General features: G+C 38.2%; 2 protein-coding genes across 4 annotated transcripts; one reads left to right on the forward strand and one right to left on the reverse strand.

Annotated features, from left to right (window-relative positions):
- Positions 1-27,778: 27,778 nt before the first annotated feature.
- ERMP1 (endoplasmic reticulum metallopeptidase 1) lies at positions 27,779-77,589 on the forward strand. Of its 2 annotated transcripts, XM_065879488.1 has the most exons (15): positions 27,779-28,122; positions 29,470-29,771; positions 33,596-33,723; positions 34,372-34,477; positions 45,917-46,063; positions 46,679-46,771; positions 49,195-49,407; positions 50,270-50,490; positions 53,469-53,643; positions 54,047-54,237; positions 57,997-58,149; positions 60,235-60,437; positions 61,011-61,126; positions 77,139-77,302; positions 77,425-77,589. In XM_065879488.1, the coding sequence occupies exons 1-15, from the start codon at positions 27,779-27,781 to the stop codon at positions 77,587-77,589; spliced, it is 2,721 nt and encodes a 906-aa protein (XP_065735560.1). The 2 variants fall into 2 exon arrangements, with proteins under 2 accessions (XP_065735560.1, XP_065735562.1); XM_065879490.1 differs by lacking the exons at positions 53,469-53,643; positions 54,047-54,237.
- Positions 77,590-85,864: 8,275 nt separating this feature from the next.
- RIC1 (RIC1 homolog, RAB6A GEF complex partner 1) lies at positions 85,865-223,274 on the reverse strand. Of its 2 annotated transcripts, XM_065879195.1 has the most exons (26): positions 223,131-223,274; positions 185,442-185,549; positions 162,426-162,505; positions 141,624-141,731; positions 136,863-137,005; positions 136,421-136,557; positions 131,294-131,385; positions 126,438-126,526; positions 121,156-121,300; positions 120,425-120,473; positions 118,647-118,799; positions 116,769-116,972; positions 111,839-111,877; positions 111,408-111,518; positions 110,453-110,542; positions 109,682-109,842; positions 108,583-108,718; positions 103,846-103,962; positions 102,626-103,354; positions 93,324-93,482; positions 93,105-93,241; positions 90,969-91,255; positions 89,916-90,107; positions 87,330-87,507; positions 86,987-87,175; positions 85,865-86,153 (listed from the first exon to the last, which is right to left on the reverse strand). In XM_065879195.1, the coding sequence occupies exons 1-26, from the start codon at positions 223,272-223,274 to the stop codon at positions 85,865-85,867; spliced, it is 4,266 nt and encodes a 1,421-aa protein (XP_065735267.1). The 2 variants fall into 2 exon arrangements, with proteins under 2 accessions (XP_065735267.1, XP_065735268.1); XM_065879196.1 differs by lacking the exon at positions 111,408-111,518.
- Positions 223,275-241,063: the final 17,789 nt, after the last annotated feature.

Consider the following 241,063-nt stretch of genomic DNA (forward strand, 5'->3'; position numbering starts at 1 on the left):
GACATGTCTTGCTTCCTGAGTCTGGGCTGACACACCCTGCACCACTCTATCTAGTGTTCTCCCAGGAAAGCAGGTTGTCCCAGTGTCACAGACAGGGAGCTGAAGAAAGAATGGAATGGGATGGAGAACAAGTTCAGGGTTGTCCAGGTTTCTCACAAGCACGATTTGGGGACGTCCTCCTCCTGTTGCTCTTAGCAAGCAAGACTCGTGCTTTGGAATCACTATCTCAGGGAGGATGGTCTTCTCTTGCCCTCACTTAACACCTTAGAGTGCCAGACTTAGAATGCCAGACTTAGAGCCCCGCATTCTCTCTCCCTCCCCGGGGCCAGAGGCTGTTGTTCCTGTATAATAATTGGGGGTCTGAACACTGGAAGACACCTTGACTTTTGGGCCTTGCTTGTGGCTATTGGCTCCTTGGTATTTGTAACCACATTTGCATGCGTCCACATCCACACATAAGTACAGAAAGCAATCACCAGTGACATCATCTTAGATGTCCAAAGTGTCCATATTGAGAGAATTTTGAAAGAACATGTGGATCAAAGGTGTAGGAATTGTCCTGGCAACCTTTCATGGCCACTAGAGGGAGGACATGTGACTTGTCACTAGTTAAAATCAGCCAATGGCTCTCAGCTTCACTGGCTCACTCATTTATTCTGTTTGTGCCCAGAGTTGGCCAGACATTGGAGACATAAAAATGAATAGAACACTCCCTGTGCTCACTGGCAGTAAACTTCACACCTAAAATACTGACAGTCGCATTTATGACATGTATAAGTGCTGTCTTTATAAACTTAATGTAAGCTTATTTGGTGCCTAAGAAAGTTTTATTAGGGTTGTTTTAATCATGGTATTGACATCGGGGTACAAAAGAGATGTGTTTTTCCAAGTTATGTCTAAGGCCATGTGTGACAAATACGTATTTGGTCTTTTTTCCCTGGTTCCTGGCACATCCCTCCTAAAAACCCTTGGAATCTCCAGACCAATAAGAGTCTTTTGTATGCTAATGAGATGGTTGGTGGCTGGGGGCCCCTAAATAGCTTCAGGATGGAGACTGGTCTCCAGAAAGACCAAGGCATGATTAGAGTTTTGGAACTTTCACCCTACCCCCAACTACTGGCATGGGGAGAGGGGCTGGAGAATGAGTTAACCACCAATGGGCAATAATTTAATCAATCATGACTATGTAATGAAAGCTCTGTAAAACCCATCAATGATGGGGTTTGGAGAGCTTCTGTGTTGGTAAACACACCAAGGTGCTGGGAGGGGGACGCTCTTAGAGAGGGCATGGATGCTCCACCCCCTTTCCCCATAGCTTGCCCCATGCATCTTTTCCATTTGTCTGTTCCTGAGTTGTATCCTTTTATTTTTTTATGATTTTCTTTTTTTATTTCTTTTATTTTTTATTGTTTTATTTTTGGCTGTGTTGCGTCTTCGTTGCTGAGTGCGGGCTTTCTCTAGTGCGGCAAGCAGAGGCTACTCTTCGTTGTGGTGCGCGGGCTTCTCATTTTGGTGGCTTCTCTTGTGGAGTATGGGCCATAGGCCCGCAGGCTTCAGTAGTTGCAGCACGTGTGCTCAGTAGTTGTGGCACGCATGCTCAGTAGTTGTGGCTCGCCAGCTTTAGAACGCAGGCTCAGTAGTCGTGGCGCACAGGCTTAGTTGCTCCACGGCATGTGGGATCTTCCTGCCAGGGCTTGAACCCGTGTCCCCTGCATTGGCAGGTGGATTCTTAACCACTGCGCCACTAGGGAAGTTCCTGTATCCTTTATTTTAAAAATCAGTAATGTACGTAAAGTGTTTTCCTGACTTGTATAAGCCATTCTAGTGAATTACCAAACCTGAAGAGGGGGTCATGAGAATCTCAATTTTTTTTTTTAAGGTTTATTATTTATTTATTTATGGCTGTGTTGAGTCTTAGTTGTGGCAGGTGGGATCTTTGTTGAGGCATGCAGGAACTTTCATTGTGGTGCACGGGCTTCTCTCATGGTGCGCAGGCTGCAGGGTGCGTGGGCTCTGTAGTTTGCGGCACCCCGGCTCTAGTCGAGGCACGCAAGCTCAGTAGTTTTGGCTCACAGGCTTAGTTCCCCCACTGCGTGTGGGATCTTAGTTCCCTGACCAGGGATTGAACCCGTGTCCCCTGCATTGTAAGGTGGATTCTTTACCACTGAACCACCATGGAAGTCCCCAGAATCTCAGTTTAGAGCCAGTTGGTCAGAAGTACAGGTGGTAACCTGTGGCTTGTGACTAGTATCTGAAGTGGAGGCAGTGTTGTGGGGCTGAGCCCTTAACCTGTGGGGTCTCTGCTAATTCTGGGTAGTGTCAGAGTTGAACTGAATTGTTGGACACCCATTTGGTGTTCAGGGAACTGCATAATTGGTCACTCTTGGGAAAAACACCACACCTTTGGTTAGAAGTATTGGGAGTAAAAATAGCTCACCATGTTTAAATTTAGCTGAGTCAGAATGTTTATGATCAACTTGAATGGCTATAAATGTAGCTATGTAGCCTGGCTCAGTGCCTGATAACCAGTAGTCACTCAATAAATTATAGTACCTCTCTGTACTGAGCATCAACTTTGTGTCAGGCTAAGAGAATTAACAAAATTCTTCATTAAATAAGAAACAACAGGGCTTCCCTGGTGGTGCAGTGGTTAGGAATCCGCCTGCCAATGCAGGGCACACGGGTTCGAGCCCTGGCCCGGGAAGATCCCACATGCCACGGAGCAACAAAGCCCATGCGATACAACTACTGAGCCTGCACTCCGGAGCCCACGAGCTACAGCTACTGAGCCCACGTGCCACAATTACTGAAGCCCGCGCACCTAGAGCCCGTGCTCTGCAACAAGAGAAGACATCACAATGAGAAGCCTGTGCACCGCAATGAAGAGTAGCCCCCACTCGCCGCAACTAGAGAAAGCCCGTGCACAGCAACAAAGACACAACACAGCCAAAAATAAAAACAAATAAATTAATTAATTAAAAAAAAAGAACATAAGGCTTAGAAATAGTTATGGTAAGTTGGGATAGCAAATACTAAGCACGTGTGCCTCCATTTACCTCATTCTCCCTCCCATGGCAGACATTGCTAATCGATTATAGGTCTCTTTCCCATTGAGTCTGAAGATGGCCTCAGAATCCTTCTCTCAAAGATATAACCCATTTGCCACTCCCATTCCTAGGCTAGGAGAAAGAGACTAGGAGCCTAGAGGTTCTTCCTTATTTTGTCTCAAGGTAAGGATGCATGACATTTTTATATATATATATAAGTTTATATATATATATAAATTTTTTATATATATATAAATTTATTGTATTATTTTATTTTACTTTTTTTTGGCTGCATTGGGTCTTTGTTGCTGCCCGCAGGCTTTTCTCTGGTTGCGGCGAGTGGGGGGCTCCTCTTCCTTGCTTTGTGTAGGCTTCTCATTGTGGTGGTTTCTCTTGCTGCAGAGCATGGGCTCTAGGCACGCGGGCTTCAGTAGTTGTGGCATGTGGGCTCAGTAGTTGTGGCTCGTGGGCTCTGGAGCACAGGCTCAGTAGTTGTGGCAGACGGGCTTAGTTGCTCTGCGGCATGTGGGATCTTCCCGGACCAGGGCTGAAACCTGTGTCCCCTGCATTGGCAGGCGGATTCTTAACCACTGCACCACCAGGGAAACCCCAGGATGCATGACTTTGAGATAAGTCATTAAATTCCTCTGAGCATGTGTTTACTCATCTGTAGAATGGAGACCATAGCTTCCCCTAACTACCCTATACAGCACTTAGGAGATTTAAATGGTAAGAGGGGTGGGAAAGTGCCTGAAAGGTTAAAAGAGCAAGGCACTCCCAAGGGGACAGCAAGAGCTCCCAGAATTCACAAAAACAAAAAATAGCATCTTTGCCAGGTGACAAAGCTCCATTAAGAGCTCTGTTCTATTTAGAACAGAGAAGATACTGTTTCAAAGGACTTCCTTCTTACTAACACAGAGAAGGAAAGGAGAAGAGGAAGCAAAATAGAAAAGGAACAAGGAAAAAGGACACAACTTGGAGGCAGAGGCTTAGATTCAGGTTTCCGTTCTGTCTCTTTCAGGGCCTGGAGTTGGAATACGTTACTAAGCTTCCCTGGGCCTCACATTCCTCACTCATTAAATGGGGAAAGTTACCTTCCAATAACCCTGAGCTCCCTCTCAGGGTTATTGGAAGTATGAAGTGAGTCCATGTCTGTGAGAGGGCCTAGCTCAGAGCCAGGCACACAGGAGGGACTTGGTGAACTCCCTGCCTTGGTGAGTAGAAGGAACCACAGCTTGGAGCCAGCCGAGTTCCACAAGGGTAGAAAATGTTAGGTTTTACTTTGTTCCCATTCATCTATCCATTCATCTTCCCTCCCTCCCTCCCTCCCTCCCTCCCTCCCTCCCTCCCTCCCTTCCTCCCTTCCTCCCTTCCTCCCTTCCTCCCTTCCTCCCTTCCTCCCTTCCTTCCTTCCTTCCTACTTCTACTGAGTGCACCCACTGGAAGCTGAGCAGAGCAAATCCGTGTAATGTTGTTGAATGTTTCTCTGATCTCAGGGCCACCATAGGGGTGAAGAAGGCCCTTTTGCATGATGTGATTTGAACATTTCCCCAGTATCCCAACTGCCCCACAATTTTACCCCTTTTAAGTTTTTGAGTCTCCCTTTAGGGAACTTTGCTTATGACTCTGACTTTTGAGCTCCAGAGAGGCGATGGGCCTCCCTGGGCAATTCAAGGAGCCTCGGGCTAGAAGAATGAGCGCCGTCAAGTGCTGCCATGTGGGCACCGTGTGTGGCCAGCACAGAGGACGAGTCCGTGCTTTTAGGAAGTTATCACGGTGAGCCAGGAGCTCTAGAATAACTTGCTTGGTTCTTCCCTACGGGCCTGAGTCCGCCTCATCCTTTCAGGGCCAGTGCAGTGTGACCTTGCCTTGCTGTGAGCTCCTGCAGTGCTTTATCTCTTCCTCTCATCGGCACTTCTCAGCATTTGGAGACACAATGTAATCACATTTGTGCACAGACATGGCTTCACCTCTCGCCTTTCTTAACTTCCCCTGCTCTGGGCTCCTGGCGCTGACTCAAAGTCCTTCAAGCCACTCTTTCCTGCCTTTAGAAATCTCTCCCTGACTATTCCACAGTCATTCTTTCTTCCCTAATTGGATCTGCCCTAATTCCCCTGACGAATAGAGGCTCCTCTATTCCACTTAGCATCCCAGAGCAGGGTCCTTCACTCAGTTGTCTTTCCTCCTCTCTGGTCTATAAGTTCTGCCAGGGCAGGGATGTTTCTTGGGTCCTGCTATATCCTGGGCACCTAAAACAGGGTTTAGAATGTAGGGGGTGCTCAAATAGCTCAATGGGAACTGTATCTTTTATTTATTTACTTACCTATTTATAGTTGATTTACAATATTGTGTTAGTTCCAGGTGGAAAACTGTATCTTCTAACTTTTTCAATCTTCTATACAGATGAGAGCGCATAGCCTAGTGCTAGGTGCTCAATAAATGCTTGGTGAATGAATGAATGAGTGAGTGAATGAATGAATGAATGGCTTGTAAAATAGGCATAACCCCTAGGGTCTCAGTCAAGTCTATAAATAATAAGGGGTGATGCACTGAATATTTTCTAGATCCTTCCCAGATCTACTCTCTACCTTGTCCCATCCTCTTCAGTATCCTTGAAAGTTGACCTTTATAAGACTGTATCAACGGGTCCTTGTGCCCTCTGGTTGGGTTCAGTCAGTTGGAGGTACCAATAGATTAGAGGGAGGGAGAAGAGTGAAGTGTAGGTAGAGTTGATCCTCCTATTCTGCAGATTCTGCAGCTGCAAATTTGCCTACTTGCTAAAATCTATTTGGAACCCCCAAATCAACGCTCGTGCTGCTTTTGTGGTCGGTCATAGACACGCACAGAGAGGTAAATTTCTGTTGCCCGATGTGCACATTCCCACCTGAGGTCAGACAAGGTAACTGCTCTGCCTTCTTATTTCAGCTCTCATACTGTGAACAATCGTCCCTTTTACCGTCCATTTAGCACCATGTTTTTGCACGTTTGTGTTTTTTGCTGGTGATTTCACTGTTTAAAACGGCCCCAAGCTTAGAGCTGAAGTGCTATGTAGTGTTCCTTATGGAAAAAATATGTGTGTTACATAAGCTGAGTTCAGGTGCTCTTGACTATGAGTCCAAAGTTAATGAATCAACAATATGTATTAAATTAAATATGTATGTATTTAAATTAAATACATTAAATATGTATAAATATGTAAATTAAATTAAATATGTGTTTCTTTAAAAGAAACACACGTGAAGCAAGGATATGTATGGATCGGTTGATGAAAATGTTGTGGCCAGAGATTGCAGGACCCTAACTCTGGATCGCCTCAGGAGCAATGGGTCAGCACTCACTAATTCAGAGTCAGCTGCAGCTTCATAGAGCATAACTGCCTTGAATAATGAGAATCAACTGTATTTATTCCGCAGGAAGCTTCCTACCTGCTGGGTTGACATGAGGTTGATTCCATCCATCTGTCAAAAGCCACAGCTCCCATCAGGGCAGCTTCTTTGGAGTTATAGTTATTGTCTTAGAATTCTGGTAGCAGCTCTCTCTCCTTGTCCCTTTAGGTGCCTGGGGTGGAAACAGGTCCCCACTGAAGCTAGCCCTGGGGTGCTTCACTGACCGTTGCTGATTTCCCTGCATCCTGCCCACACCTTTGTAAATAATCCCGGTAGTAAACTCCCTTCATCTCCCATTTAAGTGTGCTATCAGTTTCCTGCCAGAATCCTAACCAGTACTGACAGTTTATGGAAAATCCCAGCTGTTTTCTTTTTGGAACCTAGATACCCACGTGACCGTGGCCCCCTCTCCTCCCTCCAGTTCAGAGTGGATCTTCACCCACAGCAGTTCCTCTTTCTCCATGTCCGCCCGACTGGAGAGTCCTAACTCTGGGGCAGTGCTATCCAGTGTGGTCCCCTGACCAGCATCCCTTGGGAGCTTGTTAGAAATGCAAATTGCTGGGCCTCCTAGACCTACTGGATAGAATTGGGGCAGGGGCCTGGAATCTGCAATTTAATAAGGCCTCCAGATGATTCTGACGCACACTCAAGTTTGAGAACGTGGCTTTCCAAGGCTTCCCAACCCTTGTTTCTCAAGGCTGAAGCACATTTAAGAACACACACAAGCTGGGGTGCAGAATCATTTGAACCCCATGTGGTGGCTGTTTCTTAATGGGCAGAGCATGATTCCTAACAGGACATGTATAACAATCCTGGGAGCTCAGCCCTGAAACCTCAGGCATCTCTGAGTGCAGCCACAGGGCAAGAGGGAAGACAAGTGCTGTGGTGAAGGGGCCCAGGATGGGCTATGCCAAGGATGCCGTTTTGGCGTATTGATTATTTTGAGCTGAAGGCAACTGAGAAACAGCAAATGCAAGAAGAGCTCTGTCCTCCCCACTTCATAAAGCAGGGTATAAATTTCCCTCTTGAAGGTGGCAGTAATTTACCTCACCTCTTGTCCTAGGATGGGGAGAGTGACCCTTATCATTGTAGATGGAGGGCTGGCACCAAGTTGCGTCTGCATAAACAGACCTTACTAATATAACCCTTATCTTCTACCTTCTAGTAGTTTCCCCCATGCATTTCCTAGTCCCTTTCACATAGTTTATTGCCCCTAGAAGCCCGAACCCCCTTTCCTTTGTCTAGTCACTTCTCCACTACTTATCACTTTGTTAAAATGGTATATAACTCTAACTGCTTCTTTGAGTTTTCTTTTCTGTGAAGCCCCTGTGCACATAAAATTTGTTTGCCTTTTCTCCTGTCAGTTTAATTCGCAGGTCTCAGTGACTAAACTGAGAATAGTGAAGAAGGTCCCCCCCTCCCCACCTGCTACAGTGGAAAGAACTGACATGTGGCATGTCATTGAAAAAGGAAAAGTTTTCATCCCACTTATAAAAACATGTCTCTGTGGTGAATGGAATCTCTTCTGTTGCTATTATTAACTTTTCTATAATCTCCCTTATTTCAAAATGCAGATTTGAGGCAACTTATTAAGATATACATAATACAAATCTAAAAAAAAATAGATATCATTGGAGTTCGTCAATTGTTCATTTAAAACGTTCTTAAAATGGTTGGCTTCTTTGCTGGTATGATAGCAACAAAATGTTCCAGTGTTTGAGCATACGAAAGACTCTGATAGTCACCTCTGCTAGAAGTAACAGCATCTAAAGTAAAGACTTAAGAAAAACTTGGTGACATCAAAATTATCCTTCAGGTGCTGCATTCTCTCTATTGTTCTTGGTTATTAAAAAAGAAAGCATACTTGTCACCGAAATTTAGTTAACATCTTACAACTGATTATGTCACTTAGATAAATGCAATTGTTGTAAATGTCAATATGATCTGGGATTTAGTTTTTATTTGAAATGGGAGCTTTTTTTGTATACAAGGTCATTAAAAACCAAACAGTGTTTCTGTAAAGAAATGAGTGTTTTTTTTAGACAATAACAAAAATGCCTTGCTGACTCACTATGAAATCAAAATATCCCTAATTTGTTACTAGACTACTTCAAGCCTTTTGTAAAGGAAATATTCCTTTGCAAATTATTTTAGATGTAGTGTTATAACTTTTTCTCAATTTTTTGTTTTAAAATAAATTTTGGTGTGTGTGTGTGTGTGTGTGTGTGTGTGTGAAGGTGAAAGGCATTCTTTCATTTTCTTTCTTTTTTTCACATTCTTTTTTAAATGACTCATAGACATAATACCTAGTATCCCAACTGCCTGGCCTTCATATCGTAACTCCTGCTGCCACTGATGTAACAAGTGGCCTGATTATGAATAAGAATGAAAGTGTTAAAAGGTTTGACCACAAAAGAAAGTTTTAAAAAAACCTTGTGAATTGGCTCTGAGCAGATTGACTCTCACCCTTGGAGAGTATCACTGTGTGCAAGGTTCTCACCTGAGCCTCTCTCCCCACCCACATCTGTAAGTTACCTGTGCAGGTGCTTCCTTTCTCAGTCGTATTTGCATGCTCTTTTATTTTTCTCTCTCTGACCTAAGAGGAAGAAAAATGTATTGATGATAACTCTTTAAATAGTGTAATTTATTCACTTATAGCATGTCAAAATAAATTGAGAACATTTGTCCAAAAAAAAAAAGGGAAACGCAGAAACAAGTGATGAAAAAACCAAGGAAGGAAAATAAGAAGTGGCCCAGGGCTGAGAGTATACACAATGTATGCCACGCCACATGTGCTGTATAATTGCTGAAAGTGAGCTTCCAATTTGGCTCTGAGGTTCAGAGTGGAAAGAACAAATCAATTATAAGATTCACAGTATCCCCAAAATGGAAACACTCCAGAGGCTTTGCTTGATACCAGCAAAAAGGGAACACTGGGGGAATCTTTGGGGAAAAGCCATTAGGGGAAGACCTCAGGGTTCGGGCAGTTCCTTCCTCACTGATTTGGGGATGAGGTTGCTGATCCAAAACCCCGGTGTTCTCAGGGGATTCCACCTTGTTCCTCATTCCTTGTCTAGTCTCTCTAAGCCGTGTACTTCCTTCTAGGACCCTGCAAGCTAGGACACAGCCAGAAGGATAGGGTTGATTTACCTGAGGAGTTACCCTGACTTTGGGGTGAAGCATTTGTTATCACTGCTCACAGGGCTGTGGGTTTCAAACTCTGCACATTAGAATAATTTGGGCAACTTTCCAAAATTAGGTAATTGCCTGGGCACCACTTAGATGAACTGAATATAGATCTCTAGGATTGGGCCCAGGAATTCATATAGATTTTAAATGTTCCAGCTCATTTTTATGTACAACCAGCTGAGTAGAGACCCGCTGACAACTGGGTCTACTTAGAGGTCTACAAACCTGAGTATCAGTCACCTAGGGAGGTTGTTAAACATTAAAATTCCCCAGCCACATTCTGTCTCCTAATCCACCCAGCTTCCGACGCAGAAGGCCAGGGAATTCTGTATTTTTAACAAGAACCCTAGGTAATTCTGAGGCAGCCCATCCACAGATTCACACCAGTCCATGAAGTTTAAAGGGGGAAAGACTTAGGGTCTAGTCTGCTCTGACAACAGCAGGCTATGTGACCTTGGGCCTATTATTAAGCACTCTAGTTTTGCTCCTCATTGGTAAAATGTTTATAGAAATAATCTGCTATACCTGCATCTCCCAAGCTCCACCAAGTCAGGGACTGAGACCTACTAATTTTTGTGTCCCCCCAACCTAGATCAATGCCTGGCACAGAGTAGACACTCAACTAAATTGAAGATGTGCTCCTATTTGGAAAAGCAGATTTTAAAAGGATTAAGTATGTCTGTGGTCACCAGGTATGCATTTTTACTGGGTGTGTGTGTGTGTATGGGGGGCGGGGTATGTGTACAGAGGGTTAGATTGAAATCCACAAGCCCACGATGGAAATCTGGGTCTCTGGGTTCATTCATTTAAGCCTGTGTGTGTGAGTTTGGGACATGGGTGGAGGGGTGCCCTTTGGCCTGGTTTCGTCTATCTTATGTCAGAATTTGGGTGGATTTAGATGTAATACAACAGGCAGATGGAAGTTTGCCACTGCTGACATAGGCACTTCTGCAAGAACTGAGCTTGCCAAAGATATGCTATAATTGAATGATTTATTTTTGTGACACATGGAGGTCTGAAATAAACCTGTTATAACAGCATGGGTTTTATTGGCCAAGTATAACAGGACAATTTTTTGAAGTATGAACATTTCTTGGTGATTTAAGAGAGTGTCTACAGGGCTTCCCTGGTGGCGCAGTGGTTGGGAGTCTGCCTGCCGATGCAGGGACACGGGTTCGTGCCCCGGTACGGGAAGATCCCACATGTCGCGGAGTGGCTAGGCCTGTGAGCCATGACCGCTGGGCCTGTGCGTCAGGAGCCTGTGCTCCGCAGCAGGAGAGGCCGCGACAGTGAGAGGCCTGTGTACCGCAAAAAAAAAAAAAAAAAAAAGAGAGTGTCTACAAATACCATCCTCTGAACAGTGCCCAAATTTTGATCTTATTTATGTGAAATACCCAATTAGTGTACCAAAACTGCACCAAGCGCCAAGTCAGGGGAGTGGGCAGAGCAAAAGACTGGGGCCAGGGACCAGTCTGGGCTCTAGTCCTGACCCAGGACTCACCGTGTACCTTGGGCAAGTTGGCTCTCATCCCTGGGACTAACTTCCTCATCTGTACAATGAAGAGGTTGGGTGATTATCTTGAGGGCCCCTTTTGTCCCCCACAGGCGGTGACTATCTGATTGCAAGACCGCAGCTCGGAAAGGCTTCCCCGTTCATTCTCTCTACTCAGTCAGAGTCACCCCTTCTGATCAGAGTAAACCAAGTGGGTCTCTCCTTCCCTTTTCTGGCATTCAACCCGCACTCAGACTGACACTCCTGTAACCCAGTCCACACTACTCACCCTTTTGGAAAGGTGATACTCAAGAAGTCTACCAATAATTTCCAATGCAAATAAACTTTAGAGTCGTTATTTCTTTAATAATCCCTATTAAACCAGAATTCTATCTACAAACAACCACCTTCAAACAATAAAGGGCTTATTTGGGGGTGGAGATGGGGAGAGGCCATCTCATTCTGTGGTTAAGAGTTAAGGCTCTGAGCATTAAAAAATAATTACAGTTCCCTAAATCCGCATGGAAAACCAGAAATGTCTAATAGCAACGTATATATGACTCATTGACAAAACCAGACTTTTCTTTCCACTATTCCTCCTATCGGTACAAAGCAGACGTTTGTTTTCAGATATTGTTTTATTGCGCTTCACTTTATTGTACTTCACAGAGTTCATTTTTTCACAAATTGAAGCTTGCGGCAACCCTGTGTCGAGCAAGTCTTTTGGTGCCATTTTCCCAAAGCATTTGCTTATTTTGTGTCTCTGTGTCACATTTGGTAATTCTTGGAGTATTTTAAACTTTTTCATCATTATTATATTTGTTATGGTGATCTGTGATTGGTGACCTGTGATGTTACTGTTGCAAAAAGATGACCACTCGCTGAAGGCTCAGATGATTTTTAGTAATAAAGTATTTTTAAGCTAATGTATATACATTGTTCTTTCATACATAATGCTATTGTACACTTAATGGATGACAGTATAGTGTAAACCTAACTTCTTTACGCACTGGCAAACAAAAGAATTCGTGTGACTCACTTTATTGCAATAGTTGTTTTATAAATATTTATTTATTTGGCTGCACCGGTTCTTAGCTGTGGCATGCGGGATCTTTGTTGCGGCATGTGGGATCTTGTAGTTGCGGCATACGGACTCTTAGTTGCGGCATGTGGGATCTACTTCCCTGACCAGGGATCAAACCCGGGCCCCCGGCATTGAGAGCGGGGAGTCTTAGCCACTGGACCACCAGGGAAGTCCTGAAATATTTGTTTTATTGTGGTGGTTTGGAACTGAACCTGCAATATCTCCAAGATATGCCTGCATGTGTATTAGTTTCCTATTGCTGCTATAAGAAATTACTCCAAGTTTCGTGGCTTAAAACAACCCAGATATGTTACCTTACAGTTCTGGAGGTCAAAAGTCCAAAATGGCTCAGCTGAGCTGTGTTCCTTCTGGAGGTTCTAGGGGAGAATCCACATCCTTGCCTTTTCTAGCTCCAAGAGGCTGTCTGCATTCCTTGGCTTGTGGCTCTGTATCACTCCAACCTGTGCTCTGTCTTCACTTCTTCTCTGACTCTCTCACCTCCCACTTTTCCTTATAAGAACCCTTGTGTTTATACTGGGCCCATCCAGATAATCTCCCATCTCAAGGTCCTTAATTTAAGCAATCTGCAAAGTCTCTTTTGCCAAATAAGGCAATATAGTCACAGGTTCTGTGATTACGGTGTGGACATAGTTGGGGCTGGGGGAGGGTGGGCTCTTATTTTGCCTAACCTGCAGATTTACCTTCAGATCCCACCGTGGCCACTTACTGTTCATGTGACTTTTGTTTTTTGTTTTATAAATTTATTTTTGGCTGCGTTGGATCTTCATTGCTGTGCGCGGGCTTTCTCTAGTTGTGGCGAGCGGGCGCTACTCTTTGTTGCAGGGTGCGGGCTTCTCGTTGTGGTGGCTTCTCTTGTTGCGGAGCACGGGCTGTAGGCATGCGGGCTTCAGTAGTTGTGGCACGTGGGCTCAGTCGTTGTGACTCACGGGCTCTAGCGCACAGGCTCAGTAGTTGTGGCACACGGGCTTAGTTGCTCCGCGGCATGTGGGATCTTCCCAGACCAGGGCTTGAACCCGTGTCCCCTGCATTGGCAGGCGGATTCTTAACCACTGCGCCACCAAGGAAGCCCCGTGACTTTTGTTAAATTGTATCCTTTCTCTGAGCTTCAGTTTCCTCATCAATAAAAGTGGGTTAATAACAAGTCTACTTCATAGGGTTTTTGTTTTGTTTTAATTGGTTGGTTTTTTGAGGATTAAATAAGGTAAAGCTTGTTAAGCACATGGCATACTGCCTGCCTGCTACGTGTTATTCATAAGAGGAGGAGAAAAATTAGGGCTTTAGTTTAAAAATCAATCTGGAGCCTGTCTACCGTCATCTACATCTTGGTATCATGTGTAATTAGCGATGATATTCAGGATGATGACTCAGATGCTGAAAAATCCTAATCTTCAAAAACTTTAAGTAATTGTTTGGGATATTCTGCTAATTAAGGTAGTGAATTGGAGAGTACTGTTTTAGAGAAATTTTTAATTGTAAGAATTGGGAGGGAAACTCCATATTTCCTAGATATAATGGTAAGTTAAACAGAAAATTCCATTTGCCAGTCTCTTCCCCTCTCTCCTGGATATTCATGGTCCCTGAGGCCTGCCTGGGGGTACCTTGCCTTGGTGCTGAGGGAATGCAGTAGGAAATGTACTGAGTCTGCTGTGAGGGGCACCATCACACTGTCTGGAAAAATGGAAGGAAAATGAGCTCTGTTTTCAGGAGAAGGCATCTGTAATGTATCTTTGTAGCCTATCCATTTGGAGTTTCCTAAAGAAAGGGCCTCTAGTTCCACGTCCAACAGGAAAATCAACTATTCTGCCCACGAGTGTAAATGTGAGACAGCCCCAACTAGAAAAGAAGAGTTTCGGTCAACACAAACACTTCCTTCATCTTTTCAGATGGGAATAATCATCCAGTGAAACAAGTGAGGTGAGTGATGTTGAACCAGAGGGATAGCAAACGCCCAGGACACAGACCAATTAACATCTAGTCGCAAAGGCTTTGAAGGATGATGAAACAGAAAGAAGTTCCTCCTTTCCACCCAGGGCTCTGAGAAATGCAGTTAGATTTGGCTATTAATCATATCTGGGTGAAACTTTGCAATGGTGTCAGCATAATCACAGATTACATTTGCAAAGTACTTTGGCCTCTATAAAGAGTTTCCTCATATTTATTTCATGTAATCCTCAGGGCAACCCTGGGAATTGGCCAACGTAGGTTTTATTATCCCTGCTTTTACAGATGTGGAAGCTGAGGCACCAAGGGATGAAATGACTTCTCTAAGGGCAAACAGCAGAGTAGTGCCAGAGCCAGAATTTGAACCCAGATTGATCAGCCACTGGTAGTCTTGTTTTCCTCTTGGCGGCCTCACTGTAGGACTGTCCATCTGTTGCCTTCATGGTGAAGTGATCGCAGACTGCTTTGTCTGCTCTCTCCTGCCTCTGCCCCTCACCTCACCTTTATGCTGTCCCTAGTTCCCAAAATCCTCTACCATTTTGCTTCTAAAAGTGTGGTAAAGTAGCAGCACTGGGCAGTATCAGGGAGCCTGCTAGAAACACGGAATCTTGGCCACCCTAGACCTCCAGACTCAGATCCTAGGTGTCTCCTAGGCACAGTCAAGTTCAAGAAGCCCTACTGTGCCGCATCTGCACCCAGGCCTACCTGGTATTCCAGAATGGCTCCTCCTTTTCCCTTTTTCCTGAGCCAAGCACCACGAGGGTTTTAACAGTGTAATTTCACTGATTTCCTCTTTCCTTCTGGAACTTTCCCCGTACCAGTTGATGGCTTTATGGCCTCAAAAGAACTCCTTAGGCCCGTTCATTCCTCATATTTTTTTCTGTTAAGCCCTTCCACCTTGGAGTCCTGGCTCACTCTAGCAAGAAGTTCACTCAAGAAAGTTTTCTCATAAAATTCCCAAAGAGCCCTCAGCATGGTGTGCTCTCCTGAGAGGCCAGCGCTGACCCCATTGTTTGCTTAAAGAGAGACCAAGATAAGGCCTGGACCCCACCAACCTCTCTTGGGTAATCAAAGAGAACTAATCTGAGTTTTTTCTTCCCTCTTCTGTAGCAGAAACAACAGACACTTGGCAGCAAAGGAAGGGGAAAGATATGAGGGGGGCGTGTAATTAAGCCACAGGCCGGGAAGAGCACAGATAATCAGTCAATTGGGAATTGGTTTTGTGAGACAGAAAACAGAGAAGATAAATAACTTGAACAAACTGTTCTCTCACTCTAATGCTTTCTCTCTCCTCCCCACTCCTCCACAGTTTAAGAAACTTTTTTTTTTTTAAAAGAGCACAGATAATTGTCAAATCCCCTCAGGGTCACAGGTCAGGGGCATTACAGGTTTAAAAATAAACAATGATTTTTTTTTTTTAAGCCAACACAGAAGGAGCGCTGAAGGTTGCCTGATGAAAACAGAAACAAGTAAAATACCAAGATATAGGTTTTAGGCTCAGCAAGTGAAGTTCTAGAAGATTCAAAGGCCTGCTGCTGTTCCCAGGGAGGGGCCTGGACAGCGCGGAGGGGGCCATTTTTTCCTGTTCGTGTCAGCAGGAAACCCAGCTAAGCCACCAGTGAGGCCAGGGCACATCTTACACTCTGGAGAAAACCAGAAGGCTGACATGCTCAAACCAATTGTAATTTATGGGTAAACCAGTTGGAAAGAATGTGGTATTTGTTGATTTTTCTCTCTACAACCAGGACGGTATCTCTGGAAGGAAGAATTGGGGTTGACGTAACCAGAAAGCATGAGTGTCAACTGGAAATCTATGGTTTCCTGCAGGGCTGATAAACCTGAAAAACCCAGGGGAAAGGAGGGGTGCAGGTAGTTTGCCTAGGTTTCTTCGAGAGGAACGCCTTTCCGTCTGACCCAAGTAGATTTTTGTCAGATTTCGGCAAGGTGGACTGCAGAGGTTTCTCTTTAGTTCTTACAAAAGTTGAATTTAATCTCTCCTGCTGGGTCACTGTGGCTCCTTGGCCACTTATGTCTGAGCCTGGGAGGAAAGAGCTCAAAGGTACAGGAAGGAAGTCCCGGGATTTAGGATGCCAGTGTTTTCCAGGACAGGGTATCTAATTTTAAGACGAAAGTGTTTTTCTTAACATCAGAACCGATTTGTAGGTTTGACTGAGTCTCAACTCCTGGAAATGCCCTCCTAGTTCACAGAGGATTACACTTCAAATTAAGAGTCGGTGCTCCTGGTATTGGCCCCCGTGTGGAGGAACACTCCTTGTTCCCCACAGTCGTGGGCTTTATCCTAGGCCCACTCGCTCTCTGCTTTTCCCTTCCTTCCTCCCCACGGGACACACAGGGAGGGTAAATAACAGCTGCATAGTCCCAGCTTGGTCCAGAATCTAAGAGGGCTGTAACTACATATCAGTTTCATGCTCCAGTATGTTCAAAGCAAAATAAAGATGGGGTGTCGGAGGAAGAGGAATAGAAGGGGGATGCATTTGACAAGACTCACCTGTCACCTAAAAAGAAAAGACAGAGGCCTGGCTATACTGGCTATATCTGACCCACTCTAGCCCTGTAAACTTTACCTTAAATCGAGAGCTAAGAATTCTGTTTATAATCTGATTGTCACTCAGGGAAACATTTTATCTTTAGCAAGTGTGTCCTTGAAGGTGAGGGCTCAGAAGTTCCATACTGGCAGCTGGAGGGCAGGATCCAGTTTGCAGACCTGTTTTGTTTGGCATGTACAATGATCTCTTTTTAAAATTAGTTCTCAACCTTAACAGAGCAGAAGGTTTCACATAAATACCTGAATTTCTGTCATTTCTTGAAAAACTAGAAGACCTGGCTATGCTAAGCCCCAAATTCCACAGAGCAATAGTTACAGATTCAGGTGGGGCTTGAGGTCACAGTTCACCCCAGTTCCTACCACCCCCTACAACTGTAATCTGAACTGTTTTATTCTTACCTTATCTGCCCATATCAGAAAATGGTAGGTGAATGCTCTTTTCTGTCACCCCAAATAAGTCAAAGCCACCTTGTGGACACAATAGCACAGTTCTCTTGGATTTTTATCTCTGAATCTCTCAACTTGGGCTCCCTATCTTGCAGGAGTCCCTTAAAGATTAGCCTTACCTCTGGCTAGCCCTTTCTGTTAAGTGAAATTAGAACCATGGAGGAATCTGGGAGGAAATGATTTTAAAAACTTGAGGCCATGAATTAAGCTCCTTCCTTTGCCTTCTCTAAAGAATCAGCGTTTCTGCCACAGATCTGTTCATTGATTTTCTCAGGGAAAAAAACCCAAAACACCTTGGAGCAGAAATCCTAATTTGAGTTGCTCGGAAATAAGAAGCTATTGAAACCCACGGACTTCATTATTATCATCACAATTTATACAATAGATCTGGAGTCACAAATCATTTTACTGTAACTGAACTTGGGCTGTAACTGAACTCTGTCTCTGGAGCTAAGAATTCTTTTTAAATTCCACTTACTATCTAGTCAGCAGTGTATAATTTATAGTGAATAAAACTTTAAATTATTGTTATTGAGGTAAAATTCACATAATATAAAGTGTACAATTTAGTGGCACTTAGTACATTCACAATATTGTACAAGATGCCACCTCTATCAAGTTCCAAAACATTTTCATCAGCCCCAAAGGAAATCTTGTACCCATAAAGCAGTTGATTCCATTCCCCCTCTTCCGTTATCCCTGGTAATCACCAACCTGTGTTCTGTCTGTATGAGTTCACCTATTCTGGATATTTTATATGAACAGAATCAGACAATGCAATCTTTTGTGTCTGGCTTCTTTCATGTAGCATAATGTTTTCTCTGTTCATCAACATTGTAGCGTGTATCAGCACTTCATTTCTTTTTGTGACTGAATAATATTGTGGATAAGTTTTTATTATTTAAAAAAATTAAGTACCTATTCTTTGTTTTTGTTTTGTTTTTTTTTGCGGTACGCGGGCCTCTCACCGCTGTGGCCTCTCCCGTTGCGGAGCACAGGCTCCGGATGCACAGGCTCAGCGGCCATGGCTCACGGGCCCAGCCGCTCCGTGGCATGTGGGATCCTCCCGGACCAGGGCATGAACCCGTGTCCCCTGCATCGGCAGGCAGACTCTCAACCACTGCGCCACCAGGGAAGCCCCAGTACCTATTCTTGATACTTCTGGTTTTTTGCTCATTAACCTCTTATGTACCAAGGGAGACCAAGACTTGAGATAAGAGAAGAAAACAGGTTTTTCACAAACCCTCTCACCAAGAAGGTAGGAATAAAGAGGAATGTACTTGTAAGGATGTGAATGCGTGTATTTCAAGGGGTTGGAGAGAGCAGAGCAGTTGCCCTTCCAGTAAAGATAGAAGCCAAGTTTCCCTCAGGCTAAGGTTGCAAACGGCCTTTCACAATTTTAAGTTGCTGTAAAGGGGTCTGTCCGAGTTCTCTGATTTCCTTTCACTCACATAGCCACCTGCAAAAGAGTGATTGGAGAATTTGGAAACTGAGTCAGAGACGCAGAGATGTCATCTCTTCATCTTCCGAATGTCCTACAGATAAGGTTCAAACCACAGAATAGGAGCAACAGCTGTCACACCTTGAGCTCTTGCCAGGTCTTCCGGTCTAGGTCCTCAAAACAGCCCTATTAGCCCTACTTCTCAGTTGGAGAAGCTGAGGCACTGCAAGGTTAAGTAATTCACTGGAGGTCACACAGCATGTTGGTGGTAGAGAGCCCAGATGGAAGCAGTTTGAGTGCAGAACTCATGCTCTTAACCAGTGCACCTTCCGCCTCTGGCATCCCTATTTTCTAACGAGATGTGGCAAAGTGCTTCACTGTTCTTCTGGCCATTGGGGGTGGGGTGGGCACGGCAGGTTGGAAGAAGGTGGCAGCAGCAATGCTGACTCAATCTTCCTAAAGGTGAGGGAGGGACCATCTGGCCCAGGCTCCACTCACAGTCGGCCCGTGTGCCATCTTGGGCTTGTGGACCACAGACAGAAGACCCTTGACTGCATCGTGGTTTACCATTTTGGTGTACATAGGAATCACAATTTCCAGGGCCTTGCCTGCAGAGAGTCAGATGCAGTAGGTGCGTAGGACACAGGAAAACTATTTTTTAGCAGGTCTCCAAGTGATTCTCATGCCACGTGGTCCTCAGACCACACTGTGAGAGATATTTGTTACTCTCATCCAAGATCCATTGTTGTCCCTTTTCTCCTTTGGGTGTCTTGGAGAAGCACAGTTGCAGAGGCTATTTTCAACCAGTAAGGTCCAGATGAAGGTCACAGGCTCACAGGGCAAGTGAACTAGGCCCAGCACAGAGCCCGCGAGAGGGGTTCAGGCAGCGGCAGGAGGAGGTAGCTGCTTAGAGATGGGGTCTCTGGGTGTGCTCTCTCAGATGCGCTGAGCCCTGGCAACACTCATGCTCATTATTATTTTTTAATTAATTTATTTATTTTTGGCCGTGTTGGGTCTTCTTTGCTGTGCCTGGGCTTTCTCTAGGTGTGGCGAGCGGGGGCTACTCTTCGATGTGGTGCGTGGGCTTCTCATTGTGGTGGCTTCTCTTGCTGTGGAGCACAGGCTCTAGGTGCACGGGCTTCAGTAGTTGTGGCATGAGGGCTCAGTAGTTGTGGTACGTGGGCTCAGTAGTTATGGCTCACGGGCTCTAGAGCTCAGGCTCAGTAGTTGTGGCACATGGGCTTAGTTGCTCCGTGGCATGTGGGATCTTCCCGGACCAGGGCTCGAACCCGTGTCCCCTGCATTGGCAGGTGGGTTCTTAACCACTGCACCACCAGGGAAGTCCATCCTCATTCATGTTTTGGTTGTCTAAAACAACTGAGCTTCAGTATGGAGTCAGCTTCTCCCACCCCCAAACTGCTGAGTCACCCACCTCTGTCCCTGCTCGCCTGCCCCTGCAGCCCTGGAAGGAAGGCAAATAAAGCCCTGGGCACGTGGCCCTCAAGTACCAATAAATCCCTGGAGACTTCTGGCCTCCTGGGTTCTTTTCCTCTAATACAAAGAATGTACTATGGATGGAGGGAAGAGAAAGTGCAAAATCCAAAGCCATTTAAAAGTCTAAGCACCAGTTCTTCTCTAGTGTCACAGACTGAATTTAAAGGATGAGAATTAAGTGAAAATTCTCTCCAAAAAATTTTTTTATTGGTTCAGTTATTCATTAATTGTTGAATCTTTACCCTAAAACTTTTAGTCTAGAAATGTACTTCAGCTCAGGTCAGAGATGAGGTTTTGACATTGCATTCCCCTGTTGGATCACATCCATGCTGGAATCAATTTAAAAACTGCCTTCCTAAGGATTAAAATGTGGCAGATATTAAGCGTCTTCCTAGACACAGGGTTGAGGAGCCTGACCTCACAGCCTGAGGCTCCTTAAGGAGAACACTGAGATCATGGTAGGAAAGGTGGGAGAGAAACGAATAAAGAAGAGAAAAATCACCCACAGAGAACCACTGTCATCTCATCAATGTATTTCCTTCCACATATTTAATATTCAGAAGTATATGCTTTGCTCAATTTTGTATATTTTTTCCTTCCTCTTAATATTTACAACATGAGCACTTCTCCCACATTATTGAATAGACTTTGGTAATGTTGTATTTAATATTACATGGTGTCCCATACTCCGGATATACTGTAATTTATTTGACCTTGATTTTTATATGCTGAAGTTATTTCCACATGTTTGATTTTTATAGATGAACATTCTTTTGCATTTTTCTTTTTTTTTTTAATTTTATCACATCAACATATTCTGACATGTGAAAATACTACATCAAAAATTGTAGATTCTTTTAAGGCCCCTGGTACATCTTGCCAAATTGCTTTCCAGAAAGGCATTCAGATATGTATTCTGTCTGCATCATGTAAGTGCTTATCAATTAAACTTTTGCCAGCGTGCATATTATAATTAAAAACAGAACACAGAAACCTTTTTCAATGTGATAAGTTTAAAATGGCCTACATTTTCACATGTATTCCTTTGATACAAAGGGTGAATGGTTTACATATTTTTCTAATGAGGCATTGATATTTTTCTTGCTGATGTTAATATATATATTAAGTTAAATATAACTATAATAAATTATATGATATAAAATAATATAATAAAATATAAATATGTACATTAAATTTATCTATCAAGACAGAATGAGAGACAGAGTATAATTAGTCTCCTGCTTTAAAAGTTTGTTGAAAATAATGTTTCAAATTTGTCATTTGACTTTTCATTTTTTTGGTGATTGTTCTTGACATATAGAAGTTTTAAATTTTGTGTGTTCAACATGTGATTTTCCACTTTATGATTTCCTCTACTTCTTTTTTGACTAATGTCCTTGGCCATTTCGAATCTTAATTATTATAATTATTTAATTATGTTTACCTTGTTTTTTAATCAGTTAAAAATTATTGATATTTAATTCTGATTTCTACTTGATTGGGGGGGTGTAATATGGCATAAGTTTCCAATTTTATTTTTTCTCTCAAAAGAGCCAATTTTTTCACCCCATTTGTTTCCAAAAGGCCTTTTATAAAATTTATTTTTTATTGAATTATAGTTGAATTATAACGTTGTGTTAATTACTGCTGTACAGCAAAGTGACTCAGTTATACATATATACATTCTTTTTCCCATTCTTTTCCATTATGGTTTATCACAGGATATTGAATGTACTTCCCTGTGTTATACAGTAGGACCTTGGTGTTTATCCATTCTCATATATGCCAGTTTGCATATTCTAATCCCAAACTCCCACTCCTACCCCCTACTACCCCCCTCCCCCTTGGCAACCACCAGCCTATTCTCTATGTCCCTGGTTTTGTTTCTGTTTGATAGATAGGTTCATTGTGTCATATATTAGATTCCACATATAAGTGATATCATATGGTACTTGTCTTGCTCTTTCTGACTTACTTTGCTTAATATGATAATCTCTAGTTGCATCCATGTTGCTGCAAATGGCATTATTTCATTATTTTTTATGACTGAGTAGTATTCCATTGTATATATGTACCACATCTTCTTTATCCATTCACCTGTTGATGGACATCTAGGTTGTTTCCATGTATTGGCTCTTGTGAGTGGTGCTGCTATGAACACAGGGGCACATATATCTTTTTGAGTTATAGTTTTGTCCAGATATATGCCCAGGAGTGGGATTGCTTGATCATATGGTAATTCTAGTTTTAGTTTTCTGAGGAACCTCCATACTGTTTTCCATAGTGACTGCACCAATTCACATTCCCACCAACAGCATAGGAAGGTTCCCTTTTCTCCACACCCTCTCTAGCATTTGTTATTTGTAGACTTTTTTAATGATGACCATTCTGACCAGTGTGAGGTGGTACCTCATTGTAGTTTTGATTTGCATTTCTCTAATAGTTAGTGATGTTAAACATTTTTTCGTGTGCCTACTGTCCATCTGTATTTCTTCTTTGGAGAAACATCTCTTTAGGTTTTCTGCCCATTCAGAAGGCCTTTTTAGCCAGATATGGGTTCTTCCAAAATCAGAGAATCTCCTTTCCAATTGGACATGGAAAAGGGTTATCGGACATGGTAACTTCAGCTGGTAATGAAACTGGACTGGTTTTCTACCTCCTATGTGGCCACCAGCAACAGGATACTAAAGGAGCAGGAGGGACCAGCCTGGAGTTGGAAGGGGCGGTAAGAGTGGTGCACCGTCGCCCTCTCCCTAGGCTCCAAGGACAGCTCAGCTCATGGGCGTAGAAAAGCTCTGAACAAAAGGGGGATGTACAGATCTGGCCTCTGTGCCCTTTATTTATTTAGAAAGCACTGTCTCTTTTATTTTTTATTTTTTAAGATTTATTTATTATTTACTTATTTTAGGCTGCATCGGGTCTTAGTTGCGGCACGTGGGATCTTCGTTGACGCACGTGGGATCTTTTATCGTTGTGGTGCGCGGGCTTCTCTCTAGTTGTGGCCTGCGGGTTTTCTCTTGTCTAGGTGTGGCATGTAGGCTCCAGGGTGCGTGGGCTCTGTCGTTGTGGCGCGCGGGTTCCAGAGCATGAGGGCTCTGTAGTTTGCGGCACATGGGCTCTAGTTGAGGCACGCGAGCTCAGTAGTTGTGGCATGCAGGCTTTAGTTACCCTGCGGCATGTGGGACTTAGTTCCCCAACAAGGGATCGAACTCTCATCCCCTGCATTGTAAGGCAGACTCTTTACCACTGGACCACCAGGGAAGTCCCTCTGTTTCCTTTAGAAAGCCCTTTTCCACCGGCACTGTCAGCTCCCAGACTGCCTGGCTTATTGCAGGTGCTTACTGTAGCTGACCATTGTTACCAGCTCCCAAATATTCCATTACATTTACAGAGCTCCATAATTAGGAAGACCAGTTGTCTACCGGCAACCTGAGGCCCTTGCTTAACACTGAAGGGACCTAAACCTGCCCTCTGCCCCCTGAAAAAACAAAACCCAAAACCAAAAAACTAATGGTGTCCCCTGAACCTGAGCATGAGCTCCATCCCTGGCCCTTTAAACAGAGTCGGCCCATCCTCATACCACCTCAGTGAGTACATTAAACCCTGTTGCTGTAGGCAACAGGACCTGTCTACAATATTTATCCAAGATCTTTTTTGCCTTTGGAATCATTGTTCTTGATTTCTCGATCTTTGATTCACTCTGCCTGTCAAGTTTTGACATCTTCTCTGTCTTTTGCAACCGGTTTGCATTCTCTCTCTCTCTCTCTCTCTTTTTTTTTTTTGGCCATGCCACACGCGGCCTGGAGGATCTTAGTTACCTGACCAGGGATCAAACCTGGGCCCTTGGCAGTGAGAGCGAGGATCCCTAATGACCGGACCACCAGGGAATTCCCTGGATTCTCTTCTCACCTCTTGGCTTGGCACCTCCCTTGATTTTAACGTCAGTCTCAGAGAACTTTCACCAAGTGCGCCAGTAGCCCCTCTTCCAAGGAAGGAGGCACGTAGGCCGTGGGATGACCTTTGTGGAAGACAGAGTCTGGCAATTTACCTGAATCCTGACAGCTTGCATGCCTTTCCATTCACCTTGGCCAGGTTACTAGGAAATACTGGAGAGATGGCAAAACAGGGACTTGGGACTCTCAATGCCTGTCAAGTTGGTTTAACTCTCACTTTGTCATAAAGGGACACATAAGAAAAACATAATTATCTGCCAAGCCAGATGAATTGAGTCAACCCCAGTGATCAATAGCTCACCAGATGGGGCAGCCGAAGACTCTCACATCCCATTCCATCCTCATCAGCAATTTGATATGTGGGAACTAGAATGTGTGTTTCAATTGACTGTGGTCTACTTCCCACGCAATTAAAACTACAGATAAATGACCTCAAGTACTTCAAAGGCCAGAAATCAGCAAAGTCTTTTATTAGCCTCTGTCATCTAGGTGTGGTCATTGTGCTGCTCTGCCTGGCACTGAGACACTGAGTGATCTCATAAAACATAACCTAGAGCATAACATTTTCCTGCTCAAAACCACTCCAGAGTCCTTTCTGTGACCCAGGAGGCACTCATTGCCCTGGCCCCTGCCCACTTCCCTGATCATCTCTATCACTACTCCCTACCCCCATGCTCAGTCTGCTTTAGCCACATGCCCTGCTCAGTGTTGCTTCAGAACACCCCAGTTCATTTCCCTCTGCTGGGAACATTCTTTCCCCAGGCTTTCATGGCCCTATTCCTGACTTCATGCAGAGAGAGAGAGATCAAATGTCATCTCCTCAGAGAGGTCTTCTTTGATCACCTTACTTAAAAGAGCAGCCTCGGTCACTCTCAATTCCCTGCTTTATTTTTCTCCATAACAGTTTATCTGACATTTTATCCACACAGAAACACACACACACACACACACACACACACACACACACACGCACTTTCGTTTATTGTCTCCCCACTAGAATGTAAGCTCTGTGAAGGCAGAAACACTGATTTGTTCATCTAGATGTTTACCCACCTTGATCAGCATCTGACACAGAGTAGACAGCCAACAACTGGTAGCTTAAAAATATTCAAATGTGAATAGCATAGCTTATATAAGTCTAGAGAAAGACTGCCTTCCAAGACCCCAACTATAATAGCTCAACTTTCACCACCTAGGACTCTATGATTGTATCATGATAGGAAACTGGCTTTTAACCCATTCTGCCAAGGATTGTATAAGAAGGAAAATTCTGGAAAATAGTATTTAATGAGATTTATGTATGAGGATCTTTCACATAGATTAGCTGATTAATCCTCACTGAAGTTCTTTAAGGCAGCCGTTATCTCCATTATCACAGATAAGGACATTTACACTGAAACTTTACCTTGCATAATGCCATGTGTATTAAAGGTACCTGATTCAGGAACTCAGATCTATTTGACTCCAACGATCAGGCTTTTTTTCTTTTTCTTTTTTCCAGTCTTTTTTCTACTATGGTACACTGCCTCCCATGGAATATTGTCAGAGATGCTTAACATACATTATCTATTCAGAAAAAGAGAGCCCAGATGACTTAACTAGTAACACAGCTCCTGAGAAGTGTAACTCATCCCTAGGTTTTCTGACACCCACCCAGCCTAGCAAGTCACAGCATAAAATAAGTGTAAAAGACCATGAGACATTTGTGCCCTACTCCTAGGAACTAGAGACCTCCACAACTTGTTATGCTGCAGTGGACAGAGTCATTTCTGAGGTTTTACCTTCCAAAGATGGTGGAGGTGCTGAATTTTTGGAAAGAGACAAGACAGTAAGACAGCTGGTTCTTATAAAAAGACAATATATATTCATTTGCTCATTTAATAAATATGTATTGAGTGGTGACCATGGGCTAAGCACAGAACTAAGCACTGAGGACATAGTAATGAATAAATAAAATAGACATTGTCGTTGGTCTCATGGATCTTAACGACTAAAAAGGATCTTACTGAGATAAAATTATGCTGCTGCCATAAAACTGTTATTATTTCATTCACTCACACAATCAAGAATTATTTATTGATTACATACTACATGTTGTGGTAAGAGAAGGAAATAAAATGGTGAGCAAAACCAGACATGATTCCTGCCTTCATGGAGCTTACAGTCTAATGAGGAAGATGTTAAATAATTACACACATACAAGGTGCTATGAGATCCTACAATTAGGGGAAACTGACTTCATCAGATTAGGAGATTCTTGCTTGAGGAAGTTCCACTTAAGCTGAGACTTGAATGATAAACAGGAGTTAAAACTAGGCAATGAGGGGAGGGAAGAACATTCCAGACAACTCAGTGTGTAAGATCCTGCTGTAGAAGGAAGGATGGTGAGCAGGAAGGACTTTGAAAGAGGTCACTGTGACTAGAGAGTTGGAAATAAGGAGTGCCCTGGTCTCAGGTGGGCCTGAGCAGTAGGCAGGGGCAGACCGATCAGGTAGTGCACATTCCCAGTTGGTCTCTAGGTTAATAGACAGGGTACCGCAGCAATTCCATGCTGGAGACACAGAGATTTGAGGCAGAGAGGCTTCCTGCATCAGCAGGAAGAAGACTAGATGCTCACTAGGGTCTACACTAAAACCAAGGCTCTGCTTCTTCCCACCCAGGGCGACATGGAGGGAGGAATGTCTTTTCTGAATCTTCCTTTCCAGAGTGTCATATTCAGTGTGCTCTTTTGGGAGCCCACTGAATTAGATTTAAGTTCTTCACCTGTTACCTGTAAGTTCTTCAGCTATTAAGAGGACATAAAAATACTTTCTTTTCAGGATTCTTATGAGAATCAAATGAGTGTATTAAAGCACTTAGCAGTGTGTGGCTTATGGAGGGTATTCAAGAAATAACAACTATTATTTTTCTTAGTCTGTTAAATGGAGACAATGGTTACCTCACATGGTTATGAACACCTGTGATTAGATCACTGTACGTGGAAGCATGAGGCTAGGCCTCCTCTGCGCAGTCCTGTTTCTAATATGAAGAGCCAGGTGCCTACTTCTTCCAGAGCGTATTCTAACGCTCCTTGCGAAAGCTGGGCCATTGCCTTCTTCATGATGCGTAAATGATGAACCTCGTGCATTCTTTTTTTAAAAATTAATTTATTTATTCATTTATTTTTGGCTGCTTTGGGTCTTCATTGCTGCGCGCTGGCTTTCTATAGTTGCATCGAGCCAGGAGCTACTCGTTGCTCTGCAGCATGTGGGATCTTCCCGGACCAGGGCTCGAACCCGTGTCCCCTGCATTGGCAGGCAGATTCTCAACCACCGCGCCACCAGGGAAGCCCCTCCTTCAGGGAAGCCCCGCCCTTCGGGGAAGCCCCCCCTTCAGGGAAGCCCCCTCGTGCATTCTTTTAAAAACAATCTCTCTTTTCTCACGTTTCTAGGTTTATGCTTATCTTTCCATTTATTAATCTCTGTCCCCACACCAGGCAGGGAAGCCCTGAATAAGAAGGTACATCTATCACGCCCAGCCAGGTGTTGGCCCTGCCGCGGAGCCCGCCAGCAATCTGTCCGAAGAACCTGGGTCGCGGCGCGGCGGGACCGGCCAATCAGAAGAAGTTTGGCCCTCTGCAGTTTCCGTCCGCTCACTAGGAGGCGCTGCGGCCGCCGCGGCGGCTCCCGGGGCTATCGCGGGCCGGGGCGGTTGGACTGGCGGCTGACGCTCGTGGCCATGGAGTGGGGTTCGGAGTCGGGAGCTGTGAGGCGGTACCGCATCGGAGGGGAGCGCCGGGACGGCCCGGCGGCCGCGCCGCAACTGGAGAGGGAGGCGCTGGCGCATGAGCCCCTGGCGGATGCGTGCGGCGGCGGCGGCGCGAGGATGCGGAAGCGGAGCGGGGAGGGGAGCGGTGGCGCGAGCCGGGGCGCGGGGACCGGACTGTCTGAGGCGCGCGCTACGCTGGGGCTGGCGCTTTACCTGCTCGCGCTGCGGGCGCTCGTGCAGCTCTCGCTGCAGCAGCTCGTGGTGCGTCGGGCCGCTGTTGGGCACCGCGGAGAGTTCGACGCACGCCAAGCCAGGTACCGCCGCCTCCGCCGGGCCCGGGCGTCCCTTTTCGGTGCGGGATCCCGCACCTGTGTGCACCTGACCCCGCGGAGCCTCCTGGGCTCGCCGCCCCCGCCCGGCTGCACGTGGGGTGGGGTGGCCTGGCGCGTCCCCCTTCTGGAGCCCCAATTTGCGGAACGCGGGGGTCGCGCGGCCCCCTTTTAAGCTCGTGGTACAGGTGCGGGTGGCCAGGGTGATTGCGCCGGCTTTTCCATCCCTTTTTTGCCTCACCTGCAGATGGTTTGGTTATTAGTAATCGCCCATCTTTCGGAGCAACTTACGCTTTTTACTAGCTCTCCTACTTTGCAAGTGAGATGGAAGGCTGTGAGGTTTGTGGACCCAGTTCGGTTTTCTGGGAAGGGTCCGAAGGGGCTAATGCAGTGGTCTAAATCTTTGGGGGTCACAGGTCTCAAACCCGAGAGCTATGGAGGCTCTCCCTGGAAGACGGCACATTCAAAATTTTACTATTTCAGAACTTCTCAGTTTCCTGGAGTTTGTCCTTGGGTCTTTGGTGTGTAAGGTTTGGCTTTTTCTTTAAAAAAAAAACACAAGAGACCTTTAAGTATACTAGGAAACGTGAATTAAGTCAAAGGTATTGTGACCTAAGTGTGTAAAAGCTCATAAAATCATAAGCTAGCAGACTTTTCAACAGCCTTGGTGTTTTAGAAAACTTTTTCTTTTAAGTACAAAGTGCTGGAAGCTTATTTTCTTAAAGGCTTTCTGAAACACGCCTCCCCACCCCCTGTTTTCCTCACTTGGAATGCAGTGAAAAGACAAAAAAATTTTTTGTTTGTTTTAGGGGTAGAGTTGGTTTTGGCCTGAATTGAAGTTACTTGGCCTTGTGTGCACAATGGGAGGGCTGAGTCCATTCTTCAAAAGTTTTTCTTTGCTTATTTAACCTCTTGACTTAATTGTCTTTGCTCTTGGTTTCTGCTACTTAGAATCAGTAACCCAGCATCAGTAACCCTCCAGAGTGTGACACAATGAAATTGTATTCTGTTCTGTCTAGCCATCAGCAGTTATACGTTTTGAATAAAATCCCTTCTCTTTGTATTGATTCGATATGGGGGTTGGGAGAAGTTGGGAGTGGAGTGAGTGTAGAAAACTGAAGGGATGAACTCATGGAAGGCCAAATAAAATGATGGAACTTTGCAAGTGATTTTCACATGTTACCTGAAATACTAAAGGCAGCCTCTTTTATGTGAGAAGTCAGAGAATTTGTTCGTTGGAAAGGGGAAGTGTGGAGGAAAAGTTGCTCTGTGCGAAGTGTTAGTCTTAAGCCTAGGACGCCTTGTCATCATGATTCTTCTGGTTGCTTCCAGGGATTATCTTGAACACATAACATCCATTGGCCCCAGGACTACAGGAAGTCCAGAAAATGAAATTCTGACAGTGCGTTACCTTTTGGAACAGATTAAACTGATTGAAGTTCAGAGCAACAGCCTTCACAGAATTTCAGTAGATGTACAACGGCCCACAGGCTCCTTTAGCATTGACTTTTTGGGAGGGTTTACAAGCTACTATGACAACATCACCAACGTTGTGGTAAAGCTGGAACCCAGCGATGGAGCCCAGCATGCTGTCCTGGCCAACTGTCATTTTGACTCAGTGGCAAACTCACCAGGTTTGTGCCTGTTTTTTAGTCATTTTGAAATCCTCACAACAAGAAAGCTTAACTCCAAGCTGGTTGAGCAACTGTGGGCACTATTTTCTTAGACAAATCTTCTTTTCATTGCTATGGAGGATAGGATAATTAAAATAATTATCATTTAGTTTAAGGTCTGCCTTTCAGTATTCTCTCAAGTGCTTTGTTTACTTAATTTTTAAACATTAGTGCCAGCAGCCCAGTGACAGGGCATCGAGTATTTCTGGTAGACTGAAATAGCCTTATCAGTGTTACCAGTGTGTGTTCTTCAGTCATGGAGTTAGGTCCTGCCACTTCAAGTGTTTACTCAGCTAGGTGTTGTGCTAGGCTTTGGGGTTGTGGGATAAAGGAACAGTAGTGGCTTTCAAGGGACACATGGTTTGGAGGCTCACTCTCCTAGCAGTTTCTGTCGACCTATAATGTGAGAATGTTGGTCCATTGGGGATGCCATACTGGTAGAGTACCTCATTAATCCACAAATCTTGCCCTGAAAATACTTCGGCAGAATAGGGTACTTGATGTTTAGGACCACGCCTGACCAGTGAATATTTGTTGAATTCAATATCTCCTAAATTGAACTTCAATTTTTTAGAGTAAGATTCCTCAGAAAAAGGTTTTCAGTAGCTAGAAATTGTAAATAGGGAAGAACAGAAAATAATAGCATTTTGCAATGAGATGGCATCTGGTTCAATCCCCTCATTTGACACAGGAATACGCTTAGCTGATCACCACTGATCTGAGACAGGGCCAGGACCTGGGTTTCCTGGCTAGTCAGTTCTTTTAGCTATATTTGAAAGGAAGGAGAGTATTAGGATGTAGTTAATGTTCCTTTTGGCAAACTACTTAACTTCTTTCCTCAGTTTCTAATCTGAAAAATGGCGATATAACAGTACTTTCCTAATGGCATTGCTTAGAGGATTAAATGCGGATTAAATACGAGTAAAATAGAATAGCAACTGGCATGAAAAATCCTTTTTTTGCAATTAGTAGTTATTTAATATTAAGTACTTGTGGATTGCTTAAACTTAAACCAGCCCCAATATGAACATCTAGAGTTATACAAACTATAAATTAAAGTTTATGTGCTTGGTAAAATTATTCATACTAGGATGTCTTTAATTAGGAATCTTGCCAATTGCATTTAGAATGTAACATGCTTTTTCAAAAATTAGCATATACTCATCTGTTTTATAAAGTCAGAAATACCTTTGTGTGTGCTGGGGAAATTAGTGGTCTTGTATGTCCATTTCAAAGCGGTAATAAAATAAGCATCACCCTGTGCCCACTATTTTGATGCTTAAAATCTAGGAAGGGACAAATTAACATCATGGTTATTTAAGAGCATTATATAAGAAAGACATGTATACAAGTATCAGAAACAAACAGTACCAAATGTTAGAAATCACATATATGGAGTCCAGTAATGAAAGGATGGCATTTTGTGGGTTACTGGAGCTCTTTTTTTTTTTTTTTTTTTTTTTTCCGGTACGCGGGCCTCTCACTGTTGTGACCTCTCCTGTTGCGGAGCACAGGTTCCGGACGTGCAGGCTCAGCGGCCATGGCTCACAGGCCCAGCCGCTCCGCGGCATGTGGGATCTTCCTGGACCAGGGCACGAACCCGTGTCCCCTGCATCGGCAGGTGGACTCTCAACCACTGTGCCACCAGGGAAGCCCCTGGAACCCATTTTTAACTAAAATTTTGTAAGGATACCTATGCCAACAATCTCAGGGAAATTTCTGTCATTAATGAATTGTTAAAAATAGTTTTAAAAATGTTCATAAAATAGACTGTCACCTAAATTACTTTAGTGGATGAACAAACTGAAACATGGTTATTTTTTAAGGGTACTTCTCAGCAAGGTATCTGGAACTTAGGAACTGATACCAATTAGGAGTAATGTTACCCACAGAAAAAGGCCTTAAATATCTTCTTGGGTTTGCTGCATGGTTCCAGGTTGTTACTGTGGGGCTGGCTTCAGTTTCAGGGTTAATTCTAAATGGAAAGGGATGTTGGTTAAGCATCCAGCCCTTATAGATACTGTCCTCTAACTTTCCTTCACTTTCTTAAAGATATCTGACCCTTCTCTAGGTTTATTCTCAGACACCAGAACCATTAAAATAAAGGAAGATAAAAAGACAGTTTAACTTTTAATCGACGCTATAGAGATATATATCTTTAAATTTCCATTTCTCTTCCTTTGAATAAAGAAAAATTTTACTGCTTTTTATTTTAAAGTAAGTCACAGTCTCAAAGTTAAAAATCATTTGTTTCCTTTGGTTTTTGAAAGGTGGCACTTTTTACTGATAGCTACATTATACTTCCTGCTTGATAGTACTTAGGTAATTATTACTTTGTTTCACTTCAATTAAAATACAATCCAGTAATCACTACTGAGACAAGTATAGCTTATAAGTAGTTTCCTCTCAAGTAGGAATGGGGTCTGGAATTTAACAGCACCAAAACAAGCATTTTAGCTGGCTGCAGAGCCTTCCTTAAGTTTGCAAAGAGAAGGAAAAGCTAACACTGAATGCCTACCACATGCTAGGCACTGTGCATTACCTTGTAATCCTCACAACACAACTGTGAAATATAGATGTCATTAATCTGCTCTCTAGACCAGGAAATAGTAAAGGGGCAGAGCTAGAATTTACATCGAAGTCTTTTCTTACTCTAAAACCCACACTATTCTCTGTAGCACCCTGCCTCCCACTTGTAAACCCAGAAATGCTGTTGCCTGGGTTGTTACTGTGCCTATTTACTTTGATTATTCTTTGAACTTTTTATTATGGAAAATTTCAAATATATACAGAAAGAGAATTGTTTAATGAACCTGAGTGTACCAGTCACCCAGCTTCAACAGTTCAATCTTGCTTCTTCTCTACTGCCCTACCCCCCACCCCGACCTTGACTATTTTAAAGCAGATCTCAGCTATATCAGTTCCTCTGTAAGTATTTTGGGCTGTATTGTTGAAAGATAAGGACTCTTTTTTTTTTTTTTTTGACATGCTCATAACACCATGAATTACCTCACTGAAAAACTTAACAATAATTCCTTAATATCATCAAATATCCAGTTAGTTCCTTAATGACCTCTTATGGTACTTTAAAAAAAAGTCTTGGCCCTAAAGTCATCTTTATAATCACCTTTAATTAATATATAAAGTTTCTGAATTAAGAGGTTAAGTGATTTGATGAGGTTCTCTGCTTTATCAGTGCTGGGACCAAAGATTACTCAGGTCATTAGTCTCCTTTCCTATATCTTATTAGATTGGGTTTCTTCTTTGTACTTTTTCATCACATGATCCCCTTGGAGAAACTTCAAAAAATGCTACACTATCCATACTGACCCCTCTTATGATTTTAGCAGGAAAACTAGCGGGAACGGAGTGGGTGGCAGTTGGAGGTGACATAGGAAACCGTGAACACCAGAAGTGAGGATACTACAGAGGACATGGAATAAGGATAAAGAATTTTAAAAATTGCTTTGGGCGATGAGAATGCCAGTTTTCAATATTGCCTTAGGTCCCTTCTGGTTGATTATTCAACAGGTATTAATTGAGCAACTATTGCGGGGCCAGGCACAGTTCCAGATACTGAGAGTAAATCAGCAAGCAAACCAAAGATTCCCATTCTCCTGGAGTTTACTGCTGGTGGGTGTAGTTATCACCAGATGATGACAGAGCTATGCTACTTGCAGCTATTGTGATGCTTCCTTGATGAGAAAACTCTGTTTCTTGCCATAATGGTTCATACTGTAAAGGTTTTAAAATCTGAGAAGCAAATCTGTTTTTCTGATTTAAAGGTGCCAGTGATGATGCAGTTAGCTGTTCAGTGATGCTGGAAGTCCTTCGTGTCTTGTCAACATCTTCAGAAGCCTTACATCATGCTGTCATATTTCTCTTTAATGGTGCTGAGGAAAATGTCTTGCAAGTGAGATTTTACTGTTTTAAAACTAGGCTTGAGTAATAATGGTAATGAGAATAATAATAATAACAATAGCTAACCTTTATGCATTTTAATTATTCATTCGAGTAGTATCATAAAATGACCTGCAAAAGAGATACTGTACTGGGCAGTACTTAAAAAAAATCTACAGCCACTTATGTATACATGTTTAATATTTGAAAACTCAACTTAGAACAGATCGTCTTGTCAGTGTTTTTTTCATAAAAGGGCTCTGTGAAGGCATAGTTTTTCGCCTCAGGTTTTCTAGAGTTTCAGAGATGTTTTGAGGCAGGCACACGGCATGAATGCCCAACCGCAGGGATAGCGCCTTCCCTTCTATTGTTTTGCACTTTCTTTTGCACAGGCTCACATTTACTAAAGATGTTGTTTGGCTCCATTCATGGAAATCAGGCTGCCTTCTGTGAAGAGTGACTTTCTGCTGAGCAAACTGCACATGGCCATTAGGCAGAGAGAGACACACAGATAGATGTCTTTAGATCCTGCCTTTGAAAAAAATGATTTTTTTTTTATTCTTCCCCTCATCAACATAGACGTTCTTAAAAAAAGCAAAATAAAGACTTTAATAGTATAAGATTGTTTAACTGATATCTGTTTTCTTTCCTTCTCATTCAGGCCAGTCATGGTTTTATTACCCAGCACCCGTGGGCCAGCTTGATTCGTGCATTTATTAACCTGGAGGCCGCGGGTGTAGGAGGGAAAGAACTTGTATTCCAAACAGGTGTGTGAGGCTGTACGTTGTATATTTTAATGCTATTTTTGTTTTTATAAAAGTGGAAGTTTTTTGAATGTAAATAATCTAATGAAATGAACATTCTTTTAAAATCATGAGACAGTTTTAGCTTGTCTTTTTGAAGTTTTTAACAAAATAATATTAATGTTAATGTCATAAAAATCCAGTAATATGAATCAGAGTTCGAAGCTCAGATTTGTTTAGTTAGGGCATACTAAAATCTGATGTTGGTCGTTTCATGCCATTTTCCTGCTCTATTAGAAATTTGGGTAATGTATTTTAGCCAGAGATGTAGCATTTGTTAGAAGCTTAATAATGAGGAGTATTTTGAGGTATTAGGTGGGCTAGGGGAAGTGAGGAAGGTGATATGGGAACTTGTTTTTTATTTTTTAGCACCCTTCACAGACATGATATTGTTTAAGTTATAGAGATATGCTAAGTGCTAAGTATGTCTTCATAACCTAAACAGTACCACATTTTAATATTCTCCATCCAACTTACTTTAGACTTTTACCACTCAAAATGAATGTATATCTTAACTTCAGCCAAACCTATGAGCATCTCAAGGTTATGAGGTCAGAAGCAAGGTTCTCCCTTCTTTTCACCTCAAACCTTTCTGTTTACTCTTCATCTGAATAATAAGAAGCTGGTACCTAATATCTATAGGGGTCAGTGGATGCAACACTATTATCCATTTTCCTCTAATTCTTGGATGTCCGTCAGGATAAGAGGAACACTTGATATAACAACCACCAGATCAAAACGCAGCAAGAGAACATTCTGTAAGCAAAGAGGACACTGTGTCTTTCTTTTCTCTGGTGAAAATACTAGGGCTGCACATGGGCAGGAATGTGTCTTTGTATATTTTCCCTCCTGGAAGTGTACTATAATTTAAGTACCTTCACATCCATACTTTTTAATTTGTTATCACTGGACCCTGCCCCTGTACTTCTAGGACCCAAAGAAGAACCAGTCTGAAGGTTTAGTGTGTGCCTTTCCTGAATTTTGCTGTGCATATTTATTAATGCATACATATTCTGTGTGTATATATTAATATATCTTTCATACATATAATCCAGAGAGGTTAAAACACATTTACCTAACTCCTGGGTATACATTCAAAAACAAAAAGACAGAGACATTAATTTGAATAGTTACGTGCACTGCAATGTTCCTAGCAGCATTATTTTCAATTGCCAAGATATGGAAGCAACCTAAGTGTCCATCAACAGGTGAATGGATAGTGTGTGTGTGTACAAAATGGAACACTACTCAGCCATGAAAAAGAATGAAATTTTGCCATTTGCAGCAATGTGAATGGACTTGGAGGGCATTATGCTAAGTGAAATCAGTCAGAGAAAGACAAATGCTGTATGATATCACTTATATGTGGAATCTAAAAAATACAACAGACTAGTAAATATAACAAAAAAGAGGCAGACTCACAGATATAGAGCACAAACTAGTGGTTACCAGGGAGGAGGGGAGGGGCACTATAGGGGTAGGGAAGTAGGAGTTACAAACTGTTGGGTGTAAGGCAGGCTCAAGGATGTGTTGTGCAACATGGGGAATATAGCCAATATTTAGTAATAACTTTAAATGGAAAGTAACCTTTAAAAATTGCGTTTAAAAAAAAAATACTTACCTAGGGTTAGCAAGGGCTAGACCCAAGTCATTTCATTTATTTATTTACATTTATTGAGTACTCATTTATGCTAGGTCTAATTTACAGTCCGTGCTCTTTTTACTAAATGAGGACAGTTAGACATAAAAATTCTACAGTTTACATTTTAGATATAATTGCATTATTTGGAAGGATATAAACAAACTGTTAATAACAGTCACTACTGGATTGTGGGCATTGCTGTCAGAGCTGTGGTGGGTGTGACTAGAATGGAGGATGGGGCAAAATGTGAAAAGCCAATTTGAACTCTCCACTGCTTCATAAACTTACAACCAGAATTGCCATTATAGCTTTACTGATACTCTTTATAGTTTTCTGTATTGTTTAAATTTTTTGCATTTCATATGATTACTTTAATAATAAAAACAGACTTGTTACTAGTTAGCATATATATACAATTTAAATGTTTTATTCTAAAATCCTCATATTTCAAAATTAAGTTTTTTCTAGAGGGGCATCCTACAGATATTTGTAAAGAATGTTTCGCCCCTTTCTTTGAGTCTTTGTATGCTGTTTTCCCTCTAGGTTTTGGTAGCTTATTCTTGTGGCTAAACTGTATACCTGAAAGCTTTCTGGGCACTTTCTGACAGTCTAATACCTTTCCCAGTATTTCTCTCACTTCCAGATGCCCTTCCTACAAAAAACTAGCTTTCTTGTGGGTACTGCTTTCAGAAAGCTAGTTAGTGTTGCTTCCATGTCTGAAGAGGGAGGATGAGGCCTCCTGGGTCTGGAGTCCTGGGGAGCTCTGCCAGACCACCCTGTCTTCAGCTTCTGCAACAGGCGCTTTTATCCTACACAGTAGCGCTTGTCCTGCCCTGGGAACGTTTCTGTTAAAACAGTTTGTCCTCTCTAGTGCTCCATTGTCACTTCAGAGAGACATTCGTTTGGGGAGTTTTTAGTGACTAGAATAATCATTTCTACCTAATTTTTTTAAAAATTTATTTTATTTATTTATTTTTGGCTGCATTGGGTTTTCGTTGCTGCGCGTGGGCTTTCTCTAGGTGCCGCGACTGGGGGCTACTCTTCATTGTGGTGCACGGGCTTCTCATCGCGGTGGCTTCTCTTGTTGCGGAGCGTGGGTTCTAGGCACGCGGGTTTCAGTAGTTGTGGCACACGGGCTCAGTAGTTGTGGCTCGCGGGCTCTAGAGCACGGGCTCAGTAGTTGTGGCTCGCGGGCTCTAGAGCACAGGCTCAGTAGCTGTGGCGCACGGGCTTAGTTGCTCCACGGCATGTGGGATCTTCCTGGACTTGGGCTCGAACCCGTGTCCCCTGCATTGGCAGGAGGATTCTCAGCCACTGTGCCACTAGGGAAGCCCCTTAGAGTATTTTTTGAGGTTCATCCATGTTGTAGCATGTATCGGTACTTCATTCTTTTTCTTTTCCTTTTTTTTTTTTTTTTTCACCACACGCCTTGCGGGATCTTAGTTCCCCCCAGGAATTGAACCCGAGCCCTTGGCAGTGGAAGCGCAGAGTCCTGATCACTGAACCGCCAGGGATTCCCAAGTACTTCATTCTTTTTTATGGCTAGATTATATTACATTGTATGGATATCCTGCATTTCATTGATCGATTCATCAACTGATGGACATCTGGATTGTTTCCACTTTTAGCCTATTATGAATAACGCCACTATGAGCATTTGTGTGTAAGTCTTTGTGTGGACATACAGTTTAATTTCTTTTGGGTGGATTCCTAAGAATGGAATTCCCAGGTCATATGGTAAATTTATGTTTTAACTTTTTAAGAAACTGCTAAACCAAATAAGTTTTATTTTAGAAGAAATGTAAATTCAAATACCAGTAAGAATTTTTTTAATACTAGATTTTCAAAAAGTAAGTAGAACGATAATGCCCAGTTCTGATGAATACAGAGGAACAGGCATTTTCAAACACTATTGGTGGAAGTATAGATTGGTGCAGTTTTGGGGCAGTTTTGCCATATGTATCACTTTAAAACATGTACAGACCCTTCTGTCCAGAGGTCCACTTGCAGGAATTTATCCTGTAGAAATAGTTGCACATAGACGCATAGGTCTAAGTACTGCATAATCTTCTCAGCTTTTTAAAATAAGAATGAAAAACTGAAACACCTTCCACGTCCATGCATAAGGGACTGGTTATATTAGTGTTGAGTTAAACATCTTACTTGGCTTCCGTAATAATATTCTCTGCTCTCAGTCTCTTTTTTTAGTTCCTCCTTTTTTTGTTTATTCTGGGCATTGATGCTACCAACTAAAGTTAGAAGAAAGCAGAGCAGAGGGAATGATGCTGTGTGTGAGTTGGTTCTGGACTTCCAGGGAACTTGACTTTTCATTGTTGGCATTGCGATCTGCCTCCCCTCAGTATCACACATGCTCATGCCCTTTGCTTTAAGAAAGATGGGATGCATTCTTGAAGAAGAAATGGGTACACAAGAAACTGGAAGCATCATGGCATTTAGATGATGGCAGGAGAAAGACTATACGGTGAAAATATTTCTGTGTGTGCCTCCCACCTTCCTCTGTGAGATAATTAAGATAAGAGCTTTCTGGGGGAGGCAGGATAGGTGGTGATTAAGAGCACAGCCTCTGTGTTCTGCTGACCCAAGTTCCAATCTCAGCTGTAGCACTGCAACCTTGGAGCTCCATGCTTCAGCTCCTCATGAGTAAAACTGGGATAATAGAGGATTAATAACCAGTGCATAGAATCCTCAAGTCTGTAATTTCTTGTTTAAGAGCTGCCTTTGCCCTGTTTATATCACAGAGAGTATCTTACTCAGTAGTTCATCTACCTTCCCCATCCCAGTCTCCCCAGTCTTCCCTTTTTCACCAACACTTCACCTGTCTGTGACCTGTAGGCCTCAGTGGACAATCAGTGAGAGGATGGAGTAGGGCTGGAGCACTACTGTGCAGCAGTGTGATCTGAAAGGGGTCAAAGGCCAGGTAGTGGCTATTCAAAACCCTTTCCTACAGATGGATCTTACATTTTTCTCAAATATTTTTTATGGTACAGTGCATAAAGTGAACTTAAACTTGATGATATCCTTAGGTGTCTTTATTTCATCTTTTATTATAAACTAAGAAAAGTACACAGCTCTGAGAGTGCTCAGCTTAATGAATTTTTACAGACTAAGTCATGTAACTAGAACCCAGCTCAAGACTGAGAGTATTGTGAGTACTCCAGGAGCCTGAAGCCTCCTCTGTGTCCCTTCTCGGTCTTCCTTCCCCAAGATTACCCCATTCTAACTTATGCCTTGATAGATTTAATCTTGCTTGTGTTTGAACTTTCTGTAAATTGACTCATATGCTTTTGTGTATGGCTTTTTTTCACTCAGTATTATGTCTGTAAGATTCCTCTATGTTGTGTTTAGTTCATTCTTTTTCTTTGCTGAATAATATTCCATTGACAAGGATATCCATTCTACTAGTGACGTTAGGTTGCTTCTAGGCTTTGGCTCTTATGATTGGTTTTAGGAACATTCTTATGAGTGTCTTTAGCACACATGTTTGTGTATGCATGTTTCTGAGTGGAACTACTGAGTTATAAGGTGTGTGTAATTTCAGCTTTGGTAGATAACTTTTGGTAGATATATGCCATACTTGGATGCAAAAATCCTAAATAAAATATTATTAACACTGGTCCTGAATCCAGCAATATATGTGTATTTATGTGTATGTGTATATGTGTACATATATGTATATGTACATACAAAAAAGATAATGCTTTCCAACCAAGTTGAGCTTATTTCAGGAATACAAGATTTTTTAAGTTTCAGGTGTACAACATAGTGACTCAATATTTGTATATATTGCAAAATGATCATCAGTAAGTCTAGTTAACACTCATCACCATAAAGTTGCAAGTTTTTTTTCTTACGCTGAGAACTTTTAAGACCTGTTCTCTTAGCAACTTTCAAGTATACAAGACAGTATTATTAACTTAATCACCATGCTGTACATACACTACATCCCCATGACTTATTTATTTTATAACTGGAAGTTTGTACTTTTTGACCACCTTCACCCATTTCACCCATCTCCCAACCCCCCCATCTCTGGCAACCACCAACCTGTTCTCTATATCTATGAAGTCCTCTTTTTTTTTTTTTGGTCAAGATTCCACATATAAGTGAGATTGTATGGTATTTTTCTTTCTCTTTCTGGCTTATTTCACTTAGGATAGGCTGAATAATATTCCATTGTGTGCGTGTGTGTATACACACACACACACACACGTTTTCTTTTTCTTTTTTTTTTTTTTTTAATTTTTTTTTATTATTATTATTTTTTTGCGGTATGCGGGCCTCTCACTGTTGTGTCCTCTCCCGTTGCGGAGCACAGGCTCCGGACGGGCAGGCTCAGCGGCCATGGCTCACCGGCCTAGCCGCTCCTCGGCATGTGGGATCTTCCGGGACCGGGGCATGAACCCGCGTACCCTTCGTCGGCAGGCGGACTCCCAACCACTGCGCCACCAGGGAAGCCCGTCACACACGTTTTCTTTATCCGTTCATCCATTGATGACACGGTTGCTTCCATGTCTTGGCTATTGTAAATAATGCTGCAGTGAACATGGGGGTGCAGATATCTTTCTGAGTTAGATTTTGTTTTTTTGGATAAATACCTACAAGTGGAATCATACAGTAGGTCTATTTTTAAATTTTTTGAGGAACATCCATACTGTTTTTCATAGTGGCTGCACCAATTTACTTTCCCACCAAATTCACAAGGGTTGCCTTTTTTCCACATCCTCACCAACACTTACTTCTTGTCTTTTTGGTAATAGCCATTCTGACAGGTATGAGATGATATCTCACTGTGGTTTTGATTTGCATATCCCTGATGATTAGTGATGTTGAGCACCTTTCAGGGACCTCTTGGCCATCTGTTTGTCGTCTTTGGAAAAAATGTCTATTCAGGTCGTCTGTCCATGTTTCAATCAGATTGTTTGGGGGGTTTTTTGCTCTTGCTTTGTATGAATTCTTTATATTTTAGATATTAACCCCTTATCAGAAATGTGATTTGAAAATATTTTCTCTCATTCAGTACACTGCCTTTTTTATTCTGTTGATGGTTTCCTTTGCTGCTCAGAGGCTTTTTAGTTTGAAGTAGTCCCATTTGTTTGTTTTTTGCTTTTGTTGCCTTTGCTTTTGGTGTCAAAACCAAAAAATCATCACCAGGACCAGTGTCAAGGAGCTTACTGCCTATGGTTTCTCCTTGGAATTATATGATTTCAGTCTTTTAAAGTTTATTTATTTATTTATTCCGGCCACACGGCTTGTGGGATCTTAGTTCCCCAACCAGGGATCGAACCCGCCACCCCTGCATTGGAAGCTCGGAGTCTTAACTACTGGACCGCCAGGGAAGTCCCTGATTTCAGTCTTATATGTTCAAATCTTCAACCCATTTTGAGTTAATTTTTGTGTATGGTGTAAGATAGTGGTCCCTTTCCATTATTTTGCTTGTGGCGGTTCAGTTTTCCCAATATCATTTATTTGAAAAGACTGTCCCTCACCAATTGTGTATTCTTGGCTCTTTTGTTGTAAATTAATTGACCATATATATGTGAGTTTACTTCTGAACTCTATTCTGTTCCATTGATCTATGTTTCTGTTTTTATGCCAGTATTATACTGTATTCATTACTAGCGCTTTGTAATATAGTTTGCGGTCAGGAAGTGTGATGTCTCTAGCTTTGTTCTTCTTGCTTAAAGTCGCTTTGGCTATTTGGGGTCTTTTGTGGTTTCATACAAATTTTAGGATTGTTTGTTCTATTTCTGTGAAAAATGCCGTTGGAATTTTGGTAGGGATTGCATTGAATCTCTAGATGCTTTGTGTGGCACAGACATTTTAACAATATTAATTTTTCCAGACTGTGAGCACACAGTTTCTTCCATTTATTTGTGTCATCTTCAATTTCTTTCATCAGTGTCTTAAAGTTTTCAGTGTACATTTCTTTCACCTCCTTGGTTAAATTTATTCCTTGGTATTTTATGCTTTTTGATGCAATTGGATATGGGATTATTTTCTTAATTTCTCTTTCTGATAGTTCATTATTAGTGTATAGAAATGCAAATGATTTTGTGGAATGATTTTACATCCTGCAGTTTTACTAATGGTAAATGAAGACGGCTTAATATTTGAGTCACTCCATGTAGTTCACCACATTATCAGAGTAAGGGAGAAAAACCATCTCATTTGATAATCTCAGCGTAATCATCTCAGTAGATAAAGAACAAGGGTATGTTCCTTCAATAACAGTACATTTATCACACTCAAAAAGTGTGACATTAATATAAAACTGTTACGGCTTCCCTGGTGGCGCAGTGGTTGAGAGTCCGCCTGCTGATGCAGGGGACACAGGTTCGTGCCCTGGTCCGGGAAGATCCCACATGCCGTGCAGTGGCTGGGCCCGTGAGCCATGGCCGCTGGGCCTGCGTGTCCGGAGCCTGTGCTCCGCAATGGGAGAGGCCACAACAGTGAGAGGCCCGCGTACCGCAAAAGAAAACCACTAAAAAACCAGTAAAACAAACTGTTAGTGAATAAACAGTACATATTCAGATTTCTATTGTTCTGATAACATCCTTTGTTTTGCTTTTTTTAGTCTGAGTTCCAATCCAGGATCAAATGTCAGATGTATTTCGATACATCACAGTCATTATATAACACGCACATAAAAAATATCAGTGTGAACTTAATTATTATAAAGTGAATACCCTTCTAACCCCCACGTGTGAAAGAGGATAGACTCTTGCTACACCCTCCCAGAAGTTTTCCACCTGCCCCTTCTCAAATACAACTCCCTCCCTCTCATCTAAGGTTAGCCATTATTCTAATTTTTATGATCATTATTTTCTTTCCTTTATAGTTTAGCTTTACCTGTTTTTCAATGTGGTTTTAATATTTTAATCATAAAACTTTATTAATATCTAATTGTAATAGTAATAATATTTTAATATTTCAACATGATATGGTTTGATAATCTGCTTCTGCACCATCATTTTTCTTTTTCCTTTTACATTTGTGTTCTTCTCAGTGCATCACATCAGAAGCATGTAATGTCTGTCTAATTACTGATGGTGTTAACCTTCTATCACTTGATTATATTTGCCAGATTTTTGTACTTTGTAAAGTTACACCTTTGTAATAAATAGTTTGAGGCTGCGTAGATATCCTGTTTCTTGTGAAACTTTGATCCTAGTTTTAGCAATCATTGATGATTCTTGCCCCAAAGCATTTTTACTATAATGTTAGCCAGATGCTGTTTTCTGGGTCCGTCATTCCGTCTGTAGTTAATAGTTGGAGTTCGCTAGAAGGAAGGCTTTCTCTTCTCTCTTGTGTGTATTTATTTCAGTGTTTCATGTATGTTTTATTTTATGGATTTTATATTCTGTTATAATCGTTTTGATGCATGAATTGTTCCAGTTTAGGCCAGTGGCAGCCCCTTCAGCTGGTGCCTGTCCCTTTGACATGTGTCTGACATGTTTGTTTGAGCACCTTCTTACTTTCTGGTGCAAGATGATCCCACTTATCAGTATTTTCCTAGGCTCAGATCTGGAATTGGGCATATCTCTAGGGAGAACTGGTTCTTTTAGTGGATAATTGTATTCAAAAGCAAAGATCTTGGTGCTGAGTAGGTTTTTTTAAAATATTTTTCCTATTTGGGGTTTGTAGGGCTTTTTGAATTCATAGCTTGGTATTTAAGTTTTGGGAAATTATTGGCCTTTACCTCTTTAAACATTGCTTCTACTCCATTCTTTCTCCTCTTCCTCTGAGAGTCCAGTTACTCATGTTAGACCTTTTCACTGTATCCCATATGTATTATAAGCATTTCTATGTTTTCCATCCCTGTTTCCTTATGTGCTTTAATTCTCTGGATCTATAATTTTTTCTTCTGTTGTGTTTAACTTTGTATTAAACTATATATGTATTAAAATTCTTAACATCAATTATTACGCTTTTCGGTTCTAGGGTTTCCATTTGACTATGTCTCTCACTCTCTCTTTGTTAATAGGTTGTACTTGTCTAGTGAAATTCTTGCTATCATCTGTGTTTTTGAATAATTAATAGTATTTATTTTAAAATCCATGCCTGGTAACTGCAGTCTCTGGGTCACTTGGGTGTCTGGTTCTGTAGTGTTTCTCCACCCCTTCCCTCCCGCACCATTTATGGTTATTTTTTTCTGTTATTATAACAGAAAACAATAATTTTATAATATAAAATAACCATTTATGGTTATTTTTTTCTGTAGGTTATTTTTTTCTGTAGGAAAGCAAATTGATTATCTGTTTATAAAGTTATAAAAATGTTAATCTTAGATTTCCTGAAATACAGTTACTTGATCTGTCTACAGCAGACAACTTTTTGGTAAATTTAGTTGTAATACACAACCCTTGAATCTCAGTGGATTACAATAGCAAAGGCTTATTTGTTGCTTGCATTACATTCTGGTTCCTGAGTAACTGCAGCTACATCCCATGGTTATTATGTTCCATGTGTCTTATTCATTCTGAGACCTAGGCTGAAGGAGAAGCCCTCATCAGGGATGTTTTAATCTCAGGGCCAAAGTTAATGGGAGAGATGGACCATGTGATGGCTCTTCAGAGTCTTCTCAGTTGAAGTTCATTTCTCTCCCATTCACAATCAATTGACGGAAGCCATTTATGTATGTGCTACTTCCCCAGGGAGGCATTATAAGTTATATGGGAGGGAGGAGTGAATAATTAGGAACAGTAATACAATTTATCTTGCTATCCTAAAGAAAAAACTCCCACATTTGAAAAAAGCTGTATGTACATGAAGATGTTAATGCAGAATTATTAATAATTGCAGGGCTTCCCTGGTGGCGCAGTGGTTGGGAGTCCGCCTGCCGATGCAGGGGACGCGGGTTCGTGCCCCGGTCTGGGAGGGTCCCGCGTGCCGCGGAGCGGCTGGGCCCGTGAGCCATGGCCGCTGGGCCTGCGCGTCCGGAGCCTGTCCTCCGCAGCGGGAGAGGCCACAACGGTGAGAGGCCCGCATAACGCATAAAAAAAAAAAAAAAAAAAAAAAATTGCAAAAATTTATAGTAGTAAGGAACTTTATGATATATTCCGTGATTATGCAGTTCTTAAAATGATCATTGTAATACCTAGCAACATAGGAAAGTGCATTTAGTACACTGTTAAGTGAAAGAGCAATGTAGAGAGTATATGTACCCTATCAGTACAGCTATGTACACACAGTCATACATTTGTAAGAAAACTGAAGATAGAAAAATGATATTTATCTTAGTGGTTTTTCATTTTTAAACTTAAAGTTTTTATAGTGCTGTTATTTATTATCATTATTTTTTTTTTTGTGGTATGCGGGCCTCTCACTGTTGTGGCCTCTCCCGTTGCGGAGCACAGGCTCCGGACGCGCAGGCTCAGCGGCCATGGCTCATGGGCCCAGCCGCTCCGCGGCATGTGGGATCTTCCCGGACCGGGGCACGAACCCGTGTCCCCTGCATCGGCAGGTGGACTCTCAACCACTGCGCCACCAGGGAAGCCCTAGTGCTATTATTTTATAATTAAAAGCAATTTTGTTTTCTTAAAGGTTATTTTTCATTCTAAAAAGTCATATACATTTATCAAAGAAATGTTGGAAAATGCAGAAAATAGGATTAAAAAAACAAACTCTTGACCTATCTCCCCAAATCACCACAGTAACTATTTTAGGTGTGTTTAAAAAATTACTATATTAAAAGTATTTACCAGATTAACCTTGTATTGTGTTGTCATGTTTCATTTCAGGTCCTGAAAATCCTTGGTTGGTCCAAGCTTATGTTTCAGCAGCTAAACACCCTTTTGCTTCCGTGGTGGCTCAGGAGGTTTTCCAGAGTGGAATCATTCCTTCAGATACAGACTTTCGTATCTACAGGGATTTTGGGAACATTCCAGGTATTCTGTCAGTCGTTACGGGCTTTTTTGTGACAATGATTAATCAAAAACAAGTTTTACATTTTGGAAGTTTGTGAGTGAGCAGCATTTTCTGAGAGCAAATTCTCTATGTGAAAACTGCATATTTTGACTTACTGAAAGAGACACCCTGATAGTTTCTTTTTCTTTTAAACTCCAGTCTAAGTTAAATGCTTCCCTTTTCTAGAACATGTCATCTTGGCCCACAGTGTGACAGAACAGGGGAGAACTGGTTAGCACTTCATTCCCAAAAGATGGTAATAGATCCTTCAGGGGTCTTTTTCATTGTTATCTTGCTGTGCCAACTGCCCTGGCAAGGATGTCAATGGCAAAGTTTTGATGACCTCCCGTGCTCAATATTCCTACGCCTTGCTGTGTGAATTGTAATGCCCCAGTCATTATGTATTGAATTATGTACCATAACTATTGGTTTTGTGAGAATTTGGAAGAAAATTTACATCATGCATTCATGAATGTGACAAAGCAATCATGTCACTGCTTTGATGTTTTGTCTTTCAGGAATTTAATACATTAAACAAATAGGCCTAAAGTAAGGTTGATCTTTAAAATGACTTTTTTTTTTTCTGTATGTCTTAGGAATAGACTTAGCTTTTATTGAGAATGGATACATTTATCACACCAAGTATGACACAGCGGACAGAATTCTAACAGATTCCATTCAGCGAGCAGGTTGGTATTCTAATTTAGACTTTTTTTTTTTGTGGTACGCAGACCTCTCACTGTTGTGGTGTCTCCCGGTGCGGAGCACAGGCTCCAGACACGCAGGCTCAGCGGCCGTGGCTCATGGGCCCAGCCGCTCTGCGGCATATGGGATCTTCCCGGACTGAGGCACGAACCCGCGTCCCCTGCATCGGCAGGCGGACTCTCAACCACTGCGCCACTAGGGAAGCCCCTAATTTAGACTTTTGATATTAAGATGGAATACTATGGATGACCTGTAAACCTATAAATATTCTGTGTCCTGTGCATTAGGGAGGCAGTGTATGGTGTAAATGAGGTGGGGCTTTGGAGTTAGATGAGGCTTTGAATTTTAGCCTTGAAATCTAGTTTAGCAGTTAAGAACATAAGACTATTCATTATGAGGAATTTGAAAGGGTGTTGACCCAGGGTTATGGTCGGATTGCTGAGTGATGAGACTGTAGCCAAAATGGAAGCTATACATTGGAGGTGGTACAAGCACATGTTTGGGCAACTTGCCCAGGTCTGGAAAAGTTACATTGATCCAAGGTTGAGTGGTGAGGGCCAGTGAGTGGGTTATAGGACAGGTGTCAGGACAAGGGGTAAGGGAGTTAAAGTGTTTTCCAGAGAGATCCATAGTAGTCAGGGGAGGTGAGTCTGTTGCTGAGCCTTAAAAAGAGTTGGTGGGATTTGGCACAGTGGAAAAGAGAGGATGTCCCAAGTAAGAGCACAGCACGAGTAGGGTGTGTTTGTGTATGAGGGGCTGTTGGTGAGTAGATTGTCAGAGAATGGAGGTTGCATTTTCAGAAATAGAGGGAAATGAGGTATAAGTGTATAGGGTAGATAAAATTGTAGAAAGCTTTAAAAATCAGCAAGAGGATGCTGTAGGAATAAGGAATCATTAAAGGCCTGAGTACATGAATGAATGATGGTTTAAAATGCTGTCAGTCTGGTGATGCAGTGTGGAGTGGATGGTGAAGACGGGGAGAGAGCCAGGAGTCAGGGCTGTTCGAACAGTAATTTTCGTGTAGAATAGTAAAGGACCTAGACTGGGGTGTTGACCAAAGATAGAAATGAAAGCAAGGGGATAGAAAATTAGGTATATTTTGAATGTGAATTCAACAGAGCTTGACAGATTAGGTAGAAGGGGCAGCAGGGGGCAGCGTCAGGCCTAGCTGGCTGGGGGAGAGATGATGCCATTGACCATTATGGGAACACGGGAAGGAGGCCCCCATCCAGAGCAGGCATGAAGAGGGGAAGGAGACTGAAGTCTGTCAGATGTAAGACGGAGGGTGTCTGAACTGACCAGATGAAAATATAGATACACTGTTAGAGCTCATGACAGAACTGGATTTCTGGGTTTGGAAATTAAAGGCATAGAGAAAACCACAGAAGTATGGAGAATGGAAATGGTATTTGGAAGAGGGAAGCAAAGGTAGAGGACTAAACTTGAGCTTTGAGGAAGACACATTCTAAGGTGTGAAAGAGGAGCCAATGAAAGAAATCCCGCAGTAAGACAGAGGTGGTGTCTTCAGTGGAAAGAGAAAGTCAATGGGACGAGCAGCAGGAAGAAATGCCAGTCATTCATGTCTTCTTGTAATTCTTCATTATTAAGTTCAAACTCGTTTAGTCATTGATTGATATAACAGATATTTGTGACAGCATCTGATGTGCCAGATTCTGCCTGATAATGACTCTCCCAGCTCTCCAGCTTCATTGCTGAATACTCTCTCTACTCATTCCGGACTTTTTTTCCACCCTGTATTTGGAACTTGCCCTCCTCAGGGCCTTCATCTACACAGATGAACAGTCTCAGTCTGGACAATCTGTCCCCCAATGTAGCTCCTGTCCATCCTTTAGCTGTAAATTTCACTTCCTCGAGTGCTTCCCTGACTTCTCAAATTCCATTAGTCTACCGTGATATGTTTTTAGGGGACTCTCTCCTTCTTATTTCTCTTTTTAATTGGGATATCATTGAAATTCCTTATTAATTCTTAACACACGTGTAATAACTTGTTTGGTGTTTGTGAGCTTCATGAGCTGCTTGGTTCCCCACTGAATTTCTGGTATCTAGAGTGGTGTCTGCTACATTAAATATATATTAAATGAAGAAGGACTAAGAAACAGTCACTTGATTTGTCAACAGTGAGGGTAGAATTGATCAGGGAGTAGCTGTAATAAATAGAAGAGTAAGGATGAAGACCAGGTCGCTGAGCTTTGAAGTGGAGAGGAAACAAGAGTAGGAGGCATGGACCTTATCTGAGATATTTAGTAAGAAAAGTGGGGGAGAGCAGTAGGATGGTAGAAAGCTATTTCTGTTCACAGTCTTTCTAGGTATTTCTTTACTCCAACAGTGGATGGTTTATTCAACTTTGTTACTTTTTTTTTTTTTTTTTTTTTTTTTTTACTAATAGGTGACAATATTTTAGCAGTTCTTAAATATCTAGCTACATCTGATATGTTGGCTTCTTCTTCTAAGTATCAACATGGAAACATGGTGTTCTTTGATGTGCTTGGCCTGTTTGTCATTGCCTACCCCTCTCGTGTTGGCTTGATAATTAACTACATGGTGGTAATGGCTGTTGCCTTATACCTGGGAAAGAAATTATTGCAGCCCCAAAATAAGAGTAAGTATTTTCCTTTATAACTACTGTACTGGCACGGGTATGGAATTTGCCTGAAGTTTTTTAGTCACTTTGCTTATATCTTTCCAAGAAGTTAAAAATCTTAAGAAAACTAACATTTGATTTATACTGTTGTAAGAAATTTGTAAATGCATATCAGGTTGATATGCTCATTATACTTTTAGTCATGGTGAAGCAGGCAATTTTTACGTACTTATGCACTTCATAGAAGTACCACAAAAGCTTGTGGAAAATGGTTTGTAAAGATTGACTTTTAGTGAAGAGTCCCATTAAAAAGTCTTGTCCACACTACAGACCAATAGCACACTGTTCTGGAGTATAAATGAGCGTCTTCTGGTTAAATTGGTCTCCTTCTACTATGTTTGTACTCTAAGTTGGTGTGTGCTGTTATCAGATAAAATATTTAGCAGCAATTTAAATACTCATTTATCACTGGTTATTTTCTCATGCTACTTCTATTCCTGTGTTAGCTTCTTTTAGTAAGATTTTATATGGAACTTTGCCCTCCATTTCTGCTGTTATTTCAATACACAAAGCATCCTAAAGGTGATGAAGATTAAGACGACCCACTTTTCTAGCCAGGAATATATCTGAACTACTCCTGAAGACTTACCTCTTTGAGTCTTTTGTACGCAGGGACTCTGAGTAGATGTCAATACTTGAATCTTATTCACTGATACTTTCCCTGTGTAGTGTTTAACAAACCTTACCCCTAGGAAATGTCAGTATTTTCAATTACAATGGTGAATTTTGTTTTAACGTTTGCTTCTTTAATTCTACTGACTGGTTATGAAATTGATTTGATAAAGACGGTGATCTCTACTTTTTGTTTTCTCTCAATTAGCTGCTACCTACACAAAGGACTTCTTCTGTGGACTTGGCATCACTCTGATAAGCTGGTTTACTAGCTTGGTTACAGTTCTCATCATAGCAGTGTTCATCTCTCTTATTGGACAGTCTCTCTCATGGTATAACCACTTCTACGTCTCCGTTTGTCTGTATGGAACTGCAGCTGTTGCCAAAATAATATTCATACATACCCTCGCAAAAAGATTTCATTATGTGGTAAGTGTTGGGCATATTTATTGATTTCTTTTTGCTGCCTTCTAGGATTGAAGACAAACTCAGGTGGGTGTTCCTTGTGATTGGCCTTTTGAGCAATCAAAGATTGTTTGGCATGGCTATAGATAATTGACTCCGAGATCTGTGTTGACTTTCTGGAAGGCTTCTCATTCTGAGGGTAGTAGACTTCAAATGAGGTTATAAAGCTGCAAACAGTTTGGGGTGTTGGTGACAGCAAGGTGTGTTAGCATAGCCTTTTGCCTCTCCTGACTCTGCGGTTTTTGTAACCATGCTCTTTAATCTACCAGCCTTTCTTGGGATCACCCAATTATTTATATTTGAATAGCTCTGTTTTCCACTGGACTGTAAGCTCCTTGAGGGCATGGATTGTTTTGTTCATTGTCCCCTGTGCTTAGGCAGTGTCGGAAACAGCACTAACACACAGTAAGTGTTTGCTGCGGGAATGAACGTTGCACTTAAAACTGCGCTTAAAGTTTTCAGTTTCCTTCACTTTTTTTTTAACTTTTATGTTGTTGATGCATATTCTGTCAGCATGCCTTTGTGGTCTGGGGGTTATACTGACACACTGCTAAGGAGAATAAGGGGAGGTAGACAGGGTTCCAAAATGATTTATGCTGACTTAGAGAATATAGCCATATTGTTGTGGTTTCAACTGTATACCATTGTATTTTGTTTGGTAAAAACAAAATTAGGTATTAGGGTTATGAGGTAATAGGACTAAAAATAAATTACAGTGAGAGAGCAAGCAGTGGTTTCTGATTTTCTAAGAGAGTTAAAGGGAAAATCTTTCTTAGTTCCGTCATTTTCAAGACGGCCAGTGTACACCTGTTTTTTCGGTTTGTACTGCTGGGGATTAGAATGCAGACATGGAAGACTATAATACAGCATCCTTTCACAAGGATGTCTTTGGTACCTGAACCTTGGTCTCAGTTTCAGTTCATGTTGGGATATGATCTGAGGAGCCCTTCTGTGTTTCAGGCCCTATTGAAGAAAGGCTCTTTGAGGTTAGCCATCTGTTTATGGTTGAGCCAATGCTTGTATCTTAGTGGCTTCTGTCTCCAAAAGAATTATACCATGGGGCTCAATTTCACATGCTTATTCTTAGTGCAATGGTATGTAATCAGTCAGAGCGTGGCTGACTGTCATTGATATGGCATTGGGGTGCAATAGAGGGTAAGACAGAAATGCTTAGTAAAGTTCTACTTTGACTGATTTCAGTTGTCTGATTACAAAACTTTGGGCTGAAGGCACAATGTAAAGAATAGTGTGTTTTATTTTCATTTCACAAATGGTCTTTGAGTATCCAGTGGGCTTCCATGCTAAGGTCTGGTCCAGAGATTCAGGACATAGTCTTTTTCTTTGAGGAGCTCACAGTTTCATTTGGGGATGAAATGATGGAGAAACCACAGGGGTTCCAGTACATTGGGACGAAGTGAACTAGAGTGATATATTAACAGTGCTGTAGGAATATAGGGCCAGGAGAGATGAATTTTGTTTGTGGAAGTCAGGAAGGCTTCATGAAGGAGGTGGTGACATTTGAACTGGGTTTCTGAAGCCTGAGTAGAAGTGTGCCAGATAGAGAACAGGTTGATGGGCAAAGGTGGGAATGTACAAGATGCATTTGGCTCACAGTCAGTAAAAAGTTCAGTGTGGTGAAGATGAGGTTGATAGGATAATAACTGGGAAAGTAGGCCAGGGTGAAGTTGGAGCATGACCCTAAAAATCCGTGGGGCCACAATTTAAAATTTCTAAGCAGGATATTGAGTGTGAGAATTTGTAATTTAGTAGGAACACAGTGGTAACAGTGTACAGAATGGATTGGAAGGGGTAGAGGGATAATAGAGACGGGGAGAGGGGAACTAGATTTGAGGGATGTTTGGACTTGGGTACAATGTGGGAACAATGTAAAACATTTTCAGTTATTACAGTCTTCATTGTTGAGATCTTTGTTTTTAAATATCTGAGTATAATTTGGCTTCAAATTGAATCCTAAGAATTATTTTATTCTTTTTAAAGACCATGACTCTTGATTAACAGTGTTGAACATCTAATTATTTAACGATGATAGCCTGTCTTTCATTGTCCAAAGGAGGTTTGTCAAGTGAACTTTAACTTGTTTTGAAAACATGTGACAAACTCTTTTGAGCTCTTGAATTAGGGACCCTTATAACAAACATGCCCTGGACTATACAGAAATGAGAAGGCAGAGGAGAAAGAAAAGCTTAAATATATCTATTTCCATTTTGGTATTTCTGCACTAAAATTATAACTTTCATGTTTACATTAATAGAATCGCTGGTGCAGACGTTAAAATGTATTAAGTTCATATGGCAACTTTCTTCTGAAGAACTCAAGGTGCTGCACAGGAATCCTCAGACTTCAGAGCTCAAAAAATGTAGACCAAATTTTATAACGTGAAACCACCAGGAATCCAGGATGGGGGCAAAGTTGTGCTACAAGACCAGTTGGAGATAGAAAAGACTCAGGAATCAAGCCAAAACCCCCCATGGCTGTGTGCTCTAGAGGTCCTGCAGTTCTCAAGCTGTGCTGTTGGTGGCGCTGCAGCCGCCTTCACATAGGTCATTTCTGCAGTTTGCTTGACATTCCTTGTAAGTTGCATGAATAAAAGAGCTTACAGAGGTGAATGTTTTTAGAGAGTCCTTTCTTCTATTTTAGAACATTTCCAAAGGTCTTTCAGCCCGGTGGAGGGAGAGCACAGATTATATACAAGTGATGATGTTTTTCCCCCCATCTTGTTAAATTCCCCTTTCCTGTGCAGTAATTTGAATTTATTACTTTATGATAGGAGGTAGCTTTGTCAGTGTTTACTTTAAAGTTTAAAGGATAGACCCTGCTCCAAACAAAATATAGCTTTTTGGAGCAGTGGAAGTTACACTACAATAGAAGATCTTTATGAATGGCCCATGAATGAGACGACTTGTATATTTTCTTTCTTTCAGAATGCCAGTGACCAGTATCTGGGAGAAGTATTTTTTGACGTCTCTCTGTTTGTGCACTGTGGGTTCCTTACAGCTCTCACTTACCAAGGGCTCTGCTCGGCATTTATTAGCGCTGTCTGGGTGGCATTCCCGTTGCTCACAAAGCTTTGCGTGCACAAGGACTTTAAGCGGCATGGTAGGGTATTTTTGGTTGTGATACAAATGGGAAATACCTTAAAATACATAAGATAAGGCTTCCAGAAACTATTTCCATATTTGATCTTTTTGGGTAGGCTTTCTAAATTGTTGCTGTTTTTTTTTTTTAACTTTCAGATCACACAGGTTTTTATCTTACACCTTATACCTACCCCATCATTCTCACGTAAATGAGCACATGCTAATATATTACATACTTTGTTTTCTTATTTGTATTCTACCCTAAGTCAAAGTATTTTCTCTCACTAAGATAACATGTACCAAAAGGGCAAGAGTCAGAGCTAACCTAATTTCTGTTAGGTGCGAAGGTATACCAGGACTATGAAAAGCTGTTATCTCACTGGAGAATTTCAGAGATGTGTTTTCTTTCTCTTTTTCTGTAGGTGCCGGAGGAAAATTTATTGCCTTTTACCTTTTGGGGATGTTTATTCCTTATCTTTATGCATTGTACCTCATCTGGGCCGTATTTGAGATGTTTACCCCTATCCTTGGGAGGAGTGGTTCGGAAATTCCACCTGATGTCGTGCTGGCTTCTATTTTGGCTGGTTGTACAATGATTCTCTCATCCTATTTTGTAAGGAAAAAAAATTTTTTTTTAATTTCCTTCTTCATTTTATATATAAATACATGATGAGTTTTGCCATGCTATATCCTATGAAACAGTGTTGATTCTACTATTAAGCAAAAGAAATGGTGAATGACTCTGCATATTGTGGGTTCGGTATGGGCATAAAATGTAGAAGGGGGGTTGTTGTTATTTTTGCTTCCTCATCCTCCCAAATCCTCTGATTATACTTCTTTTCAAATAGCTTTCAAACTACCTGAATTTGAATGTGTGGAATGAATACCAAGTGAGAAGTGGTAGAGATTGCTTGGTGGTGAATTTTTAGAGTGTGTTTTGAACTTACTAATTAGAGGCAAATGTTAATAAATACATGGTAGTTTCATTGGTGCTGTTAGAGCTAGTGAAGGCAGACTAATTCTGATGAGGAGTTTTCCCTTGTCGTTCACCTGCCTTGGTGCTGGTGCAGCCAAGGTCACTGATCGAGTCTGTGTCCTTGAGTGACATACACTTAAAACACCCAAACATGCCTTCCTTTACCAAGTAATGAATACATGTTACAGGCCTTGTCATTTTACTGTATCAGTGTTCTGCCCTCGCAGGGCGAGTCCTACCTGTGCCATCCCTGCTTCTCCTCTCTGGGACTCTCCGGAGGGAAGAAAAGACATGATGTAGAGTTGACAACCAGACTGTCCTCTGTTAGAGCAAGCTCCAGGCAGAGTTCTGCCCTTGGCGTGGTGTCGGCACTCTCCAGGACTCAGGCCTGGCTGCTCTGTTTCGTGGCTCTTTTCATTGCAGTCCCTAAGAGTAAGAAGTATTTATTGAATACCTGTAGGTACACTCTGAGATTTGAGGCTAGGGTACCAAATAGAAAAAGTAGCTATTATAGCTCTTTCCTTCATGGAGAGAATAGTGAGCTTTTTCACACTGATATAGTAAAGGGCATCTCATGTGGGGACTAGGGTCTAGGGACAGCAGATATAAGTACCACGTGCATGGTCAGTGCTGTCCATGCAAGTCCCTTAAATGGCAAATAAATAGCTGCATGTGTGACTGCGTATACAGCCCTGTAGAGTAATTCTTCTGCACGCTATTGTTTGAGATCAGCTGTACTAGCTCTGAAAGAAATTGAGCATTGCAGCCATTTTACTTTTAATATTACGATTTAGTCCTTACTGGTATTTGCAGGGATAGATGGAAAATTCTAAAATGTTCTTTGTTGCCTTCAGGGTTTACTTCTTTTGGTTTTAATATTAAGCCTTTAAATCCTCTGTATATCTTAACAGATGGTTTGCTGTTGTGAGGACTAAAGGAGATGTAGTTTCATCACATGTAGATTAGGTTGTAATCTAGAGTCAGCTAAGTTATGAACTGGACCCCCCCCCCTCCGCCCCTGCAGTGTATTTAAATCACAGTCAATGAATGAAAGTTACTGATGCTCATAAAAGGTGATCAGAGTGTGGGGCATTTCAGTTCTGTTCCATAGGGAAGGGGACAAAATGAACCCTGAAAACTTCACTGTGGAAATTGAAAAGACCCCAAAAGCATGGAAATCTTGGAAACCATAAGCAATCAGATTAAAGTCTATTACCTTCTAAATTACTTTTGGAGAGTGGCTCTTGGAATACTTTAATGTTCATTATAATGTGAAATAACTCTGCTGCCCTTTGATGCTGTGGGTTATCATTCTCTTCGCTATTTTCTTACTTATGTGTAGCTGTGTTACAGATAGTGGCTTTTTACTAGAGTGAGACTTTTCTTCTTGGGTAATGGAGAATTGAACCACAATGCACACTTCAGAGAGCCTTTTAGTCCTTGGGGACTTATTAAATATATTTGCTAGGAAGCAATTAAATTGCTGTCAAATGATCGGTTAACAGGTTTCCTGGGGTTCCCCTGTGCTGGGGCCATCATGGTTGTACTGATTAAATGAGACTGCTGGTAGGAGTGGGATCAGGAGGAGATTCTCAGAGAGAAACAGAGAAAGAGCCAGCGCACATGGGACACTTCATAGTCCCTTTTCATGCTTCTCCTCATTTTATTTCACACCCATTTCGGAACCTAGAGTGATATCAGATGTAACATTTAAGACGAAAGACAGTCAAATGTGATACAGTGGGATCCAAACACACTGTCACTAGGCCGTTCTCTTCTTCCTTCTCTCCCACTCTCTGATCACCTTCTCATTTACCACCATTACCAAAGCTCTTCCAGAAGGTGGGTGGAAGAGGCAGAAGATGAGCCTCATGACCTGGAGAAGAGAAAAATATGGATGTGGAAACTAGCTTAACCTGAAGTTGTAGGACAACTTTGGGTAGCAACAGGGTTGAGAATGGCAGGAACCACAGCATTATGACAGGGACGTTTTATTTGGACCCAGATGACTCTGTATACCTAAACTTAACCAGTCTCCCAGTGGAGGCGAAACTTATTACTTGGCAGGATATTTGACCCTGTTCTAAGGAGCCACATTTTAAATATTGTGACTGTCAGGAGAAAGAGGGACGGACAGGGTAACAAATTGTGTTTTGCTGACTCACTGCCATAAATCCTTGGGTACTCTGTCTTACTTCTGTCCTTCAGTGTAAAAACATTAAGATCTTCGACTTAAGACCAGTACTGTTTTCCTGGAGATTACCCTGGTTGGCATACCCTGGTTGGCACTGTAGATATAAAGTCTCTTAGTTTCATATAGTAGAGTATATGGTAGGTTATGAATATCTGCTTAATTTTTCATTTTCATCTCAGTAAAAATATTTTCACATTTATGTTCTTCGCTTTTCTACTTATTGACCCTGGAGGGTGGGCAATAAGGGAGAGAAGGCAAAAGGGGGAGCAGGGACTAGGTCATTGTTTCTCAAAGTGGCTCCTTCAGAACCCCTAAGGGATCTGTGGACATATTCTATAATCATGTGTTTTTAATTCAGTGACTTTACTACAATTAAAAACTTAATATAAACATATTTAGGACTTCCTAGATGCCCATCTTGAGACTGAGCCACTTGCTTTTCCCGCCCAAGTTCAGATTTGTTATTTTGATTGTGTTGGCCTTGGTTAACTCTGCAGTGACAAGGGCAGAATTACCTTTTTTGCCCTGGTTTCAATTTTCATAGTTTTGGGTCTTTTCCAAGTGAACTATAAGTTGATTTACAATATTGTGTTAGTCTCAGGTGCAGAATTACTTTTATTGCAGTTTTTCCTTATGTGCAGGTCCACAGGCAGAGTCTTGAAGGTGCATCTAAAAGATGAATCCAGCACATAGGCACATTATGAAAGCATTATTAGAACTTGAGTTTTGTTGAAATAGGCCTGCTTACTTGCTTAAAAGCTTACCTCTGGTTCTTTAATAAAAGCCTGATGTCATGATGTTTGGTACGGTTCAATAGTGTCTGCTGTGCAGTTAACTACAGGGTTTGATAGAATTGGAAATAAAATAAGTTCACGGTTTGACTGATGGTGGATGTACATCCTCTAGTAGTCTCTTGGCTGAGCGGAGACACTGTCTCAGTTGCCTTTTTCCCTCTTACTGTCTGGCTGCCTGTCAGAAAGGCACCATCGTGCAGATGGGGGCATCTCTCATTTATTTAGGCTCTGACTTGTGGTGGAAATCCCTTATAATTAGTGCTTTGTGTACTGGGAGTTGGGAGTATGGTAGCACATGCTGATACATGTCCTTTATTATCTGTCTGACAACACCTGTTACAACGTCAAGTCAGTAAAGCCACCTTTCTGCCAATGGTAATTTTTCTATTTTTGTGTTTTGTGTTTTAGATTAACTTCATCTACCTTGCCAAAAGCACAAAAAGAACTATGCTAACTTTAACTTTGGTATGTACAATTGCATTCCTCCTTGTTTGCAGTGGAACTTTTTTCCCATACAGCTCCAACCCTGCCAGTCCAAAGCCAAAGAGAGTGTTTCTTCAGGTAAGAGCGATTTTGCGTGAGCTATTTGAGATCCTGGAGAGGATCTAGTCAACAGTGAAGCTCGAAACACATAAGTGACTTTTCTACTGTTGACCTGTTAGTTGGTACCTCGAATATTTTGTGTAAGGCAGTGAGGAAAAGACCATCAAGAGGCATTCTTATCAGCTAGAAACACTTCTCCTAAGAGCCTGAATCAGAAATGTCTGCTTGTTGTTCTTATTACTGTTCAAATTACAAAAATATACCTACTTGGAAAAACGAGAGCAAATATGTATCATGGAATAATGAGCTGTCAGAAGTACAGATTGTAAAACTGTGGGCTGAGTAAAAATACGACCTCCTGTCAACTGGCAAAATGAAACAGATTCTTTAAAATGCGGTAAGACTGATCTTAGGTATACGTTCAAGGTAATGTGATAGTGAAAAATATAATAACTTAGATATTAATAAAATGAGATTTAGAACTTTCTTAGATTTCAGGTGTTTCTGCAAACTTTTTAGAGCTGGTGTAAAACAGGAAAAAGAATTTAAGTCCCCTTATTTCCAGTCTTCCTCTCTGTTAGAGGGAATGGAGTGGCCAAACAGAAAAGCCAAGTCATAACCTAGATAATTATTCAAGGACTTGAGTAAGTAGTAATAATATATTTGAACTTAAATATGAGAGAGGAGATTTTGAGAAAGAGCCAACTATTCCTTGTTTTTGTTTCCAGTCCTGTAGGACACAGTGATACATTTTATGTGACAAATTTTACAGTCACATCAGTAGTCATTAGGAAAAGCTAGATTTTTATTTTTAAAAACTCCTGTTCTGATTTGTTTTGGGGTTCTCTTATTCCCCAGTGCCAGCAGGTGACAAACTTTTCCTATAAAGGGCCATAAAATAAATATTTTAGGCTCTGCCAGCCATGTGGTCTCTGTTGCAGCTACTCTGTTTCTACAGAGTGAAAGGAGCCATAGATGACACCTGCAGATGAATGTGGCCATGTTTTAATAAAGCTTTATTTATAAAAATGGCAGCAGGCCATTTGGCCTGTGGGCTGTGGTTTACCCCTGCCCTTTGCAATCCTTTTTCTTTTCCTATTTGATATTCTTCAGGCTGGTTTCCGTTGTTAATAGAGCTATTCCAGATGGAGCATGGTGCCTTTTCAGAGAATTCTGTTAGGCACAGGTCTGTCATCTAGTGGTGAGCTGTGATTCTTATTTTTCTCTGCACATCAATTAGCATGTAACACCCTGAAAGGGAAATGTGTGTGTATTTCTTTTAGAATGTATTTAAGTCCTTTTAGGACTTTTAAGAGTTCTAGTTTTCATGTTTTTTATATCTGAAATAGTAGGTTTTCAGAAAATTTTTATATGAAATTTAAATACAGAATATATTTGTAAGAAATAATAAAGTAATCATGTGAGTATCTATTGAGTTTAAAAGAGCATTAGCTGTATCTTAGAAAACCTCAGTATTCCCTTCTTGATCCCAACTCTTTTGCTCCTCTCTCTCTTACCACCCCCAAAGTACTCACTATCTTAAAGGTTGGAGTTAATCATTATTTTACCACATATGTATTAATCGCTAAACAACAACATATAGTTTTGCCTGTTTTTGAGCTTCTTACAGGTAAGGCCATACCATATACTCTTTGGTGGCTTGCTTCTTATTGCCCAAGAGCATGTCAGAGTCTTCCAGGTTGATCTGTGTCACTGTAGTTCGTTATTTTTCATTGCCGAATAGACTTCTGTCATAGGAGGATGCCCCAATTTATTTGCCCATTCTACTGTTAATGGACATTTGGGTTGTTTCCAGTTTTTGCTAATATGGACAATGCTGAACCAACACTTTTGTACCTTGCAAGAGTTTCTCGAAGGCCCATATTCAGCAGTGGAGTTGCTCACTTGAAGGGTTATGCGCATGTTAACTTTATTAGGTCATCTAAGCAGTCTCCTAAAGTGACTGTGCCGGGGGTGGGTTCCTGTTGCTCAGCAGCCTCATCATTTCTTGGTATTGTCACGTAGTCATTTTGTTAATCTGGGGTGGGGATGTGGGTGAAGGAGTTCAAACAGTAGTTTCCTCATTAGTCGTGTTCTTTTCAGCATATGACTAGAACATTTCATGACTTGGATGGACACGTAGTTAAACGAGACTCTGGAATATGGATCAACGGGTTTGATTATACCGGAATGTCTCACATAACACCTCACATTCCCGAGATCAACGATACCATCCGAGCTCACTGTGAGGAGAACGCACCCCTATGTGGTTTCCCTTGGTATCTTCCAGTGCACTTTCTCATCAGGTTGGTTCATTACTTTTCTTTTAGTTGGGGGTTAGTTTGTTCTCAAGTCCTATCACTGTATCAGTACTTTATTATTTTAACTGGTTAACATAGAAGTTGAGTGCTGTTTATACTATTTTTCTTTTTAATATCACTACAAAAGTTGTATTTCTTTGTGGGATAAAGCACTCAGAAGTTTTTTATTCTCCCCCAAATTTTGCTTTTTCAAATTGGGAAGTCTTTCCTCTAGAAAGCTGAATAGTTAGAAAGCGTAGCCCTCTTAACTGGTCTAACAGATAGCAAGCAGCTAAGCATCAATGTCAAATTGTTTTATTTCTGGGGAGTTTTTATGGTTTGGCTGTGAAGGAATGGATGAGAAGAAATAGGATGGGTAGTGGAATCAAGATCACCTAGGATCCTTGTTCTTAACTTTGGGAAGGTTTTATTACACAATAACCTGGGCTTCAGAGAAACTGACATTGTTTATCATATTCATCAGTTTATGTGTTTATTATATTCTGAGCACTTCCATGAATTATAGTTCAAAATCAACTAATAAAGCAACCTGAATATTGAAGTTACCTTTCCAAATAGGAAAAACTGGTATCTTCCTGCCCCAGAAGTTTCTCCAAAAGAACCTGCTCATTTCAGACTTGTATCCAAAGAACAGACACCCTGGGATTCTGTAAAGCTGACCTTTGAAGCAACAGGTAAGTCATATGGTAGTTTTTTCTTCTCTCTTGTCATTTCTTAAAAATTTTAATATGCACGTATATTTTTTCCTCAAATGTATAATAGTGACCAGCAACTTAGGAAGAACTTGGTGTTTTTAAAAGCAATTGAAGCTGGTTATGATTTTTAAAAGAAAATTTAATAGACTTTATTTTCTAGAGTAGTTTTAAGTTTATAGAAAAATTGACCAGAAAGTACAGAGATTTCCCTATTGTCCTCTCTACCCCCCAGCTTCCCTTATTATTATCCCTTTTGCATTAAGTGTGGTAAATTTCTTTTAACTGATGAGCCTACATTGATACATTATTATTAACTAAAGTCCTTAGTTTACATTAGACTTAGTTCACTCATTGTGTTGTTTAGTTCCATGGGTTTTGACAGATGCATATTGTCATGTATCTACCATTACAGTATCATACAGAGTAGATTCACTGCCCTGAAATCCCGTCTCCACTTATTCACCCCTCTCTCCTCCCTCCCTCTGGCAACCACTGATCTTTTTACTGTCTCCGTTGTTTTGCCTTTTCCAGAATATCATATAGCTGGAATTACACTTTGTAGCCTTTTCGGATTGGCTTCTTTTGTTTAGTAATTTTCACTTAAGGTGCCTTTATGTCTTTTAGTGGCGTGATAGCTCATTTCTTTTTATTGCTGTCAGTGTACCACAGTTTGTTTATCTTCTGAGGAACATCTTGGTTGCTTCCAGTTTTTGGCAGTTATGAATAAAGCTTCTGTACACATCTGTGTGCAGACTTTTGTGTAGAATAGGTTTTCAACTCATTTGGATAAACATCTAGGAGTGCAATTGCTGGACTGTATAGTAAGCTTATGTTTACCTTCGTAAGAAACTGCTGAAGTGTCTTCCAAAGGCAGTATGAATTCCCACCAGCAATGAATGTGAGTTCCTGTTGCTCTACATTCTCACCAGCATTTGGTGCTGTTAGTCTTTTGGATTTTAGCCATTCTTCTTTTTTAAAAAATTTTTAAATTTTATTTATTTTTCTATACAGCAGGTTCTTATTAGTCATCCATTTTATATACATCAGTGTATACATGTCAGTCCCAATCTCCCAATTCATCACACCCCCACCCCGTTGTGGCTTTCCCCCCTTGGTGTCCATACATTTATTCTCTACAGCTGTGTCTCAATTTCTGCCCTGCAAACTGGTTCATCTGTACCATTTTTCTAGGTTCCACATATATGCGTTAATATACGATATTTTTCTCTTTCTGACTTACTTCACTCTGTATGACAGTCTCTAGATCCATCCACATCTCTACAAATGACCCAATTTCGTTCCTTTTTATGGCTGAGTAATATTCCATGGTATATATGTTCCACATCTTCTTTATCTATTCGTCTGTCCATGGGCATTTAGGTTGCTTCCATGCCCTGGCTATTGTAAATAGTGCTGAAATGAACACTGGGGTGCAGGTGTCTTTTTGAATTATGGTTTTATTTGGATATATGCCCAGTAGTGGGATTGCTGGGTCATACGGTAATTCTATTTTTAGTTTTTTAAGGAACCTCCATACTGTTCTCCATAGTGGCTGTATCAAGTTTACATTCCCACCACCAACAGTGCAAGAGGGTTCCTTTTCTCTACACCCTCTCCAGCAATTTTTGTTTGTAGATTTTCTGATGATGTCCATTCTAACTGGTGTGAGGTGATACCTCATTGTAGTTTTGATTTGCATGTCTCTAATAATTAGTGATGTTGAGCAGCTTTTCATGTGCTTCTTGGACATCTGTATGTCGTCTTTGGAGAAATGTCTATTTAGGTCATTTGCCCATTTTTGGATTGGGTTGTTTGTTTTTTTAATATTGAGCTGCATGAGCTGTTTATATATGTTGGAGATTAATCCTTTGTATGTTGATTCGATGGCAAATATTTTCTCCTATTCTGAGGGTTGTCCTTTCCTCTTGTTTATAGTTTCCTTTGCTTTGCAAAAGCTTTGAAGCTTCATTAGGTCCCATTTGTTTATTTTTGTTTTTATTTTCATTACTCTAGGAGGTGGATCAAAAAAGATCTTGCTGTGATTTATGTCAAAGAATGTTCTTCCTACGTTTTCCTCTAAGAGTTTTATAGTGTCTGGTCTCACATTTAGGTCTCTAATCCATTTTAGGTTTATTTTTGTGTATGGTGTTAGGAAGTGTTCTAATTTCATTCTTTTACATGTAGCTGTCCAGTTTTCCCAGCACCACTTGTTGAAGAGACTGTGTTTTCTCCACTGTGTATCCTTGCCTCCTTTGTCATAGAGTAGTTGACCATGGGTGCGTGGGCTTTCTATGCTGTTCCATTGATCTGTATTTGTTTTTGTGCCAGTACCATATTGTCTTCATTACTGTAGCTTTGTAGTATAGTCTGAAGTCATGGAGTCTGATTCCTCCAGCTCCGTTTTATTCCCTCAAGACTGCTTTGGTTTTTTGGGGTCTTTTGTGTCTCCATACAAATTTTAAGATTATTTGTTCTAGTTCTGTAAAAAATGCCATTGGTAATTTGATGGAGGTTGCATAGAATCTAAAAATTACTTTGGGTAGTATAGTCATTTTCATAATATCGATTCTTCCAATCCAAGAACGTGGTATATCTCTCCATCTGTTGGTATCATCTTTAATTTCTTTCATCAGTGTCTTATAGTTTTCTGCATACAGGTCTTTTGTCTCCCTACATAGGTTAATTCCTAGGTATTATATTCTGTTTGTTGCAGTGGTAAATGGGAGTGTTTCCTTAATTTCTCTTTCAGATTTTTCATCATTAGTATGTAGGAATGCAAGAGATTTCTGTGCATTAATTTTGTATCCTGCAGCTTTACCAAATTCATTGATTAGCTCTAGTAGTTTTCTGGTGGCATCTTTAGATTTCTCTATGTATGTATCATGTCATCTGCAAACAATGACAGTTTTACTTCTTCTTTTCCAATTTGCATTCCTTTTATTTCTTTTTCTTCTCTAATTGTTGTGGCTAGGACTTCCAAAACTATGTTGAGTAATAGTGGTGAGAGTGGACATCCTTGTCTTCTTTCTGTTCAGTTTTTCACCATTGAGAATGATGTTTGTTGTGGGTTTGTCATATATGGCCTTTATATTGAGGTAGGTTCCTTTTATGCCTGCTTTCTGGAGAGTTTTTATCATAAATGGGTGTTGAATTTTGTCAAAAGCTTTATCTGCATCTATTGAGATGATCATATGGTTTTTCTTCTTCAATTTGTTAATATGGTGTATCACATTGACTGATTTGCATATACTGAAGAATCCTTGCATCCCTGGGATAAATCCCACTTGATCATGGTGTATGATTCTTTTAATGTGTTGTTGATTCTGTTTGCTAGTATTTTGTTGAGGATTTTTGCATTTATATTCATCAGTGATAGTGGTCTGTAATTATCTTTTTTTGTAGTATCTTTGTCTGATTTTGGCATCAGGGTGATGGTGGCCTCATAGAATGAGTTTGGGAGTGTTCCTTTCTCTGCAGTTTTTTGGAAGAGTTTGAGAAGGATGGGTGTTAGCGCTTCTCTCAATTTTTGATAGAATTCACCTGTGAAGCCATCTGGTCCTGGACTTTTGTTTGGTGGAAGATTTTTAATCACAGTTTCAATTTCATTACTTGTGACTGGTCTGTTCATATTTTCCATTTCTTCCTGGTTCAGTCTTGGAAGGTTATACCTTTCCAAAAATTTGTCCATTTCTTCCAGGTTGTCCATTTTATTGGCATAGAGTTGCTTGTAGTAGTCTCTTAGGATGCTTTGTATTTCTGCGGTGTCTGATGTAACTTCTCCTTTTTCATTACTAATTTTATTGATTTGAGTCCTCTCCCTCTTTTTCTTGATGAGTCTGGCTAATGGTTTATCAATTTTATCTTCTCAAAGAACCAGCTTTTATTTCTATTGATCTTTGCTACTGTTTTGTTTCTATTTCATTTATTTCTGCTCTTTATGATTTCTTTCCTTCTGCTAACTTTGGGTTTTGTTTGTTCTTCTTTCTCTAGTTCCTTTGGGTGTAAGGTTACATTGTTTATTTGAGATTTTTGTTGTTTCTTGAGGTAGGCTTGTATTGCTATAAACTTCCCTCTTTGAACTGCTTTTGCTGCATCCCATAGGTTTTGGATCATTGTGTTTTCATTGTTATTTGTCTCTAGGTATTTTTCGATTTCCTCTTTGATTTCTTCAGTGATATCTTGGTTATTTAGTAACGTATTGTTTAGCCTCCATGTGTTTGTGGTTTTTACGTGTTTTTCCCTGTAATTGATTTCTAATCTCATAGCATTGTTGTCAGAAAAGATGCTTGAAATGATTTCAATTTCCTTAAATTTACTTAGGCTTGATTTGTCACCTAAGATGTGATCTATCCTGGAGAATATTCTGTGCGCACTGGAGAAGAAAGTGTGATCTGCTGCTTTTGGATGGAATGTCCTATAAATACCAATTAAATCTTTCTGGTCTATTCTGTCATTTAAAGCTTGTGCTTCCTTATTCATTTTCTGTTTGGATGATCTGTCCATTGGTGTAAGAGAGGTGTTAAAGTCCCCCACTATTATTGTGTTACTGTTGATTTCCTGTTTTAGAGCTGTTAGCAGTTGCCTTATGTATTGAGGTGCTCCTATGTTGGGTGCATAGATATTTATAATTGTTATATCTTCTTCTTGGATTGTTCCCTTGATCATTTTGTAGTGTCCTTCCTTGCCTCTTATAACATTATTTTAAAGTCTATTTTATCTGATATGAGTATTGCTACTCCAGCTTTCTTTTGATTTCCATTTGCATGGAATATCTTTTTCCATCCCCTCACTTTCAGTCTGTATATGTCCCTAGGTCTGAAGTAGGTCTCTTGTAGACAGCATATATATGGGTCTTGTTTTTGTATCCATTCAGCAAGCCTGTGTCTTTTGGTTGGAGCATTTAATCCATTCATGTTTAAGGTAATTATCGATATGTATGTTCTTATTACCATTTTCTTAATTGTTTTGGGTTTGTTTTTGTAGGTCCTTTCCTTCCCTTGTGTTTCCCACTTAGATAAGTTCCTTTAGCATTTGTTGTAGAGCTGGTTAGGTGGTGCTGAATTCTCTTAGCTTTTGGTTGTCTGTAAAGCTTTTGATTTCTCCATCAAATCTGAATGAGATCCTTGCTAGGTAGAGTAATCTTGGTTGTAGGCTCTCTCCTTTCATCACTTTAAATATGTCATGCCACTCCCTTCTGGCTTGTAGAGCTTCTGCTGAGAAATCAGTTGTTAACGTTATGGGAGTTCCCTTGTATGTTATTTGTTGTTTTTCCCTTGCTGCTTTCAATAATTTTTCTTTGTCTTTAATTTTTGCCAGTCTGATTGCTATGTGTCTTGAGATGTTTCTCCTTGGGTTTATCCTGTATGGGACTCTCTGCACTTCGTGGACTTGGGTGGCTATTTCCTTTCCCATGTTAGGAAAGTTTTCAATTATAATCTCTTCAGATATTTTCTCGGGTCATTTCTCTTTCTGTTCTCCTTCTGGGACCCCTATAATGCAAATATTGTTGTGTTTAATGTTGTCCCAGAGGTTTCTTAGGCTGTCTTCATTTATTTTCATTCTTTATTCTGTTCCGCAGCGGTGAATTCCACCATTCTGTCTTCCAGGTCACTTATCCGTTCTTCTGCCTCAGTTATGCTGCCACTGATTCCTTCTAGTGTAGTTTTCATTTCAGTTATTGTATTGTTCATCTCTGTTTGTTTGTTCTTTAATTCTTCTAGATCTTTGTTAAACATTTCTTGCATCTTCTCGACCTTGCCTCTATTCTTTTCCCGAGGTCCTGGATCATCTTCACTATCATTATTCTGAATTCTTTTTCTGGAAGGTTGCCTAGTTCCCTTCATTTAGTTGTTTTTCTGGGGTTTTATCTTGTTCCTTCATCTGGTACACAGCCCTCTGCCTTTTCATCTTGCGTATCTTTCTGTGAATGTGGTTTTTGTTCCACAGGCTGCAGAATTGTAGTTCTTCTTGCTTCTGCTGCCTGCCCTCTGGTGGATGAAGCTATCTACGAGGCTTGTGCAAGTTTCCTGATGGGAAGGACTGGTGGTGGGTAGAACTGGCTGTTGCTCTGGTGGGCAGAGCTCAGTAAAACTAATCCGCTTGTCTGCTGATGGGTGGGGCTGGGTTCCCTCCCTGTTGGTTGTTTGGCCTGAGGCGACCCAACACTGGAGCCTACCTGGGCTCTTTGGTGGGGCTAATGGTGGACTCTCAGAGGGCTCACACAAAGGAGTACTTCCCAGAACTTCCGCTGCCAGTGTCCTTGTGCTCACAGTGAGACACAGCCACTCCCCGCCTCTGCAGGAGACCCTCCCACACTATCAGGTAGGTCTGGTTCAGTCTCCCGTGGGGGTCACTGCTCCTTCCCCTGGGTCCCAATGCGTATACTGCTTTGTGTGTGCCCTCCAAGAGTGGAGTCTCTGTTTCCCCCAGTCCTGTCGAAGTCCTGCAGTCAAATCTTGCTAGCCTTCAAAGTCTGATTCTCTAGGAATTCCTCCTCCTGTTGCCGGACCCCCAGGTTGGGAAGCCTGACGTGGGACTCAGAACCTTCACTCCAGTGGGTGGACTTCTGTGGTATAACTGTTCTCCAGTTTGTGAGTCACCCACCCAGCAGTTATGGGATTTGATTTTATTGTGATTGCGCCCCTCCTACCGTCTCACTGTGGCTTCTCCTTTGTCTTTGGATGTGGGGTGTCCTTTCTGGTGAGTTCCAGTGTCCTCCTGTCGATGATTGTTCAGCACTTACCGTGACCCCGGTGCTCTCACAAGAGGGAGTGAGAACATGTCCTTCTACTCCGCCATCTTGAACCAATCTCGGATTTTAGCCATTCTTATATTTATGTAGTGGTATCTTCTTACTTTTTCAATTTGCAATTCCCTAATGACATATGATGTTGAACAGCTTTTCATACTTATTTGCCATCTGTATAACTTCTTTGGTGTCTATTTATTAATTTTGTTTTCTTATTGTTGAGATTTAAGGGTTTTTTGTATATATGGGTATAAGTCCTTTATCGTGTAAGTGTTTTGCAAATATTTTCTCCCAGTTTGGCTTGTATTTTCATATCTGAACAGTGTTTTTCGTAGAGCATTAAGTGTTTTAATTTATTGAAGTCCAACTTAATCACTTTTGTTTTATGGAACATGCTTTTGGTGTTGTGTCTAAAAATCATTGCCAAACCCAGGGTGTCTAGATTTTCTCTGATGTTACCTTCTAGAAGTTTTAAAATTCTGCCTTTTACACTTAGGTGTGTGATATATTTTGAATTAATTTTTGTGAAAGGTATAAGTTCTGTGTCTAGACTCATGTTTTTGCATGTGGATTTCCAGTTGTTCCAGTACCATTTGTTGAAGACTGTCCTGTCTCCACTGGGTTGCCTTTCTTTCTTTGTCAAAGATCAGTTGACTATATTTGTGTGGGGCTATTTCTGGACCCTATATTTGTTCTACTCATCTATTTCTCTGTTCTTTTCCCATTACTGCACTGTCTTCATCTCTTTAGCTTTATAGTATTTCTTGAAGTTGGGTATATCAGTCTTCCGACTTTCTCTTCAGTATACTGATTATTGCTTGTCTTTTGTCTTTCTATATATCACTTTGTCAATACCCACAAAATAACTTTTTGGGATTTTGATTGGAATTGCATTGAACCTGTGGATCAAGTTTGGGAAAATGACATCATTATTGACTCTTCCTATCCATGACATGGAATGCCTCTCCATTTATTTGTATCTTATTTGATTTTTTTTGTAGTTTCACAGTTTTGCTCACATAGATCTTGTACATACTTTGTGAGGTTTATACCTAAGTATGTCGTTTTTGAGGTGCTAATGTAAATAGTATTGTTCATTGCTGGTATATAGGAAAGCATTTAACTTTTGTATGTTAATCTTGTATCCTGCAGCCTTGCTATAACTGTTTATTAGTTCCAGGATTTTTTTGGTTGATTCTTCTGGATTTTCTACATAGATGATCATGTCATTTGCAAACAAAGACAGTTTTATTTCTTCCTTCCCCATCTTTATACTTTTTATTTCCTTTTCTTATCTCATGGCATTAGCTAGGACTTCCAGTATGGTCTTAAAAATGAGTGGTAAGAGGGATCATCCTTACCTTGTTCCTGATCTTAATGGGAAAGCTTTCTTACCAACTGAGTATAATGTTAGCTGTAGGTTTTCTGTAGATGTTTGTCAGATCAGGCTGAGGCAGTTCCCATCTATTTTTAGTTTGCTAAGAGTTTTATTCTGAATGAATGTTGGATTATGTCAAATACTTTCCTGTCTTTTGATATGATCATGTGGTTTTTCTTCTTTAGCATGTTGATGTCATGCATTACATTACTTGATTTTCAAATGTTGAACCAATCTCACATACCTGGAATAAATTCTACTTGGTCATAGTGTATAATTCTTCTTATATGTTGTTGGATTTGATTTTCTAATATTATGTTGAGGATTTTTACGTCTGTGTTCATGAAGGAGTCCTAATCTTTAAGTTTTCCTGTAACGTCTTTGTGTGGTTTTGGTGTTAGAGTAATGCTGGCCTCACAGAATTAGTTAGAAAGTATTCCTTCTGCTTCTGTCTTCTGGAGGAGATTGTAGAGAGTTGGTATAATTTCTTCCTTAAATGTTTGGTAGCATGCACGAGTGAACCCATCTGGGCCTGGTTCTTTCTGTTTTGGAAAGTCATTAATTATTGATTCAATTTTGGGGCCTACAGTGTTCATAATATTCTTTTATTATCCTTTTACTGCATGTGGGATCTGTAGTGATGTCACCTCTTTCATTTCTGAGATTAGTAATCTGTGTCTTCTCTCTTTTTTTCTTAGCTTGGCTAGAGGTTTATCAATTTTATGGATCTTTTCAAAGAACCAGTTTTTGGTTCTATTGATTTTCTCTCTTGACTTCCTATTTCAGTTTCATTAATTTCTGCCCTATTTTTAAGTATTTCTTTTTTTCTGCTTAGTTTGGATTTAAATACTCTTCTTTTTCTAGCTTATTGAAGTGGAGGCTTAGATTATTGACTTTAGATCATCTTTTTTAGTGTATGTATTCAATGCTACATCTTTCCCCCTAAGCTCTATTTTGGCTGCATCTCACAAATGTACAATTTTAGTTCAATTTATTTAAAAATTTCTCTTGAGCTTCTTTGACTCATTTGTAATTTAGAAGTATGTTCTTTAATCTTCAAATATTTTGGATTTTCCAGCTGGTTTTCAATATTTATTTCTACAATTTCATTGTGGTCTGAGAGCATACTTTATATGATTTCTATTCTAAATTTGTTGAGGTATGTTTTATGGTGCAGGATATGGTCTCTCTTGGTGAATGTTCCATGTGAGCTTGAAAAGAATGTGTATTCTGGTGTTGGATGAAGTTCTATGAATGTTTTTGATGGTGGTGTTTTAGTTCAGCTGTAGATCCTCACTGATGTTCTGCCTGCTGGATTTGTCAGTTACTGTAAAGGGTTGTTGAAGTCTCCAACTGTGATGGTGAATTTGTCTTTTTCTCTTTCCATTCTGTCAGTTTTTGCCTCACCTATTTTGGTCTGCTTTTTAGGCACATAGCAATTATATTTGTTTGATTAAACTGATATATTAGCATTTTGATTATACTTGTTAAAAATTATTTTAAGTGGTTTAGAGCTTTCAATAAGTTCACTTTCAAGTAACACTATACTGCTTCATGGGTAGTACAGATGCTTTATAATGTAATATTCCCAATTCTTCCCTCCCTGGGATTCTGTAAAGTTGACCTTTGAAGCAATGGGTAAGTCAGACAACATTTTTTTTTTTCTCTTTCTCTTTCACTTCTTAAACTTTATAATATGTTGCATGTGAGCTTTTTTCCCCTCAGATTTATTATCGTGACCAGCAATTTGGGAGCTTATAGTGTTTCTAAAAACAAACTGAGGCAGATAATAATTTTTAAGGAGCCTTACTGAAACTTTTAGTGTCAGATATTAGTTGTCAGGTAGATCCAAAACAGCATTTGGCCCGGCATTAGTAGACAGTGTGACTTTATTTACCTTTCTTGGTATATTTACTATGTTTAAAACTAGTAGTTAGCTCCTTGAGCTACTCAACTGGTGTTCTGGCTTTTAAGTCTTGTCTCTCATATTATTTTTAAAAAATACATTTGATCATGTCACTTCCCTACTTAAAGAACTTTTAACGATTTCCTGTTGCCGCAGAATACATCCAAATTCTTTGGCAAAGCATGTTTGGTCTTCGGGAGTTTGGCCCAGGTACCCATTTAAACTTTTTTCAGCACTTCCCTTGGTGCATTCCTTAGCTACATCCAACTGCTCCTTTCTGTCCAGTCAAACACACACTCACTCCTGGTGAGAGAGAGATTTTCTTGCTACTACCTCCCACCCAAACTCTGTGTTTCTCCCCTAGGCAAAATGCCAAGATTACTCTGACCTATCTCTCCCATCTTCTCCAACAGAGTAAGCAACTGCTACCCTTTTTCTTTCCTTTGTACATATCTTGATTGTAGCGCTGACCTCCTTGTATCATGATTATTTAGTCAAGGGAGGCAGACATGGTGGCTTCTTATCCTTCTTTCACTTGGTGCCCAGTGAAATCACTGACACATAATGGGCACTCAGATGTGTTGAGTTAAATTAAATTTGTCAGCTTTTTTCTTTTTAAAGAAAATATGTGAACAAACACCATACTAGATGTTTCCAGTGAAGGTATTTTGTGGATAGGATTGACATTTAATTTAGATCAGTAAATTCTGAGTACAGATTGTCCTCCATAATGTGGTGGGCTTCATCCAATCAGTTGAAGGCCTTAAAAAAAAGACTCTCCTCCTCCAAGGAGCGGGGGTCTTGCCACCACAGCCTAGGAATTCAAATTCGGCTCTTCCCTGAGTCTCCAGCCTGCCAGCCCCTACTGCAGATTTTGGATTTGCCAGTCTCTACCATTACATGAGCCAGTTCTATAAAATAATTCTCTTTCTCTTTCTCTACACATCCTATTCTGTTTCTCTAGAGAACCCTAATACAGGAAGTTCATTTTTAAAAGTTCCTGCTACTGTTCACTCTGTACTTTAATTACTGAGTTTAAAAAAAAAGGTTGAGGTACTTCCCTGGTGGTGCAGTGGTTAAGAATCCACCTGCCAGTGTAGGGGACATGGGTTTGAGCCCTGGTCCAGGAAGAGCCCACATGCCGTGGAGCAACTAAGCCTGTGAGCCACAAGTACTGAGCCGTGTGCCACAACTACTGAAGCCCGCACACCTAGAGCCCATGCTCTGCAACGAGAAGCCACCACAGTGAGAAGCCCACACACTGCAAACAAAGAATAGCCCCTGCTCACCACAACTAGAGAAAGCCTGTGCTCAACAACGAAGACCTGATGCAGCCAAAAATAAATTGAAAAAAAAAAAAAAAAAAAAGTTGATAGAAAGTTGCCCAGGATTTTATGAGTGAAAGGTATCTTCATACGTAACTTCCCCCTTGTTTATTTTTATTCATTCATATATATATGTACATACATTTTTAAGGCCTAATTTACATACATTGACACGTCCAGATCTTGTACAGTTCCTTTAGTTTTGATAAAAGCATACATATACATATGCCCATGTAACCACTATCAAAACACAAAACATTTCCATCACCCCAGAAAGTTCCCTTACACTAAAGTCTCCCTGCCCTGGAGAAGCAACTTTCTGATTCCTACATTGACAGATTCGATTTGCCTGCTCATTCTCGAACTTCATATACATGGAATCACCCACTGTGTAATATTCTGTGTCTGGTCATTAAGCATAATGTGTTTGAGATTGAGCTGTGTTGTTTTTGAGTATCAGTATTTTGTTCCTGTTCATTGCTGAGTAGTATTCAGTGCATGACTATACCACAGCTTATCATTCTCTTGTTGATGGACACCTGGGCAGTTTCCAGTTTGGGGCTAATATGAATAAAGCTATTATGAACATTCTTGTACAAAGCTTTTTGGGAATATGTTTTCCACTTCTCTTGGATAAATATCTAGGAGTGGAATTGTTTGGTTCATAGGACAGACTTAGGTTTAACTTTTTTTTTCAGTTTTTCACTCCCACCAGTAGTATACGAGAGTTCCAGTTACTCCACATTCTCACCAGAATTTACTGGTCTTTTTCATTTTATCATTTCTTGTGGGTGTTTAGTAGTAGTACCTCTTGCATTTCCTCTGATAATTAAGATGTGGAACACTTCTGTAAGTGCTTACTGGCCATTCACCTGTTTTCTCATGTCTTTTTCCCTTTTAAAAACTGAGCTTGTTGTCTTATAGGAGTTCATACATTCTAGATAAAATCCTTTATCAGATAACTAGTGTTATCAAGATTTCTTGCCCATTCATTTTCTTAGTGATGTCTTCTGATGTGAAGAAGTTTAAAATTTTTATGAAGTCCATTTTATCAGGTTTTTCTTTCAGGATTAATGCTTTATGTGTCTTCCAAAAAAAGCTTGCCTACCCAGAGATCATGAATTTAGACTTTTTCTTTTAGAAACTTTATAGCCTTAAGCTTTTATGTTTAAGCCTAGGATGCACCTTGAGTTAATTTCTGTATATGGTGTGAGGTAGAGGTCAAGGTCCTTTTTCCTTTATAGATATCCAGTTGTTCTAGCACCATCTGTTGAAAAGACTTTGCTCATTGAATTGCTTTGGTGCCGTTGTCAAAAATTATTTGACTGTGTATGGTACTGGCACAAAAACAGAAATATAGATGAATGGTACAGGATAGGAAGCCCAGAGATAAACCCATGCACATATAGGCACCTAATTTATGACAAAGGAGGCAAGAGCATACAATGGAGAAAAGACAGCCTCTTCAATAAGTGGTGCTGGGAAAACTGGACAGCTACATGCAAAAGAATGAAATTAGAACACTACCTAACACCATACACAAAATTATTTGACTGTATATACCTCAGCTTTGCCCACTTTTTACTGAAATTTCTCTTCTACAAGTAGTTTGTTTGGTTTTTGTATTTTCTTTCAGTTTAACACAGCAGGGACTTGAAAATCTTGTAAGCGAGGGAAGCTGGAGGACACAAGATGGTAGTAGTGAAATAATAATATTTGGTAGTTAACCAGTGGGATGAAGCACTTATGGGAAGGAAGTGCCTTAGCTGACACTTCTGTAGGTGAATACTTCGGTTTTCTAGGCTTTAAAATTTTAATTAGAAATAAATTTATTTTGCACTAATTGGTTTTCTTGTTCATGCCAGTAATTTTTTATTTTATTTAAGTGCCAGCCTATAAAAAGGAAGCACAGAAAAATTCAAACCTTTCTCTATCCTTTATGCACCATATGGAGAATTCCAATAAAATTCAGGTTCCTGGCAGGCAGGTTGTACACCTACTGCCCTGTGTTTTGTGATTACAAATGACAAGAAATCATTTTTTAAAAAAATTATTTTTTGACGGTATGTGTGCAGGTCTGTTTGTGCATGTTACCACACTTTTAATTATAGAAGCTTTATAATTTAATGATTGGGAGAGTTAAGATCCTTTGTAGTTTTTTAGTATCTTCCTTGCCATTTTTTGCATGCTTATTTTTCCATTTTAGTATTTAGACTTTTAGTATCATCTAATATAAAACATATTGCTAATTGGTATTTAGGGGAGTATCATAATAAATTTATAAATTAAGGAGACCCTGACATACAATGTTGAATCACCCTATCCATGAACCTGGAAATGTCTTTGCATTTGTTCGATCAGTTCTACTTTCGTGTCTTTCAGGAGTGCTATAAAGGTTTTGTTGCTACTATCATTATGTCCTCAAACTGGCTGTATTTTTTATGTATGAAGGCAGTTGACGTCTGTATGTCAATTTTCTATCTTGCTACCTTTCTGAATCTTCTTGTTTTAGTTAACCACTGATACTAGGGTTCTCCAGGTATACCAGGAATTGCCAAAATTTAAAGGGCCAGATAGTAAATATTTTAGGCTTTGCCATATGTTTCCATGATAGATTCTTGTTTGTTTGTTAACCACTCTTTAAAAACGTAAAATCCATGCTTAGCCTGAGAGCCATACAAATACAGACCTCAGGTGTATAGTTTACTACTTACTGTATATCATCTGCAGATAATTTTTCTTTACCAACTCTTATGCCTCTGATTTCTATCTAAATAGCTAATATTTCTAGCGCTAATAGGATAGAACTGTTGTGGAGATGGTGAGCATCCTTGCCTTGTTCTTGATATTAGAACCAAGGTCTCTAGTGTTTTCCTATTGTATAAGATATTGACGTTAGGACTAAGGTATATATTTTTTAATCATGTTAAACAAGCATTCATCACTTGTCATTCCTTGAATGTTTTTTTTAGGGAATGGATTTTAGATTTTAATTTTGTGAAAAGCTTTTTTAGCATCTACAAAACTAATGATGGGATTTTTCTTCCTTGGGTCTTTTAAATGTGTATCTTACCAGGTCACACATAGGCTATTATTTTCTTAATGTGATGTTGGATTTGTTTGCAAATATATTATTTAGAAATTCCACATCAGTGTTCATTAGTGATATCGGTTTGTGTTGTTTGGGGCTTTTTTTTGCGGGGGGGGGGGGGTGGGTTGGTATTGTCCTTATCAGATTTAGGTATACATCATAAATGTATTGAGTGTTACACATCATGAAAACAGTTGGTAAGTTTTCCTTAATTATCATTTTCATGCAACAGTTTATGGTGCATTTAGAAACGCTTGAATTCCTTTCTAAACTCACCTGGGCCTGGTGCTTTTCCTTAGGGCAGTTTCTTAATAATTTTTCTAGGGAAATTGGTTTGCTTTAGCTTTATTATGTTTATTATCTCTGCTCTAGCTTTATTATCTCTTATCAGTTTTGATAATCTGTATTTTCCTAGCAGAATAGCCATTTCATGTGGGTTTTCAAACTTACAGAAGGCGGCAGAGTGGTTATGTGTGATTTTTTAAACAACTTCTGCTTATTTTTCTTATTTCTCTTTGTGTATATACTTGTTTTCTCTGCTCCACTCTCCTTTCCCTCCGTCTCTTTTCCAATCAGGTTACTTAGTGGTTGTCTTGTTAATTTAAAAAAATAACAGATTGATTATTAGGTCTGTTTCTTCTATTCTCTATTTCATTGATTTCTAGTTTTTCCTTTCTTGTCTTTTTAAAAACTCTGTCCACTTGCCTGAAATAACCTTTGTTTTTTATGCTTTCTGAATCTCTTTAAGTATGTTACAGTATGTGATTAGGTCTAGCTTTTGTAAGCTAAGTTAAACTTTTTTTTCTTTTAGCAGCTGGGTTAGGTCTTTTCACATTTATTTTTACTGTATAATGCTTTTGGTCTCAACTTTCTCAAAATATTTATAATTACGTGTGTTTTATCTGCTATATTCCTTTTTCTATGATGTGCTTGTCTTGCTCTTGAAAAAAGTAGTTTCTGGCATATAATGTTTATATTTTTGGTTTGATTGCCTGTTATTTAACCTTTTACTATCTGTGTGTCAGTGTTTAATTGTATTCTTTAACTCTATTAGCTTATACAACAGTTTATCTGCTTTGCCCTTTCCCTCTGTGTTTGTTACATGCAACATTTGCCCATTAGCCTTCCACCCTCACCTCAATATTTGCCTTAATAATGTATGTGGATATATTAAAATCCTCACTGTCAGTTCTTTTGCTATAGTTTTTGCAGTTATCTCTTGGGTTAGATGAAGCTTATTCTCTAGATTTCTGAAGAAGGGCTCACGAGTGGTAAGGTTCTTGCATGTTTAAATGACCAGACCAAGATGTAAACAGAGGTTTTCTCATTATAAATTCTGTGCCTTTTCTGCCGCACCTCAATACTTACCTTTGTTGATACACACTGAACGTCCAACCTGGCAGACCTTTTTTAGGTTTGTACTGAGTGTCTTAAAAGTGATATAAAGCATTGAACTTCGTAGTCTGCTTTGGGTGGTGGGTTTCTTTTCTTGTTGCTTTTTCAAAGATTGTTTTAACTATTCTTCCTTCCTCTTATCGTACAGGACCAAGCCATATGTCATTCTACGTTCGAACCCACAAAGGGTCTACACTTTCTCAGTGGTCTCTTGGCAATGGCACCCCAGTCACGAGTAAAGGAGGGGACTACTTTGTATTTTATTCCCATGGACTCCAGGCCTCTGCATGGCAGTTCTGGATAGAAGTACAGGTGGGAACTTCCCAGTATTGCTGGTATTACTGATCAGGTTTCCAGGTGGTATTTGGCAAGAACCTTGGGATCAGTGCTCTTGCCTTCCTAGCACTAGAGAAGTAACTAATTTTCTCCTCCAGGTCTTGGAAGAACAGCCTGAAGGAGTGGTCACTGTGGCCATTGCTGCCCACTATCTTTCTGGGGAAGACAAGAGATCCTCCCAGCTGGATGCTCTGAAAGAGAAGTTCCCAGATTGGACATTTCCCTCTGCCTGGGTGTGCACCTACCATCTCTTTGTGTTTTAGTCTTGTGGATGAGCTCTAAGTACATGCCCACGGTTTCTCCTGGTGTTTCATGGATGTTTGTATGTAAGTCAATGAATTAATGAGCATATGTTCAAAGAGCTTTGTGGTCTAACACTCTTCAGGGCCCAGCACTGTCTGTAATGGTTATGCTGTGGGGTAGTGTGCATGGCCCTTCTGACACTTGAAAATACCAGTTTTATGGCACTTAAGCACATGTGGGTACTGCCACTTACCTACATAGGTCATTTTGTATGACCTTAAGGACGAAAGCCAACAAACCACTTTAATAGTTGTCCCCTTAGGATCATGAAAGATGCAGAAGGTACTGTAAGTCCACTGTTAGTGAGACAAATGACATTTCCAGTTAAAGCCCAAGAGCATTTTTTTGTGTCATTGGATGGTAGGTTAAATATCATTCACAGGAGTAATGAGGCCTAACTCTGTAGGTCATTAGAAGGCAACTGCGGTAAAGACTGGGGAAGCACCATTGGGCTTTTGAGGTCCCAGCCTGTGCCGAGAGCTCTGCTTCTGCATCCAGCCTTTAGTGTGCTTTGCATCTCCGAAGCCCCGGTCCTCTGATGTGGAAACCTGTGTGAGTTGGGAACTCCTGTCCTTCTGACAAGTGGTCACTGAGCTCCATCATTGTAATGCTTTTCTGAGGTTGTTTTCAATGCCTGTTTCCCTCTGAAACATATATTTTCCTCCTCTCCACACCTCACCATTGTGAGAAGAGCATTTGTCTAGTCACCTTTCCCTCTGAATTGCACAGGCCCTTTTGGTTAAGAATATTGTTCGTGCAAGTATACGACGTTAACTTCCTTCTTCAGAGCACTAGTTGCCATGGTGGCTATTCTGGGGTGGGAGGAGAGTGGGGTCGGGAGTGGCTGGGCATTTTCTATGTATTCTCACTTTTTAGGAGTCTTCTGTTATCCAAGGTTAATCCTTTAGGGCATAATTTTATCGATGCACTGGGTCCTTATTTTTGTCTGTTTGCCAGCCAGTTGAACAGATGAGTCTCTCACTGACTTACTGTGTTCAGCAGAGCTGGCTTTCCTGATACTTGAGGCTGCGGCTTGTACTGGTCCTTCTGTAACTGTCCTTAGAGTTGTCGGTGTTCACATCCTGCATGATGGCAGCTCCAGGACTTAGAGGTACTTTTCATGTTGAGGAAGATGGCTGTTGGCTTCCTGGCTCCAGCAGTGGAAGAGTTTAGTTAGAGCAGTGGTAAATTCTGCTAGCTTTCTTTTCTCCATTAAAAATGTAAAAAGACAATTTTTGCATTCAGCAAGCCTAGGCCAAAAAAAACATTTTAAAGAAAAGCCAGAGTAAAACAAAAAAAGTGGCACTCGGATCTGCCTGAACAGAAGGAGCATAGTACGTGTGTGCTGTGGAAGAAAATACTTGTTGAAGCTGCTTGTGGGATGTATATACAGTGTGCTTTCTGAATCATGCTCCTCATATACTGCCTGCCTCGTCTGTGACTCCTTAAAAACTGACGGAGCCCACACAGACAGCAGGGTTGCAGCCAGAGCTGAATGGTAACATGCCGTCACATGCGTGGACACTGGAACCACTGCTTTTCCTGGACTGTGTAGGAACCATATAGAGTTGATCCTTGAACAACCTGGGGATGTGGGGTGCTGACCACTGTGCAGTGAAAATTTGCATATTACTTTACAGTCATACCTCTGGATCCAAGGTTCTACAGCCATGGATTCAACCAACCACGGATCGTGTAGTACTGTAATGCCCGTTTATGATCTGCGTGTAAGTGGACCTGCACCGTTCCAACCCATGTTGTTCAAGGGTCAGCTGTATCACTAGTCTTGGGTGCTTCACATTGTCAGGCAGGACACATAAGGTTTGCAGTGTTTACAGCTTTAATAGACTCATCAGTTGTGGAGAAACAAACATATCTAAACAAATTTCAAAATACAGGCCTATTTTCTGTTCCTGTGGTTAATATGAAATAGATTAATGGAAATTATTTATAGGAAAAAGAAAAGCAAAATCACAAGTGTTGAAGAAGGACATTACGTGAGAAACCAATAGTTTCCTGTTGTTACTCCATTTCAGTAAAATAATCATGGTTTTCTTTTTGCCTTTGAGTTCTTTTCCTATGTGAACAATTCTCTCTTGTTTTGGTTTTCTTTGGCATTATAAAGCTCTGATTATCGTACAAATGCTCACTAGTCTCATGGCATGCTTAATATTCTGGGGGACTATTTTAATGCCAAAAGTGGTTAAGTAATTATACACAATATTCATGGCTCTGTTAAGAACACCGTCAGATCAGCAATCTCTGAGATTAAAGAACTTGTTAGTTTCTTGAGTATCTGATTTGAATGACTCATTTCTAAAAGGGTCTTTTCAAATTCTAATGCATTTCCTACAGAATTTAAAATGTACAGTACTGCACATTCAGGGAAAGTGTGAAGGGTTGCGATTTTTGAAGAAATCCTTAAAATTTACATTGTGTCTGACCTAAGATTGTTGCATGAAGTTTTTGTTTCCACACTTTAGCAGATGTAAATAAGCACGATAGATTCCTAAAATGTCACCACTGAGGGTGCCACTACTTACGAAGCCAGACTGCTGACTCAGGAAGCTACAGAAAAAATGATTATGTCTGTCTTTTTCTTTCAACTGGTTTGCTAAGATTAATTATTGCCTTACAAGTGAACTGAAATAAACTTTTTAACATACAAGTTAGTATCTTTAACAGAGAAACGGATCTTTATTTTGTTTTCCTGTATCCCCCATATTTGAAGGGTATAGAGCCTTTATAAAAAGACCTAGATGGCTCATGTGGTATTCATTGATATTTTAATGGGTCATGTGAGCAAAGAACTCAACATGGCTTCAACTGGAATCCATTTTACTGTGGAATGAAATTGTGCATCTGAATTTCACAGAAATCAATGGCCTATCAATCATTTGGTAAATATTGAGCTACAGCATACTTAGCAGTTTTATCATTGCCACTGGCAAAGAAAATCACTGAAGGGCTAATAAATGATATTCTTTCATTAAGTGATTGATAGGGATAGGGAGCGAAGAAAATATGGTCTTTCAGCCAGAGAGTAACCCACTGCACATTCCAATCTTCACACAAGGAAAGGTCACCACCAGTCCCCAAACAGTGTACCACTTGTGAGCTCCCAGAGCTCTGTGCAAGTTACTTCCCTTCCTAAGTGAATTCCCTCCGAATAACTTCTATTCTTAAATACACCTTGCCTTCTTTTAGGGCCAATAAAGCCAAAATCCCTCTATGCCTCTTTTACGTCTGTTTTTGTTCAAAAAAACATCTTGGGCATTTTTGAAGTGCATCAGTACTTTTTTTGATACCACTACTTCCTGATTTGATTGATTGGTAAAAAATATAATAATTTCTTTTCTCCAAGTTTGGCCGTACACCATGACCAAATGGATGTATACCAGGAATGGAATGTTGGTTTGACACCTCAAAAAAACCAATGTCACATACCAGATTATTAGAATAAAGGACTACAGTATAATCTCAACAGATGCAAAATGTTTCTGAAAAGGTCACCTATGAAAAACTCAACAGCTAAAACATCCTAATTTATGAACGACTCAATACTTACCCCCTAACGTCAGAAGGACAAGGATATCTACTATTGCCACTTGAATACTGTATTGGAGGCTCTGGCCAGGGCTCTAATCGCAGACGACATGATCTTCTATACAGAAAATCCTAAAGAGTCCACACAAAAAACTATATTGGGTCAGCCAAAAAGTTCATTTGGGTTTTTCCCTAAGATCATACGAAAAACCTGAACAAACTTTTTGGCCAACCCAATAGTAAATGAATTCAGCAGTGCTGTAGGATCCAATTACAGCATAGTATTTTTATAAAGAACAATCCAAAGATAATTCTATTTGCAACAGCATCAAGAAGAATAAAATACTAATAAGCTTAACAAAAGTACCTTAAAAACACTACTGAAAGAAACTGAAGACATGAATAACTGGAAAAACACCCCATGTTCATGGACTGGAAGGCATATTATCAAGACGGCAATATTCTCCAAATTCATCTGAATACAATCCTTACCCGAATCCTAGCTGCCTTATGTGTGTGTGCGGGTGTGCACGGAAATTGACAAGCTGATTGTAAAATTCAAATGGAAATGCACAGGACCCAGAAGAGCCAAAATGGTCCTGAAAAAAACACTTATGACTTACTTACACATTCAAAATCTCCTCCTAAATAGCAACAGTAATCAAGACAATCTGGTACCAGCATTAAGGAAAGACCCCAGAGATCAATGTAATACAACTGACAGTTTCAGAAATAAACCCATACATTTATAGTCAATTGATTTTCGACAATAGGAAAAAAATCTTTTCTGTGTATGGTGCTGGAACTGAATATTCACACACGAAAGAACAAAGTTATAGACCTCTTCATACCATATATAAAAATTAACTCAATGGGGCTTCCCTAGTGGCGCAGTGGTTGAGAGTCCGCCTGCCGACGCAGGGGACACGGGTTTGTGCCCCGGTCCGGGAAGATCCCACGTGCTGCGGAGCGGCTGGGCCCGTGAGCCATGGCCGCTGAGCCTGCGCATGTGGAGCCTGTGCTCCACAAAGAGAGAGGCCACAACAGTGAGAGGCCCGCGTACCACACACAAAAAAAAACCAAAAACAAAAAATTAACTCAATGGATCAAAGACCTAAATGCAGGTGCTAAAATATAAAACTCTTGTTAGAAAACACAGGCATAAATCTTCATAACCTAGGATTTAGGCAATGGTTTCTTGGATATGACACCCAAAAGCTCAAGCAACCAAAGAAAAAGCTGGACTTCACCAAAATGAAAAACTTCTTTGCCTCAAAAGACAGGACAGTATCATGAAAGTGAAAAGCCCTCAGAATGAGAAAATATTTGCAAATCATCTCTCTGATAAGTCTAGTATCCAGAATATATAAAGACCTCTTGCAAACCAACAATAAAATAAATGACCCATTTGTGAAATGTGCAAAGGATGTGAATACATATTTTTCTCCTGAGATATGTGAATGGCTAATAATCATATGAAAAGACATTAGCCATCAGGGAAATGTAAATCTAAACCATAAAATACCACTTCATACATAACTTAGATGGCTATAACCAAAAATACAGACAATAACATATGCTGATAGTAGAAACCAGAACCCTCCTCCACTGCTAGTGGAAATGTTTTAAAAAAAAAAAAAAAAAAAGGCACAGGCACTTGGTAATACAATTAGGCATTGCCTCAAAAAAATTAACCAGTTATATGACACAGCATTTCCACTGCTAGAGAGAACTGAAAACATATGTCCACACAGAAACTTGTACATCAATGTTCATTATTAATGATGGTCAAAAAGTGGAAACCACCCAAATGTCCCTCAACTGATGAACGGATAAACATGTAGTATATATATATCCATAAAATGGATTATTCAGCCTTAAGAAGGAATGAACTACTAATATACAAAGTTGAAAACCTCATGCTAAGTGAAAGCCAGACGGAAAAAGCCACATATTATGTAAGTCCATTTAGATGAAATGTCCAGAACAGGCAAATTCAGAGACAGAAAGCAGATTTAGGAAAATAGGAAAAAGTCAAAATTCCACCTATTATTTTAGTCACACGTATTAGAAATGACTAGTTTCCTCTGGTATGTGTACTTTTATATCATTTTTTCATTATATTTTGAGTATTTTCTATGTCATCGATATGGACCATCTGTTCCAATTGCCTATTTATTGCCAGGCATCTAGGCTGCCAACTCTTGACGCTCCTATTCTAAATAATTCTGCATACAGATTTTAAATCTAAATTTCTGGTTATTTCATAAGGAAAATTCTAAGAGATAGAATTATATAATGAAAATATTTTTATGACTTTCAATACATATACTTTTTGCTGTTAATTTGAGATGATGAATAAACAAAAGTTCACGTAATGGTTTTATTGCCCTTTACCAAGTAAAAAAATACACATTACAGAAGTAGCAGCAACTTTAATTACAAGCAAAGGTTGACTCTACCCCCAAATGACTTCTTGTTTTGGTATCAGCAAATAATTTAAACTTCAAATAGTTATATTGAATATTTAAATTTACTGGTTAAAATTATGGCTTAAACAGTCGATATGTGATCCAAACAAGGCAAAATTAAAATATGAATTAAAAAAATTAATGTAACACATTACCAAAGAGAAATTTTCTATAAAGTTGCCAATTTTTTTGCCTTGGGGCCACCTATATCTCTTAGTTGAAAAACAAGTAGTTTATACAAGAAAAGTTTCGTTCATGGCGTTAACCACAGGAATACAGTTAACTTATTGGTGCCCTGCTTTTAAGAGTGCAGGATGAACCCAGCAGCATATTAGGATACCTGAAAAAGATCATAGCTGTTTACAATGGCAAGTCATTTTTATTGACTAAATACACCAAACACAAAAGTATTAATGCTAGTTCTTCTCCTAATGGACTAGGACAGAAGAAATTCTTCAGTTTAGTTTCTTGCTGGGCTGCATGTACTCACATGGGAAACATTTTCTATCTTAAAATTCAGGGAAAGGTGGTTTAAAACAAAGGCTTAAATAAACATAGCACCAGAAGGCCCAGGTACCAGTAATCACATATTCCACCCATTCAGGAGTTTTTGTATATGAAATTATTGCACTTGTAATGTGAAAAGTAAGTGATAGTAAATTACCAAACTCAATAATTTAAAACCGTTTGATGAGTTATGAACAGAGCATTTTCAAAATGGTTTTGGGTTTCCCTTCAGAGGAAACCTGGCTAGGACAACTAAAGCTAGCCATTTACTTTAAAAAGCAAGGATAGAGGACCAAGTTTTATTTCTAAACTGTAATTGCACTATGAGAAGAGAGGCTGTTTTACATAGTGGTATGAATTTGGTCCACATCAAATACATTGTTATTATAAAAATAAGTTCATTTTTGTAAAAAATAACATTGCATTCCTTTGTTCAAATTGCACAGTACAAACAAGCTATCTAAATTAATACTGTTATAAGGTAATTGATGTACATACAGTGGATATGTGTTCAGTCTAAAGCAATTGAGTATGCAGTCATGTTTTCATAATGTATGAAAACTAAAGTTATTTCTAGAAATACATAAAATATTTAAAAAGTTACAATGAAGAATGCATTCTTTACATACTAATTTTTAGTAGCTGTGATAATACAGGATTCAGCAGTCTATTTACATAAAAGTCCATTTTTATTCAATTTATAAAAGCAATAAATAAGAAACTACACTAATTTGCACAAAACCTGTTTCATTTCATGATCCGTGTGACCATTTCTGTTACCTTATGACCAAGCCAATAAACCTGTCTTCCTCTATGAAGACTGCTTATATTTGGAAAGAAGAGCAAGCCCTGTCTTTGTTCCAAGAGTGAGTATCTATAGCCATGCAGAATCCAGCATAAAACCTTACAAATTATAGTACAAGCCCTAAAAATATGAACAGTGCCTTTGAGTATACTTACACAAGAGTACTCACAAAAAGATAACAATTCTTTGATACAAAATAGTTTAGTGGTATCTAATAGCATAATTGATAAAAACTCCTCAGACCTCAGCCCACGCTGACCTAGCAGGAACCAAGCTTGCTAAAAAGCAGGCACACTGACTCACAGGTAAATAGCTCCCATCAATTCAGGACCGGGATTTAACAGGCTAGAAGAGGAGCATGTCTCCTTCACACAGGCACCTCTTATGCTAGGGCAGGCATCTATTCAGAGGCCCAGTTAGGGAGGCCAGTGCTCTTGATCCAAGGGGGCATACAGGTAGCTCAAGTACTTGATGAGCTATAGCAAGCACCTTAGCATTTGTTTTTAAAAAGCAGTCTGAACACACGCTGAACCAGAAAACATAGGAAGCTGTAAGTAGTGAAAAGTGTTTTGCTCATCTGGGGCAAAACAATCCCTGTGGTTTAAGAGCTACCAACCTTTAAGAATAAAACCAAAATATTCTCGTGTACATCTGTACAATACTCTTTATTACTTCCACTGCAGCTTAAAAAAATTTTTTTATGAAAGATGATTTTTTTGATATCACATTTTTATGGACTCAAAGAGATTTCTTAGAGGAGAAAGAGTTAGTTAAAATTTAGTAATACCTTACCAGAGTCTCAGAGCTGAGTTCTCTCCCTGGTTAAATCATCCAGCTAGGTCACAGTGTCCTCAGCTGCATGCTGCTGCTAATTAATACTGCCCGTGGTGACGGCACCCAATGTTGTTAGGACACAGAACAGTCGTAAGTCCCATCCTGAAAAGGTTCCTCCTCCTCTGCTCGCATTGTGTCCTCCTCTTTCCGGCTGACCGAACTGCTACCTCCAACCTCGCCCTGGGAGATGCTCCCGTGGCTGGAGGAGCTCCTGTTCTCCTCTGCCCGGGGGGTTGTCTGTTCAGGAGTCTTACCCACAGTTATTGCCTGGAAGGCTTCAGGCTGGACCTGCTCTTCTGTTATCTCACTGAGCTTCTGCAGTTGTGGCTTAATGATGTTTAAAAATGGCTTATATCCAGGACTAAGGAGAAGAAAAAGGAAATTAGCTCTCCTCTGCCACATTCAAAAGGCTCCATAGCATGTTATGGATGAATTCCTACCAAGCACTGATATAGTAAGGTCAATGAGATTGTGGGGGAGCGGAGGAGGCACAGAAGGGTCGGGAGGAAAGGCTTTTTAGGTGCCAAGGCCACCATTGAGGGAGCAGCACATAATGTAAGTGTGAGCACGAAGAGCAAAGACTGATATTCTTTATCCAGTATTACGATTAAAAATCGTATTCTATAATCTAAGCACCGATAGGATTTTAGACTTGAAAAACAGGACCTTCAGAGAACATTTAACATGAATGAATCTACCAATTAAGGAAAACTAGACCCAAGTAAGGGAAATCCCAAATCCACACATAACTGGCGACAAAGGGGTAGAATCCCAAGCTCTTTTAACTTCATTCACGACTCTTTAATTTGGGCTTGTTAGTAATTGCCACAGAATGTTAAATTCACACAGACCTTAAATTTTTATCTTCTCAAGCAGATGTTTTTAGGTTATTACCTTCTACTTGACAGAACTAAAAATCTCAAGTTCCACCCTAGATCTAAGATCATTTGTACTGCATCAGTCTTGAGTCAGTGACATGTATTCACTGACCAACACTATCTCAATGGATATTACTCCTGGTATAAAATGGTAACTAAAGAAACTAGCCTTTAAAATGAATATACAAAAGGAGTTTTCATCTCTAGCAACCTAAAAAATCTCCAAATAAATGAACCAGAACTAAGCCTTAATGTGCAAGGACAGGATTCACCAAAGGACCGTGAAGATAACAAACCTAACGAAACTAGCACTTACCAATCTGTAGAGGCCCATCTGTCCACAGCATGCAGCCCTGTCTTTATGTTCTGTAACATCTCTCCATCTACCTCTGAAGATTGTATAATAACCAAAATCTGGTTGATTATTGAGGATTCTCTGAGAATCAGGCCTATAACAACACACCAGTCCAGACATCCTGCCTCCATGAAGATGTGTAGCAAATACCTACATATATAAGCAGAAACACAAATGACTGATGCTGAAAACGATCTACAGATGTACATAAGGGCAATCATCATCGGGAAAGTAGCCTCTGTACCCAATTTGCCCAAATATCCTGAGTATGCATTCTATGCTTTCAAAATGCTGAGAAACTCACCGAAGCTGAACCTGGGATTTGTGAGGTCCTTTACTTGCCAACTCCATGGAGATGTGCTCTAGGTCTGACTGAGTTAAACTGAGTGTGGAGAAATTTTCATCCACCATTGTCCAGTCTCCATCCACCATGGAGCTACTTTCAGTCAAGTCTGTGGCTGATCCAATACTGCATTCATCACCTGATGAAGAATTGCCAAAAGTTACAAACTAGCTTCATGTAGAAAATATGTTTTCCTTTCATTATAAATATTAGCTGTCTCTCAGATGTTGATTTCTCTTCAGGATTTTGAGACCAAAACATTAAATCTACTACTAAAACTCCCATGTTACATTAATAATAATAGATATAAAAAAAAAATTATTAGAGGTAACCAGGCCTTATGTGCCTTCATACTACCTAAAAAGTAGTCTTGCCCACCTCTGAAAAAAAAAAAACCTAGCAATAATTTGTCTTTTTTTTTTGGGAGGGGGTGGCGGCTGGGGGCATGCTTCGCGGCTTGTGGGATTTTAGTTCCCTGACCAGGGATTAAACCTGGGCCCCCTTCGCAGTGAGAGTAGAGAGTCCTAACCACTGGACCGCCAGGGAATTCTCGATCACGTTTTTAGATTCAATTACCAATTTACAATACAGAGGAAACTGTCTAAACCATGAAAATGCAATAACCTAAAATTCACATCATGAGAAAATCCACAGAAGCAAGTTTATTCAATGAATAAACTGCAAGGGGAAAAAAAAGAGAAATGGGGAGGGGGAACAATCACTAAAAAGAAGATTAAAAAACATAATCACAGTGTGTGAATCTTATTTGGATCTTGATTCAAACCATAAAAAAATTACGACATTATAAAACAGTTGGAATTTGAATATTTACTGGATATTTGATGGTATTAAGGAATTACTATTAAATTTTTAGAGAGATGTTAATGGTGTAATTATCATTATCTTCAAGAAGAGTCTTCAGAAATATATACTGAAATGTTCACAGATAAAATATATCATGTCTTGGATTTAGTTCAATAATACAGGAAGGGGAAAGTGGATAAAACAAATTTGTTCCTGACTTGGTAATAACTGGAGTGGGGGCTGGGGGGAGGGTGTCCATTATACTATTATTTCTCCTTTTTAAATATGTTTGAAGTGACCTCTTTAGAAAGTTTTCTAAAAAAAAAGCAATGATGCCACCTCACGTCCATTAGGATGCTGCTATCAACAAAACCAGCAAGTAAGTGTTGGTGAGGATGTGGCAAACCTGGAATCCTTGCCAGTGTTGGTAGGAATGCAAAATGGTGCAGCTGCTATGGGAAAAAAATTGAAAACAGAATTACCATGTGATCTGCCAATCCTACTTCTGGGTATATACCCAAAAGAACTGGAAGTAGGGTCTCGAAGAGACCTCCCATGTTCACTGTACTCCCACATTCATTACAGCATAACTCACAATCAACCAAAAGGTGGAAGCAATGCAAATGTCCCCTGATGGATGGATAAAATGTGTTATAAACACATAATGGAATATTATTCAGCCTCCTTAAAAAGAAAGGAAATTTCCATGCATGCTACAACAGGGATGAACTTTGAGAACATTATGCTAAGTGAAAGAAGCCAGACACAAAAAGACAAATACACAGAGACAGAAAATAGAATGGTAGTTGCTGGGAGTTGGGGGAGAGAGGGATGGGGAGCTGTTATTCAGAGTACAGAGTTTTGGTTTTGCAAGATGAAAAGAATTAAGAGTTCTGCAGGTTGGTTGCACAACAATAAAAATGTAGTTAATACCACTGAACTGTACACTTAAAAATGGTTAAGATAGTAAATTTTTACATGTATTCTACCAAAATTTAAAAAGAAAGTCATGGCAGCTAAATGCCTCTCCACATAGCAGAAGCTCCGGTAACAGTGATGACACACTGAAAATCAAACATCAGGTGAATGCCTGGCCATTAAAAAACTCCAGAAAAATCAGACCAGTTGCTACTTAAGTTCTTATATAAACCTAAACAACATAAATCACTTTAAAACTTCTTCAACCTGTAATGTAACCATTACTATAATTGCAGAAGCTGACACACATTTTTTGATAAAGGGTCAGACAGTAATATTTTAGGCTTTGAAGGCTAAGAGGCAAAATTAAGGATATCATGCAGGAATTTATAAGAGAAAAAAATTTTTCCATAAACTTGTATCAGTGAAATAAAAAATAGAAGATAACTGGGTACAATTTTTCATGATACGGGTCTACCTATGAGAAGAATGGAATTCTTTACACACGGATAACATTTTGCTTACTTGAGGTTCAAAGTTAGTGTTTCTGTATCATCAAAGTTGATTACAAAGGTTCATTTATTAGTGCTGAGCTGTAATGAGAATTTACCTATTTCATTTATCTAAAATAAACATAGCAAAGTATAGTCAAGGCCAATATGGCCTTGTTCTAGTAACTATCCACCCCTCCAGCAGATACAAATGGCTAATCCTCAAGGACATATCTTGAAAGAAAAGAGTGAAGCTCTCTCTCTGAAGTGCTATAGCATATAAACTTTCCTCCACAGGAACTGAAGAGGAGCTAGGGTTTAAAATGATATCTACCTTTATTAGATAAAGGTGAAAGGAAGGCGTCTTGCATCTGTGGTCCATGGGATGAAGCTGTGTCTATTTCATGATGCGTGGGGCCAATGTTGCCGAGCCAGCTCCGACTTCGTTGGACATTAGAGATGCCAGCGTCTATCTCAAGGTTCAAAAATGGGTCAGCTGACTGGGACGTTAACAGCTGCTCTCCCACTGCAAGGTAGGTCCAAAAACAAAGAAAAAAATGGGAATTAAAGGTGCACACACTGCCATTTCCAATTCAGTTCTTTCAGCTTCTCTTCCCTCACCAACCCCAAATACTAAAAGTTCAGAGCTAATTACTGTCCCTATACTGCATCATCCATCCACTGAACCAGGGATGTGGGACTGTAACAGAATGGACTGACTATATAACGCCACCCAGCAGTCATCTTATATCATCATGTATCTTACTAGAACTAGGCAAAACTTTATTCTGTTCATCTTTAAATGATTTTCCTTGGTTTTAACGTGACATGAAGTTTCCAAATGCCATAATAAAGGTTTGTTTGAATTTTCATAAGTGATAATAATTACAACAGTCTTCTGTAAAAGACCTGAACTAAAAGAACTTTTTTCTTTTATCAAAATACAGTTTCACTTTGTCCTCTCGTAATTTAGAAGATGGCCCAAGCTCTCAAGATGCATTTTTACCATTTCTCTGGAATGAGTCCTGTCAGATAAGTCACAATTTAGCTCATTTTGAGGTCTGTGATTAATAACTCCTTCCTACAAAAAACAAATGTGGGAGCTTCTATGTTCAGTCAATGCTCAACTTGCTGATCATCTGATACAACAATTGGCTGGATTTATAAATTAGACTTAAAGGTCATAAGACCTAGAGACGTATGTTCTACTTTATTTACATCCTTAGTCAAATGGTGGATGTTCCAAGTGATGCACCAAAAGTTAGCTTTTATCTGTTGTGACCTTGGAATGAAAAGACTTCCTTGAATATCAACTAACAGCAAAATGTCTACATATTTGGAGCAAAATACAATCCTCCCTGTACAAGTAACACAAAGCCTACATTACCTGTTCGGTATTTTCCATTTTTGAAAGGAGAACTGAGAGAAGAAGCTGGGATGATGGGAAGTGGCCATAGGAAATCTTTGTGGAGTCTCTTCAGGGCTAACACAAAGTTGTCTACTCGGGCAGCTCGGGTACGTTCCTTGCATAGCCAACTAATTAGTTCAAAGCCCAGCTGCGCTGCAAAGCAGCCGAGATCCTTTAGCCGAACTTCTTCTAAGAGACGCCGGGCATGTCTCCAGAGCATCATATCAATATACATGTTCTCAGCACAGTCACTGTCTTTGCTCCATCTGTAAGTGGGAACACAAGAAAGCTACAGAACAATCTTCACTGGAGGACTTCAAATACTTTTATGAAGTAACACTGAAACCGCTGACACGGAGGTAAGACATCTAAGATCTAATTCTGATTGAAGCTAAAGTATTAGGGCTTCTCCATGTGATACCACAATCTATTAAACAATACCTGGATCATAGTAGCCTCTTAAAACATATTTGTATAATGAAAACATAGAATAGGAAAGAACAGGAGACTGACTAAGTCAAACCAGGAAGAGGATGGTAGCTGGATAAAGGAAAGAAAGGGAGCAAAAAAATGCTGTATTTGGAAAGACCAATGAAAAGAGGGAAGATCAGAGCAAAGGAACTAACGAGAGAGAAGCACACTGAAATGAAGTCTCTTAATGTGAGTTTTACAGACACATCAAAACGGATTTTTAAAAATTAACTGCTAAATATATTCTACTGTCCCTTATTCATGTGAACTGACGTGGTATAACTGGTCTGGTCACTGGGTGACGGGGTGCTTTCAGCAAGAGGCAGTATTGGAGCAGGACTGCCTAGATTCAGATCTTGGCTCTGCCACACATTAGTTGTACAAACATAAAGCAAATTTATTTTTCTGGGCCTCTGTTTTTCACCTGTGTAATGTGGAACAGTATCTACCCATATGGAGCTGTTGTAAGGACTGAAAGACCTACACATGGAAATGCTTAGAACCGTGCCTAGCACATAGTGAGTGCTTAGTATATATTAGCCAGCACTTTTAAATTCAGGGGCATGGCTGAGAAGCGACTGTTTGCCTGGCAATTGTTTACAATCCTCCATGGTTGCATTTAACTTGTTTATAGTCCATGACTGTGTGTGTGTGTGTGTGTGTGTGTGTGTGTGTGTGTGTGTGTGTGTGTGTGTGTGTGTGTGTGTGTATGCTGGGAATGGGGCTGTATTAATGGCTGTGATAAGAAAAAGCAGTAAAACATCACAATAAAAAATGTTCAATAAGCTCTCACTATGTGTCAGGCACTGTAGTAAGAATACACACAGAACCAAATAACACAGGAAGGAATACAAGGACCTCACAAAACGGAGGAAATTCTATTTTACAATGTTCAGTATGAGTTCATAGTTACCTCTCAGGAGAAATAACCCATCTACGTGTAATGTAGGTTTCAGGCTCCAGGATACACTTCTTTTTGGCTTCCACTGTTTAATGACTTCTCCACTCAAGAGTCACAGGAGAGTCAAGTACATGAGAACTAAATTTTACTTTTTGTCAAGAGGTATAGTTGGAAAGAAGGGTAAAACTGCTGACTGTAAGAAGGCTTTTGTTTTGTTTTGTTTTGTTTTTTTTGCGGTACGCGGGCCTCTCACTGCTGTGGCCTCTCCCGTTGTGGAGCACAGGCTCCGGACGTGCAGGCTCAGCGGCCATAGCTCACGGGCCCAGCCGCTCCGCGGCATGTGGGATCTTCCTGGAGCAGGGCACGAACCCATGTCCCCTGCATCGGCAGGCGGACTCTCAACCACTGCGCCACCAGGGAAGCCCTGTAAGAAGGCTTTTGAATTATCTGCAGATTTATCTGTCTTCCTTTTTATTCTGGTCCTCTATTATCAGAGGTAATTTAAAGTTAGTGGCATTCAGCATGGGCACACCAAGATCTACTCCAGTACAAAGGGCAGAAACTGTACAAAGAATAAAGAAGTGAACTTTGGAGAAAGAAAAAAGGGAAGCCTTTTGGGAATGTAAAAAGGAATTGCAATTGGATCAAATAGTTGTTTTTCCAAGATGCAATTTTACAAACACCCTGAAATGCAATGTGTCGCAGAATGCCCTAAAACCAGTAACGGCTCTTCATTCTTTTACCTTTTTCCAGAAGGGCCAGACGGCATACTTAGTGTTTTCTGTAAGCTGAATTTACTAGCAGGTACATTTTCAGCTGACTGGGATAAACTGATGCTTCGATTCCTGAAGAACTCAAATCCACCACTTGAACTGGGTTCCTATGATTACACACCATACAGTTAGAGGAAGATGCCACGTGGGTGTAATGGCCTAGAGAAGCTGTGCAATTCTGCAACTAACCTGAGCTGTAGGTGTGGATGGAGGTGTCTCAGATTCTCCAGAGCCAATGGCTTTAAGAAATCGAATCATGTGTCGACACAGGTCCCACTTGCTTTGTTCCAGGGCTGTGTTGAACAGAAGGGTGGCATGCTGCCTACTTACTGCTGGTACTTCCATGTTCTAGAAAAACAACCAAGGAAGACAAGAATTCCTTTTATACTACAAATGACTTGGGAAGATATAAGCAATCCTTTATCTCCACGGTTCCCTAAACCCAGAGAAGTAATGCAGCTACAACAATGGGAATAGTTTAACAGTAAAATTAAAAGAAGCATTAAAAAGTACCATACAAGGAAAAGTGAGGCAAATACTCTGCTGGTGTAATATAATTTATGATTTCTTGAACTCCCATTATTGCCAGGTATCTTACATAAACCTTACATATTCTTTCATTTCTCCTAGTGACTCTCAAAACATGTATATCATTCCCATTTTACAGATGAGAAAACTGAGTTAAATAACTGTTGAAGATCAACAGAAAAGAATATAAATTTGTCTCCCTGACTCCAAAAAAGCTCAGGTCTATTTCCTGCGACAGACAGTTTTCTGAAAATGTGACTAAAAAAATCTTTGCTTTAGGCAATAGTATGTAGCCCTGCTACACAATGAGCATTCTCTGTAATTTTTTCACAAATTTAAACTTGCTGCTTGCCTTGGCCTTCATGGAAAGGTGCCTAACAGGCAAGTTCAACTGTAATTATTATCTGTCAATCCACAGCAACTTAGGAATTCTGATCAAGTTTCTAATTTCATTGCTTGGGAGATCACTGAAAGTCTAAGGAGTGACCTAAAACAAAACACAGCTGCATTTATTGTTTGTTTTTATGACTGTGTGGCCTTTTAAGAATACCCAAGGAATCACAGAATCTCGGGGCCACTTAGCTTCTGCCTGAATATCCCCTCTGGTTTCAATCAGTTGCCATGAAACAAATAAACTGACAGGAAAACTGCTTCAGGCAGAATTTCAAACAACGTTTATGGTTAGCTTCTTTAATCAATTTCAAGAACTTTTAAATGTAACCTATCAAATTCACATCAGACTAATAGGAAAGCAAACTATCAAGCCCTTTTGTCAAATGTATAATGAAACAAATTTTCAGGAGTCTCAAAGAACCCATTATTTTCAGAAAAACTGTGTAATTACTGCGGCACGTTTGGGTCTTCCCTGCTTGCTATGGGGAGCCTAACGTAAGGTACTCTGTTGTAACCCACATTCTAATCAGAGTCCCCTCAGCAATTCCACACTATAAGGAAAGAGATTATTGTGGAGAGCTTAGACAAACCCACTGATATTCAAAATAATTCTTTATTATTATGTTTCTTACATATTTCAATAATCTTCTGTAATATGTGCATATCATTATATGTACTATGATATATAATATGTATATATGTATACATACACTTCTTCAGTATTATTCAAAATAATACTGTAAACTCATTAATTTGTTTTAGGCCTATTTATGGACAAACAGGATTAAAAAAACACAACCCTGCAATGTTACTTTATGATAGTAAAGAAATTTTCTGCCGTCATATGGTAAGATTGAGTTCTTCAAAAGGAAAGATAAGAACTGAACAGAGGAGGAGAGGGGGAAGATGGCGAAGAATAAGACACAGAGATCACCTTCCTCCCCACAGATACATCAGAAATACATCTACACGTGGAACAACTCCTACAGAACACCTACTGAACTCTGGCAGAAGACCTCAGACCTCCCAAAAGGCAAGAAACTCCCCCACGTACCTGGGTAGGTCAAAAGAAAAAAGAAAAAACAGAGGCAAAAGAATAGGGACGGGACCTGCACCAGTTGGAGGGAGCTGTGAAGGAGGAAAGGTTTCCACACACTAGGAAGCCCCTTCGCGGGTGGAGACTGCGGGTGGCGGAGTGGGAAGCTTCGGAGCCACGGAGGAGAGCACAGCAACAGGGGTGTGGAGGGCAAAGCAGGGAGATTCCTGCACAGAGGATCAGTGCCGACCAGCACTCACCAGCCCGGGAGGATTGTCTGCTCACCCACCGGGGCGGCCGGGGCTGGGAGCTGAGGCTCGGGCTTCGGAGGTCAGATCCCAGGGAGAGGACTGGGGTTGGCAGTGTGAACACAGCCTGAAGGGGGCTAGTGCGCCACGGATAGCCGGGAGGGAGTCCAGGAAAAAGTCTGGATCTGCCGAAGAGGAAAAAGACTTTTTTTCCCCTCTGTTTCCTGGTGTGCGAGGAGAGGGGATTAAGAGTGCTGCTTAAAGGAGCTCCAGAGACGGGCGCGAGCCGCGGCTATCAGCGCAGACCGCAGAGACGGGCATGAGACGCTAAGGCAGCTGCTGCCGCCACCAAGAAGCCCGTGTGTGAGCACAGGTCACTATCCACACCCCCTTCCGTGGAGCCCGTGCAGCCCGCCACTGCCAGGGTCCCGGGATACAGGGACAACTCCCCCGGGAGAATGCACAGCACGCCTCAGGCTGGTGCAACGTCACGCCGACCTCTGCTGCCGCAGGTTCGCCCCGCACTCCGTGCCCCTCCCTCCCCCCCTGCCCCGGCCTGAGTGAGCCAGAGCCCCCAAAGCAGCTGCTCCTTTAACCCCGTCCTGTCTGAGCAAAGAACAGACACCCTCCGGTGACCAACAAGCAGAGGCGGGTCCAAATCCAAAGTTGAGCCCCGGGAGCTGTGCGAACAAAGAAGAGAAAGGGAAATCTCTCCCAGCAGCTTCAGGAGCAGCGGATTATCTCCACAGTCAACGTGATGTACCCTGCATCGGTGGAATACATGAATAGACAACGAATCATCCCAAATTGAGGAGGGGGACTTTGAGAGCAAGATATATTATTTTTTCCCCTTTTCCTCTTTTTGTGAGTGTGTATGTGTATGCTTCTGTGTGAGATTTTGTCTGTATAGCTTTGCTTCCACCATTTGTCCTAGGGTTCTGTCTGCCCGTTTTTTTTGTTTTCTACTTAAAAAAATTTTTTTTCTTACTAATTATTTTTTATTTTAATGACATTTATTTTACCTTACTTTATTTTATCCTCTTTCTTTCTTTCTACTTTTTCTCCCTTTTATTCTGAGCCATGTGGATGAAAGGCTCTTGGTGCTGCAGCCAGGAGTCAGTGCTGTGCCTCGGAGGTGGGAGAGCCAACTTCATGACACTGGTCAACAAGAGACCTCCCAACTCCATGTAATATCAAACGGCGAAAATCTCCCAGAGATCTCCATCTCAACACCAGCACCCAGCTTCATTCAACGACCAGCAAGCTACAGTGCTGGACACCCTATACCAAACAACTAGCAAGACAGGAACACAACCCCACCCATTAGCAGAGAGGCTGCCTAAAATCATAATAAGGCCACAGACACCCCAAAACACACCACCAGACGTGGACCTGCCCACCAGAAAGACAAGATCCAGCCTCATCCACCAGAACACAGGCACTAGTCCCCTCCACCAGGAAATCTACACAACCCACTGAACCAACTTTAGCCACTGGGGACAGACACCAAAAACAACGGGAACTATGAACCTGCAGCCTGCAAAAAGGAGACCCCAAACACAGTAAGATAAGCAAAATGAGAAGACAGAAGAACACATAGCAGATGAAGGAGCAAGATAAAAACCCACCAGACCTAACAAATGAAGAGGAAATAGGCAGTCTACCTGAAAAAGAATTCAGAATAATGATAGTAAAGATGATCCAAAATCTTGGAAAGAGAAGAGAGAAAATGCAAGAAACATTCAACAAGGACCTCGAAGAACTAAAGACGAAACAAGCAACGATGAACAACACAATAAATACAATTAAAAATGCTCTAGAAGGGATCAACAGCAGAATAACTGAGGCACAAGAATGGATAAGTGACATGGAAGATAAAACACTGGAAATAACTACTGCAGAGCAGAATGAAGAAGAAAGAATGAAAAGAACTGAGGACAGTCACAGAGACCTCTGGGACAACATTAAATGAACCAATATTCAAATTATAGGGGTCCCAGAAGAAGAGAAAAAGGGACTGAGAAAATATTCGAAGAGATTATAGTTGAAAACTACCCTAATATGGGAAAGGAAATAGTTAATCAAGTCCAGGAAGCACAGAGAGTCCCATACAGGATAAATCCAAGGAGAAACATGCCAAGACACATATTAATCAAACTGTCAAAAATTAAATACAAAGAAAACATATTAAAAGCAGCAAGGGTAAAACAACAAATAACTCACAAGGGAATCCCCATAAGGTAAACAGCTGATCTTTCAGCAGAAACTCTGCAAGCCAGAAGGGACTGGCAGGACATATTTAAAGTGATGAAGGAGAAAAACCTGCAACCAAGATTACTCTACCCAGCAAGGATCTCATTCAGATTTGATGGAGAAATTAAAACTTTACAGACAAGCAAAAGCTGAGAGAGTTCAGCACCACCAAACCAGCTTTACAAAAAATGCTAAAGGAACTTCTCTAGGCAGGAAACACAGGAGAAGGAAAAGACCTACAATAACAAACCCAAAACAATTAAGAAAATGGGAATAGGAACATACATATCGATAATTACCTTAAATGTAAATGGATTAAATGCTCCCACCAACAGACACAGACTGGCTGAATGCATACAAAAACAAGACCCATATATATGCTGTCTACAAGAGACCAACTTCAGACCTAGGGACACATACAGACTGAAAAGTGAGGGGATGGAAAAAGATATTCCATGCAAGTGGAAACCAAAAGAAAGCTGGAGTAGCAATTCTCATATCAGACAAAATAGACTTGAAAATAAAGACTATTACAAGAGACAAATAAGGACACCACATAATGATTAAGAGATCGATCCAAGAAGATATAACAATTGTAAATATTTATGCACCTAACATAGGGGCACCTCAATACATAAGGCAAATACTAACAGCCATAAAAGGGGAAATCGACAGTAACACATTCATAGTAGGGGACTTTAACACCCCACTTTCACCAACGGACAGATCATCCAAAATGAAAATAAATAAGGAAACACAAGCTTTAAATGATACATTAAACAAGATGGACTTAATAGATATTTATAGGACTCTCCATCCAAAAACAACAGAATACACATTTTTCTCAAGTGCTCATTCTCACTCATTCTCAAGTGAACATTCTCCAGGATAGATCATATCTTGGGGCACAAATCAAGCCTTTGTAAATTTAAGAAAATTGAAATTGTATCGAGTACCTTTTCCGACCACAAAGCCATGAGACTAGATATCAATTATAGGAAAAGATCTGTAAAAAATACAAACACATGGAGGCTAAACAATACACTACTTAAGAACGAAGTGATCACTGAAGAAATCAAAGAGGAAATCAAAAAATACCTAGAAGCAAATGACAATGGAAACACGACGACCCAAAACCTATGGAATGCAGCAAAAGCAGTTCTAAGAGGGAAGTTTATAGCAATACAATCCTACCTTAAGAAACAGGAAACATCTCAAATAAACAACCTAACTTTGCACCTAAAGCAATTAGAGAAAGAAGAACAAAAAAACCCCAAAGTTGGGCTTCCCTCTTGGTGCAGTGGTTGGGAGTCCGCCTGCTGATGCAGGGGACACGGGTTCGTGCCCTGGTCTGGGAAGATCCCACATGCCACGGAGCGTTTGGGCCTGTGAGCCATGGCCGCTGGGCCTGCGTGTCCAGAGCCTGTGCTCTGCAACGGGAGAGGCCACAACAGTGAGAGGCCTGTGTACCGCAAAACAAAAAAAAAACCCCCAAAGTTAGTAGAAGGAAAGAAATCATAAAGATCAGATCACAAATAAATGAAAAAGAAATAAAGGAAACAAGAGCAAAGATTAATAAAACTAAAAGCTGGTTCTTTGAGAAGATAAAAAAAATTGATAAACCATTAGCCAGACTCATCAAGAAAAAAAGGGAGAAGACTCAAATCAATAGGATTAGAAATGAAAAAGGAGAATAACTGACACTGCAGAAATACAAAGGATCATGAGAGATTACTACAAGCAACTCCATGCCAATAAAATGGACAACCTGGAAGAAATGGACAAATTCTTAGAAATGCACAACCTGCCGAGACTGAACCAGGAAGAAATAGAAAATATGAACAGACCAATCACAAGCACTGAAATTGAGACTGTGATTAAAAATCTTCCAACAAACAAAAGCCCAGGACCAGATGGCTTCACAGGCGAATTCTATCAAACATTTAGAGAAGAGCTAACACCTATCCTTCTCAAACTCTTCCAAAATATAGCAGAGGAAGGAATGCTCCCAAACTCATTCTAGGAGGCCACTATCACCCTGATACCAAAACCAGACAAAGATGTCACAAAAAAAGAAAACTACAGGCCAGTATCACTGATGAACATAGATGCAAAAATCCTCAACAAAATACTGGAAAACAGAATGCAACAGCACATTAAAAGGATCACACACCATGATCAAGTGGGATTTATCCCAGGAATGCAAGGATTCTTCAATATACATAATTCAGTCACTGTGATACACCATATTAACAAATTGAAGGATAAAAATCATATGATCATCTCAATAGATGCAGGGAAAGCTTTTGACAAAATTCAACACCAATTTATGATAAAAACCCTGCAGAAAGTAGGCATAGAGGGAACTTTCCTCAACATAATAAAGGCCATATATGACAAACCCACAGCCAACATCGTCCTCAATGGTGAAAAACTGAAACCATTTCCACTAAGATCAGGAACAAGACAAGGCTGCCCACTCTCACCACTCTTATTCAACATAGTTTTCGAAGTTTTAGTCACAGCAATCAGAGAAGAAAAAGAAAGAAAAGGAATCCAAATCAGAAAAGAAGAAGTAAAGCTGTCACTGTTTGCAGATGACATGATACTATACATAGAGAATCCCAAAGATGCTATCAGAAAACTACTAGAGCTAATCAATGAATTTGGTAAAGTAGCAGGATACAAAATTAATGAACAGAAATCTCTGGCATTCCTATACACTAATGATGAAAAATCTGAAAATGAAATTAAGAAAACACTCCCATTTACCACTGCAACAAAAAGAATAAAATATCTAGGAATAAACCTACCTAAGGAGATAAAAGACGTGGATGCATAAAATTATAAGACACTGATGAAAGAAATTAAAGATGATACAAATAAATGGAGAGATATACCATGTTCTTGGATTGGAAGAATCAACACTGTGAAAATGACTCTACTACCCAAAGCAATCTACAGATTCAATGCAATCCCTATCAGACTACCACTGGCATTTTTCACAGAACTAGAACAAAAAATTTCACAATTTGTATGGAAACACAAAAGACCCCAAATAGCCAAAGCAATCTTGAGAACGAGAAACAGAGCTGAAGGAATCAGGCTCCCTGACTTCAGACTATACTACAAAGCTACAGAAATCAAGACAGTATGGTACTGGCACAGAAACAGAAATATAGATCAATGGAACAGGATAGAAAGCCCAGAGATAAACCCATGCACATATGGTCAACTTATCTTTGATAATGGAGGCAAGAATATAAAGTGGAGAAAAGACAGCCTCTTCAATAAGTGGTGCTGGGAAAACTGGACAGGTATCTGTAAAAGTATGAGATTAGAACACTCCCTAACACCATACACAAAAATAAGCTCAAAATGGATTAAAGACCTAAATGTAAGGCCAGAAACTCTCAAACTCTTAGAGGAAAACATAGGCAGAACACTCTATGACATAAATCACAGCAAGATCCTTTCTGACCCACCTCCTAGAGAAATGGAAATAAAAACAAAAATAAACAAATGGGACCTAATAAAACTTCAAAGCTTTTGCACAGCAAAGGAAACCATAAACCAGATGAAAAGACAACCCTCAGAATGGGAGAAAATATTTGCAAATGAAGCAACCGACAAAGGATTAATCTCCAAAATTTACATGCAGTTCATGCAGCTCAATAATAAAAAAAACAAACAACCCAATCCAAAAATGGGCAGAAGACCTAAATAGACATTTCTCTAAAGAAGATATACAGACTGCCAACAAACACATGAAAGATTGCTCAACATCATTAATCATTAGAGAAATGCAAATCAAAACTACAATGAGATATCATCTCACACCAGTCAGAATGGCCATCATCAAAACATCTAGAAACAACAAATGCTGGAGATGATATGGAGAAAAGGGAACACTCTTGCACTGCTGGTGGGAATGTAAACTGATACAGCCACTGTGGAAAACAGTATGGAGGTTCCTTTAAAAACTGCAAATAGAACTACCACATGACCCAGAAATCCCACTACTGGGCATATACCCTGAGAAAACCATAATTCAAAAAGAGTCATGTACCAAAATGTTCATTGCAGCTCTATTTACAATAGCCAGGAGATGGAAGCAACCTAAGTATCCATCATCGGATGAATGGATAAAGAAGATGTGGCACATATATACGATAGAATAACACTCAGCCATAAAAAGAAACGAAATTGAGTTATTTGTAGTGAGGTGGATGGACCTAGAGTCTGTCATACAGAGTGAAGTAAGTCAGAAAGAGAAAAACAAATACTGTATGCTAACACATATATATGGAATCGAAGGGAAAAAAAAAGCTCATGAAGAACCTAGGGGTAAGATGGGAATAAAGACACAGACGTACTAGAGAATGGACTTGAGGATACGTGGAGGGGGAAGGGTAAGCTGTGACAAAGTGAGAGAGTGCCATGGACATATATACACTACCAAACGTAAAACAGATAGCTAGTGGGAAGCAGCCACATGGCACAGGGACATCAGTTCGGTGCTTTGTGACCACCTAGAGGGGTGGGATAGGGAGGCTGGGAGGGAGGGAGATGCAAGAGGGAAGAGATATGGGAACATATGTATATGTTTAACTGATTCACTCTGTTGTAAAGCAGAATCTAACACAGCATTATAAAGCAATTACGCTCCAATAAAGATGTTTAAAAAAAAAAAAAGGGCTTCCCTGGTGGTGCAGTGGTTGAGAGTCCGCCTGCCAATGCAGGGGACACGGGTTCGTGCCCCGGTCCGGGAAGATCCCACACTCCACGGAGTGGCTGGGCCCGTGAGCCATGGCCACTGAGCCTGCACATCCAGAGCCTGTCCTCCGCAGCGGGAGAGGCCACAGCAGTGACAGGCCCGCATACCGGAAAAAAAAAAAAAAAAAAAGAACAGAAAACATGACTGTAATAGTTCTTTAAACACAATCACAGTGCCAACACAGGACATTTGCCTTCCGTTTCCTCTAGGTTTACGCTCAACAATTCTTATACCTTTGTAAGAAGAGAATTGTTACCTGTAAAATAATAAGGTATGAGGCAGCAGTATCCAAATCCTGAGCCATCAAGCATTCCTCAAACAAGTCCTTGGGGTTTCCAACGGCTGCAAAAAGGTAATTCCACAGGGCATATTCAGTCTTCCTGGCACAATGAACAACTGTCTGCAGGAAGAGTGGGAACTCGGTGATAAATTTTGCCACAGTGGGAAGCAGAGGGTCGGGAATGGGCTCCCGTGAGGTAGCTTCTTCTTCCAGCACTTCATGGAGCATGAGCTCCAGCACGTGAGGAAAGTAAGGTAACGCGGCACAGGACTGGGCTAAGAGCAAGGCTTGTTCCCCAAGGTTCCTCACCAGCAGCTGACGTAGAATGTGGTGGAGGTAGATCTGAGAGGTTCTCTCCACAACACAGAAAGGGAAGAGCACCTCCAGCTGTTCCCTAGCACTGTTCCGAGTATACAAGGAATCATACAGTACAGTGTCATTGACAGCACCAAGGACTAATGCATCTTCAAACAGAACAGCCAGGGGGTAGATATTTATGTGGAAAGGCAGCATGATCCGCTGGGACAAGAAGGAATGGGGCTTACGGTGATCCCTAGGGAAGAGAGGGAGCCAGACTTTCATCCCTGAACCTCCACAGCTCAGCCAGAGGGCCTCCAAAAGGTGACGCTTTTGTTTATTTGCTCGACACGTGGTCCAGACATTTTCAACAGACTGGGCTAGTACAACAGGAGGACAGAATGGCAGCTGGAGAAGGAGAGACAGAAATCAGTTTTTCCCCTATTAAATTTGTAGATTCCTAAGTTTTCCTAGGTACTAGTTTCCCAAATCTTTCAAAATGACAGTATAAATTTTGGGGAAAATTAGGGGAATTTATTTAGAGTCAGAGTTAATAATAGTACCCTGCCTTTCAAAGTATGTGTATTTAAATCTAAATAAAACACCAAAAGAACACCCCCCACCCCAAGGAACTTCACCAATTTATCCTGTTTTCCCATTAGAATTTGTAAATAATAATGCCTAAGCAGTAACATCCGGCATACAGAGCATTTTATTATCATTTTAGGATCTCATCTTCCACCCTTCACAAACAGTCTTGTACCCAGAGCCTTAAGACTTATTTTATGTACTTACTCACTTTCCAAATCACAAGATAATACTCTCCTCTTAAATTCTTTTATTCCTTCATCCTCCTCCCATACATTCTTAACGTTTTAAATGACTTGCACTTTACTCACAAGTTTCCTTTGGTTAGTGTTACTGTCCTTCTCCCGGATCTGAGGGCCTGATCTGTCCCTCTGCATCATGATGAGCTGTCCTGCAAGATTCAGCATAATGCTCTCTGCATCACGAGCCTGAAAGAAAAATAAATTGTATTTATAAAAATTAATAGGTATGTTTTCAGCATTTCCCTTGCCAATGCATAAGGTTTACAGTTTAAGCAAACAACAATATTGAGTGTGTACTATGTACAGTCATTCTGCTAGGCTCTGTGGAAGTACAACGAGCTGTCTGGCTAGGGTAGAACAAGCTTAACACCATGTAATTAATGAACAATGCAAGTGAATATAAAATTGAGGGCAGAGCTGAATTATCCTGGAAAAACTAAAAGACCTTCAGAAGTTCATAAAAATGAGACATCACTTCAGTGACCTGGCCGGCACAGCTAGACAGGGCTTAAAGGATGAGGTGGGACTTGAAAGGTGAGGTTAACCTACACGGGTGGGAGAAAAAGCGTTGGTACTTTAGTTGAAGAATGCAATATAAATGACACAGGTAGGATAAAATAGTTCTACTGGGAAAGTGAGAACAATCTGGCTAAATTAGGGATGTTATGAGAAAAAATGCTGATGGTAACAGACCTTCAAAGAGGGCTTGGAAAGTCAGGTAAAAATATAGCAGGAAATAAGCCACCATGTATGGTCCCTGAATAAGGGAGTTATTAAAAATTCTGAGTTATTCAGGATGGATTACTGAGGAGAGGAAGATATCATGGGTGGTGACTTCAAGAATGAAGGAAACAGGGGCTTCCCTGGTGGCGCAGTGGTTGAGAGTTCGCCTGCCGATGCAGGGGACGCGGGTTCGTGCCCCGGTCTGGGAAGATCCCACATGCCGCGGAGCGGCTGGGCCCGTGAGCCATGGCCACTGAGCCTGTGCGTCCGGAGCCTGTGCTCCGCAACGGGAGAGGCCACAACAGTGAGAGGCCCGCGTACCGCAAAAAAAAAAAAAAGAATGAAGGAAACAGTCTGCCTTTTTATTAAGGAAAATTTCAATCAAACCCCAAAGTAGAGAACCTAGTATAATGATTTTCACTGAACCCTATCACCCAGCTTTAAGTTTCAGGAGCACTGTTTTAAAATGAATCTCAGACATCAAGTCATTTTCATTTGTAAAGAGGAAAAAGCATTTTGATTAAAACAAAAACTTACTTATATTCTAGACATGAAGGGTAGGAAAAGAAAGCTGAATCAAAGATGATTTCAGGGAACTGAATCTAGGCGAGGTGCTACAAGTTAGGAGGAGAAAATAGTTTAGGGAAGGGAAACTGAAGAGTTTCCTTCTATTGCCCATTTTAAATTAGAAAGAATCTTAAGACTTTCAAGTAAAAACGTTGTGAGAGATGACTTAACTGGAGATGAATACCAGAATCATAACCATAAAGGCAAACCTGGTAAGCTGAAGGAAACAGATGAGTTTTCTGAGGCAAAGTATATGGGAGGCAAAAGAGCAGAGGGCCACTGTCTAAGCTTTTGAAGGCAAGAAAAGAAATCGAGCATGATGTCACAGACCAGAGAAGGAAAGAGTTTTAAGAAGGAAAGGATGATTATTCAAGGAAAGGATGATTATTCAGAAGACATGGATTATGTCCCAGCTTTGACTCTTGCTGGCTGGATGAATTTAAGCTGCCGATATCATTTAGGGTTTGGTAAAGAAAACAACCATCACCCTATGTATTCTACTTGCAAAAAATATTCAGATATATGAAATGCTCTTTTGCACTGCTCTAAGACACAAGGGATTGTGTATAAAGAAATGGCAAAAGGGTACAGAATACTCACAGGCTCTGTTATTCTTTTTTGCTTTAGATCATATCCAGGTAGGTAGTAAGCATGATATGAACTGCTGTTAATTTACAAAGTAGGAATTTAAAAAATAACCCTACAAAATCTCCAAGCAACTGTCACAAAACTCAAGAATTTTATTTGGAAAGAAATCTTCATTTCCCCACTTAGCACATAATGACATGAAAACTAAAAATTGAACATCTGTCCTAACACACGAGAAAAAGCAAATAACTTGGAGGTAAGAGAAGGAAAAATGGAATTTAAAAGCTATGTGGGAATTATAAGCACTAGAGAGTAGAGGAAAAAGGAAAATGAATATGCAATGCCAAGAATCAAACAATATGACTGCTTGGGGACTGGCATAGGGACAAACTCCTCAAACACTTCAAAAGACCTAAAGAGCATTTACTGAAGTTCACTAAAATCTGATTAATGTTCATAATGACCACTTTTAAGTTTTAAGATGGTAAATTCACCACTACATTTTATACTACTTCATTTTTTAAAAAAGCAAAATTCTTTTTTTTCCTTCAGCTCTACATGCAGTCAACATTTTCTACTGATAATATTACAATACGTACGAACCCGTGACCACAACAGCCCTCTCAGGCAACTTTAATGAACTTTTCAGAAACTGACTGTAACATACAAGCAGGGACTACATGTATCCTCAAAATCCTAAATTTGAAGGAACCCAACATACCATCTCTTACCCTAAAAAATCCCTGGTAGATAATTCTCATTGGAAGCTTCAGAGACAAGGTGCTCACCTCTCTCCTGAGTGAAGGCCACCTTACTGTTGAACAGTTCTTACTGCTAATTTTTTGTTGTTAAATCAAGACTTGCTTTGCTTTAAATCTTGGTCTTCCCTCTGTGCAAGATGTAATTAGTCTATTTCCTATTATATTTCAACTCACTTCTTAATCTGCTCTTTACCAAGTTAAGTATCTCCTCTTTGTGAAGGGCCCTCTTAAAATGGGGCACCCAGTATTACTGATGCCACTGATTGCCTAATAGTATTATCTAGGATATACAAGGAGTCCTTTTTTTTCTAATATGACAACTTCAAACATGATCAAAAGTATGTAAAATGTACAACAAACAGCGCCCCCTTATTCCCATCATCCAGATTCACAACTATCAAGGTTTGCTCCACCTATCCCTCTTTTCTTTTTACTTATTTTGCCAAAGCATTTTAAAAGATACCATGCCATTTTACCCGTATACATTTAATAGGCATCTCTAAAATATACGGATATTTGCTTATATAATCACAACGCCAATATCACATCTAAATGTAATAAAACTTACAACTATTCCTTAGTTCACATTTAAATACTGCAAATTGTTTCAACAGTGTCTTTTTATATATAGCCTATTTGAATCAAGATACAAATGAACTTACGCATGCATTTTGTTCTTATACCTCGAAAGTCTTATTTAGAAGAATCTTTTCTTTTTTCCCCCACATTATTGACCTGCAGCTTTCCTATAAAATATCATTAAACTAAACCTCTTTCCCTGTATTTTCTGTGAATAGAAGATGACTCTATAAGCTTGATTCAGATCAGGCTCAATGTTTTTGCTAGTAATTCTTCACGTGAACTTCAGGTTGCTTCACCCCAGGAAGCATGCCACATCTGGTTCTCCCACTTTTAGTGATGCTAAAATTGATTAATAAGGCTTGGGCATGACAACTTGATACCTTCATTGTAAAGTTCCCATCAACCTTTCATTGGTTTCATCCAATGATCACTGCCTGAATCACTCATTTCTTCACGGGCTGCAAAATGGTGATTCTTAAATTCTTACATTCCTTCCATATCTTTTAGCTAGAGTTCTTCTGTAAAAGATAACTTCCCCTTATCAACTAGGACTATCTTGTTACATGAAATAGAGTTTGCAGAGAAAAATGGGACCTGTATTTCACAGGCACTCAGTGGAAGTGCCTTAATAGGAAGTAAAAGACAGACTGGGCAGACAGGGATGACAAATAAATCCACACAGAACTTTCCTTTGAAAATGGGTTCCACATTGACATGAAGTTTGGAAACCAGTGGTATAATGGAAGGAGGCTTGGAATAGAAAGTTGTAATACCTGGGTCCTGGTGACACTGCTACCTACACAGCTACTTTAACCAGAAGCTATGGGATTATCCCTTCTCTTTGTTCATAATTAACTAATCATGGAGTCCTCTATATGTCATATTCCTTCCACTTCTTTCCATCTTCTTTTCCCTACCCAAGTTCGGGCCACAGACACCATTCACCTAGATCATTACAGTGGCCTTTCAGCTGCTCTCCCTACATCCAGTTCTGTCCCACTGTTTCATTTTCCTCCTTTGTAATGTTTTCTCTAACATTATAAAGCTTAGATCTAGTAACATCCAGCTTAAAACGCTTTAGACTTTAAGACAAACTCCAAAGTCCGTATTATCAATAAGACTCTCATCCTCTCATACTCTATGTTCCAGTCACTGAAATTTCTTCCAATTCCCTGAATGCGTCATGTTCTCTCTTATCTATGGGCCTTTGAATACCATTCCCTCTGCCTGAAATTCCCCTTCTTTACTTAGATAACCGCCACTTGTTCTTCAGGTTTCAATTTAAATGATACAGAAATCTTCTGTGATTGCTTAGACTACTCCAGGTTTTTGTTATACACAGTAAGCTATATTACTTTTTGGTATACACATCACAATTGTAATTAATTATGTATGTAATTATTTCTTTATAGTATGAGCAGAAACCATGTTTGTTTAGTTTGCCACTGTAACCCAGCAGCTTCATGCAAGGCAAATTCTAGACATTTAGTATGTATTTGCTGAACAAATAAATAGTTCCTAAAATCAAATTAAAACACAAAAAACTGAAATGAAAACTCTAAGAGCTCTGATAATAGAATGGTACCTGCTGTGGCATTTTCAAGGTGATTCCATTCTCTGTACTCACTGATGTCAGAGTGACAGATACTACCAGGAAAGGGTGGGGAATGTAGCGTGACATGGAGACTTCCTGAAGAACTTGAATACCAGCAGTATTTGGACTGCAAAAAAAGAGAAAGAAACCCATACACCTCAACAACAATGCTAATGAGGTTTTTTCCTTTTCCACTACTAATAGTATGAGATTTTATGTTTATGGGCCCAAATGCCTTCTACCTATCATTTTCTCCTCCCCAAGTATCCTTTAAACAGCAGACCAACAAGGTTGTGGCATCCAAGAATACATCTGGAAATGAGGGAGGGAAAAAAAGGGAGTAAGATGTAGAAAGGAAGAAATAAACTGGGAAGAAGCTATAGGCATAGCTTAGTCAGTTGAGAAACGGTTGAGAAAGACATGCGTTCTGAGGCTAGTAGATTTGTTAATTTTTATTTTTATATTACTCCTCCATTATAAGCTACTTCAGCAAATATGCACTTCATAGCTGTTTAAAAAAAGAAACAAAAACCATTTGAGAACAAAATAAAACTCAAGAAGAATGGTCTAAACGCCGCAAGCCAGCGAGATGCCAAGAATATAGGCAACACGCAGCTCCAACAGGTCTGACAGTTTTTCCTTTCCCAGACTACAGCCATCTATCTCAGTTAAAATATGAATGAGTCTTCTAAGGTCATGCTTCCTCAGGCCTTAAAGCTGTAAACTCCTACAAATTTCCCCAAGTTTCTAGAACAGCAGGATAGTTAGTAACCACTTGTTTTCAAGATTGTGAAAAAAAAGTTAGTATTTAAAGCTTTACCCCATCCCGAGCTAGATTTTTCTCAAATGAGTCCAGTAAGATTAGCTGAAGAAGTTGGTACAGGCTCTTTAATTATTTTGGTAGCTAAAAAATAACTACTATATGAATATCACTAATTAAAATTCCTTGCTTTTTTAACTCCTAAAACAAAGGAAACTAAATATAAAATTAGAGTAACCGTTTTGAGAAATAAAAACTACAGAGGAAACATGATAAATAGGAGCAAAAAGTGACACAAAACACAAAAAGTGTCACACGTTATATACTTACCCATCAGATTTCCTTTCAATACTGTAAAGGCATATTGAACAGTCTGCTCTAAATACTATTACCATGTCCCGGAAGACACTAAGCAGTAATGTTTCTGCTTGTGTTTTGGTGACATGAGCAAAAGCATTGTCCAGATTTGACGTTCTCAAGTACACTCTGAGCTATAGAAAACAAAAATAAAGAAAACTGTAAAAACAAGATACCTACATTGGATGACTGAATACCTTAGACATGCTGTTTTATTATCTACTGACTTTTTTCAAGTAAGAGGAGTTAAAGACTAATCTGAGCATTAATAACAAATGGATGTTTATATTTTGACAGGGTAGGCTCATTCTACAAATAACTAAAAGATGAAGTGATCAAAACTGTGATGTACTATTATGAGATACTCCTTTTAGACCTGCGCATTTAGACCTGATACAAGGAGATCAGTAGTTTCTCAAAAAATAAATAAGTTAATAAATCTCTAAGGACAGCTATCTTTATAAACTTCTCAACTTTTAACTATTTTTTATTATTTACAAACTTTATAGAGAATGTCTAATGGCTAAACTCCTTAGAAAAAGTTATCACAGAAGTCCTGATTACCCCTTTAAATTTTTAAGTAACCTGAAATGAAAGTCCCATTTGTTAAAAATGCCAAATTCTTGATTAAAAAGTAAAACGTTTTGTTCATTTTCAATAGGTTATTTTTATATAAAAACCAAACTGTGCTTAATATCTTTAAAATGTAAAAATCTTGTTATTTCTGAGAAAGCAAAAACATACCTCCTCTTGATGATCACTTATGTTATAGCATGCAAGGACAATAAAATCATTCCACCAGGCTAAGCCACCTGTCACAATCATATTTTGCTCCTTAAAAGAAAATATAAAAAACATATTTACATTTATTCCTGCCAGTAACAGACTTGTAAAATATTCCTAATCAGACAATGAAAGCTCTAATTATTTCTGCTCTACTCTCTTCCCGCCCCCCTCAACATTAAGTATTACTCTAGGGCCTTTATTAATAATGATTCACATCCTACTTTGAAAGAAATAAATATTTCTGTAAGACATAAAATACATCATTCAAAATAACTGGGTACCATGTAGCATCATTATTCCACATTCAACAGACCTTGGTTTAAATTCTGGGTTTATCATTTATCAGCTGCTTGACTCTGAATCCTAGTTTCTCTTTTATAAAATGGTGAGTAACAATAGTGCTCTCATTGGGTTGTTATGAAGAACAATGAGATAACATATGTGGAAGTGCCCGGTACACAGTAGGCACCTATTAAATGTTAACTTCCTTCTTTTCCTCCTATTTGATTCTTGCAAAATCCAACTGCATATGTTTGTATGCTACCCAAATATTTATGTCATACACAGACAAGCAGGGAATGATCTCAAATTTTGTGGAGATTTATTCCGATCATATCTGATGAACTCTACCTGGAATGTAAGAGTAAATCCTCAAGTTACAGGATTATAGTGTTTGATCTTAACAAGAATTAAAAACAAACCAACTATCTCAATACAAAATCTTTCATCAAATATCAAGTACTTTATCAGAACTGACCCTTAGTATAATCCAGTGTCACTTTTTAATACTTTTACTTTTTAATTTTTTAAATTTTACTTTTTAATAAGTAAACAGTGGTTTACTTTATACTTATTTCATATTGTAGTTCTCTCATACTTTGAGAAATAGGTTTTTAATTTCAAAAAGACTAACCTGGGTAATGTTTCCAAAAAGCTTCCATTTTTTGGTGAGTAAAGAGTAATGTGCAAAACCAAACTTGCCAACCACAGCAATATTCTGTCCAAGCTTATCAATAGCTGAAAACTGATTAAAAAAAAAAATTAAGAGCTCTTCCTTGAGTTTTTAAATTAGGTGTAAAGAGCTGAGGATTATGTCAGGCAAGCAGACTATTAATAAACATTTGCTAAGAGAATTAAATGTACAATGCTAAATTCAAAAATCTTAACATTTATACATGTTACATTTGACCAAATTATAGAGTTACACTAACAATGTACAAGGAAGCAAGTACTGAAATTTTACTTTTATCAGTGCACCCACTGAAAGGCTCAATTCCCAGAATACCTCTTGCAGCAAATGCTATCCAATGAAAGTTAACACCAACAAAGTAACAAATAACTCACCCGTATAGGCCAATTGCTCTCTAGATAGGTGCTGGAAATCTATAGAAAATAACACATCAGTTTGGTAAGACTTCTGAAATATATTTAAAAGTAAAGCACCTAAAAGCATTAACATCATAATATGAGATTAATTTTCTTGTAATGTTTAAAGTGCTCCCAAATAGGGCTTCCCTGGTGGCGCAGTGGTTAAGAATCTGCCTGCCAATGCAGGGGACACAGGTTTGAGCCCTGGTCCGGGAAGATCCCACATGCCGCGGAACAACTAAGCCTGTGTGCCACAACTACTGAACCTGTGCTCTAGAGCCTGCGAGCCACAACTGCTGAGCCCACGTGCTGCAATTACTGAAGACCGCGCACCTAGAGCCCATGCTCCACAACAAGAGAAGTCTGCGTACCTCAACAAAGAGTAGCCCCCACTCACCGCAACTAGAGAAAGCCCGCACGCAGCAACGAAGACCCAACACAGCCAAAAATAAAATAGTTTTTTAAAAAGTGCTCCCAAATAATGAGTATTAACACTAGCAGCCAATTATTTCACAACTCCTGTCTTAACCATTTCATTATATGTTTCTAGACATCAGGCTTTCCTCTTTTTTCTCTACACTGTTTTTATTTGATTTAAATTAAATATTGAACACTCAATAAATACAGAATGACTAAAGATATTTAGAGAAGCATCTACTAAGGCAGCCAAGAATTGTGTAGATGGAACAGTTTGGGTCCACGGATATGAACCATCCCAAAAAACCCTTATCTAATAAAATCAGAGCCTCAGCAAGAGTTTTGTTTATGCTTTTTTAGTAGAAATCTCTTTTATTATTTTTACATTTTTCTAATAAAAAAGCAATGCATGCTTATAAAATTTAAACAGCATAAAAGTACACAAAATACAAAGTGAAATTCTTCTGCTATATCATTGCTATCTCTAAACAAACAGCCATATATATATATAAGTGTGTATAAGCTACTGCTTTTTACTGGGGTGTTCAACTTATTCACCTACAAGTACTTTTAATATATTACAGGTATTAACTCTTTATCTGCAACATAAGCAATAAACATATCCTTCCATGCCGTCTGTCTTACATCTTTGTATACACAGTGTCTTTGTGTCACTCTGAGAATTTTAAACTTGAAAAATCCTCTGTGAGGTATCAATGTAGCTTAAGTCTAGCTTTACTGAGACTGTGATCTATTAGCCTGCTGAGTAAATAGATTTTCATGAGCACATGGTGAATGCAATGCGAAAATTAACAGAACAACAGAATAAAGGAAAAATCTTCTGTTCCTGGAATAAGAGAACCTTCAATTTAATTTAGTTTCCGTTTACTCAAAGAAAAATGATTACATATTTAAAAAGAGAAAGCCAAATTAAAAAGCCAAGTAAATGCAATCAAATCCAATAAGATTCTTTGAGTAATGTGAAGACAAAGCAAAAATCAAGTGAAAACATCTGTATTAACCTTGATAAAATTTATTTATAAAACTATTTTTGTTAGACTTCACTTATTATCCAGTAAGTCAACCTAAAATCTAAGTAAATTAATAGCTTTTAGTACATTAGGAAGTTCTTAACCCCAGTGCTGGTTTGTGGAAGCCTACCTTACAGAATTAAAAATAACTGTGTCAGGATAGATACGCTTGAAGAATGCTTAACTTGTATCTTAACAGGTATGTTGTACTATTCAGGCCAACCAGTAAAATTTACTATGATGGGTGGAATTAGTTCAGAATAATGATAATCTGAGGTAATCATCAGGTGGCGAAGTAAAATTTGAAAATAGTTTTGTAGGATGCTGTAAGTGAAATTCTTTTTTTGGATGAAGAAAATAAAAATAGTCACTTGAAGAAGGATGTTCCTGGAGCACAACTGAGCTAGCTATCCATGACACTAAACACCCCACCCCCCACTTTCCCCAAACCTTAGTGTTTCATAAGTATTTGTGAGATGTGTGGGCAGGTAAAGTGGGAAGTGAGATCTCACTGCCAAAGTGGACTCCAACATGTAGAGTTTCTAATCATGGGAACCAAGGTTAACTTATCATACGATCACATTCTGATGACTATCTCTAGGAGAAAACAAATTCGTTTACCCTCCAAAAGTATATGAGATGCCACAAATAGCAAATGGTTTACTTTCAAAACTTAAAATGAAGCTTTATTTCTCATATGGTTTTGTGTCTTGAAGATGCTATGAAATAAGAACAAAAACTTGTTTTTGCCCCAGGAGATGTATATGTTACCTGAACTTTGAGTTCCACTCCTAATACTGAGAACAGGAAATGGCAGAAGTAAGAAAAGAGGCAGCTAATGAATAATGAAGAAACTCAGGTTGGGAATGCATAGTCAGGGCACAAAAGTCATGTCATACCACTGGGAAACTCAGTGCTAAGGTACAGAATCTCTACTCTGAACATCTTAGGATTTTTCAGTCTCTCGGAGAACCTAAATCTACCTTTTTTCCCTTGAAGTCATTCTGCTAAAACCATGTCTCCTACCTAGCCTACTTTCTTCTGTAACTGGTGAGACTGTGAGGGCCATCACCCTAGGAGATATGATCTGTGCCAAATACCCAGAACATTTGATACACGTTGTAGGAATGAGAGCAAATCATTTATAAATGAAATAGCCTTTACAATCCTCTTTGTTGACCTCCCTAACATAGAGCCTGATACGTTACCCTGCTTCCGACAAGTATGTATTTGTGTTATTTTTGTTAAAGGAGAAAACATGGTTAACACAGAATCTTCTGACCAGGAAACTAACGAGTGTAAGGTAGAAGGCTTAAACAAACAAAAAAAATCCAGTAGTCTAGATGAGGAACAGACAGAGCAGAATTCGTTGGAGCTCATGTGATGAACTCTAAGCTGTACAAGAAGCATACAAAGTATAAACCACGCAAACAAAGCCATTGTGATGGAGGATACGGGCACTTATCCTAGACAAGAGCATATGTTGAAGGGGGAATTAAACAGGCACTCACGTTTCTTCAGGGAATACTTACTAATGGCTAAAATGTCTGGAAGTTAAAAGCATTAACATTATATGGACACTGTAAACCACACTACCAAACGAACACCACCACAATGCTGCACTGACTCTTGTGGCTGGAGGGCCAGCAAACAAAGCATAGGGCACCTCCAAGTAAAAAGAATGTCAAATAGGCACATTCTCAGTTTTATATCAAGGTCAGCAGTATATTATATGCTTCAACATTTAGTACCTAGGTTTTAAAACAGGTTTGATTATTACTTTAATTTATATCATGGTAAGGATAGAGTCTGCCACTATTCTGCTGTGTGACCTTGGGCAAGTCACCTAACTTCCCTGAGCCTCAATTTCCTCATGTATAAAACCTAGTTGGACTACATGATTGCTAAGGTCCTTCCAGCTCTAAAAATTCTATGAGTCCATTATAACTTAATTTGGGGGGAGTACAACTCTAGCATTATTTTTATTAGTTTTAAGGAAACTGAAAAAATTACGTAAAGCTAGACTTAAACAAGTTTATCTTTCTAAATATTTTAGATACCTAAAGAACAGGATGACAGAAGAATCTTGCTAGTATCTACTTTGCCTGAAGTTGTAAAATCAGTGTTATATGCTTCTAATATGGGATACTTTATAGATGGCTACGAATCACAGAATCACTGAATTTTTGAGCTGGAAGGAAATTCAATTTTTGTTATTGCCTGATGGATTTTTGAGTTCCAGACCTACCTTCTTTGATCCTCTGCTCTACTTGGCTCTCTGGCAACACAGACCTGGCTAGGCAGAACTGGCATTGATGCTAGGTCAGTGTAGAATGAATAGTTCAAAGTATGGGGAAATGAAAATAGCAGAGAAATGGCTATAGGAGAGAAGGGAGCAGTGGAAAATTTTAGTCAAGGAAGTAGCTGATGCAGTTTTATTTAATAACTGTTACTAATTATAAAATGGTATGCACATTGTTTTGATTTTATGAATTTCTTAATGTAAGTTAAATACATTTTCTTTTAGTGTATACCACATGTCAATGTAGGAGATATTCCTCCTTCAATTTTTCACGCAATGACCAATCTTATGTCTCTCATTATCTCCACTCAAAGTCAACCGAAAATAACATGGGAGCTGAAGTAAGCTAGTAAGGTAAAAGTACAGAATGTAGAAGTAAGACAAAGAATTGTGGAAATAGAAAAAGACTAAAAGAAACTAATCCAAGAGTAGGCTCTGATGTACCTAAGACACTCTGGCATGAAAAGTGGGAAGAAAACACTCAGGACTTTGAAATGTGTGTGAAAGTTTCTTTAAAGAAACTTCAATTTACTGATTTACCCAAATTAATTTTATTTGGTATCGAAACTCAGAATTAATTTCTATATTAAATGTCAATGTATCAGAATTACTAAAAGAAACTACTAATTTAATAATAATCTGATACAAGATTGAGTAATAATAAAATTATTAACACTGAGGTTCTAGACTAATCAGAAGTCTGCAATTTGGGTCCAAAGTCAGGCAATTAACCTCAATGTGTCCCCATTAGGACTACAAGGTCAGCTGCACAAGGTACGAATCAATATTGTCACTTTTCATTAAATTACTACACTTTAGCCTATGCAAATCCAGAGCTAAATTTATACCAAAAATAGGCTGGAAGTAAAATAAACAGTCTTGCACAATAAGAGGACAAAGCATAAACTTCTAGTTTTTTTTAACTATTCACTTACTAATGGACTTAAAGCAGGTGGGAATACAATCTACATCAGGTGGAAAGAAAGGAGAAGACAAGAGGACAAGAGCACAGAACAGCAGAAGAGAGACATGACAGTCAAAAAGTTTACAAAGTTTCTCAGTTTTCTAAAGCAACAAATGAAATACTTAAGTATCTGCTTCAGGGTGCTGTCTTACCAAGGACTAAGTCCACAGTCAACAGCATCTGAAGACTTACCTGCACTACATGCCAATGCCGATGACCAAGTAAAGTGCTTAAACTCTGAGACTCTGAACTGCCATCTGCAAACGGGCCCTTTTCCTGACTGGGCTTATGATCAGAGTGTGCCGAAGTACTCCTGGGATTCTGGGTTTGTGAGGCCTCTCCACAGTTCAAGTACAATCGATCTTCCCCCTGAAGCAACACTTGCTCTTGGTTACTCTAGATGAGGGAAAAAGGAAGCAGAGGGGAGAGAAGCAAATAAAAACAAGTTAGTATAAGGTAGGGGAAAGTAAGTAATACATCAATTTATTTTTATTGTTGGAAATGTACCACACATCTCAATGCTGATTTTCCTCACAGAGGACAAGACTACCTAATAATCTCACACACTGTTATATTTAACAGACAACATTTTAGTGATTACTTCCCAGTGTAAATAAAATCTTTGTTAAAGTCTGTTTTATCATACAGATTCCAAAACATGCCCAGGGCAATGCTATGAGAGATTTTCCACCTGAAAACTGAATAAGACTACTCAATGTCTACAGTTTACAAACTAGTTTCATATAAGATACCTCATGAATGGTAGTAAGAAAACATGTCTGGTCAAACTGTTTGTGTGTATACGCTCATCCGTGTGCCCACATGGTAAGAAGAGGGAGTGGATTACAAACAGGGATAACTGGATACAGGAGGATCTTTTAAATCATGGGGAGGAAGAAGAGTGGCCAACATCTGTGGTCCTGGTTCAGAACAATTCAATAATTGCTTGGTGAAAGCCTGGTTAGTACCAAGGAGTGTACCAGGTTCTGAGGATATTTAGACAAAAATATAGTTTCAACTCTCTGTGATTATGCCCTGGTTTTTAATTAAAGGCGAGTGTTTTCAAATGTGGGCAGATTATTCACTCACTCTTTAAATTAGATCAGCACCCCAGCCACTCACCTTCCCATGGTAGTCCAAATGTTGTCTTGATATAAAACTCGGAGTGCTTCTAAATTATTTATTTGGGATGTGCGAGCAGAGGAGAAATCCTCTACTCTTGTTTTTCTTATTATTCAGCTATAGTAATGAGGTCTGAGATCCAGGGTATTTTCATTCTTCCTCAATGTGTTATAAATTTTAATTAGAAATTGGTTGCACCAAATATTTAAAAACCCATTGGTGGTAGATACTAAGATATGCACCCCTATCATATAACATATCACTGTTACTATATATCAACAATATATCATATTAATATCTTATTTCAGACTGATAAAACATGAGTTTATGTTATAATTTGGGGCAGTGTTTCCCAAAGCAGAATTCTAGGCTTATTTTCTTCTAGGCATTCCTTAAAAATTCATAGTTAAATAAGCTTGGGAAACAGTGCTTTTTATATACCAACTCCTGGACTTTCATGATGCACATCAGTATATTAAAGACTCGAGTCCTATGTTAAAGAAATCTCTACAGCTTTGTTTAACTCCTTTATTTCACACTTAAAAGACAACAGAAATTCTTCTTGTCCTATGTAATTGCTATTGATATTTCTCACAAGTAGTGCCTCGTGGAACATACTTTGAGAAATGCTATTCAGACAAAGACTAAATTTTATTCAGGTTACTCAAGTGAATCTGTAAACACTGCTTTTCCTCAAATTGCTTGTGATCCTATTAAAAAAAGAAAAAAAAAGCATGGGACTCCCCCGGCGGTCCAGTGGTTAAGACTCCATGCTCCCACTGCAGGGGGCACAGGTTCAATTCCTAGTTGGGGAACTAAGATCCTGCATGCCACAAGGCCAAAAAAAAGCAAAACCTGCTCAGAAATAAAATTGTCATAAGGAAGAGTCATATTCAAATATGAAAGCCACTAAAAAAAACTAACGGAGTTTTAATTAAATAAACTTACCATACAAGGGTTTACGGTGAGTGCACTCTTGAGAAACTGAAATAGTAGAATGCTAGGCTGTTTAACTACGCTCTTGGAGTCAGACTCATTTTCAGTATTTTGAGAACCAAATCCACTGATTACCCATAGGTGATAGCCTTCGGCACCCCAGCTCTTGGAGAGAGGAGGGGGAAAGAAGACGGGAGTCAGGGAAAGAAAATCAAAGCAATAAAAAGTTTGTTATTTTTTCCTGGTTTGAAATATTCAAATTCTGAAATAACCAACAACAGCATTATTAATGACTTCTGAAGGCTGGAGGAACCATGACAAACAACACAGACAAGAATTATACCTACATCTACTACATCTTAGATCTCCAGTAGAAACCATCACTGCTCTCCACTTAGAAGAGTGAAAACACTACATACCAATCTTAGCTCCAAAACCTAAGAAATGCCTACTGCTCTCTGTAACTTCTCCATTAATTTAACTGCCTCTCAAATACAAAGAAATTCCTTACAGAGAGAAGACCCATGTTACATAGCCGAAGCTTTACAAAGAAGCACCCAAACAGATGCAGTTTTGTTCAGAACAAAGAACACTAGATTGGAGGCTATGAGACCAGGGTTTTGCACTCCAGCTTGGCTGCCATTTTGTTGTACAACCTTGGCCAAGCTGTTTGGTTTCTTGGGGTATAAGTTTCTTCCTCTGTAAAATGAGAGGGTTCAAATAAATTCTCCAGGCCCAGTTCATTTTAATATTCTATTAACCAGATTCCATGAGAGTTAAAAAAAAAAAATTTTTTTTAACATCAGTAATTCCCAATCTGCAAGGCCAAGAAAATACTAATGGGGGGAGAAGAGGTCCATGAATTGTTCCAAAATTTCGGAAGTTTAACAGAACTTTTGCTTTCCCATGAAAAGTTTTGGCTGCATAACTAAAATGCTTAGATTCTTAGTTGTGATTAAAATATTAACTTAGTGAGGCAGGTAACACTGGTTGCTGCATGGCATTCATAAGCACTGATCGGCAGTCAGAGAAATGGTGTTTGAAAACTTATTTTAAAATATGGAGGTGAGGAGAGCCATCAAATGGGATCCTTGGTGGTGAAAGGTTGGGAACCCCTACTGAAGGCAACCATGGTGGTCTTAATTCTTCGAGAAACCCATGATCAGAAAATGCCTTCCTCTGTGGAGCAGCAGAGAAAGGTAGTGATAAGCCTCACAGCCACTAATTCCTCAAAGATGGTACACAGAGGGCTATAGAAAGAAAATGTTTGTATGTAAAGACAGAGGTTACACCTCACTGCTTTCTACAGAAACTCTTGAAAATTGATAGTAAAAATATTGTTACAACAGGGACTGCAATTCTTTTGACATACATCTATGGAAAAAATTTTAAATATGCTCAAATAACGTACAAGCACATGTCTTCCAGGAAAAAGACCCAATGAGCATTTCACATTATGTTAAAAGAAAGGAGGCCATGGGAAGTGGGTGCAATTGAGTCACATAAGAAATGCAGGTATGCTTTGGAAAAACAAAGGCCTGATCTGAACAGTTACTATGTTCACAGAGATGACAGGGCTTGCTGGACACATCTAAACAAAACCAAAATCAAATACTGAAAACTGGGCAGCCTCCTGATTTTTAAAGATAATACTTTTATCAAAGCAAGAACTGTGTAAGAGTCTGCTGAGACTAGAATAGCTTTGTAATTTTATCAGATCAACATGAGAGAAGAAGAAGGAAAAAAACAAGTTTTTCACACCATATCAATATTTTATAGAAAGAACTTACCATAGAGTTGATCTTAAGGGGATCTTTTTTGGTACCATCAGACCTATAACTGAAACACAATAGAAACTTAATTAAGAAGAGTCTTCTAATTGCATGTAATATTTAGCTTTAATTTTAAAAAACTGATTTTGTTCCTTAGAAAGAGAAATACACAATACTGTATGAAATATGAGACTCCTGGTTAATACACCTAGGTATATCACTGAGATACAGTCTTCCAGTTACTAAATAACTTCTTAACAGGGTCATGCAGTTTGGGAAAGTGTGTTCATTATGTCAGGACTGAAGTTCAGGGTAGTATATGAAGTGGACAGAGACTTTAACCCAGTTCTATCAACCCACTGAGTTAACCTACATTAACCCAATGAGATAATGTAATTTTTCATTTCCGACTAGTTATTTATGTATATAGCTTACCACTCTTATTAGATAATAAGATACTTGAAGGCAGATTCATGTCTGATTTAGCTTTGAATCTAACATGTTATCATATACACAATAGGGGTTCAATAAATAAATGCATTTTCACTGAATGGTCAGTTTTAAGAGGATGGAAAGAGGATGGATGTATGAGGAAACAATACATTCTGAATACATTAATTCTGAACCTTACAAATTGTTTTGGGTTCAGAGTCAAGGCAAAATGGTAGCTGTATAACAAAGTTTCTGTGTATGTGTATTGTCTTGGAGAAAATGGAGTTATTTCATCTAAAATTTCTTTATTGACTCACGCAAAATCTCCTCCAAGTGTACAAATCAGCTGAGCTCCAAATACACTCCATAAAGAAAGGCCTCCATATTCCCAGGTCACTATTACAACACTATTGTCAGGAGACCATCTGACCAATTTAACAGCTCCTGTTTTGTTCCAAATGTCTGTTAAGAAATTGTGAGAAGAGTTAAAAATAAATGATTGCTTCATAAATACTTAGTATTTTTTACAGCCTATACCTTCAAGTTGAAACAAGCAGAAAGGCATGTCTGCTTCAAATAATGAGATGAATTCTGTTCGTTTAGGGCTATTTAAAATCAGTATGGTCATTAGCCTTGACCTGATCTAAACAGAACAAAGTCAGTACCCAAGTGATTTATATGAACCAAAAACCGTTTCTGGCCACTATTAGCTTAAATAACTGTAACTGTGTAGTCTTAAAAAGGCTTTGGATTTGGGCAAATCAGTTTCTGTAAGATGGGAATAATATTTCCCTTGAATGATTCAACACTGAATGTCAAACTACTCTGCTAAGTATGAGGTGTTTTAAAATGTAAAATAATATTTTACCATGATCTCCATGTTCCATCAGCAATATCAAAGAGATCCAAGTTAAAATAAATTGAAGCTTAACCTTACATTAGGATTAAGTAGGTAAACTCCAGCCTCAGTACCACAGGCACTTATATCTTCTTTTAACTAATAATAGTTCTTCATATATAATTATTAAAGGAGAAAATTTCATTGTGTAGTAAAATCCAAGTTTCTTCACTGCATAGTTAAATGAAACATAGCAGCATTTCCCATCAGCAATTCAAAAGATCTACAGCTTTCACCTCTTTAAAATTAAAATTCTTTACATCTGCAGTATTAATAAATTTTTGTTATAAGTACCTTTGCCACAAAGGGCTTGTATACAGATTTTAGCCTACGGAAGACAGCCTTTGTTAATAGAGTAAGTAAAACTTTTTTCCTCTGCCTATGTTTGAATCCTCACATTAGCATTTCCCACCATAATTCAAGTATATGAATAACTGTATTATTTATGTATATAAAAAATAGTATGGAAACACAAAAGACCCCGAATAGCCAAAGTTATCTTGAGAAAGAAAAACAGAGCTGGAGGAATCAGGTTCTCTGACTTCAAACTATATTACAAAGCTAGAGTAATCAAGACAGTATGGTACTGGCACAAAAAACAGAAATATAGATCAATGGTACAGGATAGAAAGCCCAGAGATAAACCCATGCACATACTGTCACCTAATTTACGAAAAAGGCGGCAAGAACATACAATGGAGAAAAGACAGTCTTTCAATAAGTGGTGCCAGGAAAACTGGACAGCTACATGCAAAAGAACGGGATTAGAACACTACCTTAACACCATACACAAAAATAAACTCAAAATGGATTAAAGACCTAAATGTAAGACCAGACACTATAAAACTCTTAGAGGAAAACACAGGAAAAATACTCTTTGACATAAACCACAACAAGATCTTTTCTGACCCACCTCCTAGGGTAATGAAAATAAAAACAAACAAATGGGACCTAATGAAACTTAAAAGCTTTTGCACACCAAAGGAAACCATAAACCAGATGAAAAGACAACCCTCAGAATGGGGGAAAATATTTGCAAACCAAGCAACTGACAAAGGATTAATCTCCAAAATATACAAGCAGCTCATGCAGATCAATATCAAAAAAAACAAACAACCCAATCCAAAAAAGGGCAGAAGATCTAAATAGACATTTCTCTGAAGAAGATATACAGATGGCCAACAAACACATGAAAGGATGCTCAACATCACTAATCGTTAGAGAAATGCAAATCAAAACTACAGTGAGGTATCACCTCACACCTGTCAGAATGGCCATCATCAAAATATCTACAAACAAATGCTGGAGAGGGTGTGGAGAAAAGGGAACCCTTTCGCACTGTTGGTGGGATGTAAATTGATACAGCCACTATGGAGAACAGTATGGAGGTTCCTTAAAAAACTAAAAACAGAACTACTGTATGACCCAGCAATCCCACTATTGGGCATATACCCTGAGAAAATCATAATTCAAAAGGACACATGCACCCCAATGTTCACTGCAGTACTATTTACAATAGCCAGGATATGGAAACAACCTAAATGTCTAATGACAGATGAATGGATAAAGAAGATGTGGTACATACATACAATGGCATATTACTCAGCCATAAACAGGAACGAAATTGGATCATTTGTAGAGATGTGGATGGACCTAGAGTCTGTCATACAGAGTGAAGTAAACCAGAGAGAGAAAAACAAATATCGTATATTAATGCATATATGTGGAATCTAGAAAAATGGTACAGATGAACCTATTTGCAGGGCAGGAATAGAGACAGAGACGTAGAGAACGTACATGTGGACACAGCAGGGGATAGGGAGGGTGGGACAAATTGGGAGATTAGGTTTGACATAAATACACTACCATGTGTAAAACAGATAGCTAGTGGGAACCTGCTGTATAGCACAGGGAGCTCAGCTCAGTGCTCTGTGATAACCAAGATGGGTGGGATGTGGGGGGGTGGGAGAGAGGACCAAGGTGTGGGGGATGTATGTATACATATAGCTGATTCATTTCATTGTACAGGAGAAACTAACACAACATTGTAAAGCAATTCTACTCCAATAAAAAAAAATTCTTATCAAAATAGAAAAAAAAATGCCCAATAAAGCCATATCAAATGATGAAACTAAAACAAAACAAATAACCAAATAAATAAATGGTAACATGCATAAGAAACCTCGTATCTTATTAGTATACTTTACACATTTAAGAGCGAAATTTAAAACCAAACCAAGAAGAAACATACAAACTCAAATCAAAGCTTACAGAATGGTTATAAACAGTATTCCTATTAATCCCAAGTAAACATATATATACATATGTACATAATATGCATATCTATTTTCCAAGTATTATACACACATTAAAATCTAGTTGTAGAGATATACATTAAAATGTTAATGACAGTTAACCTAATCTTCAAGTGACAGGAATATGGAAAATTTATCTAGCTGGTAACCTACCATAAACATAGATTGTGATAACCTGCATAATGAGAAAAATGTAAAACGTAATCCAAAGACTTTCTGTTACAGAGCTGAACTCTGAAGAAAGAAAGGAGAAAACTGAAAGTGAGTTTGGTTAGTGTTTGAATTAAGGCAGCCCAGGGGGCGGAGGTGTGAAGAGTGGGGAGTGGTGAGGTGAAAAAGGTTAGAAATATAGGGACAGAAGGTTGGAATGGGACCTAGCAATGACTAGGGAGTTGGGGTCTCACATCCTATACAAAGACAAGAAAGGGGTTTCAGGCTGGCGTGAGTCTGGGAATCAGAATGGAAGCCGCTGTATCACGTAAGGACTCCTGCGGTGCTGCCACCTGTAAAAATCAGCCAGTGGAGCCAGAAAAATACACAGAAGCTTGTCTGTGTTCAAGATGCAGGACAGCACAAGTCTCCCGACATTTTAAGCAGTTTTTATAGTCTAAAGTTATGTAACTCAAGAAGGCAGCACTCTCCCATAAGAAAAACTGCAAGAGTGAGAGTTAGCAGATAACCAAAGGGAGAATTGGCATTCCAAGAACATGAGAAAAGGAAACAATCTAAAAAATTCAATACAGTGCTGTCAATCAATCAATAGAAGCAATGAGGAGAACTTCCTGAAATGATGATAAATGTTCTATATTTGCTTGGTCTAATAGACAGTCACTAGCTACATGTGGCTATTCAACATTTAGGTGTGACTATGAAACTGAGAAAAGTTTTAATTTTCTTTAATGTCAGTTAGTTTCATTTAAACAGCCACATGTGGCTGGTAGCTACTGTACTGAACATCACAACATTAGTATGGATAGAAAATTAAACAGATAAAAGGGTTAGAAAACCCAATCAAAATACACAACACCCTATTCTTGCCAGTTGCAGCAAAAAGTGTCCTTAGAAAAAAATATATGCAAACCTTTAAAGGCTATGCAATAAGAATGATAAAAACTTAAGGAGCAAATTTCTGTTTCTGGCAGTATAGCGAAATGACACCTTGAATGACTCTCCACACTGAAACAACTAAAATGTTAAACAGAATACTTAAACACATCAAAATATCCAAAAATACTGGGAGGTAAGTGAGTGTACCAAGTGCTCTTGCCCTGAATTTTTCTGCCAAACCCTAGAGACCTGACTTTTACATCTGATGACTCACAGCATGTGAGGGACAGGAAATAAAGCTCAGAGCTTGGCCAAGGCAGGGAATCTAATAGAAGATACCCACGTAAAGCTGGGACTACAAAGATTCCACGAACAAGGGAGAATGAGAAATAAACTCTACCACATGGAAGGTGAAAAAATAGCAAGGAACACTTCCCTGTTTTTGTCCATGGTATTGAATGGAAAATAAAGAAGTTCCCCTGAAAATCTGCAACCAGAAACCAGTCCTCAGTCTGATCTGTAATTTGTGTAACTTGTATGATTCAAAAAAATCTCAAACAGAGAATATAATGCAAAGGGTTCCACACTGATGTAGTTTTCCCAGGTGATTGGAAGAAACAAACAGTAATCTTCTCTGGAAGAACTCAAATTCAATCTAGCTTTTTTGCTTTCCTGATCAAAAAGCACATAGATGCTTTCTTTCCTCCTTTCCTCTTGACTCAAATGCAGCAGTAATGCTTGGAGCTCAGAAGCTACCCTGTGATCATGACAGAAAGGCCAAATGAATGCCAACAGCAGCTTACCTTTGGATTTCTTGCTATTACAGAAAATAAATCCTATTTGTTTAAGCAATAGTAAGTTGGGTTTTCTGTTAGTTTCATTCAAAAACATTTCCAATAATACAGACTTTAGACTTACACCTGTGGACAGGATTCAATCAACAGTCACTAAGGGGGTTCAGAAAGAGACTTTCTGGTTTGTTTACTGCTGTGTAACCAGCATTTAGAACAGCGTCTGGCCTATAGTATGTACTCAATAATTACTTGTTGAATGAATAAATGGAATTGGAAGGCATAAAATAACAGAGGCGATGAAATCAGGCAAGAGTCTAAAGCAAAACCCAGACAAGGAACATAGGGGCTAAAACTAAGTGAGGATAGAGAAAACTAAATGAAGAGGTAACCCAGGAGCCTCTAGTGACACAGAAATCCTTGGGTCAGAGAGAATGTTGTTACATATTTTAACAATATTTGGCCTTTGGCCTCCATCATTTAATTTAAAACCTCACTACACATATTACCTTTAATTAAGAAGAAAAAAAAAAAAGAAGAGGACTCACCAGGATATTGTTTTGCTGTTAACTCTAGTTTATGAGATAGTAGCATGGCTCCAGTGGTGTTATCTATTGTATAAACCTGTACAGAACCACTGTAAAAATCAAAAAGACTTTCAGTGTAAAAAGACAAATACAAATATAAAAAAACATGACTATGGGAAATATTATGTTCTGCTGATAGGAGTGTAAACTGGAACAAAACCATTTTGTAAATAATTTGCAGTCATCTCTTAAATTTAAACAAATGCATATTCTGTAATCTAGCAATTTCACCTACAGATATACCCCAGAAATATCCTTGTCTTTGAGACATGTATAATGTTCATTATAGTACTGGGAATAAGTGCAAAGAAATGGAAATAATCTGCATGTCCAGCAATAGCAATAAGACAAAGGAAAGAGGAACTGTGGTATATTTATATAGTAGTATACCATATAGCACTGAAAATGAATTTTTGTCATGTGCATTAAAATGGAGAGCATATCTATCTACCCACCCATCTATCTATATATCTATATAAATAGTATAATTCTGTTTCTATACTGTGAAAAACATTCAAAACATAGTTAAATACATTTGTGGTAAAAATACAACAAGGACCTAATGTACACAGATTCCAGATTAGTAACTGCCCTGGTGGAGAAAGGGGAATATTAAAGAGAGACAAATGGGGACTACATCAGTGCAGTGCTGGAAACGTTCAGAAATCTTCATTTTGTTATTTTTTACCTTATATTATCTTTTGTATGTATACACATGATACATACTCTTATGCATATGGTAAGTATCATTATTCCATTAAAAAATCTTTACAAGGGACAAACTTACAAAGGGCCAGAAACCAAAACAAAGAATCTGTATATTACATCTAAGCTATATTTCAAAATTGAATTATAATGATCACAAAAAATATCATTTCTGCTTACAGAGCCATTGTCAGATCGAAAATTTAACATAAATGTTGTTTTAAAAATAATTTAAATCCAAGGCTGCTTTTGCACACATCAGGATGATACTAGCTTATGACTGCCAGAATGTTCTGACCCTTATCTGTACTCCTTCAAGGTAGGAGGTTAGATGATCTCCTCACAGCAGCTTTGATCAGTTTCCAGCCAGGCCCCACTCTTCTCAAGGATCAGGATGGGGACTAAATAAAATACCTGCAATAATAGGCCACTTGAAGTTATCCCACAGCTCACTGATGCTCTGTTTCTAAATGCTTTTTTTCTGTGTTTCATTTTGCATCATTTCTCTTGCTGTGTTCTTCAAGTTTATTAATCTTTTCTTCTGTAATGTTTGATTTGGGTCTTTTGTCTTCCATGTTTCAGTTCAGTACTCAAAAGAAACCCTCTACAGCTCTCTGGAGTTCTCTCTTTGTGCCACTCTCTCCTCTGATGTCTGGCCTGTGAGCCCCAGCTGCTTTGGTCTCCCAGACTCTCATTTCCTTTCCACACACTCAACCCAGGGAATCTGCCAGGCCCTGTCTCTCCATCCTTGTGCTGGAAATTCTCTCAAAGTAATTGAAGCTGGAGCAGTTGAAGAGTTTTCTTATTTAGTTTCTCATCTTTCAGGGATCACTATCCTTTGTTGCCTGGTGTCCTATGTCTTGAATTCAAAACACTTGTTTCATACTTTTGTCCATTTTCTTGGCTATTTTAGGTGGGAGAGAAAATCTGATCTGTTACTCTAACTTAGAAGCCAAATGCCTGGAACAGATATCTATCCAGACTACCTGCCCAATTAGATACCCTGCTGAAAGACAGCACTAAGTGGCTAGCAGGTATTTACTTATTTTTGCTTTGCATCTAACAACTGTCAAGTGCTAACTGGGTTGCTGAACTCTAACAAGTCAGTGAGGAGTCCAGATATTTCTAATATAAAAAGTAGGTGCTATGTCAATAGTTACAAAAGACTGACAACGTTTTAAGTATTTATAGTGCCTATATTACTTAAAATATTTTTCTTTCCATTTTTCATAAGCCCACCATAAAAGAAAAATATATTTCATTAAAAAGACACTACTTACTAATCTCAAAGCAAAAAACATCTCTCTAAAATAGAGATATATATGGCTATTACCACCATAAGTAATCAAATTTAGCATCATCAATACTGAGACCACTCAATGTTATTGCTGCATGATGCCATAGGAAGTACAAAACACCTATGACAAAAATGTTTAACCAGAATCTAATCAAACCTTTAAATATAAGGGGAAGAATTAGGCTGTAAACTGTCATCCTAAAAGAAAGCTGGCTTCTTATAGAACTCTAATAAGGTGTTCAAGTCAATTAATCCTGGTAAATGCTGGCAGATCAGGGCTAGAAGCCACTAGGTCAGTTATGTCACGTAGCTATAATCACAAAACTTTCACTCCAACCCACGATCATGCCATAAGAAGGGCTGATCCTCTCCCAACTCATGAAAACTGAGGTAACTAAAAGGCTGAAGGCCAAGATTCCATCTTCATTATCCTGGAAGAAGGGCTAGAATCCTGGCTTCTAAAATCTGGCCCTGCTAGACCCCTGGGTGCTAGCCCTAAATGTAGGTGATGTAGAACTGCACACCCACCACTGTTCCCATCTCTGTCAGTTTCCTCTAAATGCTGATGTGAGCTTCCTACTCATTTGACTATACTGGCTCAATAAGAACCACCTTCAAGATTCAAACAGGTGTTACAGAAACTAATTAAATGCCAATATGAGAAAACAATGAGACATATTTAGAATGTAGGATATTCTGTAAACAACTGACCTAGACTCAAAAAAAAGTTAATGTCATAAAAATAAGAAAAAAGATACAAGGATTTTTATAGGCAAAAGGTAACTGAAGAGAAATAGTCACCAAATATAATTCATGAATTTTGAATGATTCTGATTAAAACAAAAGAGATGAAGGAAATTTGGTGACAACTGGGTTAGTCTGAATATGAATTCAATATTAGATCTTATTAGGGATTTATCATTAATTTTCCCATGTGTTTGACTAAAGATGATGCATTTATGTAAGAGAATGTCTCCTTTTTTGGAAACCAAGAAATAATGTAAATGTCCTTTAACAGGAAATCAGACAAAGTATGATATATTCATACACCAAAACACTACTTATAAATCAGTCCCAAATAAATGATTTCAGTTACTGGCAAATAAGCTGGATGAATTCACAACGTTGACTAAAAGAATCAAGACACAAAACATAGAATATGATTCTATTCATATAAAGTTCAAACTTAGGTAAAACTAAATTATGCTTTTTAGGAATGCATACATGAGTGGTAAAACTGTAAAAAAAAATGGAAATGATTATCATGAAAGACAAAATTGGTTACCTTTAAGTGTTAAGGAGGGGATGGGAGTCATGATTAGGAAGTGGCAGGAGTTAAAACTTATATAGGCTGGCAATGTTCTATTTCTTGACTGAGTTGTGAAAAGATGGATGTTTGTATTATAATTATTTGTAAAACTGTGAATATTTGGATTATGCACCTTCCTGTTTGTTTTTATTTTACAATATGAAAGTTAAAAAAGGATATTATAAACTCTATGCCAATAAATTTGACAGTGTATATGAAAGAAACCAATTCCTAGAAAAATACAACCTGCCAAAATGACTAAGAGACAAAAAAATCTAAATGTTCTTCAGTCTATTTTAAAACTGAATTGAATTAGTAATCAAGAAAATTCTAGTCTCAGGTGGCTTCACTGACAAATTCAGCCACACACTCAAAGATGAACAAAGAAGGGAAAGAGAGAAATCCTTCCTCAACTTGTCTTATGAGACAAGCACAACCTTGGTTAACCAGGAGAGAGAAAAAAAAAAAAACTATAGCAAACTGTACTCATGAACATAGATTTAAAAATTCTAAACAAAATGTGACCAAATCAAATCCATAATGATGAAGAAAAATACGCTTTCCTTATCTCCTTACACTAAGTTAAATTTACTTTCTACATTTATCTCCTCAGTGAGAAGCAATGTGTTGAGGATAAGGATTTCCTACTTCACAAACAGATTATTGACAGTATAATGAAGGCAGTGATTTATAACACTATCAGTGTATTACTTATACAGATAGAAATACTTTGATCCTTACCTTGATGTAGCTGGAAACAATATTAGATGTTATGTTCTACAGAACCACTAAGTCATATTTTGAGGTCAAAATGGAATTTTATATTTAACAAAGAGTTTTGAAGACTAAAAAGCACTATACACATTTTAAGGCATTACTCTCAGCATCTGATATAATCTTTTTATTTGAGCTAAAACATAAAGCTCAAAAAAGTCAGGTATATTTGTTGTTTTCTAATGTATCCCAAGTGCTTAGAATTGTGCCTGGCACATGGCAGACACAAATATATTGTTGAATGAATAATTTGTATTCAATTTTACTTCTAAAACCTGAATTATTTGAATTAAAGCAAGAAATTGATTTTATGTATAAGCTTTTAATTTGCTTGTTAACTAAGGCACACCCACTAATTCAAAGGCAAGTCAACACTGATGTCTTAAAAAGAAAGGACTGTTTCCAAATACGAAAACATTCTTCCTGATCTTCTTTTAAACAATAAAGAACCTAAATTTTAACTGATTTAATCTTCTTAACTTGTGACTCAATTTCCTACCACTGAAAAAAAGCTCACTTTTACAAACTTAAACACCCAATCTCCAAAATCTGCCCTTTAGATTTGTTTGCTTCAATCTATTAAAATGCTTTTAAATTTTATATTAAGGCTGATTCATAAATTATGAAAGGCACAATAAAGTTTACAAGTGTGTTAAGAATATCTTACGGTTTAAAAAAAAACCCACTATTTTTGGCAGTAAGTCTTAAAATGCAGACATCTGTATCAATTACCTCGCACAACCAAACGCCATCAGTCGATACTTGTTATTTACTGCTACACAAGTTCCATCAACAACATCTTGTGGCCAAACTCCATGAAGCTGCTAAAATTAAGAAAAATAGTTAAGATTTAAAGCATGTTCCCCAAATATACTTTTATCAATACAATTCTCCTTCAATGAACACAGTTTTATAAGGCTTTATATGGTTCTTTATATGGTTTGATCTGGATAGGAAAACATCCCATCAGAACTACCATCTGGATTTTCTCCCTTAAAAACCTCAATTTCATTAACTGGTTCAATAAATATTCCCAAATGAGCTCAGTCCAGTGCTAATCTATTCATAAAACACTAAAAAATGGATATCTGACCTGTAAATTCAAATTAAATGAAGACGACTTTCCTATTAAAATGTAAACCTCTTGATGGTAGAAACTGCATCTAATTTGCTCACTATTATCATTCTTGTCACCTAGCACATAGTGTTGAACTTTCCTGATCAATTGAAAATGGTCGATTTTATTTCATCTATCCTTTAGAAGTGATTAATGATTTGTCAATTGCTGACTATTCTCTATTACTCCTTTGCTTTATAGTACAGTGGTTAGTAGTATGGTATCTGGCAGTCTGACATAACATCTCAGATCTACCCCTGACTTGCTAAAATGATTATTTGACCTTTCCAAGCTTCAGTTTTCTTATCTGTAAATTACCTCTTAGAGTGTTTTGAAAATTAAATGAGAACTTACATACAAGTAACCCACTTAATACAATGCCTGGAATTCAACAAGTTAAGCTTCAATAAATGAATGACATTATTATTAAGCTTTATATGCTACTTAATTCTGAATACAGACACAGAATAGATTCAGCTCCCTTGTCTGTTTTTATTTGTCAAATCAAGGGCATCCTAGATCATAAATTTCTAAGGCAAAGGTCATCATGACTGTTTAGTAAGCACAAAAAATCAGCACACTACAATACAGCACTTTATTTCTGGATTATCACGATAGTAAAATTAGATGATCCAATATAATTAAACTGTTTGAAATATAATAGTATAGATTTTATTAAATTCCTAACTATAGAATCTACTATCTAAATATGGAATATTTGCTTTTTTGTAGGAATTTTATTTATTCAATTTTAATAATAAAACTAGACATTATTTTAGTTAACAAAAATGGCAAAGACAGCATTGAGCATTATTTCTTTGGACTGCTGCCTAGACTGAAATTCGTCTATTCATCCCAATAACAAAAATTTTCCAGGTGCCTACTATTCACCAGGTACTGCTCTAGGTGCCAAGGATACTGCAGATATTCAAACATACCAAAATCCCTAGCTATATCCCTGCTTTACATTTGTTAAGACACTGACAAGTTTAAAAAACTGTACAGTATCACGTGGGAGGTTAGTAAATGTTACAGAAAAAAATAATACAACAATTAAGGAGAAGAGAGTATATGGGGGAAGAGGTAATATTAAAAGGTCTTCCCTATGAAGGTGCCTCTTGAGGAAAGTACTTTCGGAGATACAGCAGTAGAAAGGCCCTGTCACAGTAGCATTTCCGGCATGTTCAAAGAACATCAAAGAGGCCTGTGCAGATGGAGTGGAGTGGAATGGGGGAAGGAGAAGGAATAAATGAGGTAACAGATGAAATAGGGGGCCAGATTTATAGGGCTTTGAAAGTCACCATAAGAACTTTGGCTTTTTCTCCAATTCATATATGGGGAGTCATCTGGAGTGTCTTTAATTTTTTTAACCCTTTCTATTATGAATTATAATACATTAGAGAAAAATACAAAAGCAAAAATGTACATCACAATAATATCACAAAGTAAACACTTGTTTAATTACCACTCAGGCTAGGAATTACCAGTACCCACAAGTCCCCCAACAGTGTCACTCCTGATCAATATTATCCTCACCTCTACCACAAAAGAAACAATATCCAGACTTACATAGTAATCACTTCCTTCTTTTCCTTTAAACCATTAACACTTAAACATGCGTCCACACAGAACTGATTCAGAGCTGCCTATGTTTTTTGTTTTCCTTCAATTTTATATAAAATAGAATCATAGCATGTACTCTTTTTTGTCTAGCCGCTTCCACTAAACATGTTTGTGAGATTCATCCATGTTGTTGCATACAGCCTTGTTTGTTCATGCTCATTGTCATGTCAAACACTGGGCTTTTAGCTCATTGGGCCTCTGGCCTCCCCCAACCAGTCTTGTTAGCTCTTTACAGTCTTTTTAGCTCTCCAAAGCCGTTAAGCACATTCAAAAAATATTTTTTCTCCAGCTCTTTTAGTTGTCCTCAGCAGGTTTTGTCCTAAATATCTTGTCCTACTGAAGGGTTCTGAGCAGAGGAGTGGCATAATCTGACATATTTTAATCCATTTGCTAACTGTATTAAACAGTGCCAAACAGGGGACTTCCCTGGCAGTCCAGTGGTTAAGACTCCACGCTTCCACTGCAGGGGGCGTGGATTCGATCCCTGGTCAGGGAACTAAGATCCTGCATCACCGCTCAGCACAGCCAAAAAAAAAAGGCAATGCCAAACAGGATTTTTATAAAGCACTTAAATAATGTCTGATATAAATATGGCATTAGTGTATTTCCCAATTACCAGTAATAGATATGTATTGTTTTCTTGTAATTTATATTTTCTACTTATAACTTATTTAACAATGTTTCGTCTACTTTTCATTATTTTAAATCCTTAATTTACTAGAAAACTTTCTTTAACCAAATACTAATACAAGCTGATATTCAGAAATGAGTCACTCACTTTCCAGCTCTAATATTTTTGTTTTCAGTAAAAACATTTAAATCCCAAACGTATGTCAACAAAATGAAGAGGCAATCTACTGAATGGGAGAAAATATTTGCAAATCATATATGTGAGAAAAGATTGTATCCAAAATATATTAAAAACTCACACATTTAATAGCAAAAAAATTCTGATTAAAAAATGGGCAGATGATCTGCATAGACATTTCTCCAAAGAACACACAGAGAGAGCCAAAAAGTACCTGACAACATGCTCAGCATCACTAACACCAGGGAAATGCAAATCGAAACCACAATGAGGTATCACCTCGTACCTGTCAGAATGGCTATTATCAAAAAGACAAGAAATAGTAAGTGTTGGGAGGATGTGGAGAAAAGGGAATCCTTGTGCACTGTTGATGGGAATGTAAATTGGTATGCCACTACACAAAACAGTATGGAACTTCCTCAAAAAAAAAAAAAAAAAGTAAAGTTAGAACAACCATATAATCCAGCAATTCCACTTCTGGGTATTTATCCAAAAAAAAAAAAAAAAAAGAAGAAGAAAACACTAACTTAAAAAGACAACTGTACCCCCATGTTCAATGCAGCATTATTTACAATAGCCAAATATGGAAACATCTAAGTGCCTACTGATGGATGAATGGATAAAGAAAATTTGGCACACACACACAGGAATATACAGGTGACCCTTACAACATGGGGGTTAGGGGCACCTACCCCCGGCACATACAACTTTACAGTTGTCCCTCCATATCCTTGGTTCCGCATTTGTGGATTCAATCAATCGCAGGTCATAGAGTACTGTAGTATGTATTTACTGAAAAAAACCCAGGTGCAGATGGACCTGCACAGGTCAAACCTATGTTGTTCAAGGGTCAACTATATTATTTAGCCATAAAGAAGAATGAAATCTTGCCTTTTGCAACAGCATGGATGGACCTTGACGGCATTATGCTGAGTGAAGTAAATCAGACAGAAAGCTGATACCATATAGAAAAATATGCCCTTGAAAACTTAAAATCCTTTCCATTAAACAGACTGAACATGAATACTTAGCTTCTCTGACTCTTAAAACCCCAACTTTTATAACAGAAAAAGATTTTTTTCAAAATGCATATGTTGGCAAGGACAAAGAATGGGAGAGGAGGTGGTATCAGAAAATTCTGGAAGCTGGGAAGCAAGTGGATGAGTAGAATCCTTAACTAGCAGTAATGATGTTGAAAAACAGCCACACTTACATTGTAAGGTACACAAAAGGCCTTGGAATTTAAATGTCTCTCAAAAGCTGAACTAAAAGCAGTAGGATTGGTTTAAAGCCTGTTTAATCAGTAGCTGGGACTGCCTACCTCCCAGTCTGAGCAGCTAAGAAATATCCCACCTCCACTCCAATAGAAAACTGGAGTTTTTCTTTAGAGAAAAACAAAAAAATCTCAGTGGTCTCTAGACCACACCAAAAATAGGGATACATGGCAGTTTACATCCTGAATTTGGACCCTCTAGTCTAACTCTTCCATAACTCAAACCCCAAAATACTGGGCCAGCCAGGTACATATTCTCTGAGAAAGACTGCAGGACTCTTCTCCAACAGACACTGGATACGGAGTGGGGAGGAAAAGAAATAACCCAGTTAGCTCGCCCTATGATGAAGATCACAGTCAACCAAACCCACCAAAGCCCACATAGCCTTCAGTGAATCCAAATTCTTATTTTGGGTCTCTGTCACAGCAACCAAATTCATATATTAATGAATCAAATATTAATTAACCATTAACTCTGAAAGGATCTAAAAATAAAGGAATATAGGAAATCCACAGGATGATAATGATGGACAGCCTAAAAATGCAACTGTGTTAAATAGGTACGAATAGTAAGCAATCGTCCAGAAGGCTCCAAGAGAAATTTATTCAAGAAGATGAAACGGATACTAATATAATCAAAATCACAATAACTATATTGGGAAGATGGGAAGAACTTACAGACAGGGTGGGGGAACAGGGAAGTGGGAAGTACATGGTCATTTTCCACAATGAACACAGCCTAAAAACTAAAAATTACAGGAAATACTCAGAGTAGTGGAGATAAATAGCAAAATCACCAGTGAAGGAATAAGAAGTAGTTGCCTCTGAGAATGAAAACAGCATGAAGAGAACAAGCAGGAGGAAAGGAACTATCATTTTTCATTAACATGTCGATAGAATTGTCTACTTACACTATTTATATGTATAGTTTTTGATTTAAAAAATCTTAAATAAGGAAAATAGGGGAGGGGTTTAATAAAGACTAAAATTAATAAATGCAAAATTAAAAAATAAACATTCCAAGTAAATAAGTCATACCTCTGCAGTAAATCTACTTGACACTGGTGTGATAAATCCAACTTTACCATCATTAAACACAACAGCAAACCCATCAAGTGTGGCACAGTATTCCATGTCTCTAATGTGCACATCTTCAAAGCCCAGGAATGAACCTGCTGATGAAAAAAAAGTACATGAAATATGAATATAAATATAGTAAATTAATTCTCTTGTATTTTTGCTTGCAAACCATATAAGGACAGTTAAAAGGGCAAACATAATGACCTAACAACACTAAACAACTGAACTACTCCTTCCTACTCTCTCTCTCCCTCTCACACACACACACACACACACACCCTCCTCCCTTGCATAATTAATTCCAAAGTAGAAAAACCAATGTTCATCCATAAGAAATATCTAACTAGTTTACATAAAATATTAAACATCTGGTTCTGTCTCATGAAAAAAGTGTAACTACCTCTAGATGACTGGAGATCTACTGAAAAGGGTACTGTACAAAGATTAATAGCTTTCCTCCCATTTGTCATTCCTTCCCAGTGAATAAGATGAAGAAGTCCATCAGAAGTAGCAACCAGGAGATCTTCCAGCACAGACTGCAAACTGTAGAGAAGTAAGCAATTTAGAATCAATTTCCTTTTAAGAAAAGCATATTGGGTAAGCAATGAATATGAGTATAACTGCTCTGGAGAATATTCATGCAAAGATCATAAAACCACTTAACAAAACTGCCATTTATCTACAATTTAGCTATATATCAGCTTTATCTATGTATAATTCAATCTAGAATCAGAAATTCTGAAAAAAATGAAAGACCACGTGTTGCTGTAGTCACAAACCTGATGAGTTATGTTTAAAAACTAGACGTACTGAAACAGCAAATTAGAAGATGGAAGGATAAGTGACAGCTGACAAGAAAGGAAAGAGACAGAGAAACCATGAAAAGAACTAATGACAGAATGACAATCTGGAGACATGGAGTGTAGAGGTAACAATCCTCTAACCCTGCCCAACAGAATTTTCACCAGTAATGGAAATGTTCTGTATCTGTACTATCCAACACAGTAGCCATTAGCCACATGTGGTGATTATACACTTGTAACATGGCTAGTGTGACAGAAGACCTAAATTTTTAATTCTGTTTATTTTATCTGTAATTTACATTTAAATCACTTCATTTGACTAGTGGCTACTGTAGTGGAGAGCACAGTTCTAGACCACAGTATTTCTATGGTATCAAAGAATCTCACATTGTGCGCATCCATTCAACAAACATTTAATTAAGCCTGAGCTCTGTGACAGGCACTATGCTGGGCTGGAGATTCAGAGGTGAATAAAATACAGTTTCTCCCTGCAGAAGACCTCTCAGCTGACTAAGTAGTGAAAAGTAATTATGTAGTATGATCTCAGCACTTATTGATACTTGCAGAGAGATTTAACAATTACAACTGCACGGCAATAAATGCCTGACTTGTTTACTCCTATAATGCCAAGTCCCTAGGGCAATGTTAGTTACATATGGCACCAAATGTTTGTGGGAGGAAGGTCAAGAGGGAAGGGGAAGCCAAAAGTGAGGCTACAAAGATAATGGCAGAGAGAAAGAAAGAGAACCAGTGGAAACTGGTATCAAGAAAGCCAAGGGAATAAGACGGACTTAAGAAAGAGTACTCGAGAGTATCAAATGCTGTAAAAAAAAAAAAATTAAGTATAAGAAAGAATGAAAAATGTAACGTCTATTTATATACTCTATTATGTACTGTTAAATTTCCTTTCATACTTAAGAAGTTAAGAGACTATTTCAGAAATATTTTAATCCATAATGGTGAAAAGAACGCTTTTAATGTTTTCTTTAACTTTTAATTCTTTGGAAAGTTGAGTTCAATGACTTATTACACCATATATTTCAGATGATGAAGAATTTACTGTACTTTCTTCCCAACTATAAAAATATTAAAAAAGATAAGAATAACATGTCCCCTTACTGAGCTCCATCTCTTGAACTTCAGAGCATTTGCAGTCAACTACAATTCCCAGTTTAATGAAATTTCACCTTTTAAAATATTATATATTCTTTTATTTCAAATTTGTATTTTAGTGGTAAAATTTATGTGTAGCATGTGGTGGCTAGAATATAAAAACTTTGTTTTAGACCTGATACAAGAGAGGCAATTTAGTGGAGGAGTCATTGGTTTACCAGTGGTTTTCATTCAGCAGGAGTCAGCCTCGCTTTTTTCAAACCACATTCTCCCCCTCCCCAGCTTGTATCTCCCTGGAAGAATCACTGCATATGACGATTAGGAACAAGATCAAGGTTACCCTCCAGTAATTTAATTGCCTTCTAGGCAAAACTCAACACTTCTCTGACAAAGTTAACAGAATTCAGAATCTCTACATCATCATCATCCACAGTACTGTGATTAAAAATGACCAGATGTCTGAATAAACAGGAAAATGTGACCCAGAGTCAAGAAAAATCCATCAATGTAAATAGACTCACAAACAATCCTGACATTGGAATTAACAAATAACTGTGACAAAAATGATAAACAATCTATAAAAAAGGATAGATCCTCCCCGTTTAATTGAAAGTAAACAAACTTTCAATTAATTGAAAGTAAACAAACTTTCAATTAAACAGTTGAAAGTAAACAAACTTTCAATTAAAGGCTGATATCAGATGTTAAAGTACTGAATATTTCCATGAAGTTTAGTAAATAGGCCTTGTTTCAAGTCACCCAAGGGTCTGTCCCCATGGATTCCCATTCTCACAAAGATTTAAGAACTAAAGGATTAATTCTTGCCACCTGGGGGATGTTATGACCCTGTACCAATAATTTATATCCTACTTCTTCACATACGTTGTACTGACTTTTATTGAAAATCACCCCTACGTGTAAGTACACACAAAATAAACATAAAGATACTCTAAGTTATGCCCTTAGAGAGGCATAACTATGCCTCTAGTTATGGCATAGTTATGCCCTCTACAATCACTGACTTCTATGGGCTTTATTAACAGTTATGTGGTATACCACAGGTGTTTGTTATTGCTGTTGTTGTTTAATTTAGGATCTTAGAAGTAGAATAATAGGATTTGGGGAGGAGAATAATAGGATTTTGGAATCTGATTAATCCAATATTCTTAATATAAAATGAATAATTCATAATTACCGATTCTCAAATATGTAAATATGTTTAATACCTAATTAACATTAAATATTATATATACTACATGGGTCTTTCTAAGTGCCTGGGAAGAAGGAAGATAATAAACTGTAGTATTTATTAGTATTAGTTAGAAATAGACTAAGAGTTTTAATTATAAATTATATCAGTTCTTTTTAAAAAAATTTTATTTAATTAATTTATTTATTTTTGGTTGTGCCGGGTCTTAGTTGCAGCCGGCGGGCTCCTTAGTTGTGGCATGCGAACTCCTAGTTGCGGCATGCACGTGGGATCTAGTTCCTTGACCAGGGATCAAACCGCATCCTCCGCATTGGGAGGCGAATTCTTAACCACTGCACCACCGGGAAGTCCCAGTACTTTTTTAACTTTCTATATATTCTCTATCCTCAATTAATAACAAGGTGTAGATGCTTAACATTAATCCAATTCTTTCTTCAATCAAAAATTAAAAGATGGCAGACTCTTGCAATCTTATGCCTATAAGCAACAGCATAATCATTGTCCCTAACTTTATTTGACTAATTTTTGGTAGTGGGAGGGAAAACAGTTGGTTTAAAGGCCAAGTTTTATGCCCCCTCACTCAATTCAAAAGTATATAGGAATTCTCCAATCAAATTTCCAGGAGGTACATGTTACAGGTGCTAATAATAACACTGCTCTGAAATGCAATCATTTTACTGAAGGTCTGAGAGAAAATGAGAGATTTCCAATCATCTAAATTAGTAGATTAAAAACTAGCATCTGACAAGTTAAACTTGTACAAGACAGCAGGAATTCTTTTTTTAAAGGCTCTTTTTCTATCCTATATCCATGAACCACACAGTTTTTGCCACCAGGTGGAGATAGAAAGCCATGCTTGTACAGTTCCATCCAGCTTGGAACCCAGACATTCAAAATTCCTTACACAAGTTACACACTTGAAAAGGATCTCTATTCTGAAATAAAATCTGAGATAAAGAGTAACCTGAACTCAATCTCCTGTAGCCCTGATCACATTTAAACAAATAAAAACAACAACAAAAAGGCATTCTTCTTCTCTGAGGAGACTTAAAGTAAAAAAAGATAGATTAAACAAGGCAAGACAATAGCCAGCCACTTGTATACAATTCTATTTAACAGGTTCTAGTATCTGTACTGTATTCTAACAAGAGAAATGATGAAGGAAGCCTCTAGTTAGAACTGTGAATCAGAAGAATTTAAGAAACATATGTATTACATTCATATAGTTTACTATATTCACGTATTGTATCCATATAGGTCAACAATAAGACTACATAGTAAAAAGTCTTTTTTCCAAAACTGTCCCCCCTAGCCACTCAGTTCTCATGCCCAGTTTCTTACGTATTCTTCCAGAACAACACATAAATTACCACCACCAGCTCGCTTTAAAATAAAACAGTAGCATTTTTATGTACAGTATACCTCACTTTTTTTAACCCAACAACATATTTGGGAAGTTTTTTCAAGAAAAAGTGACCTCGGGCTTCCCTGTTGGCCCAGTGGTTGAGAGTCCGCCTGCCAATGCAAGGGACGGGTTCGTGCCCGGTCCGGGAAAATCCCACATGGCGCGGAGCGGCTAGGCCCATGAGCCATGGCCGCTGAGCCTGCGCGTCCGGAGCCTGTGCTCCGCAACGGGGGAGGCCACAACAGTGAGAGGCCCACGTACCGCAAAAAAAAAAAAAGAAAAGAGAAAGTGCCCTCAATGTTTTTACAAATGCATGAGTATCTTTTTAAGTAACATGTACTATGTTATACCATTTAAACAATTCTAGATCTTATCAAAAAATATAAATTTCTAAATAAAATTACAGTTGGTATACCCAAATTGTGGGCTTTATTACAGTAATTTAAGTATAATAATGTACCATCTGTAAAATTTTACATTTTTTATAAGGGCTAATCAAGAATTTTTAGGACTAAAAAAAATGATCCTCAATGAAAAGAAAGAAAATCAACTTTCCTACTGCTCATGCGATTAACAAACTACACTGTATATTGTCATCACAAAATGCTAAATTTAACCAAAGTACTGTACCTCATGATGGGTGCTTGCAAATCCAGTATTTTCCTCATCTCTAAATTTAATGCTGGAGCACACTGTTCTTCCTTAAAATGGGGTGTCCCCTTCACTTGTGGACTTCCTCTAAAAAAAAAAGCAAATACATAGGATTAAAGAGAAAGATACTGAATTCTCCTCCACTCTGTGACTAATAGCCAATCAAATAAAGTAACACAATCAAACGTAAAAATCAGGTGTTCATCCTTTAGGTTCTCAAATGAAAAACATACTTAAATTCCACTATAGCAGACATATCTATTTATCAATTAGAAATAAATGTGTCTGACCAGTGTAACTTATATTGGGGGGAGTGGGAATGGAGGGAGAAGAGAGAGAGGAGCAAAGAATCTTAGGGGAAAAAACAGTAAAGATAGAAGTTAAGTCTCAAGGGAACCAACACACATTTAAAATGACTGACAGCCCTTTCTGAGTTGAGCAACTACGAACCTTATATACCATTCTATTATACAGTGCACGTCCGAAGTGATCCAAATCGTCACTTCATCTTCCCTTGCTCCACACCTCATTCTTGATTCCTATCCTTTAGGTATGTATCAGACTTAAGGTCAGATTCAGGGATGCAATTAGGAGATGTTTTACATTAAGTGGCAAAATGGGTAAATTCGAAAACTCCTTGGCACTAAATGGCTGCACTAGAGTGGCTAGGTCAATGCCAACATAATTGAGCTGTCACATACAAGTCCTCAAAAGGACTATAAAGCTGTTTTGGAATCTTTATATCCATATGGCATTGGACCACTCTTTCTCAATGCCTGTGCTAGAATTTAACAGCTATCTGTCTCTTCTCTTACTATCAGCTATCACTTACTCTAGGCAACAATTAGCCTGCCTACATCATCTTTCCTTCTCATCCCCTACAATCCTAGAAACCAATTTGTCAATACTATTAAAACTAAGTGCGAAGAATCTAACAAGTTAAGGTTCCTAGCTTTGTGAAAATTATCTGGATGCTCAGAAAATTATTTAGATGCTTACTTAGTTTTAGATTACTTTCCATACAGAAACCTGGTGGTGCTTTATTACTATCCTGCTCTGCTACTGCCATGACCTGGAATATTTGATTCCTTCTACGTGTCTGAATGGCTAAATTGGCTAATGTTTAACCAAACATGTTCATGTTCAATTAGTATGTTTGATATGACAGCCCTTAAAAGGACATCATGAGTTATTAGTTTACAGGAGTCATATCTGAATTGCTAACCACACAAAACACTGTGATGAATTTTCTGAGATGTTCTCCATGTACATCTAGTTTTAAAGTTATTATTCAAAGTAATACATACACATAAATAGTCAAACAGTGCTAGAAGGCTTATGACAAACAAAAATAACTACTGAAGTAGTCTTCTTTCAGTGAGGAGGCAACCAGCTTGAATTCTCTGAGCTGTTATCTTCTTCTATTTACCTGCGTATTTTTTAAACCATGTGTTTACACTGCTTTAACATTATTAATTTTAGACATTAGCTTTTTATTCTCATTTACCCATTTTTTCCCAACCTCCCAACATAATTATACCAAACTGTTTTCATTATGATGATTACATAAATACTTTTCACTTCTGGGTCAAGTAGTGTTCAGTAATCTTTCCTTAAATAACTTGGTAATTGTCCACATGGTTTCATTTGCTTGGTTTTCTTTTTTTTTTTTCAGTACACGGGCCTCTCACTGTTGTGGCCTCCCCCGTTGCAGAGCACAGGCTCCGGACGCGCAGGCTCAGCGGCCATGGCTCACAGGCCTAGCCACTCCGCGACATGTGGGATCTTCCCGGACCAGGGCACGAACCCGTGTCCCCTGCATCAGCAGGCAGACTCTCAACCACTGCGCCACCAGGGAAGCCCTGCTTGCTTTTCTTTAAACTTATACCTAAGTCATCTCATACTCCTTAATAGGTCTGACAAAACAATTCTCAATACAATCTTCTATGTGGTCAAACCTGCTACATAGCTTATCATTTCCATTTCCCCCCCGCCCTTGGAGGCATCCCTCTTTATGCCCATTGCCCTACTAAGTCTAATGCACAGCTATCAACATGATATTTACTTTGTCATCATCCTTATGATTTCTTTGCTTCTTTCCTATGTTGAACCCTTTATTTTATAGATCCTGTATCTTCCTCGGTTCACATATTCTTGGTGCTTCCTGGAAAGGTGCATGAGAAGTAAACTTAGAACTCTCAATTCTGAAATGTCTCTATTTTATTATGACACTTGAATGAATGTTTGTCCCTTCAAAAAAGACTATGATAAAGTTGTCTGAAGACATTTCTTCTGCCACTGTTCTATATCCTGGGAGGGTCTGTCAAATGTTTCTTTTAATGCTTTTATTGAATTTTTAATTTCTGCTATCATACTTTTCATTCCAGGAACTTTCTCACACCCACCTCCCCTTTTTTCTTATAGCATCAATTTTTTTTTAATTAGGCAATACCTGTTTAAGGTGGTTAATTTTCATTTCCCCAAAGTGTTTCTGTTCCCTGTATTGCCTGTTTCCTCTGAGTTTCCTTTTTTCTGTTGTGTGTCTCTATTTTACGTTAGAAACTTTCCTAAGATGGATAACATCTTTCTTCATGTTCAAGAGGTTAATGAGAAAAAACTAATTATAAGCTCTATGTGTTCAAGTCGGGTTGTCAACTGGTGGACCTCAGGGTAGGCATTTTTGTTTGAGGTCTTCCAATATGAGAGGCTGTTGGGTCATTCATCGGGAGTGATTTAATTTCCCTAGGAAGAATCCCTCAATCAAGTACAGAAGCCAGAAGTCTGGAGCCAAGCAGGGGAAGAAAGCTTGACATCCTACTGTTCAGTACAACAACTTTCACTTAATCCCCATCTTTAGTTTAGCATCTCATCCTTGCCCTACTCTGTGTCTGGAATCCCTCTGGTTTAATCAGACATCCTGTCTCCTGTGAGGTGAGAACATAGAAATCCTATTCCTTATTCAGATTTTTCAAACAATCCCCATTTATGGCCCCTGGCTCACTCCTATATTCTGTGGTACTAGTACCTGAGCCGTTCTAGGGTTTTGCAGATCAAACATTCTAGGGTTCTAGGGTTTTGCTTTTCATCAATATCATATATGTAACGTTAGGCACTCAGGTTTGATATTCTTCCTAAGTCATTTATTTTTTCTCATTCAATTTTTAGGTCATGGGTTAGAGATACCTCCAGCTCTCATTAAAGATGAAAACAGTATTTCAACTTTTTGTCCTGTTGGTGATTTTCAAGAAAAAGGTGGAAACCTCATTACCCATCTTGAAACTGGAAACTATTTTCCTTTATATAAATACTATCATTTATTAGAGCTAAAAGTATTATGATAAGAATTTTATAGCAAATTTAAGTAAATCCTGACTTTTCAATGACTTCCATTATAAAATTAGGAGATAAACTTCACAGTATAATTTCCATCCCTTCCTCCAAACATACTAAAATGCAGTAAACTGTTAAAAATTACACTAACAAAAAAATCTAACTTTCTGATCAAAAATATTATTACTTATAGTTCAACAGTAATTTGAGAGTATTGCATCAGATTTTTGTAAGGGAAAGCCAAACTATGAACAGCACTGAATACCAGGAGGAAAAAAAGCAATAAATTGAGCAGTTACCAAGTTTGAGTGTACAAAACGTTCTGCACACATTATGTCAACTGACTGATTACAATCCTATGAGTCAGGTGTTATTATCTGTATTTTTCCAGAAAAGAAACTGAAGCTTCAGTTTATTATTAAGAATTTTGTTTATGGTCACAGAGCTAGTAAGTGAAGGAGTTAAACTGAAAACTAGTAGAGTTAAAGAGACTAATAATAACCTTTGTGTACACAAAGAAATATTACAATGAATGCTAAAGAATGGATTGGTGATAGAGTGGGGAGGGAGTAGTGTGTAAATTAATTAGGAGACTGTTAAAAGAGTACACAAAGGCATCTACTAGCAGTGGCAGTAGAAATGTCTTTTCAGACAATTTTATCATAATCTTTTCTGAAGGGATATGAGAAACGCATATTGAGAATTATAGTTCCCGGTCATTAATACAGACTTCTCAGAGACAGACACATACAATGACATTGTATGCATACCTGGTTGTCATTCAAGCTATTGAAACATAATATATTCTTCATTCTGGGGTACATAGAGAACTGTGCTTTCCTCACCACTTAAAATTAGGTATGGCCACGTGACTTACTTTGGCCTATAAAACACAAGGGGAAGTGATTTGGGTCATTTCTGGGCGGAGACTTTAAAGAGCCAACACTTGGTACACAATGCTCTGCTTTTATCCTCTACCGCAGGGACTTAGCCTATGCTGACTTACACAGTACAGCTGTCCCTTGGTGTGTGCAGGGGACTGTTTCCAGGACCCACCATGCATACCAAAATCCACTGATGCTCAAGTCCCACAGTCAGTCCTCTTTATCTGTGGTTCTGCGTTCACAGATTCTACCAACCGTGCATCATGTTGTACTATTTGCGTTTACTAAAAAAAAAAAACGTGCATAAGCAGAGCTGCACAGTTCAAACCCATGTTGTTCAAGGGTCAACTGTATACCACATCAAATAACTGAGTTGTTAGACTGTGGTCCAGTAAAACCCAACAAATTAATAGTTTGTGATTATTATTCATGAGTGATTTTATTAGCTATGTAGTCTGAGGAGCAGGAAGAAAAAAGAATGAAGAAAAATGAACATAGCTTAAGAGACTGTGGGATACCACCATACATACCAACATAAATATAATGGGAGCCCCAAAGGCAAGGCAAGAGGAAGAGGTAGGAAGAATATTTGAAGAAATAATGGTTGAAAATGTCCCAAATCTAATAGAAACATGAATCTAACCATCCAAGAAGCTTAGCAAACTCCCAAGAAGGATAAATTCAAAAAGATCCATACAAGATACATCGTATTCAAACTACTGAAAGACAAAGAGAACCTTGAAAGCAACAAGAGAAGTGACGCATCATATACAAGGGATCCTCAATAACATTAGCAGCCAATTTCTCATCAGAAACCACGGAGGACAGGGGCAGTGGGATGACAATGCAAATGCTGGAAGACAAAAAAAAAGTTAACTAAGAATTCTTTAACTAGAAAAACTATCCTTCAAATATAAAGGAGAAATTAAGAGATTTTCAGATAAACAAAATTTGAGGGATTTTGTCACAAGCAGATCTGAACTACAACAAACACTAAAGGGAGTCCTTCAGGCTGAAATGAGAGAACACTAAACAGTAATCCAGAGCCATATGAAAAAAATAAAGAACATCAGTAAAGGTAACTACATAGGTGAACATAAAGCCAGCAATATTGTATTTTTGATTTGGAAATCCACCTTTTTAACTATATGATTTTAAAGACTAATGAATGAAAAGATAATTCTAAATCTACATTATGGGCACAAAATGTATAATGATGTAATGTGTGACAGTAAGAACATAAAAGGGGAAGGATGAAGATGTAGAGGAATATAGTTTCGTTACTGAAACCAAGTTGTTATTAATTCAATCTAGGTTGTTTTAAGTGTAAGACGCTATGTAATCCCAAGATAACCACTAAAGAAACCTGAAATATACAGAGAAAAGGAAATGAAAAAGGAATCAAAATTAAACACAAAAGACAGTAATGAAGGAACCGAGGAACAAAAAAGATATGACACACAGAGAACAAACAGCAAAATGGCAGAAGTTCTTCCTTATCAGCAATTATTTTAAATGTAAATGGATTAAACACTTCAATTAAAAGACACATTGTCAGAATAGATTAAAAAACCACATAATTCCATTTCTAAGTTTTCTATAAGAAACTCAGTTTAGATCAAAAGAAACAAATACGTTGAAAGTGAAAGGATGAAAAATGATACTCCATGCAAATTGTATAACTAAGAGCTTAGTGGTTACAGTAATATTTGACAAAATACTTTAAATCAAAAATTGTTAAAAGAGATAAAGGACATTATATATTGATGAAAGTGTCAAACCAGCAAGAAGATATAACAATTATAAACAGATAACACATGTAACAACAGAGCCCCAAAACACATGAAGCAAATACTGAAGCAACTGAAGGGAGAAAAAGTTCTAAAGTAATGACTAGACAATAGTTCTAAAGTAACAAATGGACAATACCGCACTTTCAATAATGCACAGAACAACTACACAGAAGACTAGTAAGGAAACAGAGAATCTGAACATTACAAACCACTCAGACCTAAGATGTATACCAAACTCTACCCAGTAACAACAGCAGAATACACATTCCTTCGCAAATGTACATGAAACATTCTCTAGGATAGAACATGTTAGGCCACCAAAATGCCTCAATAAATTTTAAAAGATTGAAATTATCTTCTCTGACCACAATGAAATGAAACTAGATAGCAATCACAGAAGGAAAACTAGAAAATTCACAAATATGTGGAAATTAAACAACACCTCTGAGACAGCCGATAGGTCAAAGAAAAGACCAAAAGGAAAATTAGAAAATACTCTGAGACTAATGAAAATGAAAACACAACACCATAGGAGGCAGTGAATGCAGTGATCAGAGGAAAATTTACCGCTAAAATGCTTGCACCAAAAAAGAAGAAAAATCTCAAATCCATAACCTAACTTTACACCTTAAAAGGATCTAGAAAAAGAGCAAACTTAACTCAAAACTAGCAGAAGGAAGGATATAATGAAGACTGGAGCGGATATAACAAAAAATAGAGAATGGGAAAACAATAGAGAAAATCAAGCAAAGCAAAGGTAGTTCTTTGAAAACAACAACAAAATTGAAAAACCTAAGGAAAAAAGAAAGGAAGACTCAACTCACTAAAATCAGAAATGAAAGAGGGGACATTACTACTGACCTTAGAGAAATAAATGGATTATAAGAGAATCCATATATTTAGTGAACTTGAATTTCCTTCTTTCCTGAACACACACAAGTTGTCTTAAATATCCAGTGGAAGCAGATTATGTTTAATAATTCAAAAGGCAACCTAGACAACAACAACTGCAACTTACTAAGAACGTATTAACTCATTGTTCTCATTTACAGATGCACAAAAACATAGAAAGTAACTGAACAAGCAGCTTTTCTAAAGTTATTGCCTATAAAATGTACAGCCCAGACTGAAACCCATGTGGCTCTAATTTCAAGTGCCATTCTCTTCTCCACATCTCTAAACTGCTATATATTTATCAGAGGTAGTAATATTAAGTCCAATATCATAAGAAAGTAGGGAAAATGAAATTAAGCCAGTTTAAGAGTTTTGTTTTACGGATGTATTTTTCATGAATTGAAAGCAGTTTCCAGGCTTCCCTGGTGGTGCCAGTGGTTAAGAATCCACCTGCCAACAGAGGGGGCACAGGTTCAAGCCCTGGTCCAGGAAGATCCCGTATGCCGCAGAGCAACTAAGCCTGTGCGCCACAACTACTGAGCCTGCGCTCTAGAGCCCGAGAGCCACAACTACTGAGCCCGCATGCCACAACTACTGAAGCCCACGCGCCTAGAGCCTATGCTCCACAACGAGAAGACACCACAATGAGAAGCCCGTGCACTGCAACAAAGAGTAGCCCCCGCTCACCATTAACTAGAGAAAGCCACGCACAGCAATGAAGACCCAACACAGCCAAAAATAAAAATAAACTTATTTTTAAAATAAAGTTTCCTAGCTTTCCATTCTAATGAATGCAATGCATTCATATCAATGAACAGCCCCCAAAGGGCAATGAAAAATGAAATGAGGGGTAGGTCAACTACTAGTCAAACTTCCCATAGCCTTGAGGAGGGAGTAGTTTCCCACTAAACAGATAAAAATAAAAAGCAAACTACAGTACTCAAAAACGTATCATAAAAATTACAAAGAAGTCTTAAAAGAGAAAAAATTGGGCTTCCCTGGTGGCGCAGTGGTTTAGAGTCCGCCTGCCGATGCAGGGGACATGGGTTCGCGCCCCAGTCTGGGAAGATCCCACATGCCGCGGAGCGGCTAGGCCCGTGAGCCATGGCCGCTGAGCCTGCACGTCCGGAGCCTGTGCTCCGCAACGGGAGAGGCCACAACAGTGAGAGGCCCGCGTACCGCAAAAAAAAAAAAAAAAAGAAAAAACTGCCTTTAATATATATGTCAAGTATGCTTTGGAGGGCTAAACAAGATGATACAGAAAACTGTCACTATGCAGTTAAATTCAACAGGCATTGATTTCAACAAAGTCTAGTGTGCAGGACATCTCAAATACTTTAAGTGCCAGCTAAAGAAAACAGTAACATAGCAGATAACCTGATGGATCTGGTGGTGCTGGGGGTGGGGCGGGCAGCGCACGACACAGGGACATCGGATAGGAATTTCAGAAGTATAGCTAACTATACAGTGTTTTTCCTAGCAACATAACTTACCCTAAGGCCTATCTTTCCTTCCAAGTATAGCTCAAATCTCCTTATCTACAAACCTTTCCCTGACAACTCAAGTATTTTCCCCTGAAATGCTACTAACACCTTTAGGGATGTTCATTCACTTGGCATTTGCCATTGCATATTGCCATCAATTTTAAATATGTCTCTCAAAAAAAAAAATATGTCTCTCTTCGTTAGCATCTTATACCTTTTCAGCAACAGAATAGCTAGTGCCTTACAAATGATAGTAAAGCATACAATAAGTGTTTGATGATGATGAAAAAAAATCTCATTCCAGATTTTCATTTTTTTTCCAGTTTCTTGAGGTGTAATTGACATAGAACACTGTATGAGTTTAAGGTGCACAACAAAATGATTTGCAATATGTATACGCTGTAAAATGATTACCACAATAAGATTAGTTAACAGCCAACACCTCACAGTTACAATTTTTTTCCCCTTATGATAAGAACTTTCAAGATCTACTCTCTTACAACTCAGGTTATCAGATTTTAAAATGATTCTGGAATGTATTAGGCTTGATCCAGGAAGTTCTGGCAATCCTAGGTGAATTCTGGACCAAAAGGCTTTGGTTCTCCAACCATAGTTCTGGAAAGGCTCAGGATGGTTTCTTTCATCAAACTCCATACCTCCTGTTTCATCATTTTCAGTTAACCTAATTGTTACCAGAATATCAATAATGAAAGTATTTGGGCATGAAATAAAATGATTATATCTTGAATGTGCTAAAACATACTCAGTGAAAAAAGACTGAAAATTGTTCAAGCTGACTGACGGACACATAGGTGGTCATCAGTCACGTTATTATTATACTAACAGCAAACTGGTGCCAAATTAGCCCTCCAGAAACAATTTTTTAAAAAACTGGGCAAAATATATAAAACAACCATATTCAGACACTGCATAACAGGCAGAACAGGACTATAATCCTGAGTGAAGGGAGACAAACAAGGTTTTCTGATAGAAGGCCCTTTCTAGACTACCATGTATGGTGGGAAGACACAAGCATAATATGGCAGTCTTGTTAAGCTGAGGAGAAAAAGATTAAAGTTCAGGGAAGCAGAAGCAGCTATTTGTGGAACAGAGTACAAGAGAGGTGAGAGATACAGAGAAAGAGCTCTAGAAACCTAGAGCTTAAGGGATTGCCCTTAAGTCTTGCTGAATACTAAGCTATGCATATATATGGTGAAACCCCACAAGGTCAGCCAAAGAATAACTACCAGAGTTTTAAGCTGTACCCTTCATATAGGGCTGAGAGACATTCCAGTTCTGACCACATAAAAGAGACCTCATTAAAGACCCAGGACGTTACCAGAGAGCTCAGAAGGGCTAAGCTAATCTACAGTAAAGGTTGAACCTACCCTAAAAATACACAAACAAGCTTCAAAAGGATCAAGAAGCTCTCCAACTTAACTGCCATCCAAAACAAACCTCAACATTCTTTAAAGCAAAAGAATGAAAATCAGACATTTGATACCTAATACAATGCCCATGATCCAACCTAAAATCACTAGACATGTGATATGCCCCAGCAACTCAACTCTTAGGTATTTATTTACTCAAAAGATATAAAGCTAACTGGAGAGTGAAATGAGACTGGAATCTGAAAAAGCAGACAAGGTTCACAATTTCCCTCTTTACTTTTTGTATGTCTCTCATTATCTGTGTGCTTTTTAATACAATTTTTAAAGGTTACACTCTATTTACAGTTGTTACAAAATATTGGATACATCCCGTGTTGTACAATACATCCTTGCAGCCTATCTTACACTCAATAGTTTGTATCTACTACTCTCTCACCCCTGTATTGCCTCTCCCCTCAATGGTAACCACTAGCTTGTTCTCTGTATCTGTGAGTCTACTTCTCTTTTGTTATATTCACTCATTTGTTTTATTTTTTAGATTCCACATAGAAGTGATATACAGTATTTGTCTTTCTCTGTCTGGCTTATTTCACTTAGCATAATGCCCTCCAAGTCCATCCGTGGTGCTGCAAATGGCAATATTTCATTCCTTTTTTATGGCTGAGTAGTATTCCATTGTACATATATACACACCACTTCTTCTTTATCCATTCATCTGTTGATAGACACTTAGGTTGCTTCCATATCTTGACAATTGCAAATAATGCTGCTAGAAATACTGGGGTGCATGTATCTGTTCAAATTAGTGTTTTTAGGGGTTTTTTTGACATATACCCAGGAGTAGAATTGCTAACTCATATATGGTAGTTCTATTTTTAGTCTTTTGACTAAAAATATGGTTTTCCACAGTGACTCCACTGATTTACAGTCACACCAACAGTGCACGAGACTTCCCTTTTCTCCACATCCTTGACAAGACTTGTTATTCATGTTCTTTTTTATGATGGCTATTCTGACAGGCGTGAGGTGACATCTCATTGTGGTTCTGATTTGCATTTCCCTGATAATTAGCAATATTGAGTCTCTTTACATGTGTCCATTGACCATCTGCATTTCCTCTTCAGAAAAATGTCTATTCAGATCTTCTGCCCGTTTTTTAATTGGGTTGTTTGTTTTTTTGATGTTGAGTTATATGAGCTGTTAATGTATGTTGAATATTAATCCCTTATCAGTCATATTGTTTGCAAATATTTTCTCCCATTCAGTAGGTTGTCTTTTTGTTTTGTCAATGGTTTCCCTTGCTGCGCAGAAAGCTTTTATTTTTTTTAACATCCTTATTGGAGTATAACTGCTTTACAATGGTGTGTTAGTTTCTGCTTTATAACAAAGTGAATCAGATATACATATACATATATCCCCATATCTCCTTCCTCTTGCATCTCCCTCCCACCCTCCCTATCCCACCCATCTAGGTGGTCACAAAGTACTGAGCTGATCTCCCTGTGCTATGTGGCTGCTTCCCACTAGCTAGCTATTTTACATTTGGTAGTATATATATGTCCATGCCACTCTCTCACTTCATCCCAGCTTACCCTTCTCCCTCCCCATGTCCTCAAGTCCATTCTTTACCTCTACGTCTTTACTCCTGCACCTTGCTGTGCAGAAGCTTTTAGGTTTAATTAGGTCCCATTTGTTTATTTTTGCTTTTGTTTCCTTTGCTTTAGGAAACGGATCCAAAAAAATACTGCTGTGATTTATGTCAGAGTGTTCTGCCTACGTTTTGCTCTAGGAGTTTTATAGTATACAGTCTTACATTTAGGTCTTTGATCCATTTTGAGTCAAAGTTTATTTTTGAGTTTATTTTTGAGTTTATTTTTATATATGGTGTTGGAGAATGTTCTAATTTCATTCTTTAACATGCAGCTGTCCAGCTTACCCAGCACCACTTACTGAAGAGAATGTCTTTTCTCCATTGTATATTCTTGCCTCCTTTGTCAGATTAATTGAGTGTAAGTGTGTGGATTTATTTCTGGGCTCTCTATCCTGTTCCATTGATCTATGTGTCTGTTTTTGTGCCAGTACCATACCGCTTTGATTACTGTAGCTTTGTAGTATAGTCTGAAGACAGGGAATGTGATTCTTCCAGCTTTGTTCTTCCTTCTCTAGATTGTTTTAGCTATTTGGAGTCTTCTGCATTTCCATACAAATTTTAAAATTATTTGTTCTATTTTTGTGGAAAATGCCATTGGTATTCTGATAGGGATTGAACTGAATCTGTAGATTGCCTTCGGTAGTATGGTCATTTTAACAATATTGATTATTCCAATCCAAGAACATGGTATAGCTTTCCATCTGAGTCATCTTCCATTTCTTTCATCAGTATCTTACAGTTTTCTGACTACAGGTCTTTTGCCTCCTCAGGTAGGTTTATTTCTAGGTATCTTGTTCATTTTGATGTGACGGTGAATCAGATTGTTTCCTTAATTTCTCTGATAGTTCACTGTTAGTGTATAGAAATGCAACAGATTTCTGTATATTACTTTTCTGTCCTGCAACCTTACCGAACTCACTGATGAGCTCTGGTAGTCTTCTGGTGGCATCTTTAGGATTTTCTATGTACAGTATCATATCACCTGCCAACAGTGACAGCTTTACTTCTTTTCCAATTTGGATTCCTTTTATTTCTTTTTCTTCTCTGATTGACGTGGCTAGGACTTCCAATACTATGTTGAATAAAAGTGGCAATTGTGGGCACCCTTGTCTTGTTCCTGGTCTTAGAGGAAATGCTTTCAGCTTTTTCACCGGTGAGGATGATATTAGCTGTTGGTTTGTAATATAGGTCCCAAATCAATAAAATCAGGAATGAAAAAGGAGAAGTTACAACCAACACCACAGAAATACAAAGGATAATAAGAGACTACTACAAACAACTATATGCCAATAAAATGGACAACCTAGAAAAAATGGCCAAATTCTTAGAAAGGTGTAATCACTCAAGACTGAATCAAGAAGAAATAGAAAATATGAACAGACCAATCACCAGTACTGAAACTGAATCGGTAATTTAAAAACTCCCAAAAAATGAAATTCCAGGACCAGGTGGCTTCACAGGTGAATTCTACCAAACATTTAGAGAAGAGTTAACACCTATCCTTCTGAAACTATTTCAAAAAATTGCAGAGGAAGGAACACTTCCAAACTCACTCTATGAGGCCATCATCGCCCTGATACCAAAACTAGACAAAGATATCACACGAAAGGAAAATTACAGGCCAATATCACTGATGAACACAGATGCAAAACTCCTCAACAAAATACTAGCAAACCAAATCCAACAATACATTAAAAGGATCATACAACATGATCAAGTGGGATTTATTCCACAGATGCAAGAATTTTTCAATATCCACAAATCCACAAATCAATCAATGTGATACATTAACAAACTGAAGAATAAAAACCACAGATCATGTCAATAGATGCAGAAAAAGCTTCTGATAAAATTCAACATCCATTTATAATAAAAACTCTCCAGAAAGCAGGCACAGCAGGAACATACCTCAACATAGTACTTGTTTGTTTTTATAAGAATAAATTCATGGACTACCAGTATAAATTTTTTTAAGTGCCATGGGATTATACATGAGGGATCGGCTATTTCTTGGGTACAAGGGAAGATAGGAGAGTTGAGGTCAAAAGCTTTATAACCATTTGACCTGAGCTTGAAAACCAAGTGAGATAGCTTTCTTACATAAAAAAGATAGTGGTGAAGGCATATTAAGTAAAGCAAATAGCAAATGAACAGAATTAAAATACATAGGAAGTGTGGGTTCAGTGTGCTAGAGATAGGGGAAAAGTAGGTTCTAAATGCCAAGCCAGATCTCTTGGACTTTATTTTGTGGGGACTGGAGAGCAACAGAAGTTTATGAGATAAGGAATTAATACCCTGAATATATAGAGAACTCCTAAAACTCAACAGCAAAAAACCAAAACAACCTGATTCAAAAAGGGGCAGAGGACTCAAAACAGACATTTCTCCAATGATACACAATCGGCCAATAAGCACATTAGAAGAGTACCTAACATCACTAATCATTAGGGAAATGTAAATCAAAACTAAAGTGAGATACCACCTCACACCTACAAGTTACTATAAAAATACATATGTAACAGTTAAGTGTTGGCAAAAATGTAGAGAAATTAGAGTCCTTGTGCACGAAGTACAGAAAATGGTACAGCCCCTGAGGATAATAGTATGGCAGTTCCTCAAAAAATTAAAAAGAGAATTACCATAAGATACAGCAATTCTACTTTGGGGTATATACCCAAAGGAACTGAAATCAGGGTCTCAAAGAGACATTTGAATACCCATGTTCATAGCAGCAGTATTCACAATAGAATGTGGTATATACATACAGTGGAATATTATTCAACCTTTAAAAGGAAGGAAAGTCTAACATATGCTACAAAATGAATGAAACTTGAGGACATTAGGCTAAGTGAAATAAGTCAGTCACAAAAGATAAATATCGTATGGTTTCACTTATATGAAGTACAGTTAAACCTTGAACAACCTGTGGGTCAGGGATGCAGACCTCCATGCACTTGAAAATCTGTGCATAACTTTACAGTTGGCCCTCCATATATGTGGCTCTGCATCCTTGGATTCAACCAAGAATCCTGCAGTACATATTTACTGAAAAAATCCATGTATAAGTGGACCTGCACAGTTCAAACCTGTGTTGTTAAAGGGCCAACTATATATACTTTAAAACAGTTATGATGATAAATGTTACATTGTGTATTTTACAATAAAAAAATTAGAAATAAAAAACTTTACTGATATGATCTTTCTGAAATAATATTCCAGGAAGTACTGATGTATAATGCTAGCTTTTTTGTATCTTTAGATCCAGGTGTTAATTATTTAGAACAAAGTTAATCCAGACTTTAAAAAAAAGTTTCTGAGACAAGAATCACATCATCAAGTCTCTGCTTTGAAGAATAAATCTGGTTATCAGTGCAAAGAATGGATTTCAGTATGGAGGAGAAAGAGACTAGAGGACAAGAATGAGTTAGTAAACAAGCTTTTCAATAGGCAACGAGAGGCCATGAACACCCTTAATATGAGAAGTGAGAGTAAAATACATACTAGCAAATTTTAGAGGCACTAGAGAGTTGTAATCAATCAATACAATCTGATTACCAAACAAAGAAGAGAAATGAAGAAATAAAGATTCCAAGGTTTTCAACATCACACACTGTATAAAAGATCATGGTAATGGCAATAAATTTTAGAAAAGCAATAACACGTTTGGCTTGGTAGAGAGGAAATGAGTTAGGTTTACACATGATGAGTTTGAGGCTGCCTAGAGACATCTAAATAGATTTGTTCCAGAAAGGTGGGCCAGAAGCTTAAGAAAGTGGTACTATATTACAGAAACGTCTGAACCTCATCCACATATACTGGATAATTAAAGCCAGTAAGAGCATGTATAATACAAGAGAACGCATAACAAAATCCTAGGCAACAATAAAGCATAATTTTAGGTACTATAGAGTAATTTAAGGTGTTGATTTAAACCTAATGACATCTTCATGAAGTGGATATTAACTCCATTCTTCAGACTTGTAAAATAAAACTCAAAAAAAGTAAGCAACACGATTAATCCTGAAAGCTAAGAAAAACCACTGAAAAACTGTAGAAAAATGGCAAGTTAATTTTATGTTAGAAAAATTCACTTAGGGGAAAACCACAAAAGATTAATTAATAAGATATTACAATAATCCAGGAGAAAAATGACAAAACCCAAACTAAAGCAGTGTTGCTGAGAATTAGGAAGAAGGGAAAGACATGAGGGATACAAGGTAGAATATACTGGACTTGATATAGACTGGCTATTGGAGTTATTAAGTGGTAAGAATAAATAAGCTCAAATGATGGTGCCATTTACAAAAAAAGAGAATAAACTGTAGGCCTTCCCAGGATTAGATTATTTTAAAAGCAGAATGTAATTTTTCTTTTTATACTTAATAAAAAATTTCTCCCTTCTGACTTTTTCACTGTAAGTTATTAGATAAGACCTAAAATTTATTCACAGTAATTTCTTCTTATTAACTTTCTTACCTTCTAAATCTCACCAATCCAGAATGCTCTGGCCATGGGTGTATGTTTTGTTTCCTCATCTCATTGAGAACTTTTAAAACATCATCTTCTCAGTAAAGACCCTGATCACTCTATTTCAAGTTGTTTCCCCACTTCCCATTCCCTTTCCCAGCTTTATTTTTCTGCATAGAATGTATCACCTAATTTGTAATGTATTTTACTTATTTATCACCATCTATTACAAGAATGCAGGCTGTATGAGTAGAGTTTCTTGTTGTTGTTTTTCTTCTTTTTTCTTTTTCCTCTGCTGCATCCCAGTATCTAAAACAGTCCTGGAGCCTGACAAAATTTAATACTTAAATGGACGGATGGATGACAACAATTTTTCAGAAGAGTTTTCTGAAAGAGGTAGTACTCTTTATCACCAGGCATTTTATATCATTTTTCTTAAAAAGAAAAAAAAAGCTTTTTATTTACATTATCACAAAATCAGACAGCTTTGAGTCTGATAAGAACAGTGCATAGGGCTCTATGAATCAGGCAGATCTCTTAACAATTCTGTGATTCTTTGAATTCAGGTGTCAGTCTTAGAAGTGTGGCCAACAGGGAGTGGTTTTCACTGTCCAGAATTTACAGAATAACATTGCTAATTAATCTTATTAGTAAATGCTCATGCAATTATAATGTAAGCTAATGGATACATAAAAGACGCAAAGTTGAACAGCTAAAGGTTACACATGTACTGTTACAGAATACATACATATTGAAATCAAATTACACATGCAACGTTTTGAGAAGATCAAAGGGAATCAAAAATGTTAGGATAACTAAACACACTTTGTCAAGTTCAAAAACTGAACTTAGACCAAGATATATTGTCAGAAATAACTTTCTAAATCTATAGAAGCTTAAGGGGAAAACAGCAGTTAAAGTTTATTCTCCAGAAAACTAACACTCAAAACTTACTAGGCAAAAAGAAAAAAACAAATGTTGAGGGGAATCTTTCACATCTGTAAGTAATTCAAACCTCTTTTATTCTCTTTGATGTAACTGAGTAAATGTTTATATCCCCTTCCTTGCAGGTTTCTCCTGCAAGAAGATTTATTTTATTGAAGTATAATTGACTTACAATGTTATGCTAGTTTCAGGTGTACAGCAAAGTGATTCAGTTGTATATATAATATATATGTGTGTATATATAATATCATATATATGTTATTTTTCAGATTTTTTTCTCTTATAGGTTATTATAACATATTGAGTACAGGTCCCAAGAAGCAGGATTTTTGAAAAAGCAAGTTGTGTTGAAGTTAGAAATTGCTAACTTCAACTAATTATTCTCTTCTTGCTTCCCACCTAGCACTAATTCATAACAGATGGTAAAAATATTGGCCTTGGGGAGGGAGTGGGACGTCTGAATTTTGATAGTTGTTTTGGAGTGATTTTTTTCAGTGAAGAAGATAATATCTTCATCTTTAATAGTTGATAATTAAATATACTGAATTTTAGTACAGTAACTTTCCTTTTTAAAAGAACACTAACCTCAATAAGGCTGGTCTCAATAAGGTGGAAAGATAGAAAGAATAAGGAGAAAAAAATCTCTGCTCTCAAAGTAGTATACATAATGATGAAATGTTTGTTGAAATTATTTTCATTATGAAATTAAATATGATTTGCAGTTTCAAGATCTACCAAACTCATATTTAAACATAAACACATGAACATATCCTAAAGCTTAACACAAATTACTTCTGATTTATCCCTGACAGAGTTTCCTTCATTAATTGCACTGTAAGTTACAAGACATGAAAGAAAAAGCCATCAAGACGACCTTCAATGGATAAGTCCATCTACTGGCCTGTGTAACCAATATGAAGGAATATTTTAATATAGAATGGAATTTATAAAGATGCAAAGGATGAAAGAAATGGAAAATTCATTAATCAAACAATAAATGACCTAAATGACCTTTGAGGCATAAAGAGTCATTTAATATAAGACTGTAACCATTGCTGAAGCCTGACTCCCACCATCAACAGGAAGGATGTTGGAAACAACACTATGTGGAAACTCTGAAAGATTATGGGGGCATCTGACCTGTTCTAAGATGAAGCACTATGGGAAAAGAGGCAGTCTGAGGTTAAGATGCTGTCACATAATACAAGTTGAGATACTATAGAAAAACTCATGGGAGGAACTTATAAGATTTAGAGAAGAGAAGCAAGAGACAAGAGCGTTTCTAAAACTGTGAAGAGGATGACTAACCACTGGCCTCAATTATGCTGTCTCTATTCTTCAGGACTACTATAAACCACTCCAGATCATTTATCCATTTTTGGTTCCCTAACTCCCCAAATAAAACCCAAAGTAGTAGATGGCTAGATGGACACACGGGGTTGAAGTGTAGTATTGGTGGTTAATTTAAATACACAGATTTTGAAGCTACAACACTTATGTTTAGATCCTGACTGTGTCACTTACTAGTGTATGACTATGGGTGAGTTACTTAGCCATCTCTGTGCTGCAGTTTGTATAGTTACTGTACATAACTACCTCATCAGGTTGCTACAGGGATTAAGTTAGTTTGAAAAAGTGCTTAGAACAGTGTCTTGAATTGCATAAGTGTTTACAATGGCACAGATGATGATACACTCTCAAAACTAAATTTTTTTAGTTTTTAAAAATTTTTTATACAATTTTTAAAGGTTACTTTCCATTTACAGTTATTACAAAATATTGGCTACATTCTATGTTGTATAAAACATCCTTCAGCTTATCTTACACCCAATAAAAACTAAATTTTTAAAAAAACTCTCCTCAAATCAGGTTTTAAAAACCTAAACTCACATAACCCTCCAAACAACTGAAGAAAATATTTTTATTCCCATTTTATAAACAGGTTCTACAGAAAAACTAAGAAACTTACTAGACTAAAAAACTGAACTAGAAAGTAGTCAAGCAAACAAATGCATAATAGACTGATTCTAATCTGCTCTGCGAAACTGTTTCCATATAAGAGATTCTGTTTGATTTTATGTAACAGTTACTAGAAGTTAAACTCTGAAAAAAGTATATTATCAAGTTAAAAACAAAAAATATATATAATATATACAATGTATAAAATCACTTTATATATATAATCACTTAAAACATTTGAAATAAAAATTTGATGAGGGAAAAATATATTAATAATAATAGCAGCTGTCCATTATTAATTTTTCCACAAGCTAGGCACTTACCTAAACATTTAATATGCATGGTCTCATTTAATCCTATAAAATAATTACTACTGTTATCTCATTCTACAGATGAGAAAACTCAGGTTTTTAGAGGTATTTTAACTTGATAGGAGACATACAGCTGAAAAGCAGCAGAACTAACATTCAATTCCAGGTCTATCTGACACCAAAGCCTATATCCCCCCTTAATTTCTATTTATGCTGCTCTAAGGCAATACACATTTTATTGAGCCCACATATTGAAACTCAAACTCTTAAACACAGTGGAAGAACATCCAAGTTTAAAAACAAAACAATAATGCTCTTTACTTAGTTCTTTAGCTTAACATATACAAACACAGCATAGCTCATGCATTGTTGGGACTACTACTTAGTTAAGCAGTGTCCCCTGGAGCCTTAGAATTAAAAGGTAAGAAACTTCTTAAAACCTCTGGAAAACAAAAAGTGAGTCTCAAAATACTATTTCAAAACACTCTAAATATATGTAAATCATGTTGGCAAATGGAAGAAAACTGTATTTTTCACTGTTTCAAGAGATGTTATTTCCCTCCCCTGCCCACCTATTAATAGTCCCCTGCCCACCTATAATAGTATAAAAAATAATCAAGTTAAGTACAGGTGATTCTGTTTATTGCTTTTTATTTACAAGAGAGTGTCTAAATTGAGAATTAAAATGGAGATAGTTCCTCTCATGAGAATGTTTTTACCTATTTATCTTTTGAAATCTTTCAGAGTATGTCTAAATTGAGAATTAAAATGGATGATACTTCCTCTTATGAGATTGCTTTTACCTATTTATCTTTTGAAATCTTTGTGTTTCTTAGCAATTTATATGACCCCTTCATATAAAAAATAGTAAGCCTTGGTCTTGTTTACTGCAAAATTTTCCCCCAGTTTGTTATCTGCCCTTTTAATGTTGGTCCTTTTTTTTTTCTGTTAATTTTCAGAAATTTAAACTTTCATATAATGTAATCTATTTTCCCTTTAATTACTTATATAACTAATAACCTCTGTCTTCTATCATCTAGAAATGTGATAAATAATTCATTTATATTTTTATCCAGTTTTAATGGCTTGATCGTTTTTTAAAAAGGTGAAATACTTGAAAATTACATTACATGTTCTTTTATTTCAAAAGGTCTTTCAATAAAATGTTCTCTTGTTTCACAAGTAAGGCAAATAACAAAAAAGGAAAAAAAAACAACGCAAAACATACAGAACAACACAGATTAAAGATCAAAAGTCCAAGTTCCCTCAAATTCTAATCAAGAGGTAACCCACTGTTTGGGGTACATATTTTTTCTATGCATATACTAAAATGTACAGGAAAAAGTACGTATAGCTTACTGACACTTCACCGCTTCCCCTCATGATCTTAGCTCATACATCCCCAATAAAGACTAAAGGATGCTAGATCTGGAGTATTTTAATAGTAATTCTGAATGTCCAAGAAGGGAGATAGTACATCCATCCAAGATTTTCAGACTTACTTAATTATAGAATTCTTTATTCAAGTGACAGCAGTTCAAAGACCTGGTAATCTTTAAAACAGTGTTTTGGAAATGCTGGCTTAGCACTTCAGACAACCCCAAACTGTAATGTTTTGTGAATACAAAGTATGCAAATCAAATATTTAATAAATGAAAGACAACAAACTTACTTGGGATACACTGGTTCATAAAGGTACTTGTCCCCTCTTGTAGATGTTATATGAAAAAACAAGATGTAGCCATTTGCCGTCTGAAAGATAAATTTTATTTACCATGAATTAAAGGGTAAGGCTATGACTGTAATCTTAATTTTATATATTCTTACTTTGAAAACACTTCAAGAACCCCCTTTTGAAGAGCTATAGCTTAATTATGCAAATAAAAAATCACTTTGTTTCAATATAATCCATCTTGTTTAAAGTAACTCATGAAAGGGATTTACAGATTTCAAAATATTTCGTAGGTAATTGAAATCAATAGTTCATAACATGCTGTAGACATTAATATTCTAAAATAACTTTATTATTCAATAATAGATGATTATTTTGCAAAATATACAGAACATTTTAAACTCTGGAATAATACGGCAAATAATTTTTCTGAGTTTTTAAAGCAATTATGTCACCAAATAGTAAGTATGATGAAATTCTTGACTCTACTCAAAGTTTATATAGTGTAACTTCAGAATAACATATTTTATACATTTCAAAATCAATCAATTAGCCTCTGATTTACTACAAAATATATCAAGAAAGAAGTAAAAACAGAGTAAACCTCCAACTTAAAAAATTTGAACATCAGCTAATTTTTCTAATAAAATGTTTTAAAAATATAAACTGTATTAAGTGAAGTAAGTCAGAAAGAGAAAGACAAATACCATATGATATCACTTATATATGTAATCTAAAATATGACACAAATGAACTTATCTACAAAACAGAAACAGACTCACAGACATAGAGAACAGACTTGTGGCTGCCGGGGGATGGGGGGGTGGAGGGGATGGATTGCGAGTTTGGGATTAGCAGATGCAAACATGTTATGCATAGAATGGATGAACAACAAGGTCCTGCCGTACAGCACAGGGAAATATAGTCAATATCTTGTGATAAACCATAATGGAAAAGAATATTAAAAAAAGTATATATATGTATAAGAATCACTTTTCTGTACAGGAGAAATTAACACACATTGTAAATCAACTATATTTCAATTAAAATATATATATAAGTATTAAAACAAACAGTGCCATCATATGATCATGGCACATATCTGACTTGTAAAGCTCAAACACCAATTTTACATTTATATAAATACAGAAAATACAATATTTAGCTTTTTCTAAACAAACACTTTCAGGCATTAACAGAGTGAAGTGGCAATGTTTTACCCAAACGTCTTTATATTCACATTGAATTCTTATCATTTTAGGGGCAGGAGGGCTTTTACCCACAGTAGAACTAAAGAAACTAAAAAAATTATTCAAAGTTTCAAGTTTCTTTCCAGTACTGGTTTTCTGTTTTTCACATAAAGGAATGCCAGAGGAAATACTCAATTTCTTCAGCAAAGCCAGGTGTTTTGTTTCTAAGCTATAAACTTTAATATTTTAATGTATTCCAAAACTCTAATTCAACATATTGGGATACAAAAGAAAAAAGGTTAAAATCCTTCAGAAAAGATCATCATTCTAATTACTCATGTGCAATTTTTTATTCTTCTAATGTGAAAACTATGAGATCAAAAAGAAAATGGATTCAAATCAAACCATATTGAAAGTTTCAGACATCATGACCCCTATATAGATTAGTGACTGTTTAAAATGTGTAAACTCTACTGTTACAGGGGCTAGAAAAGTAAAATAATATGGTCTAGTACTTAGATGAATAACATATAACCACTGTCTGAATATCAGTCACTCGAGGTCAAAAGTTCAACATTTCAGAATATCAAATGCTAATAATGTACTCAGAATTTTAACAAGTACTTAGAAGACTATAATGCCAGGAAAAACACAGCATCACTTTGCACCAGCATTTAGAAATTTTATACAGACAGTATACTAGATCAAATTACAAATAATGGCTTGATTTACTATTTTGGTATTCTGTATCAATGATCTTTACCAAGTTTCTATGGCTTTGCATGTATATTAAATGCTATTTATTTCCAGATCTCAATGACATTCATCAGTGATAATTTCATGAACAGTCCTGCCTTTGAACAACTTTAAAAGTTTTGGTAAAAAAAAAAAAAAAAAAAAGTTTTGGTAGTAAAAACATGATCAGCCTTAAAAAGTAGCATCTTTGTGTATCTATACCAAAACTGTTTTTATGCAGTGTTATGATGGCCCTTCTCTTCCTATCCCCAAAATACTGCAAAGAAGTATATTAACTACTGCTTACTCTGTGGGCAACAATACCAATACCTGCTTCGAGTATACATCCATAAACACACGCACACACCCCAAAACTAACTTTTCTAAGTTAATGAAAAGACAAAATAAAGAACTTCGAAGTTCTCTTTCCTGTTATCATCCCTATCTTAACAATATTTTTTTCTTTCTCCAAAGTATATTACTGAATTATGTGCCTTTAATTACAGAGGCCCAACAATCTGTAGGCAACTTATATGACAAGTCCCTTTCTTTTGTCTATCCATGAATTAGGGCCATAAGGTCATAAGGATAAAGGTATTGAGAGGATAAAAGAAAATCACTACTTAAATAGAGGATGGAAGAGAGAGACTTGTCTCTACTAATGCTACTTAGAAGAAAAAGAACTAGAAACAATAATGTAAAACGATATTAATAATGTAACAAATTATCAGAGAGGTATGAATATTAAAGTTTCACATCATTTATTTCAATTGCAAATCTAGTAACAGAGCTTTTAAAAAACCATGCAAACTACCTCACCTAATTCCACATTTTAAAAAGAAGAGATTGAATTCTACAGGTGGTGGTGGTAGTTGATATGGTTATCATTATTCTTATTATTATTAACTGCCTGTTTCTATTCTGCTTTGTTTGGGCATTTGGGAAGTTTTCACTTGCCACCCCAAATTAAATGTATTTTTAAATTACTTTATGACTGATGCATGACATATATATTACAAATAGTAAATTTCTGTAAACAGGAGTAATTTAAATCTAACCATGTCATGAGACAAATCAACTGCTATATATAACTAATGCTTAACCTGTAGGCAGCATCCCAATACTTTCCTCTACCAACCCAAATACTTTTTTGTACACGAATTCACCAGATACTTTAGAATTCCAAGTCATAGTGCATTTCTTCCTCAGCATATACCATTTTTACCATAAAGAATAGGACAGATTTATGCATCTGGCTCCAATGACTTGAATAATGGCATCACAGAGATTTCTGTTAATAACTTAAGAGAGAAGGATTTGATGATTTAGAGATGTATCTTCTATCCCAACATACTGTCATATCAGGTTTCAAATAAGGCTGATAACAGACTAGCATTTTTTAATTCTTTACACTGGTTTATAAATGATGTTCTGTTTTTAGCTTTATTGTTTTGTTATACATGTTCAAGTATATAAAATTACTCACCCCAAAGCATACTAAGATAATGATCTAACACTTTTGTATACACTTTTAGACTTTGTACATTCATACCTATGAATATATTTAAATGAAAAATAACAAAAATGGTTATAAATAACACATTCTCTCAAAGATAGGTGAAGAATATCTTTTGATACAAATAGTCCTCAAAAATTATTATATTATTACTAGTTCTATCACATTGTTTTATATCAGAATACTTAAAAAAAAAAAAAGACTTCTGCTTCCAACGAAGATGGATTAAGCTGAAGTCAATTTGTGCTCCCATCTGAAACAGACAACCAAAAAGCAAACAAAATATATGAAACAATGGTTTTCAAAACACTGACAAGCAATGAAGGCTAGTGATCCCTGACAGATGGAAAACAACTGAGGTGAGTTCTATGATTGTTCCAGCTTACTCTCTTGAGTTTCCAGGTCACAGCACTGAGAAGGGGAATAGAGACAGAGCCTGGCAGACTCCCTGAGTTGAGAAGATGATGTTGAGAGTCCAGGAAGATCAAGGCACTAACAAAATTTATATGACAGAATACCAGAGACAAGAGAGCTGCATGGAGAAAGAATCAAAGAGCACCAATAAGCACATGCATGTGAGGATACTACCAAGGCAGAACAGAAACCAAAAGCATTAGTAAAGGGAACAGTGCATGGTGCTCCAACTGTCCTGAAAACAGTCCCTGTCCCACCAGCAAGACTGAGGAAACTCATAACACACAGGGCATTGATTAGAATGCTCAGGAAGGTAGTCCTCAGGTATGGCTGTGGTAAACTGACTTGTTTTTTGTTTTTTTTGGGTTTGTGTTTTTTTCTGCGTTACGCGGGCCTCTCACTGTTGTGGCCTGTCCCGTTGTGGAGCACAGGCTCCAGACGTGCAGGCTCAGCGGCCATGGCTCACGGGCCCAACCGCTCCGCGGCATGTGGGATCTTCCCGGACCGGGGCACGAACCCGTGTCCCCTGCATCGGCAGGCGGACTCTCAACCACTGCGCCACCAGGGAAGCCCTAAATTGACTTTTTAAACAAGAATAATAGCAATGTATGCTGGGGTCTTACCATATATAAAAATAAAACATGTATAATATATGTTCCTTCACCCCAACAGAATTAAACTAGAAATTGATAACAGAAGATTTCTGGAGAACTCTCAAATATTTTGAAACTAAATAATATGCTTGTCGGGCTTCCCTGGTGGCGCAGTGGTTGAGAGTCCACCTGCTGATGCAGGGGACACGGGTTCGTGCCCCGGTCCAGGAAGATCCCACATGCCGCGGAGCGGCTGGGCCCGTGAGCCATGGCCACTGAGCCTGCGTGTCCGGAGCCTGTGCTCCGCAACGGGAGAGGCCACAATGGTGAGAGCCCTGCATACCGAAAAAAAAAAATAATAATAATATGCTTGTAAATAATTCATGAATAAAAGAAGAAATCAAGACAGAAATTTAGAAAAATACAGGATACTAAAATTTGTGGGGTGTTATTACAGCAGTACTTAAGGGAAATTTTATAGCTTCAAATACCTGTATTAGAAAAAAAGAAAAATGCCAAATCGGTGACCTTGGGTTCTACTTTAAACAAGAAACAGATGAGCAAATGAAACCCAAAGTAAATAAATTTTAAAAAATAGAGGAAATAATACAGATCAGCATAGAAATCAGTGAAGTAGAAAATAAAAATAAAATCAATGAAATTAAAATCTGTTTTTTTTTTTTTTAAAGATCATTAAAATCGATATACTTCTAGTCATACCGTCCAGGAAAAAAAGAAAGAAAATAACCACTATCAGAAATGAGAGAGGTGACATCACTACATATTCTACAGATATTAAAAGAATAACAAGGGAGTACTGTGAATAACTTTATGACAGTAAATTTCCAGCTTGGATGAAATGGATGGGTTCCTTTAAAGACACAAACTATTAAAACTTACTGAAAAGAAAGAGGTACCCTACATAGGCTTATATCTACTAAAGAAATTGAAATTTCAATTAAAATCCTTTCCACAAAGCAGAACAAAACTCTAGGCCCACATGCTATCACTGGTGAATTCTATCAAATACTTAGAAAAGAGATATCAATTCGACACAAACTCTTCTAGAAAACCAACAAAGAGGGAACGCTTTTGATCACACTTTATGAGGCCAGCATTACCCTCATACTAAAAGAAGACAAAGACATTATGAGGAAAAGAAACTATAAGCCAGTATCGCTTATTAACACAGATGTAAAATTTATAAATAGTTTTAGCAAATTAAATCTAACAATTTATTAATACATCATAAGTAAATGGGGTTTATCCAGGAATGCAGGGTTGGTTTAACATTCAAGAATCTATAAATGTAATTTACCATATTAACAAACTAAAAAAGAAAAATAGTCTGATAGTCTCAATAAATGCAGGAAAGACATTAGAAAAAGTCCAATATAACATTACTAATTAAAAATTTTCAGCAAATTAATGAGAGGGTTAACTTCCACAACTTGATAAAGGGGATTTACAAAATATCTATAACATGATTCTTCTTTTTTTAATATTTATTTATTTATTTATCTTTGGCTGCACTGGGTCTCTGTTGCTGTGCATGGGCTTTCTCTAGTTGCAGCGAGCGGAGGCTACTCTTCGTTGCGGTGTGCAGGCTTCTCCTTGCGGTGGCTTCTCTTGTTGAGGAGCATGGGCTCTCGGCACGCGGGCTTCAGTAGTTGTGGCACACGGGCTCAGTCGCTCTAGCTTGTGGGCTCCAGAGCGCAGGTTCAGTAGTTGTGGCGCATGGGCTCAGTTGCTCTGCAGCATGTGGGATCTTCCCGGGCCAGGGCTTGAACCCGTGCTCCCTGCATTGGCAGGTGGATTCTTAACCACTGTGCCACCAGGAAAGCCCCATAACATGATTCTTAATAGTAAAAGACTAAATGCTTTCCTCCTATTCAAAATTGTACTGGACAGTCTAACCAATAAAATCAGGCAAGAAAAAGAAATAAAAGGATCCAGATTGGAAAGGTAAAAAGTAAAACTGTTTTTTGACGTCTCTGTCTATACAGAAAATCTGGCAGAATCTACAAGAACGGTACTAGAATAACTGAGTTTAGCACGGTTGCAAGATACAAGATCAATAGAAAAATCAACTGCATTTCTATATACTACCAGTGAACAATCAGAAAATTAAAATACTGTTTTCAAAAACATCAAAAAATATAAAATACTTTGGGATAAACCTGGCAAAAGATGTGAAATACGTGTACACTGATAACAAAACATTGACAAAGTTAAAAATATCTAAATAAAGGAAGAGATATATGTTGTTCACAGGTCAGAAGATTCAATACTGCTAAGATGACAACTCCCCCCAAATGGATCCACATATCCAATGCAATGCCAGTCAAAATCTCAGCAGGTATTTTCATAGAAACCGACAAGCTGATGCTAAAATTCATACAGAAACAGAAGGTCCTAAAACACTGAAAACAACTTTGAAAACAAAGAACAAAGTTGAAAAAGTAACACACTGTGATTTCAAAGATTATTACAAAGCTAGAGTAATCAAAAGTAATACTATATTAACACAGACAAATATATCATGGAACTGAATAGAGAACACAGACAAAACCCCACATACATGTGGACAACAGATTTATGACACAGATGCAAAAGAAATGCAGTATAGAAAGGATAACCTTTTCAACAAATGGTGCTGGAACAACTGAATATCAATATGCAAACAATTAACTTAGATCCATATCCTGCACCATATATAAAAATTAATTCAACATATATCAGAGACCTAAATATAAAACCTAAATCATAAAGACTTCTAGAAGAAAGCACAGGAAGAAGATAAGAGCCATTAAAAAATAAACTAATGAACCAGACATCATCAAAATTAAGTACTTCACGCATTCAAAAAAGTGTTAAGAGGATGAAAAGACAAGTAACATACTAGGAGAAATTCTTCGTAAAGCATATGTGTAATAAAGGACTTGAATCCAAAATACACTAAGAACTCTAGAAACTCAACAATAAGAAAGCAAAGAACCCAATAAATAAAATGGGCGAATGATCTGAAAAGACACTTTACCACAGAAAACACACATGGCAAATAAACAAATGAAAAGATGTTCAACATCATTAGTTATTAGAGAAATGTAAATTAAAACTATAATGGGATACCACCACACAGCCATTAGAATAGCTAAAATTAAAAAGGCACACCTTAGGTTGGCAAAGAGGAATGAGAACTCTTGTACCCTGCTGGTAGGAATGTAAAGTGGTACAACTACTTCGTAAAAAGTTTAGCGTGTCCTTAAAAAGTTAAACATAAGGGACCTACCTTACGATCTAGCTGTTCCATTCATGGCTATTTACCCAAGACAAAAGGAAATATATGCCCATATAAAGATTTGTACATGAATGTTCGTAGCACTTTTATTTAAAATAGCCCAAAACTATAAACAACTCAAATGCCCATCAACAGATAAATGGATAAACCAACTGTGTTATATTCAATAAGATACTCAGCATTAACTACTGATCCATGACAACATGCATGAATCTCAAAATAATTATGCTGAGTAAAAGAAATTAGAAAAATGTCATAGCACATATTGTATGATTCCATTTGTTTAAAACTCTAGTAATCTGTAGTGACAGAAAGCAAATCAATAACTGGTTTTAGAGGGAGGTGAATCATGGCAGGATGGAGGAATTACAAAAGGGTACAAGGAAACCTGTAATGGATCTGTTCACTATCTTGACTAGTTATGGTTTCAAAATTTATCTAATTGTACATTTCAAACATGTGCAATTTATTGTATATCAACTGTACTTCAATAAAGCTATTTAGAAAAGAGGAATGGAAGTGATGGTTCGACTTAGAAACTTCTGCTTCTTGAAAAGCTTCTACCATCACAAGAAAGGCCTTATCTAGCCTACTGGAAAATAAGAGGTCACAAAGAAAACCAGAACAGACAGCTACAGTCAACTATCAGATATGTAACTAAGGGGCTATCCAGCATCAGTGGAGCTGTCAAATGACTGTAGCCACATCAGTACTAGAGGTGAGATCAGGAGAACCATCTGACCAAACCCAGAGCAAATCACAGAATGAGAGTAAACAAATGGCTGTTTTGAGCCACCATTTTGAAGATAATGGTTAAGTGTAAAAAATAACAACCCTAACAAAAATAGTATAATTTAAGGAAGTATAAATAGTATAATTTAAAGACACCAAGTTATGGAGACAAGAGCAAAATTCAAAGAGATCCAGGAGAATAGCAGAGTAATCACTTCCAAAACAGTGTCTGGTCACACCAAGATGGGAAAAAAAAAGAAAAAAAAAAAGAGAGATGAATGGGTACTATTTAGAACACTGTACTCCTCTACAATTTGCTGTATTCCACTCTCTTATAATACTTTGCTTTCAGCTGTTATTTGGTGACTCAATACATTAACATGCTGGGAAGGGGAAAAAAATCACAATGAAACAACAGGAATTCTAAATTAAACTGATGTCTTTCCCTTATTCATAAATAAGTTATATTCTAATTCATGTCACAGTAACTCATGTTGTGGCAAAACAATCTACATTTCCATTTAGCTGGGTGTGAAAGAGACTATTAAGAGTAGCAATAAGAAATAGAGTTGGAATGGCAGGTTGAGGCCAGATCACAAGATGCTCTGAATACTAGGCTAAGGAGTTTGGAACACATTTTGAATGCAATGGGAAGCCACCAAAAGGTTTAAAGTAAGAATAATATAAGTGGGACTTCCTTGGTGGTCCAGTGGCTAAGACTCCAAGCTCCCAGTGCAGAGGGCCCGGGTTCGATCCCTGGTCAGGGAACTAGATTCCACATGCCTCAACTAAGAGTTCACATGCCTCAACTAAAGACCCCCGCATTGCTGCAACTAAAGATCCCACATGCTGCAACCAAGATCCCGCGTGCCGCAACTAAGACCCGGCACAGCCAAATAAATAAATAAATATTTTTAAAAAATAAGAGCTGTGATTCAGAAATAGCTATGCATAATTTAGATGCATTTCAAGTAGACAAAAAATGTAACTGAAAGTTCTGAGTTCTAGGCAATCTACAAAAGATACTAAAAGCCTGTGCTAAGGCAATGACAATGAGAATAAAGAGAAGAGGATGGCAGTAAACTAGAGACAGGACTTAGCAAAATACTGGTGATTGGATGGGAACACAGAACCAAGGGACTCCAGGTATTTTCCTATTATAAGCAAAGCCTCAATAAAAATACTTATGCATATGCCTCAATATGCTGGTGCTACTGTTTGCCAGATAGAGTCCTAGAAATGAGACAGTACTTCAAATTCATTTTAATGTTCCTTGCGCATGGATATACATCAATTGTCTAAAACTGAGGAAAACTGTAAGGATATTTATGGTCTGGTAACATGTCTACAAAAATGATATTCTACTTCTGATGCTCAGAGAATACACACTCCCAAAAGCTATGGGCCAATTCTTAAACTGGTAAAGGATTTTCTTTCTCACACCCCATTAAAAAACAGTGTCAGTGAAATTTCTTTCTAAGGTACAAGTTGATAAGGAGGTGACTGTAGTTCTGTTGATGATACAGTACTAGAATTTTTAATATAACTGACATGTCAGAGCATACAATGACTATACCTGGGAATCAGGGGGAAGGCCATAAGAAAATTAAATGGGGATGACTGCTTTGGCTTTGACTTAATGTGCAGAAAGAGAGTGATGCTGTATTGCTCTATATAGGTCATACAACTGTATATCCTTCTCACACAGTCGATCAATGATTTTTTTTGTAGAAGCAAATTTCAAAGCGTCTCCTAGATTCAGCTTTATTCCATAATAGCTAGTAAGATTAAACAACCATGCTAACAGAGAAAGGCAGTAAGGCAAAATTATTAAGACTTTCAAATTCTAGAACCAGCCTTCATGGGTTAGAATCCCATTATCAGTGATGTGATCTTAGGCACATAGTATTTATGTAATCTGGGGCAGGTGCTTTAACCTGTCTACCATAGTTAGCTCTACTATATGGTGGAAGCAATAAAATTACCTACCTTTAGAGGAGTGTTTGTTTTATGTATTCAGGTGTTCCTATATGGGTGCATACATGTTAACATATGATATCCTCTTCTTATATTAATCCTTTTATCATTGTATAGTGTCCTTTTCTGTCTTTCTTTATGGCCTTTGCTTTGAAGTCTATTTTGTCTGATATGAGTATTGCTACCCCCACTTTCCTGTCATGTCCATTTGCATGAAGTATCTTTTTCCATCCCCTCATTTTCAGTCTATGTGTTTCTTTTACCCTAAAGTGGGTCTCTTGTAGGCAGCATGCTATAGGTTCTTGTTTTGTTATCCAGTCTGCCACTCTCTGTCTTTTGATCATTTAGTCCATTGACATTTAAAGTAATTACTGATAAGTAGATATGTTTTTACTGCCATTTTAAACCTTGTTTTCCAGTTGATTTTGTATTTGTCTTTTGTTCCTTTCTTTTTGTTTTTCCTTTTGTGGTTTGACAGTTTTCTTTTGTATTATCCTTGAGTTCTTTTCTTTTTATTTTTTTGTAATCTATTGTGTGTTTTTGATTCGTGGTTACCTTGATTTTCAAATATGTTAACCCATTACTATATCTCCTTGCTTTAGACAGGTAGTCATATAAGTTCAAACACATTCTAAAAGATCTGTATTTTCTTACTCCCCTCCCCTACATTTTGTGACTCTAATGTCCTATTTTACATCTTCATGTTATCCTCTTGCCATTCATTGTAATTATAATCACTTTCACAAAATTTTTTGATTTTTTAAAAAACCTATGTACTGGCTTCCTTAAGTGATCAAACAATCCCTTTATGTACTTGCCTTTCCTATTGTGATTTCTCTTTCTATAGTCTTGCTTCTTTTCTATTTACAAAAGACCTTTCAATATTTCTTTTAGGATAGGTTTAGTATTGCTGTATTCTTTTAGTTTTTGCTTGTCTGGGAAATTCTTTATCTCCCCTTCTACTCTAAATGATAATTTTGCTGGGTACAGTATCCTAGGTTGCAGATTTTTCCCTTTCATGACTTTGAATATATCTTGCCACTCCCTTCTGGCTTGCAAAGTTTCTGTAGAGAAATCAGCTGATAGCCTATGGGGGTTCCCTTGTAACTGATTGACTGTTTTTCTCTTGATGCCTTAAGAATCCTCCCTTTATCTTTAAATTCTGACATTTTAATTATAACATGTCTCAGTGTAGGTCTGTTTTAGTTCATTTTGTTTGCAACCCTCTGTGCTTCCTGTACCTAGATATCTGTTTCCTTCTTTAGATTTGGAAAGTTTTCAGCCATAATTTCTTCAAATATACTTTCAATCCTCTTTTCTCTTTCTTCTCCTGGGATCCCTATTATGCGTAGATTGGAATGCTTAACATTACCCCATAGATCTCGTATGTTGCTTTCAATTTTTTTTTTCATTTGTCTTTCTGTCTGCTGTTCTGATTGGGTGATTTCTGTTATTCTATCATCCAGATCACTTATTCATTCTTCTGCCTTATTTAGTCCACTGTTCATTGCCTTTAACTCAGTTTTTATCTTGGCAATTGAACTGTCTAATTTTGACTGGCTCCTCTTTATAGTTTCTAGTTCCTTGCTACAGTGATCTGCATTTCTATCAATAATCTTTCTTAATTTCTTTCGCATTTTTATTACCTCCTTTTTCAACTCAGTGTTTGGTAGAATGGAGAGGTTTCTTTCATTTTGTGTTCTTTCAGGGGATTTCTCTTGTTCTTTTAATTGGGTGTAGTTCCTCCAATTTTTCATTTTACTCATATTTCTCTCTCTGAATTTAGGAGAAACAGTTATCTACTGTGGTCTTAAAGGGCTGTTTTTTATTTGGGAGCATCCCTGTGTAGCCTGTGTGAGTCCAGTGTTTTTGGTGCAAGGCCTGTATTTGGTATGGATGCCTGCCATGTTCTGGCCATTATCCCCTTGACAGAGGGGTTGTGTTGTGGTGACCAGAGCTTGCACTGGATGTTGGGCGGGGCCTCTTCTTTGCTCTGTGGTTGTCACAGCCCTGTTGGGAGCAGGGTCTGCTCCCCAGTTGTTGGAGTAGAAGCCCCCAGATCCAGTTCTAAGCTACAGTGTGAGGTAGGCAGGACTGGAATGCTCTCACTAGGAAAGGGGTCTCTGTGTATTTTTCTCCAGGAGCTGTCCACCAGGACGTGCAACTCCGTGATGTCACCTGCCACCCGGTGTGTGCGCCCACAAAGTACAATATTGCTGGCACTGTCTTCAAACCAGCCTCCGTTACAGGAGCATCAATAATCAACAGACTCATACATTTCTCAGGGATGTGCATGCTCACAACACCACTGGTGCGAAAACCCACCAAAGTCACGCTCCTGCACCCACTATGGGAGTGCTGGTAATCTGCTCAGATGTCAGCCCTGCCTTTGCACGTGCACACCCACTCTGGTGGCGCTTGCACACTCCCAAAACTTGCTGGTGCACATTTCCAAAGTCCGCAGTGGCTGCAGCCATGCCCCGCTGGGAGCATGCTGACAATGAGGCTGCCATGGTGGGCCCACACCCTTCCCTTCGTGTGTTGACAATGGGGCTCCTATGGCAGACCTGCGCTCCATGCCAGTTGCATCCCAGACCACACTTCAGGCCCTTCAGGCTATCTCTGCATAGCCAAACCAAGTCCCCTCACCAGGTCTGTCCGCTGAAGCCCGAGTTTCAGCTTCCAGCCCCTGCACATACCGGCAGGCCTGCATGTCGGGCTGGAAAGTGCACCAATGTGCAAGGACCATCTATGCTGTCTCCCTCTACCCTACCTGGCTATAAGCTGGCTCCTGTATTCGTCTCTGAAGCTCCCTATCTGTCCCAGTGGACCTCCCAGCTGGTGAAGGAGGTTCCCAGGGTGAGGAAACCTTTCTTCTTTCACAGGTCCCTCCCAGGGGTGCAGGTCCTGTCCTGATTCCTTTTTATTTCCCCTTTCATCCTAACCAGTTACGTGGGCATCTTTCTTGCAGCTTTGGTTGTATTAGATCTTCTGCCAGCTTTCAGTATGTATTCTGTGAGAACTACTCCACTTGTAGATGTATTATTGTATGTATCTGTGGGAGGAGGTGAGCTCCATGTCCTTCTATGCTGCCATCTTGACAGCTTGCCCCTTCTTGATAAAATCATTACTGAAAGGTAAGAGACTTGGAAGACAAATTCAGGAGGTCTGCAAATAATGAATTAAAGAAAGTAAACAGGTATGCTAACACATATATATGGAATTTAAGGGAAAAAAATGTCATGAAGAACGTAGGGTTAAGACAGGAATAAAGACACAGACTTACTAGAGAATGGTCTTGAGGATATGGGGAGGGATAAGGGTAAGCTGTAACAAAGCAAGAGAGAGGCATGGACATATATACACTAACAAACGTAAGGTAGATAGCTAGTGGGAAGCAGCCGCATAACACAGGGAGATCAGCTCGGTGCTTTGTGACCGCCTGGAGGAGTGGGATAGGGAGTGTGGGAGGGAGGGAGACGCAAGAGGGAAGAGATATGGGAACATATGTATATGTATAACTGATTCACTTTGTTGTAAAGCAGAAACTAACACACCATTGTAAAGCAATTATACTCCAATAAAAGAAAAAAAGAAAGAAAACAGGACAAACCTTGTTCTATTTTTCTCTTATTTAGGAAAAAGAGAAAAAAAAATCCCTTGCTGCAGAAACAGACTGAAGTCTTCAGATTGAAATGCCTAAGACTCAGGTTTAATTTGGGTGGATTGGCCCGGGGTGGGAAGGAGGGAGGCAGGCAGAAGGAGACAATTTAATGGAAAAAAAAAAAGATATAATCTTGTAAGTAAAAATAACTTAATTTCAATCACAAAGAGAAAAAACTTTCAGAGAGAAAGAATAGGTTTCCTGAAAAGGGAAAAGACTCAGATTAACACTAGACTTCTCACTAATAACCCTAGAAACCAGAGGGCACTAGAACATTACCTCATAGCTAGGGAAAAAAAAAGAATCTCAATCTAAGGATCCTGTACCTAGACAGGATATCCTTCACCATGCTTAAAGAACAGTACGTTCAGATATTATTTAATATATGAATGCCCACTGTGTGCAGAAAATGCTCTTGGCATTGAAGCTATAGTGAAAATAACAAGCAAAAAGATATGGAACTAATATTCTGGGTTTGAAAAATGGACAGGGACTTCCCTGGTGGTGCAGTGGATAAAACTCCGCACTCCCAAAGCAGGGGGTCTGGGTTCAATCCCTGGTCAGGGAACTAAATCCCACACGCATGCCGCAACTAAGGGTTCACATGCCACAACTAAGGAGCCTGTGTGCCACAACTAAGGAGCCCGCGAGCCACAACTAAGACCCGGTGCAACCAAATAAATTAAAGAAAAACGGACAAACACAGGCAACCTACAGAAGAGGAACTGCAAAGGGCCAATAAATATAGGAAAAGATGCCAAACCTCAGTAGCAACAGAAATTAAATGGAAATTAAAATGACAAGACCATTTTTCACCAATCCAATGCAGGCACAATGTAGGTAAACAGGAATCTTAAGAACACACAGGAGTGACTCTGGAAACTGACAAAATTTTACGAAAAACTGATTTGGCAATATTCATTAAAAAGAATATACATATACACTTTGACCCAGCAATCCTACATAGGGAAAAGTGCCCTAAAGAAATAAATGCGCCAATACAAAAGGGTATATGTATAACGATGTTTACTGTAGCACTGTTTATAGTTGCCAAAGGTCCATTAAGAGAAGAATAGCAAAGAATATAAGAAACTTCCACACTATAGAATATTATACAAATACTAAAACTAATAAGTTGGAACTATATGTATTAATCTAGAAGGGTAGTCATAATATACTAAGTGAAAAAATCAAATTGCCGAGTAATGTGTAAATTAAGATGTTAATTTTGTGTGAAAATAATGAAAATTTCTATATTTATCTATTTAAATATCTACTCATCTGTAAGTTAGAATCCTATGCAAACATTCAAAATCAAGTTACAGAAAAATGTTGAAGTGAGACAATGTTCATGATATAACATGTCAAAAAAGCTGTACAGTAGCTTTCTATAAAGAAAAAATATGTTTTCAATAATCCTCTACCTATGAAAACTCACAGATTTATCAAATGTGCTCCTCATGAACAGGTGGCATTAACAGTCACTTATAGTAATATCACTTTGGATTTAAAAACAAACAGACTTCAATAGCCTTTCAAATTCTGTGTACTATTAAATGTAAGTGTATCTGCAAACAACCGTTAAAAAGGTATAGGAACGTAAGGAAAAATTAATGATTATCTGTGAGTAGTGAAGTTATTTATTTTTTCTTGTTTATCTCTACAATTCTCAGATTTTCTTCATCGAACATTTATCCCCCTTATTAAAAACTAAAACTTTAAAAAATCCAATCCTCAAAACTATAAAACTCCTAAAAGATAACATAACAGAAAATCTACATGACCTCGGTTTGGTGATGACTTTTAGATACAACACCAAAGGCACAATTGATGCAATAAACTGATAAGCTTGACATCATTAAAATTAAAAACTTCTGCTCTGCAAAAAATCTGTCAAAAGAATGAAAAGACAAGCCACAGACTGGCAGAAAATATTTGCAAAAGACATATCTGATAAAGGACTGTTACCCAAAATAACAAAAAACTCTTAAAATTCAAAAATAAGAAAACAAACAACCCAACTAAAAAATGGGCCAAAGACCTTAACAGGTACCTCACCAAAGATATATGGATGGCAAATAAGCATATGAAAAGATATTCCAGAGCATATGTCATGAGAAAAATGCAAACTAAAACAAGGAGATACCACTATACACCTATTAGAATGATCATAATCCAAAACACTGACAATACTGTCAAAGATGTGGAGTAACAGGAACTCTCATTCATTGCTGATGGGAATACAAAATGGTACAGCCACTCTGGAAGACAGTTTGGCAGTTTCTTACAAAACTAAACATAGTTTTACCATACAACCCAGCAAGCGCACCTCAGCGCATGAAAGGAGTTGAAAACATGTCCATACAAAAACCTGCACATAGATGTTTATACCAGCTTTATTCATAACTGCTAAAATTTGGAAGCAACCAAGATGTCCTTCAGTAGGTGAATGTATAAACTGTAATACATCCAATGATTTAATATTCATGCTAAAAAGTAATGAGCTATCAAGTCATGAAAAGACATGGAGGAACGTTAAATGCATACTACTAAGTGAAAGAAGCTAATCTGAAAAGGCTACATACTGTATGATTCCAATTATATGACATTCTAGAAAAGGCAAAACTATGAAGACAATAAAACAGATCAGTGGCTGCCAGGGGTTATGGGGTATGAAGGGATAAATAGGTAAAGCACAGAGGATTTCAGGGGCAGTGAAACTACTCTTTATATACTATAATGGTGGATACATGTCATTTATAAATTCATCCAAACCCACACAATGTACAACACCAAAAGTGCACCATAATGCAAACTATGGGCTCTGGGTGATAATGATGGTGAATGTAGATTCACCAATTGTAACAAATATATCACTCTAGTGGAGGATAATGGGGGGAGGCTATGCATGTGTTCGGGCAGGGAGTAATGCAAGAAATCTCTATACCTTCCTCTCAATTTTGCTGTTAACTTAAAATTGCTCTAAAAAAGTCTATTTTTCATAAAGTCCATTTATGAACTTATAATTCATATAAGCTAAACCATTAATTCATGTTTTAAATTATACAGAGATGAATTAACTTAAATCACTTGAATCAGGTCAGCATTTACTTAGCCTATTTAACATAAACCAGACTACAACAGCTAAATTTATGTTCATCATGACATCTCCAGTTGTATGGAGATGTATCTTCTAGAAAAAGACTATAAGCAATAACCAAGTAAAATAAAAACTGGACTTTCAGTAGCCAAAAAGAGTAAATTGTTATCTTCTCTTACATATGTATTTTACCCACCCCCAACTTGAGAATAGAAATAATTCCTAACTTCTTTGTTTTCTTAATATTTAGTATATGCAAAGGTTAATAAATTATTGTGAAATTGTTTCTGTAGAGGCTGTTTCTAGTTATCTGGTAACTGGCTCTGGGGTAATTAGGAGTGGGGAATAGTGGCACTAGTTAAAGAGCTCCATAAAGGATGTGGTTGAGGGTACAGGCTGTGAAGTGTTTGGTTTGCACATGAAAGGAACATTAGCAGGTAATCCTTTACTATCTCTAGAAATTGGTTAGCCCTGAGAGGGGCAGTCTCTCCAGGGCCAGCGTCAAAGCATCAAAATACAGAAAAACAACAACAAAAGATTACAGAGAGAAAACAATTTCCATAAATTTTACTGTTACAAAATTCTAAATATAATAGTGATGAAAATTTAGTACAATTTTTCTTTGTAATATATATCCACTAAAGAGAATGAAATTCTTTTTGTGGGGATATTTTTTGCTTAATTGAGGTTTAAAGTTAATGTTCCCCAACCAACATAATACTCAATGGGGAAAAGCTGAAAGCCTTCCTGCTAAAATCTAGAACAAGACAAGGATGCCCACTATCACCACTTCTATTCAACATGATATTGGAAGTCCTGGCCAAAGCAATCAGACAAGAAAAGGAAATAAAAGGTATCCAAATTGGAAGGGAAGAGGTAAAATTGTCATAAGACACAGATGACAACATACTATATATCGAAAACCCTAAAAACTCCACACAAAAACTACTAGAACTGCTAAACGAATTCAGCAATGTAGCGGGATACAAGATTAACATACAGAAATCAGTTGCACCTCTTTACCCTACCAATGAAATATAAGAAAGTTAAAAAAAAAAATCCCTTTAAAACTACATCCATAAAACGAAATAAAATACTTAGGAATAAAACTGACCAAGGAGATTTTATGTGCTGAGAATTATAAAACACTGATAAAGGAAACTGAAGATGACTCAAAGAAATTGAAAGACATTTCATGCTTTTGGACTGAAAAAATTAATATTGTTAAAATGGCCATACTACTCAAAGGAATCTACAGATTTAAGGCAATCCCTATCATAAAATTACCCATGACCTTTTTCACAGAACTAGAATAATCCTAAAATTTATATGGAACCATAAAAGACCCAGAAGTGTCAAAGCAATCCTGAGGAAAAACAACATAGCAGGAGGCATAACTCTCCCAGACTTCAGAAAATGCTACAAAGCTACAGTAACCAAAACAGCATGGCATGGTACTGGCACAAAAACAGACACATGGATAAATGGAACAGAGAGCCCAGAAATAAACCCACACTCAGTCAATCTTTGACAAAGGAGGCAAGAAGTCGTCTCTTCTTCTTCTACTTCTTGCTGAAGAAGTCTCTTCAGCAAGTAGTGTTGGGAAAGCTGGACAGCTGCATGTAAATCAGTGAAGTTAGAACACACTCTCACACCACACACAAAAACAAACTCTAAGTGACTTAAAGACTTAAATATAAGACAGGACACCATAAAGCTCCCAGAAGAGAACATAGGCGAAACATTCTCTGACATAAACTGTAGCACTGTTTTCTTAGGTCAGTCTCCTAAGGCAATAGAAATAAAAACAAAAATTAAAAAACGAGACCTATTCAGACTTATAAGCTTTGGCACAGCAAAGGAAACCATGAACAAAATGAAAAGAAAACCTATGGAATGGGAGAAAATATTTGCAAATGATGTGACCAACAAGGGCTTAATTTCCAAAATATACAAACAGCTCATACAACTCAATAACAAAAAATCAAACAACCCAATCAAAAAATGGGCAGAAGACCTAAACAGACATTTCTCCAAAGAAGACATACAGATGGCCAACAGGCACATGAAAAGATGCTCCACATCGCTAATGATCAGAGAAATGCAAATCAAAACTACAGTGAGGGGCTTCCCTGGTGGCGCAGTGGTTGAGAGTCCGCCTGCCAATGAAGGGGACATGGGTTCGTGCCCCAGTCCAGGAAGATCCCACATGCTGTGGAGCGGCTAGGCCCGTGAGCCATGGCCGCTGAGCCTGTGCGTCCGGAGCCTGTGCTCCACAGCGGGAGAGGCCACAACAGTGAGAGGCCCGCGTACAGCAAAAAAAAAAAAAAAAACTACAGTGAGGTATCACCTCACACTGGCAGAATGGGCATTATCAAAAAGTCTACAAATATTAAATGCCGAAGAGGGTGTGGAGAAAAGGGAACTCTCCTATACTGTTGGTGGAAATGTAAACTGGTGCAGCCACTATGGAAAACAGAGTTACCATATGATCCAGCAAGCCCACTCCTGAGCATATGGTCTGGGAAAAAAGGAAAAGTCTAATTTGAAAAGATACATACACCCCAATGTTCAGAGCAGCACTATTTACAATCACCAAGACATGGAAGCAACCTAAGTGTCCATCAACAGATGAATGGATAAAGATGTTGTGTATATATATACGAAATACTACTCAGCCATAAAAAAGAATGAAATAATGCCCATTTGCAGCAACATGGATGGACCTAGAGATAATCATACTAAGTGAAGTAGGCAGACAGAAAGAGACAAATACCACATTATATCACTTACATGTGGAATCTAAAATATGATACAAATGAACTTATGTACAAAACAGAAACACAGACACAGAAAACAAACTTATGGTTACCAAACGGGGATGGGGGTGGAGGAGGGATAAATTAGGAGCTTGGCATTAGCCAATACAAACTACTATATATATATAAAAAAAACCAAGGTCCTACTGCACAGCACAGGAAACTATATTCAATATCTTGTAACAAACCATAATGGAAAATAATATGAAAAATAATAAATATAAATATATATGTATGTATATAACTGAATCACTTTGCTGTACACCAGAAACACAACATTGCAAACCAACTACATTTCAATTAAAAATAAAGTTAGTGTTCCCACGATCAAAATCAATTGCAAAGTTTCCTCTTAATGCTAGTCTGTAATGTGATTTTACGTATTTATATGTGAAAATGTGTTTTCAAACCAGTACTGCCAAATACTGATCAACCCATGAGCATATGATTTTAATTGAATACATTCATCACTTGGTAGGCAATTATGAAGTCTACTAGATTTCTTCTATGTTTGCCTATTAACATGTCATTACACTGTAATCACTTCCAACTGAAGGTTAGGTGGAAGCACTCCTCATTTGCACAATTAATGGATTATGAATATGGAAATTTCTTTTGCAACTGCATCAAGATCCAAAAATTACTACTTGAACTGTGGTTTGACCTTAGAAAAAATATCTATTGCTAATTTTCCTTGGAAATAGACATCTTACTTCTTGTTAACTTTTGACAGCAGTGGAAATATAAAAAGCAGCCTGACTTTACTTGTAATTCAAACATTAGCTGTCATCAAAATGGCTTAACCACATATAAGTTTCACATATAAGCGCTGTTTTGCTTTATAGTTTTAAATTCACTAGGAAACATTATCAAGTCTGCAGCAAAGCTATTTTCCAAAGCCATTCAATGCCCCACAGGCGATTAAGAGTGGTTCCTCAAGTTCAAAAAATTTCAACCTCACACATGAGCTCAAAATATTCACAATAAATGTTTACCACTAACTGCTAAGCCATCAAAAGACTGTGGTCTTGGGCAAGTCAGGATATTCAGCTTCTATTTCTGACAAAAATTTAAAATAACCATCAGTTTTAAATGTTTACATATTCACAAGCTTTGTAAATTTGTCCAACTGAAGCCTTTTTCTGCTCCATGTTTTTACCACCATCAATCAAGACACCTTAGTGGATTCTACTTCAGGTTGTATTGAATTAGTGTTTTCTCAACTTTGAAAATTTTTTTCACCTGAAGTTGTCCCACACATGCTATTCATGGGGAGTAATTCTTAGTCATTTCACATTCTGTCTTGATATTCAAATAAACTGAGCTGTATTAACATTTGTCAATTCATCATAAGAACCAAGCAAACTTACTTTGATTGCACCTTCATTTTAGTTTTTTATTTTTGTGAAAAAATTCTGTGTGATGAGATAATCTATTTTAAATTTTCTGATTTTTCCTGACTACTAATTTCAGTGAGCTGGGAATACTGTGATGAGTACGTAGCTGGGTAATTTCAACTTATACTGTATTCTTCTGGCATCACTATAGTGTCATTCCATAATAAACACAATATTTTGCCATCTAATTCGGTAATAAAATAATACACATGTGCTTTGAAAGCATGAAATTCAAAATCTATTTTTCTCTTTTTATTCCTTTGACGTGATCAGTATACACTAGTAATAAAAATAATATGACATGTCACAATATAGCAATATGCGTGGCACTTGAAACAATGAATTTATAAATGCTTTATTATAATTTATACTGCACTGAGCAGAAGAGTGAAGAGATAAAGCACCATGTATGGTCACTGTCAGGATTACTCAACTCAGCTGTTGTCCCTTGAAAGCGGCCAGACAACATGTAAAGAAATCAGCATTTTCATACTCAAAAACAACATTACTGATGGACAATAAAATTTTAATTTCATATAATTTTCACCTGTCAAAAATACTATTCCTCTTTGATTTTTTCAATAATTTAAATACATAAAACTATTCTTAGTTCATGGTCCACACACCAACAGGAAGCAGAGTAAATTTGGTACATGGTTGGTAGTTTGCAAACCCTTGCTGCAGGAAGTGAGGAACTACTCAATATTTTTTATTTTATGGAGCCACTTTCAGATGATTAACCCAGTCAGCATTATATAGCATGAACAGGAAAAGGACCAAAAGCAGAGAGATAAATCAGTGTAGTACTTGACAGTAAATGGAATCTAAGTACCTAATTCTAAAGTCCTTCTCTCCAATATACACTACCTGTGTAACTTTGGATAAAACTTACTTTCTCAAACCCTCAATACACTAATCTACTACGAAGGACAACTGTATCTACTTCGAAGTATCGAGCTTAGAAGAGATGATACACCTAACACGGTTATAATAGTTACATGGAATAATAGTTACATGCTCTCAAATAATAATAGTTACATGCTCTCAATAAATGTATTATTGCTAATTCAAATTAGGTGATGATGACAGCCCAAGAGCTGACAATGAAAAGGTAAAATTAACCAGACCTAAGCACATTAATGGAATAGAGGAGAAATGCAGAAATAAACCCAAATGGATATGAGAATGTAGTATGACATAAACACAAAGTTTATCATTTTTATGAGACATCCTTGGGAACAGAGGGCAGGATTTATAATATAAATTTGGGAATACCATGTAAATACAGATGAAAGCTTAAAAAATCTAGATTAGACTTCAAGGACAAAACAGCAAAGTGAGAGGAATAAAAAGAAAAGGATATAGGCACCGTTTAGGGATCGGAGGAAGTAGAAGAATCAAGAAAGACAATACAGTAGGAGTAACCGGAATAGAAGAATCGGTACAGCAATTCCTATCACAGATGGTAAATACTAATGGGTGTGAAAAAGTGAAAGGATCTCATCTAAGAGAATTAAATTTAAATGCAATGTAATGATTTCATAAGAAAACAGCATTAAAGCTGAAAAATGTACTTACTGACACAGCTATCATGGTACTATCTGGCCTCCATTCAGCTTGCTTGTAGGATCCAAACTGAGAAGATGATTTCGCAGGTTCCTTGTAGGTTACGATTAATACACTAGGCTGGAAGAAAACAGTTTTATTTTATTAATATCTCATAAAAAGTAAAAAATCTAAGATAACATCATCGAGTACACTCTGACAGTATTTTAATAATTCTAGAAGTATAATAAAAGATAACATAATCCAGTATTAAATGAGTTTAAACAGTCCAAGCAAATCAGCTAAAAAGAACCATAAAGAAAGACAATCTGAATAAGCCTATATCCATTAAAGAAATTGAATTGATAATTAATAATCTTCAAAAACAGAAAGGACCAGGCCCAGATGGGTTCACTGGTGGATTCTACCAAACATTTAAGGAAGCAATCATACAAATTTTCTACAATCTCTTCCACAAGATAAAAGCAGAGAATACTAACTCCTTCTATGAGGCCAGTATTACCCTAATACTAAAACCAGAAAAGACATTAGAAAATAAAATGACAAACCAAGAGCTCTCATGCACATAGATGCAAAAATTCTAAATATTAGCAAATCAAATCCAACAATGTATAAAAAGAATCATATACTATAATCAAGTGGGATTTATTACAGATCTGCAGGATTGGTTCAACATTTGAAAATTAATATAATCCACTATCATATCAACAGACTAAAGGAAAAAAAAAATCACATGATCTTATAAATAGATGCAGAGAAAGAATCTGACAAAATCCAACACCCATTCATGACAAAAACTCTCAGCAAACTAGAAACAGAGGGGAACTTCTTCAACCTGACAAAGAACATCTACAAAAACCTATAGCTAACGACATACTCACTGGAAGAAACTAGCTTTCCTGATAAGATCAGGAACAAAGTAAGGATACTCCCTCTTACCCTTCCTTTCCAAAATCATACTGGGAGAACACAAGAAAAGGAAATGAAAGATATACAGATTGAGAAGAAAGAAATACAACTTATTCTTAGATGACATGACTGCCCATATAGAAAATCAGAAAGAATGAACAATAACAAAAAAACTTGTGGAAATAATAAGTGACTATGGCAAGATTGCAGGATACAATGTTATTATATACAAGTCAACTGCTTTCCTATAAACTAGCAATGAACAAGTGGAATTTTCAACAAAAAATATTTAGATATAAATTCAAAGTATGTGTAGGATCTATGTGAGGAAAACTACAAAGTTTCAATGAACAAAATAAAATAAGAAAAAATAAATGGAGAGATATTCCAAATTCATGGATTAAAAAGCCCAGTATTGTCAAGATGTTCAGTTCTTCCCAATTTGATCTAAAGATTCAACACAATCCCAATCAAAATCACAGCAAGTTATTTTATAGATATTGACAAACTGGTTCTAAGGTTTACACGGAGAGGCAAAAGACCGAGAACGACCAACACAATATTGAAGGAAATGAACTAAGTTGAAAGACTGACACCACCCAACTTCAAGACTTACTATAAAGATACAGTCATGAAGAGAGTGTGGTATTGGCAAAAGAATAGAAAACAGATCAATGAAAGAACAGCTCAGAAACAGACACACATAAATAGTCAACTGACCTTTGACAAAGAAGCAAAGGCAACACAATGGAGAACAGACAGTTTTCAACAAATGATGCTGGAACAACTGGACATCCACTTTCTGGCACTACAAGAAGCTCCACAAGGTCATCTTGTACTCTGTCTGTCCTTGCTCTAAAATCAGCCATTTTTTCAGGGATTCCTGACTCTTTTATTAAAGATAGTATTTAGAAAAGAAGACCTGAAAACAAGATGCTTACTGCTAGTGGGGTGTCATTACTTGTAGGTCCTCTCAGCAAACACAGTAGGAAGTATATGAACCTATACTAACCCACATATACACACGTATCTCTACATATTTCTTTCAATATATGCATATATTTATAAACAAAAATATATGTGACTATAATCAAGCACAATGTGGTTCTTTCTAGCCATCTCCTTTTCTTATTTGGAACTTTCTTCAGACAGTGAGAACCTGGCTATCATTTCATACAACTAATTTAGTTCTTTGTTCAACCTTACCATATGTGTATAGTATTTTGGAATTGCTAACTATACCCCTATAAAAAAACAAATTTACCAAATACAATACAGTTTTTTTGGATAACTTCTTCTACTTTAGCCTTAGAATAACAAGTTACAATGCCATTTTCCAAAGTTACAGAGGTCATCCCCTTAGAAGCTTTTTTTAATCTCTGAAAGTGAAATACAAAAGTTTCTAAGAAGCTAACAAAGCTCCAAACACATTAAAACTGCTAGGCATTAGTTGTCTGTACTTCAAATATCAATTAAAGGTTAAAAACAAATACCCTGGGGGCAGTGACATTAGCAAAATGTCAGAGTAAAAAGTCCTAGATTCTCTTCCCCACCACCCCCCACGACAATTCGCAGACAAATCCCTTTTTGTGAGAAATACAGAAATGGATTGAAAAGCACCTGAATGCTGGATGAATGAGAGATCACACTCATCAAAGCTGGTAGGGAAATTCACGACACCTTCTCACCAGAATTCCTACCACCAACATAGTGCCATACAATCAGGATGAAACCCTCCAACTCCCAGCTAATCCCTACAAAGGAAAAGGGGTGGTCTGTGTGTCAGATGTCCCAACCTTTCCACAGGGATCCTCAGAGGGCAGGCTTCTAACTTGTCAGTCTTGAAGCACTGTCAGAACCGGCATAATCTAGCTACCTGGGGGAGAACAGAGACAACAGCATGGACTGGTAGTCACCAATAGCTCTTCTCCACAGCTTAGCACAGCGTTAGCAGAGAAAATAATTCTAGCTCTCAGCTTTTCCCTGGGAAAAAAAGAGTTGATCCACACGTCCAAAAGCCCGGTTTCTATGGGGCCTATTCAAAGGAATGGGTTCTGACTTACCTGCCTCAGAGTGCTGACAGGATCTGGAAAAATCTAGCTGCCTGGGGGCTAGTGAGCACAGAGACAGAGGTTTGGGCAGGCAGTTGCCATAGCCCCTCTCCCTGGCTAAGTACAGAGCAAGTGGATAAAAAACCCAACCCCAACTTCTCCCTGGGGAGCTAAAGATTAGTCCACAATTCCAATGCCCCAACTTTTCCGGGGGCTGCCCAAAAAAGGGGTGGGGGGGGTGTGTCTTGCCTTCCACTGGGCAATAATGAGACCTGGCATAATTTAGCCACCAGATAGCTAATGAGAATAGAGACCGAGGTTTGGGCTGCCAGTTCCCAAAGCTCCTCCCCACAGCTCAGCACAGAGCAAGTGGATGAAAAAACGCAGCCCTCAGCTTCTCCAAAGGGAGGGAAAGAGTTGGCTAAACCATCAAATGATCTAACTTTTTTAGAGGCTGCCTGAGAAATGGCTTCAGTCTCACTTGTTTTGATGCTGTGAGGGGATGTAGAATAACCTAGACACCAGGCGGCTGCAAAGAATAAAGTAAGCATGCTGAACTAGAATATAGTTTTGAGATGCCACCAGAATCTCTGGCTGGGCTGACTGGTAGGGATCTTCTTCTGTATGAGGCCAATCCATAAAGACTGGAGAGGTGGCTGCTTTGCCTAATGCATAAACACCAAAAAAGAGGGTCAAGGAAGATGAAGAAACAGGCAAATATGTTCCAAAGGACACAAGATAAATCTCTAGAAAGAGATCCTAATGGGGCTTCCCTGGTGGCACAGTGGTTAAGAATCCGCCTGCCAATCCGCCTTCCCGGACCAGGGCTTGGGTTCGAGCCCTGGTCCGGGAAGATCCCACATGCCGCAGAACTGAGCCCGTGCTCCACAACTACTGAGCCCACGTGCCACAACTGCTGAAGCCCACATGCCTAGAGCCTGTGCTCTGCAACAAGAGAAGCCACTGCAATAAGAAGCCTCCGTGCCGCAACAAAGAGTAGCCCCTGCTCACCGCAACTAGAGAAAGCTCGCGCACAGCAACAAAACCCCAATGCAGCCAAAAATAAAATAAATTAATTTTCAAAAAAAAGAAAGAGGCCCTAATGAAATAGATATATGATTTACTAAACAGATAATTCAAAATAACCATCATAAAGATGTTCACTAAGATCAGGAGAACAATGCATGAACAAAGTAAGAATTTCAACAAAGACAAAATACTAAATAAATAATTATTAAATAAACATATATAAATAGGGGCTTCCCTGGTGGTGCAGTGGTTGGGAATCTGCCTGCCAATGCAGGGGACACAGGTTCGAGCCCTGGTCCAGGGGGAGCTCCCATGCCACGGAGCAGCTGGGCCCATGCACTACAGTTGCTGAGCCTGTGCTCTAGAGCCCACAAGCCACAACTACTGAGGCCACATGCCACAACTACTGAGGCCGCATGCCACAACTACTGAGGCCCGCGTGCCTAGAGCCCATGCTCTGCAGTGGGAGAGGTCACCACAGTGAGAGACCTGTGCACCGCAGCAAGGAGTGGCCCCCGCTCGCCACAACTGGAGAGGGCCCATGTGCAGCAGCAAAGACCCAACACAGCCAAAAGTAAAATAAATAAAATAAATTAAAAATATATATATATAAACATATTTTATATACATATTATATATATAATTATAATAAATATAAAACTACCAAACAGAAATCACAAAGCTAAAGAATGTAATAACTGAAATAAAAACTCACTAGAGGGATTCAAGAGAAGACTAGATCAGGCAGAAAGAAAAAAGGTCTAAGAAGTCATCAGGAATCATTCAATCACAAAAACAAAAAGAAAAAAAAATGAAAAAAAGAGTAAAAAAACAACCTGAGGAACTTGTGAGATACCAACAAGCAGATCAATGTATGCTCAGGAGAAAGAGAAATGACCAGAAAACTTTTTCAAAGAAATAATGGCTGAAAACTTCCCAAATCTGGGGAAGGAAATGGATGCCCTGATACAAAAAGCCCAAAGAACCCCAAAGAGGAACTCAAAGAAATCCCCAACGAGACAAATTAAAATTAAATTGTCAAAAGTCAAAGCAAAGAGAGAATTTTGAAAGCAGAAGAAAAAGGCAACTTGCCATGTACAAGGGAACCCCCATAGAACTATAAGCAAATTTCTCAGCAGAAACCTTGCAGGCCAGAAAGGAATGGGATGATATATTCTAAGTGCTAAAAGAAAAAAGCCGCCAACCAAGAATACTATAACTGGCAAGCTATCCTTCAAAAAAGAAGGAAAATTAAAACCTTTCCCAAACAAACAAAAACTGACGGAGTTCATCACCACTAGACCTACTCACCAGAAATGCTAAAGGGAATTCTTCAGGTTAAAATGAAAGGTCACAGAATAGCAACACTGTAGCATAGAAAAAAAGTATAAAACCGACTGGTACAGGTAAATATATAGACAAATACAGAATACTATAATGATAAGTAAATTTCTTTTAATCCTAGTATAAAAGTTAAAAGACGAAAGTATCAAAATAACCTAATATAGTAATAGATGTATAACATCTATTAATTAATTAATTCACCTATTTAGAGACCTATATGTAAAACCTGATCCATCAAAGTTCAGGAATATAGAAAATCTTTTGTGGTCTTGGGTTAGGCAAAGAGTTCTTAGATAAGACACAGTATTTATTTCATGGCTCACAAAATAAATATTATTGAAACTGACAGACTGGTCCTTATAAAAATCAAATATTTCTCTTCAAAAAACACTACTAAAAAGAATAAAAGACATGCTACAAACTGGAAAAAAATATCTGCAAATCACGTATCTGCATCAATGACTTGTATCCAAAACAAATGAAGAATTCTTAAAACGCAGTAAATATATATATATATATAATCCAATTTTTTAAATAGGCAAAAATTTAAATAAAATAATTACAGCATTGTATTTAACATGTAAATACAAAAACATACTGATATAAGTAACTGAATAAATGAAAGCAAAGGGACAGCTCTTTCTTACATAGAATTCCAATTAATAAATAGAGAAGGAAAAACGATGTAGAATCATCATTAGATAAACACCACATAATTAGCTGCAGACAAGATCCAGTGATGGACATAAAATCAGTGAGCAAAAGTTTCGGGAAAAATAGGATATGCACAATATCTTCCCCCAGTTCCTTTTTAACTACAAAAAGAAAGACAGTTTATAGTAGAGAAACCTGGCAGGCACCAAGTGATCAAGGTAAAGGTCACCAATTGTAAGATATATGAACATCATGAACTCCTTGATATAATACTGAGTAGGACATTTTTGTGATAATTTCTGCCAAAAACACATAAGCACATTCCATTCATGAGAAAAATCAATAAACCCAAGCTGGTAGATTCTATAAATGAACTGATCAGTATTCTTCAAAAGGATCAAGGTCATAAAAGACAAGGAAAATTGAACAACTATTACTGAATGGAAAAGACTAAGAAATAACAACTACATCAGTAGAAAAATTAGGGAAAATTTCAATGAGATCTGTACTTTAATAATACTGTACCAATGTTAATTTCCTCTTTATAATTATGCTAAGTGAAAGACACACAAGAACAACCAATAAACAAGTACATACTGTCTGATTTCATTCATATAAGATTCTAGAAAATGAAAACTAATTTACAGTGAGAGAAAGTAAGCAGATGAGTGCCCAGAGATGGAGGGCAGTGGGAAGCCACTACAAAGAGACAGGAGGAAATAACTGGGCATAATGGATATGTTCATTATCATGATTATAGTGATGGTTTAATGGGTACATACACATCAAACTTAATCAAATTTACACTGTAAACATGTACAATTTATGTATATGTCAATTATATTTATATTTATGTCAAGTATATCCTAAAAAAGTTTAAAAAGTTAAAAACAAGTTATCTTAGATGGTCTTTTGAAGAACTAATTAAAGGGAAAAAAAAACATACTTACAGAGGCATACTCAGAATCTGTTGCAAAAACCTAAAAGAGAAACCTGAACTATGACAGAAGGTAGGAGGGACAGAAAGAAGACAAAAACAACAAAAACTGATTGTAATTTGTTTCACAACTACAATACATACATGCAAGATACAAGTTAGAGTAAATTGCATCTTCATTTTTGATGATTTAGGAATCTCTGATCTATTTAAAAGGTTGTTTTTTAATGTTAATGACAAAGGAGACAACGTTAACCCATCAAAAAAGGGGCTTTTAAAAAGGTTTCTATTGTTATAATCAGCAATGATGATAATTTGCCTACTGGATTAATAAAGGTAAAAGAGCCAATCAGAGTGACAATATTTAATCACTAATTTAAAATCATAGTATGTTTTAGTATTTACTTATTTCTATTTCAATATTTATATATCTTATAAACTTTTCATTTCTTGAAATGAATGACTTCCCTAATTTGGGAGTCAGAAAGCATATCAAACCTGATATTGTTATTCTGCTTGTATCCATATCAAAAGAATAATGTACAATAACGTGGGCTTATGAAACTGCTACATTTTTATGTAAAGCAGGCAACCAGCAGTCTTCAGCCCCACCTCTCTTCTAGTGACTTACATTTTGCATAAATGTTAATAAGTACTACTTTGACTCTGTAAATAGCAGAAATCAACGTGTTTAAAGGCCAATTAATTGTTGACGCTATTAAAAAAAAAATACTTTCTACGAGGCAATTTTACTCCTTACAAAACTACCTCTGTGTCTAAATATATGTATAGCTAAAGAAGTCTGTCAGATATTTCCTTGTAACTTGTAACATGGTAACAAAGATTCAAGTAGGCATGAATTTTTCTGCATAAAAAGTACTTTCTGGTACTGGGGGTTAGGACTTCAATATATCTTTTGGCGGGAGACATGATTCAACCCATAACATTCTCTCTGTAATGCTCTATAATAATTGAGAAGTGGGGCACTAAGAATAAATAAAAACATCCTATGACTGTATGTCTTACTGTGTATGTCTACTAAGGCTGTACAAACTTTCTGCAATGAGAGAAATGCATTATCCAATACAGTATATACTAGTCACATGTGACTACTGAGCACTTGAAATGTGGCTAGTTTAAGGAAATGATTTTATTTTACTGAATTCTTAATAAACTAAAATTTTTAATAATATGTGACCGGTGCTTTCCAAGCTGGATATAATGAAGTAGGTTCTGTAGAACTGGTGATTATTCATTTAAAGGGTTGAAGACCAATTCAGTTACAAAAATCCTGTGTTAACACTGAACAGGTTTCTTTACCACAGAGCTTTACCAAATCTTTAGTGGGCTGATGTACACTGTAAATCTTCAATAGATACAGTATGTATATTTCCCAAGTTTATTTGATTAAACAACTCGTCTTTCCCTAGATTACCACACAAAGAGTTCTGTATACCAGCCTCCAGGAAATTCTATTCTACACTTTTCAAGTAAGTTATATGTGCATATTATGTCTGATAAACTAAATGTCATCAACTTTTAAAGTCTACTTTTTACTTTTTATATTGTCTAATTTACTGCGCTTTAGTGTATTCAGAGTTGTGCATTCATCACCCCTATATAATTTCAGAGCATTTTTTAAATCACTCCAATACGACACTCTGTATCTATTAGTAGTCATTCTCCATTCCCCCCCACCCCCACCCCCAGCTCCTAGCAACCAGTAATCTACTTTCTGACTCTATGGATTTGCCTATTCTGGAGATTTCATATAAAGGGAATCATATGACATGTGGCCTTTCATTTAGCATAATCTTTTAAGGTTCATCCATGTTGTAGTATGTATCAATACTTCATTCCTGTTATGACTGAATAATATTCCCTTGTATCGATATACAACATTGTGTTTATCCATTCATCTGTTGATGGATGTTTGGGTTGTTTCCACCTTTTGGCTATTGTGCAAAATGCTGCTATGAATGTTCATGCACAAGTTTCTGTTGGAACACCTGTTATCAATTCTTTTGGCTATATACCTAGGAATGCAATTGCTGGGTCATATGATAACTGTGTTTAACTTTTTGAGGAACTGTCAAACTGTTTTCCACAGTGACTGCACTATTTTATTATACATTCCCACCAGCAGTTCATGAGAGTTCTAATTTTTTCACCTCCTTGCCAACACTTGCTACTGTCTTTTTAATGGTAGCCATTCTAGTGAGTGTGGTAGTATCTTACGGTTTATTTACATTTCCCTAATGAATAAATCACGTTGAGCATCTTTTCAGGTGGCTATCTTACATCATCTCTGGAGAAATACCTATTCAAATCCATTGCCTATTTTTTTAACTGGGATCACCAACTTTCAAAGAGGTACTGTTCCAATATCTGTCTTTTTAAGTTGATTACTGGGGTTCTTTTGTTCATATAGGAAAATTCACTATAAATGGTGATTAGATTCCCTGACCAGCTCAAGAAGGTCTCCTAAGCCCACATATACTAACAGGGAATATAATACAGTGGTTAATAATACAAGCTCTGAAGTCTGAATGCAAGGTTCAAATACTTGCTCTGCCATTTAATAGCTTTGCAAGCTTGAACAAACTAATTTCTCCTATGCTTCAGTTTCTGCATCTTTAAAATAAATCTAACAATAGAACCTACCTCACTGGTAGGTTCTGTAAAAATTGAATAAATAAATAACAGCACTTGGCAGAGTGCTTAGAGCTCAGTAAGCACTGTAGATATTATTTGTTACTGTTTTATTATTTTAATGTCCCAGGATCACATTATTAAAAATACTACAGAACAAAACTCCCAACTGCTTCCTTGAGATAATGTATTTGAAATTCCTACTTAAGACACCAGTAACATTGCTTTCTGCTACAGCTTAAGCAATGACAAGATCAGCCTAACTCTCTGGCAGTATAGGGCTTGGACCACCAGATACCTGAATGGGGAGAAGAACCAGGCTGACCAGAAGTAGACACAGGGAACTTTCTGGAGTGATGATAATATTCTGAATCCTGACTGGAATAGTCATTACATTAGTATATACACCTGTCAATATCCACTTAAGAACAACACATCACTGTACATTAAAAAACACAAGTCTAAAAGTAAATAAATAAATAAGCCATCATTTAAGTATACTGAATACTATTTACAAACACAGGAAACATTACTAATATGTTTAAGATGATTTTCAAAAAAGGTTTTCTGGTTAATTGTTGACAGTCCATTAGGTATTATTTTCAGAGTACACAGGTCACTTCTATCAGTAACATGCAATTTCTTCTACTGATACCATGTCAGTAGTGATAAGTAATTAACTCCATGCTTCAAACATTCCTCGAATTCCAAAGTGCAATTTTCCTTAAGGATAGCAGCTAATGACTGTGACTGATGACTCAAGCTCAACACCAATACTCATGGCATTAAACTGAGATGATCACCTTCATGTACAGGAAAAGGACAGCCAATAAACTTTGGTTATTTTCTTTCTTTCCTTTACGAAATGAGTAATACTTGAGAAATACCTGATTCCCACTTTCAAGCTCCTGAAACCAGACTGTTTACCTCCTACCATGTTACTATTCTTTATCCTGTGCAATATTACCTCAATTAACAAGTACTCTTGAATGGAAACACTTTTAAAATTAATTTCATGAATACAAAAATCACCCATAAAGTATTCACACTAGATATGCTTAACTTTAATCTCATCAAGGCTTTAAACGTAACTTTCAGTTTACAAGAAATATAGCGGATTCAAGGAAAACATTAACAACTAAGCAAATCCAGAGTGTGAGGGTGATCTTTCAAGAAAAGTGACCTAATCTATTAAAAACAAAATAAATCTACATATTGAATAACTGAAAGTAAGAGAAGGAAGGAAGACTATCCTAGGTTAAGCGATAACAATTTCTAAGATATAACAATCCAATGGAATGCGTGATCCTTGAGTAGATCTGTTTTAAAATAAGAAAAAGGCTATGCAAGTAATTTGGGGAATACTGGGGAAATTTTCAAGTCAAACTCCATAATAGATTAGGGAATTATTAATTTTCATATAATGGCTATGTATATTTAAGTCATTTTTAGAAGATGAACACTAAGTAGTTAGGTATTAGTGTAGTGTCTTGATGTCTCCAACTTCACGCACAGACATATACACATATACACCCAAGCAAATAAATGAGAAAGAAAATGTTGACAATTGCTGATTCTAGGTGGTGAGTATCCACGTGTTCTGTATGTTTTAAAACTTTTATAAAACTTTATAAAGAAAATAAGGAGTTGGTTGTATTCTTAAATTGGGAAACAATACTTAAATCTCATGAATTAAGGAAACCACACTAGTCCCTCTAAAGAAGCACCAGTTTAGTCCTATGTGTATACACAATTGGACATAATTAGAGGTGGAAATTTCTAGAAACAAACTGTACAGAGCTGAAGGTATGCAATTTGTATAATTTATCTCCATTTCCTAGCATATAGTTAAGAGCAAACTGTGGGTCACAGACCAACATACCTCAACAGCACAGCATGATATCAACAACAGAGACTCCAGAAGTCTTATGTACTATTTGACTTAAGAGTCTTCACTATTACATACTACTTACATGCCAGATAAAGAAAAAACAAATAATAGAACTTCAAAAAGAGTTTAGAAAAAATAATTAACTAAGATTTATAAGTTGGACTTAAAGAAATAGAATCAGTTATCTGGAAAATAGACTTAGGGAGACTACCTAATTCCCCTATTCCAGAAAAATAGTAAACATTTTAAAATACACTAAACAATACATTTTTCTGGTTTGAAATATACATCCATGTTTTAAGACTTTTCTTCTTCCTATACGCCATCTTTCCAGCTGAGTTTCATAATCTTCCTTTAGTTCAACCTCAGAACTGGTGGAACCCAGGCTTACGAAAAGGCCTAAAATGGAAAGAAATCCATTCTACTTCACAGTATCATTTCATTTAAACAGAATATACCAAAAAACTATTTAGACACCGTGCTTGAAATTTAGTGGGCATTTATTAAACAATCTTTAAGTCTGAACAGAACTATCTGAATATGGTTTTACTTGAGTTGTTGCTAAGATATCTTTCAAACAGATTGTCTCAACTGTTATTGTTCTTACTTTATAGGAGAAGCAGCACGGGACAATCCCCACGAAATCAGCTTTGGCATTAAGCGTGGGTTTGAATCTCAGCTCTGCCATTTATTAAATAATTTCCTCTAGGTCACACAATTACTTTATTTGAGCCTCACTTTCCCTATCTGGAAAACAGAACTAAGACCTATCTCCCAAAATTACTGTAAGGATTTCATGAAATAATATACATAATAAACTTAAATAGAGACTGACATACAATATGCACTCAATACTTGTTAGTTTATATTTGTTCTCTTTTAGGTTTTTAGTTTTAAGGTCAGTGGGATATATATTTCATGTGACTGACAGCGAAAAAAAATTAACAAAAATTCTATCACCCTTCTGCTTCAAAAACAAGTGATACTGACGATAGTGGATCTGGTTTTTAAAGAAAGTGATAACAATAATGGTAATGTAAGACAAATGAGACCCCAAAGCTACTGAATACTATACTGTAAATAACCAAGCTTCAAACATATTCTCTTCCTACCACTTCTCACACACACACACACACACACACACACACACTCAAAACAGCTCAGTCTTTCTTTAAGAAGAAAGCAGAAATTACATCAACAATTACATGTGCTTAAAGAGAAAAATTAAGGAATTATTTCTTCTAATGACTGAGAATTATGACACAAAGAGCCAATTTGCTCAGTTTTACCCCATTAAGACTTAGGGAAACATAAAATTGCCTAGCAAAAGTTAAATCACAAGGACTTCCAACAATGAGAGAGTAAAGAGACTGGCAAATCTTCTCCCCCAAAAACCAACCAAAAAACTGAACAAAACTCAAAACAAACATTGCAAATACAGCTGACCCTTGATCAACCCAGGTCTGAACTGCACAGGTCTACTCATATGCAGATTTTATTCAGTAAATACGTACTATAGTACGTCTCAATCTGTGGTCCGCTGAACCCATGGACACGGAAACGTGGATACAGTGGGCTGACTATAAAGTTATACGCAGATTTTTGACCACACAGAGGGTCAGGGCCCATAACCCCTGTGTTATTCAAGGGTCAACTGTACTGTATTTGAAAAGTGATGGCATACAAATTAAGAACATTTTATGCATGGGAAACTTCTGAACCTCAGATAAGAACAGTGGCAATAAATGATGTTCTTGCCAGGACTGTTCCCATCCCCTCACCAAAGCTTGGTAGGCAGTAGTGCCACCAGGGTAGGGCTGTTGGTGAAAAACCAGCAGCTTTGCTGCTAAAGGGAGGCTGCCTTGACATGGAGCAGAGTGCAATACAGCCTGCAGCACTGTTAAAGTGGCAAATTCTTAGAGAACAAACAGAAAAAGCTAACAGTGTTGCTAGCCAGAGTTTGCAGACCTCCTTTGGGCAAGCAGCACATCCCTCAACCAGCAAGAAATTTAACAGGAAAATCCTGGAAACCAGAGAGTCAAAGAGGGAACAGATAAGCTTGCCACACATCCTTGGTTCAACGGGAGGCAGACTTATAAAAAGGAAAAACGCTGAAGCACCCAAGCTCTCCACTCATCCCTGTCTGTCACGGAGGCTGTGTACATGCAAAGCTAAGGGCACTGAAAGGCCAAGCTCCCCACACATCACTAGCTCACTGGGAAGCTGTTTGCAAGGAAGTTCCAGAAAGGCCTGGCAGGAAGTAAAAGCTGGGGCAGACATTAAAACATCCTGAACTTTGCCTGTACTCCCAAACCCACACATCATCCCACAATCAACAGAGAACAGATGCCTTACTGGCTCAAGATGTTTGAACATCTAAACACTATGCAGACATGGAGGCAACCCCTAGAAAGCCATTGTAAAAATAAAAATAAGAAAAAATAAGCAGAGACATTAGTCAGTAGCTGCACATTGCAGGGAAGATCAATTTTGCAGATTAAGTCCAGGAAACTTACTAAAAAACAATACTAAAACAAGTATCAGCAACAATGACCCTCAGGAAACAAACAAAACAAAAAACAAAAAAAAACAAACTCTAGAGTTATTATAATAAATTATCCAAAATGTCCAATCATCAACAAAAAAAGTTTGAAGATATACAATGAGTGACCCAGACTGAAGGAAAAAGAAACTACCTGTGAGTGGGCCCAGAATGGCAGGCAAATAATTCAAATCAGTCATGAAAAACATATTAAAAGAATAAAGGAAAGTATGTTTAAATAATGAAAAAAAATATGATGACACCTAAACAAGTGGGGAATCTCGAAAAAGAAGTAAAATCAATAAAACAGAACCAATTCTAGAAATTCTATAGTTTAGAAGTATTGGGTCCGCCAAAAAGTTTACGCAGGTTTTTCCATAACATCTTATGGAAAAATCCGAACAAACTTTTTGGCCGACCCAATACAATAATTGAAATGAAAACATTATACAGACTCAGCAGCAGATTTGAGATGGCAGATCAAAAAACATGAAAATACTTCAATAAAATTAAGCAATATAAAAAACAGAAAAGAAAGACTGAAGTGAAGAGAGCCTCAGAGACCCCTAAGACATCAAGTGCACCAACGCACGTATAATAGGAAGTTCCAGGAGATAGTACATGGGATAAAAAAAAATCTGAATAAATAATGACTGCAAATGTCCCAAGTTTTATGATAGACACTAAGCCCCAGATTCAGAATGCTTGACAAAATCCCAGTGGGATAAACACATGCACACATACATCATACACAAAACTACTTAAACTCAACAAAAAGAAAATGTTAAAAGAATATAGGTAAAACAAGTGATCGCACACAAGACAACAAAAATACAGTTAATGGCTCACTTCTTGTCAGAAACAATGGAGACCAAAAGAACACTGAAAGGACATATTTAAATGCTGAAACAGAAAAACTGTCAACCATGAATTCTATATCCAGCAAAACTATCTTTTGGAACTACAGACAAAGACATTCCCAGATAAACAGAGATTAAAATATTTGTTCTTACTGAACCTGCCTTATGAGAAATACTAAAAGAAATCCCTCAGGAAAAAAGGAAAGGACATCAAAAGGTATGCAGAAAAGAGTTAACTGGCTTAAGACTGCTGTACTAAAAAACAAACAAACAAGAAAAACCCGCCTGCCTGCAAGGTTGGTCCTGAGCTGGCATTTAGGAACTTGGATTTTGGGAGGGTTCCCACCATTCCAAAACTAATTAGAGTGCTGACTGTATCTAAACTGTTTATACAAATCAAACAGCTTATGCTGAAACACCTGTTTTCTTTCAGAGAATGTGAAATTCAGTATGTGCTAGGCAGAAAGTCCCCAGTAAAAACCTTGGGGACTAGGGCTATAACAAGCTTCCCTGGTATTCAACATTGTACAAGTGTCGTCACAATTCAATGGAGAAAATAAGCACATCCTATATGACTGCACTCAAAGAGGACTATTTGAAGCTGGCAGCTGGTTCCTCCAGATTTTGCCCACTAAACTTTTTCCCTTTGGCAAATTTGCTTTGTATCCTTTTGTTGTAATAAATCACAGTCATGAATGTGACTATATGCTGTGTACTGTGAGTCTTCCTAGCAAATCACTGAACTGGGGGTAATTTAGGGGACTACTGAGAAAGATGGTAACTCAAATCCAAAGGAAGAAACAAAGAGCACAAGATATGGTAAATGGATAAAGGTAAAAGACTTAATAAATGTATTTTTATCTTTCCTCCTTCTAATTTCTCTAAAATATATCAGCCTTTATAAGACAATAACTTAAAAATAAAATACACTGCACTATTGGGCTTATAACATACAACATACATGACAATAATACCTCAAAGAAAGCACCTGAGAACAGAACCAGACCAAAAAAATCAAAAAGAAAATAGAGAATTTGAACAACACTACAGACTAATTTGACTTAAAAGAAATACACAGATCACTCCATACAACAACAGAAAAACACACATTTTTGTCAAATGCACATGGAATATTCTCCAAGACAGATTATAGGTTAGGCTACAAAACAAGTCTTAATAAACTTTAAAAGACTGAAACAATCCAAAGTATTTTTTCTGATCACAGTGGAATGAAAGTAAAGATCAACAGCAAAAGGAAAAACAAAAAACTCACAAATGTGGAAATTAACCCACTCTTAAACAATCCATGGAAAAGAAAAAATCACAAAGGAAATCAGAAAATATCCTGAGACAAATGAAAATGAAAACACAACACATGGGATGCAACAAAAGCAGTGCAAAGTGGGAAACTTACAACTAATGCTTACATTAAAAGAAAAAGATCTCAAACCAACTTTACTTTACATCTTACGGAAATACACAAAGAATGAATTAACCCAAACCTAGAAGAATGAAATAATAAAGATTAGAGCAGACAGAAATAAAGTGAAAAAGAGCAAAATAGAGAAAAATCAAAGAAACCGGGAGTTGGTTCTTCTAAAAGATCAACAAAACTGAGAAACCTTTAGGTAGACTGACTAAGGAAAAAACGACTCAAATAACTAAACTCAGAAGTGAAAGGGGAAACATTACTACTGATTTTACAAAAATAAAAATGATTATAAGAGAGTACTCTGAACAACTGTATCCTGACCAATCAGAAAACTTAGATAAAACGGACAAATTCCACAACTGAATGTTGAAGAAATAGAAAATCTGAATACATTTATAAGATTAAATCAGTAATCAAAGAAAGAAAAGTCCATACGGTTTCACTAGTGAATTCTATCAAACAATTGAAATAAACACCAATTCTCCTCAAACTCTTAAAAAAAACTGAAACAGGACCACTTAGTAACTCATCCTAAGAGCCCAGCATTACCCTGATACTAAAGCCAGACAAAGACTCACAAGAAAAGAAAACTACAGGCCAATATCCCTGAAGAATACATATGCAAAAATCCTCAACAAGATACTAGCGAACCAAATTTAACAGCAGTATGAAAAGAATTATAAACCAGTGAGATTTATTCCTGGAATGCAAGGATGGTTCAACGCAAGAAAAATCAATGTAGTACACCACATTAACAGAATGAAAGAAAAACACCACATGACCATCTCAGTAAAAAAGCATTTGACAAAACTCAACACCCTTTCATAACAAGAACATTCAACAAATTAGGAATAGAGGGAACTACCTCAATGTAGTAAAACCAATACATAAAAAAAATTAGTCAACATCATACTTGATGGTAAAAAACTGAAAACATTTTCCCTAAGGTCAGGAATAAGACAAGGATGTTCACTTTCACTACTCCCCTTCAAAACAGTACTGTAAGTCCTGGCCAGGGCAATTAGCAAGAATATGAAATAAAAGGCATCTAAACTAGAAGAGAAATAGAATTATCTCTGTTTCTAAAAACATGATCTTTTATGTAGAAAACCCTATAGATTCCACATAAAACTGTTAGAATTGATTAAGCATTTAGCACAGTTGCAGGATGCAATATCAACACACAAAAATCAATTCCATTTTTATGTAATGAACATCTAAAAATAAAATTAAGAAAATCACTCCATTTATAGTGGAAAATAAAAAGAATATGCAGAAAATAAGTAAATATAGAAAAGAATAAAATACTTAGAATTAAGCTTAACCAAGGAAGTGAGAGACATGTATGCTGAAATCTACAAAATGTTGCTGAAATAAAGAAGATGCATATAAATAAAAAGACACCTCATGGGCTTCCCTGGTGGCGCAGTGGCTGAGAGCCCGCCTGCTAGTTCAGGGGACGTGGGTTCGTGCCCCGGTCTGGGAGGATCCCGTATGCTGCGGAGCGGCTGGGCCTGTGAGCCATGGACGCTGGGCCTGCGTGTCCGGAGCCTGTGCTCCGCAACGGGAGAGACCACAGCAGTGAAAGGCCCGCGTACCGCAAAAACAAAACAAAACAAAACAAAGACACCTCATGCTCATGGGGTAAAAACTAATGCTAAGATGTCAGTACTACCCAAACCAACGTACAGATTCAATGCAGGCCCTATCAAAATCACACCACCAATTTTTTGCAAAAACATGAAAATTCATCCTAAAATATGGAATCTCAAGGGACCCCAAATAGCCAAAACTTGAAAAAAAAGAAAAGTTGAAGGTGCCACACTTTCTGATTTCAAAACTTACTACAAAGCTATGGTAATCAAAATAGTACCACACTGGCATAAAGACTGACATACCCAACAACAGAATACAACAGAGCCCAGGAATAAACCCTCATATATATGGCTAAATGATTTTCAACAAGGGTGCCAAAACCATTCAATGGGGGAAAAGGACAGTGTTTAACAAACTGCACCAGGGGGCTTCCCTGGTGGCGCAGTGGTTGAGGGTCCGCCTGCTGGTCCAGAGGACGCAGGTTTGTGCCCCGGTCCGGGAGGATCCCACGTGCCACGGAGCGGCTGGGCCCGTGAGCCATGGCCGCTGGGCCTGCGTGTCTGGAGCCTGTGCTCCACAGCGGGAGAGGCCACAACAGTGAGAGGCCCGCGTACCGCAAAAAAAACCAAACAAACAATAAAAAACAAACAACACCAGGAAACATGAAAACCCACATGGAAAAAAATAAAATTTGATCCTTACACCACATACAAAAATCAACTCAAAATGGATCACGTTCCTACATATAAGCTAAAACTATAAAATTCTTAGAAGAAAAACAAAAGGTGGGGCTTCCCTAGTGGCACAGTGGTTAAGAATCCGTCTGCCAAAGCAGGGGACACGGGTTCGAGCCCTGATCCAGGAAGATCTCACATGCCACGGAACTAAACCCACGTGCCATAATTACTGAAGCCCACACGCCTACAGCCCATGCTCCACAACAAGAGAAGCCACTGCAATGAGAAGCCCGCGCACCACAATGAAGAGTAGCCCCCACTTTCCGCAACTACAGAAAGCCCACGTGTAGCAACGAAGACCCAACACAGCCTAAAATAATATAAATTTATCAAAAAAAAAAGGGCAAAAACTTCATGACTTCGGATTTGCAATGATTTCTTGCATATGACACCAAAAGCACAGCCAACAAAAGAAAAATTAGTTAAGTTGGACTTCATCAAAAGTAAAAGCTTTTGGACATCAAAGGACACTATCAACAGAGTACAATGGCAACCCACATAATGGGAGAAAATATTTGCAAATCATATATATGATAAGAAATTGATATTCAGAATACAGTTGACCCTTGCAATGCAGGAATTGACCATCTGTCAAAAATCTGAGTATAACTTAACAGTTGGCCCTCCATAACTGCAGCTCCACATCTGAGAATTCAAGCAACCACAGAGAATGTAGTACTATAGTATCTACTACCGAAAAACGTTCACATGTAAGTGGATCCATGCAGGTCAAACCCGTGACGTTCAAGGGTCAACTGTATGTACATACAGAACTCCTACAGGTCAACAACAAAAAGAAAAATTACCCTATTTTAAAATGGGCAAAGAATTGGAACAGATGTTTCTACAAAAAAGATACATGAACCGCCAATAAATACATTAAAAGGTATTCAACATCACTTGTCATTAGAGATGCAAATCAAAACCACAATGAAGAGGATAGAGTCAAGACAGCGTTACTAGGAGAATGCAGAATTCGTGTCTCCTTACAACTAGGGCACCTACCAGGCACTGGTGGGGGACCACGGACACCTAAGGGGATGGGAGGAACCCCCAGCGACTGGGTAGGACGTGGGGTGTTGGGGGAGGGAGTGAAGGGGGAGAAGAAGTGGAGGCAAGACAGGACTGGCACCCCTGAGAGGTGGCTGGGGGAGGGGAAGAGTTCCCATGCCCAAAGGGGGAAAAGGGGAACCACTGGGGACAGCGGATCAAAAGGGAGTGTGGCCAGGTTTCCCCTGCTCACATGGGCCCCCAGGAACCTGCTGAGATCCCAGGCCTGATCCTCTGCCCACCTAGGTCCCCTCCAGCTGTGCGGGTCCTGAGGGTGTGGGAGGGAGGGAAGCGGAGCAAAAACAAAGGCCAGACCTCCGGAACCAGCACCTCTGAGGGGTAGCTGGGGGAGGGGAGGGGAGGAGTTCCTACACCCAGAGGGACCCAACCACTGTAAGGGTTCCAGCAGTGATGGGTGAGACCCTGGGGGAGATGGTGGGGGAGGGGCACGAAGGAACAGAAGGGAACACGACCAGGACTTTCCTGTCCACTGTGGCACTGGGGAGCCTGTTGGACTCCCGGGCCTAATCCTCTGCCCTCAGAGCCTCCCTCCTGCTGCGCAAAACACAACCCCGCCACTATACCCCCACCCAGGGCCCTACCTCTACACTCAGAGACCCCCTCCAACGCGATGGGCCTAAACCCCACCCACGCACCCTCACTCAGGGCCCTACTTCTAAACACTGGAACTCCACACTCCAGAGGCCCTTCTTTCGTGGAAGGCTGCCTCTTCCCTTCCACACAGGTCCTAAGCAGAGGCCCCGCCGCACACTCAAACGTCACCCCCCACCCGCCTAGGTCTCACCCCATGCTAAACTCCTCCCCTGCCTAAGTTCCACCCCTGCCTAAACTCTGCTCCTATAGCCAAGGCATTTTTTTTTTCCTTTTTCTTCCTTTAGATTGGGGTTGTTTTACCTTGTTGGTTCACTGTTGTTGATTCTTTTATATTCTTATTTTTCCTAATAAATCTTTCATTTTTCTAATTTCATTTTATTCTTTATACTTTGTTATTATTCTTTCCTTTTGGCTTCTCCCACCCCCCATTTTTTTTCCATTCTTTTTCCTGTTGCAGCTTTATTTTAGCTAATTGCAATTGTTTCAATTATAGTTTAATTTTTCCTAATATATTTTTTATCTAATTTTATTTTCTTTTTTATTCTTTGATATCGTACTGCTCCTTTCTTTTTCTTAACACCATGCCACAAAGCTTGCGGGACCTTGGTTCCAAGGCCAGAGGTTGGGCCCAAGCTCCTGTGGGGGGAGCTCCACGTCCAAAACACTGGACTAACAGAGAACCTCAGACCCCAAGGAATATCAATCGGAGTGAGGCCTCCCAGAGGTACTCATCTCAGCACCAAGGCTCTATACAACTGCCTGCAAACTCAGGCCGAACAACCAATAAGACAGGAATACAGTACCACCCATCAAAAAAAAGAAAAATGAAACGACAAAAAAATATGTTACAGATGAAGGAGCAAAGTAAAAACCTGTAAGACCAAATAAATGAAGACAAGATAGGGAACCTACCTGAAAAAGAATTCAGAGTAATGATAGTAAAGATGACCCAAAATCTCAGAGCAAAATGAAGAAACATTTAACAAGGATCTAGAAGAACTAAAGAGCAAACAAACAGTGATGAACAACACAATTACTGAAATTAAAAATACTCTAGAAAGAATCAATAGCAGAATAACTGAGACAGAAGAACGGTAAGTGACCTAGAAGATAAAATGGTGGAAATAACTGGCAGGGAGAATAAAGAAAAAAGAATGAAAAGAATTGAGGACAGTCTCAGAGACCTCTGGGATATTAAATGCACAAACATTCGAATTATAGGGGTCCCGGAAGAAAAAAGAGAAAAAGAAAGGGTCTGAGAAAATGTATGAAGAAATTATAGTTTAAAACTTCCCTAAGATGGGAAAGGAAAGAGTCAATGAAATCAAGGAAGTGCAGAGAATCCCATAAAGGATAAACCCAAAGACAAACACGCCAAGACATATATCAAACTATCAAAAATTAAATACAAAGAAAAATATTAAAAACTGCAAGGGAAATGCAACAAATAACATACAAGGGAATCCCCATAAGGTCAACAGCTGACCTTTCAGCAGAAACTCTGCAAGCTAGAAGGAAGTGGCAGGACATATTTAAAGTGATAAAAAGAAAACACCTACAACCAAGATTACCCAGCAAGGATCTCATTCACATTGGACAGAGCAATGAAAACCTTTACTCACAAGCAAAAGGTAAGAGAATTCAGCACCACCAAACCAACTTTACAACAAACGCTAAAGAAACTTCTCTAGGCAAAACACACATCAAAAGGAAAAGACCTACAATAACAAACTCAAAACAATTAATGGTAATAGGAACATGCATATCGATAATTTCCTTAAATGTAAATGGATTAATTACTCCAACCAAAAGGCACAGACCAACTGAATGGATACAAAAACAAGACCCATATATATGCTGTCTACAGGAGATCCACTTCAGACCTACAGACACATACAGACTGAAAGTGAGGGGATGGAAAAAGGTATTCCATGCCAATGGAAATCAAAAGAAAGATGGAGTAGCAATTCTCATATCCAACAAAATAGACTTTAAAATATAGACTATCACAAGACACAAAGAATGACACTACAGAATGATTAAGGAATCAATCCAAGAAGAAGATATAACAATTGTAAATATTTATGCACCCAACACAGGAGCTCCTCAATACATAACACAAATACTGACAGCCATAAGAGAGGAAATCAACAGCAACACAATAATAATAGGGGACTTTGGGCTTCCCTGGTGGTGCAGTGGTTGAGAGTCCACCTGCCAATGCAGGGGACATGGGTTCGTGCCCTGGTCTGGGAAGATCCCACATGCCAGGGAGCAGCTGGGCCCATGACGCATGGCCGCGGAGCCTGCGCGTCCGGAGCTTGTGCTCCGCAATGGCAGAGGCCACAACAGTGAGAGGCCCGCATACCACAAAAAAAAAAATAATAATAATAATAGGGGACTTTAACACCTCACTTTCACCAACAGACAGATGATCCAAAATGAAAATAAATAAGGACACAGAAGCTTTAAATGATACATTAGACCACATGGACTCAACTGATATTTATAGGACATTCCATCCCAAAACAACAGTATACACTTCTCAAATACTCATGGGACATTCTCCAGGATAGATCAGATCCTGGGTCACAAATCAAGCTTTTGTAAATTTAAGAAAATTGAAATTGTATCAAGTATCTTTGCCAACCACAATGCTATGAGGCTAGGTATCAATCCCAGGAAAAACAACTATAAAAAATACAAACACATGGAGACTAAACAATACACTACTAAATAACCAAGAGATCACTGAAAAAACAGAAAGAGGAAATCAAAAAATAGCTAGAAATAAATGAAAATGAAAACACGATGACCCAAAGCCTATGGGATGCAGCAAAAGCATTTCTAAGAGGGAAGTTTGTTTTTTGTTTTTTGTTTTGCGGTACACGGGCCTCTCACTGTTGTGGCCTCTCCCGTTGCAGAGCACAGGCTCTGGACGCGCAGGCTCAGCAGCCATGGCTCACGGGCCCAGCCACTCCATGGCATGTGGGATCTTCCCGGACCGGGGCACGAATCCGTGTCCCCTGCATTGGCAGGCAGACTCTCAACCACTGCACCACCAGCAAAGCCCTAAGAGGGAAGTTTATAGCAAAACAATCCTACCTCAAGAAACAAGAAAAATCTCAAATGAACAACCTAACCTTACACCTAAAGCAATTAGAGAAAGAAGAACAAAAAAACCCCCGAAGTTAGCACAAAGAAAGAAATCATGAAGATCAGAAATAAATGAAAAAGAACTGAAGGAAACATCGCAAAGATCAATAAAACCAAAAGCTGGTTCTTTGAGAATATATACAAAATTGACAAACCATTAGCCAGACTCATCAAGAAAAAAAGGGAGAAGACTCAAACCAACAGAATTAGAAATGAAAAAGGAGACGTAACAACTGACACTGCAGTAATACAAAGAATCATGAGATTACTACAAGCAACTATATGCCAATAAAATGGGCAACCTGGTAGAAATGGACAAATTCTTAGAAATGCACAACTTCCTGAGACTGAATGAGGAACAAAGAGCAAATATGAACAGACCAATCACAAGCACTGCAATTGAAACTGTGATTTAAAATCTTCCAACAAACAAAAGCCCAGGACCAGACAGCTTCACAGGCGAATTCTATCAAACATTTAGAGAAGAGCTAACACCTATCCTTCTTAAACTCTTCCAAAATACAGCAGAGGGAAGAACACTCCCAAACTCATTCTACGAGGCCACCATCACCCTGATACCAAAACCAGACAAAGATGTCACAAAAAGAGCAAACTACAGGCCGGTATCACTGATGAACAGAGATGCAAAAACCCTCAACAAAATACTAGCAAACAGAAAGCAACAGCACATTAAAAGGATCATACAGCATGATCAAGTGGGGTTTATCCCAGGAATGCAAGGATTCTTCAATATACACAAATGAATGTGATAAACCATATTAACAAACTGAAGGATAAAAACCATATGATCATCTCAATAGCTTCAGAAAAAGCTTTTGACAAAATTCAACACCCATTTATGATAAAAGCTCTCCAGAAAGTAGGCGTAGAGGGAACCTACCTCAACATAATAAAGGCCATATATGACAGAACCACAGCCAACATCCTTCTCAATAGTGAAAAACTGAAACCATTTCCTGTGAGATCAGGAACAAGACAAGGTTGCCTACTCTCACCACTATTATTCAACATAGTTTTGGAAGTTTTAGCCACAGCAATCAGAGAAGAAAAAGAAATTTTAAAAATCCAATAAAATCAGAAAGGAAGTAAAACAGTCACTGCTTGCAGATTACATGATACTATAGAGAATCCTAAAGATGCTACCAGAAAACTACTAGAGCTAATCAATGAATTTGGTAGAGTAGCAGGATACAAAATTAATGCACAGAAATCTCTTGCATTTCTATACACTAACGATGAAAAATTTGAAAGAGAAATTAAGGAAACACTCCCATTCACCACTACAACAGAAAAAATAAAACACTTAGAAATAAACCTACCTAAGGAAACAAAAAACCTGTATGCAGAAAACTATCACACTGATGAAAGACATTAAAGACAATAAAAACAGATGGATAGATATACCATGTTCTTGGATTGGAAAAATCAACATTGGGTAAATGACTATACTACCCAAAGCAATCTACAGATTCAATGCAATCCCTATCAAACTACCACTGGCATTTTTCACAGAACTAGAACAAAATATTTAACAATTTGTATGAAAACACAAAAGACCCCAAACAGCCAAAGCAGTCTTGAGGGAAGAAAAACGGAGCTGGAGGAATCAGGCTTCCCGACTTCAGACTATACTACAAACCTACAGTAATCAAGACAGTATGGTACTGACACAAAAACGCAAATATAGATCAATTGAACAGGTTAGAAAGCCCCAAAGATAAACCCACACACATATGGTCACCTTTGATAAAGGAGGCAAGAGTATACAATGAAGAAAAGACAGCCTCTTCAATAAGTGGTGCTGGGAAAACTGGACAGCTACATGTAAAAGAATGAAACTAAAACTCTTCCCAACAGCATATACAAAAATAACCTCAAAATGGATTAAAGACCTAAATGTAAGGCCAGACACTCTAAAAGTCTTAGAGGAAAACACAGGCAGAACACTCTATGACATCAATCACAGGAAGATCCTTTTTGACCCACCTCCTAGAGAAATGGAAATAAAAACAAAAATAAACAAATGGAACCTAATGAAACTTAAAAAGCTTTTGCACAGCAAAGGAAACCATAAACAAGACGAAAATACAACCCTCAGAATGGGAGAGAATACTTGCAAACGAAGCAAATGACAAAGGATTAATCTCCAAAATTTACAAGCAGCTCAGTATCAAAAAAACAAACAACCCAATCCAAAAATGGGCAGAAGACCTAAATAGACATTTCTCCAAAGAAGATATACAAATTGCCAAGAAACACATGAAAAGATGCTCAATATCACTAATCATTAGAGAAATGTGAATCAAAACTACAATGAGGTATCACCTCACACAGGTCAGAATGGCCATCATGAAAAAATCTACAAACAATAAATGCTAGAGAGGATGTGGAGAAAAGGGAACCCTCTTGCACTGTTGGTGGGAATGTAAACTGATACAGCCACTATGGAGAACAGTATGGAGGTTCCTTAAAAAACTAAAAATAGAACTACCATACAACCTAGCAATCCCACCACCGGGCATATACCCTGAGAAAACCATAATTCAAAAAGAGGCATGTACCACAATGTTCATAGCAGCACTATTTACAATAACCAGGACTTGGAAGCAACCTAAGTGTCCACTGACAGATGAACGGATAAAGAAGATGTGGCGCATATATACGATGGAATATTACTCAGCCATAAAAAGAAACGAAATTGAGTTATTTGTAGTGAGGTGGATGGACCGAGAGTCTGTCATACAGAGTGAAGTAAATCAGAAAGAGAAAACCAAATACTGTATGCTAACACATATATATGGAATCAAAAAAAAAAAAAAAAAAGGTCCTGATGAACCTAGGCGCAGGACAGGAGTAAAGACAAAGATGTGGAGAATGGACTTGAGTACACGGGGAGGGGGAAGGGTAAGCTGGGACGAAGTGAGAGAGGAACACTGACATATATACACTACCAAATGTAAAACAGATAGCTAGTGGGAAGCAGCTGCTTGGAACAGGGAGATCAGGTGGGTGCCTTGCAACCACTTAGAGGACTGGGATAAGGAGGGTGGGATGGAGATGCAAGAGGGAGGGGATATGGGAATATACATATGTATATAGCTGATTCACTTAGTTATACAGCAGAAACACAACACTGTAAAGCAATTATACTCCAATAAAGATGTTAAAAAAAAAACACCATGAGATACCACTTTGCACGTTTCAGGATGGCTATAATCAAAAAACAAACAAAAAAAAAGAAAGTGTTGGCACAGATGTGGGAAAATCGAAATCCCTGTACATTGCTGATGGGAATGTAAAATGGTACAGCTACTGTGAAAAACAGTACAGCAATCAAAAAAAAAAGCAATTTCTCAAAATATTAAACACAGAACTACCATATGATCCAGCGATTCCACTTTGGGGTATATATGCAAAAGAATCAAAAGTAGGGACACAAACAGGTATTTGCACACTAATGTTCACAGCAGGACCATTCACAGTAAGTGAAAGCAACCCAAAGAGTGGATGCAACCCAAGTGTCCATGAACATATGAATGGATAAACAAACTATAATATACACCTACAATGAAATATTATTCAGCCTTAAAAAGCAAATTTTGGTACATGCTATAACATGGAAGAACCCTGAAGACATTCTAAGTGAATTAAGTCTATCACTTAAGGTCAAATATTGTGTTTCCACACTAGTGAAATTCATAAGGAAAGAAAGTAAAGTAGTGATTGTCAAGGGCTGGGAGGAGGGGGAAATGGGGAGTTACTGTTTACCAGGAAGGGAGTTTCAATATGGGAAGATGAAAAAAGTTCTGAAAATGGACGGTGGTGATGGCTGCACAAATGTGAACGCACTTAACGTCACAAAACTGTATATTTAAAAATTATTAAAATGGTAAATTTTATGTACATTTCATCACTTTAAAAACATAAAAATAAAAAGAAGGGATGAAAAATTTGCTATATTTTACTGGAATTAATTCAGTATTAACTTGAAGTGTACTGTAATAAGATTCATTTTTTAATTGCTAGAGCAACCATTAATAATATAACTCAGAAAATATGATTAAGAAATCAAAGCAAGTAAAGGAATAACAGGTAAACAAAAAACGTGTGAGGTGTAGAAAAGAAATAGCAAAATAGGTAATGTAAATCCAACCACATCAGTAATCACATTATATGTGAACGGACTGAACAGCCCAATCAAAATGCAGGAATTATCAGACTGGATTTTTGAAACAGTAGCAAAAAAACAAGATCTAAGTATATGATACCTATACAAGACACAGTTGAGACAGAAGGACGTAAGCAGTTTGAAAGTAAAAGGGTGGAAAAAGATATGTCACACAAGTGGTAATATTAAGAGAACTGTAGTGGCAATGTTAAGGCAAAACAAAATACACTTCAAGAAAGGGAACATTAGTAGTGAGAAGGAATTTCATAATGATAAATCAGTTAATACAAAGGGAGGATAAAACAATTATAAATGTATACAAATCTAACAACACAGCCCAAAAACACATGAAGCAAAAACTGACAGAACTCAAAGAAGAAACCGGCAATTCAACAACAGAGCTGGAGACTTCAATCTTCACTTTCAATAACTGATAGAACTAGACTTAACATTAGCAAGACTACAGAACACTTAACAACCATGTCAACCAATTTAACCTAATATTTAGAGAACACTCTGCCAATAGCAGAACACATTCTTTACAAGTGCACACTGAACATTCACTCACACAAACCATATGTTAACCCATAAAACAAGTCTTAATAACCTTAAAAGAATAAAATCACCCAAAATATATATTCCCCAACCACAATGGAATTACGCTAGAAATCAATAACAGAAAGAATTTGGGAAATCCTCAAATATTTAGAAATTAAACCACAACACTTCTAAGTAATCCATGATTCACAGAAATTGGTTAAATTTTTAAAACTGAACTAAATGAAAACAAAATTGGAACGTATCAAAGTTATGGTGGGGCAGGCGATGAATGGGCAGAACACAGAATTTTTAGGGAGGGAAAAATACTCTGTATGATATTACAACGATGGATATGTCATCAGACATCTGTCCAACCACAATGAACACACATACCAAGAGTAAACTCTTAGGTAAACTATGAACTTTGGGTAAGCACGATGTGTCATTGTAGGTTTATCCTTGGTTTAAAAAAAAATGTACCATTCTGATGACTGATGTTGATAATGGGGGAGGCTGTGCATGTGTAAAGAGAGGGGATATGGGAAATCTATGTACCTTCCTCTCAATTTTACTGTAAACCTGAAACTGCTCAAAAAAAAGAAAAAAGTTATGGAATACAGCTAATACAGTACTTAGAAGAAAACTTAGAGCTTAAAATGCCTATTTTAAAAAAAGAAATGCCTCTAATTAATAACCTGTTTTCAACCTAGCAAAATTTACTTTACTTTTGTGTGTGTGTGTGTGTGTGTGTGTGTGTGTGTGTGGTACGCGAGCCTCTCACTGTTATGGCCTCTCCCGTTGCGGAGCACAGGCTCCGGACGCGCAGGCTCAGTGGCCATGGCTCACGGGCCTAGCCGCTCTGCGGCATGTGGGATCTTCCCGGTCTGGGGCACGAACCCGTGTCCCCTGCATCGGCAGGCAGACTCTCAACCACTGCGCCACCAGGGAAGCCCTACTTTACTTTTAATTTGCTTTATACAATTAAACCCAAAGCAAGCTGAAGAAAATAATTTTTTAAGAAAATTCAATGCAGAAATCAATAAAACAGAAAACAAAATTAATAGACTAAGATCAGTAAAACCAAACGCTGGTTCTCTGTAAAGATCTAAAAAATTGATAAAATTTTAGCTAGACTGATGTGGGGAGTCCCTTGTGATTCCGTATCAATTTTAGAGTGATTTTCGTATTTCTGCAAAAAAAAACACTGTTGGGATTGCACTGAATCTGTAGACTGCTTTGTGTACTACTGGCATCTTAACAATATTGTTTTCCAACCTGTAAAGATGAGACGTCTTTCCACTTATTTCCATCTCCTTTCTTTCAGCAATGTTTTGTAGTTGTTAGACTATGTCTTTCGCCTCCTTAGTTAAGTTTAATCCTAAGTATTTTACTCTTTTTTTTCCCCAACAACCATTTTTTAAATTAACCATTTTTAGTTAATTGACAATGTTGTGTTAGCTTCAGGTATACAGAAAAGTGACTCAGTTATATCAGATACACACACACACTTTTTTTTCAGATTCTTTTCCATTATAGGTTATTACAAGACATTGAATATAGTTCCCTTTGCTACAGAGTAGAGCCTTGTTTTTTATCTATTTTATACATAGTAGTGTGTATATGTTAACCTCAAACTCCCCCCACAGCCTGTATTTTATTCTTTTTGATGTTACTGTAAATGGAACTTTTTTCTTAATTTCATTTCTGGATGCTCATAGTTTTTGTATAAAAATGCAACCGAATTTTGCGTCTTGATTTTATGTCCTGTAATTTTGCTGAATTTATTAGTTCTAACTACAAAATAACTACTGAAGTAAACAAGTTTTGGCAAGGTTGCAGAACAATATACAAAAATCAATTTTATATCTATATACCAGTAACAATCTGAAAATGAAATTACATTCAAAACAGCATCATAAAAGATAAATAAGATACTTAGAAATAAGTTTAACAAAAGTGAGAGACCTGTACACTGAAAACGAAAAAATACTATCAACAGAAACTTTGGTTTTGTTTATTTTATATTGGAGTATAGCCAATTAACAACAGAAACTTTTTACAGTCTAAATAAATGGAGAAACACTCATGTTTATGTGTGTCTGATTTAGTGTCATTTCCTGAAAATCCCAGCAAGGTTTTTTTTTTTTTCTTTTTTCTTTTTGGTAGAAATTGACAAGATGATCTTAAAAATTGATATAGAAATGCAAAGGATCTAGAATAGCAAAATAATTTTGAAATCAAAAAGTAGGAGTTTCACCACCTTGCCATAAAAGCGATAGTGTGATGTCTGCCTGTTGATAGACATATTGATTAACAGAACAGAATAGAAAATATAGAAATAAACCCTTACATTTATGGTCAACTGATTTTTGACAAAGGTGCCAATGCAATTCAATAGTGAAAAGAGTCTTTCCAACAACAAATAATGCTAAAACGACTGGATCTATATATAAAAAACAAACCGAAAAAAAAAAAAAAAAACCGAACTTAGACCTTTACCTCAAACCATGCATAAAAATCAACTCAAAACATCTGACAGACCTATGTATAAGAGTTCAGATAATAAAACTTAGAAAAGAAAATACAGAACATGTCTGTGACCTTGGACCAGCCAAAGGTTCCTTAGATAAGACCCAAAAAGCATGATTCATAAAAGAAAGAAATGATAATCCAGACTTCATCAAAACTAAACTTTTGTTCTTCAAAAGGTCACATTAAGAAACTGAAAAGACAAATCAAAGACTGATAAAATATATGCAAGTCATATATCTGATAAAGAATTTGTATCTAGAATATATAAAGAACTCTTACAACTCAATGAGACAAACACTCCAATTTAAAAAAAAAGGGGGCAAAGGATTTGAATAGATATTTCACCAAATAAGGTACACAAATGGCTAATAAGCACATGAAAAGATGTTAAACATGTTTAGTCATTAGGAATGTACAAATTAAAGCTACAATGAGATACCACTAAAAACCCACTAAATGGCTATAATAAAGAAGATTGACAGAAGCTTGACAACAAGTGTTAACAGGATGTGGAGAAACAGAAACCTTCATACACTGCTGGTGCGGATGCAAAATGTGACAGCTACTTTGAACATTTTGGCAGTTTCCTAAAAAGCTAAAAACAAACTTACCATACTACCTAGCACTTCCATTCTTAGGTATCTCCCCAAGAGAAATGATAATATATAATCTCACACACAAAAAAGTATACACAGATATCTACAGTAGCATTATTCATAATGGTCCGAAATTAGAAACAATCGAAATACCCATCAACTGGTGAATGGACTAAAAAAATATATGGTATATCCATATAATGGAATAATATTCAGCAATAAAAAGGAGTTACCGCCAAATCCAAAGGGACAAAAAGCCAGCCAATGATTTCCTGGGGCCGGAGTGGGAGCAGAGGTTGACTGCAAATGGGCATAATACTTTTTAAGGTTGCCATCAATGTTCTAACACTAGACTGTAATGATGATTGCACAATGCTATTAGTTTACTAAAAATCACTGTACACCTAAAATAGATGTATTTTATACACCTCAATAAAGCTGTTTGAAAATTAAACCACAGCAAATTCTACTGTATATTTACAATAATATCCAACATTTCGTATGTAAATTTAGGTATGATTTATGATTGAAATAAGGCAATCACTTGGGGAGACAGGTTTGTGATAGCAACTCAAAGCAAAGCAATTATAATGAACTTAAAAGAAAAGTAAGATGCCTTGATTTCAAACAATTGATGTTTGCTGGTCAGTTTTTTAAAAAAAGAAGAAAATTAAGCAATTTTCTCACTCTGTAGCAAGTCAGAATTCTAGAATATTTTTAAATGCTTAAATTGTAAATTTATCTTTTCTAACCTGATAAACTGCATAATAAATGCTTTATTTAGCAGTAAATGGAACGCTTTAAGGCAATATTTTCTATACTATTTTAGGTAACATAAACTCTGTATTAAATATTTAATCATATGTGAGAAAATAATTTTTTTCAATTCTTCAATCCTTTTGATTTAGGTAAGGAGGAAATCTGCATGAGGGGCTAGTTTACTTCTAAATACCTCTCATGTAATCTGCAAACTGCCCTTTTAAAGAAAAAGGTAACAGCCTTTGGCAGGAAACTAGATTTTCATAACATTCTTTTCATTGTATTCCCTCATGCAGTAACCCTCTATTCATACAAGTGGTGATAGTTTTCCATTTGTAATAAAGATGTAAATTAATTTATTTTGAAAGAGAACTTCAAGTCTAAAAGTTAGACTGGAGAGGTACTATGAGGACAGGGCAAAAATCATGAGTGAGGTATGTTAAGAACCTAAATTCAGGAAACTTTGATTCCCATGTTGTAAAGCACACAGTCCGCAGTAAACTCAGAATGAATGTTCACGAGTAAAATGGATCACTTCGATAATTCACAAGCACCTGAAGATAAGCAAAATGTCTTTAATGTTCTAATTCTGCTTCTTTTGTGTGTGTGACTTTCTTTTTCCATAGATCACATCAATATAAACGCATACTAGGAACCAGGATTTCAACTAGCTGTAATACTGCACAGTAGTTTAAGTTTTGGCAAACAGCAGATTATCTAATAATTAAAGAAGGACCCTTTATCACATACCACTTTTTCCCCCAGCTTTAATGAGATATGACTGACATATAACACTGTATAAGTTGTACATGTTGATTTGATACACATATATTGCAAAATGATTACCACCATAGTCTTAGCTAACACTTGCATCATGTCACATAATTACCATTTCTTTTTTGTAGTGAACACATTGAAAATCTACTCTCATCTAAGCAACTTTCAAGTATATAATACAGTCTTATCAACTATAATCACCATGCTGTACATGAATTTACTCATCTTACAGCCGGAAGTCTATGCTCTTGGACCAACATCTCCCTTTTTCCACCCTTCCCAGCCCCTCGTATCCACCATTCTAGAATGTTTCTATGCATTCAGCTTTTTCAGATTCCATATATGTAAATGATATCATACATGAATTGTCTCTGACTTATTCCACTTAGCATAATGCCCTCAAGGTCCTGCCATGTCGCTGCAAATTGTTTAAGATGCCCTTCCTTCTCATGGCTGAATAATATCCCACTGTGTATATGTACCACATCTCCTTTATCCATTCATGCATTGACAGATACTTAGGTTACTTCCACATCTTGGCTATTGTGAATAACATGTAACACTTTTCTAATATAATTTGGACTGTGTGTAATAAAAAAGTATTTAATTCACCTTCACTTATATAACCCTCCCTAGTCAAATTTTTCTCATTTTAAGTTGTAATTTAGTATTACCACATTTTTTAAGTTACATGTCAACATTTAAAAATCTTCCAATTATTAGAACTTGAAAAAATTCTGTGCTATGCATAGGACAGATATCCTAAATTCATTAATTTATTTTAAATACTTATTAAGCATGTGCTTTGTGCAAAGCATTATGAATAATACAAAATAAGATCACTTCTAAAATAACACAATGTTGTAACTCAATTACACTTCAATTAAATAAATAAATAAGACCACTTCTGCACTCCAGAAACTTACAATCTAGTTGGAGAAATAAAGCATGTGGGCAAAACTACAGTACAAACAGTAGTTCATCAAAAAAACGAACACTTCTAATTATAGTAAATAAAGAACGACTCACAGAGCAGGATTTCAACAGTAGCTAAAGTTTGAATAATATTCTGATAGGCAGAGATGGGGCAAGAGAGCATTCCAAGTGGGGAGTGTCTCTGTTATCAAACTAAGGAGTTTGAACTTCATTCTTTAACCAACAGTGAACCCTAAATGACTTCCAACCAGTGAGTTTATAAGGAAGGCTCTTTGGAGGCATTAACAGAATAGGGTTTAAAAGGTGAGAAATGGGAGAGCTGGAAAAATACAGGTACCATACAAATTAAGTTACTTTCCTAAGGTCACACATTTAACCATACACCTGATTCTTTGAACGTCTATCTCATTGTTTTCCATTATCAGTATACAGCAACAAGAGGATAAGTTTCTATTCAGGGTTACTCAAAGACAATTTATTTCATAAGGCCAGTAATTATTTATCTATTTCAGCTTTTTATTAGTAGTGATAACTCACAAAATTTTCATTTATATTAACACACTAATATCTTTGGATAGAATGTTTTTTTCATACAATGTGCCCCTTAATCCCTTTCATATACTGCCTATTTATACTACCTTTTTCACAGGAGGTGTTCATATATTTGAAATAATCAATCACCTGAAAACTGAGATAAGACTAATTTAGAATTAGAGCATTCTAAGGTATCATTTTGTGGTTCACATATGTAGACTTTTTGTACTCACAGTTAAGCAGTATATTAAACGAATAATTCTAGGCTCTCTGATACAATACAAAACACAATTCATCTCACACAACACCCATGTCAATCATAAATCATAATGTGCTTTAAACAGCAGCTTCATCCTCAAAGCTGAAACTAGTCCTTTTACAACACCCTTGGCAGAAATACATCATCAACTGCTCCATCAAGTAAGTCCCACCTCTAGCATCCCAATCTAACATACATACCAAACCTTTTTTGAGTCCCCTTTTTTGGGTTCCAAAATATATGGATGATCCCTGTTGTAAGCTCAAGTAGTTTTTAAAACTCGTAAGTAGAATCACAAAGTAGAGAAAGCAATTTACATCAACATGTTACAATGAAAACAAGTCACATCCTCACACTAAAAATGAAATCAAAAAGCAAAGTAAGTATCTACAGAAACTCTTTTGTTTATTAACACATCTGAAAAGCACTATACTACATTTCTCAAACTTGGAGTCAGGAAAGAATTTTGAAGAGATATGATTCTATAACACTGGGATTCCAAATAGCTACTTAGAGTTTATAATAGTAGCTATAAGAGGTATTGATACATACAAGCTCACTAGAAGACCCATAAAATGTACCCAAGTTATCCTTAGAGATTTTATTTTAATGTTTCCATTGTCTCATGTCTAATCAATATTTTCCAGACAGGAATTCTTTTAGACATTAAAAAACAGCTAGACTATCAAATGCGCAATCCTCCCACAAGGCTGGTTTTTTTCTTTTTAAAAATGCATTCCTCCTAAGTGAGCTTAACTTACTAAGAGAGCCCTAACAAAATTTCAAGTAAGCCAATCGTGTTATATCCTCTCATCTCTTTGAGCATGTTTCTCCCTGTCTCCAAATGCCCTCAAGCTGCTTTTAAGACCTCAAACTCCATAAAACCCTTCTTCAGATCTTCAAAATTCACTTTATTCTGTAAAATTACTTGCATATACAATGTCTCCAAAATCAAAGCTTTCATGTTCTCACGCAAACATTTTAAACCAATTCACTCTAAATTATATAGAAATAACTGATAGCTACTCAATTTAGCTAGAGGTGTTTTCACTTCTAAAAGAAGTCTGTTGACCTAAATTATGTAAGTTAAAATAAATTTAAGTTTAGAAATTTAAAAATCAAAATAGAAACTGGGGTCTGGCACCTGTTCCCCCATTCACCCAGTTATAGACCTTAACTTCACCTGGTCCAATACTTGATCTCTAAAGTGACAGTGATGCCAGAGATCAAAGTTAACCATTCGTAAACCTACAGTACCATGGAGCCTCCTCTAAGGTTTTCCTGCATCTCATTTCACATACTTCTGAGCCCACAGATTCTGTACAAACTAACTTTTTGCACAGTGGATCTTAATGGTAGTGGCCCCAGCACTTCTGTAGGAAGTAGCTATCTGTGTGCACGGTAGGAATCTGAAGGAAAGAAGTATGAGTAGTTTTACATTCCAGGACGGCCTTTGATTTACTTAGTATCTAAGTCCAAAAGCAAAAAAACCTGATATTCTTAATATTCACAATATCCCTGTCAAGGCGCATTTTTGTTTCTTCTACAGAGGAATGGTAGCCTACAGGCTTCCGGTCTCTTCCTCCTACAAATTAAGTTTAGTTCCGCCTAAAATTAAGTCAGGTCTGCCCTTTATAGAGATAAGGAAAGTTAAATTTTAGGCTTTACAAACAATTTGTTAAATTAGAGTGAAATTATGTACTAAATTCAGAAGGCAATTTAAAATTCAAGTTCTAATTATTTTTTTCTTTATATGCTTTAAGTATAATAGTTATATACAACCAAATAAAATATTATTCAATTGGCATACATGCTGTAAATGAATTAGTATCTCATTTAAGAACCAAATGATATGCAATACATATATTCAAAAAATGCAATCAAGCACCAGACAGAAGAGTCACACTGTTGTTTTATAACAGCCTATTTTGTTCTGATACAGAAAAATTAAATCAGCTAAAACTTAATGGCAAATAGTCTGATTTAAACACTAACTATAATAGTCACATAAAAGAGATACCAGAAATATCTAAATCTCATCATCACTTTTACCAGGGCTGTGTGTGAGGGTAGTCAAGGGCCTCACAGGCATTCAAATGATCAGATACACAGATGTGACAGTTTTAGCTAATTTAACTAAAGCCAGTATTTCACAAAGATCTAACAAAGCTAAGGTCACGACCTATTTCCACTTGGTAAAATTAGCTTTGAAAAGAGAACGACTTTACTCTGACATCGATTAGTACTGCCTTCGGGGGGGGGCATTTTTAATACTCTATTTTGTTGCTTTTATAAACAGAACCGTTACGGAAAATAAGGAGTATCCTATCCACCACTTATTTTTGAAGTTATCTACTCAGTAATTAGATACAAGAAATAAAAAAGCGAGATTCACAGAAAGCAAAAACACAACACCGGTTCACGCTCGTCCCAAATCTTATTACTTCCAGGTGTGAATACCAGGAGCAGCGCGAACAGATTTGAGCTCTACTTCCGCTCCTACTAACCCCCTACAATTCTCTACAGAAGAGTCCAAGAGCAGCAGAAAAAAGAACTGGCCTGAGAGTGGAAAGGAGATGTTGGGGTGAAGCGAGGAGTTGGATTCTCAAAACTTTAGTAAAAAATAACTCTGGCTGTGGTTGCTAGAAATAAGTTATCACAGCATGTAAAGTCTGACACTGGGTAAAGCCCAACAGGCTTTCCCTAACTTCAAAACAACGGCCTTTAGGGCAAGGAAGGGCTAGGAACAAAACAGCGGCCAGATTCCTAATTGCAGAAAGTTTAAACAAATTTGTTCCTCAGCGAATGGGGGAAAGGAAAGGAGGGAAAGTCTGGGCTCTGCCGACGGAGCGCTTGGGGTCCGCACTGTGCGCAGCAGTCGGTCCAACGCAGGGAGGCGCTGGGATTTGGGGCACCAGCGACGACATCCACCCTGGAGCCCTGGCCGGAGGACGTGTTAGGACCCGGGGGTTCGTGTGGCCGAGTAGGTGGAACAAGGACGGCGAAGACGAGTGGGTCCGGCGCGAAGGGGCACGGGTCCCAGACTCTGGGTGGAAGTTGGGGGCGAGACGGTGCCGGGACGCCGGGGAGGGAGAGGCGAGAGACGGCGGGCGGCTCTACTTACTCGGCTGTACCAGATGCTGAGGCGGGCCGGGGCCAGCACGGCGAAGAAAGTCCTCTGGGGGTCGGACTGAACGTGGAAAGGCGCCTCGGCCAGGCTCCCCAAAGGGCAGAGCAGCCTCTTGGGCCAGCCGCTCAGGAAATACATGGTCCGCGCGGAGCCGCCGACGCCGCAGCGCCCGGCGGCCCCCGGCCCCGTCCGTCACACTCAGCGGTCCGGGGCCGGACGCCCGTTTCCCACACCGCCACCGGCCGAGTCGGCGGCGGCGGGGGTGGCAGCTCAGGGCATTTGCCCGTTGGCCGGGCCGGGCCGGGCCGACGCGAAGCTAAGCGACTAAGGCACCCCGGCGCAGACGGGGCCCAGTGTGGGGTACGGAGGGGGAGAGCGAGTCGGGGCCGGGAGGGGGCGGGAGGAGCTGGACAAGCTGGAAAAGCTGGGAAGGCCCGCCCCGGCCCCGCCCCTTCCTCGGGCCGCCCTGGCGTCACCACGCCGCGCCGCGTGTGTCTGGCCAGGGAGGGCTGCTGAGCGCGCGCGCGTACTGGAGACTTCTCCCCTCCCCCTCCCTCTGCTTTCTGAAGCTTCGCCTTGGGCTTCACTTCAACACGCATGCGCCTGTGCCCCGCCACCCTTTGCTCCTCTGCACCTCCCACTTGCAATGTAGAGCGTGTAGTCTGGGCTGGAAGGCGGGACTACCGCCTGACACTCGGCGACAAGTGGGCCGAGCCTGCGAGACGCAGCTACAAGGCGACTACGAGCCGGAGCCGCCCGTTGCCTGGCCTAGCCAAATTTGACTTCCCTCGCGGATTGGTGCTGCCTCTGATGGAGGCGGTCCCGGAGCTGCATCGCCGAGCGGGGGTGGGGGAAATTGCGGAGGAGGACGAGTCACGTGACGCTCCGTGCTCCAGTTCCGGTCCTGGCTTCTGGGCCGTGATCTCTGTGACGGGTTGTCGTGTCCTTCACCCAGTGAGCCTTTCTTGTCTGACAAGGTCTGCGGTGAAACCTGCTGGTGAACTTCCTGCCCTCATGGAGTTTACACCCTAGAGGAGCCCTTTATTTCAATTCGTAAATAAACCACCATGGAAGTGCCTGAATCCTGTTCTCTGTCCTTCAGGAATTCTAAATGTAGTGTATGTTTTTGAATTCAGTTTGCATTTTTCTGTCCCTTTACCAACCATAATGTTAAACAAGGCGAGGCTTTCTCTTTTGCACTCTCAGTAGGGTATAAGATTTAATTTTAGAGCTGGAACAGACTTTAGAGATTCTGTAGTTCAATGTTTAACTTTCTGGACCCAGGGATCACCTTAATAATAAGAGGGTTTTCTTAAGTGTTGATTCTACCTCTGAATAGGATGGCAGGAGTGGCGAGGGAATGCGGAGTAGGGGAAGGGGGAGGGTCTGGATTAAAAGACTTGCTTCTCATTATCTACTTTTTTGTACCGTCTGAATTTTTCCACGTGTTTCTATTACTTTTTCAATTAAAGGATTTTTAAGTTAGCCCAGGTTTTAAAAAAAAATGTTAGCTCACATGAAAAAGTAGCAAGATAAACAGCAAAAGAGGAAACAAAGTAACTTAATCCGTATCAGATGTAGTATTGTAGCTGGTATTCATAACAAAATATGTAACTTTACATAATTTTCCTAAACATTCAGTGCATTCCCCAGAAGGCGATCAAAGAACCCAGGATTCCTCAAATCAAAGTTGAAATTGCCTCACCACTCACCAGCCTCTTGTGGTCAGACCATGTCTCCTTCCTGGTGTTTTTTTTCTGACAAACAGCAAAGCAGCCTGGAACGTAGTAAGAATAGTAAACTCAAAGTATTTGTCAAAGGAAACTTTGGATGAAACCGTGATCCAGCTGAACTGTACCATTAGACAAATAAAGAAGCCCAGAGTGGTTTCTTGACTTGCCAATATAAAATTGTAGAAGAATAACAGTGGCATCATACTGTCATCTAACATTCTCAGATTCAGTTATGCACTTGGCAGAAAGAGAGAGGAAATTAAAATAAGTTACAGGGCACCAATTCCACTGGCAAAATTTCCTGAGAGTGTATTCGTCCCAGCTCTCCTTCAGAGGTTCTTTGTTCTCACGTGCTTCCTAAATGTTAGCATTTAACTGCACTCAAGCACATTTTAAGGAACTTCTAAGTAATTTTCATTGCTCTGTTTTAACTTTACTTGCTGGCTTTAGAATCTAATTTCTCTGCCACATTCCTTTGTAGTATTTAAGGTTTGCAGAATATTTTCAAATGTATGACTTGATTTTGTTCCACAGTAAATCTTCAAGGTAGGTAATACTGGTGTGATGTTATTCTCACTTTCTATTTCTCACTTTTCTATTTCACTTTCTTTTTAATGAGGAAACAGGACCAGAGTGGTGAACATGCCCAAAGTCACATGGCCTGAAGAGAACTGGCCTTCCTTCTACAGACCTAGTGATCTTTGGATTGAACTGAACTGTGGTAGCTGCTCCAGGCAGTGACACCCTATAGGCCTTTCGCCCTGTGGGGGGAAAAGTGAAATATCTGACTCTCCACAATCCCTTACTTAAGAGTTCCCCCACTGTGATAGAAATCTTATGAACTGGACTTTCCAGCTTTCAAATATCAGTGTAATGTTACTCTAAATACACTAGCAATTCCTGTGCCCTGAATGTTCCTTCTCTTCCTTTCCCTACACCACCACCGTCACTCTCAAGTCAAACTTAATGAACTCTATTCTAAGACTGAGGTGTAGGTGAACATCAATAGGTATGTGTTTTCATGTATCAAATTAACGGGGTTTTTTATTAGAAGAAATGTTCGTACACAGAAACAGAGGTACATTTATAAATGGTTGGTGGAAGTATAATTTGGTGCAGTTTTTCTAAGGAGTAGTTAGCATTACATTTAAGAAAGAGAGATCTTAAAGATATGCACACCTTTGGCCCCAACTATTTCTTTTCCTATGATTAGTTTCTAAGAAATAAACACCAATATGTACAGAGTTTAGCTTTAAGAATGTACCCCACAAAGGTGTAGCTAAGAGCAAGTAATCCAAATGTCCCCCAAAAGACATTAATTATACTCCTTCCTTACAATGGAATATCTTGCAAAAATAAAAAATTATGTTGGGGAAGAATATGTAATCATATAGAAGTATATTCACTATTATGAAGTAATGAAAGCAGGAAAAAGGCAGTATCCTATGTTCATGAAAAAAAAAGTATAAAAATGCCTAGAGAAAAAAAAAGGAAGAAAATGCACTAAAATTCTGGTATTTACCCTGACTATGGTGCTTTTTATGTTCTTTTGGAGGCTTTTCTGTATTTTCCAAATTGTCTATAACGAACACATGTTACTTCTGTAATGAAAAACAATTAAGTAAAACAAAGTTAAATTGCTCATGACTGATAATGACCCACTTGCCTGCTTTAAGTGGGGCCTGCAGTACTGGCAAATCAGGGTGGAATGTAGTAACGTGGAGCTTCAGGCACTGTCCCAAGACTGGTGAGAGGAGGATTAGGAGGAAAAGCACCCTGAGTCATCAGACTGAAAGTAGGCTCTCTGCCCTTCAGACATTCACAGACTTCTTATAACAGTACACAGTTGGACTGGAATTTGATCCTTCACACACCACTCCCAATATGGGGGGAGCTCTATAATAACCTATCACAGTATTTACCGAAAGTGATACTGCTTTAGTTTTTGACTGTTTAATATGCTTTTTAAAAAAATATTTATTTATTTATTTTTGTCTGCGTTGGGTCTTAGTTGATGGCACGTGGGATCTTTCCTACGGCGCACAGGATTCTCTCTAGTTGTGGCGCAAGGGGGTGGGCACCGGGCTCCAAAGTACGTGGGTTCTCTAGTTATGGCATGCAGGGTCAGTAGTTGCAGCTCTCGGGCTTAGTTGCTCCATGGCATGTGGGATCTTAGTTGCCTAACCAGGGATTGAACCCGCATCTCCTGCATTGGAAGGCGAATTCTTAACCACTGGACCACCAGGGAAGTCCCTAATATGACTTTAACATTCAACTTTATGACACTTCTGTTATGTACAACTGATGTATTTGCTTCTGGGATAGATTCTTGATTATTATTCATCCCCTCCTGAAGATTGATAATATCTCAGCTGAAATGATACAATGTCTGTGTTTTGCTTCAAGGTAATCCGGGGGTGAGTGGAGAAGGTGGAAATATATATGAAACAAGGTTGGCCATGAGTTGATAATCCAGGAAGCTAAATGATGGGAACTTGGGAACTCATCTTGTTATTCCATATGGTTGAAATTTCCACTAAAAAAGTATAAACATCTAAATTTTAAACAAATCAGGAACTCCATCATGTGTGATTAACCAATCTACCTTGTCCACAATCCTCACGGTAAATAGTGTTAAATTTTACTTAGAATCATTTAATTAACCATAAAGGCAGAATGGCTTATTATTAATAAGCCTTAATTGATGCAAATGAGACTCCCTAGGCTGGCACTTGAACACAAACTAGAAAATAAAGTGAGGAAGTCTGCTGTTCCCCATAAAGCAAAATGGGAAAAGAGTCACTATTCTTTCCCTTCACTTTGATCTTTTTAGAAATTTTTTAAAAATCGTTGGAAACAGACCTGATTCCATTCAAATAGCAAACAATAACAATCGTTCTGTTTGACCATGTCTCAACCAGTTTTCCAGTATAAAAAATGCCAACCTGAATTTTCTGTGTGTATTCTTTATTAAAATAGCAAGAGGAGTTCGAATGAGAAATTGTTTAACCCCATAATGTGAGACAACAGAGTTCACCATAATTCTAATAACACCTCCCTTTCTTCATTCCCCCCTTCTTCCTCCATCTCTTCCTCCTTCTTTTCCCTCTATATTCAGAGAAATTTCCCTTCATTAATTTGGAGAAAAATTCATATTCATTGCATTATCTTTTTTATTGCCTGTATTTACCAGTAAGCTTAGGGTCATGTTTAGTGCCCAGGTGTAACAAACCATTCTGGTATATAATAGTTTTGTCTTCTGCACTATTCTCATCCATTAGTCTTAGGTTTTCCACTAGGTTTAATCTGACAACTTTGAGAATTATAAACCCCAAGTGAGTACAATTCTAGAAACTTAGCAGTTTACATGAAAAATTTTTATCAAACCAAACCTTAATATTAACTGTATAACTTATGTTTTGTAACAGTTCAAAATGTTATAAAAGGGCAACACTATTTTTTTATTACCTTTTTTAATGGTTTAGCTGTTGTGTTGTGGTAAACATATAACATAAAATTTACCATCTTAACTATTTTTAAGTGAACAGTTCAGTAGCCTAAGTATATTCACCCTATTGTGAAACAGATCAACAGAAATTTTTCATTTTGCAAAACTGAAACTCTATATCTATTAAACAATAACTTCTCTCTTCCCCTGCCTCCCAGCCCCTGATAACCACCATTCTACTTCCTGTTTCTGTGAGTTTGACTAGTTTAGTTTCCACCTCATGTAAGTGGAATCATACAATGTTTGTCTTTTTTGTGACTGGCTTATTTCACTTAGTGTAATGTCCTCAAGGTTCATCCATGTTGTAGACTGTGATAGTATTTCCTTCCTTTTTAAGGCTGAATAATATCCCATTGTATATATATAACACACTTTGTTTATGCATTCATCCATTGATGGACACTTGGGTTGCTTCCACATTTTGGCTACTGTGAATAAAGCTGCTGAGAATTTTGGTGTACAAACATCTGTTCAAGTCCCTGCTTTCAATTCCTTTGGATATGTACCCAGAAGTGGGATGATTAGATCATATGGCAGTTCTATTTTTAATTTTTTGAGGAACATCCAATACTGTTTTTCATAGAGGTTGCACCATTTTGCAATCCCAGCAACAGTGCACAAGGGTTCCAATTTCTCCACATCCTCACCAACACTTGCTATTTTCTGAGGTTTTTTTAATAGTAGCCAACTTCATGGATGTGAGACGATATCTCACTTTGGGTTTTGATTTGAATTTCTCTGATGATTAGTGATGTTGAACAGCTTTTTATATACTTGTTGGACATTTGTATATCATCTTTGAAGAAATGTTATTATTACCTTTGATACAATGTCACATCAGCAGGTCTGCACAGAAAGACAAAGCTCAAGAGCAAATCTTTGAGCTTAAGTTTTGGAGGATGTCTTTTAGGTTCTCCATCAAGTTTGAATGTGGTTAATCCTTACATTCAGAGAATTGCAGGATTCTTACAAGTATGACATCTTAGTCAGAATGGGCCTTAAATGGTATCCAGTCCAATCTCTAGACCTGATAAGAATATAAATGGATTTCATAGAGTAAGTTTACATATATTTAAAACATAGAAATAATTTATAAAACCACTAAAGAATTAATATAAAACGAACATATCTATGAAACAACACTCAATACACTTGATTGTAAGTACCTGAGAGATACAGAAAAGTGGCTACATATTTAAAAAAAAAAAAAAACTAAAGGGACAGCCATCAAAATATTTGCAGGGGCTTCCCTGGTGGCGCAGTGGTTGGGAGTCCGCCTGCCGATGCAGGGGACACGGGATCGTGCCCCGGTCCGGGAAGATCCCACATGCCACGGAGCGGCTGGGCCCATGAGCCATGGCCACTGAGCCTGTGCGTCCGGAGCCTGTGCTCCGCAACGGGAGAGGCCACAACAGTGAGAGGCCCGCGTACCGCAAAAAAAATAAAAAAATAAAAATAAATTAAAAAAAAAAAAAAAATTTGCAGCAGTCATCTCTAGAAAATATAATTATGAATGGTTTTTCTTTTCTTTTCCATTCTCGGCACTTTCTGGGTATTTTTCTTTTATAATCAGAAAAATAGTAAGTGCTATTTTTTAATATGTTAATTTGTTATTGAGGAGATCAGTTTTCCCAAAATGTGGTCCACTCATCACCTGCATCAGAATTGTCTGGAGATACAATTTAAAATGCAGATATCTACAAACTATCATGTATAAAATAAGCTACAAGGATATATTGTACAACACAGGGAATATAGCTGATATTTTATAATAACTATAAATGGAGTATAACCTTTAAAAATAGTGAATCCCTATATTATACACCTCAACATATTATATTGTATATCAACTATACTTCAGTTAAACAAAGAAAAATTAAAAAGAGAATCTGCCACACACACAAAAATAAAATGTCGATTCCTTGGCCAAGTCCCAGGCTTCCTGAATCAGAATTCCTTGATGGTGTGGCCCAATAATTAGCATTTTAAACAAATACCCTCATGATTCTCATGCATATTAATAAGGTTGATAAAGAGTTGATTAGGAGTTAAAAAGCTAAAGTGCCTCTTGTTTGTACTCTATATGTGGGCTAGAATCTCTGCACTGAATCTCCAATTCTCCTGTCAGCATGCAAACAAGTCAGAATCCAGGTGCACTGGATTCCTAGGAAGTGTGGGCATGAACCCTCTTCCAGCAAATCTGAATTTTCTTGATTTCCTGATGAAAGAGTTATCCAAAGGGTGTAACAACTCTGCTGTAGAGACCAGATGAGACCAAGTTATTGAAGTGACCTTAGGTCATTCAATAGCAATCATCATGAGTGAGCTGAGCCCATGCTTATGGACTAGCTGGCCCGTGCTCATCATATTTGTTTTGCCCTCCTAGCCCTCTGAGCTACACTTAACTGTTCCTCATCTGTAGAGTGGAAATGATAATAACTATCTTATCAGATTCTTTTTTTTTTTTCATAATGCTGGAAACCGAGAGCTCAGAGTAATCTGTGCCCTTAGCAGTATATTTTGGATTAGACACAAAGAACTTCCTAATGATTGATGCTATTACACGAATAATAATAATAATAATAACAGCAACTAGTATTTATTCAGCCCTCATTTTGTGCAAATACTGCTCTAAACACTTAATTTTTATTGTCCTAACAATCATATGAGGTAGCTATTATTATCCTTATTTTACAGGTGAAGAACCTGAGGCTTAGAAAGACTCAAGGTTCACAGAGTTAAGTGGTGGAGTCAAAACTTGAACCCAGAACCCAAACACTTAACAACTTCAGTACTGTCTCTTTCTACAAACTCATCTTCTCACCAACTAAATATACATATTTTATGTCAGACTGACTTATTAACTATTTTTTTAATTCCTAAGAATATTTTTTATTAATCCTCATGCAGAAAAATTGCTAAGAAAATGAATGAAATTGCCATTTTCACATTCACCTAGCAAATAACATCATTTGTATCTTAAGCAAAAATGAAAACGATAATTTATCCAAAAGGTCATGTGAATTCTTAAAAATTAGCAGTGGACAGAAGAGAGGGAAGAAGAAATCACATCACTCAGGTAGGATGTTGAAGGCTATAAAGTGAATCAAGGAATTAGTCTTTTAAAAATTGGATAATAGTTTAACAACATTAACCCACCCACATCGTTCAATACATGATTCACCAAAGGAAGACTCTCCCCTTACCCAAGTAACTTCCTAAAAATGCCCATTGGAATGCTCTGCAGGCTCTTTCCTCTGAAGGTCCTTAGGATTTGATTGTGTTCCTGTCGTGTGCTGCACTGCCTGTGGCTTCCCAATAGAGAGGAATCTTCTGTAGGACCCTGCGAAAGGGAGCATATTGTTCCAATTTCTCCCCTCAACCTACACTTACCCAACCCCAGGCAAGCACATTGTTCTCAGAGGTTGTCTCAGAATTCCTCTGCAGTAAATACAAAAAATTGACAAAGATGGCAACAGCTCTCTCCAGGTTTTTACCTTGACCAGGTGGAAGGAAACACATGGGTTTATATCAGCCAAGTGTGTGGATTAGAAAAGGAACTTGGCCATTGCCTGCATATACTTTGTTATTAAGCCCACATCCTTCCATGATCACAGAAATAAAAAACAGTTTACCTGTTAATGTCTGTTAAAAAATAGAAAGAGTTATCCAGCTCTGTAACCCAGATCTCTGGTGAAAAGTCTGTCTAAAATGGGGTAAGCTCCAAGACTCAAGGAATGGGGAAATGGGTGCTGAGATCCTCTAAAGCTCATCCCTAAATATCCTATTATTGCTCATACAGTTCCCTCTTGTGGCTAAAGTAGTCACTAGAAAAAAAAACTACTCAATTTTGTATCATGCTCTCTTACTCTACAGATTTTATAACAACTATGGGCATTTCTAAGTTTGTTCACCTTGAAAGCACTAATAACAATAACCCCAAGCAAAAGGTCCGAAACAAACTTATTCAGACCATATAACTACCATACAATAAATTTTAAAGATGTCAAAACTCAGTTAATGCAGTCATGAAGTTGAGTATATGAAATCAAAGACAGTCAAGGAATTAAAATGTGTGAACACGATAGTTAACACCTTACAATGCCATTAACCTTAACAAGGCAAGAGTTTCCCAAAGCCCATGTTAGTCCCTGAAAACATATTAGACACCACTGGAAGTCCAGTTAATCAGCAAAAGGCCATAGAGTCACAAGTTGGTGAAAGAGTTTGTCACAATGAAACACAGTACGTAACATTATTATATTCAGGCCATGGGTAAGCTATAAATCGTCCAAAATTATGTATGTACTTTTTATCTTTCATTTACTTATGATTGCTTCCTCAATGTTCTATTGAGAACATGTTTGCATTTATACCTGTTTCACTATTCCACTTATTAATGCATGCATTTCCTGGGTTCTCTTACTTCTTATTAAAACTTTAGACAAATATAAATTTAAAAGGAATGGAGCAAAAGAGACTTCTGAAAAAAGGTCCACCAACAAAGCAGTAAAAGAACCATCTAGGGGGCTTCCCTGGTGGCGCAGTGGTTGAGAGTCCGCCTGCCGCTGCAGGGGACACGGGTTCGTGCCCCAGTCCGGGAAGATCCCACATGCCACGGAGCGGCTGGGCCCGTGAGCCATGGCCGCTGAGCCTGCACGTCCGGAGCCTGTGCTCCGCAAAGGGAGAGGCCACAACAGTGAGAGGCCCGCGTACCGCCAAAAAAAAAAAAAAAAAGAACCATCTTGTGTGTCAATATTCCTTCAAAACATTTCTCTCCTGTCGCCCAAAGACACTGTTACCTTCAAGAACAGGGAACCATCTATGAGGCTGCTTCCTAAAGAAGCAACCCCGTGCTCTCCTTCCAGCAATGCGGCACCTCCTCCACCTGGGTTCTCCTTCTTTTGTAGACCCACCTTTCCTTTACCCTTTGTCTTCGTTTTGTTCCCCCAGAAGCCAACAAGAATACATATGCCAATAGTTTATTTGGGTGTTGGTAACAGGAAATGCCCGCAGGGGAAATAAGCAAGGGAGGGAAGACAGCCAATAAGGGGAGTGTTTTCAAGCACATTAGCAGTATGGGTAACAAGTGCTTAGTCCCTCTGGGGAATTTTGGGAACCAGTGTCGAACCCATGCCTGTGAGTTACTGCACCTGAGAAGCAAGGGAGCTGGAGATTTATGCACCAACTCTTACCAACCATTAGTTAAGGGCTGCTCCTGGGAGGCATTAAATCTCCACACACCCAGCCTCCATGCTCACGGTTGGATCTCTAGCCACTAGAGAAAGCCATTGAAAGGTGGGGCAGTTGCTGGCAGGTGGTAAGGCCCCAGGGAGACATGGTGCACCAATAGCACCTGCTACACTAGTGTCTGAGATTCCAACCTAGTACTACACGGAGACCCATTATCAAAAGTCAGGGCTCACTGAATAGTGAAGAAGGTCAAAAGCTCTGGAGACAGACTGATTGGTTTCAAAATCTGGTTTCTTAACCTCACTAAGCTTCAAAAATCCACAAAGGATTGTTGTGGGGATTAAATAATGTAATTCATGTAAAAGTACCCAGTATTGTGACTGGCACATGGTACATACTCCCCAAAACGCTAGTGATTAATATTATTCTTAACACCGGATCCCCTTAAACCAGACCAGACCTAAAAATGTTCTGCTTGGCCAGTTTGCCCAGCAGGAACCCAAAAATTCCAGTCTTGCTATTGGCACAGCATTTATGCTGGTGTCAGTGAACAGAACTGGCAAAGCCTCTGTATTTCAACCCAACTAGTCTTGAAGACCTGGCCAGATGGAGCCCTGAATTCTCATCAGAGGGGGAGAGGGTTATCTGAAGCTGAGTGGGGCTCAATAGATCCCACAAAATAGATCTCCCAAGGAAGGCATAGGTTCCAGGACAGGACATGGTCCAACTCACCCTCTCCACATTATTTTTCTATCCAGCCACTCAGACAGTCTTTAATTTTTTTTTATGTTTATGAGAAAAAGTAGAGGAGGAAAGAACTAGTACTTATCCTTCTTCCTAACAAGTTCCAACACAAAAATATAACTGCCCTTTCAATAAGCAAGTATTTTTGGAATTCCTTAGTTCAAATGAAATTATATGGTTCACATGCCCAAGGCATATTTTTCCAACTGTTTTTCCTCCCAGTCAGTGAAGACCAGACTTTTGGAAAAACTCAAACTTTCATTAAAGTTCAGCCATGCAGGATATAAAAGCTGGGTGGGTCCTACTTAGATTTTTCTTTGTGGCTAAATATCTCTACCTGACAGCAAGAACAGATTTTAGGAAGAGATACAGAGGGCATGGAGAGTGAGGTCACATAAAGACGAAAACAAAAGGAAACTTTGAGAAGATAACATATATTTTCCAAAAAGCAAAAAACACCAAAATTTTCAATTCTTTAGTGTCTGAAAAATATAGCAAATTTGTTTCAGTACAATGCTGTGTTTTTCTAAATCGCTCATTGATAATGAAGACTGTAATTGAAATTCCAGTTTTGAAAATGTTTAGCCACTAATATTTACAGACGCTTGATAAAAAATATTGCCCTCTTTAACTAAAGGAAACACATATCCTCCAAAGTCGACACTCGAAAGAGAATCTCCACATGGAAAGGAATAGCTGGATCTTATATCTTCTCCTTGGCCTGGGTGGAGGGCACTTTTCCCTCCTTTAACATTGGCCTAAGCCAGGGCAGTAGACTGGTTTGGTTTCAAAAGCATTTCCTAATAAACTTCCTGTACCCTAATCTCTGTCTGAGTCTGCTTCCCTGGGAACCCAATTCGTGGCAGGTACCCACAGCCCAGGTGCAAATATCTAGACACCTTAACTCCTCAAGTCTAGACCCAAAGGAGTATAGGAAGAGAAAGTCAAAGCAGCCTGTTATTGCCTGTATGTAGAACTGTCTCATGCTCAGGTGATTGGTGGTTTTAGTGATCGATTACTCCCTTGCAGGAGGAAGTTTGCCCGTCTCTCTCTTTTGAGGTCTCTGAATAATAACCATATCAAAATATAACTTAATAAGTACCATATTTATAAAAATGTGGGTTGTGGGGACATTTTGTTGTAAACTGTCTTAGAAATAGAGTAAAAATAAATTAGCAAAAACAGAATAGAGAAAGAGACTTAGAAATGAAAGAAGTACTTATATATCTCACTTTGTAAAAAAAAAATACATTCCTGAAAAAATGGACTATGAATCACATTTTGGTGAATTAAATTATATTTTAAAGTCAGTAGCAGAACTCACCATGTAGAGATTTTTGTGACGAATAGTTTTGCAGAGAAAATATTGCAAATTTAAATCACCAGCTTCCAATTTGTTATTTTATGAAACTAGATTTTCACTCACTGAAATGATTTAAAGTATTTGTTACTCCAAATCTAAAGCCACAGCAAAACATCTAATGTAAAATTGCATTCAACTCTGATTAACTGCTCTTGGCCCAATGATTTTAGATAGAGAGGGAGAAAAAGTCACTTCAAGTTATATATTGTGATATTGTTCTTAAGATTAGCCAAATTCTTTCCCAGTACTGCAACTTTATTGTATTATTATTGCTCAAAATAAATGCATTGGCGAAGACTTATCATTCTCTCCCTTAAATAATTTTAGGGCTTCCCTGGTGGTGCAGTGGTTGAGAGTCCGCCTGCCGCTGCAGGGGACACGGGTTCGTGCCCCGGTCCGGGAAGATCCCACATGCCACGGAGCAGCTGGGCCCGTGAGCCATGGCCACTGAGCCTGCACGTCTAGAGCCTGTGCTCCACTACGGGAGAGGCCACAGCAGTGAGAGGTCCGCGTACCGCAAAAAAATAATAATAATTTTAATTCTAATGCTACTTTTTTTGTTGTTTTTTAAAAAATTAATTAATTAACTTATTTTTGGCTGCGTTGCGTCTTCACTGCTGCACGCGGGCTTTCTCTAGTTGCTGCAAGCAGGGCACGTGGGATCTTTCCGGACCAGGGATCGAACCCGTGTTTTCTGTGTTGGCAGGCAGATTTTTAACCACTGCACCACCAGGGAAGTCCCTAATGCTATGTTTTGGTAATGGGCTTAAACTTCATTCTGGAAGTCTTTAAGAATAGAGAAATGAAGGTTGGGAACTTACTTATCCTCTTCTGCCAAAGTGTTTTTTTCCCCCCTAGATTAGTAGTTGCAGAGTAACCATGGATAATTTGGTACCAGATTTGGATAGAGGATTGAAAACTTGTCCTTAGCTCAAAGTCAGCAATTCACATTTAAATAAAATGCACATTTGGATGCAGTGCTCAAATTTAGATAAGATTACGTTAAAGAGATTCAGGAGGAAATAAGTCCTAAGATGACGTGTATTTATAGTGGAATGAGGAACTTCCTTTGGAGACTAATAAGTATCAATAGATCTGTTATTGCAAAGCTCCCTAAACCTGCTTATATGGTATCATGAGAGGCAACAGGCACAAGTACACGCGTCAGGAATGTCTTTTGGAGAGGAGGAATAGCATGTACTCAGATCCAAAATATACTGACATGAGCTCTCTTGAGAAGAGTTTCAGATGCATAAGGATATTTCTTAAAAATAGGCTTCTAGGTTAGGAGTCACTTCATTTCTCTGGGCCTCTTAGACTTATGTGAAAAGACAAGAGACATTTTGTGCCCAGTACAGAAGTGGCAGTGAAGGAATGACCCTAGTTCCTTGCACTGAGGATGTCCCTGCCGGCCTATAGCTCACCCAACTGCTTTCAAATTGTCTGCTCAGCTTCTCTAACTCTTGGGTAAGGTGTGTGTTTAACCCCACGGTGAATGGCACCAGGGATTTGGGAGTGGGGAGAGACTAGTGCAGATTCCAGTCCATCCTTGTGGGTTCCAGTGTGTCCTTGCTTCCCCCACTTCACATCCTGACTTCCTGTCCTGCGCACTTTAGCTCTAGTATCAGACACAGGAACAGCAGCCTCACATAGATGGTACAACCAGCTTCCGTAATTGCATACAGTCAACTCCCTATAATAAATCCTTTATTGTGTTCATTTCTCACAGAGGTTCTGCTTCTCTGAACAAATCCTGACTGATACATTTGGGTTGAACATTTTTTTTTTTTTTTACTATTATAAAAATGCCACTGTGAACATTCATGTTTGTGTTTTCTGGTACACTTGTGCAAGAATTCCTCTATAATAGACACCTAAGAGTACATATTTCTGGATTGTAGGGTATTCAAATATTCAACCTATAAGCTAGTACTGAATTTTATTCTTGAGCGGTTGTGCCACTTTAGACTCACACCGGCATTGTTTAAGAGCTCCTCTTGATCCAAGTCTTTGCAATTACTTAGTAGACTTATACTTCTTAATTTTAACCCACCTGTAGAGTATAATATGGTTTCTTATTGAAATCTTAATTAACATTAAGATTAATGTTTAATCTTAATATGATTACTAATGAAGGTGGAGAATCTTTGTATATTTCTATTCTCCACATTTTCTCTTCTGTAAAACAACTATTCATGTCTTTTACTCATTTTTCTTTTTTTTCTTTTAACATCTTTATTGGAGTATAATCGCTTTACGGTGGTGTGTTAGTTTCTGTTTTATAACAAAGTGAATCAGCTATATGTATACATATGTCCCCATATCTCCTCCCTCTTGCATCTCCCTCCCACCCTCCCTATCCCACCCATCTAGGTGGTCACAAAGCACCGAGCTGATCTCCCTGTGCTATGTGGCTGCTTCCCACTAGCTATCTATTTTACATTTGGTAGTATATAGAAGTCCATGCCACTCTCTCACTAAATCCTAGCTTACCCTTCACCCCACCCCCGACTCCCGGTGTCCTCAAGTCTGTTCTCTATGTCTGCGCCTTTGGTTCTTCAGAAACTTTTTTTTTTTTTTTTAGATTCCATATATATGTGTTAGCATATGGTATTTATCTTTTTTTTTTTACTCATTTTTGTATGGCACTGTTTGATGTTTAATTATTGATATACAGAAAGAGTTCTTTATACATTCTGGAAACAAATCCTTTAGGGTAATTATGCTGTGGTGTGATGGAGCTGGCTTATACAGTCTCACAAGAGTGATTTTGTGCTTCTCTTCCAAACTGTGTGTAATGACATCATGTTGATAGCTTGAAATAAGCCATGGTGGGATTATTTCCTCCATGGTAATCATCAAACCCTACAAATCATGGCTTTTTCCCTTGGAAAGCTAGTTTTAAAACACTTACAAGCACAGCACTAGTTATATATGTTGCAAATATCTATTCTTGGTTTGTGGCTTGTCTGCAAATTCTTTTGTGAGGTCTTTTGAAGAACAGAAATCCCTAATTTTAGTAGAGTCAAGTTTGTCAATCTTTTCAGTTTTCAGTTTTGGATAAGATTTTGTGTGTGTTTTGTTTAAGAAATTCTTCTCTACCCCAAAGATATAAAGATACTATTCTATATTTTCCTCTTAGATGTTTAAAAATATCAGCTTTCCCATCCAAGTCTTTAATACACCTAGAATTGATTTCCAATATACCTGTGGGGTAGGAATCTGATTTTGCTTCTTTCCCTGTATTTCCCCAGCACCACTTATTGACTAATTCTCCCTTTCCACTGTACGTACAATACCACTTCTCTTACATATTATGTCCACAAATATGTGAATCTGTTTCTGGAATCTCCACTATTCCATTAATCCAATTGTCTGTTGCAGCATCAGTCAGTACCACACTCTCTTCATTCTTATAACTTTATAATTAAAATCTAGAAACCTGGTAGGGCAAGTCCTCCTACCTAATTCTCCTCCAAAAGAGTCTTAGTTACATATTGAAATTTGTTTATCTGTCCAAATTTTAGAATCAGCTTATCAGTTTTTTTTGGTTGGGGGGGGGAGGAATCCCATTGGGATTTGGAATTAGATTATATTGAATCTATAGATCAAATTGGGGAGAACTGGCAAATTTACAATAGAGTCTTCCTATTGAACACCTTCCACCATGTATTCTGTGATAGGTCTTCCTTGATGTTCATCAAATAGAGTTTTGGAATTTATTCCATATAGGCCTTATACAACTTTCATTAGGTAGCTTATATATTTTTTATTGTTATGGTAAACTGCATTTTTTTTCAAAATTATATTTTCTAACTCTTTGTTGCCAGTGCTTAGAAATATATTTGATTTTGTGTATCGGTCTTCATTCAGCCATGTTGCTGAGCTCTGCTATTATTACTAATCATTTGCCTGTAGATTCATTGGAATGTAGACGACTATATCTTTATGGAAAAAGACCATTTCAATACTTCTACCAGGTACTGCTTCTCCTATCTTTGTGGTTTGTTATTTCTTTTTCTTGTCTTACTTCATTTGTTAGGAAATCCAGTATACTACTGAATAGAAGTAAATGGACTTCTTTATCTTGTTCCTGAATTTTTAGGGTCTGCTTCTCAGTTTTTCATCATTAGGAATATTGTTTGCTGCATATTTTGTATGATCATATGTTCTTTCCCCTTTAATCTGTTAATGTAGTGAATTATATTTGTTTATTTTCTAATGTTTAACTACCCTTGCATTTCTGGATAAACCCAAATTGTTTACGATATTTTATCTTTTTAAAATGAACTCTTGGGTTTTTAAAAATTAACATTTTATTTGGGGTGATATGCTGGACAAAGGGATGATTCATGTTCCAGGTGGGATGGAGAGGGTGCTACAAGGTTTCATCACACTATTCAGAAGGGTGCATAATTTTAAACTTATCAATTGTTTATTTCTGGATTTTTCCATTTAATATTTTCAGACTGTGGTTGACTACAGGTAATTGAAAGCATGGAAAGCGAAACCATGGATAAGAGGGTACTACTGTATCAGACTTTTTAAAAAATTTTTAAATAATTAAAAAAAATTTTTTTTTTTGCCCACACAGCACAGCATGTGAGATCTTAGTTCCCCCACCAGGGATCAAACCCGCACACCTCCGCCCCCTCCCCCCCCCCCCCAGATTGGAAGCGTGGAGTCTTAATCACTGGACCACCAGGGAAGTCCTGTATCAGACTTTTTGATTATTGTCAATTTGATAAGAAAAAAGAATACTCTATAAATGTGTTAGTTTTCTATTAAGGAAAAAAGTATCATAGAAGTTATTCAAAAAATCTTCAGGGATTCAAAAGAGGAAGAAACATCTGTTTGGGGATGAGAGGCTGGGGAATTCTTGTAGGAGGTAGCCCTTAAGCAGGGTCAGGAATAATAGGTAAAACTATGGCAGTCGAGATGCAGGCGGCGGGAGCGGGGGGCAGGAGCAAAACATTCAAGGCCTGAGCAGTGTAGAGGATGTACCATGAGCAAGGCATGGAGAGTGGAAAATTGTCTTACAAGTGACGTAATTTGTCTAAAGTGAAAGGAGCACATTCTGAGTAGTGAGGGAAATACACCTCACAGGCAGTATCGAATCATTAAATCAGGGACTCCCAGCCTTGGCGGCCCATGACACACACTGGTGATCTTGAAAAAAAAAAGAATTAATGCCTGAGTGCCACCTCAGGCCAATTAAATTGGAATCTCCAGTAGGAGCTTCCTAAAACTCCCCAAAGGATATTTTCTATAGCCAGGGTTGAGAATTGCTGCGTTAAGGACATATGAACAGAGGAATGACAAGCTCAAAAGTGGGCTATGGAAGATTTACTATCTTAGATCACATGCTGTTTACCTCTAAGTGTAT

The sequence above is a fragment of the Phocoena phocoena genome, chromosome 6, assembly GCF_963924675.1.
Source record: "Phocoena phocoena chromosome 6, mPhoPho1.1, whole genome shotgun sequence".
NCBI lineage: Eukaryota > Metazoa > Chordata > Mammalia > Artiodactyla > Phocoenidae > Phocoena > Phocoena phocoena.

Bases quoted from the DNA above. Each gene is read 5' to 3' on its own strand.
- RIC1 (XM_065879195.1), bottom strand. From the start codon at position 223,274: ATGTATTTCCTGAGCGGCTGGCCCAAGAGGCTGCTCTGCCCTTTGGGG. The intron at 111,519-111,838 runs GTGAGTTATTTG...TTTTTTAATCAG, and splicing joins AGAGCAATTGGCCTATACGG to TTTTCAGCTATTGATAAGCT. The intron at 91,256-93,104 runs GTAAAAGAATGA...TCCCACTTACAG, and splicing joins TCTGGCCCTTCTGGAAAAAG to ATGGAGCAAAGACAGTGACT.
- ERMP1 (XM_065879488.1), top strand. From the start codon at position 27,779: ATGGAGTGGGGTTCGGAGTCGGGAGCTGTGAGGCGGTACCGCATCGGA. The intron at 34,478-45,916 runs GTGTGTGAGGCT...GTTTCATTTCAG, and splicing joins AGAACTTGTATTCCAAACAG to GTCCTGAAAATCCTTGGTTG. The intron at 46,064-46,678 runs GTATTCTGTCAG...TGTATGTCTTAG, and splicing joins GGATTTTGGGAACATTCCAG to GAATAGACTTAGCTTTTATT.